Raw genomic sequence first — 256,179 nt, forward strand, 5'->3', positions numbered from 1 at the left:
CTATTTATAACTTCCCATAACAACAACATTTTCCTCCTTTTTTTTTTTAAAAAAAAAAAATTATTTTCTAGTGATGGAACATCACACTATTTTTATGATAGCCCCTGGTTTCCTATAGTGTGGCTAGGGATGACAAGGAAGCTATGTTTTTGAGTTGCCTTTTAAATTGGCCCATCACTATATAACTGATATGATCTGATTTATTTTTTGAAAAGTTCCCTCTGGTTGTTGTGCGAAGAGCTGATAGTGGGGACAAGAACGACAGCAGGCAGATGAGTTAGTGGGCCATTGCAGTAGGTTAAGGAACACATGATAAGAGTTTAGACTTGGTAGATAGGACTTCAAAAAAGAGGTTGGATTCTGGATACCTTTAGAAAGGAGAGTCAATAGGACTGCTAATGAATTGTATGTGGGCTGAGGGCTGGGGGACAGGTAGAAAAGAAGGATTCAAGGTTGCTTCCTAGGGTTTTGGCCTGAACTACCAAATAAAGTTTCAGAAAAGGGGTCTATGGGACAAGTGCAGCTTTGGAAAAAGAAAATCAAGAATTCTCTTTTGATCATGACATGGACCAAGTCAAACTCCATGGACTATGGGACACCTATTTTAAACAATGCAAATGTTCACTAAAATATTCATCCATTTAAGGACAAGCTCTATAAATACCAATGCAAATAATATATTTATATGAATACATTTTGTTTCTTTTATCCTCACCTGGAGAAGTCCATGTCCTGTCAATATCATAACTGGGTCAGTATAACCAAATTCTACTTCCTCTGGACACTTTTAAGTTTAAAAATGTAAATGTAAGAAGTAATCTCAAATGACAACCATATTTGCAGACCAAATGATGATATCTAAAAGGCAAGTCTCTAGATTTAATTATCAGCAATATGCAATTATGAAAGAGAATTTTGTTAAATGAGGAAAAGTCTTCTATGTGCCTTCTTCTGAATTAATTACTTGATTAATTAGGTGATTAGTATAGTAATCTCACAGTCTCACACGCAAATAAAAAATACAATCAACTCCTTCCAAAAAGAGACAACATATGTCCAGTTATGGCATCCGTTTCTTCTCTGGTTACATTAATCCATTTAACAAACATGTAATAAGTGTCTATTATGCACCAGGTCCAGTGCTAGATTATGAGAACACAATTATTATAAAAACATCTCTCCTGTCCCTATGGAGCTTGCAGCAGAGTTGGGGAAGATAGAAAAGTAAACGCATAGGGACTTCCAACTTCAGCAATTTAGAACACCAGAAAACCAGAAAATGTTCTTATGATAAACACTTAGAAATGCCAGCTAAAATTTAAGGAAATGCTCAATTGAACTTATAGGAATAAAGAGAAATCTCCAGGGTCCAAAGTAAAGAGAGAGGTAAAAACCAGAGTGGTAAGCATGAGAGCAGATGATGTAGCTATCCTAGGGGAGGCCTTAATCCCAGTAATCTAAAATATTCTACGAACTATTTAATGTGGGAGGGGACACACAGGGCATGAACACCAGGAAGTGAGACTCATTCGGTGCTATCGTGAAGATTGGCTACCACAACCCACCTGACAAAGCACTAGACCAACAGAAGAGCTGGCCAGTGACAAGAGAATGTGGATTGAGTTGGGGAGGAGAGAAGTCATAAATACTATAATTAGTTCCATACTGTTGTTCTACCAGTATTTCCCTCCTTTCTGTATCATGGATATTTTCTCTATTTTATTGAGGTATAATCTGTAAAGTAATAAAAAATATACATATTGTTCTTTGTCCCTACTTCCTGGCACAGAGCTCCTAAAATCTTTGTACTTTTCTAAACAATAAGAACACTAGAAGAATCTTTTGTTCTAATATTTGTTTTTTGACCCCAGTTTCTGACATAGAGTCCCCCAATCCCTTGGAATTTCCTGGGTGAGAGCAGTGTCTTTTGTTCTAATGAGGTGACTCTTGCATGGGAGCTGGTCACCAGAAAGACCAAGCCATGATTAGAAACTTACATACAGCAATATAAAGAAAGTCAGCCCCACACTCCATTCTCCAGAAGTGGAGAGAGGCTGAAAATTGAGTTAATAATTGATTATGCTTATACAATGAAGCCTCCCTAAAAATCCCAATAGTATGGGGTTTGGAGAGCTTTTAGTTTGGTGACCACATGGAGGTGCTGGGAGGGTGGTATATCCAGAGAGAGCATGAAAATTCCTTGCCCCTTCCTATATACATTGCCCTATGCATGTCTTCCATCTGGATATTCATCCATATTCTTATCATACCTTTTATAATAAACTAGTAAAGAATAAGTAACAGGTTTCTCTGAGTCCCGTGAGCCATGCTAGCAAATTAATCAAACCCAAGGAGGGGGCTGTGGGAATCTTCAATATATAATCAGTTGGTCAGAAGCAAAAGTGGCAACCTGGATTTGTAATTGGTATCTCAAGGGGGAAGCAGTCTTGTGGGACTAAGCCCTTAACCTGTGGGATTTGATATTTGGTCAGGTACATAGTGTTAGATTTGAGTTAAATTGTATGACCTCGGCTACTGTCACAGAGAATTGTTTGTTGTAAGGTGGGAGTGGGAGGGACTATACTTGGTTTCAGAAGTGTGACTAAGAGTAAAGGAGAAACACAGGAGGAAGACTGGGTTTTTTTCTTCTCAAATTTACATACAGTAATATGAAGAAAGTCAGACATATTTAAAAAACGATTATCCTTCTCTTCCCTTTTCCCTTCCCCTAGAATTGTGTATACTGTGGTTTGGTGATGGTTCAGCCTGTCATTTTATCCACAAGTTGCAAAATGTGAAAGGGGATTGTGTAGGAACCAGGAAAGGAAAAGATGCCATAATTAGACATGGGTTGTCTCCTTTTGGAAGGAGGTGAGTGTTTTTTTGTTTTTGTTTTTGTTTTTTTTAGGCATGTGAGATAATTATATTGTTAGGCAGAGGCATTTAAAAAATTGTATATGACATGAAAAAGAGTGGGAGGCCATTGCTTGGCAACCCATAGTTGGAATGCAGAGAACTTTTGTTGTTTTTCTCTACGCGCATTCTATCTCCTTATTTTGTACAACGCCTCCTCCCTCACTGCATACTGGCTTAATGGGACTGTCAATCATTGTTCTCTGCCCTTCCCGATGGCATCCAATCCTAAGTAAGCCAGTTGAAAGTGCTCCCTCTGAAAAAATATTTTAGTGGAAGACAGGAGGAAAGAAACCTCTTGAAGCTGATTCATTCTGGGGCAATATCGTGAAGAGACTTTCTATTTGTTTCTGTTGCCTACATATCCAGAACTGCCCTAATCCCTGAATATCTTGATACTTGGGTGCTCAAGTTGTTTTTTGACTTTGTGATTTTTCTATTTTCTTTCAATAAATTCCTTTATGTCCCCCTTAAGTCATTCAGAGTTGGTTTCTGTTGCTCGTAGACAAAGGACTTTAAGTAGTAGTTGGTCCCTTAACATTAAACTTAATTAGGAGAGCCCCATGGCAAAAAGACATTAAACTCAGAATAATAACATAGATAGCAAAGAGGACCCCAAAATGAGATGATATTTAGTGATCCAGCTTTATCGACACATGCATGTAGCAATTTTCTCCCCTGACATACTGCCATAGCATCTGGATTGGAAGGGCCTCAGGAAGAGTACCAGTAGTTGCTGATCCTCTATATTCATAACCACTAGCTAGGCTATGGCCTTACAGGTTTTGCACTACAAAAAAACTCCAGGGACTGCCATTCACATAGATTAAGATGTGAATGGTGTCATTGGTGTTGCTCAGTACGGTAACTTGTTACCCTCCTCATAGTCCTTGTTTCCGAATTCGGCTTTTCATGACAGCTTCATGCAGCCTCCACCTTCTCTTAAATTTTTCCTCAAGTATACAGTTGAGCTTCCCAGCAATCAGTCAGGACCATACCAATCCATCAGATGGGTTTGTATGTATCTGAATCAAAAAGGAGACAGAGATCAAGATTTTGCTTATCAGGAGGTTCCTGGGAAATCAGTGGATACACTAAATGTTTGTGTTCCCCTCCAAATTCATATGTTGAAGCCCTAATCCCCAGTGTGACTCTATGTGGAGATGGAGCCTCTAAGTTAGTAAGTAAGGTTAAATGAGGTCATGAGGGTGGGTCCCGGATCTGATAGGATTAGCTTCATTATAAGAAAAGACAGGAGAAAACTTGCATTTTATCTCTCCCTCTACACACATGCATTGAGGAAAGTCCATGTGAGGACATAGCAAGAAGGTGGCTATCTGCAAGTAAGGGAGTTTTCACCAGAACCTAAATTGGCCAATACTTTGATCTTAGATGTTACAACTTCTAGAAGTGTGAAAAAATTAATTTCTGTTTTTAAAGCCACTCACCCTGTGGTATTCTGTTATGGCAGTCTAAGCTGATCAAGACAGATTTAAACAGATAGGTGGAGGTATTAATGAATTTCACTCACCAGAAGTATTGAATCCCAAATCGTGTCTACTTGAGCCACCTTGCTACACAAAAAAGTTAAAATGAATTGATTGGATGTCTGTTTGTTGTGGTAAAGGATAAGTTAACAAAAAATTTGAGAGAGACCAGAACCAACTCTATGTTTTATGTTTTCTTCAACATATAATCCATAAATATCTTGTCACTATAGCAAAGTAACTATCACAACACACACACACACACACGCACACAAATGCACAAACATTAAAACAGAAATGATAGTAATCTTCAGGAAAATGCAATCAAAACTACAACGAAATATCACTTCGCATTTACTAGGACTGCTATAATAAAAAAGACAAACAATAACAAGTGTTAGAGAAAATATGGAGAAATTTGAACCCTGATACATCGCTGGTCGGCATGTAAAATGGTGCAGCTACTTTGGCAGTTCCTCAAAAAGTTGAACATAAAAGTTGCCATATGACCCAGGAATTCTACTCCTAAGTATATACCCAAGAAAACTGAAAACATATATTCATACAAAAGCTTGTACACAGATAGTTTATACCAGCATGATTCATAATAGCCAAAAATTGGAAACAAACCAAATGTCCATCAACTGATGAATGAATAAATAAAATGTGGTATTTCCATAAATAAAATGGTATTCAGCCATAAAAAAATGAAAGACTGATATATGCTGCAACATGGATGAGCCCTAAAAGCATTCTGCTTGGTAAGAGAAGCCAGACACAAAAGGCCATGTATCATATGATTCCATTTAAATGATATACAGAATAGGCAAATTCATAGAGACAGAAAGCAGATTAATGGTTTTCAGGGGATAGGCGGGGCAGAGGGGGAATGATGCTAATAGGTATGGGCTTCTTTTTGGCAACATTCTGGAATTTGATAGTGGTCATGATTGTACAACTTTGTAAACATACCAGAACTACTGAATTGCATACTTAGAAAGGTGAATTTTGCGGTATGTGAATTATATCTCACTAAGGAAGACCAAAAAGGATAACAAGCTGACTCTGTACTTATAGGTCTTAAATAACCAGACATTTGGTAACATCATCATAGTTTGCATTTTTTACCAAAATGTTAAACAAGAGAACAAGGAGAGTTGATTACAAATTATGAAACATTAATTTTCTAAAAATCTATATTGCATACAAGGCTAATTATAAATGTAATACAAAGTTCTCAAAATGCAAACAATATCTAAATGCATAATGTGAAAAATCAGTCTCTTATAATCTAATTATTGTATGAGTTAATGTATGCTAGCAGTTTAACAAATCCTAACATTTTAAATACCTAATTAAGAAAAGTTTATTTTTTACTTCTGAAATCCAAAACAGGATTTCATCACAGAACAATAAACTGTTCTCCTCTTTTTTTTTTTTTTTTGGCGAGGCAACCCTTGGTTGACCTCACAGATTGCAAGGACCTTGTCATCTTATAATCCCTTATTTTTTATTTTTTATGCTTACAGCACTTGATCTTCCTAGGTGGTCTCCTATCCAAGTGCTAACCAGACCTGACCCTGCTTAGCTCCCAAGATCAGACAGGATCGATCTTGTTCAATCCTGATTGAACATGGAGCGTTCAAAGTTGACACAGAAGGAGAAAGAGCATGCAGAATTGTCCATGAATCCATCCGCCAAACCTCAGGCACATGGCCACACCTATCTGCAAGGGAGGCTGAGAAAAGGAGGGCGGAAGAGGAAGAGGAAAGAGATTTATTGAGTTGTTGACCAATGTCTGCCACACCTGGCCCACGAATAACTCTGTCAACAGTTTAGAGCAAAGTCCTACAACTCCTTTTGTATGCATACATTAATATGTAATAGTACTTTTAAATGAAAATGGAATTATACTACACATACTATGCATGAGTAGGTTGATTCAGATATACATTCAGAATACATTGATTCTAATCTTGATAACCTTAAGCAGACATTACCCACTGTCATTCATGCTAACTCAGCTACTACTCAGCACACACTCTCTCACTAGCCTGTGCAGATAGCTAATTCCAAGTAGGAAGAATTGAATGGGGGGCTCACAGCTCTGCTGAGGTTCATCTTCCTATAGAGCTGTCTTCTTTACTCCTTCAAAAGAAAAACGTATATTCTCTGCTTTTTATTTATCTGTTATTTTATATTAAGTTCTGATGCAGTTAATTATTCTCCTTATTTTATGGTACGTTATCGTCATTGGTCCATGCAATGCACTTGCTTGCTCTTTCTTCCTCTCTCTTTATATCTATATATCTACCAAGATATATATATACTGAGATATATAGATAGATATAGATTACATATAGATATAGATAAATGTTATAGTATGCAAATTCTGTTTATCTACTAATAGAGATATCCTTTAATTCCATAACCTACTCCTTTCCTATCCCACAGAAAACCACTGTAATGTGTATCTTTTTGTATCTTTTTGTGCTGTTGCAAAATATATTGTTTTGTGTCTATATGTTTTAAATTTGCACAAGTGGTTTGTATTTATAACTTGTTCTGACTTTTTAAAATCAGCATTGCTTTTAAGTTCAAGATCCATCCATGTTGTTAAGTGTATATCTAATTATTGCTCCTAATTGCTACATAGTAGTACTTCATGGTGTACTTTCACCAAATTTTATATTTTTCTCCAAAACCAGAATGTCTTCACTCCTCTGCACCACAAATAATGCTGCAATGAACATTCTTGTTGGGTTTGTATGGGAATTTCATTGAGATAGACAGACTTGGGAGCTGATTTGCTGGGTCATTAGACACATATCCACATTAATGGACTGTGTGCCACCATATTGCATTCTAGAATAGTTTCACCAGTTTTTATTCTTTTCATGAAGAGTTCTTATTTTCCCAACAAAGCTCATCATTATCTCTCTAATTTTTGCTATCTGATTAGATGTAAAGCAATACCTCATTGGGATTTTATATTTTTCTGATTATAATTTAGTTTAGACATCTCTTTATATGCTTATTACCCCTCTCAATTTCCACTTCTATGTGCCACCTATTCGTGTCCCTTTCTACTTTTTAATTTGGAGTTGCTGTGTTCTTCTTGTTGATACACAGGAGTTCCTTGTTTTTTTCCAGATCAGGGATCAATAAACCATGGCCCACAGACCAAATCTGGTGCACCTCCAGTTTTTGTAAATGAAGTTTTATTAGAATAGTCATATCCATTCACTTACTGTCTATGACTGTTTTCCTACTACAACAGTAGAGTTGACTAGCCTTCTCAGAAAATATCTGGACCACAAAGCAAACCTAAAATATTCACTGTTTGGTCCTTTACAGAAAGACTTTTCCAAACTCTACTTTAAATAATAATCTCTCATTGGCATTAGACTTGGAAACTATCTTTTCCCATTTTAGCATCTTTTCTGTTTTTCTCATCATTTTCCCATACAGTTTTTCATTAGACGAAAAATCTAAATTCAGAAGAATGTCACCTATAGTAAAATACAAATAATAAAGTATACTTAATGCATGGGGTAAATTTGGCTAAAGAGATCCTCAGACAGAATGTTCAAAGTGACAACTGGTTTCTTTTACTTATCAATGATAACATATGGAAAGAGAAAGGTAAGCTAAAAAGAGAAGTGTTCAGCTTTTTAGAAAAATTTAGAGGATATATGAAGGGCTTGGGACAGTTTTTCTAGCCATAAAAAGTTTTTCAAAGGAAGAATACTATTAAGACAAAGATGGCGAATGCATTGTAAAACTCTTTGTTAAGACTTTAGAAAATTTTAAGTGTGTATTTCATAGACCTGCCCAAGTAAATGAAGTGGCTTTTAAGAATGCTGGAATGCCTCTTAGACTTTTTCTTACTAGCCAAGAGAGCTTTTAAGAGCCTTAATGGTGTCTCCTATAGCATACTGAATCTCAGACCAAGGTAGAGAGTGCCTATCTTGAAGACATTTGTGGGTGTGGCTTTTGAGAGTCTAAACAAAATTCATAGAAAACAGAAATTTAGGGGAACTGCATTTGTAGAAGCACCACCAGCTTCAGGTAAAAAGGATGGTTCAAAATAAAAAGAGCCCTCAGAACTACCGACTTTCTACAAGTAAGAAGCAGGCTGTGAAAGCTACACAGCAACAAATTTGAGCCGCTTTTTATGGGAAAGAAAGGATAACTCAAAGTAAAGAGCCAAGAGTCCAGAAGGCAAAGCTAAAAGCCACAGAGAATCACTCTAAGGGAAAACTGAGTCCCAATCAAAGAAACAGAAAGTTGTGCCTAGCTAGGATTTCAAAATTGTTATGGAACACTGACTGTTAAGTGCCTCCTACTTTCCCCTTTTTGAACAAAAGCAATTATTGCAGTTATTTTATCCCCATAACAACATTGTAGGCTGTATGTTCCATTCAGCTTGATTATTTATTTCACAGATCTTCAGATCAAGAGGAATCACAACCAAGGAGCCACATCTGAAGAGCCTCATCCACACCTAGACTTCATTTAGATGATGAGATTCTGAACTTCGAACTGAGGCCTTAATGTAATGAGACTCTGGGAGTTCTGGGAGGGTGAGTATATTGAGTATATTCTGCATATTCAATGGGGATATGAATTATGTTGGTTAGAGGGTAGGCTGTGGAAAATAGTCTTTAAATGTGTACACCATCGATCTCTGCTGTATCTGTACTATGTCTTCTTTTTTCCTCCAAAATTTTGTTGTGACTTTTTCCCATCGTTTCATTAAAGTTTTGTCTATTTTATTACTCATCTCAAAGAATCAACTTTTGCCTATGCCAACCTTTTAAAAATCACACGTACTTGTTTTTTGCTTATTTAGTTTCTCTTCTTCTTCTTCTTCTCTTATTTTTATTTCCTTTGAGTTGGTTTTGTTGTTCTTTGTCTAACTTCTTAATTTTAACACTTAGTGCTTTAAATGTTAGTCTATTATAAGCACTCAAGGCTATGCATTAAGTGCATCCCTTAAGTTTAAAAATATAGTATTTTTAAGTCATGAGTTTAAAATATTTTCTGATTTCCCATATTGTCTTCTTGGATCAGTTTAGCAGTATGACTTATATTTTCCAAATACACATGGTATTTTAAGTTGTTGCTTTTATTGTCTTCCAATTATAATGTAGATACATAATGTGGTAAATGTAATACTGATCTGTTGTTATTTGAGACTATTTTTCAACAAGAGCATTGTCTACAGTATGGCCAATAGTACCATGGAAATAAGTGCTTGACAAAATATATATTCTCTAATATTGAGTGAATGAGTGAAGTTTTCTAAACATGATCTATGAAATCAAATCTTTTTTTAAAAAAACTACTTCTTAGTCTTGGATCCCCCATCATAACTGTATGCTATCTGTGACATCTTTTGTAGTGGGTCGTCCAGTTTTTCCTTTCTCTGTTAATGTGATTTGAAATATTTGAAAAATTTATGATATAGGCAGAATGCTTGATATTAAGCTATGAATTTGTGGAGTTTTATACCTAATAGTTTTTCAATATTTTAAGATATTGGTATCTGATGCTCTCTTTATAGAAACAAATTAACTCCAAATTTTAAGCTGGAAAGTCATTGTAAAATTGTTCAGAAAATTATTACAATCATGTAAGTTACAGAGTTTTTCAATACTTAGATTAAGAATTATGTACAGATTGTTCATAATGTCTGTGTTCTGATCGTCAAACAAAAATAATACAATACTGGTTATAAAAAAGTACAGTCATGGGGATACATTCTGAGAAATGCATCACTAGATGATTTTGTTGTGCAAACATCATAGAGTGTACTTACACAAACCTAGATGGTATAGCCTACTACACACCTAGGCTATAAGGTATATTATTGTCCTGTACATGGTCCATCGTTGACTAAAAGGCTATTATGCAGCACATGACTATATATGTTAGCATAGAAATAGGGTTGAGAAAGTATATATGGGAATTTTAGGAAATTTTAATTTAGTGAAGAAGGTATGGTCTACTTGATAAATGGCAGTGGCACAAATATCTTTCTGGAAGAAAATAGGATTGGACTCCCAAACTCACTATATTCAGAAATAAATTTTGGATGTGTTAAAGTTTAAAGGTAAAAAAATATCTTTAATAATATTTTGGAGTTCAAATATATAACTTAAGTTTTAGAAAGACCTTTTAAACAAGAGAAAAACTAAGAGGGTCAAGTACAAGTTAGAAGTATTTGCCCTCATAAAAATCCTTTTTGACAAGGGAAAAAATAAGAAAGCCAAAAGATAAGAGATAGTTTGGGAAAATGTATGCAGCATATGGAATTGAAAAGAGGTTAATACCAGTAATATACAATGAGTCTATAAATTTTATTTAAAAGACAATCCAACCATCAGCAATGGGACTATAGTTCATTTCATTAACCTCTCTCTTCTAAGTTTCCCCTCATGAGGAGGGGCCTGTGAGAACTGCAGAAGGGATCTCTGAGCAGTGCAAGGTATGGACTATGTTAGCGAGAAGCAGACTGTGTGCACAACTTCATAGATTTACCTTTATAAAGAGGACTGCTGTGAAGTGTATGGGTAGTTGAGAGCTTTCACCTGCCATACCTTTGGGATTTTCCATAGCATTCATGCTAAGGCACACTCTCCCTGGGTTAATCTCAGCCAAGGACTGAGCCCAGTGGCCATAGCTGAGCGAGACCATTGTTGCCTCATGTGGGACTCTTCAATGGGAAGTCAGTTTGGCCCAGGCTTTCTCAGAGCTGCCTGCACTGTACTCTGAGGCTTTTTAGCCAAGCCTCCTTTCACAGGTGTCAGTTGTGCATCGTGGTCTCAAGTTTCTCCCCATCTACTCCTGATTCTTCTCATCTTTATCTTTCACAAGCATTTCCCCTCCCTTGAACTTCTGATTCCATCTTTGGCATCTACTTGCAAGAGGACTCACATTTACACAGCTTCTAAGTTTTGGGGTGATTCATTATGCAGCAATAGATAATGAAACATTTTGGTATGGATGTTGCCATAATAAAAGCCTAAAACATGAGGCATCGGCTTTGGAACTGAATGGCAGACAGAAGCTGGAAGGGCCTGGAGGAGAAAGGCCAAAGGGCCTCAGTGAGAGTGTTAGCTGAAACCTCAAGAGACTGGAGGAGGTCGTTGGTAGGGCACAAAGGAAAGTGAGGACAATGTTATTGAAAGCGGGAGAAAGGGGAATCCTTTCCCAGAAGGTCTGGCAAACTGTCACGTGAGGTAATAAAGAAAATGAGAAACGTCCCTACTGTGTTCAGTGATCTAGCCAATGAAATTTCAGGCAGAAAACTGAAAGAGCTATCTGCTTTCTACATGCTGCTTATAATAAAACGTGAGAGGAGAGAGATAAACTAAAAAATAAACTTAAATATAAAGGAGACACACATGGTATGATTTCATTTATACAAAATGCCCAGAATAGGCAAATCTGTAGAGACAGAAAGTAGATTAGTGATTGCCTATGACTGGGCAAGTAAGAGTTGGGGTAAAATGAGGAGTGACCGCTAATGGGTAACAGGTTCCTTTCTGGGGTGATGTTCTAAAATGTTCTAAAATTGATTGTGGTGATGATTGTACAAGTCTGAAAATATACTAAAAACCATTTAATTATATACTTTAAGTGGGTGAATTGCATGGTGTGTGAATTATTACTGGGCTTGAATATAAAACTGGTTTTTATTGTCAGCTTCTCCAGATGGTAAATGAGTCTAAAATTAAGAAATGCTCTTGGCAAAAATAAAGTCCAAGACACTGTCATGAAAACATTATCTAAAAATGAAGTTAAGGGTTAAGACTTCAAAAAGATCTAAGGAGATCACTCCAAAGATGTTATTTCACCATAGCAATCCCTCAGGGAGCCCAAGGTAGAAAAAAAATTATCTAAAAAAGAAAGTTGGAGAAGAGCTGTTTGAGCAGAGAGAAAAAGTGTGAAGGCCCAAAGGTGAGAGAAAGCTGGGCAGGGCAAGTTCCAGAGATCTAGACAAGATCAGTGTGGCTGGACACAGAGACTAAAGGGAAGTGATAAGAGATTGAAGTGAAATGCTAATTATAAATTATAATTATAATTATAAAATATTAATATAGTTCGTAAGAGTTTGCAACATCTGAATCTTGCTGTCTCTTTCACGTCAATCTCTTATCACTTCCCTTTAGTCAGAGGGTGAAATCAAAAGCCTAGACATGGGATCTAAAATCCACGGTGAAAATGAACAACTCTCAGGCAATTGCACTAAATTCTAATCAACATAGGTTTGTTGGATTACAGAACTGGTTCTGTAGCGTCTCTCCCACTAAAGGGAAGTGATAAGAGATTGAAGTGAAAGAAACAGCAGGGTTCAGATTTTGCAAACTCTTATGAACTATATTAGCATTTTATAATTATAATTTATAATTAGCATTTCACTGCAATTTCTTATCATTTCCCTTTAGTCTCTGTGTCCAGCTACACTGATCTTGTCTAGATCTCTGGAACCTGCCCTGCCCAGCTTTCTCTCACCTTCGGGCCTTCACACTTTTTCTCTCTGCTCAAACAGCTCTTCTCCAATTGTTTTGTTTGACTAACTCTTACTCATTCTTCTGGTCTCAGATTAAATAATGATTAAATAACATTTCCTCGGGGCAGCCTGCCCTGACATATTAGGAGATCATTGCAAGAATTAAAAGGAGGAAGTGCACAGTCCTATTTGTGTTTGAACAAGAATATTCTGGCCATAGCATGGAGGCCAAAGTGTATGCAAGGAAGCCAGCAGGATTGGGGTAGGAGTTTGATGCAGAAGTCTGGGCAAGAGATGATGGTAACTTGGACTATAGTGTCAGCAGTAGATGAAAAGAAATGGACAGATTTGAGAATGAGTGATCTAAGAGGTAGAAGTTACAGAAGCTAGATTAACTAACTATGATTGTGTATGAGACAGGGTGAATAGTCAAATAGACTATGGTATTTCTTTATAGAGACTAGGAACACTGGAGGAACCTGCCCTGCCCAGCTTTCTCTCACCTTCGGGCCTTCACACTTTTTCTCTCTGCTCAAACAGCTCTTCTCCAATTGTTTTGTTTGACTAACTCTTACTCATTCTTCTGGTCTCAGATTAAATAATGATTAAATAACATTACTTCAGGGCAGCCTGCCCTAATCCCCCAGATTAAGTCAACTCATGTGGTTAGTCTCCTTAATCTTCTGAATTTCTGTTTGGTTGCACTTTGCTTGTGATTCTTGCAATCATTTTGTGGAATATCTCTTTCATGTCTGTCTTCTGCACTAGATTGTTAGTTCTATGATAACAGACTGTGCCTATTCACCATTGTATCCACAGTGCCTAGTAGTGCCTGGCATGTAGTTAGATACTCACTAAGTATTTCTGGACTGGCTGACAATTAGGGAAGGCCCAAGTAGCACTTGGGTACAGACTAGAATTGCCTGAGGCTATACCCCAATGCCTTTCCTCCTTTAAGGAACCTTATAAGGGCCAAGGGAAATGGAAATAATTGATGACTTCATTCACTGTTTAGTACAATATGAAAAAATACTTATCACCATTTTACTTATTAGAGTGAAAAATTAAAGAAAAAAATTCTCCTAAATATAAAACAGCCTTCATATATTACACCAGTAGTTTAAAAATATTATCTAATATAGCTAATCATTATTTTTCAAAATGAGCATTGCATAAGGCTTAATATGTAAAATGCATCAAAATGGAGGCTATTCTAGTTGAATGGGGGATGAGACAAAGCTTGATCTCTTAGGCCTCCCTAGTTTTCTCTTTCCTTCCCATCTCCCAGTTTTCTGTCCCTTCTTCAAATCTTGAAGGTTTTCCAGTTCCTCCTGCTAGTAACTCTTTTAAAGTCAAAGCATTGTTTCTGCTTAAATTTCCATGAGGCACTCCCAAATGCATTGTTGTGTTGCTAAACTGGCTCGAATTGATTTTCTGTTACTTGTAATTAAAAACAAAAACAAAAACAAAAAGCTTTAATATTGTTGCTGCTTGAGATTCATTTATGCAATGAAAAGAGAATTGGCTTTGGAGTCAGAAAACTGATTTCAAATGTAGGTTGTGACTTTGAGCAAGTTAACCATTTTCAACTCAGTTTTCTCATCTGCGGAGGGGATTACGCTTAACTTTTTAGAATATTTTTTAAAAATATTAATATATTAAAAGACTCAGTATTGCGTAGGCTCTCAACGAATGTTAAATGAGTAAGATTAAAGTCTATTGGAAATCGCTCCTACCCCCTCCAAATGGAAGGGATGAATAACGGGATTCAGGGCAGCCAAAATTAGCAAGGCTGCCATCTTGTGGCGATATACTGACACACTGTCCAATGTCATTCAGCACATTTCAAGGTGTTCCAGAACCTAAAGCTACATAAAAGGGTGGCAGAAATACCAGAGAGATATTGGAATAAAGATAACAACTAAAGACATGACACAAGGGTAATTCATCACTTGAAAGAGCAAGGGAATAAAGAACCCAAGACTGAACTTTAGGAACTGTCACATGCAGCAGAGAGAAAGCAACAGAAAGAAGTGATGATGAAAGAAGAGAAGTGAACAAGCACTTTGGTGTATCATATAAGCCAGAGTTGACATCCATATTGGCACTGATAGCTAACTTGATCTTGTCTTCTGTTTTTCAAGACTCAACAGCCATTAATAACAGCCAGCTGATACCACAATCATAATATCATTGCCCATACCATTATTCAAATGCTACCCTTCCTCTTAAATAAATGTTTCACCTTCCTTCTACATATATAAAATATACCATTGGTAAGAATTTTAGAAAGTATGAGGTTACCTCATGTCCAAGGTTATTACTACTCTATTTACCACCCAGAGTGGGGTCCTGATTGCTGTCTGATACAGTTACAGAATCTCAGCCAGAGACTCTGCTTTCTAGGGTCACTTCTACTACCAAATTTTTTAGATTTAATTTCCCACAAAAGTGGAGCCTGACGTAAGGGCTTACAAACAGGTAGTTTATTTTCAGAACTGATCCCAAGGAACAGGAGTCAGAGACTAGGAAGAGTAAAATAGGCAAAACCAGGAAAGCCAGTCCACTGGCAAGAGATCCAGGTCAATTGGGCACGTGGAGCTCGATGCCCCTGGAGATACTCTGAGGCAGTGTAGAATGTGCCTCTTAATTGTCCGACCAACAGAAGGAAGAGGGAAGTATTCATTCATCAATTCTTATCTTCATTGGTCAAGGGTTAATTCCCTTATACATTTGAGTTGACACTTCAGGTTGACACATAAGTCACAATGGCTGTGCGAGTACCCATGGGCATCCTATGAGGTGAATTCCATAAGAGAAGGCCTAGGGCAAGAAGCAAGAGCTATTTGGAGCAAGCAGTTGAAGCTTTGGACTGTCAGGTCACACCTGCATTCAGACTGGTAGCCACAACAGTGGCTGGAGTAGAAAAGAAACTAATGAATGGCAGGAGTTGGGTTATTTAGAATAAGCGTTTATTGTCAGAGCACCAGTGATATGAGAAGGCAGCAGGTTAACACCTTTGAAAACTTCCTTACTTTCTCAGTCTGGCTTAGAGTATTTAAGGGAAAATCTGGGCATTATTCCAGAGGCTCCATGACAGTGGGGGGAGGTGTCTGTTGTGCTTCACAGAGCCTTCCCTCAGGCAATGTGGTCCACTGGTGGTGATAACAACTCAGGAACAAAGGTAGAGTTGTCTGGAAAGAATGCTAGACCTTAAAGATTGTAATCAGTAAGCATAGGGACATTAATCGTAAGTTTCCGGGCAATTTTCTATGGCAGAGGAAGTTCTAAGCTCTGGGTTAAGCCGCAGGGGACAATCTATTTTTAAACTATAAGATAAGGAAAGGTGAGGTCAGGATGCTACAGGCTACGAGGCTACGGCCCCAACCTGGCCCTTCTTCAGAAAGATAAGCACAAAAGTGCCCATAGGTAGCCAGAAGTAAGAGACACCACCTTGCCTTATTGAAGTTCTAACCTATAAGATGCACTGTAAGTTCTGAACCAGTAACCAATATATGGTAGCCAAAACAGATGAATTCCAGAAGAAAAAGTGGCAATTCTATTATACCTAACTGATAACTTTTAAATGCTTATCTTCATGTCTCTGCGATTCTGAGTATAGCTATTCACAAGTTTTTCTTACCCTCTGAAGAAATACTTCCACCAAAGGACATAAAAATAATTCCACTGGATTGGCAACAAGGCTGCCATTTGCCAATTTGGGCTTGTCATGCCAGTAGGTAAACAGAAAAAAAAAAAAAGGTGAATTCAGTGGTGTGCTAGATCCACCTCACACAGGCTTACAGGAGACGATTATGTGCGTGTATTAATTTCCTATTATTGCTGTAACAAATGACCACAATTTTAGGGCTTAAAACAACACAGATTTCTAATAATTCTTCAGATCAGAAATCTGAATTGAGCTAAAATCAAGGTACCAACAAAGCTGTGTTCCTTTTTGGAGACTCTAGGGGAAAATCTGTTCCTTGCCTTTCTGGTTTCTAGAGACTGCCCACATTACTTGGTTGCATCAGGAAGACTTTTGCTTTCATTGTTCTACCTGCTTTTCTGATTCTAACTCTCTTGTTTCCTTTTTTTCTCTTATAAGGATCCATGTGATTGTACTGGGCCTATCTGGATAATCCAGGGTAATCTCCCTATCTCAATGCCCTTAATTTAATCACATCTTCAAAGTCTTGACAAGGTAGGTAGGTAGGTAGATATGAGTCAGAGGGAGAGGGACAATGAAGGGTTAATGAGATGCCTGCGACAGCTCAGCAGAAGAAAATATACAGCCCTGTCTAGGTCTAGCTGGCTTGTGGAGCCTCCCTCATTTTCCCAAGGTCAAAAGCCAGACAGGCAGACCAAAAAGCCTTGTAGCGCCTGATACCTTCCTCATCCCCTTTTCTCCCATCACCCCTTCTCCCCTAACCCTGTGCTTCTCCTGGTCAGTTAACTGCAAATGACCATTATATAACCTTATTCTAGGGCCTGGTATAAGCAAAATTCATTAACTGAGCATGCAGGTGTATGACTTCTCATTTATGGGGACATACTACATATGCCCCAGCTTTAAGTAGGAGGGTCTAAGGGAGGAAAAAAAGATTCACACCATTTGAGATAGGAGGGACAAAGGGAGAATAAAGAAACTCTATGGCCCATATAATCCCTGACCCTCAACTTCTTGGAGCCCTCAATTCTCTGTTGAGGTGCCTGCTTGGACTTTCTTCCAGATGTACTTTATTCAGCCTACTTAATAAAATCACTTCCACTCTTTTGTCTCTGATTGTTGGACCACCAAGTAAATCTTTCATGGGGGATCCAAGGAGTGAGCTCCTGGCTCCCACAACTACGGGAACCTGATTGCCAACAACAGTCCCTTTTGCCATGTAAAGTAGCATTTTCACAGATACCAGAGATTAGGATATGGATATCTTTGGAGGGCCATTATTCAACATAATACAGTGCATTTTTCTCAACTCTGCATTCAGTGACATAACATTGGTAGCGTAGAATTGGTTATGGTGGGAGTATTTGTACTATAGAAATTGGCAAATACGACTAATCAGGAATTTTACCCTGTAGAGATTATTGGTAAACTTTACCTACATCTCTCTCTCTGATTGTCATGGTTGACTAGGGTGAATGAGCCTATTATCAAGGCAAAAGAGAATTGTCACTATGCAACAGAGGAAGGGAAGATTATGGATGTAATCCAGAGGCTATCTTATATACTTTCTACTACTGCCATGTTTAGTGCAGAAAATTATAGGAATATCATACAGGCAGGATCACTAAGGTCTCCAATCCCTCAAGAAAGGAGTTTTGGGTCACTTATAGAAAACTCATTTATAGACTACGGCCATGCCAGCCTAAACAAGCCCGATCCTGTCTGATCTTGGAACTTAAGCAGGTCTGGGCCTGGTTAGTACTTGAGAGACCACCTAGAAAGACTAGGTGCTATAGGCGTAAAAAATAAAAATTAAAAAAAAAAAGGGGGATTATAAACCGACAAGGTCCTTGCAATCTGTGAGATCAACCAAGGGTTGCCTCGCCTAAAAAAAAAAGAAAAAAAAAAGAAACCTCATTTACAGATCTAAGTAGAAGCTAAATATGATTCAATTTTGGTTAATGCAATATAAATGGAAGTGATATATGCCACTTCTGGATTAGGGCCTTTAAAACAGTAGCATGCCTCCTTCATGCCCTCTTTCATTTCCCATCACAATGACCTTGACAAACTGAGGTGCTGGTTGAAGACAAAGAGTACAGAATGGGTAGTGGCTATGCGAAGTCAAATCTATTAACTAAAGCGTTGCTAGTAGCTACAGAAAGGTTTTTTGCTAGGTCAGTTCAACAGTTGCATACTGTGTCTAATTTTCTTCTCTTTTCCTTTCCTCCCACCCTGCCCCCAATATATGTGGGGCATGGTATGTTATGGTGGTTAACTTTAAAATTCAGTCCATAGACTCAAAGAATATTGAAGCAGGATCATTAATGGAACAGGAGGAAGAATGAACATGATTCAGTAATTCTGAACATGATTCAGCAACTTATGAAACTATTGTTGATTCCTGTTTTGAGGTGGGGGAATGAGTGTCACGATGACAATTTAGGTGATAAAAGGGAAGGTTGTTTTAGTTAGGAGTTGTGTTTTGTTCCAGTTTTTGAAGGATAAGTATAGAAAGAAGAGTATATGTTGATGTTGGGCAGTTCCAGGAGCTTACTATCATGGATTGCTATCATTCCTGTTGGACACTCAGCATCTGCATTCCCTTCATATATTTGGGCAATATCCCAAACAGAGAGAGAGAGAGAGAGAGACAGAGAGACAGAGAGACAGAGAGAGAGACAGAGAGAGAGACAGAGACAGAGAGAGAGAATGAAAGAAAGAGAGAGTGAGTACACCTTACACCACCAAAGCTGACAATGCTCACCGTCACTTTGCTAGTGTCAAAGACTTAGCCAATTCCATTCTCTTTAGTTTGTGTACCCTGAGACAAGTGAGTTGGGGAAGGGAAAAAAGTCAGTAAAGGGTTTATAAATAAGAGGGTTATTGCTGTGGGAAACTGGGGTTCAGTCTCTCTGGGGACCCTTAGAAACAGTATGAAATGAATACCTTGGAAGTCTCCCTCTGAGGGGTAAGGAAGTTGAAATATTTGTTGACTATGGTTATGGCTATGAGACAGGAAGCAGAGTATGCTTTGGAGTTCCTTAGAAAACTTTAGCTTTCTAGTTTCACATACTGCACCTTCCTGTTCTTTTTTCTCTTAAACACAATGATGACTTGGGCTATAACAGCCAACTTGCAACTATAAAGGTAAATCAAATTGAATCAGTGATATAACTGAGCCAGTAAAAACTTCCTACCTCTATTCTTCTTGTATGTGAGGAAAAAAACCTTTTTTTTAAATGTCACCACCGTCAAGTTTTCTATCTGCAGCCAAAAGCATTCAGCCAAGAGCACAGGCCTGGACTTTGAATCAAAAAACAGTGATATAAGGAAGCAGACACTGTGGGGAAACTTTCTCGTGATGTGTCAGAGGTTATAGTGATATCATCCAGCGTGTTAACATGTCAGACCCTATTCTGCTTTCTGGGGGTCTTCACCAGAAATTATTGAATAATTGTTACTACTCATTGAGTATTTACTCTGAGCCAAGTATTTTATGAATTTTCTCTCCTAATCATTATATCAACCATTCGAGATGGGTATTAATATCCTTCTCTGAGGTCAACTGACTTGCTCAAGACCACATAGTTAGCAAGTGGCAAAGTAGGGATTCAGGTTTAGGTCAGAGTAACGCCAAAGCCAGATTTTAACCCACTACATTATATTGCCAATATTTCTTTAGCCAACTTGTAACTTGAACCTGGGACCCTAACTCAGGCTGGGGCCCATTCTAGGAAAGAAAGAAAGACAGGCTCAGATAGATTATTGTCTGTCACCAGCCCTTTCTGGCAGGGGGATACAGGATATGCCCATATGCAAACAGGCTCTGAGCCAGGTTGGGAAACACTCCAGATGAACTGCCAGACTTCTGTGTCTGAAACCCTGATAAGAAAGAATCTTGGGTGGTATCCTTAGAGACAAAGCAATTCCGCGGGTTTAGAATGTGATGAAATCTAGACAAAATGAGAAAGTGGCAAAATGTACAAAGAGGAGGCATCTGTGAGAATCAATCAACACTCTGATGGCAGTTCTTGCCTGCAAAAATGATTAATTGCACTCCTTTCTCCCTTTCTTTTCCCTAGGCTGGATTTTGCAGTGTGAGGCTCAAAACTCCAAAACCCAGATCCAGTTTTCCAATTCACCCATTTCTCTCACCCTTTTTATTTAGTCAAAATTTCCATAAATATCTATCAGTATCAATTTTGGGGCCAAAGAAGCAAGGACTTTGAGGTACTTACAGAGAAAGACAATATTAAAAGGTGATGGCACAAGTAATTATTTAATTAGGATTGTGAAACCTGCCAGGAAGGAAAACTAGTATTCAGTGGGAGTATGTCCCTGGGGAACCAGAGCTAGTCTGGAGGTTACATTCAAATCATCCCCTTTCCATTTGTCTTCCTCTTTATTATCGTCCCCCTCACTATCTCCTTTATAAGAATGATGTCTTCTGCATTGTCCCTTCTCCTGCATCCCCACACCACAGCCTTGATTCAGTCCCTTGATACATTTTTTGTTTCTATCTTCTAACAGATCTCCCTGCTTCTTTTTTGCACGCTCAAGCCCATGTTCTACACTGCAGCTAGAGTTGTATTTCTAAAATGCAATCTGACCAGTTCCTTCTTTGTTTTCACATTAAGGTTTTACCTGTCTTGCCTGGGACAGCTTGCTCCTCCCCCCCCCCCCCCTAGCCTTATCTTATTCCTCTCCTACAAGAACCTCTCACCTGGGCCAGTCACAGATTGCTATCTCCACAACTATTAACTCATGTTTGCTTTACAATGTTTTACCCATCTATTGCAGCCCAGTAAATAACTATTCTAAATTTAAAGGTTTCACTAAACATGTGCTTGATGAAGGCCCACCATGGATGAGGCATGGGGCACTGGGCAAGATCAGTGAGAAGGATAAAGGTAGAAGCCAGTAGTTAGCACATGTTCTGATGACCACCCTAGGTGGCAATAGCTATTTCTACAAGAGACTGTAAATTCTATGAGGGCACTGATAGGGACTGATTTGTTTACTGTTGTGCCCCTAGTTGTGCTGGTGCAAAGTATTATGGTGCTTAGCACAGAGGAAGAACTCAATAATTTTTTTTCAATGTATAAATAAATGAATAAATAAATAAAAGTAACATATAATATATTGCCTCCCACTAGAGCTATAAGTGCATGTGTTTAGACTCCTTAAAAGATTAGAAGTTTTTTAGGGGCAGGGGTTGACTTACTCATGTGTACATTCTTTATAGAAAATCATTGTACAAAGTGGTTTCACATAGGTTATGGCTTGTTTCTCATTATAACCTTATGAATTATTATCCCCATTTTAGGAAAACTTGCTTCCCTCCTTCCTTCCCCATGCCTGTTTCCTCCCTCTCTGCTTCCTCTAGGATAAATATATGGTTTATGTATTTCCTGTCTCTAACTGTTAAAGAGACTTAAAAGGCTAAATGTAGAGCTGATTACAGCGAGGGCCAGGGATGCTATATAACCTTTTGATGATGTTAGTCTGAATAGAGTCAAGGTTTGTATGTGTATGTGCTTGGAACAGTGCTTTTTGTTCAATGTAACTATTTAAAATGTACTACAATTTTTGTACAATATTTTGTCTTGTCGTTTTACTTTTATATATACTAGGAGTCATAAAATTTAAAAGAGGCCCAGGTTCAGAGAAGTTAGGTAACTTGGTAAGTCTGATCCCTAGTAAAGCGTCTAAACCAGGACTCAAACCCAGGATGTCTCCCCATCCAGAGGCACCACTGCCTCAAGACTGCCGTAAATGATTCCAGTGTGCTCTGTATAAAGAGGTTAAGATCATGCGATTTATAGTCATATAGATGTGTTCCCTTCAAAGTTACAACAGTTATTTTGTGGGTTTGGCCAAGTAACTCCGCTTCCTCATTTGAAAACTGGAGGCCATAATGGTACCGACCGCGGAGAGCCCCTATTAATAGGAAATAAAAATGCGACTGAAGCATTCAGTACAGGCCTGGCATGTAGTCAACGCGCAGTAAATGGTAGCTCTTATAAATTATAAAAACTATTTGTTGAATGAGTGACTGCGGCATCTAACGCTTGCATTCAACTTGAAGCTTGGAACTGTCACAGTGGTTCAGCTGAAGGGGTGGGAGGTGAAGCATTCGCCAATTTTTTCTGGAAATAAATCTTTGTGGGAGGATAATCACTGGTTGGAAAGTGTGAGCCTTAAGGGAACAAAGCTCTGATCCCCAGGCCCGAGCAGCACTGAAGCGAAGTCCCCACTGTGGGCTGCAGCCACCATGCAGAACCTCCCCTGATCTGAGTGGCAGCCGGTTTGCCACGCCCAGCCCGGGGTAGGATGCCTCAGAAGTCGAGTTTAGCCGAGTGGAACAGGATCTTTTCTAATTCCGCTCTCTTTCTGAGACCACACCCTGCGCGCAAGGAGGAAAGACTCCAAAACCGCGAGGCGGAGGATTCCGCGTAGCCCCAGACCTGACCATCTATGGTCACAGAGCGCTCAGAACAAACAGGAAGTGGGGCGAGCTTCCGCCTTTTCGACCCCAGGCAGAGCGAGCTGGGCTGGGCCCATGCGCCCTCAAGGATCCCCTTCCCACACCCAGTCCCTGAAGGCCCACCCAGAACACTGCCCAGCCAATGGCCTTCTCACGTCACAAACGGGGAGACCAAGGTATGCACGCCCAGAGAGAGGCGGAGCTTAGCCTCCATCCCCCACGGATAGTTGAAGGCCGCAGGGGACTACCGCCCTCAGAAAATCCTGCCCTTCAGGCCCTCCTAGATCCCTTCCTGACTCCTGCGAAAAAGAACCGGACTTTGCCATTGAAACCACACTGATAAGAGAGTTGGCCACTCACCCGCCCTCCTTCGAAGGTGGAGCTTAGCCAGTAATTTCGTCCCTTCATTGGCCTAGGTGATTCCTACTGTTGACAGAGGGCGTGGCTACTTTTGAGCACGCCCCCAGGGTTGCTCCCGCCTTGGGGGCGGGCTCTTTCCTCTGTGCCCTCTGGGCTAGATGGGAGTCTCTTGTGAGGGTTGAATAGGGGGCGGAGTCACAAGCGGGTAGCCGGACTTCCTTCCCCGCCCTCCTCTAGCCTGGGGATTCAGCTGGCCGTTTATTTCCGGTGGGGGGCCGCGCCCAGTGAGGGCCCGGAAGTGGGTCGCGCGAAGATTGCTGGGCTGTTCTTGCCGGAAGTGGAGAGCGGCTGTTCGCAGTCCGGAGGTGAGGCAGAACTCCGAGGTGAGGGTACGCGGCTGAGTAGGGATTGGGGTCCTTTCTGCGGCCCACTGGCCCCTGCGTTGTTAATGGTCTTTCTGGTCTGTGCGCGCGTGGTGAATTTTGCTGAGGGGCCTGGAGCGGAGGCCCTCCGGCCCACCTGGGATCTTGGGCGCGGTCTCTTGAGGTGGGGCCGGGGTGACCAACTGAGCCGGGCTCTCCTGAGGAGTCGCCTCCACTGGATTTCGCAGTCCTGGTTATCAGCCTCAGCGGAGACCTGATTCTTAAGGTGCCCCGATTGAAAGAACCTCCAAGACCTTAGTCTTCCTAATCTTCTCGTTCCTATGCACAGATGGGCAAATTGATCCCCGGAGAGAAGAAGCTGGTCTAAGATCGTATAGCGAGTGAGGGAAAGAGTCGGAATCATGACTTCAGCTCCTTAGATTACCAGCCCCAGATCCTTCCCACGTTCATTTACTGGGAACCTCTCTTTGCCTTGGAGTGGTCTTCCAGTAGGTGTCCTCTCTTGGGCAGCAAGTTAAAGGCCACCCACTGCCTAGAACTTTTTTTTTCGTAATGCACCCTGTTTGGAATGCCTGGGAGTTTTTAAAAAGAGAGGGACAGGTCCTTGTATTTGCATTCAGCTAGCCTCTGCTTCGTTCTAGTCTATTGCTTTTATTCCGAAGAGCCAAGTTAACTTTATTGAGGATTTTGCATACTTCTGGACCTGAAATCAGATGGCTCAGGTTTGGTCTGCCTCCATCCATAAGTTATCTGTAGCCATAGTTGCTTGATGTAACTCTGAGCCTCATTTTGCTCGTATCTTAACTGGAGATCTCTACTTGCCCCACAGAATTACATTCGGTACAAATTCTGTTTATTCTGTCTCAGCACTCTGCCGCATCCAGGGAATGCAGTTTTGAAACAAAACCAGCTAGATCCTGCCTTCGTGGAGCTAACTGTTTGCCAAGGACATTTAAGAAGTAATTATAAATGTGATGAGTGTTAGGAAAGAACAACAGGGTGCTATGAAAGTGTATAACAAGGGGATCAGGAAATTCCCTTCTGCAGAAGCAAAGTTTAAGATGAATTTTGAAGAATAAATAGGAATAAGCTCGATGAAGAGAGGATGACAACCTTTTAAGGTACAGGTTATTATCAGAACTATCAGTTGAAGTTCTTTGTAGGGATCCTTGTTCAAGTGAAAAATGGGGCAGCCTAGCACGTTCATCATTCACCAATTATTTCTTGACCCTTAATATTTGTGAGGCACATATTAAATGAGTGGCTAAGAATACAGTTCTCGTGCAGTTGAAGAGAAGGGGCCACACAAGTAAAGCAGGGGTGGCTTACAATGTTTTAGTGTACTGTGTGAGCACAAGACTATATGACTAGAGGATAAATACCTATGTCAGGTTTTCAGTCTATGAGGAGGAAATGGGAGGCCAAGTCTTGCAGGATTTATTTAGCTATATGGTGTAAGGACATGGAGATCTGGACGTGTGAAAGGTCATGACTGGTTCATTGTGACTGGAATTCTAGTAATGCTTGGAGAAGTGGAGGAAACGGAAAGTGGTGGGGGTCAAATATGAAGGACCTTTTAAACCATGCTAAGGAGTTCTGGATCTTATCCTGAAAGCTATGGGGAGGCTTTGAAGGATTTTGTGTAGGAAACATAATGTGTTTTAGATTTATGTTTTAGAAAGTTCAGTCTGTCCAGAGGGAAGGGACATAATGAGAAAATAGACTAGTGTTTAGAAGCTGTTGTCATAATCATGGCTTGAAGTAAGACAATGACAGTGGGAAAGAGGAGGAATCAGATTTGAGCAATATTAAAAAGATGGAATTCAAACTGGAGGCTAGTTGCTTATGGGAATGAAGAAATAGGAATAGTCTAGGATGATTACCTGTTTTTCTGGCTTAGGGAACTGTGCGGTACCATTCACCAAGATAGGTAATGTGAGAGGGAGGGATGATTTGGGGAGGTGGCACGGAAAAAAAATGAATTTTGGACATACTGAGTTCAAAGTGTTTGCAGCACATCCAGGTAAAGATGTCTAATAAGGTATCCTCAACTAGTAGAAGCAGCAAGAGCAAAGATGTGGAGGCAGGAGAGGGCTCATATTGTTCAGTGAAGTACTGGAGCCTGGAGTTTGTGGCAGAGATAAGACCCCCAAAAAAAGATAGATGGTTGCCAGGTTACAGAGGTCTTTGGATGCCTTGTTTGAATGCATTTGGATTTTATTCTGTGGTTGGCAGTTTGCGTATTATTTGAGTTATTACAGTCCAGGAGAAAGAAATTTCTGTAGGAATTTCCTGCCTTTTTCTTCCCCAGAAATACTTTTTCAATCAGTTAGATGTAATTTATGTCTCAGAGGAATTTAAATAAAATGATAGCAGTGAAAGTATTGAACTTTGTCAGTACAACCTATCATGCAAATAGAGTGATAGTATTAAAGTTCAGAGTAGGTATATTTTTGCCTTGAGGAGGTTAACTGTTTAGTTTGTAAAATGTTTCCAACCTGAAGGGTGGTCTTTTTCCTCACCCCCTTTTTTGGTTATACATACATTTGTTTAGTTGCAGTTATTATTTTTTTAACCAGGGACTAAGCTTTTAAAAAGTGACTTAGTTTTATGTAAAGCATTATGAGTCAAAGATTCATTTTACTTAAACAAGCAAATGCATAGTATCATTGGAAGTTGAACCTTCTGGTTTGAAATTTAATCCTGAGATTTGAAATCTAAGGATCCTCAAGCCATATTTTACCCAGTCCTAGTGATTATTCCTTTGAGTTATCATCAGTTTCTTTTTTTACTTTCTACTAAGCTGGCTTTCATGCCTATAGTTCAGCTTCTCTACCACAACCAGAGTAATCTTTTAAAAAGAAGTATTTTCATCTCATTACCCTTCACTGGCTTCATATTCCCAAAGAATCAAGTCTAAGCTCCATTGTCCAATTTACAGAATTCTCCACAATGTGATCCTTATCCTAATTAGTTTTCATTGGATGGTGCAGATTGACATTTCAATTTACAGAGTCCTAAACTACTGCATTAGCATTTTATTTGTTAATGCTCCTGCACTTCCCTTTTACTCTTTATTATGATAGAAAAGGGTTTCTCAACTTTGACACAGTTAACATTTTGGGCAGGATAATTCTTTGCTGTGGGGTTGTCCTGTGCATTGTAGGATTTTAGCAGTATCCCTGGCCTCTACCCATTAGAGGCAAGTAACACTCCCTCAGTATAACAACCAAAAATGTCTCCAGACATTGCCATATGTTTTCTGGAGGACAGAATTGTCTCTGATTGAGAACCACTGCTTTAGAAACTATCATAGCTAAGATTGTGCAGTGAGAGTCTTATCTCTTCAACTAAATTCTCTGAGATCAGGCCCTGTGGCCATGCTTAGCACAGTGTATGGCACATGAGAAGAACTGGGTACCCTGCAGTGAATGAATCATGTCTTTCATTGAGACATCAAAAAATATTGTTTATTCAAGGAATTCCTGGATGGTCTTGAAGGACTTGCCTTTTTCTTTTTTTCCTCAGAGGATGTGATGTTAATAGAGAAATGCTGCTGATTAGGCACTCAATAGAAGAGAGTTTTGTGTAGGTTGACAGTGCGAGTCAGCAGATTTACATATCTCCTACACTGGGGATACATAAATTCCTGTGTTGTTAATCTTGCCTGCATTTAGACAGCTTGGTTTAGTGGACAGGGCTTAGCCTTTATTTTAAATTGCATATAGTTTATGATGTTGCGCCTCAATGTTTATTTTGATTAAATTATTATAGAATTATCATCTTTAAATTAATGCTGTTACAGCATCCATCATGAAACTATTTTTCTTTTTTTGAAACTATCTCTTTATATGCCATTATGTAAACTCCATAAAAAGAATCATAGCTCTAAAAGTATTTCTCAGCTACAGTGCAGCTTTGTTTGCCTTGTATTACCAAACCTGTTGTGTCAAAGTTTTCCATCTGGCCGGAAAACTTTATTGAAGTTATAGTTGAAATGTTTCATGGAAGGAGTGAGCTTGCCTTTTTTTTTTTTTGGTTTGTTTTTGGTTTTTTCCTCCAGAGGTTAGAAAAAATCCTATACTTAAGTTAATTATAGATTTACAGTCAGAGGTCTTTTCATACATCTAGTTGTAGCTGAATCATGACTAGGGACAAACGGCATTCTTGAATCTATGTTTACACGTGAGAATGGGAAATTCTGTCCTGTTTAAAGCAACTGCCCAGCTGAAATCAGTCAATGCAGTTTTTCCTTATATAGTGTCAAAGATGCCTGCTGAATGTTGTTAGGAAGTTATTCATAATATTCCTTGGATGTAAGAGAGAGGAACTCATGGCCACGCAGTTAGTTATCTGTTTGCCCCAAAGCATTGAAACAGCTATTTCCCAAGTCTGACTTCAGCTTGTACATTGTTATCACCTTTACTCACTCCTGGAGTTTCAGATAGAGGACCATGTTTAAGAAAGGAGACAAATACTGATATTGAGTTGGATTCTTTCCCTCCCTAGAAGATAGGCTTTTCTTTCTCTTTTAATCTAAACCTCAGGTGGCAGTGACTCAGGCACAAAATGTCATTGGTTTCATCAGGGAAACCAAATGCTTGGGGAAGAACAGTAGCTCCTGATTTGGGTTAGATTTAGATGGCATCTTTGCTGGGTCAAAGTAGTGTCTGTTCTTTGGTTTCTGGATTAAAACAGCCAACTTGTAAATATCTCCTATTATCATGTCTTGTTCTTGCTTTGTGACATATTAGAGCCTGGTGATGAGAACTATATTGTTAGGACTAGAACTAATTAATGCCTTCTGGCTCAGTGGTATTTTAAAAGATATATCCAAGTGGAGCTGTTTGTTTTCAGTATAAAGAAGTTATACAGCTTTGTTAAAGAAAGTTTGGAAAATATAGAGGGGAAACCCCATTACTCTGTGACAAATATTTTAAATTTTGTGTTTTCGTCAAGTCTTTTTCCTCATTTAGCTATTCCTTTATAACCAGAAGTCTAAGCTAACATTACAGTGAACACCTTCCACCTCTCACTTTTCCCACATTAGGATTACTTTCTTAGGATAACATCTCAGGAAAAGAATTACAAAGTCCAGGCCAAGGGAAGCATTTTGAAGCAGATCAGTTGGGCTGCCATATATAGGCTAACTTGTATAGTTCTTTCCTTTCAATTTTACTTAAGGGTATGACTTAGAGAAAAAACAACTTTCTACTCAAATAAATATGCATACCACTGGCTTAATTGCCTGGTGAGATGAGAAATGAGCTGCAGGAGTAACCTGGTTCCATTTACTTCTGAACGACTTCCTTGAATAGGCAGAAAAATTGGGTTGTTTGAATTGTTAGAATGATAAGAGTACGAAGCAGCTGTGACAGGAATCACTAGCCATTTCAGATTTTTCTTGGTTTCAGGCCACAAAAGAAATTGCTGGAGAATCAAGCTTCTAGTTTCTTTTTGCTCTATGTGATTGTCCTCCCAGAGCCTTTCCTTCTCATGACTTCATGACATTTCTTTCCCAGTGACTTGCAAACATTTATCTCTGGCCTTGATCCTTCCCTAAGCTTTATTTATAACTACTGGAAATAATTGGAAGCTTCATCTTCTCTTCACTCCTCTCACATCCAAACTGAACTCATCTTCTTACTCTAACTAGAACATTGAGAACATTGCATAACATGCTTCTGCCTGTAGTGTCATCAGTCTCTTCGGCCACTAGATTTGCAACTCTGGAGTCCCTTCTGTAATGCTACTGTACCTCAATAGTCAGTACCACAGTTAGTACTTGTCCTGTGTTTAATACAAACTTGTTTTGTGTGACCTCCAAGGGCAGAACCAGGATCAGTGGGTGGAAGTTGCAGGGAGTGATTTTACCTCCATATAAGGAAGAACTTAAATACTTTGAGCTGTGTGAATGGAATGGGCTGCCTTTAGAAGTCTCATGTTCTCCACACTGAAGGTATTTGAACAGAGGCTACCTGACCAATTGCTGAGAATGTTGAAAGGACTGTTCTGGTATCAGATGATGTTTATACAAGATGATTTCCTCCCTCCCTCCTTATCCTAAGAGTCAGTGATTCAGTGGAAGGTAGCCTTGTTTCTCCTGCTAGACTCCCTTATGGCAGAAAAACTATTTTATTCTTTTGTATTTCCATACCACTTAATTCAGGTGCTGGTCACTTACTTGCCTAAAACTGATTTTTGTAGGTTAATTGATTCTTTTAATTTGGTTTCTCAATCTGGTTAGACACTAGATGTTGTGGAATTTTTCCTTTGAAATATAAAAAATACTTTTTACAGTAGTATTCCTGTTCTACAGCTAGATGAACATCTTTCAACCTATCCTAGACCCTAGGATCTTTCTATTTCAACCTAACCTAGACCCTAGTATCTTTCTTTTTACAAATACTATTCTGTTTATCAGACAGTACTCGTAAAATTTTGCTTTCATCATATTCCTTCACTCAAACCCTTGAATGCCTTCACGTTTATCATAGCATCAAATGCAAATATTGCCTGGCTTTCAGTGCCCTCCATAACCTAGCCTGGTTTGCTTATCCAGCCTTGTTTCCTGTCATACTTCATACTGCATGCTCTATGTGGGCTAACCTACTCATACTTTCTGTGTATAGCCTCTTCATTTTACTCTCATTGCTTCTGATTGCTCTGGAATGTCTTTTCTTTTTTCTTTTACCTTTTTTCCATCAAGATGCCCCCTTCCCTCCTGAAACCACCTCCAGTCCTCAGTGATTTCTTCTAAATTCTCACACCACATAGTCATTTATACTATATAACTCAGAACCATACAATATTCTGCAAAGAAAAGGATTTAGTATAAAGGCTGATAATTTTAACTTTGCCTGATCCAAGTAAAGTTAGATAATCTCTAACAGAACTTTAAAAAATTTAGTTTTCCATATTTATTCCATTGGCATTTCACCTGTGTTGGCCTTCCCAATAAGAATGAAAGCTTTTAGAGGGAAGGGATCATGTGTCTTCTATATCTTCAGTAGTCACTGCAGTGCTTAGCACATTCATTTTATGAGCATCTTCTGTGTACCAGGTTGTCTAAGTGCTGCAAATTGATGGGGCTGGAGGCCGGAGAGGAGAATGGATAAATTTTCATCCTCCTGGGGAAGGGGAGGAGTCTGTATTCTAGCATATAGTATGCACTGATCAAACTGTATTTTAAGGCTCCCAAATTGACTATTCCTCTATAAAATGTACTCCTTTGATCCTTATATCTCTGTGTGCTAGATGAGGATCCATTAAATGACTGCCCTAAAGTTATACAGTAAACATGTGGCAGAGTTGGGACTCAAACCTTGATCTCCTGAATCCTAATTTTATTTAGATTTGTGTAATTAGGACTGCCTCTCTTTGTGAAGCTTTATAATGAATGCTTACATAGTTGGGAATCTGTATATTCATTTATGGACGTTTACACATAGTTCTTGGCTCTTGTCATCAGAAATAGCAAGGAACAAGATTAGGCAGAATTTTCTACTCTGGCATTTCTGTACTTGGGAAAACCCTTGTTTTAAACATTTACCTTCCAAACATGTGTCATTAAGCCTGAATGTGAAAAAATATTGGCCTCCGTGAAGAAAATTGAGAGCTGCTGATAATAATGTTACTAAAGACACCATAAAGAGGCTTTGAATCCATGGTGCTGTGCTCAGCAGACACTGGGTGCTGGATGTTCTGATGAACCACAAAGTTACTTAATTGCTTGAAAGACATGTGGAGTGGTGGGAAGAGCCTCTGAATTTGTGCTCAAGGCCTAGGGTCTCTACCTGCTGGCTGTTTGATATTTGGCATGCTTTTTAAACTTTCTGTAGGCTTTTTCATTCTAAAAATGGAGATTAGTGTCTTCATAACATAAATCACAGAGTTTTTTAAGTCTCAAGGAGCAATAGATTGGTGCTGTAAAGCACTTAAAGCTAGAGAGGAATATTATTTTAAATTAATATTGCATAATCTAATAAACAAGCTTATTTTCCTTATGGTACTTGGTTTAAAGATCTCTATGTCAGGGTGATTCGTGCCCAAGAAAGCAGCATTTATTTGAAAAATGGAAGTGTTCATAAGATCCTGCAAATAGACAAGCAAAAAAGAAAGAGAGAGAGAGAAAGAGAGAAAGAGTGAGAGAGAAAGAGAGAAAGAGTGAGAGAGGAAGAGAAAGAAAGAAAGAAAGAAAGAAGGAAGGAAGGAAGGAAGGAAGGAAGGAAGGAAGGAAGGAAGGAAGGAAGGAAAGAAAGAAGAAAGAAAGAAAGAAAGAAAGAAAGAAAGAAAGAAAGAGAAAGAAAGAAAGAAAAAGAAGAAAAGAAAAGAAAAGAGGGAGGGAGGGAGGAAGGAAGGAAGGAAGGAAGGAAGGAAGGAAGGAAGGAAGGAAGGAAGGAAGGAAGGAAGGAGTAGAAAAACATACTTCTCCCCAGATTTATCAGAGAGAGGAGATATCTAGGCTTGTGTTGAGGGGAAAGAGGGCCTTGTTTTGTTGTTTTTTTTTTTTTTCAGGGACTTTTACCAACCTACTCTATTTATAATGCCTATTACATTTATAGTACTGGAATTACAAAGCTATGGTCCCTGCCCTAGGGTGGCTAATGGCCTATCGACTATTAAGTAAGTGACTTAAAACCATAAACGTGTGGTAGAGAAAAGTGCATGATGTTGTGGGAGCACATACTGGACATGCTTCTTGGGGAGTGATTCCTTAGCTGAGACTTAATGGAAAATAGGAGTTCTGGAGAGGGGGCAGATTGAGCAGGACAAGCATCCCAAACTGGAAATGCTTTCTAGAGCAGGCAATATCTTAGCCGAGTCTTAAAAGGCAGCAGGAGTTCTAAGATGGGACAGATTTGGGAAGAGAAAGCAACCAACCAAAGAGGATAGCATTGTAAAGGCTCAGAAGTGAGAAAAAAACATGATTGTTTCTGGAATATGCACATAGTCCTAGATTGCTATAGCCTGCTGAGGAAAGGTGTGGCAAAAGATAAAACTGAGGGAGTGATAAGAGATAAAGCAGGACCAGTTTCAGCCCTTTGGATTTTGTACTTCTGTCCCCATTACACAGATGAGGCTGAGGCTCAGGAAGTTTGTTAACACTCAGTCACAGAGCTTATGAATGCTCTGTGACTTTCTGTCAGACTTCTATGTAAGACCATGCTGTTAACCAATTACACTTTCCTCCCTAGCAGTAACCAGGTTACTAGCTTGGTCAGTCGGGTGATTAATGGTAATACTGGATTACTGAGGTGGTGGGGTGGGAAGATGATGAGTTCTGTTTTGGATATTTCAGTTTGAGATGGCTTTGAGACATCCAGGTAGAGATGGCTAGGTGGAAACTAGATCTAAAATTCAGAATCCCAGAATGGCCTGAACTGGATGTACTACTTTGGGAGTTATTAGTCTATAGTGGTTGTGGTGGTACTACTTGGCAATCAGGCTGGATGGTACTGTGATATGGTAGTGGAAGGCTTAGGAGTGGACGTGACCACCTAAAGAATGTGAATATGTGTGTATAGACAATGAGACAAGGTATGTCTTTTGGTGTCTTCAATTCTGGACAGTCTTTTGCTTAACATCTCACATTTCATCCCACCACTACCAAAAACAACAACAACTAGCTACCATTCTATATTTGGTTAATGGTAGAATGAGATTAGCTATAAATCATAGTTGTGTTGTCCCTTTTCATTCTGCTTTAGATAGCAGAACTATAGCTTTTGTTTAGCAATGAAAGCTTATAAGTGAAATAGAAAAAAGGAACCAAATGCCATGAAACTGTATTAAGATGTTAAGATTGGTAAGTGTTCACCAACCCTGGCAATCTTTAGAGCTACTTGTACTGTGTTTCCACGTTAACACTGGTCTCAACCTGTGGCACTCATTTTGTATGAAGGAACATGTTTTATAACAGAACTGGTGAGCTTATTGCATTTGCTGCCTTTTCCCCTGGGATTTATCGAGTGTGGGAAATTATATATATATGGAGAGTACCCAGAATGGGCAGCAATTCAGGGACTCGGGTGATAGTAGCATAACATAGGGGAGAACATACTGGCTGTTTCTAGTCTGCCCTATTTGTGAGTAGAGCAGAGACTTAGAGGCTGCTGCTACATCTTCAGGCTAAGGAATGGAAAGGTTTTCTTAGTTTACATTCTCCTTTTTTCCTTTGATTCTCTTTTAAACAACATTCTCTGGCAAGTCACTGGGCCCAGAGAGACAAGAGCCCATACACCGAAAAGAATGGACAGGGATACTTTATCTGTGGGCTGCTTATCTCTTCCACAGGGACAACAATGTGTTGAGTTGAGATATGCTGGCATGATGTCATCTTTGGAGGAACTGTAATTGCAATGGTCAGTTTAAGCAGCTTCAAGGGAGTTGAGTTCATTCTACTTCAGTTACCTGAACTAATTAATTCTTTGAAATGGTATCTCTCCCAAGTCAAGGCTTTGATTGAAATTTCACTGATTTTTATGAGCTCATTTATGGTCTCAAGCATTTTAAATAGCTAAATATAGATAACATTTAATAATTATTTATGTGTATAGTATGCAGCTTTCTGAACACTTGTCCCTTTGGAGTTTTGGGATGCTATATTTCAGGTTAACTTCATATATATATTTACTTATTTAAATTTTTCGATTACAATTGACATTCAGCTTCATAAGTATTTATTGAATATCTTCTACCTGTCAGGTAGTGGTCTAGATGGTAGAGTATAATAGGGAGCAAAGCAGAGAAGGTCACTGCTCTGGTGAAGCTTACTTTCTTTAGGATATTAGACACCGAATGAAGCTAGTTCAAATAAATTAGTGAAAGATCTGTAAAAGCTCTTCTGGATGTGTCCGTTCTTCCCTACCACATATCCAGATCCTTCCCATCCTTCTTTGAAGCCTGGCTCAAATGGCAGCTTCTCTATGCTATCCTTATCTGAGCCTTCCAACCATATGTTCTTCCCCTTTCTGAAATCCTGTATTATCCTATCTTAGATCATCTTATTTTTTTTTCTATTTGTTTCATAGTTGTACATGTCAAGCCTCCTGTATCAGACTTAAGATATTAAAGGCATGCTCAATATCTTATTTTTCATGGTTTGGACATTTATATGCAGACAGCAGAATGTTGTAGGAAAGGACACTGAACTTCAGTTTTCTATCTTAAGAGCATGATAATGATCTTTCCATCCCTGAATAGCTGATGAAAGGCACAAACTAATATATGTGACTCTACTTTGTAAATTCTAAATTATGATATTTCATGGTATCATAAATATTCAGTATTTGAATGAGTGAACATTTGCTTGCAGTGAACACCTTTTGTTGGGTAGTTCTCTTGCTTAATGAGGTCTTTATGATTTTGCAAATATGCTAGACTATTTTTCCATCTCATTTTATTATTAAATGACTCTTTCCCTCAGAATTGGCATCCTCTTCACCCCCTAGAGCATTGTCTTCTCTCCTTAGGTACTATGTAATAATACAACAAATGACATTTGATCTGTTTCAGCAGGTGGCGCATTATGGCTGACATGCAAAATCTGGTAGAAAGATTGGAGAGAGTAGTGGGCCGCCTGGAGGCAGTATCCCATGCCTCTGACATGCACTGTGGGTATGGAGACCGTGATACAAAAGGTAAGCAATATGCTTTGAAGACTCAATGTCTTGGCCTGAAATTTTTCTCTCAGTGTATTCTCTCCTTTGAAGCCACCTTCCCAAAACACTTAATCTAGAAAGTTCATAGCTTGTAATTCGCATTGCTGTGAACAGAGGAAGTGACTTGTGCAGGGAGGCCTGTGGTTAAGTTATTTTAATGCAAGAGCTTCCTGCTTGTGTGCTATTTCCTGTTCTTTCTTTAGCAAAATGACACCAGTGCAAGTCAAACGACAAGTGATATTTAAATTTTCTGTCTTCAAATGATTGGCAAATTGGTCATTTTGCATATGCACCAATTGAATGTCAGAGCTAAAAGGAACCTTGGAGGATCATTTTGTTGATTTTCATTTCATAGATAAAGAAAATTAAGCTCAAAGAGGAAAAGGGGCTTAGTCAGGGTCATATAGCCAGTTAGTGATGGTATTGACACTAGAACCTAAGTTTAGGTTTCCTGACCCATGTTCTAGTATTCTGTTTACTGTATAGCCTTGACTCTCCACTTTATATGGAAGTGCCTTTTAACAATTGATCTTTCTGATGCACGACTGATTCTTTGTGGTATGTCTGTCTTCATCAGGAGCAGTTCCTTATGTGCAAGCATTCGACTCACTGCTTGCTGGTTCTGTGGCAGAGTACCTGAAGATTAGTAAAGAGATTGGAGGAGATGTGCAGAAACATGTAAGGATGTTTTTCCCCCTTTCTCCCATTTTCTTCAAATCCTCCTTGTCCTTGGTTTAAGAGGCTCTTAGCTCCTTTCTAGCTAACTCCTGCCCAGTATTCAGTCCAGGCACTGTAATGGTTCCTTAGATTTTTCCAGGCCCCCTGCTTTTATCACATATTCTGCGTGGGCTTCTTTTATACAGGGAACTTGCTTGGTGCATAAAATGTGGCTTGGTTCATCTTTGTGGTGAGAACATGCTACCCGTCTCATCCCAGCATGTTACATAATCAAGCCCAGGGTGGCTTATTCAAAAGAGTCATTATCGTGACTTAGCATTTATAAAACTATACTTGATAGCTATTGCTTATGCTAATATGAGTTATTTTCACACTTAGCCCACAGCAAGAATATGAAGTAGGCAATGACAGGTGCTTCCACCCACTTCCCTTCAGATGTGCTGCTGCCTCTCCTCCTACCTCCCTTCATGTACTGCCACCCACGTCATCACCACCACCACCCCACACTCACATACATATTTGGTCTCTCTCTTTGGGACCCAGAGTCTTCCTGCTAATCATCGGAGTGATCCTTTGTAAGCAGTAACCATGTTTAAGGATCTTCCTGACCCTTTGACAAGACTGGTTGCCTGATCCTTAGAAGATGTAGTTTGAGTCTCCTAGATACCATCTGTTGGCAATAGTGTTAGCTCTAGAGTGTGGAACTGGGACTTAAATAGGAGTGTGGGGGTTTGCGTTTTCACTTTATACAGTCTAACATTTGAAAAAAAATTTAACTTGTAGCACTTTTATAGATTTTAAAAATGTACATGCAGAAAAACAGATTACCTTATTTGAAGTTTTGTATTTTAATAGTGCTTATAGCCTCATATTTCTTAAACTTTTTTGACCAGGCCCCTCAGTAAGAAAATCCATATTTACAACTGAGATAAGTTTCACAAAATAATGCTTATACTAGTATTGAACTTTTTAAAAACTTTTTGTTTGGAAGTAATTTCATGCTGATGTATTGCACTCCTTTTTTATTTTCTGTTCTGTTTCACTTAACAAAGTGCTGGTTATGGCTCATTAAGTCGATTTGATTAAATAAATACCTGAGAATGGATCATGATCCAACATTTGTGTAATAGCTGTAACCTAAAGAAGTGAATACCTTGAGAATTTTAGGCATAAATTTAGGCCTTTGTCTTTTTTCCTATCTTAATTTTTTTGAGAAAAGAAGGGTGTTTTTGGTAATGAGGGGTAGGAGTACACTTTATATCCATTGCATGTGCAGTTGCTAACTTGGCCTTATCTAAGGCTTGCTCTGATGAACCTCATTTCCCAGATATGTATCCCTGATCAGTTCCAACAGGGACAGTGGTGTCTGTAATTCTGTGGTCAGTCCTTAGACTCTGGAATGCCTGGGGAAAGTAACATGAAGTACGTGGGTTGCTACCACTAGGTTATTCTTTGCAGGACCTCTCTAGTTGTAGTGTGTCATTGATAGCTGATTCTTTTTCTTTCCATCAGGCGGAGATGGTCTATACAGGTCTGAAGTTGGAGCAAGCTCTCTTAGTTACAGCCTCTCAGTGCCAGCAGCCAGCAGCTGTAAGTTCACTACTGGTTGATTTTGTTTTGGTTTGATGCTCAGGACAGGTTGGGAGGTTTCTACTAAGCTATCACAGAGTGCTAAAATTGACCTACCAGGCTCATGTACAGTCACGCCAAGTTCCAGAAGTAGAGTCAGAGACTTAAAGTGCCATTATAGGATTATGCCTTTGAGTATTTATTGGGCTCTACTGGCCTTTCTTCTGTCATTTTACTTAGGACTATCATTACCTGCGAGACTTTGTTGCTTCTCTTAATAGAGAAATTGGAAGCTAAATTTGTCACATTGTCCCCTAAGCCCTTTGGGTCACAGAGTGGTTCTTTTGCTTCACTGTGAGTAGGCTTTAATAATACTTCTAAAGTATTGCTTCTCCCTTTATCCTTCAGTGGTTGAATAAACCTTCCTTTAACTCTACCTCAGAATTTTATGCTGCCAAGGTATGACGTGAACTAAAGAAAATTTAGATTTTTTCCCCGAGCCAAAGATTTTAGTTTTTTTCTTTTTGCATTTGGCTTTCCTAGACAGAAGGGTAATAAAATGAGTCTTCCTGCTAATGCTGTATTAAAACCCTTGACCCTAAGCATGCCTAAATAATGTAAAAATACCATAAGATGATGTTAAATGTGTTAGGCATCAATTATTAATCTGTCTTCAATGTTTAAAGCATTTTGTCCAAACCTTTTCCCCAAAACAAATCAAACCCCTGAGACTTTATTATTATATTTCCCTTGCTTTAGTCTGGGGATTGGCAAACTATAGCCTGCAAGCCAAATCTGATAGCCTGCCTGCTACTGATTTTGTAAATGAAGGGTTTGTTTGTTTGTTTGTTTTGCGTAAAGCCATGTTCATTCTTTTAAGTTTTGTCTATTGTTGCTTTATGCACTACAATGGCAGAGTTAAGAAATTGCAACAGAGACTGTATGGTCTGCAGAGCCTGAAATATTTACTGTCTGGCTCTTTACAGAATGTTTACCAATGCCCACTTTAGACTGTTTTCATGCTAAGAGCTGAGAATTGAGAGGCTCGGGAAACTGAGCTTTGGAGGAAGGATAAAAACACAGAAATAAGATCCATCCCTTTTGCTAAGCTGCCTGTGCTCAGATGCCAAGCCCCCTAATTGCATTTGATTCATCAGATCTCTATTCAGCAGCTGCTGTGTGGTTTGCAATGTATTGAGGGCTATGAGGATTATAAAAGAGGGCTAAGACAAAGCCCTTGTCTTTTAAGAATTAATGAGAAAGAAAAACATTTATTTGGGTCCATTAATAGTTTGTGCCGATGGGTGATAATGTGCCACAGTTGATTATGCTGACAATAAATGCTGTAGTGTGGCTGGAGTTGGAGGGCTGTTCCTCATGAAGTATGAAGAACATTTGGATAAATGGAAAAAGAAGAGCCCATCATGAGTAAAGGCCTAGAAATGATCTAGTGGGACAGAAAAGAGACAAGTGGCTGAAATGGTAGAATTTTGTGGTATAGCTGGAGTGTGGGTCCTGATTATGAAGAACCACAAAATCCAGCCTGAGGAGTTGGAACTCTATGAGAAGAGAGAGATGATGAGCAGTATTTTAGCCATGGGAATCTGTATAGGATGAATACAAAGTTTGTTTGAATGCTTATTGCATCCATAAAGAATTCTTGCCTTCAGGATCAGAGTTGACCAACATACAAAGCTTTTTGTGAAAAGACTCTAACTTGAATCTTTTCCTACATCTTTTTCTAGGATAAGCTTTCTGATTTGTTGGCACCCATCTCAGAGCAAATCCAAGAAGTGATAACCTTGCGGGAGAAGAACCGAGGCAGCAAGTTGTTCAATCACCTGTCAGCTGTCAGCGAAAGTATCCAGGCCCTGGGTTGGGTGGCAATGGTGAGCAGCGTAACTTCCATGGGAGGAAAAGGATAGGATGAAAAAGGGAAGGAGATAAGGCTAGAAAGGCTGTTATTCACTGACACCTTCTCTTTCTCTAGGCTCCCAAGCCTGGTCCTTATGTGAAAGAAATGAATGATGCTGCCATGTTTTATACAAACAGAGTCCTCAAGGAGTACAGAGATGTGTAAGTCCAGCCATCCCTCAAAGGGTAAAGGACAAACCCAGCTGGATACTTAAGGCTGCCCTTGGCTGTTGTGTTGGTTCTCTTGTCTCAGGACTGCTTTGTGGAAAGTTTGATAGATAGTGGCTCATAGAAGCTACATTTGCAAGCAGGAAGTGTTTCTGCTTCTGCTTTTTCTGTAGCCTTTGTAGAGGCCCATTTAGTATTCTGATGCTCAGTCTTCCAGGTTTAGGAAGTTTGGCTGGAGGTAAAATGAGCTAATTAATGCCTTTTAATTTGCCTGTTTAGACAAGAGAATTTCTAACTGGCCCTATGGCAAAAAAAAAAGTTCAGTAAAATTTACTAGGAAATTACCTTGACTATTAATGTAGTCAGGTAAAGTGAGAAGAAGGCTACCTGGGCAACATTGGTATTAAGTAAGGAGATTCATAGTCTAATAACAACATATGTCCACTGATCCTGACTGACTTCTCCATTGCTGGGTTTGAGCCGGAGTGACTGTAGGTAGCTATTATTTAGCTACACAGCTATACAAACCCTTCCTTCTGTTTATGATCAGTCAGTAAACATTTGAGTAACAATTCTGTGAAGGAGTAAGCCTTCATGACCAAGTGCCTCCTTGATTATTCCCACAACCTGGAATTACGTATCACAATTTTTTGATTATGCCCTACCATTATATCCCTATCACTTTACAGTTGAGGAAATTAGGTCTTATGCTAAATAATCATAAAGTCTTCCAGCTAGTATATAAGAAGAAAGGAAAGTTGAATCATACTGCATTGCTATTTGTATTACTTAATGCGGAGTATTTCCTCCTAAAGAGAAACTTATTATTTTTACTTTTTGTGTAGGGTAGGATATATCTTGACACAAGGCACAGTGCTTTGTGACAGTTGAGTTTCTTGGAGTCCTAGAGTTCTACAGTAATGCCCAAGAGCTCATACTATGATTTCATTCACAGAATGTCTGCTTTTATCAGTTTTACATATTATGTTCTGCCTAAAGTCTACTGTGAAAAACTTTTTGCTACTTAACAAAAAAAGTTTGAAGAATACTGCTATAAGAGAAAGAGATAAAATCTGGCGTCCCTATCCTAATGGACTTTAGTCTAATTAGGCTAATGGTATAGGTTTAAAAAACGAAGAAAAACCTCAACGATGTTAGAAAAGCTGCCATTGAGCAGAGCCTGAAAAATATCACAGGCAGGAGGATATGAGCTCACTGACACAAAGAGTTCTGGAATCACTGTGGTAATGTACTCTGACTGCCTGTGATGCATTCTTCTTTAATTATCCCAGGGATAAGAAGCATGTGGACTGGGTCAAAGCTTACTTGAATATATGGGCAGAGCTGCAGGCTTACATTAAGGAGTTCCATACCACCGGACTGGCCTGGAGTAAAACGGTCAGTGAACCCTCCTTCCTTTCTTTTATCCCTCTAGGACTGGGTCCAAAGGTATCTTAGACTTTGGTACTACCAGGGTCCAAGATGGAATGCGAGTCTTTTCAGTGGAAGAGAGAAAGAAAAGGGAAAAAGTAAAGAAAGCAAGAGTCAGAGAAGGAATATTCATTTCTATTCTATTTCAGTAAGCATGGGTCCAAGACAGTGATTGGGCCGGAGAGGAGACAGGTGAATGTGTTATATTATCTTGGCCCTTTTGAAGCTTAAAAATATAGACATGCAACCCCAAATATAAATCACCAAGCTAAATGCTACAATAAAGTTACATACTTCAGAGTATGGGAAAGGAGTAATTCTCACTTGGAGAGATCGTAGTTTGAAGGGATATACTCTGATCTGAGACTTTTTGCAAGTTTAAGTCAAAAGTGAGAAATGGGGATGCTCGCAAATGGCATAGCTTAAACAAAGAAATACAGAATAAATATAGAGAGGTTGGTCATTTCTGGCTTCAATAAGGAGATAGTCAAATTTTTAAGAGAAAGGCTGGAAAGGATGGTAAGTTGAGACTTTTGATTTTATAGTAGATGATAACAGGTATTTGAGCAAGAGAGTGATAATGATCAGAATTGTCCTTAAAAGAGTCTCAATTTATAGGTTAGGAGTAAGGGCTTATGCTCACACTGTGGAAGTGCTCATGGTGCTAGGATTTGATACAAAAGAATTTGCAGAAATAGAACCAAAATAAAAGAAAGATTTAATGAGATTGAGGGATTTGAAAGACTCAAAGAAGATTGAATAGTCAAATGTGGATAATAGTGTCTCTTCCACTGAAATAGAGACTGGTAATTGTACAGGTAGGATAGACCTGTTGAGTCTGAGGTACTGGTGACACTTAAGTAGGTTTTTGGAAGTATGAGTCTAAGCTGGAAATAGTTAAGAGACCAAAGAAAAAAGGTGAAGTTAGAAAAGTGGAGCTGAATTGGGTTGGATCTTTGGGAAAATGAGAAAGCATCAAGCCAAGTTGGCTGTGGGTAGGGAGCATTAATCGCTTTGTTAAGGGGTACAGTAGGTACCCTGTGTCCCCTGGACACATGTAGGACCCGATTGGGAATGGTGTAAAAGAGAAGAGAGGGTGACTATGTTGTCTGCACTTATTGTTCCAGGGGCCTGTGGCAAAAGAACTGAGTGGGTTGCCATCTGGACCTTCTGCTGGATCAGGTCCTCCTCCTCCTCCACCAGGCCCACCTCCTCCCCCAGTGCCTACCAGTTCAGGCTCAGATGACTCTGCTTCACGCTCAGCACTGTTTGCGCAGATTAATCAGGGAGAGAGCATCACACATGGTAAGCGAATACTTTGGCAAGAAGAGTTGGTACAGTAAGTTGTTTTGGCCAGACCTTACCGACTACAGACTGGACGGTCTGTAAGCCAGAATGCTGGTTTGTGTGGGAGAATTAATTTGGAGTGTCACCTTCCTTCAATTGCCCAAGGAAACAGCAAAGTTGGCTTAAATGGAAATTGAAAATGGGTGATTATAGTTGAGGGAAGCCCTCTGCTCCATAGAAAAGTGATTTCATATTAAGTGGCATATATAGAGTACCTGATTATGCGAAGGCATAGTGCTGGCAGTTTTCCCCAGAGCTCTTTCCATATTACTACATGATATTTTTCGGACGTCATCATGCTGGGGGTTAACTTCCTCAGAGGATATATAATAGTCATATGGAATATTTGCATAAGAATTACCTCATGTTAGTATAGAGAAAGTAGACACCCTTATACACAGAAGATGGAAGTCTAAATTATATAGCACTCTTTTAGGAATCTACCTATAAAAATATCTAAAATAAAGACCAAGCTTTATAGTGTTATTTATGGTAGCTAAAAATGGTATAACAACCTAAATATCTAACAACAACAAAAAAATAGTTAACTGTAGTATATCTTCCTGATGAAACACTATGCCATTAAATCTTTTTCTATAGTGAACCATGCAGTTGAGAAAAATCAGGTATTTAAACTACAATTACAAGAAGCGGTAGAGGTAAAAAGGCCACTCGGTATGTTATATAGATTGGACCATGTTCAAGAGCAAGGAGTGGGTAAGCATGCTGAGTGTGACTAGAATCGTTTCCCTAAAAAGAAAAAGAAATTTTTAGAAACAATAGGTTAACATGAGAAAATTTTTATTAGATATTAATTGGTTAAGCCAAATATTGGAAGAAGAGTTCAAATGATAACACTGATTTGGGAGAGCAATAGGTTAGCTGTGGATGAGGTTTTTTGGTTTTGTTTTGTTTTTTACAAATTTTCTTTACTATTACATATTTTTTCTTCCTCTGTTGCTTTAAAAAGCATATACATGTTTTGTATGTATTTGATATGTGTCTTTATAGATCTCTTTCTGTGGATTTATGTACCCCTCCCCCCCATACACACATATGCCATATTTAATTTTTTTTATTTTTTAATGGAACTATATAAGTTAACCTCGGGATAGAAATTATAAAAGTGCCTCTCCAAAATTGCTTGTGAGAGAACATCTCAAAGGTTCCGGGTTCTTGGCTTTGAATTTTTTGTAGGATCAGTCTAACTTATGATAGCAGAAGTTGGTTATTGCCTCAGCCCAAAGCCCTGGTATGAAGGGAGGACCAAGGCAGCTGTTGTCCTTACAGCCCTGAAACATGTATCTGATGACATGAAGACTCACAAGAACCCTGCCCTGAAGGCTCAGAGTGGTCCAGTACGAAGTGGCCCCAAACCATTCTCTGCACCTAAACCAGGAGTCAGCCCATCCCCCAAACCAGCCATGAAGAAGGAGCCAGCTCTACTTGAACTGGAGGGCAAGAAGTGGAGAGTGGTGAGTTAATAATGCCAGGCTAGGGGAACAAAGGGTGGGGACAGAGGAGTTAAATGGAACACAGCTGAATGAATGCAGGATTCTGGCTTTGATTGCAAGAATGAAAGTTTGGGGATAAGCCATATTTTTGGGGTAGTCTGTGCTTCGTGATGAGATTTCTGAAAAGGGTATCTCTTTAACAGGAAAATCAGGAGAATGTTTCCAACCTGGTGATTGATGACACAGAACTCAAACAGGTGGCTTACGTATACAAGTGTGTCAACTCGACATTGCAAATCAAGGGCAAAATTAACTCCATTACAATAGGTGAGTTCTTGTTGTCCTAGGAAGGCTCTGTCTAATGCCTGAGAGGGCCAGAACCATACCTGTTCTATTCCTAAAAATTCTCAAATATATTACTTTCCTTTAAAAGTTATACTGTTGACCTGCTCCCTTTCTTCTAGATAACTGTAAGAAACTCGGTCTGGTGTTCGACGATGTGGTGGGCATTGTGGAGATAATCAATAGTAGGGATGTCAAAGTTCAGGTAACTTGATATCTTGGCTCCTTCTTTGGTCCCTGAGGAATTAATTAAAAGAGACACTGCCGACCCACAGATGTTGAGGTGGTGGAATCTGATTCTGCAAAGTCTGTAAGCTGAGCTGCTTTGGATGTGGTAGGAAAGGAGTTGGCTCTTAGAGTGAGCTCTTTCCAGCACCCATCCCAGCCCGCCCCTAGTATCCAATATCTGTTGTGCACCTGTGAGCTTTTCATGCCATTGCCGAATCACATGAAACACTGAAAGCTTTTCCTGCAAATGAACTGTTGTCCTCTCTAGCTGCTGGGACTTAGTGTTCTTGGTGTTCTCTGCAGGTAATGGGTAAAGTGCCAACCATTTCCATCAACAAAACAGATGGCTGCCACGTTTACCTGAGCAAGAATTCCCTGGATTGTGAGATAGTCAGTGCCAAATCTTCTGAGATGAATGTCCTCATTCCTACAGAAGGCGGTGACTTTGTAAGTTTCTTGACCTCTTTAGTAGTATGATCTAAAAACAGAAGGGACTGAAGATTTTTTGCATTAGACAAAGCTAGTTGATGGGCATTCTGCATTTAGTGCGTCAAACCCAGCAATGCTCACCTCAGGCACACAGAAGTGTGATGTTGTCACGAAGGAGAGCTCCAGAGGAGGGTGGTTTCTGCCCTAGGTTGAGTAGATAGATGCTCCAAGTAGTAAAAAGGAAAGAGATTGAGTCACGGCACCCTGTTGAGCTGGTGCCATGAAGCTTATACATTCTCATCTACGCCTCATGGGCTTAACACTGTGTCCAAGATCAGCAGGGAACAAGTTCAAACCTACATCTCTCTGGCTTGGAGCCTTTGCTCTCATTCCTGCACTGCAGTGCTTCTTCATTGTGTCAGTAGTAGGGGAAAGGGGTAGTAGATGTGGTGCTGCCAGTTTCATAGCCATACTTTTTCAGGTGGGTTCAGTTTCTTACTATATCCTACCTGCTCTGAGTTTAGTGGAAGCAGCCATTAAAAGAAAAGTGTAAGATTTAACCCCAACTTATTTTTTAGCTTAGAGTAAAACTTGTTTCTTTATTTGCAGAATGAGTTCCCTGTCCCTGAGCAGTTCAAGACCCTATGGAATGGGCAGAAGTTGGTCACCACAGTGACAGAAATTGCTGGATAAGCGAAGTGCCACTGGGTTCTTTGCCCTTTCCCTCACATCATGGGATAAATCTGTATCAAGACGGTTCTTTTCTAGATTTCCTCTACCTTTCTGCTCTTAAACTGCTTCTCTGCTTTGAGAAGCACAGCTACCTGCCTTCACTGAAAATATACCTCAGGCTGAGATTTGGGGTGGGATAGCAGGTCAGTTGATCTTCTGCAGGAAGGTGCAGCTTTTCCATATCAGCTCAACTACATCGCCAGTCTATTCTTAAGGAACTACAGACCAGGACTGGCATGTTTTAGCTTTCAGCCTTTGGGGATTATTTGGCCAAAAGTCTTTGGGGAGAATAAAGCAGTCCCCAGGAATTAGCAGCTCAGAAAGTTCACACAAGTTAATCTTTTACTTGACAATGAGCATGAAGGTAGCAGAAGCTGGTGATTGCAGCTGTTTAATTTTTCACTGTTGACAAATGAGGCAAGGGTTGTACCAGACCAAAGGCTGAAGCTTGGCCATTTAGCATTCCAAGAAAAATTGTTTCCTGTAAGCAATCCTTTTATTCTCCATTCCATCCTTGCTCTGCCTGAACCTGAGATAGTAGGTTCTCCTGTACCAGCTGCTGTGGCAGGGCCCTGTACCCAGGCCAGTTAAAGGAGTCTTGGACCCTTTCTTTGGGATCCTTGCCCAGTACCTTCCACAGAGATGATTTAAAAAGCAAAACACCACACCATTCTTGCCATGCTAGGTGCCTGTCATCCATCTTCACTGTTTCCTTTGCTCTGTCATACTCAACATCTTTTGGCTTCTGTTCGGGCACGTGAACAAAGGACTAACATCTCCACTGCAGACTGGTTTAGGTCTTATGTAAGACTCTTGCACAGCATTGCTAATGTAAATTTCAGTTTTTTTCCCTCTAGGACACACACTTACTAAAATATGCAACTTTTTTTGGAAGAGAGATTGTCCTGTGACTTCTACCCATTTCCTGAGGCCTGTGGAAATAAACCTTTATGTACTTAAAGTTATACAGAAAATAGAATAAAATTAATACCAAACTTGCTTAGCATTTCCCTTTAATATTTGCTGTACAAAGATGTAAGAATATTGAAAAGAAAAATGACACCAAGGATAAGAGGCTACTCTTAAAACCACCTCATAAAATTCTTTTCACATCCCCCCCACTTCTCGCCCATATTTTTAGTTGAAAAATAAGGCTTGAGAGAGGTGAAGGAAAAATAATAAAAGGGTAAACTTTACAGCACTAACAAGGTTCTTCCCTCATGTTTGGCTAATCATTTCCCCAAACTGGCCAAGATGTCCGCATTCAAATAGTTCAAATAGGAAATGGTAGGTTAAGCTTAGTTTTCTTTACTATAACAGGCATTTTCAGAGTCCTTCATATTCTAATGTGGGTTGATCTCTAAGAGGTAAAAATGTATGCAACATTCCCCAAGCTTTTTGAGCAAATAATCTCTTCTTTCACAGGACATAACAGAAACAGGTTTGGAGTGTACTGGTAAATATGATTTTTTAAGATAGAATAAAGCCTAATCTCTTGACATTTTTCCTCCCATTCTCTAAAGCCAGCAACAGAATGACTCTAGAATCCAACCACTAGTCGTATTAAGAGGACAGGTTAATTAAGGGTGAAATTTTCATTTCCATTTCTATATTTTTCTTCATGCCCCCCCCCACCAAGTTAAGTAAAATATATACTTCCTCCCTTAAGCAATCCAGTTGAGTCCCCTCCTTTTGTGACAGAGCAACTACTTCATCACTACTCAAGACAAAAAGAGTGCTACCAAAGCAAGATGGTGGGCTAGCAGAATTTGTCTAATAATGCTAGACATCACAAAATGCAACGTAGTCAGAGGGCAGTCTCAGATTATGCAGAAACATTACCCAAGTAATAGTTTTCCAAGCACTGATTAAATATCCACCAGCAAAAAAGCATTTATGTGAATACCTCAGGTCTGGGTATTGGCCTTCTCTAGGCTCAAAATGTGGCAAGATTTCCCTGAGAAAGCTAGACTCTTTAAAGACCGCTTTAGTTCAGTCTCTTCTGGGCCTGGGCACAGTTCTGGCACTGACCTGCAGCAGACTGTTCTAAGACAGCTTGACCACATCAAATGGTTGTAAAATAATCTCTATGGTTATTAACTAATTAAACTTGCATTCAACACCATATGCTGATAGGATGAGGCAAAGGATAAGATTTGGATCTTAAGATCTTTTGGAGCAGGGCCTGTTAGAGAAGGATTAGTTGCAAACTGGATCTGAGCTCAGGTTGGGTATGAAGGGAACTGTTTTCCACTGGTTTGGAAGTGCTGGGGGCTCCTTGAGCTCTGGTGTAAATCCAAGGGTTTCATTCAAGGAAGGGTATGATATGGGCATAAAACCATTCTTTGGACAGTTGAAGATGGTCCCCTTCTACAGCCAGGAACACCAGCTGTCCTGCATTGTCCATTTCCTTTAGCCCCAGGCGGTCCTGCAAAGAAAAGCCATAATCAGTCCAGAGGCTTAATGAAAGTTTTGGAGTAAAATGTTAGTAACAATGTCAATTTGAGATACATTCTCAAAATGAAATCTTTTCCTTAAGTATAAAAATTTAAGTATATTGTCAAAAATGCCGGAAGAGATACCTCCTTCCATTTTCCCCTAAGCACTAAAAATATATGCAGTTGAGATAAATTTTATAGCGTTTTAAATTCTGCTTTCTGAAGTTTCTCAAAGCTTCTGGAGGACCACCCAAGGGTGGGCAAGCCACAGACAAAACTGCCTTAAAATGTTAGTTAAGTGGAACAGAGCCAAAGACAGGAGAACATTAGATAACTTAAAATATATCCAACCTTTAGGTTACAAACCTGGGACACTTTCATATCCTGCAATTAAAAATGTCTACATCCCACAGAACAAGTACAGATGGGAGGCTGAGCAGTTATGGAGTGCCAGAATGTTGCTTCTGTTGCTACCATCAGTCTGAGTTTCAGGATAAGGAAATTGTTAGTTCTAATTTCCAAAACTAGACAGTCTCTAGCTTCTCTTTCCTTTTACCTCATCCAAGCTGGGGCACCAAATGCAGGAGAAAAGCCAAGAAAGGCAGCAAATGGCTTTTTGAAGGAACTCTAGTAGAAGGCAACTGATGCAGATGTGGCAATTACTGCAGATGCAGCGCTTCTGCATTTTGGGGAAAGTGATCTCCAATATAAAACCTTTAGAATGTGGAACTGGAGGTGGTGAAATGCTGCAACCTCTGCTTGAGAAACCACCTACTGCTAAGAAAAAAACCTCACAGCTGTTTCCATTCATTCTCTTGCAAGAGGAGCTCCCCTTGTCAGTGCCTAATTCAAAAACAGAACTTTCACATCTGTTAATGTTACTACTCCCCTCTTGTCTATGTTTTCATTATGCATGGGGCCTTCCTGGATTTGTTCCAGTCTGCACCTTAGCAAAGGAAGCCAGTTCTAAACCTTTTTACCAGAAGGAAGGAATTAGAGATGATGTATCCCTTGTACATGCTTGAAAATCGTGAGGTACGGGTCCCTCAACCTTCGAGATGTAGATTTCTGTAAACCAGCACCTGATGGGCTGGTGCAACAGTCAGCAGCCTAACAAGTCTCACCCATAACAGACACAAGTTAGTAGTCGGCTTGTGAGTACATACTGCTCTGGGATGTACAGGACAGATCTGTCTCCAGAGAACCTAGCAGCTTCAGGAGTCAGGAGCTTTAAAGGACAACGCCTCTCCCCTCCCCATTACCTGTGTGTACAGAGTGGTCTCCTGTAAGGGAATGGTTTCCTTGTCTTGGCCACTTCTATAAAATCCAAACCACTGCAGGAAAGGAGGAAGAAATAAGCAGATTAGACACATGGCACATATTGCCAAATTTAAGACTGGCTGGTAGCTAACACTACCGACAAGCTGAATATCATAAAGCTGTAGCAAGGAGGAAAAATAGAGCATGTCCTGAGTCATTCTTTTTAAGGGTGTACCCTGAGGATGTTAATCTTTCCAAAGAGCTTTCCAATTTCCCAGAATTTCTACTTCCTATAATGACTGGGCACCTACCCAATGACATCCTTGTGCTGAACTCTAGACATACATTCAAAGATGAATATATGTAGTGCCTGTTTTCAAGAAGCTCTAGTCTAATGAGGCTCAGAAACAACTCATTGTTTAGCATGGGTGTCAGCAAACTTTTATGTAAAGGCTAAATACAAAATACTTGTGGCTTTAAGAGCCACATGGCTGCAACTAGTCAACGCTGCCATTATAATGAAAAAGCAGCCACAAAATATTTTGAAAGCGAGCATAGCTGACTTCCAATAGAACTTTATGAACATTAAAATCTAAATTTCATATAATTTTCACATTGGCAGATAATCTTTTTGACTTTTTCAACCATTTAAAAATGTAAAAACCATCTGTCCATGGCCATATAAAAGCAGGTGGCAGGTTGGATCTGGTCAGCAGGTCACGATTTTGCTAGTCCCTGGTGGTGTGACGTGATGAGTGTTCTAATAGAGGTTGATTCTACAAAAGAGGGACCAAATTCCTCTTGGAACATGGATGGCATCCTGGATGAACGAAGTGATTTGAGTTTGATTTTGACAGATGAATAGATGCTTGTCAGATGGAGAAACCCAGGGAAGGGCATTCTAGAGACTGAAAAGCATGGACAAAGGCAAAAGAAATGTACATGCCAAGTTTAGGGCATTTCAAATGGTATAATATGGCTTGATCAGAGAGTATGAAGTGGGTAGCGAAGGGAGATTAGGCTGGAGAGACAGGTGAAGCCAGGTCAAGGCATACCTTGAATGCCAACCTCAGGGATTTACTAACTTTTGTGGTGGTTCTGAACCTTTTGTTGGGTCATAGATTTCTGCAAATTTGATCAAAATTATAACCCTTCCCCAGAGAATGCAACTACACAATTTTGCATATCATTTCAGGTGGTGGGGGGCTTACAACCCTCAGTTTATAGACCTTGGGTGAGGAACCCATGCTCTACACAAAGGTTGATGGAAGGGACTGAAGATTTTTCCTCTGAAAGGCAGCTGTATTTTAATGTTATCTATTCCTGTGGTCTCCTGGCATGCCTAAGCAGCATCTCACCTCAGAATCCACAGGCTCCACAATGGAATCATTAAGGAATTTCACCATCACAAACTTCTTCAGGGCCATCAGGTTCTTTTTGTAAGACTCATTGACACCCTAGAGGAAAGGCCAGCAGTATCTCAGGACATCACCATCATGTTCCAGCAGGGGCATTAAAGCCTTTCAGTGCTCTGGTCTCCCAGACCCTGGGCCACCATGTTTCTTCCTCAAGGTACAGGTTGCGTTTCTAGCTTCCTGGCCAAAATATACCTTGTACAGCCTTTTCTTACTGTCCTATCTGATTGACATGCCCCCACCAACCATGGCAACCACAGCACCACCATGAATCTGTCACTGCACTCCATTATAGGTTTCTAGCCAGAAAAAAAAACAGTACTAAATAAGAAACTGCAAATTCTGAGTGGTTATGTACATTATTCTGTTCTTCCCCTTTTCAAAAAAAATTTTTAAATCTCCAGATAATGCCCGTTATACACGGAGCCATTCAGTTTATCAGAATCTCCCAACCTATGCTTATGCCTTGAACACACTCACTCCCTTTTGCAGTCTCTCTTCTGAGAAAATTTGACCCAAAAGAGACCCACCAGGAAGGCTTCCCTCAGTAAGAGAGCAGCTGTGAAGTTCCATGTAAGCTAACCCACTGAGCTTACGGTGCTTCAACCCTAGGGGAGGGAAAGGACCTGAGGGAAAAAGGCCAAATGGATTTCAGCCTCCCTAAAAGGAACTGAATCTCAGAAACACTGGCTCCCCCAAAACCAGAACTTCTGTTTCCCAGGTTCTGCCTGGGATATTTCGGGTCAACAGTCACTGCTGATCTGTTTATAATGTCCCAGTAGAAAGATGAATGTACAGCTGCAGCACCCTGGGTTGGGTACTTACTCTCTCCTGATTAATATCTGCCAAGAAGATGCTGTGGTTGCGGTACATGTCCTCCTTTATGGGGTCGTGCCAGTATTCTGCTTGCACCAGGCTGCAGGAAGAAAAAGGAATGAAGGTGACCAAGCTGCATTTCAGCAGGCCTGGGGCATGCCCTGGTGCACAGGCCACCAAAAGACTTAAGAAGGACAAAATACCAGAGCCTTCAGGTCCCAGGCCTTCCTTCTCATAGGGAAGATAACAGTTCATCACCAAGATACCTGAGGCAAGGGTGTAATTTAAAACAGCACAGAAAGCCCACAAGCTTTAGGCAAAGGACTCCTCAAAACCTGTTCCCCTGCGGCAGTGAGCTTTATTATACTTATCACTCCAGGTCATAGTGGCACATGCTGTCCCCTCCCACGACCCCACCTCCTTTTCCCCTCTTTGCTTCCCACTCATCCTGCAAGACTTAGCTCAGCTCCCACCATCTCTGCCTCCTCTTCATCCCCTATCTCCTCTTCATTTATTTCTTCATCCATTTGCCATCCTCAGATTGGCAAAGCATTTATCATACTATTGAGTGGTGATACCACTTTCAGGATTCTGGTTTGTCATGCAGTTTTTAAGAACAAAAGGCAGGTATTTGGTGCTTATAATACTATTATTTCAGACACAGGTCAGTTCTCTTTACACTCTTATTCTCTCACCAATCTCTCCACTTCTTCCCTTCCCTCCCAGCCCTCCCTCACCAAAACTAACACCTTTACCACAAGTCATCCCATCAGCTAGTTCCCACTTAGTTCCCACATCTCCATAGCAGCATTCCCATCAGTGAGGTATGTGTGTGTTTGTGCGTGTGGCAGGGCAGTGGGAGCGGGGTGGGGAGGAGAGCTGAGCATGGACCTAATGAGAGAAGTCATCCGGGGAAAGGGAGAAATTAGAACATGGGTACATGGGTGAGACTCTCTATCTCAGTTGGGCAGGAAAAGAAATAAAAATTTCTACAATAGGAGCCCCAGCCAGAGTGGAAGAACTGCCCGGAGATGATGGTCCTGAAAACTCCGCTCAGCAGAATAGGATGGCACTGAGGCCCAAGGGAACCAGCTACGACAGAGACGATGGCACCTCCTCACGCCCAGGAGCAGACAGGACTGCGGTTAAAGGAAGCTGCCATCGGATTGTCCACGAAGTCGCATTCTAGAATCTGTTTATAAATAACATATTTGGAAGCTTTTAGATGTTTAGTTTCTCTGATTTTTAAAAATGTGATGAACTTTGAACATTTATAAAATACTGATGTTAGCACTTGTCATTTTGTTTGAGCATTGCTATTGCTTATCGTGCGAGAGTATTGGTTCCCTCAGGACTATAAGCTCCTTCAGCCATGACTGTCTGACATATAGCAGATGCTCAGTAGTAAGGGTTTGCCAAATGAAATGGTGTGATGTAGGGATGTCAGACAAGCTATGAAAGAAGTAGGCTTGACACTGAGGGAGGGGTAGGATTTAGAGAAGTGAGAAGGGATTATAGTTAGAAGAATAAGGGAAGGAAAGCTTCGGGTCAACACTGTCAAATACTGAGGAGTGGTGAGTACTAAGTAAACATACTTTCCACATGGGTGGCCAATCAAAGTTCCTTCAGAAAATGTAAATGAAAGAATACAGAAGTCTTTGGATCTTGCCAGGCCAGGTTCTGGTGACCTAGAATTGCAGTAGGGAGGCCTAATGACTAAGGATGAAAGAACGAACAAAATCAGTAGTAGTCACAGGTCACCTTTTCACATAAAAAGGAAACAGAGTTAAGAGGGAACAGCAAAAAGATGAAGGACATTAGTTTAGTATGAAGCCTGGTGCACATGGGACAGCCAAGGGGAGGGACTTGAGGATGAATTGAAGCTAGAAGGGCTGCAGAAGGTGGGGAGGTTGGGGAGGGGGAAGGTTCTTCAGGAAGTGGGCAGAGTAGAAATAGGTTTATGCTATTATCTCCTTTTCACCACTGAAGGGCCCAATTCAGAGCCTTGTGAAATAAGCCTCTACCTGAGAACTGCTCTAGCCATCGTGACTTAGAGATCATAATAGTAACACCTGTATAGTAGCACTTACATTTACTGGCCCTTTTTAGGCACTTTACACATATTAACCTATTAAACCTTACAAGAGTCCCACAGGGTAAGTACTATTATTTTGGCTCATGTTTACAAATGAAGCAACAATACTTAGAGTGATTAAGTAGCTTATCCAAGGTCATACTGCTAGTATTAACAGAGCCAAAACACAAACACAGACAGTCTCTTAACCACTATACATACTGTCTCTGATGACTATGGGATGGATGTACACAGTACCAGCTTTATGTCAAACAGACCTGGGTTGGAATCATAGGTATTTTACCTCTCTGAGCCTATTGTTTTTACAGGGTTTTTGTGAAAATTTAATAAGATGTGAAAAGCTCTAGTACTGTGCCCACTCATGGTACAAATTTAGTAAAAGACAATGCTATCGGACCTGTCATTCCATTTTGTTCCTCCTCTCCCTCGCTCTGAATCCAGCTCCAAGTAAAGCTTAAGCGGGGAAATGCTGTTCAAAGGCCTAGCTTGAGAGAAATGAACCAGAAGGTAAGGAAAGGAAGCACAGAAGAGGATGTGTTGAGGTGAGGCCAAAATTCTCTAAGGAATGCCAATCTAAATCACAAGATGATTTTTGGTGGAATTTGACAAACTGATTCTAAAATTCACCTGAAATTATTAAAATCCAAGAACAGCCAAGAACTGAAGAAGAGCTAGGTAAAAGGTGCTATAGTAATTTCTAAAAGTATGGTAAGTGGGGTGGAAATAGACAAATGAATGGAACAGAACAGCCCAGAAACAGACTGAAGCACAGAAAATCTCAGGTAGATGAAAAAGAATAAAATCTAAACCTTAAAAAAAATGTAGGAAAATATGGGATAAGAGAATAGCTGTATGCATCAATCATAAACACTGATAAATTGGACTGAATCCATATTAAAAGCCACTGCCACCTGATGCTAGTTATAAAACACTGTAAATGTACTTAATGCCACTGAATTCTATACTTAAAAGTGATTAAAATGGCTATGTTTTACTACAACTTAGAAAAAGCCAACAACAAAAACATATATATATATATATATATATATATATATATATATATATATATATATATCCGCCCCCAGTTCCTGGCACAGACCTCCTAAAACCCTCAAAATTCCTAAGTAATAAGAGCACTAGGAGCATCTTTTGTTCTACTGAGGCAACTCTGAGTGATCTCCTGCATTGGGCTGGTCACCAGAAAGACCAAGCCATGATTAGATCTTAGAATTTTTGCTCCCCACCTCTAGAGAGGGGCTGGAAATGTAGTTAATAATTGATTATGCCCTTGTGAAGAACCCTCCATAAAATCTCAAGAGTATGGGGTTCAGAGAGCTTCCAAGTCAGCGAACACATCCACATACTGGGAGGGTGACGCACCCCAACTCCACAGGGACCCTCCCAGAACTCACTCTGTGGATCTCTTCACCTGGCTGTTTATCTGTATCCTTTATTATATCCTTTAATAAACTGGTGAACGTAAATGTGTGTTTTCCTGAGTTCTGTGAGCTGCTCTAGCAAATTAATCAAAATCGAGGAGGGGAGTCGTGGAAACCTCTGATTGTAGCCAAATCAGACAGAGGTTGTGGGTAACCTGGGGACCTACGACTTGCAATTGGCATCTGAAGAGGGATGCAGTCTTGTGGGACTGAGTCCTTATCCTGTGGCATATGATGCCATCTCCAGGTAGACAGTGTTGGAATTGAGTTAAATTGTAGTACAACCAGCTGGTGTTGCAGAGAATTGCTTGGTGGGGGAAAATCTTCCCACACGTTTGGTGACCGGCAGTGAAGTGTCCTGTGTAGTAGAGGAAAAGTAAAGGTGACACACAGGAGGCTCATAGGAGGAGAAGACTGGGTTTTCCAACACAAGAATGTTCTCCAAAAGTTGTTATAATGAGAAACTGGAATTGCTGAAATATTTGCTATGTGGGAATTGATAAACTGTGATTCATATAATAAAATGTCATGCAGCCGTTAAGACAAATCAACTAGATTTATATGTAATAACATGTTTAGGTATTAAAAACATAATATTGAGTAAAAAAAATCATTTGTAGAATGAAATGCACAATAAAATATCCATTACACACAACTTTAACTATATAATTTTAACTATACATTATAGACATGTACGTATACAGTACAAAAATTTTTTAATAGAAAGAATATCCTCTGATTCCTTTCACAGTGGTTGTCACTGTGAAGGGAGGGCAGAGAATGGGACCTTGGAGAGATATGCAGAAAAATTCAATTTTATCTAAAATGTTTCTGTTCTTAAAAATATCAGAGGCAAATATGGCAAAATATTAATTTTAGGTCCTAGGTACACAGCAGTTTGTTACAGTACTCTCTTTATTTTTCTGAATGGTTTGAAAAGTATCTGAGGGAGCTTGAGTGATTGTGCATCTGTTTTTCCAGGAAAAGGTGTGACAAGTTGAGGGCAAAGGTGTGGGAAAAGTGAGACAACTGAAGAAAAGACTCTGAGAACCATGAGGAATAGGGTGGGGCAGGTGCACAGGCCTGGCCAAGCAAGGGGCATGCAGGCTCGGAGTGGGCAAGTTGGGAGAACAGGGCTGGCACGAGGGAAGACGAGAGGCCAAGGCCAGGGTGACACTGGGTGGGAGGACGGCAGAGAGAAAACAAGGAAGGAGAAATCAGGAAGGGCTGCCAGGATCTCAAAGGGGAACTAGAGGGCAGATTTCAAATCCAGAAGGTGAGGGGGAGCTGTTACACTCACCGTTCTTCACTGCCCACACCATGTCTGGCCAGGGCCTGCCTGCTGCTGGTAAAACACTTACTCACTGCTTACTCAGGGTTTTAGGATATCAAATTTGCTTTGCTAAGGTTAAATTATCAGAACAGGGTAAAAGACATCTTTTGGGGTCTCTGCCTAAATCAAAATCATTCTCCTTTGTGTGGGAACTGCACCCTTCCTGCCCCCACCTACCAGTTAGAGGGCCAGTATGGTTGGTAGCATGTGGTCCCACTTCTCCAGCCACAGCTAATGAGAACAGTGAGAAGCTGGTCTGAGCTGGCCCTGGTCCCTTCTCTAAGAATTTGAATTGGAACGGAGAGATTCTAGCCTCTGACTGAGATAATCTTCTAAAATGAGAAGATTTAAATACTTGCAAGCTGTCCAAGGCCACCTTTCGCCCTGCAGATAGCTGGAGAGGCTGGTCTGCATGGAGAGAAAAAAGCAGCAGCGATACAGAACGAGAAGCACTGACGACAGCTGGAGAGAGACGGCCTTGGCTCTTGATGGCCCTCATTTCTTGATTCCAGTCCCTCTGAGGCCTTGAGTACCAAATATTACGAACTTCTTTTTAAATTTACTTGGGCTTGATTTGGTTTCTTTCTTGCAACCAGAATTCTCCCTAATACAAAGGACAACCTTGCAAAGAGAATATTGCAAAGAGAAAATGATCTGGCCATATGTTAAAATGAGATTTTACAAAGAAACTAAAAAAAGGAAAAACAAGTAACTCTATAAAATCAGAAAAGTATCTTAAAAGTTAATCTGTCAATAAGCTGTTGAGAACTCAGAATGCATTTCCCAGGGAAACTGTGTTATAAATGGTAAGCTGTATCCTGGCTCACAGTCTAGTTCATCTACAATGTTATGAAACATACCTCAAATCATTCTATTCTCTTCAGCTCACTCATCTTCATATTCCCTTGCTTAAAAGATCCTAATAATAATAATAACAATAATAATAGTAATAATAACAATAACTTTTTAAAAATCCCAATAGCTTCCCATGATGCTCAAAAGTAAACCCAAACTCTTTATATGGCCTACAAGCCCCTGCATGATGTAGCTCCTGCTTCTCTGTCTAACTCTTCCCATCTATCACTAAACTCTAGTCACCTTGGCCTACAAGCCAAACTTATCTCAGGCTCGGTGCCTTTATGCTTGCTGTCCCCTCTGCCCGATCCCTCTTTTGTTAGCTCCTCCTATGCTCCTTTCTTCTCATCCTTCAGATCCCAGCTTAAATAGCGCTTCTTCAAAGACCATTCTGAGCAAAGTAGGTACCTCTCCATTACTCTCCATCACTGCACCGTGCTTATTTCCCTCACAGACATAGCACCGTTCGAGGTTATCTAGTGCATCTGTCCACTTGGAGATCTCCTTTCCCCAGTAATATGTTAAGTCATAAGAGCAGGGACCTTAATTTTCTCATTCTCCATTAACTGTCTTATTTTTCATGGTATCTGCAAGAACTAAAGCAGGGCCCGACAAACAGCAGTTCAATATTTGATGAAATTATAAATGAAATATTTTATAACTGCAACCAAAAGTTAGAGAAAACAAAACCACTGCAATACTTATGAATAAAGGAAACAGAAAACTAATGCTGAATCAACATTTTAAATATGGCACCACTAGTGGTCACAGCCCAAACCTGCCTACTTCGTATGAGCTGAGCACTGCACTGACAGCTTTCCCTTCAATTTGTTTTGGGGTCTCTTCACAACTCTGAGGGAAAGTACTACTATTAACCTCACACTAGAAATGAGAAGGAAATTCAGACACTCAAGGCCACACAGCTAGACAGTGCAGAATTGGGCCTCTCTAACAGCCCCCTAGAAAGAGGGGGTAAGGAAGGTCTGATTTTTTTTGGTATGTCTGAAGGTGTCTTTATTTTCCCTTCATGTTTGATTGTTACTTCGTGGCTCGGTTGAGAATTCTAGGTTGTAAATCACATTCCCTTAGAATAACCGCAACATTGCTTTTTAACCAATAGCGTTGCCGTCAGGGAGTCTGCTGCCATTAGGACTCATTCTGCAAGTAACTTCGTTGAAATCTACTCTTTATTCCCAGTGTTCAAATTTGTCACAGGAACATACCTTAGTGAGGGTCTTTTTTTGTTCCTTGCCTTGGCTATTTAGTGAACCCTTTCAATCTGGAAACTCATGTCCTATAGTTCTGAGAGATTTCCTTGTATTACTTCTTTAATAATTCCAAGACACTCTTTCCTGTTCTCTTTTTGAAATTCCTATTAGTCAGATATTGAACTTCCTCAATGGCTTTTCTAATTGTTTCTGTTCGCCCCTTTTTTCTACCTCTTTGAGTTTCTGTTCTCATTTCTAAGAGATTTCTTCAAATTTATTGTCCCATACTTCTAATACATTTTTAAATTTTGCTTATCTTATTTTTAATTTTCCAGAAATCTCTTATTTTCCAATTGTTGTTTTTACTTGCATTCTGTTCGAGTCTCATGGATACGATCTCTTACCTCCTGAGATAATAACAAGCTTTTTTTTATTGTTTATTTTTTAGGTTTTCTTCTGCTCCTTGAATCTGTTTCTTCTAAGTTCTTTTTAATTTTTTGTTTGTTTTGGTCTGCCTTTCATGTTGGAAGTTTTCTTCAGATGTCTGACTGGGGGTCTTGGCTTACTGTCCATATTCAAATGAGGTACTACAAAGTTAACTGGAAGCTCTTCACCTGAGCAAAGCCTATCCACTGATGGCTTCACTACATGGTAGTCAGGAGGAGTCCTGACTTGCTGGAGGATGCCAAAACATCAACCTGTAAGTATTTTCTCCATGACCAGTCAGCTTTTCCAGAGAGGGGTCCAAAAAACTTCTGCCTAGTACATGATAAGCCTGGCTGCTATCATTCTGGAGGGCAAATGGAGGAAAGGCGAGTGGGAAGAGATGAATTTCCAATATGGCTTCTTACCACCAATCCTGTGCTTGTTATCTTGGAGTCTGATGCTACTATAGTTAAACTGCTCCCGAGAACAAATTTTGCTTCTCTTGTCAGGGAGGGGGAAGAGCAGTCACTTGGATGTGCACTTAAGTGGACTGGGAAATCCGATCATTTCTTATATAGATTTTCAACAAAAAGTCCTATTTTTAGTCCCTTGCACTTATCTCTACCTTCCAAAGTATCTTATGCATCTAATTCCTGAACATTTTTGGAGCTGTAACAAGTGAATCTCTTCTTGTTAGTGCGTCCCTCTACAGACGTAAAGGCATCAGCTTTTTCCGCTCTGCTAAAACAGTTATCACTCATTCATCTGCTCTCTGTCTTTCAAAAACATGTTGACATCCTTTATTACCTCTTATCTCCTCTCCTGTTCTCTTTGCCCTTGTGGGTCTATCACTTGTTATTCTTTTGTTACCATTTTATTAAAGCATAAGGAAGAAGTGAAAATAAACACATCAATCTTCCACTTTTAATCAGTACTTATGTGTCACTGTCCCCCCAGTTTCCTAATGACTGTTCGCTTATAGTGACTAATAATTCTGATTGCCAAGAGTTGTCTTTGGTTCGCAAAAGAAATGCAAAGAAAAGGACGAATTTTTCTAAGGCATCTGAGGTAGAATCAAGAATAAAGTCTAAGGGGCCATATATATCCATGAGAACAGAGAATATGGAGGACGTATATAACAAAGCTGTGACTAGTCAAACCAGGTAAGAGGTAAAGCTTAGTGATTTAAACTGCCTGCAGAGGAAATGGAGATACAAAGTATCCTACTTTCCTTCACTGACCTTCAGGTGGCACTGTGGACCCCAAACAGCTTTGTGCCTTTGATTCTAGCCAACGGGAAGTTAAAGGAAAAGAGCTAGTTGCAGGGTGTATCTCTATGTGAGTCACTCACAAGTCTGTCCCTTGGGAAATGGCTTCAAGAAAGTGTTGTACTGAAGAGTTGTTAATAGGCAATAATGATACACTTGAAAAACCCATAGGATAAATACCATAACCATACTAGTTGATACCAAATCTCAATTATCACCTAGAATACTCCAGACCTACTGAATCTGAATTTCTAGAAATGGAGCACTGTAATCTGTTTTTAATGAATTTCCCAGGGATTCAGATGTATATTTTAGTTTGAAAACAACTGAACAAGAACACACTCCAAAAGTGTTTCTGCATGTTTTTAAATACCCAAACACATTTAAATAGTTGGGGACATTGATATAGGAAGCTAACTCCTCACTGCTGACAACATAAAGAATCTTCCTCCCTGCGGAGAAAAAGGAACCCTCGTACACTGCTGGTAGGACTGCAAATTGGTACAGACACCATGGAAAAAGTATGGAGGTTCCTCAAAAAACTAAGAATTGACCTACCATATGATCCAGCAATCCCTCTACTGGGGATTTACCCCAAAGACTTGAAAATCCATATCCAAAGATATTTGCATACCAATGTTCATAGCAGCATTATTCACAGTGGCCAGGACATGGAAGCAACTGAAGTGTCCTATGATAGATGATTGGCTAAAGAAGCTGTGATACATACATACAATGGAATATTACTCAGCCATAAGAAGAGATGAAATACTGCCATTTGCGACAACATGGATGGACCTCAAGATAATCATGCTAAGCGAAATAAGGCAGAAAGAAAAAGTAGAAAATCACATGATATCACTTAGATGTGGCATATAAACCTAAGAGCAACAAATGAACAGGACAAACAAACAGAGACTCAGGGAAATGGACAATGGGCTAGTGGTTACCAGAGGGTAAGGGGCCAGGGAGGAGGGGAGAGGTAGACAGGGTAAAGGGGGTCAAATATAGCGGGGGAGGGGGAGGGTGAAGTGGGTAAAGGGGATCAAATATATGGTAGCTGAATGAAACTGGACTTTGGGTGGTAATCACGCAATAGAAAAATATATGTTAAATTATAATGTACACCTGAAAATTATATAATTGTATTAACCAATGTTACCCCAATAAACTTAATATATATATATATTTTTTAAAAGCAAATAAAAAAAGATAAAAGCAGAAAAAAAAAAAAAGAATCTTTCCTCCAGTATTAACAATAATTCCCTGGGTTTGGTACTTTCTAAAGGCTTTCAGTTTATTTTTTAAAGATGGAAATTGATTCTGTTGTAATTACACTCTTCCTATACAGAAAAATGTGCTCTCTTTTAGAGCAGTTTTAGGTTTACAATAAAATTGAGCAGGTAATACAGAGATATTTACCAAAAGGTCTCATTTGAATATCACCAGCAACTACTCCTAGAATCACTGTTAGCATGAAAGTCAGCATGATATTTTCATGCAGTGACAGTTCTGTGTCCTTTCACTTAATCATACTTACTGTTCTTGGACAGCTTTGTTGTAAGCCCCAGCATTCAGTGTTTTTCTGATCAACTCACAGACGTGAGAGCTCTCTCCTGGGCACCGAGGGAGTCCAAAAACCCCTAGGGGAGTAGAAGACAAATACCCATTCCTTCATTAATCATGTACTGAATACCTACTATATACAAGGCACTGTGAGAAACAGAAGCAAACCAGAGCTTGACTCTGATCTCATTCATGTAGTCTACGAGAAAATAATGTATTGAGGATTAATACTATAACCAGCTTCTTCCTGGTAGCACCACATTCTTTTCTGCTCAAGGTCCTTTGCACTTGCTCCTTCCTGGAGGATGTAGAGGCAGGCATACCTCAGAGATACTGCAGGTTTGGTTCCAGACCACCACAGTAAAGTGAATATCACAGTGAAGCAAGTTGCACAAATATTTTGGTTTCCCAGTACATATAAAGTTACATTTACACTTTACTGTTTTTTATTAAGTGTACAATAGCATTATGTTTAAAAAAAAAAAAAGTATATACTTTAATTAAAAATAACTTATTGCTAAAAAATGCTAACCATCATCTGAGCCTTCAGCAAGTTGTCATCTTTTTGCTGGTGGAGGGTCTTGCCTGGATGTTGAGGAAATGCAGTATCTGTGAAGCACAGTAAGGCTAAGTGCAATAAAATGAGGTATGCCTGTACTACTTTTCTTGCTGCTTCAGTGGCTAAACTCATTTGCACCTCGCAGGCCTTAGCTTAGAGAAGTCACATCTGACTACCCTAATTCAAGTATGTCTAACCCCATTTCTTTCCCCTCCTCCAGTTACACTTTCATCTTAATCAGTGTCCTCAATAACATTTTGGGGGGGTACCAGGCATAGTTCAATATATTTACAATAATTACTTTAATCCTCAAAACCACCCTATGGAGTAGAAATCATTATTTGACCAATATTACAGATCATAAATTTTAAAACAAAGAGGTTCTAAACATCCTCCAAGGTTAGACAATAAGTGTAGAGCCAGGAGATGAACCCAGGCAGTTCGGAGGCCATACCTTTAACAAATACAACCACGATGCTATCCCTCAAGTAATAACCCATGATTTTTCTTTATCATACTTACCACTGTCTGTATTTATTTTGTTTGTTTCATATCTATGCTCTTCCCTACTCCAACTAGAATGGATGTGTCATGAAGGCAGGGAGCTTGTCTGTCTTGTTTCTAGGTTTTCAATAAATATTTGTTGAACAAATGAATGATAAAGCTATTTTTTACCAACTTGCATTTAAATAATACCTGCACTTTTAGAAAGTATTTTCCTATCTATTATTTCACTTCAACCTCTGAAAAATTCCCACAAGATGGGCAGGGCCTTATTCTATTTTCCATCATTTGTGAAAGGGACCTCAGACACCAAACTACTTGCTCATCAGTAACAATTAATTGGGTGAATCCAGTTTCCTGATTATAAGAAGAATTCTTCTGCTTCTCCAGTATACCAGCTAATAGCCATATCCATCAGAACAGAGATAAAGTTCTAGTCTAAGGACATAGTCTTCCCCCAAGGTAATAATTCCGCTTAAATAGAAAACCTGTTTTGTTTTGTTTTGTTTTGTTTTGTTTTGTTTTTTTGAAGGATTTAATCTCTTCTGTTAATTTTACAGACAAAAACTTAGACACTCTTCTTTGCCTAAGCCTAAATTCAATAGGACATCACCAATGTCAGAAAACAGGAAAAATTATTAGACTTTCCTAATTCCTCACCTACCACCTGCTACATGGCTGCAACCATCTCACCTCCTGGAAATCATGTCAATTAAGGGAAGAAGTAGATGGTAACCTAATGATTTGTTCTGGAATTCTAACTCTCTTCCTATTTTTTCAGAAATGCTGGCTAATTTGTAATAAGGTGGAAAAACAGGATATTGCAAGGATGGCTGACTTCTTGTACAAAGAGAGCAGCAAGAATTTTTAAAAATCAAGTGGTCATATAGGTTAGAACAGAGAAAAAAGGAGGCAAAGAGATCGAAGTTACCTTGATGTTGTCCCCCAACTGAGATTAGATTGATCATGGGAGGCAAAGGGCATCTCTGAGCCACTGCTCTCCTGGAGAAAAAAAAAAAGTATCAGTTCCCACTGACAGATGGAAATGTATCATCAAAAGTCAACTTCTCAGATTAAGCTACTTAATTTTTTGTGGTTTCCCAATGCCACAGAGTTTCAGGATTTTCCTCTGATGTGGCCGAACACAAATATTTATTATTCTTTCAAAGAAAACAAGTTAAGCTCCATAAAGCTTTCTACATAGGGATAGTTTAGAGCAGTTTTCCTTCCAAGATAGATGAAGATCCCAAAAGAATTAGAGGAGTGGATCCATCTGAATAAAAGGGGGAAAAAATCAATCCCGTGTAAGTGGTTTGATATAACAGAAAAGCACTTACAGAAATTGGCCTCCCTGAGAGAATCCCATAGCATTGTAGCCTTGCTTCAACTTAGGGTCCTTAGCAAGAATCTGACACACTGTTGTTACTTGAGAATTGACATTCAAGAAGAAGCTGTTCTCCATATCCTAAAAAAAGAGCCATAGAGAAGTGAAAAGACGGGGCTGAAGACAACGCTGACATCTTCTCTAAAAGGTGAACTTGTTTAGGTTGGTATCCTCACTTAAATCACTCAAGAGTTAAAGTATCATTGTATAATTTGGGGGGGGCAAGGGATGAAATTGTTGTTGTTGTTGTTTTCATTGTATAATTTGCTGCTGAAAATACAAGGTAAAGGATTTTAATAGCACACTCCATAAAATTAGTCAGCAAACCTTCAAAGGAACAGAGCTGTGAAGGGCCTTACCTCTATCAGGGTCTTCCCAATCTCTAGAGATAAGACATAAATTCCAGGTATTTTCATTTCCACCATTTTTTTGATAGCACCCATGCTTAGGGGATTACAACAGCTGTCTCCTAGACAACAAACACAATGGTGGGAACTCATGAATCAAAACATTATTTATTTTTTAAAAAATGTTATGCTTCAAAGGGCATTATCAAGAATGTGGAAAGACAACTACAGAATGGGAGAAATTATGTGCAAAACATATATCTGATAAGGCTTTGATATCCAGAATATGCAAAGATCTCTTACATCTCAACAATAAGATAACCTAATGAAAAATGGAAAAAGGAGTTAAACAGACATATTTCCAAAAATGATATACCAATGGCCAATAAGCACATGAAAAGATGTTCAATATCATTGTCATTAAGGAAATGCAATATCAAAACTACAATGAGAGACCACTTCACACCTACTAGAATGGCTTCAATAAAATAATTAATTAATGAAAAATGAAAAAATAACAAGTGTTGGCAAAGACATGGAGAAATAGGAACTCTTGTACATTGCTGGTGGAAATGTAACATGATGCAGCCACTGTAAAAACAGATTGGCAGTTCCTCAAAAAGTTAAACATACAGTTACCATATGACCCAGCAATTTCACTTCTGGGTATACATCCAAGAGAAATAAAGATATATCCATCCAGAAACTTGTACACAAATGTTTATAGCAGCATTATTCCAAAAGATGGAAGTGACCCAAATGTCCATCAATGGATGAATGGTTAAACCAATAGGGTAGATATATATAAATATATAAATAGAATAGAATTCAGCCACGAAAAGAAACGAAGTACTAACACATGCTACAATGTGGATGTACCTCGAAAACATTATTATAAGTGCAATAAGCCAGGCACAAAAGGTCACATATTGTACAATTCCTTTTACATACTATATCCATTATAGGCAAATCCATAGGGACAGAAAGCAGGGAGTGGTAGGAGGAGAAATGAGGAGTGATTACTTAATGGGTACAGGTGTTTTCTGGGGTGATGAAAAAGTTTTGAACTAGAGAGAAATGGTGGTTGTACAACATTGTGAATATACTAAAGCCCATTTTATTATGGTTCATCATATGTTACATGAATTTTACCTCAATTAAAAAGACATTTTTGAATGCTCAGCTCACGTCTATCAAGTAATAAACTTCGAAAGCAGAAGTGCATATTTCCCTCCCATATCATCAGGTACATTTTGGGTTAACAGACTTAAAAGCGGTTTAAAATCAGATTTCTCTTTAGAGCTGGGACTAGGGTAAGACAAGTGAAGCACCTACGACACAAAATTTAAGGAGGCACCCACTGCCAGGTTTGTGCAAGTGCTGACCCTAAACTTGCACAAATTAGAGAGTGTGCTTCCTTAAATTTTATACTCTAGAACACGTTGATGGTTGCAATTGGGAAGGGGAGGATGGATGAAAAAGAGGAAGGGATTAAGCTGTACAAATTGCCAGTTATAAAACAGTCATGGGGATAAAGTACAGCAGAGGGAATATAGTCAATAATATAACTATATATGGTGTCAGATGGGTACTAGATTTATTGGGGGTGATCACTTCATAAGCTATACGAACATCTAATCGCTATGTTGTACACTTGAAACTAATATATTGTAGGTCAACTGTAACTGAAAAAAATTTTTAATTATTTAAAAAATTTACACCCTATGAGCTTACTTGTCTCACCGAAGGCCTAGTCCTGTTTCAAGGAACCAAAACTGAAAACTGGAAGAAAGTAACAAGCCACTGAGTAGGAGATGTAGGCTGAGATCATGAACATTTTAATTTAACCATCCCATTTTCAACCTGAGAGGAAGGTTAAGAATTAGTTTTTAAAGAAGAAAAGCTAAGGCCTACAGAATCTTCTATTTCTCTTGTAATAACACTCATGGCACTAAACTGTAATTGTTAGTTATTTAACTGCCTCTCTATGGACTGACTGTGCTCTGGGAGGACATGGAGCATCTTGTATTCTCTTTTAACTCCACTGTAGCAGCCCCAGAACCTGGCACAAAACCTTGAAAGCACTGTCTATATTTGCTGACTCTAATTGCTCTCTGAACATTTCTCTTTAACCCATTTCAATAAGGCTCTCACTCTCGCCACTCCCCGAAAACTGCTTTTGCAAGGGTCTTTAGTTAACTTTATACTGCTAAATCCAATAACCAATTATCAGCCCTTATCTTACCTGAGCTGTCAACAACATTCCATTACTTCTTTCCCCTTAAAAGATTTTCATCTGTCTTCCAGAACATTGCACTCTCCTGACTTTCCTCTACCTCCCTGGTTGTTCTATCTCTGTCTTCTTTGTTAGTTTCTCCTCACAACCTCCATATGTTGAGAGTGCCTCAGGGCACAATTCTTAGACCTCTTCCTTCCTCTGTGTATGTACACTCACTCCCTAGGTGATCTCACCCAGTTTCATGGCTTTAAATACCAGCTTTATGCTGAAGGCTCCCGGAACTTAAATCTCCAGGCTCTATTTCTTTCCACACTCCAAATGCCTCTACATCTCCTGGATGTCTAACAAACATCTCAAATTTAATAAGTCTAAAAGCAGACTCTTGATCTTTTCCCCATCCCAAATTTGCTCCCCTACAGGCTTCTCCATTTTGGTAAAATGACAACTTCATCCTTGTTATTGTTTAGACCAAACTCATGGAGTCATCCTTGATTCCCTTCTTTCTCTCATTCCACATCTCATCAGTTAGCAAATTCCATTGGTTCCACCTTCAAAATATTCCAAACTTTGACCACTTCTCAATACCTCCATACTGTTTCAAGTCATCATCTCGTTTAAATTACTGCAGTAGCTTCCTAAACTGGACTTTCTGCAAATGTCCATGACTCCCTACAATATAGTCATATAGTCTCAATATAGAAACTTGAATGGTCCTTTTAAAATGCAAGTCAAGATCATATCACTCATCTCAACACTCCCATTCAAGGGCTTCATACCTCATTCTAGCCAAAGTCCCTACAGTAGCCTCAGTAGGCCCAACGACATCTGAACCACCTCCACCTAAATCCCAGTTTTCTTCTCCTTGCTCACACAGTTCCAGCCACACTGGTCTAAATGTTATTTCTTGAGCATACCTGACATACTTCTACCCCAAGGCCTTTGCATTTGCTGCTCCTTTTACCAGACAGCCACATGGCATCTTCCCTGGTCTATTTCAGGTTTTTGCTCAGATGTCACTTTCTCATTGAATATTTTCCTGATCTTGCTCAACACAATTGCAAGCCCCATCTTCGGTTTCTATCCCCTTCCTGCTTTATTTTTTCTCATTGCACTTATCACCATTTGACATATTAGATGTTTTACTTATTTCTTCATAGTCTGTCTCTCCCATTTAAAAGTTCCAAAAGAGCAAATAAGTGTCTGTTTCATTCACTATTGTATCCTCAGCATCTAGTAGGTGCTCAATAACTATATGTTAAATGTATAAATGAACTATAGGTGCCTAACAAATCTCTGTTCAGTGTGTGAACGATTAAAAAGATGAATGCCTGGGTCATAGGGCCACTGCCCAGCTCTCCTGAGCAAGTGCCAGATTCTGCATCCTGACGCCACTGCTATGAGGATTAAACAAGGACAGCAAGTAAAGCCCCAACGCAGTGCATAGCCCTCTGTGAGCGCTCACCAAAAGACAGTTCCTTCCCCTCATTCCTTTCCAATGTAGAGTATCCCTCAAATCCTAACGTCGGGCCACCCAGGTGCTGTGTGACCACGGTCTTCGCCCTCGGCACTCGCACTTTGCAGACGCGAACCCAGGCTATCATAGGGAAAGAGTCACCAAACCGTTTTGCTCCTCCCCTCAGTCACTCACCCATCCCATGCCAGATCACCAGCGGCAGCGGCGCCGGCGGGTCAACATGCCCCAGCGCCAGGGCACCGCAGGACCCCAGCAGAAAAGCGATAGCCAAGAGGCAGGAGGAGCTGGGCGACGCCATCTTGACACAGTCACGTGACTGTGCTCCAGCAGCGCGGGCCTGGCGCGGGCAGGACAGAAAACACCCTCCACGCCTCCGTCTTGGCTGCTGGGCTGGGTGGGCGTTGCCCCTGGCGTGTTGCTTTAATAGTGTTGCTCCACTGCTGTGAGTCAAAATGAATGCTAATATTTATTCAGCGCTTACTACACATCGAACACTATTCTAAGTGCTTTACATCTGTTAACTGATGTATCCTGATAACAACCGTATACGCGTCTCCCCATTTTACAGTCAAGACGCTAAGGTGCTGAAAATTTGGGTAAGATGTCAAGGTCACAGAGATAGCAAATTGGTGGTTCCAAAGTCGGTGCTCTTAACCACTGCCTTTGGAAGAAAAACACTTTGGGGAAATAAGAAGTCAGGACTCAGCTCTCTATTAGGGACGGGAGGGATAATTTCCAGCCAAGGCCAATCAAGGCAGGGGGTGGTAGTTATTAAGGATCTCGAAGGAAAGGGAGGATTTCAACAGACAAAGATGAAATGCGGGAGAAGGACTGGAATGAGCTAAGGCAGAGAGGAGGAAAAGTGTTTTCTGGAAATGGCAGGGTTTTCCAGACTGACAAGAGCAACTGTTGGATGTATAATAAATAGTGATAGAAAAAAAACTCTGCCACTTCTGGTCTAATCTCAGAGCTGGGTTATTGCAGGAGCCCCTTGCCTACCATTTTTCCCTTTCCATCCCTCTTTAATCCATTTTGTGTTCTATTGCCAGATTCATTATCTCTATCTACTTTCATCATAGTTCTCTACTCAAGGTTTTTTGTTGTTGTTGTTTTTTAAGAAAAACAATGAAATAGTTTAAATGGAGGATTTATGTAAATCAGGGTGTATCCACTATGCAATGGAATATTATGAGGTTTTATAAAGGATAAGGTAGATTTATATATAGGACATAATAAATATCTTCAATATATTGTAAAGGAAAAGCTGGTTACACACCCACCTGAACCCCTTTTATCTGATGCTGTTGGGACTGGTGGTTACTTGTTAATTGATAAAGTCAATTAAAACGCAGAATCATAAAGCATTATACAAAATACAGTTTTGTTTTATTTTAAGAAAAATAAGTTTATTGTATATGATAAACTTTTTTTAAACTTATAAATGTAAATTACTTTGCCAATCTTTTGAAATAGGCTCAGGCTTTTTCTGTGATTATGGGGCCTTTGAAGTGCTTCTTGGAGTGATTTGTACTTCTTGCCTTTAATAAATCATCAATGATTTCTTCAAATGTTTCTCTAAAATGGAGCAATAACTAGAAGACACTTGTGAAGCAATCTGAATGTAAAATTCTTATAGATTTGTAACTGTTCCAATCACAGATTTCTCACACATACTTAATTTAACAATTTTTAGCAACTTGCCTTTAACAAGTCTTTCCAAAGCATTCAACTTAGTTTTCATAGAAACATCTCTTTTATCTTTACACTCATATTTCATAAGTTTTCATAATTTAATTAGATTACAATAGCAAATTTCACTGAAATCAATACATGGAATAAACCCAACTGACATTTGGTAGTCAAAGCTCAACTGGCAGAAACAGAACTACCCAGAATATCTCAAAAGTAGTCTCCTAGCCATGTTTAGCATGCTGTGGGCATCAGTAAGTACATTTTAAGATTGAAAGAGTAGGTTAAATAGAAATTAAGAAAGTAACTGTATTTTTGGAAAAGCATATGTGTTGGGGTAATGGTTACACCACTTAGTAAAATCCTAGATTGTACAAATGAAAGGGGTGAATTGTATGGCCTATAAAACCTACCTTAATGAAGCTATTCCTTAAACATATATGTATTCACATATATCTAGTGATGTTCACTGAAAAGCGAAAGCATTGACAAGAAAAAAAGGAAGAAATTTATAAAAATATCACAGAATGTTAAAAGTAATATTCTTTGGACTCGAATTATGAGGAACTTTCACTTTTACTTTATACATTTCTGTATGGTTTGAATGATTACAGAAAGGATACGTAACTTTTATTTTTTCCTAGGTTTTTCTCCCCAGTTTTACTGAGATAAAATCTACATACAACATTAATTAAAGTTGTACAACACAATGATTTGATATAGGTATATTTAACTTTTATAATCAGAAAAAATAAGTATATACATTAAAAAGTATTGTACTTCTAGGTTAAGATAATGAAATAAAGCTTCCTCACAGACTCTGTTTCCACCAATACCTAAGAAAGTTTAAAATTAAAATTTTATCTAAGGAAAACAAAGAGTAATAGCTCAATATCTTAAATTCAACAAGTTGCAGGCAAGGAAAGAAATAGATTTTCGCCTGGAGCTTGTCAAGTCTTCCAATCCTGCCTCCATTCCATCAAAACTCATACTGTTAGGTCCACAAAATCCTGGGAATTAACATATACATATGCACATATGTTCCAAGAGAAAAGAAAATTAAGCGGTTTCCTTATCTTTCACCTCTTCTCTCTGGAAAGGTGAAAATGGCTAGTGGGGAGAAGGTGAAATAAGAAGTGAAGAACAAACTATCTCTTTTAGGACGCAGTGAAATTCAGAAAGCATACTGAATTGGAGGAGATTCCAAAGAATAAGGCTCTTTCCCATAGAAGTGGGATACCACAAGCCTTAGTAGAGTGAACTCTGCAATAGACACTTAAAACCCCAGAAGTGATTGCAGAACTTAGATATTCTAACAAAGGCTGCTCAACACCTCCCGAGTCTGCCCTGTCCCCTCCTTCAGACAAGTTTACAAATCATAAAAAAAAAGTGCATGCAGCATAAAATTACAGCCCTCAAATTGCAGACATTAGGAAAACCAAACCAGTTTCAGATAAAGTGGGAAGAAACTGAGGAGGCACGTAGAGAAACAGAAAAAATTCACCCAAGTGCTTTGAGCTCAAGAAAAACCTAAAAAGAAAATGAGCTCAGTAAACTAAGATCTCAAAAATGAGACAATAAAACACCTGAAAGAGATGAATAGGGAAACTGCACATCTGATAAAGCATGGACCAAAACAATATTATTAGAGAACTAAAGAAAACAAAATGGCAAGGAATAGAATTAGATATAGCTGGAAATGGAAAAAAGCTGAAATAATCATAATAAAGGCAAACGAAAATCACAAAGAGATTAAAACAATCAGGGAGAAGCTCATAAATTTGGAAGACAAAGATTATTGGTGTTTCTGGAGTGGAGAACTCATTTGTGCTTTTTTTTTTTGCATTGCTTAAATTTTTTATAATGAAAATGTATTATTTTTATAAGACCGATAAGCTGATTTTTTAAAAACAAAGCAGAATGAAAAACAAACCTTCAACACTTCTCCTTAGTCCTCAGGATATGGATAAGCTTTTGTATTCAAATTAAAAACTCAAACAATTTTCTAAACCTACCTTCCTTTACTCCTATATCAACGGGGCTCATCTATAAGAAAATCCCTGGATCTGCTCCTTTTCCCAAATCATTTTTACTATCTAGAATAGGCTCATCATCCTTATTTTATCTAAACAAATACAACCCATCTCACAAAGCTCAACTCTGGTCTATCTCTTCCATTGACCTCTTCAGAGGTCACCTCTCTCCCTACCGCAGTATTTTTTTTAATCAAATAATAAAAATGATTTATGTAGAGAAGTACTAACAGAGTTCTTATTTCCTCTGGATTTGATTTTAAGAGGAACCATTAAATGAGAGACAAGTTCTTTCGATTTAAGTCAATTCAGGTTATTTTAATGAGAAGCTTCTGAAGCTTATTAATATTATAATAGGAAGTGAGTACTTGCAAAGCTTGAATTTCAATGTAACTTCAAAGAATACTAAAGTTAATAAGATACATATCCATTCCCTAAGTAGACAAGGAACAATGGGAACATGGAGAAGTATCTGAATGTTCATAAAGGGTTTCAGTTTTATTTTTTGCACACAAGTAATGAAAACGCTTTTTATAGATTAAATTTTTTAATAAAGTTGCTCGCTATTAAAAAACAAGTTTATTAATAATCAAGATCTAGATACCTACTGGCTTTGCAATAAAATGAACAGAGATTTCACTGAGTGAGCACATATAGTAAATACTCTTAGACCGAGAAATAATTTATTTCCATCATCTGGGCCATGAAAAAAGACCATGATACCATTACATGTTGACAGCAATGGATAAAAGTAATCCCAAGATTTCTTTATTTGTTGACTCTCGAGAGCTGCCAAAATGATATTAAAAGTGAAAAAGTTATATTAGACATGCCATCTACATTTAAAACTTATGAGATACTTTCATCTTCTTACACAGTGGAAAGGATATCTTTTAAAAATAATATTCCAACAATTTTTAAATATTTCAAAAATTTTTACAATATATATAGACACATACAATTTTTAAATTTTAAGAAAGGCATACAAGAAAAGATAGTTTCTCTTCCTCTCCATTTCTTACTAAATCTCACTTCCTAGAAGCAATTCTGTTAATTTTTGTTCTTTAGCTTTCCTGATGTTTATCATGATTTCTTCAATCAGTATAATTATCAGTTTACTAATTTTGAACCATCTCTCCACAGTAAATATAAATTAACACATTTTCTCTTCTTTCCATTTCTCCCCTTCATCTCTAAATTTGTTAACTGTAAATACTTAAAACATTATTTTGATGACTAAATACAAAATTTGTATATAAATCGACTAAAAGTTAAAAACCCAAACCCAACATTTACCATACTATAATTTTATAAATACAAACTATAGAACCAGGTAACATAATTAGATCTTAAGTGATGAAAATATATTCTTATGTCATTAAAAGTATGTAACTCACTATAGTGTAACTCACTGAACAAGCCCAATCCCATCTGATCTCAGAACCTAAGCCGGGTCAGACCTGGTTAGTACTTGGATGGGAGATCACCTAGCAAGACCAGGTGCTGTAGGTGTAAAAAATAAAAAAAAAAAAAGAGGCTCATAAGCTGACAAGGTCCTTTCAATCTGTGAGGTCAACCAAGAATTGCCTTGCCTAAAAAGATAAAAAAATAAAAATAATAAAAATAAAACTTTGTAACTCAGAAGGGAGCCTTCTGTGTATCAGGATCTTATGGATCTTTTATTTTTTTCACTTTGACTGGTTTTATACCTCTATTACGCATATGGTCCTCCTTCATAGATACCATTTTTGTTTTGCTGAACTATATCTATGAGTAATTTGTTCACATCGAGTATGTGTTGTTAAACCTTCTGAGTTCTCAATTGTTTCCTGTTTTGCCTTCACATTCAATAGACAGTGTGGCTAGGTGTGTTATTCTGACAAAGACTCTCTTCTCAACCAAACTTTAAAGGAGCTTCTCTGAGCCCTCTTTTTGACTATTCCTCACCCTTTGGCTCTATCCTCAGCCTGCTTAGCTCAGTTCTAGCAAGAATCCTAAGTAAGTTTAGCAAGAATTACCCCCTCCTTCATATCTAATCACCATTAATATCTGATCAAGTTTCTCTTATTCTCCACCCTTGATGTCTAAGTAGTTGGCCTGCTTTTAGCAAGCATCCCATTAGACAAGTTTGTCAAGAATCCTCCTACCTCCACTGATCCTCGCATGCTGATTTTTGCCTATAAATCCCCAGCTGTCTTTGCTGTATTTGTAGTTGAGCTCAGTTTTACTGAAGTTTCTCTCCCAGATTGCAATAATACTGAGTAAAATTCATCCTTACTGCCTTTACTAGTGTCTGGCTGGCTCTTTTCCCCTAAGTTCAAATACTTCTTCCCTCACAACTTTGAAGACCTTCATTGCTAAAGATGACTAGTCTCATTCCTTTATAAAGAACTGTTTTGTTTGCTTGTTTTGCTTTTTTCTTTTTTTTCTTTTCTTTTTGGATACCTGGTTGCCCAATCATATTCCTATATAGAGAGCTATCCTGAACTTCTTTTGCATATGTATTTTTCCAATAAGCCTATTCCTTAATCTCGAGCTATATATGAGCAGGAGGTACATATAAAATCATCAGGCAGCATTCTTTGTAGGGTGCATGGGAAGCAGGCAGTCTGGTGACCTCTATAACTGACTCCATCATGAGAGTGGAGTATACTTTTCATGAATTGTGTCTGAGTGAAGCTGCTGTTCCCACCTCCCTTTTATATAAGTCTGATCTGCTTTTTTGTGAGGCTGAATTTTCTCTCTAGGATATCTCTAGGAACCAGCTCCAGGCAAATCTCCACTGTCTTCAGAGAGCATCTATGCTGTGATTAGCAGACAAACCCTTAAAAAAAGAATGTGGTTGGTTCTTCCTTTGGTTGATGGCTGTGTCAGATTGTCTGGAAATTCATACCATTTACCCCCCTTTTGAGCTCTTTGATATCACAGGGACTGGCCATTTGGGATCTGCCTTTTTCAAAACCCCTTACCAGTGGACTTCAGGTTAGTGCTAACCAGTGAAAGGCATTCAAATGAGTTTTGGAAAGCAAATGAGAAGCAGAAGCAATAAATTATTGCTCCTTGGGCAGGAGAAAGGCTAAGGTTTTGTAGTGGGCTCAAATAGAGCCAGACACTAGTTAAAGCCAGTGAGGACAAATGGACAAATTTTATTCAGTATTTCCCCATGAATCACCCACCTTGGTGCTGCATGCAGCAGTAATCATTTCAATTCTTAAAACTTGTGACTCTTTGAAAACTGGTGGCAAGTATGAGAGCAAAGAATGACTTTCCCTAACCTTTATTCAATCCTCTAGCTCTTCTAATGGTTTGGTAAAACAGCTATTTCCCTGAAATAAATTCCATCTTGCTTAAACTATCTAGAGTAGTTTCTTTTTCCCTGACTACTCCCCGACTGACATAGTGACAAAGACAGAGGGGGAATATAAACATTCTTTGAGATGAAATTGGTTAAAGAATGTCCCACATGGTGAAGGCAGGAGGTGGCAGCTCTGAGAAGAGAGAAGAGAAGGTTGGCTCACTGGGACTCACAGCGAAGAACAAAAGGCCCAATGCCCTTCAAGGAAAAGGTGCCTGGAGGGGTTGCTTTTAGACTGAGAGAACTCAATTTTCTTTATTTACTACTATTTCCCTAGTGCATAGCACATTGCCTCACACAGAATTGGTATATGATAAACATGTTTAATATATGCATAACCCAGTAGAAAACTGTGCCTTTCTTTGTAGTTCAGTTAGGATGCTTTTGGTTGCAAGTAATAGAAAATCTAACTGAAACTAGCTTAAACAACAAAGGGAATTTATTATCCCACATAACTAAACATTTTTTTCAGAGCTGTGCTGATATTTGGTTTTAAAACTTCAGGCAAGGGTTAACAGTCCTAAAAAAGATATGATTGAACTGGCTTAGATCACATGCCTAGCCCTGGACTTATGACTATTTAGTTGGGGCTGGGCACAGGAACTACTTGCAGTGAGAGTCACTGGATAGATGATACATCCAAGTGACTAAGACCCTTCCAAATAAATGATTCCACTTAGTAAGAGAAGATCCCATCTATCTCAGTGACAAGCCTCTGACATTCTCTGGGCAAAGATGTTCATTCCTTGGAACCAGTGCCCATAAGGAAGCGAGTATGCTTCTGCCATAGGACTTGACCTACAAGAGGCAAGGCCTGAATCTTCAGAATTTCCTGTAACTACTGAAATGAATGATCTAAAACCCAAGATCCAACTTCCTCTAACTTATTCCAGGACTTAGTTCATTAATTTATTTCTTCTCACTTCTACATCATCAAAATTTCCCTCTCTACTTTATTATTTCTATGGGCATACAAACACGCTGTAATTTCTCCTGTTAAAAATGTACCTCCTTTGAACTTTATACCTTCCTCTGGTTATTACCCTATTTCCAAGCTCCTCTTTACAGAAAAAAAAATTCCTTATAAAGTTGTGCGTACTTGAAGTCTCTCTTGCCTCTCCTCTCATTTTCTCTTGAACCCATTTTAATCAATTTCTTACCTTATTTCCACTAAACTGCCCTCATTAACGTCACTAGTTATCACTATGTTGTTAAAGCCAAGGGATATTTTTCAGTCTTCATCTTTCTTAGCTTCTCGACAGCATTCGGCACAATTGATCATTCCCTTTTTCTTGAATCTCATTTTTCACTTGGCTTCTAATACCCCACACTCATCACACTTTTTCTCCTATCTCACTTGCTGCTCCTTCTCAGTCCCCATCCTTAGCTGGTTGCTCCTGTTCCTAACCTCAAAAGGCAGAGTGTTAGGAGTCAGTCTTCCCACCTCTTCTCTATTTACATACACTGGCCCCAGGACTTTAAAAATAACCTATTACAAATGATAGTATTACCCACAATTTGTTTTAAAATACTCAAACCAGAGGGGAGTGGGGGCGGTAGGGACAAGACTAACAAAATATTAATTTTTGATTAATCTAAATAATGGATATATGAATATTCATTATATTATTTCCTCTACTTTTGTATATACTTAAAATTGTTCCATAATATACATACATACATACATACATACATATATACATAAAAACATACAATTTGTATACTGAACATTTCTGTATTTATGCTTCCAGGGCTGGCTTTTTTTCCTAAACTCTAGACATGTATTCGCAACTGTCTACTCAACATTTCTACTTGATTGTTTAACAGTCATCTCAAACATAACATGTCTAAAATAATTTCTAGATCATCCCCCTCTGTACCACAATTCTCCTAGGGGTTCTTGTCTCTGTCAATGACATTATATTCACTCAGTTGTTCAGACCAAAAACTTTGGAGTCATCTTTTACTCTTTTCTTTCTCTTATAATCCACATCCAATCCCATCAGCAAAATGTATTTGGAATGTGACAAGTTCTCCCCACCTCTACTGCTACTATCTTTGTCTGTCATTTGTACCCTGAGCTCCTGCACAGGCCTTCTAACAAGCCTTGTATCTACTTCGGCCTCTATAATTTGTTCTCTACAAGCAACCAGAGTGATTCTTTGAGAATGTGGATCAGGTCATATAACTCCTGCCTCTTAACTTTCCAGTGAGATCCATTGTTGCAGAAAAGATCCAAAATCAGACCGGCGAGAAACCAAGCAGCACTTGGAGAGTTGGAGAACTCAGGTCTATTACACCAGTGGTTCCAGAGGAGCTAGTGCTCTGAAGATCTGGGCCAAGAGCTCAGTTGCAACATTCCTTATATAGACCCTTTTTGGCATGGCCTGATTGGGTAATTTGGACTCAGGCTGCTACAAAGCGGGAGTTACTATGGTTGCAGGTAGTTACATTGCGATACAAGGGTGGGAGTTGCTATGGGTTACTGGCAGTTACAAAGTGTTACAAAGTGCAGGAATTGCTAGGGGTACAAACATTTACATTTGTAGCTTAGACAGATCAAACGAAAGGGAGGAAGAGTCTTTAGTCAACCTCCAGTCCAGCAAGCATATTTACAGAAGCAGAACAGAGAGCTGATTAGCCTTTTGAATGAAAATTCCTCTTCACTGTGACATTTAGAATAAAACCCAATATCCTTATGATGTCCTGTAATACCCTGTTATCTGTACCCAACCTCCAGCCTCACTTGCCAGACTGCATCTCTCACCCTTCTCATTGTCATCCAATGAACTCCAGCATAATGGACTCCTGCTAACATATTCCATGAGCCCACCAAGCAGACTCCCACTTCAAGATATCTGCTGTTCTTTCTGCCTTGAATATTCTTCCCCCAAGGATTTACATGCCTACACCATCACTTCATTCCAATCTCTGTTTAATTATCATCTATGTAGAGCTTTCCCCAAACAATATATGTAAAGCAAATATTTCTGTCACTCTCTATCCCCTTTCTATTTAATTTTTCACATATTCTATATCCATTTATTATCTGCTTTATAAGCTACAAAAGAGCAAGAACTTGGTCTTATATACTGCTATGTTCCTAACACCTAAAAAAATTCATAGCATAAGTAGACAACCAAGATTTGTTGAGGTAATGAATGTTGGAATGAAGATAGCTCTGCTTTTGAACACCCCAGGATGAGGGGATGTGACTCTGACTCTTTCTCCACTCCCAGCTTCTCCTATCCTCACCTGAACCATGCTATGTCCCTTTAATAACAAAAGGTTTGTTCTTAGGGTGGAACCAACTAAGTGGGTATATCCTTAGATCTACTATCTTTTTTAGGAGGTAGGCAAGGAGGAGCTCTCTGCAGCCCTTTGAAAGCACCAGCTTGTCTGAAGAGTCTATTCCCTGATCCAAGAATGGGATTGTGAATGCTGCTAGGTCACCTCTCAACTCCTCCTATATGTCTTTGGCAAGACCAACTTTTCTGACACCATCTTCTTCTGCTCAATTCTAGAACTATTGTCAGGCTCTGCAACTCTGCTGTGCCTCAGGATCTCAGGTGCCTGAATATATGCAACACATAGCCTCAAAGATCTAATAAAATTTCTAGGCTTCTCTGTAGACCTCAAGATTGGCCACCCTCTGAAGATAGGCAGAGGCTAAATCCAAGCTTTTCATCATGACCTTGGAAGCCCTTCGGATTTTGCCCCAACCTAACTCTCCAAATTTATCTTGGAACACTCTCCTCCCTTCTCATAAAGTTCTAGCCAAAGTGACTTTTCTGTTTCTCAAATACCCCAAGCTCATTCCCACTTCATGACATTTTCACTTGCCTCTCCCTCTTCCTGGAACATTCTTTGACTGGCTCCTTCTTTTTATTACTTTTTCAGCTCAAATGTCAGTTCTTCAGAGATGCTTTCCCAAAGACCATCTATCTATTTGACATGACTATCTTTTATTTTCTTTAGAGTAATTTCTGCTTTTGTCCATTTTTGTTTACTTGTTTATTGTCAATCTCCTCTCTCTAAAAGAGTGCTGACCAATAGAACTTTCTGTAATGAAAAAGTTTTTATATCTGAGCAATACAGTACAGTAAACACTGGTTATCATATGACTCTTATGCACTTGAAATGTGATTGGTGCAACCAAGTAAATAAATTTTAAATTTCATTTCATTTTAATTAATTTAAATTTAAATAACCGCATGTAGCCAGTGGCTACTGTACTGGGCAATGCAGTTCTAGAATGTAAGCTCTAAGAGAGCAAGGACTTTGTTTATTTTATGCTTTGCTCTACCACCAGAACCTAGAAAAATTAAATATTACTAACCAAGGAATTCTCTAGAGGATTAATTCTTGCCAAGGTAGAAGTTTCGGCCTGGATGCAGCCAGCACTAAACCCTCGACTGATCTGACTTTTGTCATATGGACATCAAGATGAAGGTCGAGAACCTTTTTATTAAAAAAAAAAAAAAGCTGCTGAAAAGTCAGTGTAACAACATTGAAGAAAACAATTTTTAATAAGTAACTTATATAATTCTGCCAGCAAACATTGCAGCTATTTTTATTTTTGCATGCCACCTTCCAGATTTTGTTCACACACAGACATCTTTTCAAATTTTCGCAAACACCGGGCCTCCCAGCCCAAAGTCTGAGCTCTGTCAGTGTGGCCAATGAGGATCAGGCTCAGTGATGACTCACAATAACCAAATTCACAGGAGTCTATGCCTTCGCAAAGGAGTTCTAAAAGTCTTGCTTGTGCTAGTCATGCCCTGAGAGAAAGAGGACAGGAGAACAGGGGTTATTAGTCTGTTTATGTGGGAAAGTGATAGTTCAGTGACAGAGCATTAGAAACCCTCTAAGAGAACTGAGTGCTCTAGGATTAGGCCTCCTGCTGGATGTGTCCTGCTTGTTCAGATGGCATCTTGAAACCACAGATAATTCAGTGGCTTTTTCCTTCTGAATATACTACTTAAGATGTTAGCCTAGGAAGAATCTGTTGTTTAAGAGGGGCCACTAGCAGCACTACTAGTCCCCCTCCATCCTGAGGGTGATCACCGTTGGGAGAATAAGCAATTAGGGAGAATGAGGCTATTGGTGCCATTGCTTATTCTTTTATGTACTGGTGCCCAATAGTTATTTCCCCTCTTATTAATAGCCTCATATTAGGAGGGATCCATTCAATTACCTCTTGGGGGAAGTCTAGGAAGAATTGGAATTTCTACTATCCTTAATTTTCTTGGCTCACTTGGGAGCCATTCAGAACAAAACAGATACCAACTTACTAATAAATATTCTCTTTGATGAGATGCTCTTATCTGCTGAGAAGTAAAATAAAAAGCTAGCAGCTTAGCTGTGAAAAGCATGGGAATGTTTGAAGCTGAGCATTATTGGATATTTGCCAGAAACACTAGGCCATCAGAGTAAACAGAGTCTATTTATGTAGATCCAGTCAGTTGAACAAATAAAACTCTTATATCTAAGTGAAATAGAAAGTGGACACGAGGTTATTTCACCATAAGAGCAGTTACCAAAACTTGCAGACTATACAAGGTAATTGAACTATACAGAGATCAGCATTTTGAAGCCAGCCACAGAATTTGATAACTCAACTATTAGCAATAGTTGAGCGGCGATTTATAATAAGTAGATTAACTGAATTACAAGGATCACTGGCCCTTCATAGAATAATATGATTATAGCTATCGGAAAAGAAAAATCTATAGATCAGAAGGAATTGGATAAGTACACTAAATTTTTAATCAGGTTATGCAAAAATTCCACAGTAGGAAACTTTTGGAGAAAGTAGCTTATTTCTATTTGGAACTCATTAGTTTTAAGGTCACCTCTGCCAGCAAATCAGAATGTCAGTGTACTAAGATTTTACCAGAGAATACAAGTTTCAATTCTATGCTGCCAACACCCATTAAAAATCTATTGTAGTAAGTGTAAAAAGTATTTTTCAACAGCAAAATTAGTTTTAAAATATTAAAGTCTAACAAAAAGAACTTATATTATGAATGATTACACAAGGGACTCATTCTTTAAAACAATTTTGTTTTGAATGCCTATTATATCCCAGGCCGTATGCTGAGTCCTGGGGCTATAAAGGTGAGCAAAAAGCAGTAGGTCTTGCCCTCATGGGACCTGCAATTTAGTGGGGTGGCAGGTACAAAGGGAATAACTATGTAAAAAAATATAAAAATACACTTCTGATCAGTTCTGTGCAGAAAGGTGAGAAAAGAGATTTGACCTAGACTGGGAAGTCAGTGAAAATTTTCTTAAGGAAACCGTACTTGAGCTGTGATCTGAAAGATATGTTTACTTTGCAAAACTGGAGTTAGAGAAGAACAGGGGAGCATTTTAGGCAAAAAAAAAAAAAAAAAAAAAAAAAGTGGAAGGAGTAAGTGTAGAATCTGCCCCTCATGTTGGTACTCTTAACACCATCTATGGGTCAAATTGAAATTACCTGAAGGCTCTGTATTAGTGGTCATTAGCCTCCTTGGGGGCCCAGGGAGAAAACAAAGACCAGTAATTATTACTAACATTTATGAAGCACTTACTATGAGCCATGAACTTTTTTAGACATTGTAAAGGAAAATCTACAATCTTCCTGTGTCTTTCTCCTTTACTCTCACACTACTACCACATTTCACTTCACTTCTGACACCAGATGTGCAGGTTTTCCACAAATCAAGCAATTATCCCACACCAGCTGGATATCCTACAATTTAACTCAATTTAACCGCAGTGTCAGATCCCACAAGGACTCAGCCCCACAAGACTGCCCACCCCCTTCAAATGCCAATCACAAGTCCCAGGCTGTTACCAGTACTCCTGACTAACCAGCTCTAAATCTGGGGTACCCACTCCTTAGTTTCACTAATTTGCTAGAATGGCTCACAGAACTCAGAAAACACTTACTTATGCTTATGGGTTTGCTATAAAGCTTTATTATATAGGTTCTAATAAAGAATATGAGTGAACAGCCAGATGAAGAGACACATAGGGCAAAGTCCACAGGGTTTGGGTATACAACCCTTGGACACGTAAATATGTTCACTAACCTGAAAGCTCTTCAAAGTTCATACTTCGGGGATTTTTGTGGTGGCTTCATTCAGTAAGCATGATAGATCGTTAACTCAATCTTCAGTCCCTCTCCCCTTCCCAAAGAATGGCAGGGGAGGGGTGCTGAAAGTTCCAAGCATCTAATCATGGCTTGGTCTTTCTGGTGACCAACGCCATGCTGAAGCTATTCAGGAGCCCACCAAGAGTAACCTCCTTGGAACAAAAGACATTCCTATCACCCAGGAAATTCCAAGGGATTTGGGAACCAGGGTCAGGAACCAGGGTCAAAGACCATATATTAGAAAAAAAGATGCTCCTACTGCTCTTACCACTTGAGAAATTGCAATGGTTTTAGGCACTCTGTGCCGAAAATCCAGGGGTGGAGACTAATATATATTTTTTCTGTTATTTCACAGAAGTTTATGGCGATTATCTAATTTAAGCCAACAACAACCCTATGAAGTAAGCTCAATTGTCTGATGAAGAAACTGAGACATGAAGTTAAAGCCAAGGTGAGACAGTAATTAAGAAATAGAATTTAAAGCCAGCAATTCTGACTGCAAAGCCCAAGTCCCTAAACTCACTGCTACCTATGACTTGCAAGTTTTTATGAGACTTATGAACTAACGAGGCACAATGGCATCCTGGAGTCACAATGCTGAAGAATCAACTTTCACAAAGGATTTTCTATGGCCTAAGTCTGCAAATGCTAAACCATTCCTTCCCAGTCCTACCTCCCTCCTCCATCACAGTCAAATCCCATACACCAGTAGAATATAAACAGTGGTGGGTAGAGATTTTTGGCCAGGAAATAAAGGAAGCCATTTGGCCCACACCAAGAGATGTTTTCCTGAAGAGATATGGAGTTCCTGCTGCATTATCTGGTGGCATCTTGGAATGCCGCAATTTATAGCACCTCCCTATAAGCCTGGGAAAGCCCTCAGATGGACTTTCAAGAATGCCTGATACATTTACAGCAAGGCTATTTCTTCCCCAGTATCTAGCAATGTACCAAGAGAAAAGAAATTCTGAGAACATTTTTCCAACTATTCTCAATACTCTAAAGGAATTTGTAAAATATAGTTGAAAGAGAAACAAAGAAACAAAAGGAAGAGAGATCAGGTCAGGGCATCCAAGGACTGTAGGCCTCTGCTCCCAAAGCTGTGTGCTTAGTTTTCTCACTAAATATGGTGTTCTGTTTCAATTTCTAGTTTATTACATGTGTTATTGCTGAAAGTTGCTTCAAATATTTTTATTCTTTATGAGTTTGGATTCAAGTAAATCTACTTAATAAGTCCTGTGTTATTGATATAGAAACTTTTCTCTTTTTTGTGGGAGATGGATGTGGTACAAAGAAACCAAGGGCGGGAGCCAGACATTCTATAGCATCTCTTACCAGAGCTTTTTTTCACTTATAAAAATGGGAGTAGAGAGTGATGGACTAAATTATTTTTCAAGTCTTTCAGCTCCAAGATTTTGTCCTTCTATGGTGTCAGATTTACCAATAGAATTTAATTTAATAGTTTCCTACTTCATTTTTAAAAAAGGAACACCAATAAAGAGGAGAGCAAAGAAAACTGTACCGTATCTAACAATTTAAATTAAAAGTTGGCAACAACTCCACATACTGAAAATAAAGAACTCTTATGTTTCATTTTAAGACAATACAAATATATCAAGCTAGGTTATTAACTATGAGCCATGTACTACTGAGCAAAGCAGTAGAATAAAATAATCATAAATTATCTTAATTCATGCTAGAGATGAACATTTAACACATTTTCTTGATTTTTTAAACCCCTAGCAATGTAACCTGTACCTTTGTGAGCCATCTAGGTAATAAATTTGTCAACTTTGCTTATATGTTAAAGTAGATTTTAGTAAAACATTTTATTTTAGGTTTGCATATTTCTAAATATTATTATGAAGTTCATTTTTAAATGTAAGACGAATATATTTATAATTTTGTAAGATAAAATTAGATTACGTTTTCCAATTTGACAATTGACACACAGTTTAACTTATTTGAGATAACTATTTAAGAAAATTCATGATTTAGTAACATATAAATTTTAAAATGATATATTTGTGAACCAAATATATTACAAAACTAAACAAAAGCTATCTTCCCATCCAGTTTTTAAGTTTTTAGGTTAAAAATTAAGAATTATTTGATTCTGTGTGGTGAAGTTACTGATAGCTAAATAAGACCTGCCCAACTCATGGAAATAACTTAGTTTCCCATACTTTCATGAGCAAAAATAAACTATTGTTTTAAAAGATAAATTGTTGCTGTAATTCGTGCACATGTGTTTATATGTTTATATGCGGGGAGGGGGCGTGTTGTTGTGCCTGCAGTTACTTGGGAAATTTGAGGGCAAAAACTAAAACTGAACAGATTTATTTAATTAATTTTGTTAATATCTGAATGCAATGTATTTCTCAAAATGCAGTCAGCAGAGCTAGGGTAAGCAGGCTGACCCAGGGGTTACCCGAATGCAATTTTATCTTTGAATTCTCAGTATGAAAGCATTAAGATTCTGAGAACCCAGTTAGAGTTTAACTTGCTGTGCAGTTTATCTCCTGGAATAGAGAGTAGAGTTAAGAGGATAACATATGGTCTTTCAAAAACTCCTGTCTGCAGGTGAGAGTATACTGTTAGATATAATTTGTAATACGTAATTTAGATTTTTAAAAAATTCTTGATTTAAAAATATCTTTTGGAAATTTGGGATTGGTGAATGCTGAATACCTATAAGTATTTAAAACCTTCAGAAATTATCAAGTTCATTCATTCAGTTAATCTTTATTAACAGCTACTATATGCCAGGCACTGTTACAGGCACTTGGGATAGGTCGGTGAGCCAACTGATCAAAGATCTTTGGGATGCTTATAGTAGGGAATGCAGACAGCAGCAATAAATATGATAAATGAGCAAAGTAAATAATGTTAGAAGACAATATGTAAAATAGAATAAAAAATATATAACAGGGCAAATTTTTGCTAATGCCAGTGAGGGTGTTTTAACTTTAAATAGGATGGTCAAGGAAGGTCTCATTGTGAAGGGACATTTGTTTAAAGGTTTATCAAAGGAGAGGAAATTTAGCCATGTGGTTATTGGGAGAAGCAGCTCTTAAGCAAAGGAACTAATACCAGCAAAGACTCCAAGGCAGAAGTATGCCTAGTGAGTTTGAGAGAGAGCCAATAGGCCGTGTAACTGAAGGAGGGTGAGCAATAAAGAAAGTAGAAGGAGGCCTTTTAAGTCACGCTTCTCTTGCTTAGGCCTGCTTCCACTTTTGGAAGTGTACTTTCCCTTCTAATAAAACTTTTCTACTGTAAAAAAGAAAGAAAGAAAGAAAGAAAATAGTTATGGCACTATTTCAGATCTTTTCTTCTTAATTTAGTAATTCTAATCAATGTTTATGTCTATTTGACAGTAGAAAAATTTCTAGATTCCTCATTTTGTAAAATGCAGATATCAGCATTTTTCCCCACTTTCACTCCCCAACTTCTATCATCTATGTTTTTATTTTCACATGATTAAGATGGAAAACATTTACCTTCAGTCTTCTGTGCTTTCTCTAAACTTGATTCCAAAAGATAAATTCAACAATATAATAATTCAATTATTTTGACCAATTATGATTAGAGCAAAGTCAAATCATAAATTGTAACTTATATAAATTAATTATATTTCCTTGCTTGCTTAGGATTTTTTTCTGTCGTGTTTTTTAAAATTAAATTATGGCAAAGCTGTTTATGACAAAAAGATGAGCAAAGGAGCCGATTTTCCCCCTATTGACAGGAAAAAGCCAAAGTGGGGTTTTTTGGATGAAATTTCTTAGCCAGTGTCCATGGATGTAAAAATTCAAAAGGGGAGATGACAATAAATGAAAGATTTTACTCAAAAATAGTAAAAATAACAAATTCAAGATACGTGGGGACATCTCAATTTGTATTTTAAGACTGTATTAGTGAGCTAGTCTAGTCTATAGGCAGGCATTTGGCATGACACTAATTTTATATAATGTTTCAATGCTTCAATTTAAAAGTAATATATTTGAATTGAATTGTCAGATGATTCTATATATTAGTTCAAATGTCTAAAAATTTATCCTGTAGAGTCCTTATGTACCTGCTCCTAAATATTTCTTTATAATGTCCTTAGATAAGACTGATTTTGGTGAATTTGATATTGCTACTATTATCTTGAATCCATTAGCTATGAATGTATTGAGTAAACTGAAGAGAGTTAGATTCAGAAGTCTTGCAAGGTCAGGTCTTCTAGCTAAAGGAAATTAATAAACAAGGCTAAATTTAATGGAAACATACATTGAAATTTGAATATAAATGTTTATAAAGCTTTGGGCTGCATTATAATTTAAACGTATGATTTGGTGTAGCCATATGTAGCATGTAGCTCAGAAGAAACACAGCTGTACTCAGTCAAAGTGGGGTTTATCGGCTCGTTGCAATGACCATAAGCTCAGTGGGGCATCCCAGTCACAAGATGTCAGAAAGGATTTATTATAGAGTTTGAGTTTGGGCTAGATAATTGGGGAAGGGCTAAAGAAAAGGGGGTTTTGCTCTCGATTAGATGCTTTCAGGAGGCAGGACTAATTCCATGACTGAGTATCTTAATAATTTTTATTCAGAAGGTGCAAGGAACAAAGCAGAGTTCAAGCTGTACTTGGTAAAGAAGCAGTAGTCACTCATAATATCCAGGAAAGGGGCATATGCTCAGTCATTTTTTCAGTTTAGAAAACATTTTTGGTTTTGTCTACTCAGACATAATTATAGAGTGATCTTGTTTGGTCTGCCTCTATCATGGTCTGTCTCTCTCTGATGTGTTCAATGAGAGATCACCATAGCAGAGCTATGAGTACCAGGCTAGCTCCTAGCTGTGCTAAGGCCCTGGTGTGAGTGCCAGGGCAGCTCTGGATTGGTCAGGGGCTGCTTTTCTCTTTCTCACCATGTTAAGAATATGTATGGTATGGATATATCACCTATTCAAAATTAAAAAGCTGACAATTCAGATAAGAAAATAAATGAAAATTGAGAGATGGTATGTTGGAAAATTTAAGTACCATGGAAAAACAGAGCAAAATAAGAGGATTCACACTTTAAAATGATTAAGATTTTTATGTAGAATTTTCATTTTTATTTAGAATTATAATTCACATTAGATAAAAATAATGAGTTCGGGTTAAATTGAATCCTTATAGATCTGAAAGGCTTCCACTCAGCCAGTGAGATGAGTAAGGTTTGCTTTGTTTTTGGCCAGCTGATACTCAGTCATCACTGAGAATGATACAGATGCAGTCACAGTGCCTATATTCTTCACGTTATCCATTAAAAGAAACCAGAGCTTCTAGGAGGGAAGCCAATGCCAAATCTCCAGGCAGAGAAACTCTGATATATCTTGCTACTGGTAAGATGAAGCAGTTCTTTGCAGATATCACATATAGTGTTGAAGGAAGTAAACAGGGCAGTTTGAGAATAGTTTGCACACCCAGGAACAGTCAAGCCATGACAAGCTAAATATTGAAATCATGACTGTAATCAACTGGAACGAGTTAAATCTATAAAAATGCCTTGAATCCAGAATAATATGAAAAAGATGTTAACATATAATATAGTTAAAATATAATTGCAATGTAGAAGTAAATGATCAATATATGTTTGTAAACATTTAGAAATATTATTTATGGATTAAGCCAAATTACAAAAAGTCCACCTTGAAACTGTGGTCATGACTTGAGGAAATAGTCACAACTTAACCCTATAAAACAACACTGTCTGATAGAAATAAAACGTAAGCCGCACATGTAACTTTAAATTTTCTAGTAGTCCCACTTAAAAAGTAAAAGAAGCAGGAAAAATTAATTTTAATAGTATATCTATTTAATACAATATGTTTGAAATATTTCAACATATGATCAGTATAAAATTATTAATGCATATTTTGAGTACTCGATCGCCATATGTGGCCCCAGGCCACCACCATGTTGGACAATGCAGCCATAAGGACTCAAAAATGAGTTGCTTGCCTGAAGAATAACTATAAAAAAATTAATGCTTATTATGTTCCACATGTGTCCAAGTTGTGAAGAAAAGTAAGATGTATTTAATAAAGGGGCGAACTTCATATGAAATCACAGAAATATCTGTTTATAATGATAACCAATATTTATGTAGCACTTTCTATGTGCCAGACACTGTACCAAGAGCTTCACAAAGGTTATCTCATTTACTTTATCCTCATGACACCTGACGAGGTGACAATAATGGCCAATATTTATGTAACATTATTCTAAACATTTTACATATACTAGTGAATTTAATTTTCAGGCAACCCCATGATGTAGTTTCTGTTTTCATTCCATTTTAAAGACCTGTAACACAAAGAGATTAAGAGCCTTAGTAAGTGCAGGGCCAGAATCTATGTACACACATTTTTTAAATATATACATCACTTATTTATTTTTTTGTCTTAGAAAGAGTAGGGTCATGTTGAGTGATTTGATTTCAAATGCACTGTTTGTACAAATGAATAGAACATCATTTTATACTGCTAAGTGATATTGGGCCATAAAAGATATTGTGACTATGTAGTACTTGTTAAATTTTTTCTTCATGAATAAGATAAAGCAATCCTATCAAGAACCACTGAACTCCCCCTGGCTTTGAAAAGGCCTTTGAAACAAACAAACCAATGAAAGAGAACTCTGTTCTCTGATGTTATAGCCTTGGGGAAAGTAGACCAGAAGGGTTACTGATCCTGCTCCCTTTTGGCTTTTGTCTGCCTCTATCATAGTCCTCCTCTCTCTGATGTTTGTGTTCTACAAAATTTTTTTGTATTCAATGTGAGATCATCATGGCTGGAAACAGGGAAAGGAGATATAAAATGCTAAGTCTGGGGCTTCTCAACTTTCTCTGTACAAGGGTCCAGTACCATTAAGGGATGTTTCAAAAAGGTCCTTAATTTTATGTCTGTGGCTAGTCATGACCATTTTAAGGAGAACCTTGAATTTTAAGAATGTGTACTATTTCTATAGAAAAATATTTTTAACACTTTTTATTTTTATAGAAAAATCTATTCTAAAATTCAAATAGAATCTCAAGAGACCTCAAATAGAACAATGTCGAAAATTTTCTATGTAAGAACAGTCAAACCTGTAGAGAATTTTTATAAGCATTTATTAGAGTCCAAACTGATCACATTGACAGGAAGCAAGATATCAAATGCTCCCAAGAATGACATTTTGCCATTTCTTTTATACATTTGGAATTAAAGAGGGAAGTAAAGAACGTTGTCTGAAGGTGGGAGAAGCAAGGCAGGGATTGAATTACAGGATAATTAACAAGATTACATGCTCTCTTGAGGGTGGTCACACTTTTGTTTTGGAGAGGTCTGAAAAAGAAGCATTGCACAAAAACAATGAACAGGGGTTACATAAGACAAAGATAAACCTTTTACTAAAACTTATATGCCAGGTGTGCAACTACCCACCATGAACTGCCCAGATAGGAATTTATGATCAGATCACCCTGTAAAGTTACTTTCAGTTAGATTTTTTACAGCCAAAACTACAATAATCAAAACAGCATGGTACTGGCATAAAGACAGATATAGGCCAATGGAATATAATAGAGAGTCCAGAAAAAAAATCCTTACATATGTGGGCAAATGATTTTTGACAAGAGTGGCAAGTTTATGCAATGGGGGAAGGCCATGCTAAAGGCTTTAGGGAAGAATCTGTTCCTTACCTCTTCCAACTTCAGTGGCTGCTGATATTCTTTGGCCTGCGGTTGAATCACTCCAGTCTCTGCCTCCTGCTTGTCATCTTCTCTCATGTTATCTCTTTCTCCCTCTTTGTTAAGAGGACACTTGTGATTACATTAAGAGTCCACCTGGATACTCCAGAATAATGTCCCCACCTCAAGATCCTTAACTTAATCACATCTGCAAAGATTCTTTTTCCATATATGGTAACCGAGATTAAAACCCGATATCTATGAGGGCCATTATTCAGTTTGGTACTTTATCATTCTTTAAACACTTTCTTTAATAAGGAACCACTAAGATTTTTTACTGCCCCAGTCATGGAATCAGCCGTTTCTCCAAGAAACATTTGTTCCTTCTTAGTGAAGAATGATATTTGGAAGTCAAGATGTAGATGCTAGCTATGCTCATTGCTATTAGGGTGTCATTCTTGTAGGTCCTTTCAGTAGGACAAGGAAATAGGACAGCAACTAGGAACCATATGTATGGATACACATATACACAAACACAGATATTGTGTGGATTCTAAAGTGTGAGGCTGGAGTCAATTCACATGGGCTTGCAAAAGCCGATTGTTAAATATTCAGGAATTCTGTGAGCAGCATAATAACTTAATTAATAATGAAAATGAATAATTTTAAATTTAATTATTCCTTAAATTAATTTAAATAAAATAATTATTAAAAATAACACCTTTGAAAACATTGGAATTTTTTAAAAACTAGCTTACTTTGGGTATAATTTACATATAACAAAACATCCACTTAAGTGTACAGTTCAATGAATTTTGACAAATGTATATACACGTATAACCATGACCACAATCAAGATTAGATTTCTCGATTGAATAGGAACATTTGATAGAATTAGGATAGAACATTTCCATCACCCGAAAAGGTTCTGTGTGCCCCTTCTCAATCACTTTCTAGCTCCCACCCTGACAACTGGTGATCACTTAATAAGGACATTGTCATCTATTAGTGGATTTTAAATATATTTATACACATTTAATTTATTAACAGAATGTCTGTATTTTATAATTAAACCAGAAAGCAAAGGACTGTCTACAAAGAATGCAGTTTGAGTATGTTCTTGTTTTAATCCATTTTTTCTAATTCTCTCTTTATTATTAAAGAATGAATTTGTCACGTGGAATAAGAAAAAAAAGCAGAAAGTTTGCCTTATTTTCAAGAACAATAATAGTAGTTGCCATTTATTAAGTATTTATTATGTACCAGGCACCATATTTGCACTTTACATGAATCCATTTTCTCATTTGATCCTCACTACAACCCTAAAAAGTGGGTATTTATTATTATTTCCATTTTATGTGTGGCTCAGAAACATCCCTGACCTCACCCAAGTATGATTAACACATTTAGCAATATTCCAAATTTCAAAGCTCTTGTCAACCCGCCACATGCTTAAGTAGCAGTAAATCTAGTTTCCCAATGAGGTCCCACTGGCAATTCTCTGAAGTAACTAGAACGACCACTGTCACTCTTCTGCTTCAGAATTCAGTCTGTGCTACTCTCTCCTAGACCACTGAACTTTTCATCTGTTCATGCGAGAGTTGGCCCCACTGTCTATGCTGGAGCCAACTCTGGCAAGGCTACGCTAGAGCCCGCCTCTCTCCAGGGTGTCAGTGTAGCCAGGGTGTCAGTGTAGCTCACAAACATTGCTATCTCAGAAACAAAGATCCTCTAGGGGGCAGTGTAGATTAACTCCTTAGGCCAAACTAACGGTATCTCTGCCCACTCTGCTTCATGTAAAGGAAGAAGCTTAAGGTGCAGGAAGTTAAAAAAACTTGGTCAAGATCAGCAACTGGTCAGTAGCAGATTCCATTTCAGTCTGACTGAACAAGGGCTACTTTTCACTCTGTTGGGCTACTTCCTGACCATTCACTAGATTAAAGGGGAAAAGACAGCAAATAGATAATGTAGTAATTAAATACATATGGAACACCTGTTCTGCCAGGCACCAATCTATGCAGTGAACAAAAGAGAGAAGACAACCTTTGGGAGAAATGGCCTTTGGGAAGGGCTAGGTCTAAGTTGAAGCAGAGAAGAGATTGAGAATATAGGGGATTTTGCCAATGATAGTCAATGAGTTTCATGCATTATAACCCGTTCAATCACTTGTGCATTCAGGAAACATTCATGCTTACTGTGGCCTGGCACTGTGTTAGGCACTGAAATGTGAGTAGTGGGAAACAAGCAGACATGAACACTGTTCGCAAGTTTACAATCTAGTGTGTGTGTTGGGGAGAGGGTTAAAAAAACAAAATACTTAAATGGATAATTATAGAAGATGGTCAATGCTCTGAAGGAAGACAGAACAGGATGCTAAAAGAGAGAAAAAGCAAAGAACCTACTCTAAGAGGAGAACCATGAAGATTGAGAAGGAGCTGGACAGGTGAAGAATGTTCCAGACAGACAGAACAGCAAGTACAAAGGCCCTGAGGTAAGAAAAAGATTAGATTTGAAGGACTGTAGGAAGACCGATGTACTGCGGTCCCCGCTGCCATGACTGGATGATAACTATCTCCTAATTCTATTTGGGACAAATAACAGGGAGTTCCAGGAAGAGGTGACAAATTGAGCAAAGACAAAAATCAGGAAAAGTGCATGTAATGGGTGGCGGTGGTGACGTATTTGGAGAGCTAGCAAGAACCTCTGTGCTCTTAGGAATAGCAAGTGATAAATGGTTGGACTTATAAGCCAGCCTGAATATTTTATTTTATTTGAAGAAAAAAGGGACTGAACATTTTTAAGCAATGAAGATAAATTTAGGAAGATGAATCTCAGGGAGTGGGATGACCTAGAAGCAGGGATACCTGCTGGGACGCTTACAATAGCGCAAGCATGAGAGAAGTAGGACTTGTCTAAGAGTGGTGGTACCATGAAGGAATCGCCCCTTCCGTAAGTCCAACCAAGATGTCCCTCCCCCCAAAAGGAAGAGCAAAGACTTCTCTGGGGGAAATCTTTGGCAGGAGAGAAAAGACTGAAACAGCATCTGTGAGATTTTTGAGTTTCTACCTCTTTTGCAGGTTCTCTGCCTTTAGATCGCCTAACCCTTCGGTTAAGCACAACAACAAAGCCTACTTCCCAGAAAGGAACACTAAGCTCCTGGGGAAGAAATAGAATGTTCTGGGGGTCCAAAGGAGATAAAGGGCCTGGGAGGGCATGGTGACAGTTATGGGGGATTATCATTTAAAAGGAGGTTCTGGAGTACAAATATTGCTTCCTCACCCAGCTGTGACTCTCACCTTTCACCCTCTCCTCACATCTTTAGAGGACATTATATTGTGTTATCTATATGTTCTCATTTCCCAGGCATGAATAAGTGGAAATGGGTCAGGGAAAAGATGGGTGGAAGATAATTTCCTGAGGACAAATTAATAAGATTTGGGATCTAACCTGATTAGATTTCTAGGAGGAGAAAGAAGACAGAAAATAATTATGAGAGAAGCCTGGGTGCTGGAATGGGGATGATTTAAGATCTTCCCTAAGCAACCTTCTGATGAAAATTTTATTTCCCAAACCGACTTTTCTGTAGGGATGCCATTATATTTCTTAGGATAAATTAGTAAATTGGGCTCTTGTGACTTAATCACTACATAGGTGAAATTATAGAATCAAGTTCTTGAACTTGCAAATCAGAAATTCTACCCTAAGCTTCTTTAATGAAACATGGTGTGTGTCTGTCCTCTGTCCATTTTCTCAATTACAAGAAAATCATGTTTCCAAATCAGTGTGTGTGTGTGTGTGTGTGGGGATCTACAGTAAGGGAAGCTAAATTATTCTCTGATACTGAACCCCATAGAAGCAATAATATAATATTTATGGAGTACTTACTATGTGTCCTGCCCTGTTCTGGACCCTTTAGATGTATTTTATTAGAACTCATGGCATTCCTGTGAGATACACACTATTTTTATGCCCATTTTAAGATGAGAAACATGAGATTCAAGGACAGTAAATGACCTAAAGGCACATAATAGGTAGTGGAACTGGGATTCAAACCTGGCAATCTTGACCCCAGAACCCTCTGCTTTTTACCTATATGCAAATGAAATGCTGCAACAATAGTAGGTATCCACAATGCTTTTTGAATCTGAATAGATGAATCTGCAAAATGAACTACCCTAAGTCATCACTCATAAATGTGTTACTGATGGTGTATTGAGAAATAGCCAGGTTCATTCAAGGGGAGCTGGGAGTATCCTTAGAATTGGAATATGACTAAAGAAAGTTACAAATAAATTAACTATATCATAACTTTTTTGGGGAAAAAAAGAATATAAAAGCTAGGGACTTCTATTCATGACATATTTCCATCTCTAGTTAGGACAGTACCTGAAACATAGTAGACTCAATGAATATTTGTTAAACAAATGAATGAATGCCACTCGACACTGCCCTACAGTTTTCCTGCACATGTCTAGCAAGTTTTCTTCCTTATCTCACTCTGAAACAACTCTAGCAAAGGTTTTTCTCTTCCCCCAAATGTCTGATATTGCCTCTCCTTCCTGACCTCAACTAATGACTTCATCTTGTATTTCCTGGAGAGGGAGGCGGGGAAAGTCAGTCAGCAACTCCCGAATCTCCAACTACCAAATCTATACAGCTACCTGTGTCTGTAACCATATTGGCTAGCTTCTCTCTTGATTAAAAAAAAAAAAAAAAAAGTGTCTCTAATTTCTATTCTAGACCAACCTTTTCTTGTTTTCTGGATGCTATTTCCACTTGCCTTCTCAAAAACTTTTTTTTTTTCAGTTTTCCCCTTCTCTCTTTTCTATATCATAATTTTTCCTGTTTTCCTGTATCATTTCCACATGCATAAAACCATACTCTAGAATTTTCCTATTTTTAAGAACTCCTTCCAAATCCTCATGTTGCCTTATAGCACAGCTCCATTTTTATGCTTTTCTTTCACAGGAAAACTCAAAAGGGTTAACTTCCTCTCCTCCCCTCCTTTTTATTTATTTAGAAAAAGAAAAACTACCTTAAGTTAATTCTTCGACCCTCTCTAATCAGGCTTCTATACCAGAGATCCACAGAAATTTCTCTAAGTCGCTATTATCAACAAACTTATGATGTTATATCAAGTGATCACTTTTCTGTCCTCATCTTACCCAAACACTTCTTAGTACTCTACACAGTCGACTATTCTTTCTCAACACATTCCTCTTTTGTCTTCAGGAACATCACACCCTTTTGGTTTTCCCTCCACTTCTTTCATGGCTCCGTCTCAACATTCTTTGCTGGATGGATCCTTCCTCTGACGAGTCAATTTTGAACTGATTCTGTACCCTTCTCTTTCTCTGTTTGAGGTCAAACACTGTTGGCTCATCAATCAAATCAAACTCAGAGGTGGACATTAGATGGCTTGCAGTTTTAGAAACTGAATTTCAAATTTCTTTTGGAGAAGTTTTCTAAAAATGGAATCTACTTTATCATATAGCAATAATTTCCTGGAGCTGAGTACCTACTGCCTGGGTCTTCCCCCTCCCCCCCATGCCTACAGTACCTGGTATTCCTAGGTATGAGTCATTTCTTAATCAGTTCATTATTTCCAGTCTGCTTCATCCATTTAGGTTACTTGCCTAAGGCATGTAGGAATATGAGTTTGTGACCCCTGATTTACACTTTACTCAAGTGATCTCATCCAGTCTCATTTAAATACCATAAAACTTGAAAGCTCCTTCTCCTTCCTTCCTTCCTTCCTTCCTTCCTTCCTTCCTTCCTTCCTTTCTTTCTTTCTTTCTTTCTTTCTTTCTTTCTTTCTTTCTTTCTTTCTTTCTTCCATTCTTTCTTCCTTTTTTTTCTTTCTTAACAAATGTTGAGTACTCACAATATGCCAGAGACTACTGTACAAGACTCTAGAAATATAACATTGAATAAATGTCACCCTACTTTCAAAGAACCTACCTTCTGTTGTATGTCAATTATATTTCAATTTTTTAGAAAAGAACTTATCTTCTAGCAAGGAGAGACACACAAAATAGTGATATTGTAAAGCCAATTAATGTGAAAAAAATTAAAGGGGAGCAAGGGGACAAAGGAGGCTAGTTTAGATAGGGTCATCAGGGAATGACTCTCTGAGGTGATACTTGAAACTGAATGACATGAAAAAAAGGAAGAGTTCCCCAGAGAGGTAGGAGTAGGTGCAAAAGTCATAGGGCTTGTTTTCTTGTTTAAGAATAGTAAGGTCAATATGGCTGGAGCTCAATGAGAGATGAAGTAATAGGAAATATGTATGGAGAGGTGGCAGGGGTCAATATAAGTAGGACCATGTGGGCTCTGGTAAGTATGATGGAAAGCCACTGGAATGTTTTGAGTAGGGGGAGTGATGAGATCTGAGTTATGTTTTAAAAGGATCAATATGACTATTGTCTAGAGAATTGATTGAAGGAGGACAAGAATAGAAATAGTCCACTAAAAGGTTATTACTTAAATTTAAATGAGAGGTGTTAGTGAAGGGTTCTAGGAGGTAGAGACAGAGGAGGTAAGAAAGGGTGAGATTGGAGAATATATTTTCAATTTAGAGCCTGACTTAGATAATGGATTGTGAGAAGAAGAATGAAGTTGAGCATGACTTCAAAGTCCTTGGCTTAAGCAACTGGATGAATAGATTGTCACTTACTGGGAGAGGAGCCATTTTGGACATGTTTTGGGTGAGATGCTTAATAGATATCCAAAGGACATTGTTAGGAGGGAGAGTCTGAATTTCAGGGTATTGGTGATAGCAGATTCACTCTTATTATTTATAGGATCGGGAGCAAGAGCACAAATCTCTCTTATGTCTTAACTATTAAGAAGTTATGACCAAACTAACAACTTAGTCAAATAAAACATGTTCTATCCTTCTACCTTGATAAATATAACTTTACAACAATAAAATTTAAACAGACACATTATTAAGCTGTGATTTTTATGACTGAAATTTGGAAAAATATCAAAGATGACTGAATTTAATTATTATACACATCTGGGTGTTCTATTGATGGCCCAAGGATGTTTAGATAAATTATAAAATACATACATAATTAATAAATCCTTACATATTTATTTCATACAATTAATTTTTCTTACCTTAGCAAGATCACTACTCACATTTTTATACAAAAAATTTTCACATAGTTTGTGTCTATGATAATAGGAGCTAAAAAGGATTTAAAATAAAATGTAATTTATTCAAAGTATACAAACCTTAAATATATTTTGATAAAAAGTTATATTGCAAAATGTCAAAAACTTTTGTATGTTTTCAGAAAAGTTATTTTCATCTGAAAACATTCAAATTATCTATTATAATTAAAATTCAAAATAACAAAACACAAAAATATCAAAATTTTAAATCAAAATTACATAAATAATGCTGGAAGTATAAATTTGATTCTAAAAAATTAAATTGTCTTATTAAAGATTTTTATACAAATAGAATTATTCTTAATGCTAGCATTCATTGTTCATCTATTGATAATGTAAAGGATCAGTCTCACTCTCCACTCATGTTACTTCTAGACAGATATATATGCATACAAAATTTAAGGGTCATAGGAAATACTTAATATTGAAAAATTTTATTCGGTCATCATGGGAAATGTTGTTTTAGACCATGAATTGGAACATGCAGGGAGGCAATTTAAAAAAGGAACATTCATTACTGCTGGGAAACAATACTTGATTATGCAAGAATATATGCATTTTTACTATCCGAGAGGAAGGGTTTGACAAGTCAATTTGTGTTTTCTCTTACACCTAAGTGCTTCTGCTGTTTGAATTCTCTTGGCATTTAGAAGCAGTTCCTATTTCTCTTTAATGGCACAACACAAAACCTTGAAGGCATTAGGATGCAATTGCCTTTCTGTTTTTTTATATCATGGTAAAATGTATAAGATTAACCTTTTTTTTTAAGTTTACAGTTCAGTGCCACTAAGTACATTCTCACTGTTGTGCAACCATGACCACCATCCATCTCCAGAACTTTTTTATCTTCTCAAATTGAAATTCTGTACCTAGTAAACACAAACTCCCCATTCTATCCTCCCAGCCCTTTGCAGCCACCATTCTACTTTCTGTCTTTATGATTCCAACCACTATAAGTACCTTATATAAGTGAAATCATATAGTATTTGTCTCTTTATGATGTGTTTATTTCCCTTAGGATGATGTCTTGAAAGTTCATCTATGGTGCAGCATGTATCAGAATTTCCTTCCTTTTTAAGGCTTAAAAATATTCCATTGTATGTATAGACCACATTTTGTTTATCCATTCATTCATCAATGGACACTTGATCATGTCCATTTTTTGTCTAGTATGAATAATACTGTTGTGAATATGAGCATACAGGTATCTGTTTAAGTCCCTGCTTTAAAATATTTTGGTGCCTTTCAGTTTTAGGCCACCGAAAAGAGATTTGGAGAAGTCTCCTGGAGCCTGAATAGTGGCAGTTATAAAAGCAAATATTTACAGTCACGCTATGTGGTAAGTGATAGGTTTCAAATAATAGAGGTATGTTCTTTAATATATTTGTATTGTGTGTGTATGTGCGCCTGGGGCATTTAGATATCAGAAAGAGAAGGAAGAACAAGAAAAGAAACCAAGAATACCAGAAGAATGTGGAGACTTTGAGACCAGGTGAAATCCAATGTTGTGGAATGATCAACAATGTCAAATACTGCCAAAAGATTGGATAAAGAAGGGCTGAGAACTCACCATTTGATACAGCAAAAGTGGAAATTACTTGTGGCATTTAAAAAAGCAGTTTCAGTAAGGGATGGAGATAAAAACCTGGCTGAAAAGTGTGCAAGAGGGAATGAGAAGAAGAAAATAAGTGGGAAACAGAAGATTTGGCCAGTTCTTTAGAGGAGTTTTTCTATGAAAGCAAACAAATAAGTGGAATGGAAACTAAAGAAGGATGTGATGGAGTGGTTGCGGAAAAGCTTCAAAATTAAACCAGCAAAAACCCAAGCAGTAACTTGGAGAGAAGGAGAACTCACATTTATTACGCACAGTCCCAGAGGAGCTAGTGCTCTAAAGGTCTGAGCCCTGAGCTCAGTTGCAACATTCCTTATATACAGGAGTTTTACCATGCTCGTTGGTTAGTATGAATTCAGACTATTACAAATGGCAGGAGTTGCTATGGTTGCAAGTAGTAACATTGGTAGAAGGGCTGAGTGCTGATGGTTACAAATTGTTACAGGAAGTGGGAGCTGCTAAGGGGTACAAACAGTTATAGTCACTGTTCAGACAAGTAGGACAAAGTGCAAGTGAGCTCTTGCATGCAGCAAACATATTTACAGGAGCGGAACAAAAGCTGATTAACTTTTAATGAAAATCCCTAAAATTCTTCTTCATTCCCCACTTTTGATGCCCTTTTAAATTTTTCATAGGGCATCCATTTCATGATTTCCTTCTTGATCTCCCTGAGCTGGAGATTGGTAATTCCACTGCATCAGGATCTTTGCTACAGTCTTTCTTTCCACTATGGCCTCTATGAGGGAGGTAATTGACTGGACAACAAGAGTCAACAGGCAGGACAGAAGGAAGCAGGCACCTAGGAGGAGAAGTACTATTCCAACTAAGATTTTAAAGTCCCCAAAGGCAGAGAACCAACCTCCAAAGAGGTTATCTGGGTCTCATCCATGCCATACTTGCATGGGCACATGTGCCAGTTTCGTCATTTGTTCGACAGGGTCCTCAACTGCCTGGCCCCAGTCATCGATCTGTACACAACAGTTGGTGAGATTGAATTTCCCACACATGCCTCCTTCTGATGCTAATAGATAATCTAGTGCCAATCTGTTCTGGTAGATGGCATTTCTCATCTGAGTCTGTTGATGTGCAAGGAGGGTCAGGGCTCTCCCAGGCTCCTTAGTAATGATCTCTAAAACTGCTTGCAGTTGGATAATTCGGTTTAACATGTAAATGGGGGTACAATATCCCCAGGATACATCTTTTGCCCAAGTGGCAGGCCAATCGTATTGGATTATTTGTACTGGGGGCTGCTCATCATCCTTCCACTCCCCTATTAGAAGTTCTCTTTTTACCCATTGTGAAGGTTGTGGGACCAGGTGACCAAGTAGTTCCCCTGTTTTCAGAGGTGAGAAGAAAAAGGAGGGTTTTATGATGCCAATTGCACAGCCCCTCTCCCACTTTTGGGGGAGGTGGATATAGGCCATGCTTCCACAAATCCAGTAAAGCCTAGTTTTGAACCCTGCCTGGGTTATGCCAGGCTTTACTTAGCCCTGGGAATCTGGCCAACGGATTTCTCTCTTTTCTGTCTCCCTACCAAATGCTTCTTTAGAGGTGGCATTATAATATCACTGGCCTAAGCAAATCAATATCCAACTGACTTTATGAGATTCCCTCCACCTCTGGCCAGGCAGTATTGTCCCATAATAGTATGTTCTAAAATCCACTGACCATCATCAGAGGTGTGTGGGGCTGTTATATCTGCCATTGCCTGGGAGGGAACTAATTCAGTAGCTTCCCACAGCCACCTATCCCCCACCAGAGTTCCTCCGTATACATAGCAGGAAGTGACATTCAGGGAGTGAGCTATTCCTTCCGCATTCTGAGAAATAAGTTTTTGATCAATTGTTGCTGTGGGAGTAGAGGCTCAGTTACTTCTTTGTAGAAGAACTTATAAACCTGATAAATTTGAGCTGGATGGTCTAGTACTTGATCTCTAATATGAATCTGAACATAGGGATTTAGTCCTATCCCATCAATGCCAGTGTTAATAATTCTTTGGAATTCCAATGGAGGCTCAAGAGGTTGGGTATGATTAATTCTAATTCTCACGGATTGCACATATGTGTGGTACAGTTTGATAAAGCTACCCTTTTTCTTAAATGCACCTTTTTCTCGTTCGTAGTGTCTTCTTCCTAAGTAGCCCATAGGACACATGACCAATAGGCACAGTTTGTTCCACATGTGGAACTGTGGGGACATATATACTTTTCTTCTGTTCTGTAGCTTTCTTCCCAACTGAGAGATCCACAGGATCTCCCTTCCTCCCATTGGCCCTGACTCATGGCGGCACAAGCATCAAACTTCAGGGTTATCTGACTGGGATTTTCTTTTACTCTAGTTTGGGCAAACACAGGTCCATCTGTCCATCCTCCCCCATAGTCCCTCAAAGCTACTCTTATTTCAAAAGCTGTTTCAGTGGGAGGGTCATTTGGGTTGTAACATACATAAGGTTGATTATTCCCTGGGTTGCATATTGAATATTGAGTCTGGTTATAGGTACAGGTCCCTTTCTGAGTTCCTTGACATTTATAGTAGCTAGAGAAAATCAAGGTAGTGGAAATTCTTTGACCCCTTTTGGTGACATGGATACATAGTTCACAGTCCTCTGCCCTAATTTCCCTCCCTCTCCAATGTCCAATTATTAGGAGCCCCACCATGAAATTCCTTAGTCTTTGGCCATGCATGGACCAGCCAGCTTCCTGTTTATGGCTGGAGCAGGGCATGTTGTCTTTCTCAAGGTCAACTTATGAGGGTTGGTGGAATCCATCTACGCTGTCCATGAAGGAGTTTCTGAAGGAGCCGGTGGTTGATCCTCAAGCTTCTGCCGTGCATTGACTGGCCGGCTTCCGGGGGTGGCCAGAGCAGGGCCAATGATCTCAGGTGGATTTCTGCTGCCTCCAGAACACAATTTGGAAGAAGTTCTACAGCCAAAGTCTCCCGGTTTTTCTAGAGATGCTGCTTTCTTCACTCGGGTGTGGTGGATCTATGGGATGATACCTGCAACTTTAATGGCAGTGAGAGTTGTTAATACAACAATGTGAGAGCCTGTCCAGCTTGGCTGGAGCAACTCCTTCTTCCAATCTTTAACCCATATTTCTTTTCCTGGATGAAAGAGGTGGACCCAATTCCCTAAAAGGATAGGGGCTATTTCTAAAATTAGCTGAGCGATGTGATGGAGGATTTTCCCTAAGGCCTAAACGTGTTGGGACATCTCTAAGTCAGTTATTAATCTAGGGTCTCCTTCTAACTTCCTTATCACTGGGGGGGTGGGGTGGGGGGAGGTCTAAAGGGAAGTAGCCCGAAGTCCTTGAGGTACAAAAAAGGCTTAGCTAGTGTGGTTATGAGGGTCCAGTTCATGTGTTCAACTTTCCCTGACAGTGAGTTATTCTGGCGTTGGTCAGCCACTTATGTTCTTGATTATTCATTAATGCAGCTACAGCATGGGGAAACTTTACATTTACATTCTATACCAGTGCAAGCCTGTCTACTTCTCTGACCAGGATTACCATAGCGGCTAAGGCCCGAGGTATGGCAGCCATCCTGGAGCTAGCTGTTTTGACAAACATACAATTGGGTGTTGCCTTGGCCTGACTGAAAAGGTTAGTCCTGTGTTACATCTGGTAGTCCTAATGCTGGGATGCTGGTTAAAAGTCTCTTTTGTTTCTCTGAATGCTTTTTCTTGTTTGAAGCCCCAAAGTAGGGGGTCTTTACCAGACTCAGCTGTGACCTCATATGGTGGCTTGGTAATCTCAGAGAAATCTGGCATCCAGATTCGACAGAATCCAGCTGCCCCTAAAAACTCATGTAGTCCTTTCTTGGTGTTTGCTCATGGTATTGAGTGTCCACTATAAAAGTCATTGATTCCCCCCCCCACACACACACACACACTTCTATTGTGACCATAGGCTCCTGGGAGTATAGGATCAGGGGGCTTGATTGTTCCTAGCCTGATTGTTCCTTGGCCTGGCCAATGAGCTCTTGGATGACTGGCTCAGGTTGCTATCTTAAATTCTTTGGCCTTTCAGGTGTTCCCCTATGATGGAGGCACTCGTTTCTCCAATGGCTGATCTTTTGCAGTTGGAGCATTGGTCACTATGAAGTGGGAGTTTCTTTTTGGTTTTTCTTCCATGTGGGAACAGCAGTCTGTTGTATTTGACTTGGGTTCCCCAATCGAGCCTTCTGACCGTGGCTTACAAACACCTTATTCGAGACTTCTAGTGGCTGGGTGCTGCTCACCCCAGCAAAGCCCTCTAATTTTTGAAGCTTGCAGCAGATGTCAGTGAAGGACTGGATCACAAATGCCACATTGACCATGCTCTGGTTCTCTCATGCTTTGGGGTCAAAAGGGGTATACATCTGGAATGCCTCACATAGTCTCTCATAGAACTCTGTAAGTGATTCCTCTGGCCTCTGGCGTACTTCTGCTATTTTTGACGTATTTGTTGGTTTTCTAGCCCCAACTTTCACCTCTAATTTGGATTTCTTATGTTTTCCATGTGGTAGAGATCTCACAAGCTTTCTAACAAAAGGGACAGGAATTATCCCAACCCAGCCGTCCTTGTTTCAGGCACTCCACCGCTGTTCTTCTGGCTTCTCGATTATCACCAGGATCTCATTCATCTTAAAGAGCAGGTCTTTAGCATCATTTCCAGGAAAGTCATAGATTTTCAACCATGAGTCTAATGTGATTTGCAATGAGTCTATGTACAGAAACTGGTCTGGATGTACAGGGGTTCCTGTCACTTCCCAGTACACGGCTCTCACAGTGGAAAGGTCTATATATATATCAGGAGTACCTCCCGTATCTCCCACGACAGACAACAATCAGATCACATGGAGGGTCAGGGAATAGGGTTGGGGAAAGTTTGGAGGGGATGCCAGTCACTTCACCTGTCTCCGGCCACTCCCGTCATGGGGATTTTGGGCACCTCTTAGCATTGGTGGGTCGGTATAAACCCCCGACCCAGATCACTGGAGTATACTCCTCATGGAGATCCAGTGAGGCCACTGTAAGCCATTTGAGGTTCACTCTGGAACTGCGGATTGGGGCTCAACTCTCACTTCGTGACAAGGCCATGTCTCGGTCATTCAGCACTCACTCTCTTTCATACAACCTCCCACCATTCCTTAACCTGTCCACTGGAAAGCAAGCAGTCACTCCCCCTAAGTTGTGGAGGGCACTTGGTTACCCTCTGGAGGGTGATTGGGCTCCCCCCTTTACTTAGTGTTGACCAAACTCATTCCACCCTGTGACGGTGATGCAAAGACAAACGAGGGTGCATGCCCCCTCCACAGAGGAGCCATTCAGATGCTCATCTGGCTGTGTCTCAAAGGAACTTAGGTGTTGCTTAGTCATAGCAGACTCAGCTTCATGACTTACAATTGGACACTAGTCCAATGCCATTTTGGATTGTATGCCATTCACCACAGAAATGCAGAATGAGCCCACATGAACTCCGTAGCTTTTAGGGGGCCTTAAGGGTGACCAGCCATGGAGCTACAAACTCATATATGATTGATCAAGTGGGCCAAGCCACTCATTCACTCACTCATTCACACATCAGGTTAAAACATTGTCCCTCCCCATCAGTATATGCAATAGGTTTTATCCTCAGCTAGTGGGTGCCTGCCTCAACCTGATACCTCCCCCAGTGGTGAGACTCCTGTCTCTACCCTCCCACCCTCTTTGGAGACCTTGGTGTCTTCCCGCACTAGGAAGACCTGAACCAATGTCTTCTTACTGAAGACTAGGAGGTGTTCCTACTCTTCTTCTGCTGGACAAGCGGGACCTGAATGGGGGCTAATCCTGGGATTGATCTTACTTTGGTACCTTTTTGTGCAGTTGTTTTTGGTGAGCTGGTCCTTTCCTTCTGTGAGTTCGGTTGGTGACTCAGCTTTCCCGTGAGTCAGGGTGCTGATCCAAAAGAAAATCTGAAATACTCAGGTGGCTCATCTCCTCAGTTGTCTTGGTTCCCCTCTGCCTCGGTCAGGCCAGGCTACCAGTCTGGTGGCTCAAGGAGCCAGTGTGGTTGGAATCTCGCTGGAGCCTCCAAAAATGTTGTGGAAAAGCTCCCAAATCAGACCAGTGAAAAACCAAGCAGTAACTCAGAGAAAAGGCTAACTCTCATTTATTACACATGGTCCCAGAGAAGCTAGTGCTCTAAAGGTCTGAGCCCAGTTGTAACATTCCTTATATACAGGAGTTTTACACATGCTGATTGGTTAGTATGAACTCAGACTGGTACAAGTGGCAGGAATTGCTATCGTGAGTAGTAACATCGGTAGAAGGGCGGGAGTACTGATGGTTACAATTGTTACAGGAAGTGGGAGCTCCTAAGGGGTACAAACAGCAATAGTCACTGCTCAGACAAGTAGGACAAAGTGCAAGTGAGCTCTTGCATGCAGCAAACATATTTACAGGAGCAGAACAAAAGCTGATTAACTTTTAATGAAAATCCCTAAAATTCCTCTTCAGAGTCAAGGAAGATTTTTTTTTTTTGGTCTAATAACAGGGGACATAACAACTGATGGCTCTGTATGTCCAAACCTGTCTTTTCTGGAGCTCTGCAACCACATATTCAAGCATCTTTCTGGTATCTCCATTTGGATATCTCATAGGAAAATCATATTTAATCTGTCCCAAACAGAATTCTTCATTCTCTTTCCCTCTCCCAAATCTCATCTTTTCTAAGTCTTAATTATTCTCAGTAACCATCCTTGTCAACCATTTAAATCAGAAGTGGTATAGCCATTCCAGATTCCTCCCTTTTCCTTATAACCAATGCTTCAGTTTGTTGGTTCTACTTCCAAAAATGTATCCTTAATTTGTTCATTTTTATCATCTGGATTGCTAAAATAGCTTCTCTGTTTTTATTCTTGCCTCCACTACCTATTCTGCATACAGCAGCAAGAGTGTAAATCAGGTGACATCACATCACCACTCAACGCTTTCCAGTGGTTACCCATCACACTTGAAATCACCACTGCTTATCTTGAGCTATGAAGTCTATGCAATCTGGCCCTTTTCTGCTTCTCCAACCTCATATCTGCCATTTTCTCTCTCTTGTACCATACTCCAGGCACACTGACCTCCTTTCCTTTTTTTAAACCTAATTATTTGTATTGAAAATACTATTGGTATTTTTTTTAAGTACAGAGAATAATATTACAGACATATACTCATTACCCATATCTAACACATTAATACTTAGCACCATTTGTCCATTAAAATGCATACTCCTCTGAATCTTTATTACCTGGGAAAGTGCCCAGGACATAACAGGTGCTTAATGCTCCTGGTGTGATTGAATATTTGCTTCAGATTAAAAAAAATAAATAAAACATTACAGGTGCAGTAAATGCCTCTTACACCTCCCTCCCTCCTTCCCCATGGCACTGCCATTCTAAAGGTAATATATGCCATTCCTTGTTTTAATATTTTTTACCACTTGAACATTTGTTTTGCATGTTTTTAAAATTCATGTTTTTAAAATAGTATGAAATGATATGTTCTTTGAAATTTTCATTTTATCATGTTTTATGTGTTCCATATTTACTATGTTGATGTATGCAGTTTTAATTTATTCACTTACAGGCTGTACAACATTTCAGTATGAATATACCATAATTTATTTATCCATCTCTCTACCATTGAACATTTAGGTTGTTTAAATAGTGCTTCAGTGAATATCACAATTTAGTGGTTAAACAGTCAGATTCTGGAGAAGACTACTTGGGATTGAATTCCAGGCACCATCACTTACTAGTTGTCATTTTTGGCTAGTAACTTAAATTCTCTGTGCCTCTGTTTCCAAAATTGTAAAATGAAGGTGTTGTTAGTAGGATTAAGTGAGTTAATATGTGTAAAGAACTTAGATAAGTGCCCAGTATATATTAAATCTCAATGAATATTGACTATTATTATTAGGAATTGCTGAGTCCCAGGACATGTGCATCTTCGATTTTATTAAATAATATACATTCTTCTCCTAAGTGATGTACCAATTTTTACTTCCACCAGCAATATGTAAATTCAGTTTTCCTCAATCCTAAAACATGATACAAATGTAAAATTTCTGCCAATCTGATAGGTATAGAATTACATCTCATTTTAATTTGTACTTTGATATAATGAAGTTAAATATCTTTTCATGGATTTATGGGCCAGCTTTCTTTTTTGGTGAACTCTGTATATCCTTTATCTACTTTTGTATTGAATTGTTCGCTTTTTTTTTTTTCCTTTTGATTTTGGTAACTTCTGGATCTTAATTCTTTGATGGATATATGTGTGTGTGTATGTGTATGTGTTTGTGTGTATAGTAAATATCATCTAGTCTTTGGCTTGTCTTTATGTGCCATCTTTTAAAATTTCTGTTATTGCCAAAGTAACAGTCAAATCTAACATTTTCCCTTATGGTTTTTGGATCTTAAGAAATTCTTATTTTGATATCATATTTTCCGACAACTATTTTGAGGTATTTAATTAATCTGGGATTTATATTTGGATACAGTTTTAAGTAGAACTCTACTTTTATTTTTTTTCCGTTTTGGAAAAAATGTTTCGGCGCCATTTATTTGAGTTCATGCCTTCTTTACTGACTTGTAATGGCCTCTCTGTTATAAATTACGTTCCCAAGGAGCTAGTCTTCATTTTGGCCTCACAACCTTTGCTTATTTTCTTTTAGTGATGCTTTTCTCTAAGGCTATTCTCAAGGCTACCTTTATCTCGTTCTTCAGACCTCAGCTCAAATGTCATCCCCCTCACATCTAGATTAAGTCTACAGGTATGTCCGGCTCGGTGACCCCATTACAATAAATGATTTCAAAAGACTGAGGTGGGAAAGAGCCTCTGTGGCCAGTTGTTGCCAGGTTGTTGCCAAGGCGTCTGTTGGAGTGTCCGCCAAAAGGAGGAGCGTCGGGAGTCCCAGTGACGGAATCTGGCGGGCGCCCGCGTCGCCAAGGAGTGCGTCACCACGCGCGGTCGAATGGGGGCGGGGTCAGGGTTGAGTCACGTGGGTTGGTTGCCTACGCGCTGCTGGGCCGTGGGAAGATGGCGGACGGAAAGGGAGACGCCGCCACCGCCGCTGGGGCTGGGGCTGAGGCTCCGGCTGGGGCCGGGGCTGGGGACGGAACCGAGACCGAGTCCATGGCTCGGGGTCAGCGGCCTACGTCTCCGGCGCCAGGAGCCCCGGGACTGCGACCGTGTCTGTGGCAGCTGGAGACAGAACTGAGGGAGCAAGAGGTGTCGGAGGTCTCATCTTTGAAATACTGTCGGAGCTTCTGCCAGGTGAGGGGCTGACTGAGGGCAGCGGGGCGAGGAGGCCAGAGGACGAGGCTCCGGATCCGTTGCCGCAGCTGGAGCCGGACTGAGAGGCGTTACCTCCCTGTCTCGCCGCGCCCCCGGGCCGGGGAGGCCCAGCTCGGAAACTGAACCGCTAGCCCCCCTCCGCCACTGCCCGACTTTAGCCACCGTCAGGGCGGGTTGCGCTGGGCCAGACTAAGAGCTCCGAGGGCGCCGGCGGCTCCTTGGAAGGGCCGTGCCCTGTCGCCGTTGTCTGTGCCCTGGCTGGGTGGTTGGAGCGCCATTGCCCGCTGAGGGTTTGATTGCGCGTTCCTGCCAGAAGATCCTTTTTTGAGTAGAGTGTAGATCTCCAAACTGGAAAACCTGTTTTTTCCTGAATAATCCGAAGATAGGTGTTGGGCCCAGACCCTTATCCTTAGAGTCAGAGGCTGCTGGGTCCCTAAAAGGTATGACAGATAGTTGGCTTTGAAAGGCGTCTGGGGCTTTCTGGTTCGGAATTGCGGAGCCGGTTGGTTGTTTGGTTTTTTCTTTTTTCTTTTTTTTTTCTTTTTTGCCATTTAAGCTTTTCTTTCGATTCTCATGTATTCCTTTGAGGATTTTGCTACCAGGAATGAAGCCAGTGAGCCTGTAGTGACTGTTAGGATCTCTTGAGTAGAAGGGAATCGAGAAAGATGTGGTGTGGTCTCTTGGCAGTCGTGTGATCATTTCTGTGCCATAGTGGGTTCTAACCTATGATTCCGTATTTATTGGTATGTTTATTTAGTCTCCATGATCACTCCGAGATTTGTCTCAATGTTTTCGAGTTCTTAATAGATTTAAAGATATATACGATTACTATTTCTACTTCTGCTATTATGTCAGATGTTAGAGCCACCCCTCTGTTCCTTACCTGGTATACCTTAGAATAATCGTAGTGTCTTGGCTCTTGGTCTCTTAATGAATAGTTGACTATGTTGAATAAATTGCAGTGTTCCAAACTTATAATTTTAGGGGACAGTTTGCTCTTTGAGTCCAGAGGAGAATCAAAAATCGACTTGCTTGATTGTTTTTCTCAACCTACATTCTGCTGAGCCAGACCGTGCCTCATCTTTGAATGGAATTTTGTCTTTGTTAATCTTTTCCATACATTGTTTCACTCCAATTTTTATGTCTACAACCTGCAGCATTTCCCCGCACTTTGAAACGTTAAGGTGTAATCGTTCTTTGTCTTCTTCACTTGTAATGATCATTTGTACTTAATGCACACATCTGTCCTATAAACTTTTACTGACTCCATAAGATGGTGCCAAGCACTTTACAAAGTTCTGAGGAAATGTGAATAAGGCATTTACCCCTGATGAGCTTACATTCGAGGGGAGCTGGTAGAAGTAACATGATTTCCAATACAGTTTTGGTAATAATGGTAAAGGAGGCGTTGTAGAGACAGTGGTGAGGGAAGAGCCCTCATGAGACCTCCTAATGGTAACAGTAATTAGCTAGTAAAAGTAAATAAAAAGATTAACTATAGATTGCAATATGTGCTTAGAAAGAAGTAACTGGGAGACGTTACTTTAGATAGGGTGATCAAGGAACTCTCAATGGCTGAAAAGATGAAAATGAGCCATGTGAATGGGGGGCGTGTGTGTGTGTGTGTGTGTGTGTGTGTGTGTGTGTGTGTAGCATTCCATTGCCAAAGGTGGAGATGAAAAGGAACACAGAGTGCTTGGGGAGAAGGGGGAGCTTAATTGGACAAGAAGTAGTGGGGAGGAGGGCAGGAGAATTGTGGATTTGGGGTTAGACTTCTTAAGCTTGAGTTGTCTTCCTAGAATGGATGTACCCAATCAGATTGAAACTTGTCAGAGGATATCATACACACACACACACACACACACACACACACACGTGTATATATATATTCTTTGTGCTTAGTGCTTGCAGCTTCCATTTTATTTTAAATGAATGTTTTAACATCTTGAGTCTTGGTCACACCTAAAAATGTGAGGGCACAGAGAAATTTTAAAAGAAAGTACTTTTGTGCTTTGTCTTTTCTATGAATTTTTTTTGGGGGGGGGTGCCTAAAATTTTTCCCCAAACGTTTTTTGGATTAATAAATGAAATACGAAAAGGTGTTCCTGTGAGGTTGTTGTAGTAGATATAGAAGGCACAGAGGGTTGAGAGTTGAATTTTAATTGTGACTCTACCACTTATTAGCTAATAATCTTAGGCAAACTAAGACTGAAATTGTATTGTTTTCTGATCTTTATCTCCTTGTAATGCTTCATACAAACAGAATAGAAAGTTTACATACAACTCTTCTCTGTGCTTAATGCAATAAATTTGTCACTTTTTTCCCCCAGTAGCCCAGATAAAGTCAACTTAGAGTGACTTTTTCGTTGTTTAATTTTATAATGGAGCAGGAAAAATTCCACCATCCAAATTTGGCTTAATAGGTCTTGGTTTCACATTTGAAAAGCAAAATAAGAAACATTGTTTATGGTACCCGATATTGCACTACGTACTGGAGATGGGAACCTGCCCTCTTGGAGCACATAATGTGTAAAGATAAGTAATAGCATTACATTATCATATCGTAAAGGCCTAACCTGTGTTCTCTGGGATGCTTAATTGCCACAAATATATCATCAGGCGTTTAGTTTAGAAATATTGTCCCAGAGACTTAAATTTTGTCAGGTAGATTCCTCCTGCAACAGCCTGGGACCATATTCTCTCCCTTTCTTGTAGCACTTAAAAAGAAATGGCTTTCTCTTTGGAATTGCACCAAATCAAGAAATAAACTAACATATGAAAGGATAGAGAAACTTGTCTCATTCTGGGCATGTTTTCAATTTTCTGAAGTTTGTGAAGATGATAAAAGCAAAAGTTTAGAAGTAATAGTTACTAAGAAAATGGTACTAAGATCAAATTGTATTCTGTGAAAATTTGTATTCAGTGACTCTGGGATGTCGTGTGTGTGTGTGTGTGTGTGTGTGTGTGTGTGTGTGTGTGTGTTCTCTTCTTTCCCTCAGTTCCTTTTCTGAAAACATCATCTGCCAGACAGTGTGGATAAGATTAACTCCAGAAAACAGCCTTCCTTTGTTTTGCTAAAAAATTGATGATATCTCAAATTTTTGCTATATTTTGGGAACCAAAATTACCAGTTTTACAACCAATTGTTCTATTTGTAACACAAATTTTGAAGACTTTTAAAGTAGTCATTAACAAACTTGAGGTTTTGGAGTGAATGATTATACTTTGAGACTACCGGGCAAAATAGTTTCATGAGTAAACCTTGTTTTTATAAGATACTTTTAGGTTCTAGACTCACAGTGACTTTGTAAATATTTAATGTTAAAATAAGTAAGTACTGCATATATGTATTCCAGTTTTTCTAGATTAGGGATTGGATGGATACAAAGGGTCTAAATTAGATAGGCATACTACTGGCTTCTCCATTTAAACTAGCTGTCTAACTTTGGGCATGTTATTTTTTTTTAAGCCTTAGTTTTCTCATTTGCAAATGGAACAATAATAGTACTTATTGTTCTCTGTGTAAATGCATTGTTGTGTGGACTAAATAAGACAGTCTCTGTAAAAAACAGCACCCTCAGAATTGCCTGAGTTATCCGGATTTCTTAGTTTTGGAATAAAAAGCCTTTACAACCTTGCCCTCAGCTTACTTTCAGCTCATACCTAGCCAGTTTCATTACCCTAATCCTACTCTTATTCAGGGCTACTTTACTTAGACCAAAGTGTGATCTCAGTTTCTTCCATGAATAAAATTTTGTTTGTGAATTTCCAAGTGCATTGTTTTGGGAAAGATGATCTTAATTTTCATTTGATTGTTCAAGATCCAAGACATATTAGGCTTTCAGTAGGTATTTATCAACTAACTTACGGATCTCCAAAAGGATAGAATTACTACTTTAACAAGATTACAGGTCATCAAGCATTCTTTTGTTGTCTTTCTTTTTCATTGTACTGTTCTGTCCTTTTCTCTCATGTTCTATCTATTTCTCTCTGCATGGTGCATTTTCCTTCCTTAGGGCCCAGTACAAATGTCACTTCCTCTGAATTTTTTAATTTCACTAAATAGATTTCCTCCTGGTTGGTTGTTCTTTTGATACTTTGTACATACCTAGGGTTTTAACTCTTGTTTTTTTTTTTGTCATTGTCTTAGTTTAGTCTTCATGGTATCCTAGTGCAGCAACCTCTTCACTTATCTCCCTTGCCTTCTGATTGGACTTACCTACAATCCATTTTGGTGTTCTTTTTAAATCGTAAATACAATCTTGTTAGTCATTTCGTTCCCTAAAATTCTTCGGTGGTTTCTTGCCTCAAAGGCAAGGTAAAATTCAGACCCAATTGTTTAGTGTACAAGGTCTTTTAGAATCTGAACCCCTCCCTCCTTCCTCAGCTCCCACTTTTCAAGCCTCTTTTTTTTTTTTTGGTCCATTTCACCAGGAGTGTCACTTAGTCTGCTTGATTAACCCCAGGGTCCTCCCTTCCCCATCTGCCTATTATCTTTTTAAAACCTGGCTCAAATATTAACCAACAGTCAGAACCATTTTTAAAATTTCAGCAGACAGAAAGAGGTAGTTCTTTCATTAAGTATACTACAGTAGCATCTCAAACATAAGTGTGGTGCCTGAATATTTGTTTCCATTTTGTCTCATACCGTCTAGTAAGCCAACAGGAATGTGTGGGCTTTTTTTGTTGTTGTTGTTTGTTTGTTTTTGTTTTGTTTTTGTTTTTGGTATTCTTGGTATCTAGCATTTAATACAATGCTAGGCACAGTAATTATTGAATGAATTATATTATAGGGACTTCATGCTATACTCGAGATGAGTATTTTAAGAGGAATATCTAATGTAAAATCTAGTATGTTAAAAATCAATTTTACCATAAGAAATTACTGTGAAGGAACAGGATAGATTTCTTGGAGAAATTACTCATCAATTTAGTTTACATTCACATAATGATATACACATTTACATGTGTAGAATGGAGGTTAGTGTTGAGGAGAAAATGGGAGGAATTATAGTATTGAGGAAGAGTTAGGAGTCTAATAGGACAACAGTTTGGAAATGTTGAGATGAGGAGAATCAGTCTTCCTAACTCCTTGCAGTTGGCGGCCATGAAGATTCTTGAGGTTTACCCTTTTCATTTATTTTAAATAACTTAATGCATTTGCTTTTCTTCTTGTGCTGCTGTCTCTTGGAAGATGTCTAAATAGAAACTAAATGACAGGTAGTTATAGTAGCAAAAATTAGCTTTGCAGTGCATATGACCAAAACATTATAAATGTGACTTGTGAAGCAGTGGGAACTTTGGGTGCTGTCATTTACTATGGTACCACCCAGTCTCTTGCTGTATACTGTGACCCGTAGTGATTTCTGTGTCTACCTGTGAATCATGCTCTTCTGACCAATGTTAATTTTAAAAGGCTAAATAGAAAGCACTGACTTATTTCAAGACCGCAAAGGCATTAGTAAACTATAATGTGCTTTGTTTTCATTCAGTTCTAGACACTTGTCACCTCTCCCAGAGGTCTTCCTTGACTGTCACATCTAAACTAGCACTTTCCCATCTTCTTCCAACTCCTTAGCACTGCTTTACCCTTCTTCATTGCTTTATACTTTCTGATGTGTGTATTTGTCTCCCTACCTGGAATGTAAGCATCACGAGACTTGACTGTTTTGTTTACACAGTGCCTAAAATAATCCTAGCACTTAAAGGGTATTCAACAATATTGATCTTTTACCTCCTCCATTCCTTAAATTCCTGACTAGACTTCTTCAGGGTAACAGGCAAGTTTTACATGTCTTTATCAAGAGACAGGGACATTTTTGTCAACCAGATTATGCTGCTTCCCAGCAGGGACCAGACCTTATTGTTCTTTGTATCTTGATTACCTAAGAGTAGAACCTCATTTTTATTTTATGTTTTCTAAGAACTTCCCATGGCTGCCTGTATTCCACAAATATTTAAAGTAATAACTTTTTCCACCGTTTGCTTTGCCAGATTGAAGCATTCATTTTGGATATGATTGACACCATACTGAAAAACCTAAACATACATAGATAAGGGATTGAGCGAGAAGATATAAAAAATAGATTCCTAAAACTGTCATTGCTGACTTAAAGTCAATATTCAAACCATTATATGAAAAATTAGAGGAGCTATTTAAGTTATTGAGCATCTTTTATGTGCCAAGCACTTGGGTAGGTGGTATTATTTTCATTTTACAGAAAGAAACTGAGGTCCAGGGAAGTTAGGTAACTTTCCTTGGGTCACACAGCTAGTAAGCTATGGCAAAGTCTTTAGACTCCAGAGCCCTTGTTGTTCTGGTTATGTCAGCATTTCTTAAATTGTATTTTGTTCATATATGTTATATATGTAATATATATGTAAGTACTTCTTGAAATAAGGATTCTGGGTTCATATAAGTTGAAATAATAGTAGATAAATGTTTTTTTTTAATGTCTTTTATGTGGTTAGGTGCATTGGGAATCTTCTAGAGAGACATTAGAGTTGAACAGCATTAGCCAAATTTGGCAGGTTCAAAACATTTAACATTTTACCATGTTCTAAACTCTATACCAGACCAAAAGTCACATGCTTTTCTTTCATTTTAGTAAAGTAAAATGCTGTGGTGAAGACTTGATTCTTTATGTTTCTGTATACTACTGAGTGTTGATTCCCTAGTTTCAGTCTAAAATATGACTGAGCTTTCTATGAAGAAGTTTCCGCCAAAGTTTTAATAGGTTTTAAGTTATCGTCCCATACAAAAAATATTTCAATGTATTAAAATTTTTAGAAGTTGAGAATGAATTATATTTCAGATATATCTTGAATTCAAGGTTATTTCAAGGTTTACCAATATTTCTGCAACATAGCTAGCTTGGGAACTAGTAATGTATTTGTCTATTTCTCCTCGCTTTTGTTTTATGTCTGATTTTTCTCATATTTTTTTTAATACCTTTTTTGAGGGGGGAGGTTTCTAGGTTACTGTACTGACATTTGAATTCATTGTATTTTTACTCTTGAGGAAATAACCTGAGTGTCACATTACCCGGTACAATAATGCTTCATTTACATGGGCACCGATAAGAGTTACATGGGCACAGATGTGATAGAATGAATGGCCTAGCTTGGGAATTAAGTATTTTAATATATGATTGTATAAAAAAAGACATGTTTTTATTTGTGACTTCATTTTCATTAATTTGCTTCTTTTGTGTATATATTTTAAATACTAAAGTCTTAAAGTAATAAACTAAATATATGTATTTTATTTCTTGTGACTCCAATTCATACATGCTCATTCTAAAAGCTTAAAATAAGATGTTTAAATACTTAAAGCAGAAAGTGAAAATACATAAAGTTTAACAGTAAATGTGGATCAAACATATTTGGTCAGTCTCATGTTTGTTCATACAATGGGTAACGTATGCAATAGAAAGTATGTTTGAAGTTAGGAGAGTTCATTTTAAATCCTCATTTCATAAGGTCACTCTTGTGACCGTAAACCTTGCCTTGGATCAGTATTCTTATTTATAAAATTTGGGGTAATAGAAAGCTACCCCATAGGTTATTGTGAGGATCAAATGGGACAGTGTAACACTGCCCTTAGCATAGCTTTTGGTAGCAGATAGGTACACGGAGTGTCAGTTTCTTTATTTCTTTTCTGTTCTGAATATTGTTTTAAAGAGGTATTTCATGTAGAGCACCTTTCCTCCACTTTCCTGTCAATATACAGCCCGTTGATAGAAAAAAGTTTGCTAGATGTTTACATAGCATTTGCTAGCATAGTGTTAGATTCAGAGAGCCTATGATGAGCTTTGTAGACTAGAAATGTAATTTACAGTGAATTTCTATTACATTTTGAAACAATATGGAAGCCCTTTGGGGTTTATAGTGGATATAATGGATTTGACCTGTAGCAACCAACAGATCATCCTATATGAAATATTTTTTATTCGTTTGGCTATTGGTTTTAACTTGATTTATTGTTTAGGATTTAAATTATGTAGTTCATTTTGTTGGAAGATTCCTATATCAAAAGTGATTTGAATTTATAACACACTGGATTTGAGTCCCTGGGGAGAAGTTAGCCATATTTTCATGAATCATGGAATCTTATGTTTCAGAGAAGAATTTTAGAGATTATCTAGCTCATTCCCTTTCCAATTTCAAACTTTTAAGGGGGAAACTTTCAGTCTAGGACGTTAGCTGAGGATCAGAATAGGTTATAATTTCAATAAAGTTCTGAACTTTGACATATTTATTTACCAACATACAAAATTCAGAACTAGAGTATCATGATTTGATGTGTGCACTCTTCTAAAAATTATAATCTAAACATCCCCTTTTAAAAAATATCCACAAGTGCAATTTGGTCAACATTCTACTTTCCTCTACCGCTAGGGTTTGAATGAAGCAGTGAGAATTTGGAATCAAATCTACTTAGTTGAATTTGTTTTAGTACTATACAGGCATATTTCATTCTAAAGATGCGTACCTTAAAAACTGTTTTAATCAAACATATAAGTTAGAAAATATTTTAATAATAGTGCAAAGCATCAAAAGCAAGTAATTTCAGAATAACCTTTTATGTGATATTCACTGTGTTGGCTTCTGGTATACAGTGAGATAAAAACATGTGGTTCATGTTCTCTGTGAGTTTATTGTCTAGTGGAGAGGCTAACCATTAAACAATTTTTCATACTACATTTGCTTATGATATAATAATTAGTAGTCATTGTTTGATGGTCGTGTGTATTTATCCATCTTCCAAAAAAATTTTTAGGTAATAGAAGCATAAGTAAAACAATTCCCAATGTCTATCGTATAACATTTGGAAGTCTAATATAAATAGTTTTGAATAGGCAATAATATTATTGCTCTTTACCACTCAATGTAGATTTTAAAGACATGATTTTCCATGCCACTTTTCTATAACCATCTTCATTGGTGTTGGTTGCCAGACTAAAATTTGAAGCAAGTGTGTGATTAAGAAGAGAAGACCCAGCTAATTTAAGGGAGAGTAGGAATGCCAGGAATCCATTTCGGACTGGATGAGGGCTTTTATAAGATATTTTAGGTTTGGAAATGTCAAAAAATAAGTACCCTTTGAATATTCCACAGCCATAAAACATTTGAGCACAGGAGATTATCACAAAGAATGGGAAAACTTTTGTCTATGTAAATAATGCATATATATTAACTTGTTTATAGGGGTTTTTTGGGGGGTGGGGAGCAGGGGTGGAATTAGATGGAACCACAGGTGTGATCCTTCATGTCTTTATTGCATACGTAATTTTAAAGTGGTGTGTGAATTTTATTTTTGTGAATTATTGTGTATTTCAGCATTTTTTCAAATAAAATTTAAACAGGCAAAAATAGTGCTCTGTGTACTGATATGAAAGGATATTCAAGATCTATTATTTAAAAAGAAAACTATATTATCTCATTTTATAAAGCAACAATGTATAGAAAAAGTTTTGAAAGAATTACTAAAATATTGTCATTTGTTGCATTTCAGTGAAGAATTAGTGAGATATTCACTTTATGTGTCTTGTGTTTTTATACAGTTCATACTTACACGTTACCCTTTTAAATTAATTTTCAATTGATCAGTTGTTGTTTTAGTACTTGTCTTTGCTTCTCTTCCTTGTTAAATAATCTGTTTGCTGGCCCTCGTGTGTGTGTTTGTTTTTTTTTTTTGGCTTTGAATGTGAGGGAGATACCCTTCAGTAGCTTCCTGAAGTCTCTAGCTTGATTGTGTTAGTCTAGCTGGGTATAAGAATCTAGATTGAAATCGATTTTGTTTAAACTTTGAGGGGTATGTTACTTTTTAAAAAATCAAATATCTCTAACATACAAAGTAGTAAAGGGTACTAAAATAACACAGCCTAAAATTGATTGAAGCTACCTATGTATCTTTTCACAGATATCATCTATCTCTCACCACCATCCTTATTAATTTAATCATCCCCCTGCATCTCTTTACTTTTTAAAATTTATTTGTGCATTTTGATACAATATGTAGTATTATTTTGTTTTTCAGTATTACTTAAATGATGTATTATATGTATTATTCTAAAGCTTTTAAAATTCAATGTAATGTTTCTGAGGCTTATTGGTATGTATAGCTTTGGTACATTTTTCACTGGTGTGTAGTATTTTATTATGTAAATATATCACAGTTCATTTGTCTGTTTTTTTAATTGATGAATTTAGAGACATTTACATTAACTGGTGGGGTGAACACCTTTCCAAATATCTTGATACATGGGTGTCAAAATTTCTTTAGGACATATGCTTACAGGGGAATTGCCAAGTTTATATATAGGCCTATCACTGTAATAAATACCACCAAGTTATTCTCCAAAGTATTTGAAGTAGTTTATAACAATTTCAGTGTATAAAAGTTACCATTACCCCACATTCTTGCAAATACTCGATATAGTCAGACAGTTTAATTTTAGCCATTCTGGGGGTGGACTGTGGTATCTCATTGTGGTTTTAATTTTTTTTTTTTCTGTTTAATTGTGAGTTGTTTTATCTTTCTAGTGTATATTTATTGCTTATTTTTCAGTTTTATTGTCTTTTTTCTTAAAAGTTTTTATGAAATTATGTGTTCTAAACATGACTCTTTTGTTGGTCATACGCTTTGGAATTGTCTTCTCTCCAGTTTATCTTAGGCATAGCAGTTTTACATTTTATTGCAGTAAAAATCATAAATCTGACAGTTGAAATGTAAAATTCATTTAAATTCATTTTATGATTTTGTGCATTTCATGCCCATTTGTCTTTTTTTACAAAACAGCTTTCTTGAAGTATAATTGATAAGCAATAAACTGCTCATATTTAAAATGTGCAGTAGATAAGTTTTGACATACCTATGTTCCATGAAACCATTACTGTAATTAAGATAATGAATATGTTCACACCCCTAGAAGTTTCTTCTATCTCTTTGCATTTCCTATTATCTTCTTCCTTTACATATCCTTCCATCCTCACTCTACTATCAATTTGCTCTCTGTCTATAGATTAGATTGCATTTTTTAGAATTTTATATAAATATAATTACATAGTCTCTTTTTGTTTGGCTTTTTTCATCAGTATAATTATTTTGAAATTCATGTTAATAAATGAATTTATTAACATGAATAACATTCTATATTAATAATTAATTCCTTTTATTGCTTAGTATTCATTGTATGGATATATTATTTGCTTATTCATTTACCTGTTGATAGACATTTGGCTTGTTTCCAGACAAAGCTGCTGTGAACCTTCCTGTATAAGCCTTTGTGTGGACAAATGCTTCCTCTTTCTCTGTTAAATACCTAGGTAGCATGTTTGGATCATATGACAAGTCTTTTAGAGTTAGCTGTATCATTTTACGTTTCCACTCTTACAATGCATAAGAGTTCTTAGTTTTCGAGCTCCTAGTCAGTATTTGGGTTCAGTCTTTTTAAGTTTAGGTGTTCTAAAATTAGTGATAGCTCATCGTGGTTCTAATATGCATTACCATAATGACATTATGTTGCCTATGTTTTCATGTGCTTACTTACCACCCTTCTATCTTCTTTGATGAAGTATCTTCAAATCTATTGCATATTAGAAAAGACGGGATTGTTTGTTTTTTACTGTTGAGTTTTGAGAGATGTGTGTGTGTATGTGCATATGCGTGGGTGTGAACATAAACCCTTTATCAAATATATTCCTTTTTAAAAAATGAGGCTTAGATGGCAAAGAGTGGAGAGATTGGGCATGGTGATTTGTATCACTTGTGACTTATACACATTCTGCCTTCAGTTCACTTGGGTTTCTCTGGAAGGAACTCCCTTGGCCATGGCACGGATTCCATTGTGGTGATGTGGGCATGGGGAACAGCTAAGGTGTTCTTCACTGGTTTATAGAGAGCATATCCTAACAAGGATGAGCCGAAGTAGAACAACTGTCTCAGAATATGGTAGAAGTCACAAGTTCTAGTCAGATCTGTTGATGAACTCATATGAGATACTATCAAGGAATTTCCAGGAAAAACTGGGTGAGATGTTAACAGGAAAGAAAAGTCGTACGTTACTAGGTGGGCATAAGAGCAGCCAAGCCATGATTAAGTTCTATTAAATTGATTCCTTCTATAACCACAGAGCTAATGAAGTTAGGGAAAATAGAATCAAATATATTCTTTGCAAAGATATTCTCCTAGGCTGTGGCTTGTCTTTTTATTTTCTTAACAGTGTCTTTTACAGAACACGTTTTTAATTTTGATAAAAGTTCTATTTATCAGTTTATCACTGTCTAAGAAATCTGCCTAACTCAAAACCACAAAGATTTTCTCCTGTGTTCTCCTCTAGAAATTTTATTGTTTTGCGTTTTACATTTAGATCTGTGATCCATTTGGAGTTAATTTTTGTATATTGTATAAAAGCAGCGGTCCTCAGCCCTCAGGACGCAGACTGGTACCAGTCAGTTGCCTGTTAGGAACCAGGCCACACAGCAGGAGGTGAGCAGGCCAGCAAGCAAAGCTTCATCTGAATTTTCAGCTGCTCCTCAGCTCTAGCATCACCACCTCAATTCCATCTCAGATCATCATGCATTAGATTCTCATAGGAGCACCAGTCCCTGGTGCCAAAAAAGTTGAAAACCTCTGAGATAAAGGATGGATAGAAGTTCTTTTTTTCTTTTTCTCTGTCTTTCTGTCTTTCTTTTCTTTTCTTTTCTTTTCTTTTCTTTTCTTTTCTTTTCTTTTCTTTTCTTTTCTTTTCTTTTCTTAATATGAATACCTAAATGTTCTGGTATCATTTGTTGAAAAGACTACTTTCTCACTGAATTGAGAAATTGCCTTTGCACCTTGTTGAAAATCAATTAGCCATAAGTATGTGGGTCTATTTCTGGACTTTGTTTTGTTCCACTGATCTATTTGTCTATCCTGATGCCATTACCACACTCTTGTTTTGCTTTTTTAAATTGAAAATATAATGTTATGAAAGCTGTATTGCACATAGAGACAGGAAGTAGAATGGTGGTTGCCAGGAAATGGATGGAGGGGGTAATGGGACGTTATTGTTTAATAGGTTCAATTATAGCTTTGGAAGAAGAAAAGAGTTCTGTAGATGTTGGTGATGGTAGCACAATAGTGTCCAGTTGGCCCTTGAACAACACAGGCTTGAACAGTGTGGGCCCACTTACATGCAAGTTTTTTTCAGTAAATACACAGTTGGGCTTCTGTATCCCCAGGTTTAACATCTGAAGATTCAGGCAACCTTTGATCGAAACTGTGTTTTCTCATTGTTGCTTATTTAAAAAATTTTTATTACAGTTGGCATACAATATTTTATTAGTTTAAAGTGTATAACATATTAATTAAACATTTACATAATTTATGAAGTCATCACTCCAGTAAGTCTGGTACCTATCTGACACTGTACATAGTTATTACAATATTATTGACTACATTCTTTGTGCCAGTGATCCCCAAGCTTTTTGGCATCAGGGACCAGTGCTTCTGTGAGACTCTAATGCCCAGTGATCTGAGGTGGAGCGGAGGTGGTGATGCTAGCATGGGGGAGTGGCTGCAAGTACAGATAAAGCTTCACTTGCTTGCCCACTGCTCACCTCCTGCTGTGTGGCCCGGTTCCTAAACAGGCCACAGACCACTACCAGTCTGTGGCCTGGGATTTGGCGACTCCTACCCTATACTATACTTTACATTCCTGTGATTGTTTTTATAACTGCCAATTCATACAGCTTAATTCCTTCTCCTTTTTCATGCATTCCCTTAACCTCCTCCCATCTGTCAACCATCAAAATGTTCTCTGTAAATAGTATTTTTATCTTCAGTAGGGAATCTATGGATGCAGTGGGCATACTGTATGCATGGTTTTATTCCATTTTATATAAGCTAAGGGTAATTTATTACTGAAGAAAGAAAAATATTTTGTGTAGATTTAGTGTAGCCTACATGTACAGCGTTTATAAAGTCTACAGTAGTGTTCAGTAATGTCCTGGGCCTTCACATTCCCTCACCACTCATTGACTCACCCAGAGCAACTTCCATTCTGGAAGCTCTATTCATGGTAAGTGCATTTACGGGTGTGCCATTTGTTGTCTTTTATACCATTTTTTTCTTGTACCTTTTCAATGTTTAGATAAGTTTAGATACACAAATACTTCCATTATGTTATAGTTGTCTACAGTATTCAGTGCAGTAATATGCTGTGCAGGTTTGTAGCCTAGGAGCAGTAGACTGACTATACAATGTAGCCTAGGTGTGTAGTAGGTTATACCATCTAGGTTTGTGTAAGTATACTTTGTGATGTTCACACAATGACAAAATTGCCTAAGGACACATTTCTCAGAACGTATCTCTGTCATTAAGTGGCACATGACTGTATTACATTGATTTTCATATGCCAAACCATCCTTGTATTCCAGGACTAAATCCCACTAGGTCATGGTGTATAATGTTTTAATAAGCTGTGGGATTCAGTTTGCTAGTATTTTTGTTCATGGTTTTTGTGTTAGTGTTCATAAGGAATATTGCTCTGTAGTTTTCTTGTAGTCTTTGTCTGGCTTTGGTATTAGGGTGATGCTGCCCTCATAGAATGAATTGGAATTATTCCCTTCTCTTTGATTTTTTGGAAGATTAAAATTAACTGTTGATGCTATTCTCATCTAAACTGTCTTTCTTACTGGTACTGATAACCCAGATGAAGATACCATACAAATGCTGTAGTAATTAAATTTTAAGATTATATCATAATAGAAACATAAATTTTATTCCCCTACTACACTAACGAAAGAATCGTAAATTGAATAAAGAAAAACATTGTATTTCCCCTATCTACCTCACCCTCAAACGTTGTATTTAAATTGTAATGTATAATAATTGTGACAGTTCCTCAGTCTGTCACTATCTTGCACTAATAATAGACATGTAAATTGGAACAAATTTTCTGGAACAGAATTTGGCAGTATGTAAAGCCTTAAAAATTAAGCATTCTTTGACCCAGCAATTTCATTTATAGGACATTATCCTAAGAAAATTGTCATGGATACATGGAAAAAGTTAGATAGAGGCATGCTCTCAACATTATGTATAATAATGCAAAGTTAGAAAGCACAATGTCCAGAAATAGAGAATTGGGTACTGAATTGTGGTACACATACAAGGCTGTGCAGCTATAGAAATACTGTTGTTGAAGAAATTTTTACAAAACAATGTATAGTATGATTCCATTAAAATGCCTTTATTTAGGCATAAAAATGCCTCAAACAATATTGTTTGTTAATAGTGGTCTATTTCTGGGTGGTAGTAGTGTGGCTGGTTGACATTTTACTTTTTACTTTTCCATCTCTATTTTTTAAATGATAAATGATATCATTTTTATGACAAAACAGTAAATGATATTTTTTAATATTTTAAATGAAGCTAGAAAGTGTAGTTAAAATCCCATGACAGAATCAGTAGCTAAAAATAATCTTGGTAGGCTGGGATGATGGATTGAATCCAGTGAAATTTAATCATGGTTGGATGAATAGGTAGATGGATAAATAAGCCAGTTATATTTCTGGATTAAAAAACCCAACTGTAACTAATATAGAAAGTGCAAAGTGGGGCCTAGTAGCAACACATATAAAAGACCTAAAGGTTTTAATTTTCTCTAGCCACTTTCTCAATGTAAGCAGCCAGCTCTTCTCTTCCCATTCATTCCATTTCATCTTAACCAGGCTTAGTCTCTTCATGGGAAACCTCCAGTGCTTCCTCACCAACTGACGTTTAAGTCTTGTCACCATCTGTTCTCGTTGTCTTTTCTGAGGTTGTTCAAATTGCTGTCTACTTGGAGTCCTATTCCCCTCACTTTTGCGTTTTCAAACTGGATCCATACTTCAGAAACCCAGCTTAGTTGCCGCTGCCTGCAGGCAGTCTGTTTATCATAATGCAGTCACATTTTACTCATATTTATTTAATTTGAGGAATTTCATTTGAGAAATTAAAATCAAAAAAGGCTTCTTGCTTTATGTGTAAAATTTGAAATAATGCAAATCCTTTATTAAAGGTCATATTATTTTTTATTGCCATAGAATGTGTAGTTTTAATAAATACCACATACCTTTTGTCATTTTGTGAACCACCAGCATTCTAAAGTATGGGGTGTCAGTCAGCACCACTGCAGGATAATTTTACCCAGAAGCAGTCAGTTTAAATGGAAATTAGATGTCGTAAGCTCTTAGGAAGAAAGTCAAATGATGACCATGATACTACTTGCTGCAAAATATTAAAGTTAACACATAGGGGGGGGAAAGCAGAATTTAAAAATACACTTAAAATAGTTCTAGAATTGTGCATTCTGAAAGGACATGAAGCAACGTGATTTAAGTGTAGGCTCTGGAGCCATTTGATTTTAGTTCAAATCCTGAATTTAGCACTTACCTTCTGGGTGACTTTGGGCAAATAACTTAATCTCTCTGTGCCTTCATTTCCTCATTTTTTAAATGGGTGATGATAAATCACTAGCTCATAGGATTGCTGTATTAAATGGTAGTAGCACATAAAACTCTTAAGAAAATGCCTAACCCATACTGTGTACTCAAAAACATTAACTATGATTATTCCATGGGAAATTTAGTCAAACCATTTGAGTTTTAAATTGGAATGCATCCCTGCATAAAATATGACCACCTTGAAAGAAATTCTCCTTTTTTGATAGTTTCAGAGAATAGCCTCTTTGAAACAAGGGAGTAAGGTATGTAGATAGAATTGGGTTGAGGGGAGATATTTTTTCCTTCATTGGAAACATAATATTGCTTATTAAAGAAAATATGGGAAGTTCAGAAAAATATGAAGACAAAAATAATTGTTCATAATTCTCCTACTGAGTTCTAATAGCCATATTAGCATTTTAGTTGAGTTCTTTCGGGTCCTTTTTTTTTTTCCTCTGGTGCTTTAATTTTTTTAATATGCAAATATGTTGTGATAAAACATAAAGAAATGGAGGATATTTAGCCTAGGGAAGTAAACTGTCGTAGCAGTCCAAGTGAGGGATGTTGGGGACTGGGTCTAGGTCAATGGCTATAGAAATAAAGCTTAGGGCAGGAGGCAAAGAAGTTGAATCTACACATTTTGGTGTGGTTTCAAAGATAATTTTTTTTAGCACTGCCTCCTGAAAAGAGGCAGATGGAACATAGAAAGAATATATTTGCTAGGGAAGATATTTGTTTTAGACGTTTTCTGTTTGAGATTTAAATAAGACATCCCATGGAAATGTCTAAGAGGGCAGTCGATGTATATAGCAAGGACTTGAGAGAGAATCTACCTGGGATATGAGTGGGAGCTCTCATTAATAATGTTTAAAATGGTCAAAGATGGTACTTATTGGACTAATTTTTTGTATATTGTGTATCTGACCTCTCAGCATACATAGCTTTTTAAGGGCAAGAATAGAGTCCATTCTCAGTACCCGGCGCAGTATTGCCACATAATGGCATTTGTGAAATAAATTGGTTTACTGAAACAAAGGGGAGAGGCCGTTGATGTGCTCTCTTTAGAATGCCAATGTACTCTAGGGAGTCATATTTATCATTTTCCTCTTTTTCTTTCAGTCTTGTTGGTGTCTAATATTTAAATTTCTAGAGACCTTCATTTTCTTTACTGCTTCTGATGGAAGTTTTACATTTTGTTACATGTTAAAATATTATTTGGATTGCTATAAATTCATTAATCTTAATTTTCGTTTTTAAAAATGATAGCGAAGATTGTTCCAGTGATCATTCAGCTGTCCAGAGTATGCCAGTAGTCAGTATGTTAAGGAGACCTCACTATTTAACTGAACTAACACACGAGGGGGAAAAGATTTAGAAATATTTAAAAAATAGAAAGGGATATAGGGCAAACTGTAAACATAAATACCCATGGGGTATTGAATCGTTCAAGTGGTATAACTTGCAGAAGTCTTAATGGAGTGTCTGTGTCAGAAGATAATTAGATTGGTGGCAGGAGCATTCTAAATGGAAAGGTGGAATGTAGCAAGACCCACCTCATCTGTATGTATTTTGCCCTTCTCTTTGCATACGTTAGCTACGAGTCGTTTCTACTGTCATGTTGTGTTGACTCATTCTGAAAGCTCAACGAGGATGGGCCCACACGTCTTTTTCCCCAGCACTCAGCACAATATGTAGAGTAGGCTATCAGTAAATATTTTTCAAATGAAGAAAATAGTGAATGTATTCAGCAAACATTTAGTGAGACTTGAAAATGTCCTGTAGCGGTGGAAGAGTGGTAGGCCTATAAAGATTGATAAAATACAATATCTGACCTCAGGGAGCATAAAGTCTGGTAGTGAATATAAATTTGTAAAGTTCTCTGGTTTTTAGATTAACCATAACAAACATTAAGTAATTCGTTGACCTAAAACAGAATCTTCTTACATTTTAATAAATTTCTTAAGAGAAAGTTGGTGTAATCTTATTTACATAATAGATAAGCACATATTTTGTGTTCCTTTTCTCATTTAGCTGGGAAGAGGATTGTTAAGAGGTCAGTTTTATGATCCTGTTATTCAGGTTTTTTTTTCTTATTTTATTAAAATTTAGGATTTGCTTAGACGGGGGCATAATGCTCTTCTGAAAGTGCAGGAGGCCACTTCTTTAAAATGACTGGTAAAGCAGCAAGATAATTGAATGGGTTTACTAAAATAGCTTAACTAGTTTGATCATTCAGGTATGCAAAGATCAAATAATCCAGTGTATTAAGAGAGCTTTAACTATACAGTGGTTTATCATATATTTCTTGGTTAAGTTTTTTTTAAAGTAATCAAGACCAGTCTGTTCTAAGTTATCAGAACCGATATAGGTACTGTTAAGTGTGGAAATTAAAGCTGCAGAAAATTCAGTGTAATCTTGCAATGCCACTCCAGCTATATGTAGTTCTTTAAGCAGAAAAAGTAAAGCTAAGAAGTTAGGAATCTGGAGATTATTCTGGAGGTAATGAATTCACATCATAATGTAATTAACTCAAGATAAAGCTGCCCTCTAAAAACAAGACTTGCCTATAGAAGTAGTACTGAACTAAGAGTATTAGGAACTCCCTAGCCCAGTCAGGATGTGTATTCTAGGGGGGAAAAACTTGTATCCTGCCTGTCTTAATGTAACTGGATATATCAGTTCATCATAAGCAAAACCTGATCAGTTGTTAGAAGAAATATATTAATAGAGCAATTCCATGGAACCTAGAGAGTCCCCAGACAAGAATTTGGCAGTGATTTTCCATCACTGTCCAAGAGAACATAAGCTAGCTTTTCACCATCATTTGAACAAATTCTTAGTGTCAGACATGTAATTTATCAGGCCTTATTGTGGCTCCATTTTTCTTTGTTTTAGATTTTGTACTCACCTATGGGGTACTGTGAGTAATGACCATTTCCACACTGTAAACAAGTTAATGTTTGTCTTATATGTTAATTTTTTTAAAGAAACTTCATTAAAAATAAAAATATAATATCAAGCTTCTAAAAATTGGTTTGTATAAATTAAGCTTCTAATCAATTCCATGTATGCAGAAAAAAAATAGATTTTATGGAGCTGTAGAGTTGAGGGCCATACTCAGGAATAAGTCTTCTTGTAGAAGGCAGAGATCAGTCTTATTCTTGTATACCTAGTGCCTGTCACGTGGTCAGTGCTCAATTTAATGTTGTATTAATGATACCCATTTTTAAATTTCAGAGGTGGTAACTCCAGACCTCTAGAGAGAACCACTATAAGCATTTTATGGCTTTACTTATAGATTTATTTTCATGTCAAAAGAGCAGTGTGCCTTTTCTTTAACACAGCAGAAACAACTCATTAAATGATGAAAATAGAATACTCTTAACAACCCAGAACCTGTAAAGGCAAATAAAAGGTGTATGTGTCTATAGAAAAAGAGAAACAAAGACAATGTTTCATTGTTTTTATTTTTTAAATAATTAAAACTTTTATTTTTTAGACCCTTTTGCAATATGCAAGCAACAAGAATGCATCAGAACATATGGTGTATCTTCTGGAGGTATATCGACTTGCCATCCAAAGCTTTGCCAGTGCTCGTCCATATTTAACTACTGAATGTGAAGATGTCCTATTAGTGCTTGGCAGATTAGTATTGTAAGTTTAAGAACTTAAATCACTCTTCAAACTGAGTACTTTTGGTTGTAATGTTTGCCTGACTTCTGTTTACTATGGCATCATGTTATTCAAAGCACCATTATAGTCATACCATTGAATGAAATTTCCTTTGCTCTGAGCCTTCATACTCAGGTTCCCAGGAGACAAAGTACAAGCCAAGCAACATAATCTTTAATTGCCTCTAGAGTCTCTTTTCCGACTTAGGCTTAGAATCCAAGAATGATATATTTTCTCTCTGTCCTTAGTAAAGATCAATTCAAATTATAGATCTGAAAATTTTTGTAGTCTTTGAGGAATACTCTTGAGGGGAAACACCATGAAATTCCGCAATTCAGTTATATTATTGGAACTAAGAATTTTACTAGCAGAAAATATCAGGGCACAGTATAAGGCTACCACCCTAAGAGTCCATGAAAATTTAGCTACTGTTTTAATATTTCGCTGCCTAGTAGCAGACAAAATTATACTTCTAATGCAATTTTCAGCTGCAAATTGAAAAAACACAGCAGCTATTCAATTTTTATCTGGGGAATCACCTTGGTTCAGCTTACAGATTGTTCGCTGGGATAACTTCTAGTCTGGGCCATCCGTTTTATTTTTCTCTGGCTTCACCTGTTTTTCTTTCTATTCTCCAAAACCCTAAGTCTCTAATACTATGTTTTTCATGGAGCACAAACATTTCTGGTTTTATAATCCCATTATTCCTTCTAAGTCCCAATTTCTACACTACCTGTGCTAATTCCTAAGGGATAAAGTAGCAGTCTGCAAGATTTTAGAGAGGCATTGGTTGATGGATATTTTGAGTTTATTCAGATTGTTATGCATTTCCTTTTAAAAATTCTCCATTATTTTTTTCTGGGTATTGGTTAGGGTAGAAAAAATAAAACTTTTTCTACTCCCTTGACTCATTAGGTAAAGAAATGGCCTTGCCAATCTTTCTGCTTCCTCAGCAAGTGACAAGAACCTGCATAGATGAGTTACATATATTTATTACTTCATCAGCTGAATTGACAATAGCATGAGCTCCTGTTTTTTTTCTTCTGCAATCAATATGGTTCCTATATGGGTACTCTCCCCACACCCTAATAAATTAAGTAAAACTGCTTGGAATATGATTTATAAAAGACTTATAGTCTTACTAAATGTATTAAAGCAACAGTGTAATTATAAAGCCCTATGATTTTTCCTTTTTAAAGTTGAAATGCCTTCTACAGCCATTCTGTGCCACCCTGAACATGGCCGATCTCATCTTATCTCGGAAGCTAAGCAGGGTTGGGCCTGGTTAGTACTTGGATGGAAGATCACCTAGGAATACCAGGAGCTGTAGACGTAAAAAACTATATATATAAAAATAAAATAAAATTGAAGTTCCAGTGTAACAGCATTGAAGAAAATTGCAAAGAGTAGAAAACAAATTTAAAATAGTTTGAACAAATGTAAAATATGTATCCAGAATCACTGTTATACTGTATTTGATTATAACTATTGACTGATATACTGACTTAGTTATTTATATTGTAGGAGTTGTTTTGAATTACTACTTTCAGTGTCTGAAAGTGAACTGCCACGTGAAGTCTGGGTACTCTTTCTTCAGTCTCTACAGGTAAGTTGATTTGGTCTCAAAAAATGTCTCTGTTTAGGTATCTAAGACACCTAATTAATTTCTTCCAGCAAACTAAAATTAGGAACTTAGAACTAAAATTAGGAACTTAGAAGTTCATTATATAATTGGTATTAAGTTCATTAAATGAGAGGCCTTTCAGATGGAAAGGGTGTGTTAAATTTTTTTTCTTTCATTTGATTTTATTAGCCTTTACACAGCTTAGAAATCAAAACAGTTTTCATTATTCACAGTTTTAGACAGAATAAAACTATTAAAAATGTAAAATCAAATATTGTTATAAGGTAGTTGTTTTGGGATCATTCTTAGTATACTTATCTAGTAATTTCTCCCTAATGCTTCAGGGATTGTGTCAAGCATTTTAAGTCAAGATAGTCATAGATTTTATTTATGCATTTTAGTTACAAGAAAGCTATGTTGGCTTTCATATTGGCTTGATTATCAGCTTTCTTAGGGTGAGCAGATTAGAAAGTAGTTGGGGGTGGAGAGAGTAGGGTAGGAAGAAAAGCAAGTCACTGCCAGTGACAGCAGGCAAATATGCCCGTCACTAGTAGAGACAGAAAAACTATTTTTTTTTTTAAAAAAAACATACATAATATAAGCAATAATAGCTGTAATTTATTATCACTAATTATGTACCAAACACTACTTACATTACATTTGACATGTTTTGTATCTTTTAATCAAATTACAAACCTTATAATCATTTGCATCTCCATTTACAAATGGGAAGACAGGCATAGAGAGGTTAATCAGCTTGCCCCAGAACTTTCCTTGTTAACTGCTTCCTCAAAGACCCAAACTCCATATTAGGTTGGACCTGTTTCCTGTAGGTACAAGTAAAAATTTCCATATTATCAGACACATTATTATCTGGTATTTCTTTCCTCAGATATGTAACTCTATATGAAATGATACAATATTATCTTTTTCTCTTTGCTGAGAACAGGTTTCTTTGTCACGTTCTTGGCCTATTTTAATCTCTGTAGTGCAGTACTAATTCCTCACATATTCATACAGCTGCTAAAATTATCTTTCACACATACATAGCACATTGATTTTGTCGCTCTTCATTTTGAGGCCTGCCAGTAGTTTTGTCCTGGTATACAACACTCTAGAAGGGCAAATCTACTTATTCTTATTTAGGGCCGTTGCTATTATTTTCGTTAGTATCCTTTGCAGAGAGAACACTCTCATTTCTTCATTCTTTCTTAGATTATTTGCCTTTCCCTTCTTTCCCTCCCTTCTGTGTAAGTTTTTTTTATCAGAAGTTTCGGATATATTTTTAAATGTGTTCAATAAAGTCAGTGCAGCAGAGGTAAACATAAATGTAAGATGTAGTATCTGTTGAAATCTAGAAGGTAAAACCCTGAAGTTTTCTTATTTTAGGTGATAAGTGGACAAGGCCACAAACGGTTTTGAGGATACTTTTGGTAGAATAGTTTTATCAGAGCAGGCAGGCCACAGATGGAACACTGTTTACCACTTTGTAGCCTTTCCATGCCTTTTGCCTATAGGTATAAAAATACACTCTGAAATGGACTTTTTATTAATCAAAAATGAGATCCTTTTTTCATAACTTTTTAAACACTGATTTTAGTATTAAATGGAGTTCCCTAGACCCCCATTTCAACATGGAAGGGTCATTTCTCATACCAACAAGCAATTCTAGGATGCCAGCAGGGTGTCAAAGAATTGATTCAACTTAATTTTGACACAATCTACCTAGAGATAGCATTAGATTTTACAGGTTTAATCCCACAAGAGTGCCTTCCTGACCACCCCCCCCCTCCCCTGACCACAAACAACAGCCACAAACCTGGTTTGTTACCTAGACTTGTGACTGACTGGCTGTACTGATGCCCTCTTCTAACTCAAAATGCCAAGTATAAATCCAGGTGGTTATCTGTACTTCTGACCAACTGCTATAAATCAAAGGTTCCCAAAACTTTCTCCTTGGGTTCTATTAATTTGCTAAAGTAGCTCACAGAACTTAAGAGAAACATTTTACTTACTGGATCGCCAGTTTATTATGAAAGCATGTAATTCAGGAACAGCCAGGTGGAATAGATGCATAGGGCGAGGTATGTAGGAAGGGGCGCAGAGCTTCCACACACTCTGGGGTACAACATTTTCCCAGCACCTCCATGTGTTCATCAACCTGGAAGCTCTCTTAAAAAGGACCAACGAGCTGTTGCCCTGAGTTTTTATGGAGGCTTCTTTACATAGTCATAATTGACTAAGTCATTGGCCTTTGACAGTTGAACTTACCTTCTAGCCCCTCTCTCCTTCCTGGAAGTGGGAGCGGGGAGACTGAAAGTTCCAACCTCTAACCATATGGTTCTCCTGGCAACCAGCCCCCACCCTTAGGTGGGGTCCACAGGTCACCTCATTAACAGAACGAAAGACTCCTTGACTTTTTAAGGAAATTTTAAGAGTTTGGGGAGCCAGGAACTATGGGTGAAGTCCAAATATAAATCACAATATTGCAATCCTGGACATACGTTTAAGATTGCATATATAGAACCTCCTTTTTGGTGATTACTTGGGATTCTGTTGTGTGGTTGTACCATAAATTATTTGACCAAATCTTTTTGCAATTTATTGTAAAGAATACTAGAGTGAACATCTTATGCTAGTATGTCTGTATTATAGACTTCAAGATGTGGACTGAAATTTTTACCTTAAAAAAAGAAAGATTTAAGTTTTAAAATTATTTTTAAAATTCCACCATAGTGTTTAAAGATTCTATATATAACTTTTTAAAAGTAGCTTTACTATAATAAATGTATATCCATTGTCAGCTAAGGATTATTATACACACATTCTTACTAAGGATAAACTGTATTTTGAACAGATAAAAAATAAAACTTTTTGTTCTTAACCTAAACTGTGACCTTTTATTTTAGTTGCTGTGTATCATAGTGAGTGATAGTATTTGTTGCTAAGTGTAATAGTACATCTTTGTTTAGATATTACAAATAAAGTAACCAGACACTGTAAATTCTTAAATTTTAATATGTAATCTTCATCCTCACTTCAAAGTAAATGCCTGATGTCCTAAGTTAAAGAGAAAAAAGGCTGAGGACATGTCAAGCTATTAAAGAAAAATTGCAGCATTAGTAAAATATTGCTATTAGTAAACTATTCATTAGAAATATCACTTTCTGTGTCAATATTGTATCTTACACCCTTTCCCAGTAGAATATAGCTGACCATATTGGGTGTATGGGGCAAGTAAAAGAGTGTGCACATTTTAAAAACCTATCATTTTGATATGAAAATTAAGTGGAGAAAATGAACATTATATATTTTTTAATCAATTTTTTATGGTGACATTGGTTAATGAAATCTGATAAGTTTCAGATGTACATTTTAACAGTATGTCATATATATATTTACATAGTGTGTTCACCACATTATATTTTCCAAAGGAATATATTGCTGTAAAAGGAAGCTTATGTTTCTTGAGAATTTTAGCAGTCTAAGGGAAAACAAGATTTTAGACATGGGAACCACCAATAATTCCTACTAGAAATAGAGGACAGTGAGATACATACTTAATCATTTATGTCGAATTAAATTTCTAATCTCTTCCTCCCATCCTTTGTGTATATAAGTATTTTAAAGAACAACTATTGGCAATTATGTTTGTTTTCAAGGAGATAGAATAATAACTAATAACCTAGACTTTCCATGGCATTTTATAGTCATCTCTCATTTACAAAGTCATTTGATTTGAAGAATTTAAACAATATAAAAAGTATGTAACAATTGGTGTCATTAAGTAATATTCTATTCAAAGGAATAGGTTGCCTGTGTGGATACTGCAGAATCTTTTTTTAAAAAAGCTGTACCATTGGCCCTAAAATAATTTAGTAATGCAAGTATGTAAATTGAATTGTGGTGATAATTTTACCTAAAGGAAAGCGAGAAAAACATTTTAAAGATACCCTTTAAGTTAATGAAAACATCCTAGTTTCATTTAAAAAGAGCAGCAACAGAATTTCACAAAACTTTGAGACTAGTTTTTTTCTGCCTTTTTTTTTTTTAAAGGAAATCTAAGATATAAGTCCTTTCATAGACATTCATATATATGGAAGAGGCAAAACTACTGTCTGTATTGCTTATTAGCCTGTTTTCCGGATATGCTGTTTTCGTTTTAGGAGTCACATGATGCATTATTGGAATTTGGGAATAATAACCTACAAATATTGGTTCATGTTACCAAGGAAGGGGTGTGGAAAAATCCAGTTCTTCTTAAAATTCTTTCTCAACAGCCAGTAGAAACTGAAGAAGGTAAGCCTTAAAACTTTACTGACTATATTGAATTAGGACTTAGTTCTAAGAGAATTGAAATTGATTTATGGGTTACAGTTTTGTGAATTTCACCTGTATATCTATATACCCAGTCATTCTGTTCTCCTTGGAATAGTAAAAACCAACCTTTAGCACTTAATGTTTTGGCTAAGGATCTTGTATTTTTAGGTAGTTTTAAGTGTCCCTTTGTATTTATTTTGAAATGTTGCTTTGAGTAACAATATTTATGCAGAGTTCCTGAGATAGAAATGAATAATCTGCTTTTAGTCCTTGGTTTGTAGTTGAGCTTTGCTCATATTTTGTTCACTGGTTAATATAGCTGAGGACCATGAAAAAAATTGCTATTTTATTTTTAACTTATGAAATACTGAAATTTTGTGTTTTGTAGAGAAATGAAAAGAATGAACATTTTTGTTTGCAAAATTGGCAGTTTAAGATTTATGTATTTGAGTTGATTTTTGCATTTTAAACACAATAGTATCATTGGTATTGCCAACAATTGTGATTTCATTTGCTTTTAGTTAATGATAAATTAAAAATATCACATTCTGTTAAGTATGATTCTGGAATAAAAATGAGTTTCAGAACAGTTTTTATCCAGAAGAGTTTTTATTACACTTTTGATATGTAGCTAGTATAGGTCTTACAGCAGTCCAGTTGAATGTTAATGCGCTAAACTATCCCAGTTAGCTTATTCATTCACCAGATTTAACAGTCTACTGTATTTATGCTATTTGGTTTCTTCCGCATAGTGAGATTAGCAGTAGGGTACTTAGATTTTCCCTTGGTCCTTTTCCTCTGATAATTCTACTGCTTATCAGTTAATACTGACAACAAAAGAAAAGAGTTAAGGAAAAGAGCTATTAAATAAAAAAGAAATTGGTGGTTATTGTTTTCTGTTGAGGTCCCCAGTAAATGGCTTCCATTTATAAATATAGGCAGATGGAGGCTAAAATGTCACCTTTATTATTAATAAAAGTTAAAGGAGAGAACCAAATCGTTTTAAAAGGATCCTGGAATTTTGCAGTTCCCATTTTACATAAGGCTTGACTAGGGTGAAAAACAACTCATGCTCTCTGTAGGCAGGCCCAAGGTGGAGTTAAGTTAAATATCCTCAATTTATTTTCCCCTGATGTACTAATCAAATATACCACCCCACCTCAGGAGTTAACAGTACTTAATTTCTTTTCACGTTGATATAAATCAAAAGCAGGGAGAAGCACTGTTTATGTAACCTCCCCATACTATCCCATCTGTTCAATAAAGATTTATTAAACACCTACTATTTATAAGACTTACTGGGTATAGGCTACCCACAAATCTAAGGAATTATTCTGAGATCCACAATATAAGTGATAGGCAGACAGCCTGTGGCCTGCCTGTATTCTCAGATGACCATTATGCTGATTTCAGGTCAAAAACAGATTAGAAAGCTTCCTTTATAGCTCAACTGCTCTTGCAGCCCAGATACTAACATATTTTATGGTTAGAAAATATTGACTGTCATCTCAAAGATTGCCTTCTGGTCAATAATGTAGAAGCATAAAAGTGCATTTTTTTAACCTCCAAAGAACTTAATATAGATGCTTTTCAGTTTAGTTTTTCTGGGGAAAAAATTCATAAGATTTTTATTTTTCCTGCCTTAATTCTTGAATTTTGTGTCTACCCACTCCTCCACCCCCCCAAAAAAAGTTTACTACTGAAATATGTACTAAGTACCGCCTGGCATGATCAGCAGGGAAATGAGGGGGTTTCTCACACCCAGATTCTAGCCCAGGTACCAAAGGCTTTTCCACCCCAGGCCATTTCAGCAGGCTACCACAGAAGGCCAAGTCAAGCCCCATGAAATATTGAGGCCTAGCACCCATAAAACCTTCTTTACTCTCAGGATGGTGAAGCAGTTGGAAGTAGGTGTAGCCCAGTCCAGAAACATCAACCCCCATCAACAGTGGGGACCCTTCTACCACCACACTGGAGTGATTCCAGCACACAAAGGTCATCCAGAACTACTATCTGGTATCTGCCAGTTTTCCAACCAACTTGTACCCTACCCGGCTCCTGCCTCCCCCCTTTCCCATAGTTTATGATACCAAAACACAAGTTTTTCCCCCTTCTCATTGAGACTTAGGAGGGCCAAAGCAGTAGCCTTTTGCATTTTTCTCTCTTTCCCCTCTACCAGAGGTTGAAGGGATCCATTCTTACTGTTCAGAGTCACCAATTCCCTCCCCTAAATAAGTCTGAGAAGGAACCAGCCAGCTCTTACCCTACCCCTTGGTCGTTTAATTTTTGTTTCCCTTTACCCCTTACCTCTGAAGCCATTTTATGAATTCTCATGTGCCACCTGAGTCTCCATTAAAAAAAAAAAAAAAAAAAAAAAAAAGACTTTCCTGTTTAATTAAAAAAAAAAAAAAACTTCATTTTTTAGCTGGACTTTAAATGTTATCATTTTTTACATTATGAAGTATATACCAGGTAAACCGTCATAATGTTTTCAACTTACTTGAAATGGTTCAGAAAGAGAAAATGTAGGTAAAGAAATACGCCAAAACAGTTCAGTTGTTGAATCTGGATGGAGGAGAGGATATATGATTAAAATTTTTTTTGTATTAAAGTGGGAAAAAATACAGAAAGGATCATGATTGGAAGTGAGACTTCTCAGTGTACACTTTAAATATTGATTACAAAAAATATTGATTACAACATAAATGATTTTTAAAATGCAAAGTTGATCTGTGTTAAAAATCGATATAGCAATTTAACTGTGGTTGTAATATATTGAGTAAAATAGTTTTACCTCAATAATAGTTTTACCTTAATAATAGCTATGATTTATACAGTACTTGTTATGTGATGGGTGCTGTATTAGTGCTTTCCATACCATTTAATTCATTAAACAGGTGAGAGATTACAAGGCCACGTAGTTAAAATTGTGGAGGCAGAATTTAAGCTCAGGTTAGAAGATATTAAAGGTTTTTGATTGAGTGATAAATCATTTAGTTACTAAATACATGGTTTTATTAAGTATCTCTTATATAAAAGACATTGTGTGTAGTGCTGTGGGAAACAGAAGAGTTAACAAGACTTGATATTTGTTCACAAATTTCTGATACTGTAATAAGGGGTATGTCAGAGACAAATAATAACTAATATTGAGTATTGAGTATTTACTCTGAGTCTGGCTCTGTGCTAAGTGTCTTATCTGGCTTACTGGTATTTCATTTATGATTCTTTCCACTCTATGAGGTAGCTATTACTGATCTTTTATATATGAAGAAACTTGAGGCTCAGAGAGGTCAGTTTGTCCAAAGGTCTCATAGTATGTGTCAGAGTCATGACAGCCTCAGATTGGTAATTCCAAAACCCCAGATCTTAATGTTTGTACACTGTAAGCTTTTATTACTGTCCTTAAAGAGAAAACTAAGTGTGGTGAAAGTAAATGTGGGAATATAGAAGGGGATGGGTTGTGTAAATAATGTGCTTGTTTTCAGGTGTGTGATTTATGAAAATGCTTAAAACCTGATAAGGCTGATAAACAGTAGAGTCTGATGTTAGGCGGAATAGGATATAGGGCTGACAGATGTGGCAGGAATGAGATTGGAGAGAGTTTTAAAAAGAATTGCTAGGACATAACAACTAAATTGATTTCCTTGAGGAAAGGAGTCAGCAAGAAGAATAATGCCAGAATTTCATTTCTGTATGATTGAGAGAATATTATTATGGAAAATAGAAGAAATAAGGAACAATTTGAGAAATATGGTTATTAGTTCATTTTGTGGAATTTAGTGCCCATGGGACTAACATAAAATACTTCAAGTGAAAGTGTTCTGTTTTCTGTACATGCTTTTTGACCTTAACTACATTTCAATGTGTTTACAAAATTTAAAACCAACACACACACACACACACACACACACACACACACACACACACAAGCACACACGCATCCCGAGGTCCAGTCTCCACCTACTAAACCAACATCTCCAGAGTTGGAGCTTTGGCATCCAGACCTTTTTGAAGTGCCATAGGAAATGAGTACCTTCCATGGATAAGTGGTGGGAATATACATTGGTACAAACTCTGGAGATCAATTTGGCAGCAGTTCTACTTCTAGGAATTTTTTCTATAAATATAGTCAGACATGTGAATAGGCCTATGTACAGGGTTGTGAATAGGCTTGTGTACAGTGTTGTAAATTGTAGCGTTATTGACTGTTTCCAAAGATTGGAAACAACTTGCAAATGTATCAGTAGGGGATTGGCTAAATTAATTAATAGATCCACACAGTAGAATACTATTCAGTTGTTAAAAGTATTGAGTTAGCTCTAAGTGTACTGTAATTATAGAATGACCTGTATGATATATTAAGTGGGAAAAAATATGTCTTTTGTACTCAGAATTTCTATTTCTGGAAGTATAAATAAGAAGCTGGAAACAGTTATTGTGTCTTGGGGACGGAGGCTATGGAATGAAGGTAGATAGGGAGACAATTTTTAATTGTATTCTATTTTGTAAGCCTTTTTGAGTTTTGTGTCATGTGTATATGTATTAACTAATAAAGGAACTTTAAAAACTCTATAGTTGATTCTGATATTCAGTTAAGATTGGGCCAGTGGTTTATCTCTATCACCACCCCACACAAATAGCTTATCTTTAATATTAATGATTTCTACTCCATATGTGTCTGTATAGCTACAGCATCATGGATATCACCTGAGAGTCTTGTTAGACAAGCAAAATCTCAGGTCCCATACTAGACCTACTGAATTAGAATCTATCTGCATTTTAATATAATTCCCCAAGTGATTTAGAAGGTACTTTTAAATTTGAGACACACTATTTTAGATGAGCTACCTAAACCAGATCATTCACCATTCGTCTTGACATGTGTCAGACCCATGTCTATAAGTAATACTATGTAAAATTGTGCCACACTGTTGTTGAGTATCTACTATTCATAAATTGAGGGCTTGTCCAGAACACTGTACAAATCAGTACTCAAGTGCTTAATATTCAGTACTGCTCAGCAGCATTTTCCAAAGTGTGTACTGAACCAGGAACATATATTTTATATTGTACTAATAATATGTGTAAAAGGGTTCTCTGGTCAAATCAGTTTGGGAAAAATTGAGTTAGATAAAAGTGAACAGTTTTCTTTATTGCAGGACTGTTCCAAGATTTGACCAAGGAATCCTTTTTTTTTCTAGGACTATCTCTCAGGTCTTTTGGTCGGTGGAACACACTTTGAGAAATGCCTGATTTAGAGGAAAGAGCACCACTGACTTTGGAATCCTTGGCAAGTTACCTAATTTCTCTGAATGTTAATTTTCCTAACCTTAAACTGGGGATGATAATACTTGCCTTGGTGGTGGTGTGAAGAATAAATGAAAGGTATATAAAGACACTTAGCTTAAAGCTTGGTACCTCTTAAGTGTTCAAGTTGTAGTTGTTAATATTACATAGGTTACTTGCTTCTTTTTCTTGCATCTATGCTTATAGTTAATTTCACTATTCTTTACTATCCTTATCAGAAAGTGAAGGAGAAGATCAAATAATTAATTTTGGTGCAATGTTAGTAGCTGTATTAAAAGTTTTGGTGTTCCAAATAAAACTACTAAGTAATGGGGGAGTTATTAGCAAAATTAATTTCATTTTCTGCTCTATTAAATGAGTATCGAGACCAGAATCAACTTCCCAGTTATATCAACTGAATTTTTATTCAGTAAAAACCAACCACCCAACAACAAAAGATCAGACTTTCATCCTAACAACTTCTTATGTGATATGTTATCAAACTGTTTTATCTTCCCTTTTTTTTTTTAGTCAATAAATTGATTGCACAAGAAGGACCTTTCTTTCTCCAAATGCGAATAAAACATTTGTTGAAATCTAACTGCATCCCCCAGGCTACTGCTTTATCAAAACTATGTGCAGAATCTAAAGAAATTTCAAATGTATCATCATTTCAGCAAGCCTATATCACATGCCTATGTTCCATTCTTCCTAATGAAGATGCTATTAAGGAGGTGAGTAAAGCAAACGACTGCTGTTGTCATTCACACTTACTATGAATTTTAATAGAATTTGATAAATGTTGCATGGCAAGATGAAAACCAAGACTGATTTTTTTCCCCAGGCTCCTGAAAAGTGATGTTTTAATTGTATATTTAAATGTTCTAACAGATTGAATATAAAGGATTTGTAAAGTAGATAATTAAAGAATATACAGATGGATGTTTGTGTTTGGATGATGGTTTGCTTTGAAATTTTTACATCTGAAAGTTGTTTTTTTTTTTAAAGTAATGATTTCCCTATTTTTGGAAAATGCAAAAATAATTAATACTGGCATCAAGGGATAAACAGAAGAGAGTGGCATTTAACTTTAGCATAAGTTACTTTATACTTATAACTAAACAGAAATGTAGGACTTTAGAACCCATGAGTACATTTAAACAGGTAAAGTGGACAAACTAGATGCCATGGAAAAGAGTAAAGTGCTTGAGTCCTTTCTTAAACTATTTTATTAGATTGAATTTTTTTTTTTTACCTTGAATTACTGGTTTCCTTAGAAAAACTGAAATTAGGTTTCTCTAATAGTTTTTAATAAACTATACAGAGAAAAATGAGGAATTCCTAGGTTGCATTCTATCACCTCCATTTACTTATCTTCCATTCACATCTGACATGGATTCTTATTTTACCTCTACACTGAACTTTATTTTTATTAAATTTAGGAATTATAAGAATCTGGATCTCTGTTGTAGTCATTCTTACATTTTTATGACAATTTGAACTATAAATATTCTGCTCTCTAGGTGTAAATATCTTTCCACCTCATTCCTTTTAATGTAAAGACCACCAGGACCAATAAGCTATTAATCCTGTCACCTTTTCACTCTCTCATCCTCCTATGTTCCCATTTCCCTTCTTACTCTGCTCTTCCATAGTCATTGTTATCATTCCCTTGCATACATTCTCAATTCCTCTGGTCTCTCCCTTAATTGTACTTACTTGACTAACCAATATCCTGATTATCCCTAAATTTCCATCAACTCCATATCTTTACCTGTACCAGTGAGGTCAGGCTTGTGTAGAGAAAAACCTGCTAACTGATTTTACTTTAAAGCATTCACACTATATTTTTTTCATCTCTTCACTCTCCCTTCTCTTAGATCTCTATTTCATACTTTTTCTTTCTCTTCAAACCTATGCTAGAATATCTTTACCCCATCTCACTCTCTGTTCATGAACCTTCTCCTATTTCTCTCAGGAAACTGAGGCAGTTGGAAGAGAGTTTCCTGCCTGCATCTATGCATATGCAGTTTCTCTTTTGTTATTAAGGGTAAACTATATCCGTTCTCCTAGTTTAGGTCAATCCCTTTGACTTCTGTATTAGACCCAATCTGCTCTTGCCCCATCAAGGGTAATGCTGCTATAGCATAATCAGTTTCCACCTCTGCTAAAACCATCACGACAGGATTTAGGTTATTTCTTCCATTTTAAAAATATTTAGATTCTACTACTTCTTCCAGCTGCCACTTCATTTCTCTCCTGCCCTTTCAGGGTTATTTCTTTTTTCTTTTTCTACTAGGTGTTTTTGTTCAGGGTAATTTCTTGAACAAATTGTCTGCATTTACTTTTAACATTTTTCTCCTTGAACACAGTTTAATATGGTGTTCACCCCTGCCAGTTTACCACATCACTAGATCCAATGAAGATTTGTTTTCATCTTACTCAATCTGACTTCTTAACTTTGTCTTTAAACTTTTAAAAGTTTTTCTACTTGCTTCTAGGGTACAACACTTTCTTGGTTTTCTTTCTATTTGATTGATTCCTCTTTCTCATTTCTACGTGTACTCTAGGACTCCGTTTTTGAGTGCCCTCTTTTTAAAATCTATACTTAATCCTTTAGTGATCTCATCTAGACTCATGACTATAAATACCAACTATAGTCTGAATCTCAGAAATTTTATTTCCAGCTCACTCCTCTCCTCTGAACTCCAGACTCATATATCCAACTGCCTAATTACTATCTTTACTCGTTTGGCTAATAGCATGGCAAATTTAACATGTCCATAACTAAGCTCATGATATTTCTGATATTAAGGCTTTGTTCGTTTTAACGTACTTTCTCTCAATGAAGTCAGTTGCATTCTAAGTATATTCTCAGTGTTAGTCGGGGTGGAGGGGCCAGTGAATAACCAGCTACCATTTTTTTGAGTCCTTACTATGTACTAGGCATTAGGCTATGTGCTTTATGTACATTGTCACATTTAATCCTCACAGCAACCCTTAGGTAGTTCCATTTTATTGGTGAGGAAACAAAGGCTAAGATTAAGTAATATGTTCATGGTTACGAAGCTTAAAGTGATTATGCAGAGATTCATACCTGAATTTGGTATATTAAAGATACGTGATAATAAATATTGTCCTAGGTATTATATACCTTAGGGTTTATATATCAAGTGCTGTCTTGGACATTTCAGGATGCAAAGATGAATTCAGAAGACTCCAAATTGGTGTACTTGCTTTTACTCTTGCCTCCTACATTTTTTCTCAAAAGTAACCAGAATGATCTCTTAATTAAATCAGGCAATGTCACTTCCTTGGTCATAACCATTCAATACCTTTCCATCTTTTTCAGAATAAATCGAAAGTCTTTATTTTTTGTTCAGTGGCCCCTGGCTACTTCTCTAACAATCTCTGACTAATCTTTTTTTATTATTATTAGATTTATTGGGGCGACATTGGTTAATAAAATTATATAGGTTTCTAATGTTCAGTTCTATAATACATCATCTGTTTATTGCATTGAGTTCACCACCCAAAGTCAAATCATCTTCTGTCACCGTATATTTGACCCTCCTTTACCCTTTCTATCTCCCTCTCTGGTAACCACTAAACTGTTGTCTGTGTCTATGCGTTTTTGTCTGTCTTGTTCGTTTGTTGCTTTCAGTTTTATATCCTACATATGGCTGAAATCATATGGTTCTCAGCTTTTTCTGTCTGACTTATTTTGCCTAGCATGATAATTTCAGGATCCATCCGTGTTGTTGCAAATGGCAGTATTTTATCTTTTATTTTATTTTGGCTGAGTAATATCATTGTATATATGTACCACATCTTTATCCAGTCATCTATTGAAGGGCACTTCGGTTGTTTCTATGTCTTGGTTACCATAAATAATGCTGCAATGAACATCAGAGTGCATATATCTTTACAGGTAAATGTTTTCAAATTTTTGGGGTAGATACCCAGAAGAAGGATTGCTGAGTCATGTGGTAATTATATTTTTAATTTTTTGAAGAGCCTCCATACTGTTTTTCCTTAGTGGCTGTACCAGTTTACATTCCCACCAGCAGTGTATGTGGGTTCCTTCTTCCCCACAACCTCTCTAACACTTGTTTTTATTCGTCGTGTTGGTAAGATCCATTCTAACAGGTGTGAGGTGGTATCTCACTGTGATTTTGATTTTCATTTTCATTTCCCTAATAGCTAGCGAAGTTGAGCGTCTTTTCATATATCTTTTGGCTATTGGTATTTCTTGGGAGAAGTGTCTGTTCAGGTCCTCTGAATTGTTTGCTTTTATTTTTTTAGCATTTTATTTTATTTATGTATTTTTGTTTTTGTTTCTGAGTTGTATGAGTTCTTCACGTATTTTGAATATTAGCCCCTTATCAGAGGTGTTATCTGCAGTTATCTTCTCCCATTCAGTTGGTTGCGTCTTTGTTTTGTTGATGGCGTGTTTTGCTGTGTAGAAACTTTTTACTTTGTTATAGTCTCATTCATTTACTTTTGCTTTTCCTTCCCTTGTCTTTGGGGTCAGATTCATAAAATCCTCTCTTAAGACCAAGGCCTGTAAGGTTAGTACTTATGTTTTCTTCTATGCAATTTATTATTTCAGGTCTTCTGTGTAGGTCTTTAATCCATTTTGAGTTAAGTTTTGTGTATAGTGACAGATAGCCTAGTTTCATTCTTCTGCATGTGGCTTTCCAATTTTCCCAGCACCATTGATTGAAGAGGCTTTCTTGTCTCCATTGTATGTTTTTGGCTCCTTTGTCAAAAATTATTTGCCCATATAAATAATTTATTTCTGGACTCAGTTCTGTTTCATAGGCCTATGTTGTGAATTTATCTTGTACAATTTAATGCTCCTGTTCTCCAGCCACCTTGTTTTTGCTGTTCTTTGAAAAAGCCAAATATATTCCTGCTTTAGAACTTTGTACTTATTCTTTCCTTTGCCTGGAATGCCCTTCCACAAGATAATGTGGATAGCTCATTTCCCTGACATCATTCACACCTTTCCTCAATATTGCCATAGCAGAGAGGCCTTCCTCACTATCCAATTTTAAACAATACCCTGTCCCCCTACTCCGTCATATTTTTCTTCAATAACTATCTGCTATCGTTATATATAAATCCATCTAAAATGGCCTGCATCACTCTCCCTTTACCCACCTGTTTTTTTCTTTATAAGTATATATTAATATTTCTATTAGTCATCATATTTGCTTATTCTCTGTTTCTTCTCACTAGATTAAAAACTTTGTAAGGATAGGGACATAGGTTTGTTTGCCAAATTCCTACATCCTAGACTATTTAGCCACATAGTAGGCACTCATAAAGGACTAACTACAAGCTTGTATGCTAGTGTACATATTTGTAGCATTGGGAAGGGTAAGGAGATGGGAGACTGCTTACTTCTAATAACAGCTGCAGAATTTTGTATTCAGGAAACTTAACCAGAGTAAAATGTAGTAATGGTTATTCTCAGCACCTAGTATATGCCAAAAGAATTCAGAAGAACTACAAATGCTAGACCTTGGATTTGATTGCTCTTCATCCTATAATAACAACTTTTCTTTAATCTCTCAGCCTTTGTTTATTTAAAACCTAGTTTGTTCTTAGCATTGTATTAAGCACTGGCAAATACAAAAGAGTGTGTATGACCTAGTTTGGTTGCCAGAAACAATTACAGGAAGATAACTACTAAGACATATGGTACCGCCCCTAAATTCAGTGAAAGTGTAGAGATAGAGAATATCTTTGCAGACTGGCATACAATGCTTTATAAAAATTGATCCTTGAATTGGACCTTGAAATAATGGTGGGGTTTGGACAGGTAGAAAGAATGGTTTTGGGAAAACTGACTGTGGTAATGCACAGAAAGAATGTGTACTTTACAGGGACCCACTAGAGAACACCTTACCTGGGGCAGAGAGTGGGTGTTGAGATTTTGGGAGAAAGAAGACCTGTCGGGTAGGGGAAAGGAAAGCCTTGGAAAATCCAGTGCATTTGAGCTTAGATTTGATGTAGTAGACATTAGGAAGGTTTTGAGGGTAGGAAGTGAAATGACTGAAACAGTGTTTTAGGAAGCTTAGACAGAAAGTATGTTTTAGGTTAGAAGAGATTGGAGTTAACTAGCAAGAAGAGAAAGGACAAGACTTGCCGACAGGACAAAAATAGAGGGGTTAGCAAAGTAAGGCCTATGGGCCAAATCCACCCACTACCTGTTTTTATAAATAAAGTTTTACTGGAACACAGTCACTCCCATTGTTTATTATCTGTGGCAGTTTTGCTCTGCAGTGGGAGAGTTGATACCATCTGCCCTGCAAAATTGAAAGTATTTTATATGTGGCCCATTACAAAAAATGTTTGCTGACCCTTGTTCTACAAGAATTAAATTTTTCACTGTATTACAACCATTACATATCATTTAGTCTAACCCTCCATATTTTATCAGTGATGAAACTGAAGCCAAAATGATAATGTTTCCAACACTACCTGCAATTAAGATAATTTGAGTCCAAACCCAGCCTAGAAAGCAGATCTGCTAACTCCCTGGCCAGCCCTCTTTCCACTGTACGACTGTTTTTAGTCGGCATTGATAAACCATGTTCTAATAGGAAAGATCTTGGTGGTTTATCATTCCATTCATATTTATACATTTATATATAAGTGTGATTTAAAATATTTTATAATTGGATTAATTTGTTAAATCAACACAAAAAAACATTTAGCACACATCATAAAATTATTTTAAAAGGAACACTGGTACCATCATAATTAGTCTCTTATCCAGTGATGCTTTCTTTTGCAAGTAACAAAAGAATTAAAAAGAATTTTAAAATTTGCTTTGGAGGAGTCCTAATGAATCACTGGATGTTCGTTAATTTAAAATGAGCATATGCTCTACAGTAGCAGAGTTATACACACATTTTGCCATCTATTTCAGTTGAATGTAGGAGAAGAGTCAAATTAACTTGAGCAACAGCTGGGAATAAAAGTACTTGTATGTTGACACCTGTGGGTATCACAGTAATAGGTGTGTGTAATGGGAAACCTCTGCTGGGGAAGATTTAGCCAGACGCATACAATTAAGGTTAATTGACAGGGTCAGTTTGAAAGCCAAAATTCTGAACCCCATGGAATCCTCAAGTTCTAGTTTGTAAATACTTCATTTAGAATTAAATGAGATGACATATTTATTAATTTTACATATGAAAAGATTTCAATGAAAGTTACAGACTTGGCCATGTCCCAGTGTCCCAAGTAGACATTTTCCTATATACTTTTTTACTACTGAAAGAGGAAATCTTTGCAAAGATCAAGTTTTCTGCATATAATACTAAGGATAATGATACTTTAAACACGGAGCATTTCTCTTTTATTATAAAGAACCAAGAAATCTGTCAGCAGAATTCTTGACACAGTTAAGGTAGGGGGTCCATTTTCAGCCTTGATCCCTGAATGAACTACATCTTTAGTGCCTAATGTGATTAGTAGAAACAGTTAACAGTTAACAGTTGTTTCTTGGTGGGAAAAGGAAAAGACAAACAGGACCTAATTTACTCACCAGTCTAACACTGTTGGGAATTGACACAGTCACTAGGTATAAATGATAAACAGAGCAAATACATTTAAACAGGACCCATAGGGAATTCAGTTTGGGAGCAAGAAAAAGTAAACAACATAGAAATTCCAGGTGTAGCTTAAATAAGATTAAAATGGATCTGGAACAAGGAATAATAGCAAAGTATATAATTAAACTTAGAATTAAAATCTGAATACTTTTACTTTATCCTTATGAGACGTATACTCAAAAAATACACTGAAGGTAGAAAGGCCACATGAAGAAATTGAGGATTTGCCTATTTAAATATTTATCTCCTGAAGCAGAGTTCTTTTAAATAGCTTTGAAGAGACATCTTCCCATGGCTTAGTATGTATCTGGATCTCTTCTAATCTCACTTTCTTGGGTAATGTGTGGGTATTGTATGATTATACTGGAGGGGTCTTATGGAGTTAGTCAGACACATCATTTAAAGACTCCAGTAGGACACTTCAGGCTTCTCTTAGATACACAGTCATAGGGTTTAATTAGAAGCATCTATGACCATTTATTTCTTTAAGAAACCTACATGCGACCACACAGCATAGTGCTGGTCTGTGGTATTGCTACAGATTTAAAGAAGTTAGATTTTTAGAATCAGTCTTTTTTTCCAGGCGTTGTCTATGAACCTATCAGGGATGATTTTCCTAAAGGTAAACCCAGTTTTACATGAAATGTAGGCTTTCTAACTATAACTTCCACCCTTCTACTAAAGGGTGCAGTTGAGAGAAATCTATGGATAACCTTAAATCCACTTTGATTCCTTTTTGAAAAGACCTTTACCAGTTTCAGTTTTTAAAACTTATTACTAGGAACAAATTATTTGGCATTCTACCTCAGAATGGATCAGGAAAATACTAGATTGAAAACCAATATTCTAGAGAAAGGTAAATGCAATGGCACTGGCTAGAATACTAATTTACCTTGGTAGCCTAAACATGAAAATAACTTAGAAAGACAAATATATTTCTGCCTACCTTATCTTCTACCACTTGGTTACCTGTCATGCCATTGATGTTTAGTTGGCTGATAATTAGGAAAGTCTTATAACTGCGTTTATTCTTTTTTCCACAGTTCATTTTCTACAATAGCCAAGGTGATCTTTTTTCTTTTCTTTTTAAAATAAAATTAGACATTTTATTTTGAGATAATTTTAGATTCACATGTTGTTTTAAGAAATGATACAGATATGCTTTCCAGTCATTTAATGTATGTTCATTGAAAGACTTTACTAGGGATACAAAGAGGAACAGCAGACAGTAGCCAAACAATATGAAACTCAGAGGAGAGGTTTGGAGATTAAGAGTTCCAGGTCATCAGCATTTGAAACCAGAGTGAATGAGATTAACTTTTTCAGAACTCTAGAAATTACCTAAAGGCTTACCAGAATCCTAGGGAGGTTTTATTCAAGAAAAAGGTGAAGTTCAATAAGAACAATGAGCTTGGTGACATTTAACTTTCCCAACTTCCCATCTCTCTTACCAGCTTCACAGTAACCTTGAAAATAGCCTTGAAACGGCAGTAGCTATGAAAACCAGCAGCCTAGCAGGCACCTGTGGAAGCAGAGGGGATTTGGAACTCTGCAAAAGTCCACCCCCAGAGAGTTGTCACTATATGACCTATCTGGCAAGTTTCTAAAAAGCTCCATTCCCAGGACTTGTCTTTATTTGACTCAGAGTTTACTCTGCCAAAAGCTCTGTCAGTGGTAATTGTTTAATATGATAGTTGTTTGAGGAAGCATTACCAGTCAGGCTAACAAGAGACTGTCCAAAATTTTAAAAAGAAAAACTGGGATACGGGATGTCTATAGGGGACTTTGAAAACCTCCCATACATTCCTAGAACTCTGGAAAGTAACATGCATGTACAGGGCTGTGTGTCTGCCAAGTTATGAATAACTTGAGAAGGCCCTAATCCCTCACCTCTTACTGCCTTGAGTTTCTGCACAAGTAGGAAATGAAGGGCAAGGCAGAGTTGTAAATAGCCTAATGAAATACTGAAAGCATGCCCCAACATAAACACAGAGCCTCTCGGTGAAAGCAGGCAGACTTACTTTTTCAAGGCATTTAAACAAATCTGAATATGTTGAATATGTTATTAGCTGGCTGTTAAGCAAACTGGGCAAAGACTATAGTGGCCACACATGACAAAGAATACAGACTTTACAGAATTATTCCCGGAAAGTCACGAAACAAATAAATAGTAACAGTAACAAACCCTAAAGAGGTGGGGGAATTGGATTTCCAGAGCTTCCAGGATATGTTATTTTAAATATCTACATTATCATATAAAGAAACATGATGATCCATCCACCGGTAAAACAGCCAATAGAAACTGTTTTTAAGGACACCCGGATGTTGAACTTAATAAACAAAGGACTTTAAACCACTTGTTACAAATATAGTCACCTTTTATCATTCATGGTGGTTATGTTCTATATAGTCACTGCAAACAGTGAATTAGCAAATATTGAAACCATTGCTCCTAGGGGATATACAAGGCTAGATTCCTGCAGTCCTCTGATCGCAAAGTTTTTTCAACCAATGAGTACATAACCTTGTTTTTAGTATGTGTGTTTTTATGTGGGGATACCATATTTAATATATGCTTTTGATTCATTAACACTGAACTGACAGCCAGCAACACTCACTGTAACTCATACCTGAATGAAGCTTGTCTGATACATAGATTTTCTTTGTAAGGTGCATCACACACAGCCTCTTGCATGTGAGAGCACTAGATAGCACTTCAGTACTACACTTGGGAGCAATTTTAAACAGTGAAATCGCCAGTGAAAACCACAAGCATGCAAAAAAAAAAAAAAAAGACTAGAATGTGAAAAAAACACTTATTGCAGTATGAGAACTAAAACAAGAGTATCACCTTGTTTGACCTTAGCTGGGAACATGCACCCCAGGAGACTTAAATTTTTGCCACTCTTCATGTTCATGAATGACTACAAAAGAATCATGAGTATTGAATTTTGGGGCTAAAAAGAAATTTTAGTAAGTATGCTAATTTGTAAATGTAGAATCTACAAATAATGAAGACGAAATGTATATTTAAAGAACCAGTGGAGCCATGTCTACAAAATTAAAGGAAATTATGAGAACAATGTCTCAATAAGTAGAGATTAGCAAGAAATGGAAATTATTTTAAAAATAAACCAAATAGAGATTTTGGAGTGGAAAAGTACAATAATTGAAATTACTTCTCTAGGGAGGCTCAATATCAGATTTGAAATTAGCAGGAGAAAACAATCAGCAAACTTGAATGAAAGAGTCAATTGAGATTATCCAATCTGAGAAACAACAGAGCGCCTAAACATATGGGCTGCCAAATTGATGAGAGAAATAGACAATTTAAATATAATAGTTGGAGACTTTGATACACCACTTTCGATAATGGATAAATGAACTAGACAGCATAGAAATGGAAGGCTTGAGCAACACTAAACTAGCTAGCAGATATCTGTAGAATACTTTACCCAACAGCAACAGAATATACTTTCTTCTCAAATGCACACGGAGCATTCTCTAGGATAGATGACATATTAAGGCACAAAACAAACCTTGATAAATTTAAAGGGATTAAAGTCATATGAAGTATGTTCTTCAGCCACAATGGAATGAAAGTAGAAGTCAGTAATAGAAAGAAATTTGGGAAATTCACAAATATATGTAAATCAATACCTTCCCAAATAAGCAGTGGATCAAAGAAAGAAAATTAGAAAATACGTTGAGATATGATGGAAATACAACAAAACAAAACTTATGGGATATAAATAAAACAGTGCTTGGAGGCACATTTACAGTTGTCATATGTCAGTCTTAAAAAAGATCTTAGTGACCTAAACATCTACCTTAAAAAACTAGATAAAGAAGAGCAAACTAAACCCAAAGCAAGCAAGAGATGTTAGACTGTAAATAAATGAAATAGAAACTGCAAAATAGAGAAAAATAATAAAGTCAGTTCTTTGAAAAGATCGACAAAAGTGATACATTTAGAGTGAAAAGAAAAAGATTACTAAAATTAATAAAATCAGAAATGAGATGACATCTCTATCAATATTACAAGAATAAAAAGCCTTATAAGGGAATACTATGAACAATAGTATGCCAAAAAATTACACTTACTTAGATAAAGGGGACAAATTGTTAGAATGATACAAACTACTAAAACTGCCTTACAAATAAATGAGACAAGAGATTGAATTGGTAATTTAAAAACTTAACTACAAAGAAAAGCCTATACCCACATGGCTGCATTGGTGGATTATACAAAATATATACAGAATTTATAACAGTCTTTCCCAAAGTCATCAAAAAAATAGGAGGGAATACTTCCAAACTCTTTCTTGGAGGCCATTATTAACCTGATAACCAAAGACATCAGAAGAAAGAAAGCTACAGACCACTATCACTAATGAATATAGATGTAAAAATCCTCAACAAAAACAACAAAACAAATCCAGCAACATATAAAAAGGAATATGCAACTTGACAAAGTGAGATCACAGGAATGAACATAGGTTTGGTTTAAATCAATCAATATAATAACACCATGTTGATAGAATAAAGGACAAAAGCTGTATTTTCATCACAAGAAAAACAAAAAAACATTTGATAGGATCCTATACCCTTTCGTGTAAAAACACTTAAACTAGGAATGGCAGGGAACTTCTCAGCCTGATAAAGGGCGTCTGTGAAAACCCATGGCTGACATCATAATTACATATAAAATGATGAAGGATTGAGTGGTTTTCCTCTAAGATCAGGGAGGGAGAAGACAAGAATGTTGCTCTTGCCACTCCCATTTGATACTGTACTAGAAGTTTTATTTAGTCAGGGCAGTTAGGCAAGAAAAGAAAAGGCATCTAGATTCGAAAGAGAATGAACAACTGTCTTTTTGCATATATCATGATCTTGTATATAAAACAATCCTATAAGGGTTAATACACAAAAATCATTTATATACATCTAAAAATGAACAATGTAAAAATGAACTTAAACCCATGTATGATAGCATCAAAAAGAAGGTATTTAGGAACAGATTTGAAAATAAAAGTGTAAGGCTTGTACACTAAAGACTATAAAATGTTGAAAGAAAATCTTAAATGGAACAACATCCTATGGTCATCTATCAGAAGACTTAATATTATAAATGTAGCAGTATTCCCCAAATTGATCCTCAGATCCAGGGCTATCTCTGTCAAAATCCCATGTTCTTTTTTTGTAGAAATTGGCAAGCCGATCCTAAAATTCATGTGGAAATTTAAGGGACCCCCGATAGCCAAAACAATCGCGTAAAAAAGCAAAGTTGGAGGATTCACATTTCTTGATTTCAAAGTTTACCAAAAAGTTACTGTAATCAAGACAGTATGGTTCAGTACTGGCAAAAAGGTAGGCAGAAAGATCAATGGACTTGAATCATACAGTCAGTTAATTTTCTACAAAGATGTCAAGACAATTCAATGGGAGAAAGAATAGTCTTTTTAATGAATGGTTCTTTTAACAACTGAATATCCTCTTCATGAATTATAGACTTAAATGTCACAACTAAAACTGTAACAATGTAGAAGAAAATATAGGAATAAATCGTTAAAACCTCAGATTAGACAATCGTTTCTTACATCTGAGAACAAAAACAAGTGGCTAAAAAAAATAAGTAGGGCTTCATTCAACTTTGTGCATCAGAGGACACAATGGAGAAAGTTAGTTGATTCACCGAATGGGAGAAAATATTTGTAAACCATATATCTTATATAAAGGACTTAAATCTAGAATACATGAAGAATTCTTACAAGCTAACAATGAAAGAGATAATCCGATTTTTTAAATGATCAAATTTTTTAATAGATTATTTTTTTAGCAGTTTTAGGTTTACAGAAAAATTGAATGGAAAGTATAGTTGCCATATCTCTTTCCCTCCCCCACTCCCAGTTTCACCTATTAACACCTTGCCAGTAGTGTCTTAAACATTTCTTACAATTGGTGAAAACCAATACATTATTATTAACTAAAATCCATAGTTTACATCAGGGTTCACTCTGTGTTGTATAGTCTATGGGTTTTGACAAACATATAAATGACATGTATCTACTATCACAGTATCATATAGAATAGCTTCACTGCCATAAAAAATTTTCTGTGGTCTGCCTATTCATTTCTCCCTCCAAGCCCCTAGCAACCATACAGTATGCAGCCTTTTCAGACTTTCGTTATGAAGTTGATTGTGATAAGGAAGGATCTGAGGGAACTGGTTAAGATTTGCAGGAAGCTCAAGGCGAGAACATGTTGTGGAACGAATGATCCTGAATAGTCTTTGAGATCCTTGTAAGTTCTTGGCTAGTTCTACTCACAGTCCATTGCAATTCAGTAAATATTTACCACCATTAGAAATAAACCAATCAACATATTTCTTCAAAGAGCACACATGTGGGGAAAACTATAGGTGTACAGTTTCCTTTCTGTTCAGTAATAATGTATTGCCCATTCTACAGTTTAAACATCTTAATACAGCATATTGGCTAAGAGTGAACTTTGGAGCCAGACTGTCTGGGGTAGATCCTGGAACTCTTACTATCTGTATATGACCTTTGACAAGTGGCTTAACATGTCTGTACTTTTAAGCTTTTGAATCTGTAAATGGGGATTACAGTGGTGTACCGGTATTGTAGGGTTGTTGTGAAAATTTAATAATTTGGTTTATGTAAATGTATAGAAAAGAGCCTGGCATATATTAATCCTGCGTAAAGGTATTGTCATTAAATCACAATAAAACATTAGGGTAAAAGAAAGGATATAGGACCAGCACAGTCCCACCCTTCTTTAAAATGGGACATATTTGCATTAGTTACATATTGAATCCATGCTGTACAGTTAGTGTGTATAGACAAAATACTGGAAATAAAATTCATCACATTGTTAACATTGGTTATCATTGAATTATAATATCTAAGGATTTTTATTTTCTGTATTTTTCAAGTTTTCTATAATCATTTTTATAATCAGGAGAAATCTAATAAATAGAAGTTAATCTAAAAACCATACTGATTTCAAGTCATCCCTTCTGGGTATATATCCAAAAGAGACAACAACAGCAAAATCCTCTGATTCTATGTAAAACCCAAATGATAAATTCCATGTTTTGCAGTCTGTCAGCAGTCATTATCCTGTATGGTACCTTTATGGAAATCAGCAAAAAGCATCATGTTCCACTATGCCCTCCTTCACATTGTTGCCTTTCAGAGGTCTTTCTTCTTCTCAGAGGAAGAACTCTATTCCAAAACTTAAGGCTTGGTAAGCAGACTGAATTTCAACCCCCCACTAACCTCCTTAGGTGGTTACGTTTGTGTATGCTGTGAAACTGCACCACTCTTTGACATGACCTATGAAAGATAGCTTCCATTGTGCAAATTAGCTCTGTCTCTATCCTTCAGATAACCTTTTTCTCCTCATATGCCATTATTACTGTCACATTTAATAATCTACTCATTCTGGCATCTTTATTCAGGCCATCCTGCCCTACACATCTAGACCCTGATATCCCTGCTAGAGCTATTTGCCTTGAAGCCTTCTTTCCTTACTCCAGTCCACGTTATTCCTGTCTTCAGTCTGACTCACTTATTCATCCTGCCTTTTTGTGGCCACTAAGTTATTTATCTTGTAACCTTTCATTTCAACAAATATTTATTGATGTTCCATGTGTCTGGCACAGTTGTAGACACTGAAGATACAGTGGTGAATAAAACAAACTTTTGCTCTCTTGGAACATATACTCTAATAAGATGGATAGTAAACAAAGGTTTAATTATTGGATGCATGTCCTACTTGTCTTAACAGGTATAGAATGTAAACCCCAGGGATAGAAATCATATATAAGAACAAAAATGTTATTTCAGTACCTATCCAGGTACAAGATAATGAAATTCTCAAAAGCTTGTCATTAACCTTCATTTTAATTGACTTTAGCTGAAAAGTATTTTCTGGCATATATTTGGTTTTTAGTATGGTGTTAAGCTATTTATTACAAAAGGTTGAGGACAAGTAGTTAACCATATTGTATTATTAGGTCATTTTTATTAGTTAGGTCATTTTAATTTACCTGGAATTTTCTATTTTATTTCTTTATCATACCTCTTTTTCCTTTATATTCAAGAAAATACAGGTATTTGGGGCAAAATACTTAGATTCTCTTCAACTAAAAAAAAAATAACATTAACCAAGTGCTTGTTTGTCATGTAAAGATCCTGAAGCAGCTACTAAGAGGGATACCCTTATTGTATTGAAGTAATTTATTTCTGTTCCTGCAATACCATGCTCACTTTTACTCTTTAGGCCTTTTTATGTGTTTTTCTCCCTGTTCGGAACAATTTTATTATTTCACTCTACTCTTCCCATGGATTATTCCTACTAATTCTTTAATTCTCATTTAGTCATGACTTTATACAGGAAGTTGTTTTTGATCCCCTACACTTGTATTAGATTTTTCTTACCAAAGGTATTTGGAAAATATTCCGTATGCCCGCATTGTAGCATTTAACATACATTGTATTCTTAGTAATTCTCTGCTGCTTCATTTATCATTCCTGATTAGACTGTGAGTTCCTTGAGGGCAAAAATCAAATTGTCTTGTATTTCCAGTACTTTAGCACACTACAGGTAATAAATAGCTTTGATAGACACATACATTTTAACGTGTCTACTTCCCTTGCACAGAGGATTTTGAATATCAGTCATAAGACTATGCTCGTTTCTTCAAGGAAATCATGATCTAGTTGGAGAGCCAAAGTAAATGCACATAAAAAAGTAAAATCGTAAAAGGTAAAGGCCAATGTGAGTCACTTGTTTAAAAGTTGTCCCAAAGTAAAATAAAGAATAGCCCAATTAAAAATGTTGACAAGATCCTATGAATTCAGCAGAGCAGGAGATCATTGTATGCTAGAGTAGTCTATGAAGGAATACTTCATAATGATTTTTAATTGGATATTGAAGGATGAGAAGAATTGGCTAGGCAGGCAAGAGGAGGAGGGACTATTAGGCTTATTCTATACTAACTGTTAAGACAGTGTTCATCTTTAGAATATTTGTGATAAATGTAAGTGACAAAATTATATATGCCTTATAAGCTATTAATCCATATTTTTCATATCATTTCCTCCTCATTTTAGATTAATGAATTTTTACTTAAATTATATTTCTTTCTTCACTTTTGTCCCTTTTTTCTTAACATTTTGGTTCTGTAAGATGAAAGCCTATAATGTATCTCTGAAATGTACTCCTTTAAAATTTAAAATTAAGGGCTTCCCTGTAGGAATAAAATGACATGAAATTAGTTTTTTGTTTATTATTCTGATTATTTGGTACAGTTGACTTGAGACAAGAAGCAATCTCAGGCTTATTTTTTCTTTGTGAAGCAGAAATAATATTTCTGGCCTGCCTTGCCAATATTACAGATTTATCATGTTGATAAAATGAGATAATGCAATAAAAGTTATTTGAAAGGGATAAAAATGTTCTAGAAATGCAGTTATATGTTATTTCCATTCTAATTTATGTATCTCGCTTAGAGAATTTTCCATGCTATTCTTCAGCTTGGAGATGTTAAATTGCTACCAAAATCAAATTTTAGAATTTTTGATTTTTCACAGGAGCTTTAACATGACGTGGTGGTAGATGGTGTTCGCTCTAGAACAGCTGTTTGCACTTACTTTGGAATTGTTATTTTGGTACTTCACTCAATGCAATTTTAAGTGACCATGTTGTGGGCGTTTCTTTCTCTGGGTCACCCTTCTGATTAATTCAGCTGTGGCTGAGGACATGGTTGTTTTGGGCATCAATAAAATTTCATCTTTATAATGTATGATGAAGTCTTTTCCCCCCCTGAAAACTGAATCTAATTATGTTTTAGTCTTTAACAACTTAACTTTGCCCCCCAGTACAAATTTGCGTCAAGAGTGATCTTATATCTGAGAATGATCTTTCTAAAATGCTTTCTAATACTCTTAAGGTTCACTTTCTTCCCCTTCCCCTTTTAAAAATGTATGTATTTCATGAAAACAGTTTTTAACAATACTTTTAAAGTGCTCCCTATTTGCCAGTCCCCTTTTGAAACATCTTTCTTAAAAGCTTAACTGTAACTTTAATAGACACATATACCATATTTCTTTTATTGAGGTATAATTGACATGTAGCATTATGTTAGTTTCAAGTGTACATCATGAATCCGTATTTGTATATATTGCCAAATGATCACCACAATAAGTCTAGTTAACATCTGTTACCTTATACAATTACAATTTTTTTTTCTTATGATAAGAACTTTTAAGATTTGCTCTCTTAGCAACTTTCAGATACGCAGTACAGAATTAACTGTAGTCACTATGTTGTACTCAAGCATATTAATTTGTATAGTAACTCTCTGAGGGAGGGTCTATTCCCATTTTAAAGATGCAGAAACTGAGGAACTAAGTGACCGAGAAATTATTTAACTTATCCAAGGTCTTACAGCTAATAGCTATAGAGCCAGAAAGAGAATACACAATTTGGTTCTAGAGTAATTACTTTTAACCACTACAATATACTGTTTATTATGTTATCGGATTATCTTTGAAAGGATTAGAAAACAGAATTGTATAAGGTTCAGTTTGTAAACATGAGCTTTTTACCTGATAAAAAACTTGATTTTTCCCTTCATCAGCACCTATTTACTGAGTGTCTTCTCTATTCCAGACACTAATGAGTGCTGCGTTTTGAACAAGATGTACATAGCCCCTGACCTCATAGATTTTATATTCTAGCAGAGGAGATAGTTGCTAATAAGTTGTCCAACTAATGATTGAATTGCAATTGTGATAAATGCTACAAAGGAGGAATTTGAGAGTAGCGTTTTTGATGGAGATTCTAATATATTGTTAGAGAAGGATCTGATGAGAAAATGGTCATTTAAGCTAAGCTTTGAAAGAAGCCTTTCTATGCCTACCCGAGGATATGACTAAAATTAGAGACTTAGAACCATCACTTGGAACCGCATAGCAATCTGGAAGAGATGAGCTAAACTCTATACCTCATTTGCCCTGATACACACCTCATTTGCCCTGTATATTTGGTGCCTGATATAATTTACATTTATAATGCCGACACAGTCACGAAATAGATTATGTTCTTTTTTCTGTTTGTTAAGACAGGGAAGTGATAAAATAGACTGAGAGTCTATAGAGGTCTTACTCTCCTGTTTACCAATATACAAAAAAAAGCCCCAGAAAATTCTTATTTTCCCAGAAGTTTTTTTCAAGATTCTCATAAATAGTGTAAATGAAAAAGATATATTTCTAAAAGTATTTTAGTTGTTTGAAAAACTCACGTGAAATTTTTTTCTTAATTATATGAGAAAATTATATGTTAATATAGCATTTGTATTTAAGTTTCTCAGTTGTCTTCCTTTAACCCTACTGACAGCAAGAGTAAGCCTTGTATCTTTCTGTCTATATCGTGAATGACTTGAAAAAAATTGAAAATGAAAGAAAGAAAAAAAAACAGGAAAAAAAGTGATGGTACTTAAGGTGAAAATAACCTGAAGTTAATCTACATAATTTGACTCATTTATATGACAGCAGTGTTCATGATTAATTTTTTAAACTGTACTAAAATGTTTTTTTTTTCGGTGTTCGGACTGCAGTAGAACCTCCTTATAGCATCTGTTTGCTTCTCTATTTAATACTTTCTTATATGAAATATTTCATTCCAGAAGTCTCAGCCATTAAGTTATAGAAAAAAATTTTATCTCTTTAATTCTTGCTCCATCGGTTATCAAAAGATAGAAGAGAAGCTTTACGTTTTATAACCACATGCACAGGAAAGTCACTATTTTCTTTTTTACTTGGTCATCTTATTTTTGATAGATTGCAAAGGTCGACTGCAAGGAAGTACTAGACATCATCTGTAATCTGGAATCCGAGGGTCAGGATAACACAGCATTTGTTCTTTGTACGACTTACCTTACCCAGCAGCTCCAAACTGCAAGTGTATATTGTTCCTGGTGAGTACATTTACTTTTTATCCTCTGTATTTGTTAGCGCATTGTGTAGTATCCAGGGTTTATGTAAAACATTGGTTTGTTTCAAATTTAAAGTGTCCGCAAATTAAATGATGATTTGTGAATAAAATCTTGTTTATAAGCTAACCTATTTAATTAGTGATATCATTGGTTTATTCTTTTCTGGAAAAGTCCAAAAATAAAGGGTAAAATGTTTGAGCTCATCTTGATCATCCCATAAAGGGTTGTTTGTTAACTCCAATATATGCCTTTTTTTTCTTTGAAGATAAAATTATAGCAGTATGAAACAAATTGGTGTTAGGCTGTTTTTCCTTACATTTATTACATCTTCTGGTAGTCACTTTCCCCCTCTCATTTGGAAACCCACTAATTAGGTTTCTAGGTCAAACCTGCATTAGAGAAGAAAATCCATTTGGATAGCAATTTCTTTTGCAACTTTGGTATTGTATAGCAGAATTGTATTATTTAGGTTTTGATTCAGTTTATATCTTCCTTGTTGCTGAGTACTTATTGTTAAAAAGGATTACTGAGTACTTATTGTTAAAAAGGAAACAGCATAACCCATGGTTCTTTCATTCTAACTGTATTGAATCTATTTAGGCCGGAGAGACAAACGTGATACACAGGAAAATTCCAAAATGCAAGATTCTGTCAATAAGAAATCAGATTAATGATGCAGATAACGCTATAGGAGGTTAGAGAAAGGTACTTACTGTATACCACTGTTTAAAAAAGGTGTCAGGGAGGAGATAGTATTTGAGCTTTAATTCAGAAATGGGTTGGATTAACATAGTCTTGATTAGAGGAGCTTTGAGTATTTCAGGACCTAAGAATAACTTAAAATTGGAAATGAGCATTTTATTCATAAGAAAACCTAGTAGATACTTTTATACACTTTAGCCTTCATTCCTCTCCTGGACCATTTGTGTATATTTATATAGTTTTATGTTATTAGTGTTTTGTATATTACTACATTTCTTTTTTTTCTATTTTATATTATTTTCTATTTTATATTATTTGTGTATTTCACCCAGTTCTCATCATAATTATTGTACATATGAGGCAGTGGAAATTCAGCGGGATCAGAGAAATATTGTGATTGGTCAAAGTCTTAAGGTTAAAATTGGAAGCCCAGGGTTTTTGACTCCTAATCAGTGCTTTTCCTCCATACAGTTACTTTCTTGACACAGAGCCAGAATTCAAATTACAGTCTTCTACCACCAAATCTACTATGCCAGAGTTATACCTCTTACGAGAAAAGGAGATAGTGGGATAGGGACTTAAATATATTTCATAATAATCATTGGACATTTTGTGGGGAAACCCAAAAAAGAGGTGATATAATAAAAAGAATGGTTAAGTAGCTGTGAGGTTTTTGATTACTAAATCAACTAGAAGAGGTTTTTTTCATGCATTAAGAGATTAGAGATTTTAGCTTTAGTGAAACAGATGTGTTCACTGAAGGAACAAATTTTTCTTGTTACAGTTAACTTCTTTGCCTATGATGAAAAACATTTCTACTAGTTATAGCTAGGTTTTCAGTGCAGAGAATACTGTAAGTCATATATGAGATGTGTTATAAAGTGTTTTGAAAACTGTAGTCACACAGTTTTTTAAGTGATCCTTGTCCAGCTTCCATTTTATAGTGACTCATACACTTTTCTTCTTCCCTTCTTCACTCAGCGACCATTAGCCTTTCCAAGGATATTAGTGGCTCTAAGATTAATGCTGTTCCCCTGTAGCAGGAAGGGATTAACAAGGATTTCCCTCTTGTTGGCCTCCTGAGGAGCTATAATGAAAAAAGAAAATCTTAAGTCGCTTCATACTTTGTTAAAAGTAAGCCCCTTCCAAGCAATTCAGAGAGAAATACAATCTAAAATTTCAGAATTTTGAAACTTTTTTTTATTCTTCTATTGTTTTCAAAGGCTTTATTTTGGGGGGTGGGGGGGATAGTGGGATATTTAAGTTAGAATAACCATAACATAAACACAGTAATTTTACAAAGGAAAATAAATCCCAGGAATTATATTCAAATAGAATAGATTCTTTTGTTGTGCTGGGAATTTACTGAGTTGAAGACAGTGGGTTTTATGGAGTATTTGTCTAGGAGAGATATTTGTAAAAATATGACAGTGAAGTTGGTATATGATAATGAAAACAGTCACTTATTTTCAAACACATATATGTACTAGACATTTATTTGTTGGAAATGTCATTCTTAAATGTGGTCACTAAGGAAGTGAAATCTAAACTGTTTAACTAGCACTCTAAACAGTTTTTTATTCTTTTAAAAATTTCCTTCAGAGATATTTTCCAAACCACATTGACATATATCTTATTACTTTATTGTAGTGACTATAGTATTGATCTCAAAAGACATATTGCTTAGTTTTTTTGTTTGTTTTGTTTTGTTTTTACACCTACAGCACCTGGTCTTCCTAGGTGGTCTCCCATCCAAGTACTAACCAGGACCGACCCTGCTTAGCTTCCAAGATCAGACATGATCAGATTTGTTCAGGGTAGCATGGCCGTAGACCTGCTTAGTTTTTTTGTTAACTTTGCCCCCTTCAAAATTTTTGGCTATCCACAGAAATAAGTGCTAGAGGAATGCATTCCCTATAGATGTCTGGCAATGGTCACATAATTAGAGTAGTCATTCTAGTGCGAAAGATAACCATTTGGAATGGGACAATGTACATATAGATGTGTATTTATCACTACTACTTTAAAAACAAAATCATAGAGTTGAACCTTAAACCTCTACACTAAGCTTTCAGTATTTGATAGGTTGAATTTGCTTTCTATAACATCTCTGAGTTTAAATCTTGCATGTTGTATATTTGTGTCTTCAGATGTAATTATCTATCTGTTCTCTCCTAACTAAACCAATATTCTGTGGTCATCACATATGTTGTCTAATTCACAGTTGAGTCCCCTGTATCTGGTGAAGACCAGATATCCATATATCCATATGTATTCTATTCAACTGAATTTTGTAAGAATAAAAAAGAGGTCACATGAACTATATTTGCAGAAGCGTTCTCTAGGGCATGGTCATTCCTTAATTCCATAGTTTTTGTTTTTTGGGTTTTTTTTTAAAGTGCCTAAATTCTGGATCTATGTGACTATTAACTGAACTCCATGGGCCTCCTGCTATTTATTCAGAAACACAGTGTAATTTAAAGTTCTTGCTTGGTAGCTAGATTTCTGCCAAAATGCATTTCCTGCCATTTATAGATAAATTTCCTTTCCAATTTTTATGAATTTATAATTTGTTGACTTGAAGTAGACAGTGGGATAATTCAAGGGTGCAGTTAGTTGTGTGAACATTGGAAGCCTGTATACAGTGGAATCATTTTTCATATATTCATAAATGGTTGTCCATTTTTAAAAATCATATCATTGTACTCATTGAAGAAGTATTTGTTCTAGTGCTTGGATGTTCCAGCAGGCTACATGTTATGATTCATTGGTATATTCATTGTTCCAGTGTATAGGTTTGAATGGATGATTAAAGGCACGTATTGGCATTCTCACAAGTAATATACTGGTTGTCCTGGTTTCAGGCACGTTTACATGTTCAGGCAGGTAATAGTAATTTTAAATCTTTGAATTGTAATGTGCAGATATGTATACATCAAATACCTTTTTTCCATCATGGCTATTTGGAGTTAAGGTAACTAAAGCTTGAAATATTGAGTTTGGAATAAATTAAGCCCTAGGCATTCTGATTTTTTTAAAAATTATTTGAGGGACCTTAATTCTCAACCTGCCTTATATCAATCATCAGATTTGCCTAACTTTAAACTTCTAACTAGTTAATAAATTTTAGGTAGCAGATACTCTTGACCCTTTTATTTCCATAATTAGGTTTCACTGGCTTTGATAATTTGTTCTTTTTAAGTAGGATAGATTTCACATATTTTGATAGATACTCCTTTTTATCTCTGAGCATATGTAATTCTTCCATTTCCTTTCTTCAGAATTTTGCATATTCTCAAAAGTTTTTATTACTAATGTGTTTACATCTGAATGAAGCAATCTTGGGAATTTGAAAATGAACAGTGATCCCAATTACTTGCCTGGCTAGTAGCTATTTGCAAAGCTGACCTATCTCAGATTTTTACTTTTTCTGCTTGGAAAGCAACACTAGTCACCAAAGACAGCTATTTAATGTTAAGTTTATTTCTTTAGCCCAAATTTGCCATCATTAAATATAAGCTTTCATGTATCTTTTGAGACAGAAATTCATTTCAATTTTTGAAGCAAGTGTAAGAATTTCACCTTTTAAAAAATATACGAAAATATAAGTAAGTTCTGTAAATGTTTATTTTCCATCTGTTGTAAAAAGAGGTATGTTATATTGATTTCTTAACCTTTGGATTTGTAACCAGCTTCTTGGAATAATCTGTGTTAACAGGAATAATAAGACGTTAGTGTTCTAAAATTCATTTATGAAAATAATATGGTTATTTTTTTAATGAAAATCACTTAAATACACAGTATGCAATGAAATTGTACAGAAAAGAGCCACTTTTTAAAAATGGTAATATTCTCTTCAGTTTTGCTAAGTAACTTTCCTTGCATTCACATTTCGCATATATACTAGCATTTCTTTCTATCCTGGTCATTTTCGAGTTTCTAGTGTTTTTCCTTCAGTGTTTTCTCTTAACCCATTCAAGCTTTTATTTAACTTGTTCTTTAAAAAGCTTTTATTCGTTTCTATAGAGAATATTTGTAAGATTCTTGTATTTTAGCCTTTTCCAAGAGTGCCGTTTTATTAATTTTATTAGTAAACTTTAAACATTTCAAAATACAGGCCTTACATAGCATCGTGACATTTTAGAACTGGAAAAGGCAGGAGATAAGTGTGGAGGAAAGTGTGTCATTAGAGTACTTATGGTTGTATACATTTTGTTGGCAGTGTAGCGATGTATGATGATCCCTGCCCACTAGGATAGTCAGTGCAGTTACCAATGTAAGGGGTAAAACCTTTTGGAACAGGGTGGGATCGAAAGTCTTTTAAAATGTCAGCATAAAGAAAGTAGTCTTTTGTTGTTTTTGTTTTTACCCAGACACGAAGAAAAGAATCGGGGAAATTTTCAGGGAGGATTCTTAAGAATTTTAACAGTTTGGGAAGAAGCAATAGGAAACATAGACAGGTTTTTCTTCTAGTTTTTGTTTACTGTCAATTTATTTTCATAAACCAAAAAAATGGGTTGGGAGCTCAATAGCAAATTCTAGTTGCTTTAAATGTTTTATTTAATCTTTCTTTTTATAGGGAATTGACACTGTTTTGGAGTAAACTGCAAAGAAGAATCGACCCTTCTTTGGATACTTTTTTGGAGCGCTGTCGTCAGTTTGGTGTCATAGCTAAAACACAGCAGCATTTATTTTGCCTCATTAGAGTTATACAAACTGAAGTGAGTAATTTATGCTTTTTATGCTGATTATCCTGGAGGAAAGAAATGCAGGGGGAGTTAACTTTTCAGACAACTCATTTTAGATAAGAAAAAACGAGAAATAATGGGGTTTACTACAGTTATGGAATCAGACATATCTATCTTTTCTGCAGATTGACTGCCTCGGAATCCACAATTTTTCTTAGTAGAAAGTAGTGATTTAAAGTGACAAACCAAAATTTAAAAAAATAAAAAATAGAAATAAAAAAATAAAGTGACAAACCACTAGAAGAAGGGAAGATTGCATTTCTTAGCTGTCATCTCAACCACCCTATGTCTCCTTTTCCTAGAACAATGTTTCGTATTTTATACAGACAGATTTGTTTGCTAATTAACATAATTACAAATGAAGAAAATATAATTGTATTTTTCAGCTTCTTGAGGATGCAATGATACATTTTTCTGGGTTTTGGAGAAATAGAACAGTTCCAGAATCAACTACACAAATTGTAAATTTCTGTCCAAATAAGAAATAAATTAAGAATTTTGAGGAAATAAGTATTTACTAAAATGAAATGAAGTGCCTTTTTTTTTTTTTTCCCTCGAGTTCAGCCCTATAGATATGCTAAGACTACCAACATAGAGATTTGGGATGAATCCTATGCTATACTCCATATTTATTTTTTTTTGATTTTGGTATCTACTCATGACTGATCTCTCCATATACCCATAACTATAATGGCTCATAGATGTGTTCTGTGGGTTACTACTTTGACAACATCCAAGGATCGTTTTAATTTTTATTTTTTCCCCAAGGATTGTTTTTATATACTAAAGTCAAGGTACAGTTTTATCTTTGATATTCCCTGTCTTCTTTAATGTAATATTCCAGATCCTATACTTTATTTGAAATATGTTGATCTAGTTTTTTCAATCAAGATAGGAAAAGGTAAAAACAGTTATCAGAAGCAAATCCATGGTCAAATAAGTTAGATGATAATTACTTAAATCATTGAATGAAGTTGTGTCTCCTATCACAGAAAAAACATGTTAAATCAATTATAGAATTTGCCTTATTTTAAAAAATTAGTGTTATAAGTAGCCTTAAAAAGTTTCATTTTTTAATCTTTAAGGAAAGTTATTAGTTTTCATTGCTGCATAACAAATTACCACAATTTAGTACTTTAAACAACAACCATGTATTAGCTCACACTTTTGTAGGATAGAAGTCTAGTACAGTGTGGCAAGGTTTGCTGCTTAAAGTATCACAAAGCCGAAATTGAGATATTGACCAGGCAGTTCTTATCCGGAGGCACTAGGAAATCCACCTTAAACTCATTCTTGTAGTTGAGAATATTCACTTCCTTTTAGTTACAGAACTAAGGTCCTAATTTTCTTGATGGCTGTCAGCCACAATCTGTTTTCAGCTTTGAGAAACCTCCCTCATTCCATGCCTTTATTTTGAAGCCAAGAAAGACACAAGGAATCCTCCTTTGAATTTGACCTCCTCCAGCTTCCAGACTTAGATTTTAAGAGCTCAAGTGATTAGGTCAGTCCTGCTTAGGTATAATGCCTATCTTACAATCAACTGAATTGGGGTCTTAATCTGCAAAGTCCTTTTTGCCATATAACATAATCATAAGAATAATATCTCATCATATTTACAGGTTCTACTTACACAAAGGGAAGATTATACAAAGGTGAGGGTTGCTGGGGGCCATCTACAAACTCTACTCACCACAAAGAACCAAAGAACATGAGAAAACTGCTGGAGGACTAGGGAAAGTGGATTTCTGACATAGACCAAGGAATTTCCTACACATCTATATAGGAAAACCAGAACCCATTTCTCTTTAATTACAGTCTAGGATACTTTCCATTATAATCTTTGCTTATGATATTTGGCTTGAATGGCAAAAAAGTTAGAGACTGGATAGAAGGGGAGTGAATTTAGCATTTCTTTTAAATTGAGAGACTCACCTCTAGCATTTTAAAAGAGAGAAGTGATCTAACCTGTATCAATTTGGATCTAGTTCTGCTATGAATTGTAGAAATCCCATAATAGTACTGATCTAAAGAAGTTAGAAGTTTATCTCTTTTTCATATAGGTAGATAATCCAGGTAGACCGGCCAGCGTTGCATTAGTGGCTCCAAATATCTTTTTGTCTCCCGTCAACACATAGCTTCCATTTCATGTCCTAATAAAACTTTTCAAATCTCAGCTATAATGTCTTCATTTTCGAGAGCAAGAAGGGAGGTGGGTTTAAAACACACTCTGGCAGACCTTTCCCCACTCCCTCCAATACATATAAACACATACATGTGGCCACATCTAGCTGCAGTGAGGCTAGGAGATACATTCATTAATCCAGGTGACTTTGTAAACAGATCAAAATCAGGTGTTCTATTTTTGTAGAAGAGGGGAAAGGATATTGGGAGACAGCTAGCTGCCAGTCACATAGCCCATGGGATGGAAAAGGTTAATGATGCTAAAAAGCTTTTGTGGGCATGAGGGCATTAAGTCTCCTGCAGAAGGTAACAGTGTATAAAGGGAGGGCCCTGTAATAGTGCTTCTTTTGTTTTCTGGGCTTCAGTTTTCTATAAATAAGAAGCTTAAATTAGACCATCTCTTTAAGGTGCTTAGAATTGTTAAATTTGGATTCTGACTTGAGAAAGTCATAAGTAGAAGGGACGACTTGAGAGAATCCAGGGTCTCAAGACTTGCAAAAATAGTATGACAGAATGAATGTAGATGTGGTTATACTTTGAAACAGAAGATATAAGAAGAGGGATCATCTTGAATCCAGTTCATTTGTCTACGGGACGCTGGTGGAACATATGGTACTACCATTTTTGTAAAACATGATTGTTTAGTTTAATCTCCTCTCTTTAGTAATAAAGCTAAAAATTAGAGATGTGTGATCTGTAAAGATCATACACCTAGTTCACAGCAGAGTCAGAACTAGACCATAGTTAATTTGGCAAATTGCATAATGTGATACAAGGTTGTGATTTGTCAGTCAGAGCACAGAGTACTTGAAGAAAGCCATGTACGTTTTAAAATAATTCATAGGTTCTCAACAAGTTATTAATGCTGACTTTTTTTGTAAGACTATGAGATAAATAGCAAAGAATGTCTATTTTTTTTTTTTTAAACAGCTTAATCTGGTAGAAATGGTAAAATTTATGAAATCACTAAAAACACTTTTCAAAAAAAGAAAAAGCTAAAAATACCATTATACATTCTGGACAGATATACCAAGCAGTTACTTGTTAAAAACGTGAATGTATTAGAATTAGGATATGGAACATGGAGCTGAATTTTGAAGAAATTTGTGGACATGCATAAATAAGTTGGTGGGTTTTTTAGCTGAAGGAACAGAGTGGTTTGGCATATAATATTAAGGACACATGAGATATAGTCAAGTCAGTTAAGCTTTGGAGTCAGTGTAGGCTAAAAAGTGATTAAGAACTCAGGCTCTGGAAAAAGATTGCTTTACATTTAAATCCTTGCTCCTCTGCTCACTATCTGGTGACACCGGGCAACTAACCTTCTGAGCCTTGGTTTCTTCATCTATAAAATATGGATAATGTATGCAAAGAGTTTGTTTAGACTAGTGCCTAGGATTTATTAAACGTTCTATAAATTGATGGCAGTTATTTTGTTCCTAGCATTTTGAATGATGCCCAACATGGAATAATTGTTTAGCAAATTAATTACTGATTTGAACAGTGGAATTTATCCTCAGCTATTTTACATGGTATTCTGTTGAATATTTACTATGCGCCAACATTGTAGTAATCACTTTATATTATCTTATTTTCTTTTTATAACAACTTTAGGTGGAAAACCTAATACTACCATTATTATCATTTTACAGATGAAGAAACTGAGGCATAGAGGAGTTAAGAACTTGTCACTGTAGTGAAGCTGGGGTTCAAAGGCAGTCAAAGTCTGACTTGAAATCCTGTGCTCTTAAGTAATGCATTTTAAGCTATTCTGCCATATGATCCCACTTTTCTTTGCTCATGTTATTTTCACATTTCATTTCAGCCTCTCACATAAAAAAAAAAAAATCATCGTGTATGCACTAGCCTTTTATCACAAATGACCAGATCTTTTTCCTGATTTTTGACTAGTTCCTGAGAGCCTGCTGCTAGAGAGAAATTTTCTAATTTCTGTTATTTTTCCATGCTGAGATTCAATACACCTGTAACTTTTAAAGTACTAATTCTTTTAGGAAGAAATGAGGCAAGTCATTTGTTTTAGCCTTGAGGTTTTAAAAACACCCAAGTGTTGATGACACATGAGTTTCTTAAATTGAATTCTATCTTAGACTCAATTTATATATGTTCCTTCTTGCACCCATTCATTTAAGTCCTGTTCTCCTTGCCTAACTTAAGATAAATCCTCTTGAATTCTTTTGTGTCCGTATTTATACTGAATTCCTTTAAATTCATGTGCCTTTATTGTTTACATGTTTGGCACGTACGTAAATTCCTTGAGGATTAGGGACTGCTCTAATATGCAGTTCCTTATAAAGTCATATACTTTATATATGAATGTACATTGTTTTAATGTTTGTAGCATCTAATCCAGTCCTTTGCATGTTGAGACAAGCATCTAAATGTAACTTGCAGGAAGATAGAGTTAAGATAAAATTTAAGAACTCCAGTTAACCGATGTTACCATAAAAATAAATAAATAAATTTTAAAAAATTCGAGAACTCTAAAAATTTTGAGAAATATATATTCACATACATATGTGTACAAGGTATATTTTTCATCAGTGAAAGTTATGTAATGTTTCTATTAAAAAATTAACTACTTCCCTGCTTATCTTATAGGCACAAGATGTTGGTCTTGGAGTGTCAATTTTACTGTGTGTCAGAGCTCTTCAACTGAGATCAAGTGAGGATGAAGAAATGAAGGCATCAGTTTGTAAAACAATTGCTTGTCTTTTACCAGAAGATTTAGAAGTTAGACGAGCCTGTCAGCTTACAGAATTCTTAATCGAACCCAGTTTGGATGGGTTTAATATGTTGGAAGAACTGTATTTGCAACCAGATCAAAAATTTGATGAAGAAAATGCACCAGTTCCAAATTCTCTTCGGTGTGAGCTCTTACTAGCTTTAAAAGCCCACTGGCCTTTTGATCCTGAATTTTGGGACTGGAAAACTTTAAAACGACACTGCCACCAACTCCTAGGACAAGAAGCATCAGATTCTGATGATGATCTAAGTGGCTATGAAATGTCAATAAATGACACAGATGTTTTAGAGTCGTTTCTCAGTGACTATGAGGAAAGTAAAGAAGATAAACAATATAGAAGAAGAGATTTGACAGATCAGCACAAGGAGAAAAGAGATAAAAAACCCATTGGTTCTTCTGAAAGATACCAGAGGTGGCTTCAGTATAAATTCTTCTGTTTGTTATGTAAACGGGAATGTATAGAGGCCAGAATTCTTCATCATTCTAAGATGCATATGGAAGATGGAATTTATACTTGTCCAGTTTGCATTAAAAAGTTTAAGAGAAAAGAAATATTTGTTCCTCATGTGATGGAACATGTTAAAATGCCACCAAGCAGAAGGGACCGCTCTAAAAAGAAATTACTATTGAAAGGCTCTCAAAAGGGAATTTGTCCCAAGAGTCCCTCTGTAGCTGTGGAGCAAAATCAGTCATTGAATGAACAAGCCAAAGGAGAGTCTCATGAATATGTCACATTCAGCAAATTAGAAGATTGCCACCTGCAAGACAGAGATTTGTACCCATGTCCTGGCACAGACTGTTCCCGTGTGTTTAAGCAATTTAAATACTTAAGTGTGCATCTTAAAGCTGAACACCAAAATAATGATGAAAATGCCAAGCATTACTTGGATATGAAAAATAGAAGAGAGAAGTGTACTTACTGCCGACGACATTTCATGTCCGCTTTTCACCTGCGGGAGCATGAACAAGTGCATTGTGGTCCTCAACCTTATATGTGTGTATCTATAGATTGCTATGCTAGGTTTGGATCAGTGAATGAACTTCTTAATCATAAACAAAAACATGACGATCTGCGTTATAAATGTGAATTAAATGGCTGTAATATTGTTTTCAGTGACTTGGGACAGCTTTACCACCATGAAGCACAACACTTTAGGGATGCATCTTACACATGCAACTTCGTTGGCTGTAAAAAGTTCTATTATTCCAAAATTGAATACCAGAATCACCTCTCAATGCATAATGTTGAAAGTTCAAATGGAGATGTGAAGAAATCAGTGAAACTTGAGGAGCCTGTAGCAGGTGAAAAGCAAGAGGGTATTGATCAGCCCCATCTACTTGACCAAACTGATAAATCACATTTACCTGAGGATCTTCTTTTCTGTGCAGGACCAGCTAGTTCTCAAATAGAAACTGCAGAAAACCTGAAAGAAAACAGTGACAGTAATTCTAGTGATCAGTTAAGTCATAGCTCTTCAGCTTCTATGAATGAAGAGTTAATTGACACACTGGATCACTCTGAAAACATGCAGGATATATTGTTATCTCATGAGAAAGTCTTTGTGTCTCCCAATTTAAAGGAAAAATGTTCCAATGTGGCAGTCTGTTTTGATGGGACTAAGTTTACCTGTGGTTTTGATGGCTGTGGTTCCACGTACAAAAATGCAAAAGGGATGCAGAAACATCTACGAAAGGTTCATCCATACCATTTGAAACCCAAAAAGATAAAGACAAAAGATCTCTTTCCCTGTTTGGATAATGAACATAATCAAACAACTGTAAAGTTTGATGCAGAACCTAAACCCAGCTCAGACACAAACAGCGACTCCCCAGATGAAGGTCTAGATCACAGAATCCATACTAAATGTAAACGAGAACATCAAGGTTATTCTTCAGAAGCCTCTATTTGTGCTTCTAAAAGGCCATGTACAGAGGATACCATGTTGGAACTTCTGTTACGCTTGAAACATTTAAGCTTGAAAAACTCAATAACACATGGATCTTTCTCAGGGTCATTGCAAGGGTACCCATCCAGTGGTGCTAAATCTCTTCAGTCGGTTTCACCTACTATCACAGACCTTAATTTTCAGAATCAAGATGAAAATATGCCAAGTCAGTACCTTGCACAGTTGGCAGCTAAGCCTTTTTTCTGTGAGCTTCAAGGATGCAAATATGAATTTGTGACCAGAGAGGCTTTGTTAATGCATTATCTTAAAAAGCATAATTATTCAAAAGAAAAAGTCCTCCAGTTAACCATGTTTCAGCATCGATATTCCCCATTCCAGTGTCATATTTGCCAAAGGTCATTTACAAGAAAAACACACCTAAGGATTCATTATAAAAATAAACATCAAATTGGCAGTGACAGAGTAACTCACAAACTGTTAGATAATGAAAAATGTGATCATGAAGGCCCATGCTCAGTAGACATTTTGAAAGATGATTGTTCTGCTGAACTTGGAGGTGATCCCAGCAATAACTCTGAGAAGCCACACTGTCATTCTAAAAAAGATGAATGCAGTTCAGAAACAGATTTGGAGTCATCTTGTGAAGAAACAGAAAGTAAAACATCTGATATTTCATCACCAATAGGTAGCCATAGAGAAGAACAAGAAGGAAGAGAGGGGAGAGGTAGCAGGAGAACTGTCGCGAAAGGAAATCTCTGCTATATTTTGAATAAGTACCACAAACCATTCCATTGTATTCATAAAACTTGCAACTCCTCATTCACCAATCTAAAAGGCTTGATTCGCCATTACAGAACTGTACATCAGTACAACAAAGAACAGTTATGTTTAGAGAAAGACAAAGCAAGAACCAAAAGGGAACTTGTCAAATGTAAAAAGATATTTGCTTGCAAATATAAAGAATGTAACAAACGCTTCCTGTGTTCCAAAGCTCTTGCTAAACACTGTAGTGACTCTCATAATCTAGACCATATTGAAGAGCCTAAAGTGCTTTCTGAAGCTGAATCTGCAGCAAGGTTTTCCTGTAACCAGCCTCAGTGCCCTGCTGTTTTTTTTACATTCAGCAAGTTGAAGCACCACTTGATGGAACAGCATAATATTGAAGGAGAAATACATTCAGATTATGAAATTCACTGTGATCTTAATGGCTGTGGCCAGATTTTCACCCATCGCAGTAATTATTCTCAACATGTCTATTACCGACATAAGGACTATTATGATGATCTGTTTAGAAGCCAGAAAGTGGCAAATGAAAGGCTACTAAGGAGTGAAAAGGTGTGTCAAACAGCTCTCACTCAGGGGCATGAACAGCAGACTACCAGGAGGTCATTTAATGCTAAGGCTAAAAAGTGTGGCTTAATCAAAGAAAAGAAAGCTCCAATTACTTTTAAAACAAGAGCTGAAGCCCTCCATATGTGTGTGGAGCATTCTGAGCACACACAGTACCCCTGTATGGTTCAAGGATGCTTATCTGTGGTGAAGTTGGAGAGCAGCATAGTGAGGCATTACAAACGTACCCATCAGATGAGTAGTGCCTACTTAGAGCAACAGATGGAAAATCTTGTCATTTGTGTTAAGTATGGTACCAAAATTAAGGAGGAACCCCCTTCTGAAATAGAGCCCTATATAAAGAAAGAAGAAGATGGAAGCTGTGAATCAGAGTACACAAAGCACAGTCATTCCACAGGCGACCACAGCATACCTATCCAGAACACTGATTCCCTTCATCCAGGTGAAAGGGATGGAGGTCAGAAAGGATGTACAGAAAGCAAGCAAGTATTTGAGGCAGATCCTCTGCTCTACAGAGGAACTTTGAAATGCAACCACAGTTCAGAAACCACTTCCTTGGAGCAGTGTAATATAGTTCAGCCTCCTCCTTGTAAAATAGAAAATTCCATACCTAATCCTGATGGGACTGAAAATGGGACTTACTTTACAAGTTTCCAGCTGCCTTTACCAAGGATCAAAGACTCAGAAACCGGGCAGCAAAGTTCAGGGCAAGAAAACACTGTAAAAAATTCAACCCATGTCCCAAAAGAGAATTTTAGGAAGCACTCACAACCCAGGTCATTTGATTTGAAGACTTATAAACCTATGGGATTTGAATCTTCATTTCTGAAATTTATTCAGGAAAGTGAAGAGAAAGAAGACGATTTTGACGATTGGGAGCCTTCAGAGCACTTAAGTAGTTCTTCACAACCCAGTAATGACTTAACAGGGAATGTTATGGCAAATAATATGGTGAATGACAATGACCCTGAAGTTGACATACCTCATTCTTCCAGTGACTCTACAATTCATGAGAACTTGACTACAATCCCACCTTTAATAGTAGCTGAGACAACGACAACAGTTCCTTCCTTGGAAAACTTGAGGGTCGTATTGGACAAAGCGTTAACAGACTGTGGAGAGCTTGCCTTAAAACAGCTTCATTATCTTCGGCCAGTTGTTGTCCTTGAAAGATCTAAGTTTTCCACACCAATTTTAGACTTGTTTCCAACAAAAAAGACCGATGAGCTTTGCGTAGGAAGTTCCTAAATTGCAATTTTGTGTTTGAAACAGACTGGCTCCAACACTGCAACATGGGGACAATTGCCAACTCGAACAAAGGCTGAGAACCAGCTATACCATTGTTTAGGGTAGAATAGGCTGTGTATTTACATGAATGTATAATATCTATGTCAGCACTATTGGCTGAGTCCATTAGCTCTCCAGTTGGTTTATTGATTGGGTTTTTTGTTAATTAAAAAAAAAGAAATGGAACTGTACTCTTGTTTGGTGCTAATTAATACATCAAAATATATTGGGGCTTCCTTTTTCAAATTAAGTGTGCATGATTGTATATGGAACAAATACTAAGATCCCAGGGTGGGAGGGCTGGGGAAAGGGATATGGAGTTCTTACTTGACTTGAATGTGCACCTGAGGGTGCTTTGTGTAATATATTGTACACTACAGCATCTTATATTTTTTGAGTTGAGTTTCAATAAATTACAATTTTTCACCCATTCCTTGTTTACTCATAAAGAGTGTTCATGCCACATATAAGCTTGAATTGCACTTGTATTTTCTGGAATGTGCACTTATATTTTACCCAAGTTTTCATTTCATATTAACCAAACCATTTAGATCAAGCTTCTTTTTGAATTACTATTGTCTTAAAATATTTTTGTGGGAAGAAAATTCTCACATGAGTAATTAGCTTTGGGAGTCAAAATAGCTCCCAGAAGAGGATGTCCAGGGGTTGTCCAGATAGAAAGGAGAGAGGATGTGCCAAGCAGAACATGAAGGGCATAGCAAATTCAGGGGTATGAAGTTGTATGCCCAGGGAACTACAAATAATTTGACAGGAGTAAACGGAGCAAGAGCACCGGCATGAGTGAGATTTCTTGTAGAGATAAAGCAGGAACCAAACCATGAACATTTAAGGAGTTTGGACTTGAGTCCTGAGGCAGCTGAGAGCCTTTGAAGGGTTTTAAACAAAGTAACAGTAATAAAGCACTTCAAATGAGTGTGATTTGAGGGGTGGAGAATGGAAACAATAGGTAATAAGATGAAGTAATTGAGGCAGAGGTAGTGAGAGTACTGACATTTGCAGTAGAGGGAAGAGTAAATGAAATTGAGAAATTTAAAGAGGATTGGTAGGCCTTGGAGAGTGAAGAAAATGTTTTGAGGAAAACGTAAAGATTCAATAGTGATGCAACCAGTTGCAGTGGGACTAAAGGGAAAAAAGGGGTTTTGGAGAAGAGGATGGAAAGCCAAGATGATCTTGGTCTTCAGATATGCTGAGTTTCAGTGTATTGTGAAACATCTGTGTCTACTGACAAGGGAAGCAGTGAGTTCTTTATTCTCTTACGAAGTTTTCATCCACTTCCACCAGTAAGCTATGAAATGACTCAAACATTTTTACCATCCCTGTATTATGCCTGTGGTTAAGATTTTACGACCTTTTCTCTGACCCTTAAACTTGTTGCCTTGTTTTGTCATCTCTAGGAATTGCATCCTTCTGCCTTCTCACCCTAAGCCTAAAGCACCCCCTTGCTTATGTCGTTGCTTAGCTCTGATCCCAGTAGGTAACAGAGGATTGTCAAATAAGAATCTATTGAGAGAAAAAGTGGCAGAAACAGTGGGACATCTTAGAGGCCGAGGCTACTGCTGACTTCTTGGGATCTTGAGCTAATTTCTTCTGCAGGCTTCAGTGTCCTCACTAGAAAGTGAGAAGATAAAGGTGAGTATCTCGAAAGGTCTCTTTCTGTGATCTGATCATGGGAAACAACTGATGCCCTCCCCCCTTTTTAAATCTTTTCTAATTTTTATTTATTTTTAATCATTTACATTTAGGGAGATTTTTTGTTTTTATTTACTTTTTTTTTTTTAATTGCTTACAGCACCTGGTATTCCTAGGTGGTCTCCCATCTAAGTACTAACCAGGCCTGACCCTGCTTAGCTTCCGAGATCAGACAAGATTGGGCGTGTTCAGGGTGGCATGGCCATAGACCGCTTTTTTTTTTTAATTCTTCGTATTTTAGCCCAAAATAAGAGCTGCTAATTTCCTTAAGACTGAACTATATCCATTCATCCACTCCTAACTCCTTACCCCTTGGAAAGACCAAATGAGTCTATTTGCAGTGGAACCAAACCCTAATTTTCAGAACCCAACTGAAAGTTTGCTTTCAGTACTTAGGATCAAATGGTTGCTCCTAACATTTTCTATTCCAGTTGAAGCAGCTTGGTTCATTTGATCGTTATTGGAGACAATGTTTATGTTAAAAGCAGCATGGATGACTATGTGATGATAATACAGAAGGTCAAAGGGTTGTTTTTGTAGCTTTTAGTTCCATTTATTGATGTCTTGGGTTTGTCCCAGACCTGGAAACATTGACTATGTTTTCAAAGACTTTTCAATATAAGGATGCCTCATAAAATAATGAATAGTGATAGAAAGTGCCAGATGCTTTCATTCTTGCTCTGTATCCTGAATTCTCTTACTTCGGTGTCTCATGTTCATGAGCACATGTGTGAAAGAGTGTGGGGAATGATAAGGAAGAAAGTTTTTTGATTAGCCTTCCTAGGGATTCCATCTCCAACCTATCCTTTCTCAGTCCCAGGTTGCCAACATCAGAGCTGCACTGTCAAGGACATAGTTGTTGGAGGACAGTTAGTCATTAACCAAATATTTACATACATATTTAAAGATAGTTCCAGAAGCTTTGGGATATTAAAATACCAAAGTAAATTTGTTAAGGAATCTGCCATTGTGGAACTTTAATGTGAGGGCTGGGGTAACTTAAACATTGTTAATCAAAGCGTGGCAGTGGGCCAGTGGCATGGCCCTTAGAAATGTAGAATGTCAAGCCCTATTCCAGACCTTCTGGATCAAAATCTACATTTTAATAAGATCTCCAGTTGACTCGTAGACACAGAAAATTTCTAGAAGCAATGGCCTAGAATACAAAGTTAGAAGTTATGTGAGAATTGAAGGTAATTATACTTTTTTTAGCCTTTTACATAAAATTATCTGGTTGAATTTTCATAATTCCATGAAGTTGGTACTGTTATTTGACAGATAAAAAGATAGATATGAAGTGTCTTGCCTAGCTAATAAAAGCTAGAAAGAGGTGGAGTTTGTTTCCAGTCTCTTCCACCTGAAAGAATATCAGGGAGAACTTAATGTACAGAAAGATAGAAAGTTGCAGGTGGTTATTTAAAGTACCCAAAATACCACAGTTCAGTAATCGAGTGTATTATTTGTGAAAGCAAATGGTGGGAAATAAGTTTGAAGTGTAGATAAAAGCCAGGACGTGCAGATCCATCTCCAGTCATAGATCCAGTATTGACATCTTGTGTGAGGAAGAGATGGAAAACTGGTGCATATTGTTTTAGTGAACAACATGTAACTTGTGAAAAGGTCAGTTTTTTATTAAAAGCTTCTAAAAGAAAAGTTGTTCAATCTCCTTTACTCCCCACCTCCCACCCCCACAGTAGACTAATGCCTCCTGGTTTTGTACTACAGATTCAGAGGCAAAGCCTCCTATTATGTAAAACCTAATCTAAAAGAAGTGGCCCACTCTACTTCTGTGACCCTACATTTGGAGATAAGAACCACTTTGGAGAAGGTAACCAAGATTCTCAAGAGATTTAACCTGTCAACCTATGGTATGTTTAGCATGGAAAAGAAAAGAAAGGAGTTACAGGAAAGCTATAGCGAAATATTTATAACCACCTGCTAGCTCCTGGGGATCAGAGTGTTGAACATGACACAGTAAGTTTCCTGCATCATGGACCTTAGAGTCTGGTAAGGAAGATAACCATTAAATGTAACACTAAAAGTAAAGTGCTAAAATAGAAGGTCTGACTGTGATGGGAACCAAAGAGAGGACGAAAGATTTCCTTGAGGAGGCAATGTTGAAACTGAAATTAGAGGAATCAATAGGAATTAGCCAGAGAGGATAATCCAATTACGTGCATAGGCTTTGTGGTACAACAGCTTGGTATGTAGTGACATTGGCAAGTCTAATATAGCTCAAGTTGAAAGAATAAATGGGAAAGGGAAAAGAGAGAGGGTTGGGTAAGTAGGCAGAAACGAGTTATTTCAGGGCCTTGTAACCATGTTCTAGATTTTGAGTAGTGTTTGAAAAGCAACAAAGAATCTATTAAAAGCTTGAAAGCAGGCCTTTTGAGCCACGCTGCTTTTGTTCAGGCCCGCTTCCACTTCTGGAAGTGTACTTTCCTTTCTATTAAAACTTAAAAAAAAAAAGCTTGAAAGCAAGTTTTGTATATGTCATAAGTTGCAGTGTCCAGTCAAAAAGTCCTAATATGGCACGATGTGGAAGACTACTGAGTGGACATGACAGACTGATAGCTGGCTGAATGGGTAGGTGGATGGATGACACTATCTAAAGGTAGGTTGAGATGCCTTCCATAGTGATAAATTGCTGGTCGTTGGAGGTGGTCAGGTGTTTGGGGAAACAAAACAAATGGGTTTTTCAGCCTAGATGCTCTTTAAGACGCCTTGCATTATTGATATTTGTAATACCTTGTATTTGGTTGTAAACATCACTACAAATAACAGTTCCCTTATCTATATGTGTAACATTCATGGTTTTCTTACACAAATTATCATATTCTCATTACAACTCTACAAGGTAGAAATTACTCCCACTTTACAAATGAATAATTGAGCCCCAGATTAAGTAATTTGCCCAAGGTAACAAGGTTAGTGAATAGTAGAGCCAAAATTTGAACCCAGATCCATTATACCTCTAAAGGCCTGTCATAACAGCTACTCTATAAAGCTTCTATTCAAACTAGTACACAAATATGGTAATGAGCACTTGATGAATGAACAGTTTAGGCTATAAAGATACTTGGAATACTTCTAGGGAACTCTGTATTCACTTAAACACATTTTAATGCCTGCTGTGTGCTAAGCACTAGAGATACAGTCATCAATAAAATGGACATAGTCCCTGTCTTCCTTGAGTTGATAGTAGTCAGGAAAGACAGATATTAAACCAAAAATTGCACAAATAGCTGTAGCTGTGTTAAGTGTGTTGCATGTAAAGTATAAGGTGCCATGTAACAAGGATCTAATCTAGTGCAGGGTGTCTCAGGTAATGATTCAGTAGTCATAACCCTATCTTCACAAAGTTTCTGGTTACCATTCTTCAGTGGTTTTTGACCTATGTTTAACCTGTTACAGTCAAATCCTAAGTTAACTTTCACTCCTTGCTAGAAAGGATTCTGGCTTTGGTCGGTCACTAGCAGACCTGGTTTAACATCAATAACAGTAACTCCTAAACCATTTCACCCTGACATAAGTACTATATTCCTAACAGCATTCTAGACTCCATTTTCTGGATGTGTCTCTGACACTACAAGCAATTTACCATACATCTCCTTCCTATAAAAACAGAACAGTTATTCCTTCCTCACCAGTCTTACCCACTACTGTACTTTCAGTTGACCAGAATGAACAACTTGGAATACCATCAGACAATATTTTCTAAAAATCATTTGTCATAACTGACCCTTTCTCCCCCTTATTGTGCCCTTCCTTTCATCTTGGTGCAAACCCTCTTTTGGATTCTTGCTGTCTTTGTAATTGATCTCACAGTTTAGATTATATACTTGTGTGTGAACTAAACAATAATGACGTATAAAAAACAATGCTACAAAATGATCCAATAATAACCTCTCTTCACATTTACCAACTATTCACTCTTTAGTAAAACCCTCTCCAAATCCTATCTCCTCAAATCTCTACATAGCCTCATTTTCCTCATTTGTCATGTGAAAATAATTCCTGTCCATTCCATGGATTGTTAGAAATGGTCTATATCTACACTGTCCAGGAAGGTAACCACTAGCCACATGTGGCTACTTAAATTTTTCATTAAAATTAAATGTAAACTTCAGTTCCTCAGACACACTATCCACATTGCAAGTCATTAGTGGCTGTCATGTTGGACAAAGCAGATAAAAAACATTTCTATCTTTGCAGAAAGTTCTATTGGGCAGTGTCATGCTAGAGCTAGGACACGCCAAAAATCAGAGAAAGAAATATGACTGAACTGGAAACCCAGACCAGTCCCTGGTTGGTTTTGAATGAGAAGGGTCATTGGTTGAGTTAGAAGCAAGCTGACCTTTGGAGCAGTGACATCACAGAGCACAGCTCACAATGGCCCTAGGATACCTGGGCTCCCAGGCCACTCTCCCTAATTCATATCTAAGTTCTGGAAGCCTCTGCAAATGTAGCTCCTGGGGCTGCTATCTTATTAAAATGTCAACATTTTCATCTTCATCTGTCTGGGACATCATAGATTATATTTCTCTGAGCTCGATATGGAATTGGCTACAAGCAACTCTGGGAGAGACTAGTACACCTCAACAAACAAATTTGGGTCTACTAGATAATTTTCCTCCGGCCGTGCAAGTTATCCTGGGGATTTTCTTTTTGATTTTGTTGGGAGTAGGACTATATGCCTTATGGAAACGAAGTATTCGGTCAATTCAGGTTATACTCTTTTGTTACAAAGAAGTTTAAATAGTTATAAAATGAAGTTTGATTGGTTCTCTACCATATTGCTGCCACCCAGTTTTAAGACCATGCAGGTGTACAAGGGTGAACCTTGTCTCTGACATTGATTGAAACTAATTTATCCTTAAAAACTTCTACCAATTAGGTTTTGAGCATTAAAATGCTCTTTCTCACAATGGTCTTTGGCTCGTCTTGTAATAAAATAGATCAAACAAGTTCATAACCTGAGAAGGCAGCCATGCTCCAAAATTTATTTGATCACTTATTCATCTTTTGAGTATCTACTGTGTGCTAGACACCACGTGGGGTGCCTTTATAGACTAGGTACCACAACTATAACTGGATTTGGCCTTTCTGTTCTTACTGTGCCATTGCTCTGTAACTGATGAGGCACATATATTCATTTACTTATCACGATGTTTTCATTATTACCTTGTTTTAATAAGGTGAGGTTCTATAAATATACAGAGCCTCTTTGGGGGAATAGGAATGTAATTGGGATTATGGGAAACATATAGTACTTTACATACTTCTGTTCAATCAGTAATAATAGCTATATTTACAATATAGTAAAAATGCTATGAGAATCTCCGCAATTCAATGAAATAGATGGAAGTTATTTTCATATGACAAGGAACCTGAGGTGAAGTGAGGTTCAGTGGAAATTTAAGGAGTTACAATTTAAAAAGGGGCTTTCTTAAAGAGTGACTGGTTCACTTGGCAAATGCTAAGTTATCACCAGTGATATACGTATTTTCGTATATCACTACTGTTGAGGTATCATAATCACATGTGTTCTCTTAATTTTTCAAAACCCTGTATTGTAGGCAGGGCAGGGATTATCTACATTTTGTAGGTGAAGGAACTTGGTTATCACCTACTCAAGTTGACATAGATTGGAAGAGCTGGAAAAGTTGAGATTTGAACCCAAGTTTTAGGATTGTAAATTCAATTCCTCTCCAAAATCTCATTTAATATATAATCTAACAGACCTAAATCATCCCCTGTAGGGATATGTGTGTATACATTTTCACATACATGCATTTTAATTAGCTAATACAAGAATATAAGGCAAAACCCCCTCGAATTTTTACCTATAATTCTGGTTTCTGCTATTCTATGGTTAATGCTTACCTCAGAAAGATGAATTCACAACCCTCCAGACACCTCAGCCAAAATGAGAGGTAGTGTAACAGTGGTAAGTAGCACAGGCTCTGTCTGGAGTCACTGCTGGGGCTTAAGTCTTGCTTGGTACCACCATTTGCTGTGTGAACTGAGAGCAATCACTTAGCCTCTAAATCCCAGCTTCCTTATCTGTAAGATGGGCTTGCTAACAGTTCCTCCCTCAGGGTGGTTGTGAGGATTAAAGGAGATACCGTATATATAAAGCTTAGCATATAAGTAATTTCTCAATAAGCAGTGCTAGTATTATATTAAGGAAAAAGATGATTTGGTTTGTTTTTTTCTTACCCTGGCAGGAATCTGTCTTGGTATGTTAAAAAAATTTTTTTCATGATAAGGAAATCTAGTTTTTCAGAATTCCTTTATTCCAGTACCAGATCTATCATTTCCAAGTATAAGACCTTGGATAATGACTGAGTCCACACTGGAAAATATCTAAATGTATATACAGTTCTATTTTTTTTCTACATAGATAGGTCATGCATAGGCAAGGAAACTAACAGAACCCTGCATGTGGCAGACTTTCAACAAATAGTATCAATTATGATAATCTTTAGTAATTAAATGCAAATAATAATCCCTGATCTGCCTTCCACTCCATTTTGTGGTGAAGATCAAAAGATGAAATAGATGTGAAGATGTTTTGTTAAACAAAAAGCTTGGCAAAAGAATGAGGATTTATTGTTGCTATTAGGTTTTTGTTTTGTTTTGCATCTATAGTAAACTGGCATTTCACATGAATAAACAAGTAACATTCAACTTCTGTTGTTTTATTTTAGAAAATATTGTTGTTTGTAATCACACTCTACAAACTTTACAAGAAGGGCTCAGATTTTTTTCAGGCTTTGCTGGCCAACCCAGAAGGGAGTGGTCTCCCAGGTCAAGACAATAATAATTTTTTCCTGTCCTTGGGTCTGCAAGAGAAAATTTTGAAAAAACTTCAGACGGTGGAAAACAAAGTGAAGGACCTAGAGGGAATGATCATATCCCAAAAACCTTCCATGAAGAAGGATTGCTCCTCCGAGCCCTACTGCAGTTGCTCCGACTGCCAGAGTCCCTTGCTAACATCCGGGTTTACTTCCACATCTGAAATGTGATGGACTCCAATCTTTTCCAGAAAAGCACTGTTTCCCTCATGTGTGCAGTGGTATGTCAATAAAGATAGAGACCTATATTGAAATTATCCTGCAAGGACTGGCTCTCTATTCAGTAAGGCCCAGCATCGACTTTTATGTGGGTTTGAATAATGTGGGGTATAATGGTGGTTAAAAATGTCTCTGAGATTGTGGTGCCTGCTTGGCAGGCTGGAGAAGAGGACAGCCAAACGGGAATCCATGGGAGTGGGGAAAGGAAGGGTGTTAGGAAGAGGTTGGATTGGATATAATAAAAACAGCAAGAAAGTGCTATTTCAGGGCAATGCTGCGGACTCTCCTGTAGGAGTAAGCTGGCCCTTCTGTTGGTCTTTGGCCCAAAGGTACATATTTGGCCCAGAAGTCTCCTTACATTAAATACTCAGAGGTGTGCAAGGGTGAGGTGAACATAAAAGGGACTTTAATTTTATACAACTTTTACTGATACTTCTCTCTGTGCTGAGTGTTGTGATAATCCTTGAGAATCTGTCCTGAGTGCTTAAGAGCACTCCATTTGGCTGGTTGGACAAGTAATTTCAGAACAAGGAATTCTAATACAGTGGGGTCATAGTATCTTCAACTTGGAGGTATTCTCTTTATGTGAATCCCAGCTTGACAGGGAGGGAGAAAAAAGGGAGGAGGCATCTACCTGCTAGTACACCAATGTGAGCGTTTACCCTGACAAGAAAGATGGAAGAAGATAGTAGATGGTCCACAAGTTCATAGTGTGTGTATTTTTGCCACAATAAATGATTACATTCATTTAAAAACTAACTACCTGACACCTTAATGAAATATTTCATTTGGTGTGCAGTTACTTATTCTGAATAAAAACTGGCTATTCTGTCCAATAGGAGATAATATAGCAGTCTTGCAAAGGATCCCAAGGGTAATTTCGATCATAATTTTTGTCCAGGCACTGTTTTTAATATATAATACCTGTGTAAGATGAGATTTCACTGTATAGTGTACTCAGTGCAAAAACGGGTTGGTAAATATAGGGTGGGGCCAGGAAAGGCTTTGCAGAGGTCACATCGAGTTGTCCCATAACTAGTAACATAGGTCAACAGTGAAATGATGATACGGCTGGTGGGATCATCATGGAATAATATACAAATGAGGATGGCTTGACTAGAGAAAAAGGAGAGTTTCAGGATGGCTGAAAAACTGGCTATTTCCAGACCTGCAATGAAGGATTTTGGCTTTACAACAACACACACTAACTACATCCTCGAATCAGCTTTAATTCATGATGTGGCAAACAGAACAGATGGGAGTTATCAACAATATGCATTATCTGACAGTGTAAGTGGGAAGTTTGTTAACTATGCTGCTGAAAGAGTGCCATACAATCTTTTAAAGTCAATGTCTCAATTTTTGGTGCTATCTAAATTTCAGTGTCTTCCTGCATAGTTCCAGTCATTTTGTCTTGATTACCTCTCAGGTATATCAAAGGAAAAGTGTTTGAAGAAGAGCCTAGAAGAGTAGAATGACATCAGGTAATGAAGGACTTTTATTTTATTTATATATTTTATTTCATTTTATTTCATTTCATTTTGAAGGGCCTTTACAGGTCATATCATACTGTTTGACATGGACCATGATAGCTTTTTAAACAGGGGAGTAACAAAGATTTGGTAGTCCCTGTGGAAACACAGAATGAGCTAGATACAAAGTAGGGTAGAAACTGATGGGTTCACCTTGTTCCTGGTTCTCAGCTCCCCAGAAGGAATGTGTGATTCACACCACAGTCATAAGAGGTTGATACCAAGTATTCATTCCCTATATGACTCATTCTTTTCTTGAGATCAGAGCATTTATGTCCAGGGCATCAATTAAGGGAACTTAGATGCTTGGCAAGCAGAGAATCATGGCAAGATAGGAAAAGGGCTTGAGAGCTATTTTATCATGCAGGTTAGATGGGGTAGATTAACTACCCTATATTGATTGGTGTCCACTCTCAGAAAAAGAATCCTTATGCTCCAAATTCAGTCTCTCTCCTTTGGCAAAACACTGACGATAGCTTCTTTTAAGGTGCTCATTTCAGATTCCAGACAGACAAGCCCCTCTATTAACACTATCTTTCTGCAAAAAGGGAACAAGTGATTATTCCCTTTCCATAATTCACTTCTCCCTCCACTACTATCATTCTAGCCCAAGCCACCATTATCTCTCACCTGAATTCTTGGAATGGCCTCCTAACTGGACTCCCTTCTTTCATCTAGGTCCTCATTCATTTTGTTCTCTACACAGTAGTCAAAGAGATCATGTTATTACTCTGCTCGAAATCTTCCAATGGCTTATTCTTTCACTCTGAGTAAAAGTCAAGTTCTTAACTAAAAGACTGTGCATAATGGCATGATCTGCACTCTCTTTGCTTCTTATTCTCTCCTTTCTTTCTAGACTCTTAGTATTCCTCAAACGTGCTGAGATGCATTGTCCCACCTCAGGGCCTTTGAACTTGGTGTTCACTGTGCATGGCATACTTTCCCCAAATACTATATGGCTTCTTCTCTTTCTTTGGGTCTGTGTTCTAATGTCAGTGAATCTGAGAGGTCTTTTTTAACCATCTTAAATAAAGTAGCAGCCCTCATGCCAATATGCTATATCCCTTTTTCTCTGCTTTTTCTTCATAGCATGTATCACCTCCTCCACTTTTACTGTTACATATTTGCTTATTTATCAACTCCTCCATCCATCCCACCCCACAAAAAGTTAAGCAAAGGAAAGGAAAGGACTCTGGTTCATTGTTATATCCCAGCACCTAGAACAATACCTGATACTTAGCAGACACTCAATATTTGTTGAATAAATGAGTCAATTGCAGTCTTAATTTTTAGAAACCTCATAGTGGATTCCTGTTCCCGTATCTTTAGACACAGTGACAGATCAACACTATGATGCGATTCTTCCAAGTATATCTTTATTGGGCCAGCCAGATACATTGCTAAGAGTTTTATATGATTTTTCTCATTTGATCCTCAGAATACGAGGTAAATACTATTATTCTCATTTTACTGATGAGAAACTGATGTACAGAGAGGTTAAGTAACTTGCTAATAATGTGTTGTGGTGTAACTGTGACTGGCCCTCACACAGCCTGACTAAACCTGTGCTCTTGGCCACAAAGTTTGAATGGCAGGAGCTTTGGTGACGCTTTGGACTAACTGCAGTTGTCTGGATGGACCCTGACAAATGAAGACAAGACTGAAGTAGACATACCAATGATAGCTCAGGGAAAGAGAATTCTGAAAAAGTGTTTATCCCTTATATTTTAAAGCTGATATTTTACTTTTCATCATTAAGTTGTTGCAATGGATTTAAATTCTGGCAAATTGTAAATAATGACAGTTTAAGATAAATCTGTAAAATCACTTTTTATAAGGTATCCAATAGAATCTACATAACAATTGCATAACTACCATCATCCATTTAAAAATTACAAATAACCTCTGTAACATCCATTAATTCTACATTGTTCTTTTGTCATCTCTATTTTACATTTCGTTCTACTCCCCAATAAAATGTTAACCAAATACAATACTTTTTGTTTGAAAAGCTTTTATTGATTACTTCTTTGTGATAAATTTGTATGTATTAGAGTAAAACTTTTTTAAAATTCCTGTAATTGTATGGGTCTATGCATTAGAAGAATTCTTTGAATTGACCAATCACTACAATTATAATTACAATTAATGATTTAAAATCTGCTCAAAATGATATGATTACAAATTTTGATAATATAGAAAAAGGTAAAATTCTACTGGGAATACATGTTTCAGTGAGATGGATGGGGTTTCCCACCAATTAATTCATCTGTCTGAATGATTTTTTTCTTACTACTAGATTAATTTTTTCTCTTCACAGATACAGTGCCAAGAAATATTACTCACAAAAATAGATGGGAATGCTAGTAGTTTTGTCATAGTAATGTCAATCCTTTTCTGAGTTATATGCCAAAAATCAAAGTGTTCCTTAGTTAGATGACACGTCAATTATTAGGTCCACCAACTCTGTTGAAAGCTGGGAACAATCCGACATGCAAAAGAATTTATTTTGTCCTTAGTGTCCATCACTTTCTCAAGTGACTTTTAATTATGATAACTCTCACTTAGAAGCTTTTAGGAAGAGTTGGGAAAGTCAAGATATTGTTAATTTCAACACATCGTTAACATGACAATCTCACTAATTTTAGCTGTAGCTGTAGATTTAGCTCAATTTATTGTAAATAATAATTATGCAAATTAGCAACGCTAGTCTCTTTGTCAAATCAATTAATCAAGTGAAACTTATCTGTCAAAAAAAAAATAGCTTTTCAGTTCAAACAAATATGTTAACAGGCGTGCCTGTGATCACGTTTCACTTCTGAATTCCAAGACAGACATGGGCACTGAGCTCTGAGTTTGGCCCCTAGATCAAGTAAAGCCCTTTCAGTTCAGGTATTTCTAACCAACGCTATCTTTGCTTTCCTCCAGGGCACACTCTTAGGCGAAATGCTGCCTCTGACTTCCCTGGGGGTGGAAAAGGCGAGATTAATGAAATTTCATCACTACCTCCCGCTCTCTAACACGGCTGAATTCAGAACAGTCCTATACAGGCCAAATACTGCTCTTATAATGCCTAGTCTCACTTATAACTATCTCTTTGGTCTTAAGATATCCTAGGATGAACCATACCACAGTCTGAATAACACTATTCAGAGGAGTAGAGTTTAGAGCCTGGAAAGCCTGCTTCTATCCCGTCCTGTCTTGCTACCTCAGGGCGGGAGTGGCGGCCCACATTGCGTCAGTTCCCGCGCAGTGCTAACTGCCAGTGGGCTTGTCCTGGACGGGGAAAGTACGGCACAAGCCGCACACAGCTAGGCAATCCCCGAACCGAAGAGATGCAATTGCGGCTCTGAAAGAAAGCGGAGAGCTCCGCGGCGTTGCGGGGCTCCATAGTGAAGCCGGAATCCTCCGCAGGAACCTGGCATAGAGGAGAAGGGGAAGAATGTTGGTGCAACACAGTTCAGTGTGACCAAGTCTGGAGCCGGGGCTAGAGCTAGCGGAGGCCGGAACTCGGCACGTGGGCTCGCGCCCTCCTCCGGCCGGAAGTGAGGAAGGCTGAGCTGGCCCTTTTCGGGCAGAAACTAGGCGACTCTAGAGGGCGTCGGCATGGGGAAGAGTGTTTATGTAACACTGAAAGCGGCGCGGATGGGGTGGGTTGGGTTCGGGTGTCGGTGTAGGGGCTCTCGGAAGGGACGTATATCGCTGTAACACTGTCGGGACTTTCTGAAGGGACTGTGTTGGTGTGGCACCAGAGCACGCTGAGGGAGCTGGCGTATCCAGGTGGCCATGGGGATGTGGGCGTCGCTGGATCCGATGTGGGAGATGCCAGCCGAGAAGCGTATTTTCGGGGCGGTGCTGCTGTTCTCCTGGGCAGTATATCTCTGGGAGACCTTCCTAGCACAGCGGCAGGTGAGCTTTGAAAAGGTCCACCCAACTCCGACACCCGGCCAACCCTAGGCCAGTCCCGGTTTCGACCCCAAGTCCCTGGATGAATGCTGTGGCCCCAGCACCAGCCTTGACCCTAAGAGTCCCTACTGAGCCTCCTAACTTGGCCCGATGGCGGGATTGCGTTTGAGAGGTTCTGGTGCCTCAGGGACGTTTTCAGTTACGTGATCGTGGGACCGAGGCTCCTCAAGGCCTGGTGAAAGGGAAAGCAGGGCTGTCGCCTTGTCAGGCTTTAGCTCTTGTGCCTGTCCCACAGTTTCCTTAAGATCCTGCCAGGCTTCCATTTTTTATTTTTGGCAGTGACTCATAAGCCTTCAAAAGGAAGATGCTAACATTTTAGAATCACAGCCTCCGCATGACATTTGTGGTAATCATGCGCAGCTATAGGATTAGGAAACCATTTTCTGAAAATATTTCTCAGTTGTTCCAAGGACTTGAACTCTATTTCCTTAAAAAAAAAAAAAAAAGTATACAGTATATTGTTTTTGCCCGAAGGACAATATTTTCTTGTTTTAAAAGGGTTTTTATTATTTTTGCTTAAACAATTAAAACAAGTAGAAAGTGTAAGTTACCTAATAACTATTCCCTGGAGATTATCATAACAGCTTGATGAAGTAGAGAGCTGAACTTTTAAATGAGATAGATTTTCAGTTTAATAGACTGCTTTATTACAGTCTCTCACTGCTAGCTTGCTTTACCCACATTCTATGTTGCTGCTGAATTATGTCAACGATGATGGTTATGAAAACCTTTCTTTTTAACTGCTGGAATTTCCTCTACAAATTTCTTCTCTCAGTTTACATTCTGCATGAATCTTTAAATTGAAATTTTTAACTTTTCTATATCTGTCAATATCTGGGTTATATCTTGATCTCTTTTAGTTCAGGATATTCTCTGACGTATCTCTTTAGATAGCTCCATTAGTACAGAATCTTGTAGGCCTAGAGATGATATTTTGCATAAAGTAAACACCAGATGTAGTGTGTAAATTGGGGATGGAGTATTGAACATCCGTTTGTCTTACTTTAATAATAAGCCTAGTTACAGTAACTACTTTTCTATACTGTCTTCTTTACTCAGTTATACTTTCATGCAATGTGTTTTATTGAGAGTTTGGTAAGATGCACAACAACAAATAAAGCTATTTGTTGTAAAACCATTGTAGAAGATACTACCCATTACATTTTTGGTATCTGCTCTCTGTATTATGTCCTGTGGGCTGAAATTACCTTTTTGAATATGGTATAATGAGAAAGTTTGTCTTTCTTGAAGATTTGATATGTTTGTCTGTCATTCCTCAAATTTCCCTTAATTTGGCCTCAAGGATCAAATTTAATGACTAGCCACAATATCTATTAACATTCATGGTTAGCATATTTATTCCTGCCCCTCTCCATGAATTTATTTTCTGTATTATAGTATGTATGTTATACCTGGGATGAGTGGTACCATTAGTGATGTTACAATTTTGGTTTACATATGCAAACTGAAATGTGATGACAACCATGATTTTAATTTTACTTAGCCAACTAGCCTCAGATTCTCTTGTTCTACTTTTACTCTGCTACATTAGTTGTTTTAGTAGTCAGTGTGCTTGATCAAATGCACTATTTGTGTATGTATAAACTAGATTCAAAAGGCTTAAGCAACAAGTTAATGCTATAAACCATTCCATATTTGATAGTAAATGACTACAGTAATAAGGATTTGATTAGACTGTTTCATTAAAGTGTTGTCTTCAAAATATTTCAGAGGCGGATATATAAAACAACAACTCACGTGCCACTGGAGTTAGGACAGATTATGGATTCAGAAACATTTGAGAAATCTCGACTGTATCAACTGGATAAAAGTACCTTCAGCTTTTGGTCAGGACTCTATTCAGAGATTGAAGGCACTGTGAGTAATTTACTTCTTGAAGAGACAATCTATCATATTGTTTAATAATTTGTTATGTTTGTTTTCCTTTTTGTATTTTTGTGACACAAAAGAGGATACCACATCTGTAAATCCCAGAATGCTTTCCTAACTTTTGCTATTGACAGTAATGGGTATAGAGCAAAAGAGGTAGAAACATAACTGTTTAGTCAGTTGAAAATTGTAGAATATGGTCACTCACCCTGAGGACAGGTGTGAAAAAGAACCTTATGTTGTAAGCTATTCATGTTGCAGTCCCTACTTGTCTTCATTCATCTACCTTAATTCTACAACTTGTCTTCCACATTGTAGCCAAAGGAATTCTGAAGAACAGTTTTGATAGTGTCATTCTTCTACCTTTCACTGGCTTTTTGTATCCTTCAGAGTGCAGGCCATATTTCTTGGCTTGGTTTATGAGGTCCCTTTGACCTGGCTATTGCTTACTTGAGCATCATCTTTTTATTTTTTTCCCCAAATTCTTTCCCCTTCTTTATTGTCCATTTCATATCGTACATGGTTTCTCATGGCTTTGAGTCTTTTCACATGCTGGTATATCTGTCTGGGGCACCCTTCCACTCCCTCTTCAACTCCATTCCTTCACTAGAGGCTAATTAATCCCTACTCTAACATTAGGATCCAACTGAGACATCATCTCTTCTAAGAAAATGTTTGAAACTTCCTCTTTCCCTCAAGTCTGCATAAGTTAGCATCCTGTCATTATTCCTACCAGTGCTTGTCACATTGTATTGAATTTGCCTCCTTAGATGACAGACTGGTAGTTCCTTAAAGAAAGGGTACTTTAAAGTCTTGTTCATTATTTTATACTTAGTGCCTGGAGTGTAATAAGACCATGATTCATATTTATTGAATGAAACAATGAGTGACATAGCATTTTTACTTAGCAAAACAGGGCCAGTCTTACTCCCATGCCAAGAGAGGCTCTATAGTATAGAGCAGTGTTTCTCAGTCTTTGTTTCATGATCTCCCTGGGTCCGTGATCACGCACCTTTTTAGACATCTTTTCCTAATCACCCCTTGATAAAATTTTAATACCACAGAAACACCGTATACCTGTTTTAATACTCTATGTATCTGTGCTTTATACATAAAATGAGTAAGATTTTTTTCCACATCCAATTCTTGGTTTTCCAACCCTAGGAACAATGGAAAGTGCATGGTATAGAGGTTAAGAGCAGACTCTGAACTCAGGTGGCTTCAGTTTGAATCTCAGGTCTGCCATACCAGCTTTGTAACCTCAAGCAAATCACTCAACATTTCTATGACTCAGTTTTCTCATCTGTTAAAACTATATAGGAATAATAGTTCCACATTCATACTATTGTTGAGAGGATTTAGTGAGTTAATATATGGAAGATGCTTAGAACAATGCCCAACCCATTATAAGTACTCCATAAGTGTTGGCTATTATTATTTTTTTATCATTGAGGTCATGATTATCATCACTATTTCTCTAGAACTCATTTAGATTCTCCAGTACCACAAAAAGGAATATTCCTAAATCGGAAATAGTTGAGATCGGCTATTATAATTGTTTCATTAGTTAAAGAAAAGAAACTGGCTGTTAGTAGCTTTTTAAATGATGACTAAATTGTCTTGCTAGTAACAAAATTTGCCTTGACAAATATGGAATAGTAAGGCTAGTGTGTTTAGAACCAAATTATTAGAAACCTTGCCCATTTCCTCAAGATGATGGAAAATAACAAAACTTCTGAGAGAGTTATATCTTGGTATTATAGAAAAATCAATAAATGATCTAAAAAATAAAGTAGCATTAGCTTTTGGGGTAACAGTGAATGCTTGTAATTAGTCTTTTCAGTATCGATTATTAAATTTTTACTAGTACAAGCCGAGTTTAGTTACTGAGATAATGAGGATTAGTAGTAAAACTTGATGCCTTCTGGGAGAGAAAAAAAAAATGGTATAGATGATGGAGGCTCTGTTCATCACTCTGGCAACCAAATCAAAGTTGTAACAGAAACATGGAGCAGCAGCAAGGAAAAATCGCCTGGGATGAACAAGCCATACAACTAAGAGAAAATCCACGAAATCACTCCGCAATGGCCGAAGGTAGGATGGGGTGAGGACACAGGGCTGCCTGGTCTCCAGCGGCTGAGTGAGACTGGCTATGGCAGTGGCAGAAGCCTCTTAAAGGGGCCACGTCCACAAATAGATTTTCATGGTGACAGACTTGCTTGCTCTGAGCACCAGTGCCATTTGGCTGTGCTAATGGGGTACCAGGGACTTACAGGGAGACATTGTCGGAGTAAGAGCCAAGGTGAAACTCGCATGGTACAGAAGTGCCGGCAGTATCCATTGTTCCCTTTCGAGCCTTCCCCCACTCCCATAGCCAGACATCATCGAACTAGATAACAGAGGTTGCTCTGCCCAGAGGATTTCCTGAAACCCCACCTCCCTCAACTCGCAGCCCCACCCAAGCCACATCCAGGTATGTTCTCAGCAAGTCAGGTGCTCCTTGCTGAGCAGTGCCTGGACTCGCACTGGAGGCAGCTGGCCTGGGTTTCTGGCAACTATAAGCACTGTATCTATGGATTGCTTGCTGAATTTTAACAGGGGGCTTTGGAGGGGTAGAAGCTTGGGCTAAACCCCTCTCAGGACTGTGCCACTGGATACCTACTTCACAAATCCACACTAATAAGACTTGGAGACTTAGGAGCTGTGCTTAGTACATAGAAATAGACACAGAAAGGCAGCCAAAATTGGAAGACAAAGAAGCAGAAACCATACGAGAGAACAGAACAGAGATCCTGATAGAATGGAGTCAAGTAATCTGACAGATGTAGAGTTCAAAACACTGACTATAAAGATGCTCAATGAACTTATGGGAAGTGTAGAGAACTTCAACAAAGAGATAAAAACATAAAAATGGAAGTGGAAATTATAAAAGGGAACCAGTTGGAAATGAAGAACACATTATCTGAGATGAAAAGTATATTAAGTGGAATAAACAAAGCGAATAAAGAAAAAGGATCAAATGAACTATCTAGAGGATGGGAAAGCCAAGAACACACAATCAGAATGGCAAGAGATGAGATGCTAAGACTATAAAAATAATTTAAGGAGTGTATGGGACACTTTTAAGGGTCCAAATATCCATCTGGTTGGCGTAACTGAAGAAAATCAAGACATTGAACAGCTGTTTTAAGAAATAAAGATGGAAAACTTCCCTAACCTGGTGAAGGAAATGGACATAAAACCTCAGGTAGCTCAGAGAATTCCAAAAATCAGGGATCCAAAGAGGCCCACACCAAGACACATCATAATTAAAATGCCAAAGGTCAAATACAGGGAAAGAATATTAAAAGCAGCAAGAGAAAAACAGATAATTACTTATAAGGGAACACCCATAAGACTGGCAGCTGATTTTTCAAAAGAAACTATGCAGGACAGAAGGGCTTGGCAAAAAATATTTGACAGGATGAAGACCCAGGACCTACAACCAAGGATACTTTATTCAGCAAAGTTATCATTAGAGTTGAAGGACAGATAAAGAGCTTCCCATGTATCAAAAACAGGAATAAAGAATGGTAACAACTACATTCCTATCAATAAGTGTCTTAAATGGAAAAGAATTATGTGCTCCAACCAAAAGATAGAGTGGCCGAAAGGATAAGAAAACAAGACCCCTACATATGAAAAGAAAGGGGATGGAAAAAGATATTGCTTTGATCGACCTAGAAGGTATTTAAGTCAGACAGAGAAAGATAAACACTATATAATTTCACTTATATGTGGAATCTAAAGAATAAAAAGAACAAACTAATCAAAAACAGATTCACAAATATAATGGACAATATGGTAACAGGGGAGCAGGTTTGGGGGACCGGAAGAATGGGGTAAAGGATGAAAGGAGTACAAATTAGTAGCTTATGGATGGTGATGGGGATGGGGAGCATGGCATAGGGAATGCAGTTAACATTAATACGTTGGCTAAGTGTAGGGTCAGGAGAGGGAGGGAGCAATTGGGGAGATCGTTTTATGAACTATATAGATGTCTAACCAATGTACTATATATACTTTAATTAAAATAAATAAAAGAAAGAAAGAAAGAAAAAAACTTGATGCCTTCCAACCAAGCCAGGAAAGATAGCATTGTAGTGAATTATATTTGACTTTGGTTAATTTATCTAAAGCATTTCTTTTGTCAGGGATAGGGCCTAAGTAGGAAATCAGCCTTCAGAGAGAGATAGAAGTAGAGGTGGTAAATTTAGACACTGTCATCTTTCTTCATTGATGTTTGATTCTTTGAAGTTCTTTGACTTATCCTGACAAGGCCATTATAAAATGGCAGGAAAAATATTTTCAGTCTTCTTGGTTGTCATTAGTAAATAGTTCCAGGAAAAGTGGGTAATAGCTTGGCCGTTACAGTTGGTGACTATGGTAATGGTTCAGTTTGTTCTAGGAGGTGATGGGGGTAGGGAGAATACATTAATAGAATGAGAGCTTTGTAATGTGCTGTGGCTCAAACTAGAAGTAGGACTGATGGGCGGAAGCTGGGAACTGTAATAGTCATCATCATGGTAATTGTATGGGTAGTGATTTTCACTTCATATATTGTTTTTATATTTATTGTTTTGTTTGATGTTTACAACAGTGCTCTAAGGTAGAATGTAGAGGCATTATTATTCTCCTTTTATGGGTGAGAAAATGATAGCTCAGAGAAATTAAAAGGCTTGCTCATTTAATGGCCAGGTGGCACTAATAAATGGCAGAGCCGGGTTTCAAACTCTCCTCTTCTGGGTCTTTAAAATTAAGTTGAATAAACCATTCTTGAAACTCTGGGGACCACAACATGAATGTGCTTAATTTACCTTAGGGAATTAGTAGCTACATTTATCATTAGATAGGAAACATTATGTGTTACTTTGAAATCCTGTTCTATTGAAAATAAGTTCATCAATTCCTATTTTGGGTAGATTAAAATTAGTAGGTTTGTATTCTTTGGTCACAAAGAACAAGTACAAAAATTAATTTAGACTTTTTTTTGCCTTGGTCCTTTTTACTTAAGGGAACATAAACAGAGGCCTTGTGTGACAAAAGGTGCCACTGTTCACACAAATGTGACAGAACACCCAGAGAGAAAATGTCCAGCCTCTCTGAAACAGACTTTCCTGATATCTCATAGATGTCAATGAAGACCCCTCTCAAGAAATGGAATGGATGGGGAATAGAGCATAACAGAGTAGAAAAATTAAAATTGTTGCTTCTTCAATTTCTGCGTATTTATAAGTATGCAGTTTAACCTCTTTGAGCCCCATTTTCCCCCTTTAAGATGAGAAGTAGATAGATATTAAACCATACTTCATATGGTTTGTGGCAAGGACTGAGTAAGAGATTATAAATGAAGCACTTAGTACAGTGCTGAACACATCACAATTACTTGGTCATTGGGCTTCTTTGGGCAAGTTACTCTCTCTGAGTTACCTCATCTATAAAATAGAGATGACTATGCTCCTTCCCTGCCTGCCTTTCAAGTCTTTAGTGAAATAATATATGTAAAAGCATTGGACTCATTTTTGCTGAGATCACTAATTCTTTTACAGGGTGTCCCAAGAGCATGCTCAGTGAAATTGTCATATAGAGAAACTTTATTGTTCTCCATGCTTTGTTTTTCATTCCCCAAAGTATACTAAACAAGGTTGCAACAGCAGTTTCCAAATGCATTCATAGATGCATAAAGTTCTCCTTAAAGCTACCCTTGATACTTACTTAAAAGCTGGACTTTTAATAATATGTGTTCCCACCTTTCACCAAAAGCATTATAAATCCTCAATTCTGCATAATGTATTAGTACTGAGAATAGGGTGAAAGAAATGCCATCCCAAATCAATTAGTTCAACAAATCAACTTATACAGTGATGTCAAAGCTTATCTTTTGGGAAAACAAGATGACATCCAAGATTGAGTTAGTTGTAGTAAAGTGAAAATAGCTGGACATAGAGCTGAAGGAGTCTTTATAAAAGCACTTTATCGAAATAGTGATTTTCAAACTTTAGTGTACAACATATTTACCTAGAGACTGCTGGGCCCAACTTCAGTTTCTGATTCAATAGTTCTGTGGTGGAGCCTGAGAATTTACATTTCTAATGCATTTCCTAGGTGATGTTGATGCTGCTGTCCAGAGACCGTATTTGAGACTCATGCTATTAAACCAATCCAGTATACTGGTAAAAATCTAAAAGATGGACAGCATCAAGTATGGGTGAGATTGTGGGGAAACAAGAGCACTCAAGTGCTGCTAATGGGAGTGTAATTTAGTATAAACCCTCTAGAGCAGTGATCCCCAACCTTTTTTGGTACCAGGAACCAGTGCTCCTATGAGAATCTAATATCTGATGATCTGAGGTGATATTAGCACTGGGAAGAGGCTGCAAATACAGATAAAGTTTCACTCCCTCGCAGGCTGCTCACCTCCTACTGTGCAGCCTGGTTCCTAACTGGTACCCTGGGGGATTGGGAAACCCTGCTTAGGGAACAAGCTGATAATACTGAATAAGTTAAAACACTGTGGACGGATCTAAAAAAATGTAGAGTATAAAAAACAAGTTGTAGATTGATAAGTACATGATATCATTTATATACATTCTTAAAAACATATATTAACCACTATTATTTGTGAATACATATATGAAAATGGAAAGTAGATTGGTAGGATACCCATGAACTATATTATAGTGTCCCAGACCCTCAAAGCACAAGGAGCCATATCTGAACTGGTGGGAATATTGTGCTTCTAACTGAGGAGTGTGATTGCTAATTGTGTTCCTGAGGCTCCACAAAGTGAAACAGTAAATTGATTCCTCTTGGCAAAATGAGTTTCACAAACTTGGTATCTGTTGTGAGGAATCATGTTTCTTAAGTATGTATTCTCAAATTTTAAGAACTCCTTCCTCTTTCAAATGTCTTGATGATTTGGTGAATATCTGTGTTTACTTTATCTGCCCTAGACAAAGGGTGTGCTGAGGAAGGGGCCTATTTCCACGAAACCCTGACTCCTATCTCAGGATTCACTTTTTTTCTTTACCCAGAGAAGGCATGCTAACTCATTTTTGTTCCCAATTTGGTAAGTGGACATGACTCCACCTATACTGATAATAATACTTTGTCCTGACTTAAAAAGAGAGCTATTGCCTTTCAAAGAAAAGCCAGTTTTGGAGCCATAAAACCTGGTTCAAATTCCATTTCTGTCACTCATTAGCTATGGGATTTTGAACAAATCGCTTAGCCTTTCTAAGCTTATTTCCTGATTCATAAAGTCTTTGTTGTGGTCTTGTTGTGGTCTTTGGCAAAAGTTTGTTTTCCTTTAAACAGTTTTATTGAGATATAAGTCACCATATAATCATCCATATAAAATATGTAGGTAAAAACCTTTTTACATTCTAAATTTATTATCTCAGTTGGTTTGTATTTATCTAAATGCATATTTTGTCCTAAATGAGATAGGTCCTTTTTTCTTTATAACACGCACTCATATGATAGTTTCTAGTACTGCTCAAATATGACCAAAGTATACTTTGTTTTATAGCTTATTCTTCTCTTTGGAGGAATCCCTTATCTCTGGAGACTTTCTGGACGGTTCTGTGGCTCTGCTGGCTTTGGACCGGAATATGAGGTATGTACATCCTCTTTTTAACTCCTTTGGCTCCAAAGTGATACCTGGCCTTTGCATGCACATTTCATTGGTGAGCCAGTATTTAGTCTCAGACGCAAGAGTAGTGTAGTCTCAGGTTAGGCAGCTGCTTCTTGGGAACAACTCTATGAAATGAAAGGGAAAGCAGGAATTTTGTTTAACGTACATTTAGCAGGTACTCTGTGCCACACACACTTAGCAGATGTTTCAGAGACAGTGTCTTGTAGAATCTTCATTGAGCTGTTTGAGTTGACTACTCACTCTTCCAGGAACTCCAGTTACCAGGCAAAACCTTAAATCTGAGACTTATCACCCATAATGGATGCTGTGACACTGCTTTCTGATTCTTCCTTAGAAATTGCCAAGTCTATCTTCTTTCTGATTTCTTTTTTGAAATGATGAATCTCGTCTACATGTATAGGTACCTTAGGCCTTAAGTCAGCTCACCTGTGTCCCTTTTCTGTATACCTTTGTCTGATGCAACCAAATTCTTTTAAGACTTCTTGTGATGTCTATCTTCACAGACTCTTGCTCCTGACCTATCATATATGGTATTGCAGTTTACTTACATAATCTCTGCATTGTTTAACAAAGATTTAAGGTGGCTTCAAATAATCATCATGATTGACTCCTTACTCAGTTCTCATCTTAAATTTCTCATCTAAAATAGAATCCCCTGTCACTCTTTGGTGAAGCACACCACCTTATTTTCTTTTCTTTATAAAAGCACTTACCTTGTTTATTTACTTTTTATCTCTCCCAGACAAGAATTTTAAGCTCTAAGGGACAGAGACCTTATATATTTTCTTCACTGCTTTGTCATGAGTGCCTAGAATAATGCTAGTTACAGAGTAGGTATTCCATTATATTTGTTGAATGAATGAACACAATCTGCATACATATGCATATTAAAAATATCCTCACCTTAATGGGACATATTTTATATAATGTTCATTATTTTTGCATTTAACAATGTTGTAGAGATCTCCTCCTATCCATTTATATAGGTCTTTGTTTTCTTTAATGGCCATATGGTATTGGCTGTCCTTGGTTTGCACAGTTCTATTATACACAAGTTTCAGTTACTATGGTTTAGTTAAATAACACCAGTCCCTTAACAACACGGTTAAATTTTAGTTGCCATAGTATATTATGTGAGTAATTTCATAAAATACAAACTTCCCTGCTTGCTCTTCAATCCACAAACCACGTCTACATAATGGATGATCATAGTCATCAGTGACCAAGCACGTCACTTTTTTCAAAGTCTGTCAATGATTGGTCATTGCACATCTGTTATTCGGTTCTTCAGAGTATGCATTGTGTTGCCTCCTGGTCTCCCAGCTAAATATCCATATGACATTTTACAAAAACAGATAATCGAAAGGGAATTGGCCAATAAAGATGAAAGTGTAGCAAAGAAAGGAAAAATGATAATACCAGAAGTGAAATTCAAACCTAATGTATTTGCAGTTATAGAAGAAATAGCTGACCCTGGGAATGCTGACCCTGCTGCTGTTAGAGAGACTCTATGCAGCCAGAGGAACTTAGTGAAGGGGACCTTATTGGTAATGAAGGAGGAAAGTGGTTTAAGATATCCCAGAAGTAGTGTTACAAGCAAAAACCCTCACATTAAAAGGCCTCTTGAAGATATTTCATGACATCAAAAGCTCAAAGGGTGAAATGTTTGAAGCTGATGTAACCTTTCAGAGGAGTGTGACAATTCAAGGCATAGAAAAGATGCCCTTTTCATATTATAAGTTACAAAATGAGAAGGCAAGCATTATTCAAATTACTCTTAAGTTTTTTATAGTGAAATAAAACACTCATTTTCAGTGTTTTTAATCTTTCAAATTATAGTCTACTAAATATTATTAGTTTTATTATTTTTCCATGTCCCTATTATTTAGATTTGAAGTACGAAAGTCTTTAGTATATTAACCAAAATTTTGAAAGATTACTTTTTATTGATTATTAAGATTGCTCTGCAATGGCATATGCTGATAAACCAGGTAACAGAATGGGGGATGATTCAGAAGACTACAAGTTAACAAATATCTAGATTTTCAAATTTTTTAACTATTTTGTCTGTTATGACTTCAGGTAACTTTCATACAGTGCCTGTATAATAAAAGAGGAATTGTTTTATTGCTTCCTTCCCTAGGAAGCAAACTTTTGAGGGTATAGATGATGTTTCAGACCATGTATTACCCATAAAATCAAGCACATTGCTTGAGATATAGTAAGTACTCAGCAATTACTTGTTGATTTGTTCACTAAGAATTCATTTTAGGAATGATTGAATATTACACTATAAAAACTGCCATTTTTTTCCTTCTGTTTAGATCACTCAGTCCTTGATGTTTCTACTGATGGCTACACTTTTCAGTGCATTGACTGGCTTGCCATGGAGTCTTTATAATACTTTTGTGATAGAAGAAAAACATGGTTTCAATCAACAGGTATAATAGAGAATGCAAATGTCGTCTTTAAAATGTGAAGATCTTTTGTACTCTTGTCCTCTCCTAGTAATAATTAAAACACAATTTGCTATTTTAAAGCATGAACTTATGGACAAAAAAGGAACTGCAGATATGGTAAAGATTGTAGTTAAAATCTTGCCGTAAACTCTTCTAGCACAAATGTCTAGTGTTTTTCAGCTAATAACACTTAAATGAGTTTATTTTAAACTGTAAAATACTAGACATTTACTTATTGTCTTAGGCTACCTAGTGTCAAATAGTCTCACTACTTTTTAATTTTTAAAATTACTTTAATAATATACTATTTGTATTCATTTATTAGTTACTTAAAAAGCAATTTCTCACTTTCTTGTGATGATGTTTTCTTTTTTCAGACTTTGGGATTCTTCATGAAAGATGCAATAAAAAAATTTATTGTGACTCAGTGCATTTTATTGCCCGTGTCTTCACTTCTCCTTTACATTATTAAAATTGGGGGTGACTATTTTTTTATTTATGCCTGGCTGTTCACATTAGTTGTTTCTCTGGTGAGTAAAATCTTTGTTTTATTTTCTTTCACAAAAGTTCCTTGGTGTGATAACTCTGATTTAATCTTCATTAGCATGTAAATAGTTCTTGAGAAGCAGATGAAATATAAATAGGTGTTCCTAAGTTCCCCTCTTGGTTTCTGCTTTTGAGGATAAAAATAGGAGGGTTGACTCTGACCATAGATTTTCTTCTTCTTATGTTGACTCTTACAGAACCTAGAAGCTAGTTGTTAGTTACTTTTAATGATCCAGTTGTCAGGCACCTTTGGGCTGTGTATTTATGAGTTGCCACCAGAATAGGTGATAAATTTTGATAATGTAATGACTCTTGACCAAGCTCGAATGCTTAAAAATTATGGGTGTTTTGAAGAGAATAGATTTAAGAGGGACGAGAAGAAAGCATAAACTTACCCAGTTTTCCTCTGTCCTTCTTCCCTTGCCTTCCTTTTCCTTTTTTCTCCCTTTTCCCACTCTCCCTTCTCTACCCCTTCTTTTCTGTCTCCTTCCCTTCTCCCCCTTCCTCCTGCATTCCCTTCTCCTTTCCTCCCCCACTGTCACTTCTCCTTTCCTCTCTTCCTTCTTCCTTCCTTTTTCTCTCACCACTCCCTCCCTCATTTTTCCTCCCTCACATCTTCTTTTCTTCTTCTCTTTCCCATATTCTAAACTGCTTCACAGCACAAACACTACACAATCAAAGTGTTCTGTTCACAGCCCTCAGAAAATATCATCTGTCATCTCTTAACTCAAATGATGAGGAGGTTATTTTAGTCTGAATTAACCATGATGCCCATCACTTCACTTCCCACTAGTGGGATCAAGATCAGATTAGAAAATGGGTGTAGTTGAATTGACAAATATCTGTTTTATGGCAAATCGAAGTGAGATGAAAGAGAGCAGAAGAAATACTCCAAAAATGCTTAAGGAAGTGCTCTTTCAACCAAAGTGTAAAGTTGTGAACTACAGATAATTAATTTTAGCAGACCAACGAAATAACAGCCACTGTCAAGCACTAGTAATCCTTTTTTAGCAAAAACTTTAGATCTTTCTTGATTACTTTGAAAGGCAGAATTCCAAATTATTATGGGCTTATGAAGTATCAGAAATAACCAATTGAATGTATTGAATGTACTATTTGACTTTGCAACTGTTACCACCTAGAGACTACTCACTTTGAATTAATTCATCAAACAGATTGAACACTTACTATCTGGTACTGTTTGGGGCTGGGAATACCAGAGCAAATAAGTAAAGTCCCTGTTCCCAAGGCCGGGATCACATAGTTGTTTTAATGTAATTAGATCTATATAAAGAGTAGTTTTTCTGTAAGAACATATTCATAAGTTGTTTGCCATTTACTTTTCAGGTACTTGTTACAATCTATGCTGATTATATTGCCCCTTTATTTGACAAATTCACACCTCTGCCTGAGGGAAAGCTTAAACAAGAGATTGAAGTAATGGCGAAGAGTATTGACTTTCCTTTGACTAAAGTGTATGTCGTTGAAGGTAAGGCTACCATAGGTAAGAAGATTTTATTTGGGTGGTTTGTTTATTTGAGTACTTTATTCTTAAAACTTTTTAATAAAAGAAAAATCAGTTTTTTAAAATTTGTCATTAAAGGTTAGGATTTTACATTTTTGCTTTTTAAGATTTATGGGAATTGATGACATAGTTCAGGGGGTAGCCAGATGCCAGATCCTGCTCTTGCCTGCAGCCATGTTTGGTTGGCTTTACAGTATTGTTTTTAATTTTGAGCCAAAGCTTTTTATCACTTCCTATTATATCATGTTTATTAGACTGATTTATATCCTTCTGTTAACTGTCTGGCTTCTTTAGGTAACTGGGTTGGACTCTTGCATAGTCAAATTTCATTTAGCACTAGTTTGAGGGCTTATAAACAAAAACCAGTGTTATTGACTTTGTTTCCTCTAATAGAACTTCCATTGTCTGGAGTACTCTGATTTTACCTTCAGATTACCACAAACTGTAGTACCATTGGATGCTTCTGATTAGTTATACTCTGCTTTGAGAGTTAAGCTATTAGCTTGCATAAAAGTACTGAAGTCTCGAGGAAGCTTGCAAAGATGTAGAGTAGAATTGTTGTATGGTACCATGACTTCAGAATCTGTAAATTAAAATCCATGTAAATGAATGAGACTAGTTCTGCCTCTGCCACTTACCAGCTGTGGAATCTTGGACAAATCACTTCATCCACCTAGGTTTCAGTTTTGTTTCCTGTAAATTACGGTTTGGCAAACATTTTCTATAAAGGCATAGAGAGTAAATATTTTAGGCTTTGCAGGCCACATGTTCTCTGTTATAACTATTCATCTCTGCCATTATGATACAAAAACAGTCAAAGATAATACATAAATGAGCATGGCTGTGTTCTAATAAAACTTTATTTATAAAAATAAGTGGTAGGTTGGATTGGGCCTGCAAGCCATAGTTTGCCCACCCCTCCCCTAAACTAAAAAAAAAAAAATCACAGCAAGAAGCCATTATATTGGATGGAGTAGAAACAGAAGCACGCAATTGCAGCGCCAGAGGAAAACAAAGATGGTCACACTAGAAAGAATAAATTAACAGAATCTAGAAGAGTATAGAAATCTCAAACATTTGGTGGCTTCTGAGGTTATACAGCCCAACTAAAGGCATAAAACTGAAACATTTTTATGGGGAAATAGAAGAATAAGCCGATTCATACTATTTCTTTAGACTCTGAGATCACTACTTTTTTAGTTAATATTAAACTACTAGCACACTAATCAGTACAGTATAATAGTGTTTGAGGGACTTTTGCAGAAGGGGCGATCAAGATGCTGATCATTTAAGTTATAATGAGATGACATGAAATGACAGCTAATTATATAACAGAGGTAATTGATGTGCGATACATACCATCAGTGCTATATGATTTTAGATGAAATAGGCTTTTTGGAGGGCTATAACATGAGCTGGAACTTTATGGAAAATCAAGATTTGAGTAAGTGGAGAGAGAGGTAGATTTTCAGGGGTCAGGCTGTGTAGTCAATAGTGTTGGGTTTGAATCTCAGCTCTATCATAGTTACCCATGTGACTTTGGGCAACTTAACTTTGCTAAACAATGCACAAATATAAATCTGTAATTTTTTGTTTTTATTGTTAATACTGGTAACAATTCTCAAAAAATATTTTGAATAAATGAATATTGTTACTAACAATAACAACAATAACGACACATAGTACAGATTTGTAAATTAATAGAGATATTGTAGTAAGAAGCCAAGATTTCTGCTCTCAAATAATATCAGACAGCAGGTACTATGCAGAGAATTAAACTAGTGTGATGTGACTGAGTAGATACTTTGGATTGGGTCATCAGGCAAGACCTCTCTGAACAATTGAATTTAAGCTGAAACCTGAAAGAAGGAGCCATCCATGCTGAGATCAGTGGGAAAACCTTGTAGAACTTTCTTTCAAAAAAAAAAAAAAAAGTCCAGTGTGGCTGCCACATACCAGGAGAGTTAGCATGTGAAATCTGAGACACAGGCAAGAGTCAGACCATGTCGGCCTTTGTAAATCAGGGAAAGGAGCTTGGATTTTATTTTAAATTCAGGGGGAAAGGCCATTGAAGGTTTTAGGCAGGAAAGTGACATGGTCTGGTTTGTATTTTTTAAATATTTCAGTTGCCATATGGAGAATAGATTGTAGGGATGGCAAGAGCAGAAGCGGGGAGAGTAGTTAGGAGGCCGTTGCGGCAGTCCAGGGAGGAGATTATGGTAGCTTAAACAAAGGTGGTAGGAACTGATGGGAGAGAAGAGGATGCATTGGGGATATGCTTTAGAGATAGTGTTGATATAATATAAAGGAATAAAAGGAACAGGAGACATGAAGGATAACAATCTAGATTTTTGACCTGAGCAATTGGATAAATAGTTGTTTACATAGATGGAAAAACAGTAGATTCGTGAGGAATTAAGTTCTGTTGGATGTGTTGCATATTGACTCATCTATTGAACATTAGAGTTGTGCAGGCAGTAGTTAGTTGCAAACAGGCAATATAAACCAACTGTGGTTGATTTAAGCGGGAAAAAAAATGCATATTGAAAAAATATTTGATAGCTCACAAAATCACCAGGAAAGTTAAGTTTACCAAGCTTAGAAAATGGGCTGTCCCATGGGGAGACAAGGAAGAATCTCACTGCAGAACCAGTCTGGTGAGGACACTGCTATTGCCTCCTACCGTTTGATGCAGCAGTTTGCACCCCTAACATCCCTGCCACTAGCACCTACAGGATTAGTTCCTCACTGCCCTGCTTCTTTGCAGATTAGCTAACTATTCAGAGTCCCCAGTAGGTGCATCTGGTTGACTAAGCCAGGGCATGAGACTAGCTGCCAGAAGTGCCGGGGAAGCAAATATCTGGCTTTTTATATTTCTCAAATAAGAACCAATTTCTCACAAGACTTACATGGTATGAATTCCCTAAACTCTGAAAGGAATAGAAATAACAAATATGCACTATAGACATCCATGTGGAGATGTAGGATGTCAAATAGGCAGCTGTATGTATGAGTCTGGTGTTCTAGGAAGAGGTCAGGGCCAGGAACATTGATGTGGAAGTATCTGGCACATAGATGGTATTTGATGCCATGGATGACGGCACTTAGAGAAGAGAAGGACTCAGGTCAGAGTCAGCAGTGGGAGAAGAGCCAGCATAGGGAAATGAGAAGAGACCATTCAGGTAGGAAGAATAACAGAAGAAAATGTTGTTTTCTTTTGAGATAGGAGGAGAAAGTGTTTCAAAGAAAGAGTGGTCATCTGTTGCAAATGTTGCGGAAAGGTTGATTAAGATCAAATATCATAAAGAAAAGATGAAGACACAGATGGCAATGCCTTACATTTGCATGGAACATTTTGATTTTCAGAGTTCTTAAATACATTACTTCATACTTCAGGTGGTATCCTTAATCCGTTCGGCAAATAAGCATTATTGAATATACACTACATACCAGGCACAGGGATACAAAAAGCTTGTAGGTCTATGTAGTGCAGTGACTCTTAACTTTAGTGAATACTACATAAGAATTCCCTAGAGAGTTTGTTAAACGACAGATTCCTGGCCTCCATTCCCAGAGATTCTGACCCGGTAGGATTCCTAGTATCTACTTCTAAGAAGCACCCCTAGGTGATTTTGGTGTAAGTGTTCCTTGGGCCACACCCTGAGGTACTTAGACCAGTGGAAGACCAGTCATTTTATTTTATTTATATGTATACAATCTGCCTACTTCCATAAATAACTTCAGGCAGCTTCTAAGAAATATTTTTAAATTAATTAAAAAATTAGAATCAGGGAAGACAAAAATGAGATAGAAGTAAAGACCTCAGAATGGTACACGGCTTTCCAGATCCCAAGGTCCTATATTTTTGGCAAAATTGAACCACATGTTTGGCTCTGAACTTCCAGGCAACCCAACCAAAAAGTGAAAAAATATTAAATAAATAAATAAATTCTGCTGTTTTTCAAAGTCTTAACTATATTCTAAAGGTACTGCCAAACATACTGCTATATGCATAAAATATGCAATATTCTAAATGTATTGCTAAACATACCTTCTATTAGAAATTTGAGTAAAAACAAAATTCATATTTTCTGTGAGAGATCTTCTCAAGAGAAACAAATGTTTTATCATTTCTTCTTTTGCAAACATATGAGTAATAGTGTACTTTATATGATTTACTTATAATTTTTCTTGTAATCATTCATCTAGTCTAATGGGATACATACTAGCCTCACAATATAAACAAAATAAAACCTAAAGAAATTAAGAAAGTTTCTCCCATTTACACAACTAATATATGGCAGAGCCAAGATTTGAACCCAAAGTCTGCTCTTAACCACGAAATTCACTGCACATTGTAGAACATTTAGAAAGTAAAAAAAGAAATTATAAAGAAGAAAATAAAAATCAACCACAGCTCAGTTACTGTTAGCCACTGTTAAAAATCTAGGTATGTTTTTCCAATCATTTAAAAAATAGCTTTAATTTTTTTCAGAGTATAGAAGTAAATATACTTTAAAAGATTTGGAAAAGAGAAAAGTATAGAGGAAGAAACAAAACTCATAGTTCATAGTTCTAGAAGCTAGTGATAAACACTTCAAAATTTTGATATATTTCTTAATAGGCTGTGTTTATGCTTTTCTATTTACATGGACCTTTTTTTCACGACAATAATGAAACATGAAGTTTTATGTCCTCAGTATATTGGTGAGCTTTTTCCTATCTAGTTAAAATTTTCAAAAGTACAGTTTTGGGGGCTGCTTAAAATTCCATTTCATAGCTTTACCATAATTTAATCATTCCAGTACTGCTGGATATTTAGGTTTTACTTCCTTATTTACTTTTATTGCTGCACAGCCGTGATGAGCATAAATACTTGTTGGCAAGACTTCAGGTAAACAGACATTCTCCACTGCTTGTAGTGATTCATGTTGATACCGTTTTCTTCAAGTATTAAACAATTTGAAATTGTTAATGTCCTTTCCAGTAATTCAATTTTTAGGAGTCTCTCCAAAGGACCCCAGACTTTTTAATTATTTTCCACGCTTTGAACTGTCTTTTCCTTAGGATCTAAACGCTCTTCCCACAGCAATGCTTATTTTTATGGCTTCTTCAAGAACAAGCGAATAGTTTTGTTTGACACTCTACTAGAAGAGTATTCTGTTTTAAACAAAGACATCCAGGAGGAGTCTGGCATGGAAACCCGCAATGATGGAGAATGGGACAGTGAAGAAATAAAAGCTAAAATTAAAGTGAGTTCTTCTTTTCCTAAGAGACTCTGGTTTAGTTTTTATAAACATTTCCTGGGACAACTCAAAATAACATCACTTTTTGTGTAGTGAGTTTTGAATTCAGGGAGACTGTCAAATACAAGCACCATGGCCCCTTTATATTTCTGGTATTTGGGAATGATTGTCGCTGTTATTACATGCTAATAACTAAACTACCTTTTCCAGAATGTACACATCTTTAAGACAGGGACTTTATATATATTCCTGATGCGTTTATGATCAGAGAATTCCCACAGGCAGAATAAGGAGGAGATAAACATGTAATTTTTAGCTTCGTTGAGACATAATAATTATAGGCTTTGGCAATGGAGAGACTTGGATTTGAATCATGGTTCTGTCATCTAGCAGCTTTTTGTCCTTGGATACATTATATAATTTGGTTAGTTTTGTTTGTTTAACAGTTATTTATGAAGCATATACTCTGTTCTGAGATGTTTTGATTGGCACTAGGAATACAAAATTAAAGAGGCATACATTGCTCTCAAGGAATTCATAGTTAAAAGAGGAGAATATGGTAATTGCCAGAAGAAAGCTATGTATACTGGATGCAGAGAGAGCATTAGAAAAGATGTTTCTTAAATCTGACCTGAGAGTCTGAGAAAGATTTTCCTGATTCCTTTGCTGGATGAGGTCAGCTGGTGCCGATGAGCAAAATCTAAAGTATCAAGACTACATGGAGAAGAGGGAACAATGATAATAAATAGTACAAATTTGATCAGAAAAATCACCAGTATGTATATGTGTGATGTGCCACTGGCTTTGGTATCATTCAGAGATGCTTTTGGATCTGTGTAACTCTGGGCAAGTAAGTTAGGATTTCCAAATCTTTGGTTTCTTAACTAAAAGATGATGCTAGCAGGATTTTTCACCTCAGCACTGTTGACATTTGGGCCAGATAATTTTTTGTTGTGGGAGGGTATCTTGTACATCATAGGATGTTTAGTCACATCCCTGGCCTCTCCTCACTAGATACCAGCATCAGCTCCCCCACCCAACAATTGACAATCAAAATTGTCTCTAGAATATGCCAAATATCCCTGGGGCAGGAACATATGGGGCAAGATCACTCCTAGTTGAGAAACACTGGGCTAAGAGATGCAAACCTTTTAGGGTCATGAAGATTAAATGGAATAATACATGCGAAGTACTTTGTAGTTCATTTTATATATTCTAAGTACCAGAAAATAACTTGTCATTTGAGCATCTGTTTTGACCCTAAAAAGATGGTCCAGTACAGTGCCTAACCTGTTATAAATATGTAGATGGAACAAAATTCTCCGATGAGGTTAAATAGCATTGGGAGAGGCTTAACTCCTTTGATTGTGTTTATTTTTTTTAAATGAGGTTGTTCTGCCAGTTCGGATACTTGAATAAAAGTCACTTTGGTCTTATCAAGAATCATAGGATTTAAAACTAGTAAGAGATCTTAAGATCATTCTACAGTTAGGAAAACTGAAGTCCAGAAAGGGTAAGCCAGTGACAGACAACATTGGGGAATCAAACAAGTTCAGTAAGTCAACTTGCTTAAGAGATATCCACATACAGGGTGGATTACATTATAGCCAAACCTAGACATTAGATAGTGGTCCACTAATTTCAAGCAATGGAATAAAATTACCTGCCTTAGTATCTATGAGAGCAGTATTTTTGGCTTAAATCTTTAAAAAGATTAGGCTGAACGGAATTTAAGTTATTTTCCTGGTGTCTTGAAGAGCCTGCTTTGTTTTGTTGATAACTACAAATATTTAGCATCTGTGTATAAGTTACATGATGAAGATCTATTAGACATAGTCCTCCCCTAAAGAACCTATAGTAAAGGAGACTAAATACGTACACAAATTGCCCATTGTTTAAGGCACAGTTGGTAAAGATCATAAGTGGCTGAAATAATGAGGGTTTTAGAAATTAGGAAGTTAATGCAGATCCTAATGGTCAGACAGATTTCTTAAGAGAGAAAATACTTGAACTAGACAAAAGTTTGACTTGGGGATGGGCCTTTTCATGTTGAAGATATGAATGAATAAAGGTATAGAAAAATTACATCCTGGCTATTCTGAGACTGATTAAGTAGATTCTTATAGATGGGGATATAAAGGTAGGCCAGGACCAGTTTGTAAATACTTCTTTCTGAAGACTTCAAGTGGTTGTTTCCAGTGGCCTGGAAAGTTAAGATTGACTTGGTTAGAGGCCAAAGTTTGTTTTAGGAAGGCTAAAATTTGGTGGCAGCTTATAGGATAGAGCAAACATTGGAGGCAGGGAAGCTAATAGGGCCTATTGCATCAAGATATCCAAGATAAACATGAAATAATGAAGGCGTGCACTAGAGTGAGAGGTCAGAATAAATGGAAGAGTCAGGATAAAAGATGGATTTAAAACACTCGGTGATCATTATTATGGAGAGTGAAGGAGAAGGTCAAAGATTGACTCAGAACTCATTCACTGGATTACTTTCCAGTGCATGTACCACTGGTGAGATGATTTTAGATAGTATATCAGTATTTTACATTTAAATAGCTATATATTAATGTATAGTAGGAAAAAGATAACGTTTCATGGATGTTATTTAGGATAAGGTTGTTTTAAAAAGTAAATTGGTTTAAAGAAAGATATTAAGTAAATAATCACATAGAGTACACAGATGTGGCAAAAGTTTAGAAAACTGATTTATTCAGCGTCTGCTACTGACCACTACTATGGTTTTAAGTCTGCATGATGTAGAGATGAAGTGTTGCATTTTAAAAAGAAGTTCAAGGAAGAAAACTAAAGTTATTTGAAATCCTTCCTCTTAGAGGTAACTGCTATGAACATTTTGATGAATGTTCCTCTACTGGCCATTAACACTTTAAAAGATGTCTAGGGAACTTACTGTCTGGAGTAACCCTTGAGGAGACAAATGGAGAACATAATTGGGACAACCTGTCTCAAAAGCAGTTGAAGTAAAAAGAAAATTAAAAGTATATGAAAGCCGTATAGAAAAGCTGCCCTTTTGTAGAATAAAACAAGTGTTTCCCCAGCAAGTGTTCAGGTTAGGTGAAAGTTTTCCCAGCTGATAAATATAATAGAAAGGGCATAGGCTCCAAAGGTGTGGGTTGGGGTTTTACCCACTACTTATTAGTAAGGTGATCTTAAGCAAGACATTTTAATTTTTTCAGCTTCCTTTTCCTCATCTCTAAAATGAAGATAATACTTTCCATCCTTCCCAGCTTGGTGTTGTAAAGATCAAGTGAATCAGTGTGTGACTTATATAAATATTGCTATAGAAAAGTAAAGATGTGTATTTTATTTATTTTTGGTTTTTTCATATAAAATTTGTGTGGGAACAAAAGAAAATCCAGTTCTGTCTAAGAATCTACCACAAATAAGCAAGTCTTCTTTTTGTAGAAAGCTCTCTTCATTCCGTATCTTTGAATATGACTTCAGTGTAGTTCTGAATAGCTTCCTAAACCCACACGTCGAACCAAAAGACAAAAGCCTCTACGCTCTAATAGAGAACTGGTTGTTTTATACAAGACTTAATAGTTCATATTGGGAAACAGGTAACTGTGAAAATGGAAACCTAAAGACTGTTAATTTATATAGAATGAGGTTCATCATACTTGCCTTATAGAAATGGAGATTTATGAACTGTATGTAAAATACCTAATATAGTCAATGTCTGGTACATAGGCCATTAATAAGTAGGAGCTATTAACATCATTATTATTAAACAAAAAGACATACTTTTGCTTATCATAAAGTGATAGATAAGTTAGAAAATATCTATGACAAAATCATCTATATCCTACTAACCATAAACATCATACTATATATATTTCTAGTCTTTCTAAAATATCATTTTTTTCATCATTTTCCTTTTTTTGGATATATGGGTTGTTTCCCAATTTTTTTCTGTTAAAAATATTCTTGCAGTGACTATCTTTTTGTGTAAATCTTTAGTTGCATCTCTTTTCCTCCTTAAGATAGATGTCTATTCGTTGGTGTTTTAATTCATAACTCCCTCTTAACGGCCATGTCCTGAAGGTACAGGTGCACGTGTGTGTCTCTTAGCCATTTAAGGAACTGGGTTAGTTACTTCATTTTTTTCTTTCTCTACCAAATGTACTCTGACCTAAATTCTAATATTTAAAAGGAAAAGATAATAAATGTAAATACTATCATGTAAATCTCTCTGATCCCTTTTTCTCATGTATCTACACAGCTTTTCTTTAAGTGGTCATGTTCCTTTAAAATGAGGAATCGATAAAGGAGGGGAAAGTAGTAGAATATCTAGATTCCAGTAAACTTTGCTTCCCATTAGGTTGCATTTTTCTAAACTGTATAAAACAAAATCAATTCCATGTTCATCTGGTTTTTTGTACTTCACCTTTTTAAGTAGCTGGAGGTTTTTTTTTTTAAACCTTAAGTCTTCACTTTCTAGAATCTATATTTTCTAATGTTACAAGTATAATAGATCAAGCTGGTGTATTATTTTGTTGAGATCTTTATATCATTATTAATATTTTATTTGCTTGATGTTTCAGTTATTGAGAGAGGTATCTTAACATCCTCTATTATGATAGATTTGTCAGGTTTTCTTTCCAAATCTGAAAATTTTGAATTAATATATTCCGTGGAAGTAGTATTAGGTACATACAAATTTAGAGTTCATGTATCCTCCTGGTAAATTGAACCTTTTAGCATTCCGTTGTGAGCTTTAATGATACTTTTTTCCTTTAAGTTGATTTTGTCTGCTATTAATATAGCTATACCATCTTCTTTTGGTTAATATTTACTAGAAGTCATGTCATCATTTTACTTTTTTAAAAAAATTATTGAGATAAAATTCATCATTTCAGCCATTTGAAAGTGTAAAGTTCAGTGGTTTTTAGTATATTCATAATGTTGTACAGCCATCACCACTATCATTCATTCTTTTACCTTTAACCCTACTTTAATATCCTTATGTTTTAGATATCTTGTACATAACATAGCGATGGATTTCGTTGTAATAGCTGTTTTTAAATCCAAACTGACAGTCACTTTTTTTTTTTTATTGACAAGCTTAGTGAACCCCCAGTTGAAAGGTCCTCTTCTTTTACCCTTTCCAGGGAGAATAAACTTTCAGGCTTCTGCCAGGATGAAAGAGGAGCAGTTGCCTTTTGGTGTGGAGTTGGAGAAGGAATCTGGAGTTTTAACCATTTCTCAAACAGCTCTTACCAATTCTCATTTTAGTCACCTCACTCTTTCCCCCCAGTTCCAGAAGTACATGATGCTGTTAATTCCCGAGCCCTTTGAAGACTCTGTGATTTAAATCAGGCTGCTTCTGTTTTCTCTACTACTGGCTTATGAGTCAGCCTTCTTTGGTCTGCTTAGTCTGTTATCATTTGTCTGTCTGCTTTTTTGCTTCCAAAAAGTCACTGTTATCATCTCTACTGTTTCTCCCATCCTTGTGAGTTTATATCTGTAAAAAATATGTATCCATTGGCTATAGTTTGATTGGAGTTTTTAGAGGGAATAAAATTAGATGTGAATGTTCTTTCTGCCATCTTAACTTGGAAGTCACAGTTTTTAAAATGGCAATTCCTAATGTATTTTTTGGAGGTCATAAGTGATATGTACTTATTCCTGAATAATTTAGAATATAAGAAAGATAAAATAAACATCACTGTAATTCTACCACGTAGAAAAACTGCTAACATTTTGATATATTTCCAGTCTGTTTTCTATATTTGTGTATTTCTGCTCATGATATACATATCTTGTAATTAGAATCATACTTTATGATTTTAGTTTTGTTTCCTGTTTTCTTCACCTAATAAACCATTATGTTAGAATGTAATCTTTGAAAACATTTCTAATGGGTGTATAACATAACTATTATTTGACATTATCTTTCATGAGCAATTCCCCATGTCAAAACATAATTTTTGAAAACAAAATTTCTAGTGAGTTTATAATATGGCTTTCATATGACTTTGTCATGATTTATTTAACTATTGCCCTATTGACAAAGATGTATATTTTTTCCACTTTTTCCTAATCTAAATTAGACTGTAAGCTTCATGAAGTCAAAGGATGTGTCTTGTTCATGCTCAACCCAGTGTCTAACATGGAGTGGTTCAGAGAATGTTTTGTTAAGTGATTGAATAATTTTGCACAAAAGTCTAATTGTTTCCTTAAGTTAGAATCTAAGAAGGGCTCTTACTGGGTTAAAAGGTATAAACTTTTTAAAAGTTCTTGTTAATGTGTTTTTAATTTGTTCTTTGATTCAGAATAAGAAACAAGGATGCAAAAATGAGGAGGTGCTTGCTGTACTAGGCCATGAACTGGGACATTGGAAGTTGGGACACACAGTCAAAAATATCATTATTAGCCAGGTAAGTTTGGAGTGACATTTCTCTTTTTATGACATGGTGGTCAAATGAGAAATATGGCAGGCATGAGAGGTCTTACAGTAGAAAGCTTAAGACAGATGCTATAGCCAGGCTACCTGGCTTTACATCATGGCTCCCTGCCTTACTACCTGTGACTCACTGCCTGCATGACCTCAGGCAAATTCCTGAACCTCTCTTTGCCTCCATGACATAATTAATACCTCATAAGACTGATAGAAGAATTAAAAGAGTTAATACATGTAAAGAGTTTGTAGTAGTACCTTGAATGTGGTAGGTACTATGAAATTTATTATTGTTACCACTATCATCATTGCCACCTGGGTTACTCAGCTATGGGCGCTGTAAGATCAAAAGGCATGAGCCTAGATAATTCGGATATTAAAATGCTTTTTAAAAAACATCTTTTTCTCTTTTAAAAGTCATTATATATCCTTTGAAAAGAAATTGGAAAATGTAGTAAATATAAAGAAGAAAATAGCAGTTGCCATAACATTCCTCCTCTGGGTGTTAATACCTCTAAACCCACAGAGTGATCACAGGTTGCAGGCTCTGGGTGAAATAGCACTATTATCTTGTTGACTGGTTCTGAGCATATGTAGCTTTAACTGAGTCTTAAATGGCCAACTGATTCTGGGTGCTGGATTACATGGGTAGACTTGTGAACCCATATAGGGATTTTCTGGTGGCTTACATCTTTAAGTATAAAAATGAGTTCCTTGGCTTGAAGCTATGTTGTATGGATACACGGCAGCGAATAAGACATTAAACAAGTCCATATCTAAATTCAAAGTAAATATTCTATCAAACAAGGAAATCACTGACCCTTTCATGAAGGTGGGGGTCCAATGAAGTCAGCCAGTCAGCTGCTGGCCTGGTCCCTGAATTGTGCTACCTCATCAGGGCTGGGGTTGATTGCCAATTCTAATAGCTTGGGCACCTGGTAGGAGCTAGTGGGGGGATGTCTGTGTTATTGATTAATGTATTAACTCCATACCTGTCGCCTTGGCCACTTGGTTCATGACCAAGTCCTCAAGTGCCTGGGGAGAGAGGCTGGCTACCGTCCACAGAGCAGACATCTTCTCCACCTCTCCGCCTCCTCTGCTGTGGGACTCTTGGTGAACATTCACATTAGACCAAAATATTATCATTCTCAGGGCTAATTTTGGAAGTTTTTCTCATCTCTCTTTTCCAGATCTCCCTGTTGGTCATACTCTAGTTTGTTTCAAGGCCCTGATCATCCAGCCAAACCCATTAGTTGTCCACTGCCAATTAATTAGTATATAATTAGTATATAAGAATTAATTAGTATATAATCAGCTCAGGCCCCTCTCCTACCAGTCTAAGTGCACAATGAGGTAAACTGCATAAAGTTTCTTACTGAGAGTATTTCCTTTCACCACTGTCTTCCAGGATGGTACTGTAATGCCACCGCAGTCTACTTTTAGCTGGTGCCAGCATATTAAGTTATTGGTAAAATAGGCTCAAATGTTTCCTCCCTAATTAAATAATTATAGGGAACTTCCCACGAGTAAAGGTCATTTGAGGGGTGGCAGAGTATCAGGAATTGGCATACCAGGAGTGTGAGCCACCTGCTCATTTAACTTCTGCCTTCAAGACTTTTTTCATTCCCAGTCCTATATTTACTACTTATACCTAGTGTTGGAGTTCTAAGCATACCAGTTTCCTTGCTAGATGGATTAAAATAGCAACTAGTTCAGGAGGAGCAGCCCAGGTTGTAAGATGATTGTGTCCTATGGCCAAGAATCAGTCTCTAGTAGGTCCCAGGAGCAAACTGAAAGTTGTTTTTCAAAAGGGCAGTGGTTACTTGATGGAAATGGCATCAAAGCTTGTAATTCTAGGGACATTCACTGTGACTGAAGTTTTCTCTTGGAACTTGTCATATTGGATCCACTGAGTTATAAAGGCTGAGTGGCAGAGCTGCCTGCATTTCATCCTGGGCCAGATGGTGAGCCTTCTTATTCTCTGAGCCCCACTGTAAGCTGGCAGCTTTTTGAATCACCTGATAAATGGTTTGGAGCAACACGCCTAAATGTGATATACCTTTGAGATCCTCATCTGCTGAGGAAAAAGAATAGTATTTGTTCTCCAACTTTATTCCAATACCCCTTTACTAGTATTTTGGCACAGACTTTTGATAATTTTTCTCTTTTATGTATTGTTAAAAATAGACCTACTTTTTTGGGGGGGCCTTTGTAACTATTCAGTAAAGCTCCAGTGGTCTTAAAGAGAATTCAAGGGATGCCTGTTTTCTTTGGAGCCTGCCAATCAACGTCAAGCGGGAGGCCTTGTGTCTGATTACAGCCTAGTGCAAACAAAGCCCGAATCCATTCTAGCTCTTTAACTTTTTACAAGAAGAAGATATTCTATTGCTGTTGATTAAACCGTCAATCGTAGGAGGTTCTACTTAAGCCCGTCCTTAGAGAAAACTATATAGTTTTTACCTTTGGGGAAATTTTATTTTTCTTTCTAGACCAGAAACTATGTAACTACCTAAACTCTTTTTTGGCCCCCATGTTAACAACATTCTTAAAGTCACACCATAATGTCTTAGTCTAATTTTTTGGTACTGCAGTGAAATCAGCTCAGTAATAACTTAGAAATTTTGTGTCCTCCTTTCTAGATGAATTCATTCCTGTGTTTCTTCTTGTTTGCTGTGTTAATTGGTCGAAAGGAGCTTTTTGCTGCATTTGGTTTTTATGATAGCCAGCCCACTCTAATTGGACTATTGATCATTTTCCAGTTTATTTTTTCACCTTACAACGAGGTAATGTATAATCTTTAAAATTATTCACATATGTCTTGTTTCAAATCTAGAACCCCTAGGGTAGTGAGAAAAGAAATAAACAGAACTATAGTTTCAACGAGGAGATGAAATAAAGTCTTTTAGTCCCTTGATTTACTGGCCAGTGTAAGACAGTAGCAGAAAAACCCCAGCTCTAATCAAGAAAAACTTGTTTGGGGGGAAAAAAAAGTGAAGAATTAGACTTCAGTAGTATAAACTTTGAAATAACACATACCTCAGAGACTTGGTGATGGAGATTAACTGTTGGAATGCTATGTCCTAGACCATATATTCACCAATGCTTGAGTCAAAATCTGTGTGTGAGGGAGCAAGACAAATAATTGAGTATATATATGTATGGCTAGATAAGGGAGGCTGTATGACAGTGTTCCTCTGATTGTGTTTTCTGACCACCTGCTTCAAAATTGTTTTAAGATCCCACTCCAGTCCCTCTAAATCAGAATTGGGTACTTTATGATAAGTGATAAGAACCACTGCTCTGTGATGGCTCAGTCGTGGGGCTTCATACATATGATAAGACATGGATTAATGAGACTATTAACAAATCTGATGATGACAGCATGTTGTAATATTTGATAAGGCTTCCAGATTAAGCCAAGAAATAATATTGGGAAGCTTAAGATATTGCCATTCAGAATTATTTCTTGGAACAGATTGTAGAGTTAAGGTTTTAAGATAAACTAAATGAATTCTATTTGTTCATAAAGAGAGAGAGAAGGATAAGGCAACAGAAAAGAAAACTAGAGAGGAATAGATCATAAATATATAGGATTGTCCCATAAACTAAACAGATTTTTCAGAGAACTGAGATTTATCTTTAAACTCTAATGTTTTAATTTTGTATTTTAACTTATTGAAAATATTTGTAAAATACCTTACACAGTTTATTAGTGCTTAGAAACTACAGACCGCCTTAAAATATTGTCATTTCTGTCTTCTGTCCTAGTTCAGTAATGCCTTAAGGATACTGAGCCATGTATACTATTGAACCTTCTACTTTTCCAGCAATTGTACTATTTATTTATTTACTTATTTAACTAATTTTCTTGTCTCTTCCCTCACAGTCAGGCTGATAATTCTCGCTACTATTAATGTGACTTTCCATTACGCCACTATTCCTTTCTAATTTTCTTCTTTAATCTGCTATAGACAGGAAAATCAGATAATCCTCCTTATTAAGTAAAAGTTAACTAGACTCTGACTGAGTAGAAGGGTCCCCTTGTAAGTAGTGTTAGTCTTAGTCATTACCCTTTGTGGCATCTAACTGGGCTATTTAGGGTTTTTTGTTTTGTTTGTTCCCTTATGTTGAGTAGTTGAGTTCACTTCAAAACATGTCTAAATAAAATGTGGAGCATTAGAGTAATTTGAAATGTGATTAATCCACAGAGATAATTTTTAAAACCTTAGAGAGCCCTTAAGATTTGTTTTAAAAAGATTGGATATTTAAACAGAAAATTTTATGTTTAATGTCAGTGTTGAAGAGGACATGATAGGAAAGAGATTTTCCTGGGGAAAATTACTAAGAAGAGTTTGGAAAACTATATAAGAGCAGTAGGTGCATATTAATATCTGCTTATGTCTCTATGTGTTTTAGATTCAAAAAACAATTTGCCTTAATATGGAGAGAGTGAGCAACACACACACACACACACACACACACACACACACACACACACACACACACCAGTTAATGATTCTATCCCTATGAAGATTTGGAAAGAAATTTCAGGCAGAATTCAGTTATTGAGTTTGAATGTATCTTAGAAGGAAGCAGAAACTCTCAAACTTTACTTTGAAACTCTTATATTTGCTAGTGGCAATAAGAGGTACAAATGAGAGACTTTAACCTTTTTTTGTTTTAATACTTAAGTATTTTAAGATAAGAAATATCTTAAGATAGTTCTTAAGAAATATCTGTCATTCAACCTACAATACTTCAGTATGCAAAGAAATTATTTTTCCCTCAGAAATTTATATTTTCAAATGGAATTTGTCCCCTTCATAGCAGTTACCTTTAGAGACTAGATATGTATTCTGGCAATGCTGCAGAGCTCAGAACATTTTAGAAAATTTAATTTTGAGATCGTCATTAGAAGCTATAGTATATTTTAAAGAATATTCTCAGTAAAGACTGTCATTATCCTTTAAAGGTGGATAAATGATGACGGATTTTTTTAAAAAAAGAAAAAGAGTCTGAATATAAATTACCATGACTTCACTCTGACTCTGAGGAAGGTGGTGTGCATGGGCTTTGGGGTCCCTGAGAATTTCAGCACTACCACCTGGCTGTGTGACCTCAAGCAAGTTATCTCACCTCTCTGAACTTCACCTTCCTCATCTGTAAAACAGGAGTAAGAATAATTACCTTGTAGGATCATTGGGGAATATGTAAAGTGCCTGGTTCATGGCAAATTCTTAAAACTTAATATTTTTTGGTAAGGGTAACATTATTTGGATTTATATGTTTCTGGTCTGTTTGCTTGGGGGGAAGATTCACTTTATAATAATTCCCCATCCTAGGTTCCCTAAATACTAGTGATCTTTCTTTGGGCCTGCTGTTTCTCTTATCCTGAGCTAAACTTCCTCTGCAGTCTTAGTTCATGAAATCTTCAGTGACAACAAAGAGTTGGACAGTGGTTAAAACCTTTTTATTTACTTTTTCAGGTTCTTTCTTTTTGCCTAACAGTCCTAAGCCGCAGATTTGAGTTTCAAGCTGATGCATTTGCCAAGAAACTTGGGAAGGCTAAAGACTTATATTCCGCTTTAATCAAACTAAACAAAGATAACTTGGGATTCCCTGTTTCCGATTGGCTATTTTCAATGTGGCATTATTCTCATCCTCCACTACTAGAAAGACTTCAAGCTTTGAAAAACTCAAAACAAGATTGAATTGCACAGAGTCTGCAACTGAAGATATTTCTGATTATTTCTGTCCTGGCAGCATGTTCCTGCTCTTGATGTTTTTAATTTCTTTTTTTAAGAAAAAGTATTAAGTACAGAAAAGCCCAGATTTAAATACATTTAATATCTCATTTCAAAAATTATTTTAATAATTTGTTTCTTACGAAAACACTGGATAAAATTTTAAGGCTTAATGTTTTTAGAGGCATAGTTTTATCTTTAATGTCAAATTTATCATCAACTTGTAAAATTGTTGAAAATAGAGAACTTGTTTTATTTACACACTCATGTAAAATCTGCATATAAGGTGTTTGTGGGCATATGTTTAAGAGAGGACACCCAACCTCTGAGTCCTCTGTAACGCAGAAACAGTGGTTCTGAATCATTGTGCTCATACCTAAGTTGAGACTTGTTTTCACTTTCATGCTGTTATGATTTAACCTGGCCAATCAGTGTTTTAAATAAGGAAGACAGACAATAATTGGTATGGCTGATGTTATTTAAACAAAAGTACTTAGAAATATGTCCTACTGTTCTGCCAAATTCTCTGTTCCCTCTCTTGCTGAACATGGATCAGGAATTTCCAGTAGTGCTTTCAAATTAGAAACTATGTACAGAATGTTTCAAATCATTGGGTTTTGTTTTTAAGAAAATCTCAGTCTTTATCTTGTTTTCCACTTGGTAATATGGTCCCATTAGGGGTAAACTAGTCTTTTTCAAAACATTCAGCCTTTTCCTCATACCCTTTTAACATATATAATGCATCCTTTCACTTATCAGAAATTGTCATATTGAACAGGTTTTGCTATTTTTACAGTGGTAGAATGTGGAAAGAAGAAGAAATGACATTTTAAGAGACTTAAAGGTGAAATACTGATGATTCTCTTATGATACTATAGGAAAAAATATATAGTTTTCTATCTCTTTCAAGGACAGAAGAGTTTTTAGTTTTTATTTTTGTAATTTTTATCAGTAAATCATAAGTACTATTTAATCAGGCCTGGTTCCATTTTTGAAAGTTACAGTTCTTGATATGCTAATAATTTTTCTTCTTAAAACAAATGTTATAAAAGCTTTCTTTTCCAGTTTTCAAAGCTATGTGTTTGACTGCTTCAAAGTGGGATCAACTGTGCACCCTTGGTGCCTGGCCAGAAAGTCTTTTTGCTTAGCCCATATTTGGGTGATGACGTCACATGGAAATATAATAAAAATAAAGATCTAGTTTAGTACTGCATTATTTATTTCCTAAGGCTAAAGAGGAGCAGTCTGTGATTTTATCCAGCATCATTTATCGTGAATTCATGCTGTGATAACTGCCTTTCCTTCCTTCTGTGCCTTTAAATACAAATTTCAGTTCCGCACAAATGAAACATTAAAATTGCCAATGCAAATTAATGTACTTTGTCTTCGATTTGACAAAATTTGTGTGTCATTTGTTACCCAACTCTATATTTATTACCGAGAGGACTGAGTTGCCAGGACATGAAGAGTAGTAGGAAGAAATGGCCCTAATGCCGGCTGACGTCAGCGCCATCGCTGTGCCTCCCTCACAGAGTCTTCAGTGCCTTCCCCCTGCTCCACTCCACAATGTCACAGTTTGCGCTAGTGTCTCCTTAGAAGCATCATTTGGAACTGTTCCTTCTCCATTTTCATAACCAAAATTGTCTTGGGCCTGTCTGGTCTGCTCAGCTGCATCTTTGGTCTTCCTTACATGTGGCAGCAGTAATTAGCTTTTTAATCCGATTATTCTAACCTGGTCACCTGAAATTTATGGGTGGCAGAGGCATAGGTATGGCATAATGATACTGGTAGCTTCCTGCGGTATTGACCAATCAGGGGAAGAAGTAGAGAGGCCAACCAAGGAGGGAAAGAGGTGCCACTTTGCACCCGCTTTGCAGGGGGCAGAATAAAGCAGATCGAGACAGGTAAAATAGCATGCCCTTAGCAGGGTCGATCTCTGAATCTAAGGGCGGAGCCTCTATTGTGTGTAAGTACTGCCTTTATCTGACTTGGCCCTTTGCTGAAGTCTGAGAGCTACTAGTAAATTCTGCCTCTGTTCAGGATAGGAGCAGAATTCCTGGGACTGATTCAGTAACTTTAGTATCGATGATGGTTCCAGGTTGGCCTTTACCTTTACCTAGTCTACAGTCCTCTGCTCTCCACCTGAGCTATCGAAGGAGAGCTGGCCTTTACCTTTATATTCTCATTGTCACCCCTAATCCTTTATGTAGTATTCTTCTTCCTGAGAAAGCCTTCTTCTACTCGATCTTCATTAATCTTTTGGCTTCTTCTGTACTTACGTACTTTATGTAGCTTTGACTGTTTTGAGTGTTTTATCATCATTAGCAGAAAGTTTACTAAGTACCACTTGTGGCCCTTAAGTTCTGTTCTTGGTGCTATATAAAGAAAATTACAGAGAACTTGTATCCAACAACTTATGATTCAAGACCCTTCTGAGTGTCAGCTACTGGGGAGATGAGAGACCAGCAGAGGTATCCAAGGACAGTGTGATGAGTTAAGAGCCAAATTAGACAACCCTTTATTCCCATAAAAGGGACCAAAAGTATGGGATGGCAGCTGTTGGTGGAAGTGGGTTTGAGAAAAAGATTTTATTTTTTAACTTAGCAAATGGGGTTAATACCTGCTTCACAGGGCTCTTGTAAGGGTGGCATGAGATGATGTTTGCAGGGTGTTTAGTACAGTGCCTGATAATAAGAGCTCAATAACTGATTACCATGCCTCAGCCACACATGCACATTAATAATCATAATTGTTAATAATGCTATTAATAATTCACCATAATCACTATGATATGGATAAGCACAAAAGCAAAAGTGTCTAACCCAGCTGGCAGTCAGGGTGAGGAGAGGATTGTTAGAGGACGAGATCAGGTTTTGAAAGAGGAGTAGGAACCAGCCAGGCAAGGAAGGGCGGCGGGTATTCCAGAGAACAGCAGGTACAACAACATGAGAACGTGGAGGCATTTTAGGAATTGCAAGTTAGGACAAACGAGGCGAGAGAGGAAGTTGGGTCAGGTTTAAGGGGCTGTGTGCCATAATAAAACATGTGGCTATTATCCTGAATAATGTCATTTAGCTAATATGTATAAGTTCCTGTTAAATACTGTATCTTCTTGTAAGCTCTCAGGGTACAGCAGTGAACAGGACAAAATCCCCTCCCTTCATAGAGCGTACATTCTAGTTGGGGAAGCAGTGAACAAATAGTATGTAGGGAATGAATGAATATTTGCTAAACAAATGAGTGAAAAGGAGAGATCAGCAGAGTTGGAGAAGAAACTTGCGATAAAGGGGTGAAGGCAAAACGTCGAAAGTGATGCATCCTTCTTATTTCAGGCCTGGGCGCCAGGTAGATGGTAGAATTAGGAGCACCCTGAAGGAGCAGGTTGCGGTGGGGGTGATTCCAGTTTTGACTTTAGTTCTGGACAGGTTGAGTTGCAGTGCTTATCAGATAGATTATCCAAAGGGGACAGAGGACACATCTCATCCACCTAGATCTACTTGAGTTGATTATGACCTCATGAAGAGCGTGACAGAGGTCCAATAACCAAGGCAACTGGTTGTGAGTACTGTCATCAATGGAATCCTCGGTTTATGGATAAGAAACAAGCCCTCCAACGGGAATATTTCTGCCCCTACCAGGATTCTTTAGAGCAGCCTCTCCACTGCTGCTCCACTGCTGTTGCCAGTGCTTACCTGGCGGAGGGCTTCATCAGCTTCTATGCCCACCCAGTGCCACCATATTGATACTCACTTTGGAAATTGCCAAAATGACCAGCAGCCAACTTGGGGCCTTGTTTGTTAGTAAAACACTAGAGCTCTGGCCGAAGGCCCCTTTCACTGTTAAACTTTTGGTGGCATGGGTTGGATGCCGGCCATCTGGGCTGAAAGATTAATGGTTTACTAAATTACTTGAAACAAAATCCCATCATCCAGACTTCTGCAGCCCAGCCAAGGGCAGGTTTGGAACTCAGTCCTCATAGGCTGCATTCTGGAGGAGAAGCTGCGGAACCTCCAGGAAGAGCCTGGGCTGCCTTGATGTAATACTCAGTTTGGCTTCCTAAATCCCCCTTTTCCTGTTTGTGAACATAGGAGTTAAATTCCTAATTTATTTTTGTTGCACTAGATTTTTGTCTCCCAAGGTTCAGTTATTGAGGGGCAGATCCCTGTTCTTGGAGGAGGAAATAAACTAGATGCTCTGGGCCGTCTTGGAACATGCCTCAGCCACACAGTAGCCAAGACCAAATCCTTTCCTTCCTGGTTTGATGGTCGGTGGGGTCTTCTTTGAGCATTCACTTAATAACTATTTATTGAGCCCCTGTTATGTGCCAAGCACTGTTTTGGGTTTTCTTTTTGGTTTTGGTTTTTGAAACTCTCATTTTTTCCTCTTTTCAAATGACTCTCCTAAGGCCAAGTTTTCAGACACCAAGACAAGTAAAGTGACTTGGTCTATAGAAGGGAGAAGCCCCTCTCCACTAGGTATGAAATACCTGGAGCCGGCTCAGAGCCAGGCTGCAGCTGCCTGCTGCAGCTCTCATCCTCTTCCCCTTCTCACTGAGCCCCAGATTCTGGATTCCAAGGCTCCTACTGCCCCAGCTGTAGTGGGGCCTTGGGATGGGGGAAAGGGGACTGGTATGATTCAGGATTTGCCAAAGCACTGAGGGCGAAGCCACCTCTGTGCCCCTTAGGTCTACCCCACCTTATCCTTCCTGTCTATCTTTGGATTGGGGTAAGGATGCTGAGATGTCACCAGTAGTGGTGTGTGTGTATGTGCACACACATATTGGGGCAAGGAAGGGAGGAGAGAAGGTGGGCCGGCAAGGGGAGTTCTCTGCCCCTGCTGGCCAGAGGAGAAAAAGGGTGCTCCAGCATAGACGGAGATGCGCAGCCAAGTTTAGGGTGAGGTGCAGGAGGGCCCGGGCTTCAGAAAATACTCAGACCTGAGGCTGAAGCCCTGTGTCTCCCTTCAGGAGGGTCTGGAGTTGGCAAAATGCTTCATTGAAAGAAACAAATGCCCAAATAAACAATGGAGCAAAGGGATTGGTCACTCTGAATTTCAAAAACTCCCATCTTTGCATGAGTCAAAAGCACCTGCCTGCCATGCCCTTCCCTGCTTCTGCTGTTTGGAGCAGCTTTGCTTGCCTACAAAGCTATGAGGCTGGAAGCCCCCAGAGGTACAGATCAGATCTGAGCCATTCTCCCCTAGACGTCCCCTTAGTGACAGTGGCGTGAGTGAATATCACTTCTGCTCCCATCATCCAGTCCATGTCTGTTTTTCCCATTGGCCTGGGAACCCCTGAAAGGTAAGAGCCAAGTCTTATCTTTCGCTGCCAGCTCCTGCCCCAGGGCCAGCACACAATGGGTGCCAAACTCACAGAGGACCTCCCATGTGCCAGGCCCCAGGCAAGACACCAGGAGTGCTCTACTAGGATAAATAAGACCTGGCTGAGTCCTTGTCACAGCTGTACCTGGCTGAGTCCTTGTCACAGCTGTACAGAGTCTGGGAAGTGATTTGCCCAAAGTTACATAGCAGGTCACTGTCCTGACCACCCCCAGGTTCTTCCCACAGATGTTCCTCCAACTTGCTGTGTCATCCTAATGCTCACAATTCAGGATGTGCCCAGAGGAAGGTGCCTTACCCGCTGCCCTCTTCTTCTGCAGCCCCTGACTATCGTTCCCAAGCAGAGGAGGCCCAGCCTCAATCCATGAGAAATTAAGCCCAACAATTCACATCCTGATTTGTACCCAAGTTGGGGGTTTTTATTTACAGAAAGGCCTTTGCGGATCTAAGGGAGTGGTGGGAGAAGGTGATGCCAGAAAGAGAAGGGGAAAGGGGGTTTAAATACTTAGACGGGCGGGATGCAGGGAGGAAGTAGTGGGGCTGGCTTAAGGGTGGCCACCTCAGGTAGTTACCCATCAGCAGTCACCCAGTAAGTCCAGGGGGTGAAATGGGATCAGGAACCAGCAGAGAGCTAAGTCCCTCTGTTGGCCAGTGGAAGATGGTACAAATCAAGGATACATTTGTTTTAGTAACATCTGAGTGGTGCCGCTCCATCTTCTTTGGAGCTTGCACTCTCCAGTGACACTAGCCCTGTCTGTTGGCCTCATCTTTTCATTTTGATACCCTCCCTTCCCTTCCTCCATGTTTTAGAATTTCTTTTTCCTAAGGACTCCTGGGTCCCAGACAGAAGGTCTTGGGAAAGCTGGATTCATGTCTACCCAGAGGGAACCCAGTCTTTTTCCCCCAGGATGCCTGCCAGGCTCTATCCTGGCCTGATGTTCATGGCCCCTTGATGGATCCGGGCTCTGTGAGGCGTGCAGAGGCATAGGCTGAGGCTCCAAGACAGGCCGCAGGCTCACAGAAGCCAGGCAGCCCCACGGGGCCTGGCAGGCCAGGTCGACCTGCCTCTCCTGGGGCTCCTGGGGACCCTCGGTCTCCATCTTTACCATTGATTGACTGGCCGGGGCGGCCAGGAAGACCTGTGAAAGGGAGAATATCAAAACATCAGGGCCTCCGCCTGTCTCCACCCTAGAACTTTTAAGTTCCACTTTTCAGAGGTGGAGGGGTAGGGTGGAGAATGAAGCCAAGGACACCACAGGTAGAAGGGACTCTGCCCCAGACTAACAGGTTGGGAGTTACATCCAGTTGTGAATTACTCCCAAATTTCAATCAATGAGTCCTGAGAGCAAGTACCCTTCCTTTCCCTCCATGAAGCAGATTTTGGTACAACCCAGGAGGTCCTCAGAATCCCAGCTGTCCAGTTTCCAGCCGGACCCCTCTCAGAGGCCCCTGGGTACTCCAAAGGGGTGCAAAAGCTGGGTGCATGGCACTGAGTTGCAGAGCATGAGGCCTCCACAGTAAAGATCCAGTTGTCTATGGGTCATTAATTCCAGAGCTGAGGGGCAGAACTGCCTCTGGGCAGGGCCAAGTTCTCACCTGGGATCCCTGGGGGCCCAGGCATCCCCGGGTGCCCACGTCCCATGTCTCCCTGGTCACCTTTCTCTCCACGTTTTCCTGAAGAGAAAGAAGGGGGCCTTAGTTTTCCAGAACTGGAATATATTTTTTTCTACTTTGGTTGCTATTTAATTTCTATTTCACACATAGCAATTATTCCTATTTTGTGCTAGTTTAAAACAGAGGAAATTTGGAAATGACTGCAGAAGTGGTTAAATAAAAGAAGGTCTAGACAAAGGATGAAACTCTATAGCCGATAAAGTTCGTTACAGGAACGTGTCTCATAATAAGGATAGCTGGCATTCCCTATGTGCCAAGCAATGAACTATGTAAATTACCTCTAAATGTAATTAACATCCTCACCACAATGAGGTTGTTGCTATTAATATCCTCATTTTACAGATGATAAATCTGAGGTCCAGAGAGATTAACAAGTAACTTGTCCAAGGGTCACAACAAGAAAGTGGCAGCGTCTGGACTCATAGCCATCTTGTGACTCTCATGTCTGCCCACTTTACTGTTTTGTTAATCTGCCTCCCCACTTCCAGAGACATGCAAAGATGTGTATGGTGTATCACTAAGTAAATTTAAAACAACCTCCCCGCAAAAAAATAAAAATAAGGTTATACAATAGTACATTTGTTTTCATCAATTTGCTGCCAAAAAAGAAAGCCCAGGAGATCTCATCCTGGGAAGGGGAAGGATGAGAGAAAACAGGAGGCCGAGCAACAGGAGCCAAAGCCCATCGTCTGGCCCCCACCCTCACCACAGAACGGCACTCACCTTTGGGCCCCGTGTTGCCAATCTGACCCACAGCTCCCACGATGCCAGGCACACCCCGAGGGCCAGGATGCCCATGGGGTCCCTGTTTGCCTGGGTACCCAGGAGGCCCAGGGGGTCCTGGGGGACCCACCATGCCAGTCGCACCCAGGGCTTCCCTCTTGGCACTAACAGCCACTTCTGCCAGTTGCTCTGGAGGGAAGGAGAGAGATAGGTCTGTGACATGGGCGCCAACTCAGAAAACCCAGAAAGCAGAGCGTCCTGATGGCCCCTGGCCCCTGTGGGCACAGAACAGAAAAGCCCTGTATTTAACCTCCCCCTTTTTCAGGCCCTTTTGCTGAAGTCAAAGGTCCATAGAGAGCAGGGATGTATCTAAGGTCCCCAGGCCCTTATAGGCAGAGCCGGAATGAACACCCAGGGCTCCAGACACTGGGGAAAGGCCACTTGGAGAGACTCCTGAAGGGGGAGTGATGCCCTAACCTGGATGGTGAGGTTGGGTTGGTGCCCCTCCCCTCACCTTGCAGCATCTTCAGCACCACATCCACGATGTGCTGATCACTGGCATCTCGACCCTGAAAGCAGAGCCGCCCTTTCAGGAAGAAGCCCCTGGCTGCCAGGGCTGCTGCTCCTGTGCCCTGTGACCCCTCCATGGTCCACTTATTCACAGGAAATACTTCTAGCATCTGACCGACATCCCTCCTGCTGCATCCCACACCCATCCTCTCCGATCTGCAGTGTGGAACCAGTCTCAGAGACGCCAGCTTCCTCTGGGAGTTCCCAACCTTCAGGGCATTAGCAGCACCCCAAGAGATTTCCTATTTAGGAGACCCCCACCCTAGGGGGCCAACTCACCGCCACGCCCTGTCTCCCAGTCTGTCCCGGCACGCCACGGTCTCCAACCAGTCCTCGAGGGCCAGGGGGCCCAGGGTAGCCCTGCACTCCGGGAGCTCCCGCATCCCCGCTGGGGCCCCGGTAGCCGGGCTCTCCGCGGACTCCTTGCTGCCGGGGCGGGATGGGTGCAGAGCCAGGTGAGAGGACGCACGCAGTGGGAGGAGGTGTAGAAGGGGGAGGGGCCCTGGGGAGTGGCGGTTCCCCGGCAGCCCAGCAGGACGAGGGCGGATGGCGGGAGAAAAGGAAGGCGGCGTCGCAGGGGCTGGACTCACCTGTCCCTTTGGCCCCGGCTCTCCAGACTCGCCCTGCAGGCACAAGGAAGCGCAGTCAGAAGTGCCGGAGCCCCGGGGCCGCCCTCTGCTTCCCTGGCCAACCCCACGCAAACCGCTCACCTTCTCGCCTTTCTCTCCTGGGAGGCCGGCCACCCCCGGGTCGCCCTGTTAATGCAGAACCATGAGTCACAGCAGCAAGGGGTTTCCGCGTTGGGGCTGCGATACCAACACCCGCCGCCCTGCATCCCACCCACCCCCGACGCCTGCGACGCCCCTAGGCGGGGGAAGGGGAGGCGCTGGTACTCACCACACCGCCGCGGGGACCGGTCTTCCCTGGGGAGCCCTGCAGAAAGCAAGGGACTTGATGAGTTCCTCCACCTCAGCTCCTGGTCACATTCCCCTCTGCAGCTCTGCCTCACCCCCAGAACTCCCTGGACCCACAAAGAGTAATTTTTCCAGGAAGACTTGGAAGCTCAGAAGAATTCAAGCTCCACTCCCCCACACACACCCCAGGATCTTAGGGCCTCTTTACCAGGTATTTTCCAGTCCCTTTTGGTACCTTGTCTCCCTTGATGCCTGGCAAGCCTTGTGGCCCTGGAATTCCCGGGGACCCTTGCTCCCCCTTTGGGCCCTGACGAGAAAAGAAACCAAAGGAGTAAATCAAATGAGGTGTCAGGACATGCTCCCCACCGCCTACCTGAGCTGACCTGCACCTACCTGACGTCCTTGAGGGCCTGGCTGCCCCACTGGCCCCCTCTCACCTTGGTCACCCTGAAATGGAAAGTGTCACATCCAGGCTGTTGGCACGGGCAGTCTACCCCTGCCAGACCCCAGGCCAGACCCTACATGGTCAGGGTGCCCTCCCTTTCTGCTGTCACCAGCAGAAAGTAGGTCCTTTGCTCTACTTTACAGACCAACAAATTGGGGTCCTGGCTGGGGAGGCCTCATACAAAGCTGGGTAGGACTGGGCAGGTGCTGGAGCCACTGAGAGGACTCAGATCCTGGGTCCAGCAGAGTCAGCAACTGCAAATGACTCCAGGGAGGGGCCACTGTGCCAGGCACTTACCTTCTGCCCCATGATGCCCCGGGGACCGATTTCTCCTCGAGGCCCTGGCTCTCCCTGAGGGACAGAGAAACTGGGAGTAAGCAGTAGACCTGGTGGATCACTCCCTTACACAGCTGGCTAACATCCACCCATCCTTGGGTCACAGCTAATTTGCTTCATCAGAGAAGCCTTCCTTTACCCCCCATTTATTCCTTCGTGTCTCTGTACTTTTCCTTCAGAGGACCAAACCCAATTATAATCAGTCATCATATGGTTACTTATTTAATGTCTTCTCTTCCATTAAATGGTAAGCTCTGTGAGTAGGACACTATGTGTCTTAGTATTTAGCACAGTTGCAAGTATTTCGTGAATGTTTATTGAATGAATGAATGAACAAATGAACGAACGAACAATTCTTGTCTGCTAGATTCTCCATTCTAGTCAGCTTGGTCATCCGCAGAGGCCATATTACAGAACTGAACCAGTTCTCACCCTCAGTGCATTTTACAAAGAGGGGAAGAGCTTCCCTGATCACTGGCAAAGGCCTGGCCAGTACCCAGGGTAACCCAGCCTAGGGCTTCACAGTCTCCCTCAGACCCATACACTGAGTGCTGGGTCCTTAGGCCTGGGGGCAGGGGGCAAAGCAAGAGCCCTGTGTCAAAGGAGGGGACACTTACCTCCTTTCCGGGGGGACCAGAGAATCCAGGGAGGCCCTGCTGGCCTGGCTCACCCTGTAGGAAAACACAAGTCTCAGGTCAGTCTGGGTGGCCCAGTCAGGCCCTTGGCCTTAGGGAAGCCCAATGAACCCTAAATAGACTGGAACCAAATGAGTTGGGGATGGGAAATGATGTTCTTGGTCAGGTCCTTGGGACTCCACTGATTTTCCTGTGTTTGTTTCTCATCTAGATTTGGAGCTATGCCATCCTGTCTCCAGCTGGGACAAGGGGCAGAGGGAGGGAGCAGGAGGGAGGTGATTAGGCTCAAGAAACTTGTGTCCAGGCCAAGTTGCTGAGTCTGGGGTGAGGCCTGAGCTTTGCTGTCTTTACAGCATGCTCCTCATCCCTATCCCCAGGCCCCCTTGCTCAGGTAAAGCTATTCTGCTCCCAGCTTGGGGTCACCTCACCTTGTCGCCAGGGCCACCTTTTGTCCCAGGCTGACCTGGCACACCCTGTGAAAAGAAGTTAAAATCAATTTCTGTCCAGGCATGGGGGAGTCCCAGGCACCTGTGCTTTACCTCCCATCCCTGATCCAGATCCTTCCCCCTTGTGGGCTGAACAACAGAAGGCCCAGACATGGCTTCAGGAACTTGACTATGCTTATCCCCAAGCCCTGGTGGGAGAGGAGGTGGGGACAGAGGGACCTGTAGTCTTTCGGGAGAGGAGGAACACACTATGTGCTCATAGGCACATGTGGTGCATACAGAAACACAGTATGCACATGGACACATTAGCAAGTCTTGGTCTCAGGGCCTCCAGCATGGAGCAGGGCTGCGGGGGTGGGGGTGGGGTGTCCATAGTCTGGGTCCCTGAAAGGTGTGAGAGGGAGGGGCCCTGAATGGTGAGGAGGCACAGAGATGGCGAAGGGCATTCCAAGCAGAGGCATGAGCAAAGGTCTGAAGGCGTGGGGGTAGAAAAGCCAAGGCAGTGTTGAGAAGGGAGACCACGAAGAGGGGCAGTGGTTAAAAAGGGAACAGAAGTAGGCCGGTCCGATTACGGTGGTCCCTGAATGCTGAGATGAGCTAGGAGGACAAAGATAGTGGCTGTTCCATTCATAACTATTTTCCCTTCCGCTTGGTGTATCTTGGGTACTCAGTAATTATTTTTTGATGAACTGGACAGAATGACTTTCCTGGAGGCGATGAAGGCCATATGGGGTGCATAGCAGGGAAATGGTCAGATTCCACGCAGCCAACATGGAGGACTGGAATAGCCAAAGAGAAGACTGGAGCAGTTTTCCCAAAGATAAGGCTGAAGCCAGGCCAGAGCCCACAGAGGTGGTGATGAGGCTTGGGCTGGGTGAGGGCAAGGATTAGAGCAAGAGTCCTGAGTGTCCGGATTTTGACTTCATTGCCAACTCATGCTACTGTGGGGAGAGGGACAACAGAGCACCTGGCCTCTCTGAGGAGGAGAAACAGCTTGCCATGGGGCAGCCCCCATGGCTCCACCCCATACTCACCGCTAGGCCCTGGTGGCCTGTGTTTCCTGGCCGCCCCGCCTGTCCTGCACTGCCCTGAGAGAGACAGAGAACCAGAGGCGTAAACGAGAGCTCCACCCAGAGTGTCCGCAGCTTCCACCGAGTGCAGGCAGGAGAACTACGGCCCAGGGGCAAGAATGGATGTGTCAGTGAGACACCCGAAGGTCCCAGTCTCCTAGGCCTCCAGGATCAGTGTGATAGGACTCAGGGCCTGAGCCAGGAGGGACCCCGACCCTTGCCCCAATCCTGCCAGTAGTTCCCGCTCTTACCTTCATGCCAGGTGTGCCTGGGGTCCCATCCTTGCCATCGATGCCTGGAGGACCCTGCTCAGGAGGAGAAGGTAGAGTCACAATGGGGAGATGACTGGGCTCAGGCCACCCACCCATGTCCCTCTGTGACAGCTGTATTGTGCAGGTAGGAAGTGGGTCCAGTCATCTGGAGGTGTGCCACCAGCCAACTGGGGGAGAGGAGCGGAAGTGGGAAGGGGACTTCAGAGGCTGGACCACAGTCCCTCCCTTGTGTGAGTGGCAAGGGTCCCAGGTGTAAGCCTCTCATGACCTCTCCTACAGCACCTCCCTATTTATGACTGAAAAAACTGAGGCACAGAAAGTGGGCATTTCCCAAGGTGAAAGCTTGCAACAGAGTTCAGTCTAAAATCCCAGGTTCCATGCTTTCATGGGTCTTGGACAGAGTTGAATGAACCCCCGTCTCTGTCAGGGTGGGTCTGAAACACTTACAGTTGTTCCCTTTGGGCCTGTTATTCCCTGGGGTCCTCGAACACCTTGGCTGCCCTGCAAAGTAGATAAAGATGAGGTCACTTTCAGGATGCTGAATGCCTGTCTGGCTGTTGATGGAGGGGAATAGCTAACAGTGACCTCTGGGTCCCACGGTCCCTTTGGCACAGACCACGCTGTGCAGGGCAGGAGGATGGGGGCCTAGGTGTGCTCTTTTGGCCCTAGACCCAGTGGGAAGTAGAGGTCAGTGTCAAGCAGAAGGGGCTGGGCTGGCCTGAGCTGGGCTGGCGGTGGTAAGAAGGAGCCAGCACTCACTAAGACCCCACCAAGACTCTGAGCTCCACTTATATCCCACAACAAACAAATGCAAGGTGTGGGCTTTGTTTAGGTCTTAATTGGTACAAGAACCTTGAAGAGATGTTTTTAAGATAACTAGGGAAAAATGAACACAGACTGGTTATTTGATGATGTTAAGGAATAATTGATAATTTTATTAGTGTGATAATATTGTGATTATGTAAGAAAAAGTTCTTATTTTTAAGAGATACATACAGAAGTATTTAGGGGTAAAATGACATGACGGTAAGGATTGTCTTGAAAATATTAGAGCAAAACAATAACAAAGCAAAGGAAAATCGGGGAAAGGGGGAAGGATGAAGCAAGTGTGGCAAAATGTTAATTTGGGGAGCTGGGTACATGGGGGTTCATTATATCATTTTCTACTTTTCTGTATATTTTAAAACTTGCATGATAAAAAACTAAAAAAAATAGCTTTACTTTCTGCTCAATTTTTATGTAAACTCAAAACTGCTCAAAATAAATTAAGTCTATTAATTTTTTTAAAAAGGGGGGAGGTTTGAGAGAACTGGGATCTGGACCAAATCCCATTAGCCCCATGGCTGATTTGCTGGAATTTCATCGTCTGGCTCGGGGGCTGTGGGACTGAATCTCATGGTTTCTCATGAATTTGATCAGCAGCAGGCTGGGCTTTGAGCAACGGGGGCAGACAGAGCCGACTGGGCTTCTCCAAACCAGTCACCCACACGCACAGGCACCGAGTAACTCACACGCGCACACGCACACATGCACGTCCTACATGGAGCTGAGCCCTCCCCAGTATTCCCCAAGGGCCCTGGTTGGACAAGAGGAACCTGAGGACTCACCACATCGCCCTTCTCCCCAGCTCGGCCTGGTGGCCCCCGCGGACCTTCCTCACCCTGGCAAGAAGGACAAATAGGAATCCAAGTTAATTGCCTCAGAGAGAGCCGTACCCCGCCCTTGCGGTCCGGGGAGCTCCAGCATGGAGGAGGTGTGTGGGGTTGTGTGGAGGAGGTGCCAGGAGCAGACTTACTGGTGACCCAGCGGCGCCAATGGAGCCCACCATGCCTTTGTATCCACGAGGACCCTGGGAAGAGGGAAGGAGGTGCAAGTCAGTCCCAGCTGGACCCCAGAGGCCAGAGGGCTGTCAGAGTAGCTCTTGCAGGAAACCCTCAGACTCACTTACCATTTCTCCTTTGGGTCCCGCCATGCCTGGGTAGCCCCTGACACCCTGGGGACCCTGTCAAGACAGAAAAATGATAGTAGCGGTGGCAATTTTAAGATCCACTTCATGATACCTTCTCTGACCCCCACCCTCATTCTTCACAATGCTCCTCTGAGACAGGCAGCTGAGTCCCTATCTCATAGAGGGGGCACCAAGGCTCAGAGATGGGGAGGAACTCACCAGGGTCACTCAAAATGACCCTGGCAGAACCTGGGCCTCAACCGAGTCTGCTGACTGACAGACTTGGTTCCTGTCCCCCAGTTTCTGACAGTCAGCCTCAGCCTCCCGCTCCCTACCCAGAGACATGCCAGCGGGGCACAGGCATCCCTTTTATGAGTTAGAGGCCAGAGCAGGGGAATGACTCCCCTGAGGTCTCCCAGGGTGAGGAGAGGAGGCTCCAGGGGAAGTGTTTCTTACCGGCGGTCCAGGGATGCCTTGCTCTCCAGAGGCACCCACGTCCCCTTTGGGACCCTAAAAGGTGGGAACGAGTGATCAGACAGGCAGGCAGATCAAGAGATAAGTATACAGACAAGCAAAGATACCATCCCTTCCCAGTGCCCCGTGACTGCTGGATGGTGAAATGGAGGCCCAGCAAGGAGAAGGGACTTGCCCAGAAACATACTGACCTAGAACATGGACCTCCTGCCCCCAGCTCAAGGCTCTGCCCCCAGAGACCCACGAGGGAAGGGAAAGAAAGGAAGAAGGGGAGGCTTTGAAGGAGTAGGACCTACCACGGCCCTCCGCCCTCACACTTACTGGCTTCCCCAGGTGTCCAGGATCTCCCAGAACCCCGCGTTTGCCAGGATGCCCCTAAAAGAAAGGATAGAGCTCAGTATGAGGTCCCCTCCCAACCACCTGCTCTGCCCTCCCAAAACTTGGGCCAGTAGCTCACCTTCACTCCCTGCAGCCCCGGGGGGCCTTTCACACCTGCTGGACAGTTGGTTGGGCACTGAGAAGAAAATTCCGCAGGGCTCTGTGGTCATGTGCCTGCCTCAGGCCAGCTGGGCAGTGCTTCCCCATCTTGCCAACTCCCAAACCCTCTTCCCAGCCCGCCTAGCTGAGCCACTCTGCACAGCCCCTTGCCAGGACCCGACCTATCTCCACCACCGCCCCTCTCCAGCTGCCCCACCCCTTCTCTACATTAGCCCCACCCAGGACCACCTCTTACCAGGAAATCCGCGCTGCCTTCAAGGCCCTGGATGGTTCCAGGGCGGCCCTAAGAGAAGATGTGTGGAGATAGAGCCTGATGTGAACTCTCTCCACCCTCGGCTTTTGCCAGTGACTCTTCTTCCTCAGCTGCACACTGCTACGCGAGAGGTCTGAGGACACTTACCGGTTTCCCAGGAGGGCCTGGGGGACCTGATGGTCCCTCTGGTCCAGGATCTCCCTGGAAGCAAGAGGGGCTCATATCATACACCTGCCCAGCCAGGTCACCTCCTGAGGTCTGACTCTTGGGGATATCAAGGCCTGATTGGCAAGGGATGACTCCAGCCCTTGGCCTCCCTGAAAGACCCACTGCAGGGGAAGCTCAGCAGGAGGGGTTTCTGTCCTAGGCCTGGAGGAGCTCCCTGATGGCCAGAGGCAGGCCAGGAGCTCCTGGAGAGACACCTAGCTTGCTAGCTTGAAGGCAGAGGGCAAGAGGCAGAGTGAGCAGACAGGTGGCTGGGGCTCACCTTGGCACCTGTGATTCCAATCTCACCAGGAAGCCCAACGGGTCCAGGTGGTCCCTAGGAGCAGAGATGTCACTGGTCAGGATATCTTGGAGGGTTAGCCCACCCCAGGCACCCAGGTAGGGACAAGCACCCAGGCCCCCTTCCCCACTTTTACTTTGCAACCAACCTCAGAGGACTGACAGGTTAGGGCTTTAAAGACCAGAGACTCCCAGAGCCGGTGGATAGGCCCTGAATGGGCTGGCCCAGGGTTCTCTGGCAAGTGTGCCCATTTCTGACACCATCAGAGCATGCTAGACCCTCCCCATAATGGCCGTTCTCTTAAAAGCCCTCTGCATCTTGCTTCCCTAGGAGTCTTAGGGACCTTGCCCCATCCCCTGAGGACTCACAGGAGGTCCAGCGAAGCCAGGGCCCTGGAACAGAAGGAAAAGAGACTGGGTTCATGGCTCCTTCTTCAAGTACCCCCTCCCCACAAAGGGTTGCCACGTTATACTCACTGGCAGGCCAGGGGGACCTGGGAGCCCAGGCTGGCCCTGCAAGAGCAATGGGAGAAGCTCAGAGGCTATGGTCTCCTGGGTCCCTGCTCCTCTCTACTGCAGCCCCTCCCAAACACTGGCTCTAGGTTGCTCATGCTGAATCCCCAGCAGGCCACTTACCTTGACTCCAGGGGTCCCAGTGGGGCCAGGCTCCCCCTTGGCTCCAGTTAGACCCTGAGAAGGAGGAAGTTAGATCAGTGAGAGGCCAGCCTGCTCCCTGACCCATGTGCTTCTCCTAGGTGGGCTGAGACTGCTTTTTACCCCACTTCTTGAAGGTCTAGGAGCCTCAACACCCTTCCCCTAGTTCCCACAGTAACCCTGGGAGGCAGACAGATTATCATCTTTTGAAAGATAAGAACCAAGGCTCAAAGATTTGTCAGGCCAGGTCTCACATCTCCTAGTTTAGGAATCTAGAAGACATAGACACACGTCCGGAACTGTCACTTTCTTGATGTCTGCCCTTGGCAACTTTCTGAGCCTTAGTTTTTTCATCTGTAAAATGGATTAATAATCATGTTTACCTCTCTGGGTGGATATGAAGATTGATGTGAAAGGCAATGTGCTTTGTAATCTTTACAGGGTGTGATGAGTGGGAGGGGCCCTGGTGGCTGGGCACAGCTTTGGTGGGTACCTCTTGAGCCAGCAGGGTAAAGGCAACTCATGAGAGCTTCTTCCTCCTCCCATCTTTCAACGACTGAGCCAAGTTTATCCCCCAACCAGATGACTGTCCCAGTGGCCTGTGTCCAGGAGCCTGTGACCTTAGGGTCCCCAAGAACTCTCTGGTATCAGCCAAATAATGTTCCTCTCCTGAGTTGTACCTTCAGCTGCGAAGGGGTGGGGAGGGGAGGGGAAGGGAAGGGAAGGGAAGGGAAGGGAAGGGAAGGGAAGGGAAGGGAGGGGAAGGGAAGGGAAGGGAAGGGAAGAGGGAAGAAGAGGACGAAGCACACAAAGACAGTTCCACCCAGAGTATTCAGTCTGATACTTGGAGGCTAGCCATGTGACACTAAATCCTGGGTGCTGCAGACTAACAGAACCACTCTGTGGATCCCATGTGCCCATGATTCAATGCTCTTGATATACATGTGAGGGGTTCCAGTGAAATCACAGGTCACGTGAAGAGGAAGCGGGCTCACAGTCATAGAGTCTCCATCCTGCTACCCCACTCTGAGCAGAATATGAGGGAAAGTGCCAGAACCAGTCTACTCACATCAATCCCAGGCTTCCCGTCTGGCCCATCTGGCCCTGCTTTGCCAGGCTCTCCCTTAGGTCCCTTGAAAACAGAGGTGAGGCAAATATTAGCCAGAAAGCAAGAACTGGAAGGGTCAAAGGTCAGAGAGGAAAAAGCACTCACCGGAGGGCCGGCTTTCCCAGGGGGCCCCTTGTCACCCTGCAAGATACAAGTTGATGAGAGCATGTTCTGGCTCACGCTACCCCAAGTGAGCACACACAAGCCCTGGCTGACGGGTCCCACATGCCTCTCTCCTCACTTTCTTTTCTTCACTCTTGGGCCCCCTCAGCCTCGCACTTTTTAGGAAAACAGCCCTATTTCTTCAAAAAAAAAAAAAAAATCATAGGTTGAAATCAACCCCAGCCAGGCCGGAGAGGATATTAACTCACAATGGGTTTTAGACATGCCAGTGCTGGCAAGGTACCAGTTATGAGACTTGAAAACGGGGTTGTGGGCTTCGAGTTACCTCCAAGAGCTGATGCCTCTTGGATTTGGGCAAGTGTGGAAGAAACTTTTAGAAAAACATGAAGGGGAGCTGAGTGAAGTAGGCAGTGGCTCTCGTCTGGATTGGGGTCAGGAAAGCAAGGGACTGGGAGGGACAAAGATCAAGGGGTCCTATGAAGGGGACAGATTCAATCTTCCCAAGGCAGGAAGGACCTCCTTTTCCCCATGACAAAGGACTCTTGGTGGAGGACAGGCAGAGTCTGGTCAGATCCAGCCCCAGAGCAGCATTGCATTTCAGAGCCTGCAGCAGCCCGGGAGCTGGCAGAGACGCGGGGCCCTGTGTTTGGGAGGCGGAGCCACCAGGTTGAATAGAAGTCTGTCCAGAAGGGTAAACATAGAGCTGACCTCCTGGGGGAGCCTCCTGAATGAGGTATTTAACCCTCATCATGCTAGGGAAAGCAGGGAACAAGCCCAGCTGGTTCAAAATCCGGGCGAGAAATGCAAAGGGAAGAGACAGAAGTCTGGCCCCAGCTGGTCAGCGGTCTGACCAAGGCTCCGGAGCTACCCTGAAGAAGCATCAGACTTGCCAGGCAGCAGGGCGAGGGGTTAAGGCGTTTCCCACTCCGAAAAAGAAGAAAGAGGAGGGGAAGTGGGGATAAGGAGTCCTTGTGATCTGCGGTGGGCAGACAGCAGCTTCTTGTCGGTGGGCAGCTATAACCGGCTCTGCATCTCCCGGCTAGTTTGAGGTTTTTGCAAGATAAATGGGCTCCTTGTGGTGCGGTAGATACCGCCTACTGGCAACACGGGGCACTGCGTCTCCAGCCACCACCCCCACCATCCGCCCCCAGGCTCACAAAGTTGCCCTTTGTCCGCAGGCTCCCTCCCCCTCCTGTCCCAGGTTAGAGACTCACGTCGATGCCGTCGGATCCAGGCACACCCGGCGGCCCCGGGGGGCCTGGGGGCCCCCGCTCTCCTGGCGGACCTCTCTGAAAACACACACAGGGGTGCAGCCTTCAGACAGTGCAGGGAGCTGGGCGTCCTAGGGGTGCACCTTCCCCAGGAAAGACACCTCCGCAGGGAGCAGCGAACTCCCGCTTATTGAGAACCTGCGGTGCACCAGATTCCCTGTACCATTACGCATAGGATCTTAATGAATGCTCAGAACTGTGAGGAGGATACTTTTTTGAGCCCCAGCTTGCGGCTGATGAAACAGGCTCAGAAAGATTAAGAACGATCACAGAGAGTAAGTGGTGAAGCCAGATTCTGCCCTAGTTCTGCCCGACTCCTTCCACTGTACCCCGGTGCCCTTGCTGTCGTGGCGTGGAACAGATGGAGAGCCTCATGGCTCGAATAAGTCACAGATAGTACAATGAAGAGTTGCTCGTATATCATTTTTAGATGAATATTCACGTCTCGATGGTGAGAAGGTACCCACCCTCTCCCCTCCCACTGGTGAATGTGAAACCCAAAGGGAAAATGGGGGGCGATGGGGACAGGGGGGGCGTAAGGACAAGAAACCTGTCTTCTCCTTCCACTCAGAGCTCTCTCCCAGCACCGCTCCTCCATCCTCCCTGGGGCGGCCCTCTTACGGGGGGGAGCGGGGTCTACGCAGGGGTTCCACGCGTGCTGGGTTCCACGTGTGCCAGGTGACCGCCGAAGAGCTACGAACCGCACAGGGTAGCGACGGCGCCCGGGCCCTGCGAACCGCACAGGGTACCGCACCGCGCCGGCGTCCCGCTGGACCTCCATCCCCGAGGCGGCCTCGGCCATGAGCCCCGCAGACAGGCAGCGGCCAGGAGAGAGCGGCGTCTGGCCAGAGCTGGCGCCCCGCGGGAGGCAGAGAGGGCGGAGGCCCCCGGAGCCCCTGAATGGGCAGCATTGTCTTCCCCGCCGCCTGGACTTGCCGGGCTGCCAGGACCCAGAGCCAGCTCCTGCCCTACGCTGCTGTCCCCGCCAAGGCCGAGCATCTCGGGACAGGGTCCCAAGGGCTCCTCGGCTCGTAGACCTTTCACGGTGCCGGGTTGCGCCCCGTCTGTGCACCTCCTGAGGGGACTTGCGCTGCGGGACTGTCCGAAGTGGCCCCTCGGGCTAGGAAGTGTCAGTGGAGGGTAGAGGCCAGGCAGACGCCTTCACCGGACTCGTGGGTCCTGGACCCCGGGCCCCGCACCCCGGACCCCGACGCGGGAGTGGCAGCGGCACTTACGATCTGCGCCAGCGCGAGTCCCAGCACCTGGAGCAGGACGAGGAGGCCGCGGGGGGCGGACGTAGCTGCCATGGCGGCGGCGGGTGGGAGAGGAAGGGGGTCCGGGTCCAGGACCGACGGCTGAGGCTCCGCGCGCGGCGATGGCTGCTCTCGGAAGTGGCGGGCCCGGCCCCCTGACTATGCGGCGGGGCGGGGCGGGGCGGGGGTCCGCGGGGTCTGTCACCTGAGAGGAGCGGGGGAGGGAGGCCGTGTCCTCAGCCCAGCTCCGCCCCGCTCCGTCCAGCCGCCAGCGCCCACCCTCCATCCTCGCCCCGGACTTCCCAAAGGCCCTGGCGCTGTAATCCGAGGAGAGGCCTCAGTGTACGGCGGGGATCACGGTCCGGTTTCTGTGTACGGACGCAGAGGGCCGTCGAGGTCCCCCTCCAGCCTGACCTCCAGGGCCCAGCACCTTAGCCCTGACGCGCAGCCCACGCCCCATCACTTGCCCACGTCCTCACCACTTCTGCCTGTGCGCCTGGGTCCCTTCTTTCTCCAGACCCACTGGGCCTCGGATTCTGCAGACCTCAGAGCAGGCTCTATTCAGCCCCCACCCACCTCGTTTCTCTCCACTCACGAACAGACCTCTTCCATATTAAAACATACCGAAGCCCTTCCTGGATCAACCATCCCATGAATACCCCATCTGCCTCCTCCCTCTATTTTACTTCTAGGTCTTCAACAGAGTTGTCTGCATCCCACCTTCAAATTTCCTCCTCTCCCGCTCACCTCCCTGAAGGTCACGGGTGAGGTGGAACACTTCTTCAGTCATCCAGACAGGCCGTTAGCACCTGGGCCTGCCTCGGCCATTCGTGCTTGAAGCCCTGGCTTCCACCACCCAGCTCCCTCTTCTTCTATTGCCTTTTCTTCTCTGAAGCTCCCTTTAGCACCCAGGTTTCTAGGACTGAGGCTGCCCTCTTACTCTGGGTGCTCTCCTCCACGTTCATGGAAACAACCACCACCTTATGTACCAGAATTTCCAAAACTCACCTGTCCAGTATAGGCTCTCTCTAGAGTCCCTTACCTTCCCTTTCATTCGCTTAAGCGATATTGGTAAAATGTTTAGGAATCTGACTCTGTCACTAACTTCAAGTATAACCAAAGTCACCTAAAGCTATATGAGTCTCAGTTTCCTCATCTGTAAAAGAGGATAATAAGAATCCCTATCTTACAGAGTTTTTGTGAACATTGAACGAGATGCTGCATTTGAAATGCTTAACCTAGCACCAGCACATAATAGGTGCTTGATACATTTTAGCTTTCATTATGATTTAATGAGGATCCTCTCTTTACCGGGCCTGCATTCAAATGTGAAGAAGACAGCCGCAAGCAGATGAGTCAAAGAGTCAAGGAGAATACACTTGGGAACTTAGAAATGTCCTGTACCATTGAGCATGTTGGCAAAGGGCTGTAGGTCTTTGAAAGGTGTTCCTGGAGCTGAGACTGGGGAAATGGGCTTGAGAGAATTTAACTGGTCTGCGGAAGAATTTGGAGTTTGTGGGAAGTAAATGAGGGGAGGAGGAGGAAGTGAGAGAGGGATGATGGGTATTGCCTGGGGTGAGGAGGGTGGTATATGTAAAGGACTTCTAAGAAATAGGATGTCTAAAGTTGCTGGCTTTACGTTGTTCATTTCTTCATCTCTTTTTAAAGCTAAATACACAAAGGCCTTATGTGTGTAAGTTTTGTTTTGTTTGTATGAGAATCATATAACGAGAATGAGCTTCATATTTGGACAGTTCACATTTGTTTATTAATTGTCTATTGCAGCATAGCAAATCACCTAAAAACTTAGCAGCTTAAAACAACAATTTCTTGGATCAGAAATTCAGGAATGGCTCTGCTGGTTGGTACTGACTGGGGGTCTGTTCAGACACTCTCAACTCATTTTATGGGGCTAATATAACCTTGATACCCAAATCAGTGACGAGTAGTAAGAGAAAGGAATATTAGAGGTCAATCCATCTTACGAATATAGACAGAAAAGTCTTATTTCAAGTATTAGCATATTGAATAACAATTTATTAAAAGATATATTAATACCAAGTTGGTTTTATACCAGAAAAGTAGGATGGTTTAAAATTAGAAAATCTATTAATGTAATTCACTATATTATTAGATTGAAAAAGAAAAGTTTAAGATTACCTCAGATTTAAAAAAAAAAGAAAAGAAAAGAAAAAGAGAAACTCAAATGTGTACTCTTGTCTCCACCTATGGTAGTAATTTCCTCTTTTAGGCAAGAACAAGTCTGAAAATGGGGGCCCAAGAAGCCAGGTCCCGGACCAGAAGGGAAGATTGAGACCACACCCTATGAATCCCATCTCCCCTGAAGAATGCACAGAGCCTGAAATAGTGGACTAGAGCAAAAAAATAGGAGGAAGATAAATATCCCTACAATTTCCTCTTCATCCAAATTAACTCAAAATTTCTTTTCTTTCTGTCAATAAAATTTTAACTCTTAAGCATAAAGATATTTTGTTTGAGCAGAGACTGAGTCTGATTCATCCTCTGTGCTCCCAAAATGCAAATCTCCACAGAGTTTTGAGTGAGCAAGTTACATATGAGTAAATCAACTCCCAACACACATTGGATCCATGGACTGAGATTCTTTCAGGACCTTCCCTACCATGCCCTCTCTTGCAAGGGCATATTCTCAGGATTTAGTTCAGAGCGATGGACTAAGTTCTTTTACACATGGCCAAAACCACCAGGCTCACACCATGGTTTCCTAGGTAATTTTCCAAAACACTTACTTCCTTGCTGTTCTGTGTTTTCCCTCCCCTGATCCAGCATCCAAGGTCTCAACTAATCTCCTATCCCAACCTTTTCACTGTATCCTCTGGAACATTGGTTCAATGATCAGTAAACTTCCTGTCTGTTCTCAATTTGTAGAGTCATTCCTCCAACTCCAAGCCTGGACCTCCACACGACCCTCTCTGACAACACAGCTTTCCTGCAGCTGTCTTAGATGGAGGCTCCGAATTCTTCAGGGTCAGGAGCTGGGATCAGTGTCTACACTGTCTCTTCAAGTATTTTTCCAGACACATGCTCGTAGAAGCCCTACTCCTTTAGGCACATGCAAACTGGTTCTGTCACCCCTTCTCCTCTTTGCCCTGGGTCATTTTCCCTCACTCATTAATGATTTGGGCCTTATCTCAACCCTCCTCTCTGAGTCCTGCCATCATCTGGGGGCACCTGCACATCTTCGTGAATGACTCATTTAACGGCTTGGATTCTCAGTTTCTTGACAACCTAATTTTTAGTGGCTGTCTACTTAATTCTACTTTAGCTATATTCTCAAGGCCATACCCAGGGCTTTGGTCTCATCCAGAATGCCTCACCTCTGAATTATTAAAATCAAACAACCCTGAGACACTGTGTAAGAAGTTTGACCATCCTCCTGAGGAGACCACATGGAGAAGGAGAGGGGCCTGGGCGAGCCCAGGCTTCTAGCTATCCACACCCAGGAACCAGGCAAATGACTGAAACCATTTTGAACCTTCCAGACCAGTCTGATCACCCGCTAAATACCACTGAGGGTCTGAGGAAACACTGCATGGAGCAGAATCTCCCAGCTAAGCCTTGTATGAATTCCTGATCCACAGAATTGTGAGTTGTTTTTTTTTAAAAAAAGAGATTTTAAAAACATTAACATTTTTAATTAATTAATTAATTTCAGAAATAGCGCAGAAAGGTCCCATGTACTCTTTATCCAGGTTACCTCAATGATAATATTTTACATAAACATGGAAAATGGCAATGGCAAAACCAGGAAATTGACAGTATTGGCCACAGACTTTATTTACATTTTACCAGTTTTACACGAATTCATGTGCACACGTGTGTATGGGCACTTGAATATAGTTCTAAACAATTTTATCACATGTGTAGATTCGTGTAACCACTACCGCAATCAGATACAGCACTATTCCATTACCAGAAAGATCTCTCCTGTTACCTCTTTAATGACAGACACTCTTTTATCTTATTTAGGATTTTTGCATCTGTGTTCATGAGAGATATTGGTCTGTAGTTTTCTTTGTTTGTGTTATCTTTACCAGGTTTTGGTATCAGAGTAATATTGGCCTTATAAAATGAGTTGGGAAGTATTGCCTTCTCTTTGATTTTGTTGAAAAGTTTGAGGAGGATAGGTATTAAATCTTCTTTGAATGTATGGTAGAATTTACAGGTGAAGCCATCTGGTCTTGGACTTTTACTTTTTGGTAGGTTTTTGAAGATTGTTTTAATTTCCATACTGCTGATCAGTCTATTTAGATTTTCCAGTTCTTCTTGATTCAATCCAGGAAGATTGTATTTTTCCAAGTACTGGTTCCTTTCTTCTAGGTTATTAAATTTGGTGTTATATACTTTTTTATAGCATTCTTGTATGATCCTTTGTATTTCTGCAGTATGAGTTGTAATTTCCCCTCTTTCATCCCTGATTTTGTTTATTTGTGTCCTTTCTCTATTTTCTTTAGTGAGTCTAGCCAGGGGTTTATCAATTTTATTAACCTTCTCAAAGTACCAGCTCTTCGTTGCATTTATTTTTCCTATTGTTTTTTTTTTTCCAATTTCATTTACTTCTGCTCTAATTTGGATTATTTCTTTCTATCTGCTGACTTTAGGCTTCATTTATTCTTCTTTTTCTAGTTTTTTAAGATGAAGCATTAGGTTGTTTATTTAAGCTTGTTCTTGTTTTTGGAGGTAGGCCTGTAATGATATGAACTTTCTTCTTGTGACCACTTTTGCCGTACCCCAAAAGTTTTGATATGTTGCACTGTCATTATCATTCGTTTCTATGTCTCTTGATCCCTCTTTTTATTTCTTTTCTGACCTGGTTATTCTTCAGTAGTATGTTGTTTAATCTCCATGTATTTGTGGTTCTTCCTAATTTCTTTTTGTAGTGGATCTCTAGTTTCAAAGCATTATGATCAGAGAATATGTATGGTATGATTTCAACCCTCTTATATTTGTTGAGGCTATCTCTGTGTCCCAGTATGTGGTCGATTCTGGAGAATGTTTCATGTGCACTAGAGAAGAATGTATAAGCAACTGTTTGGGGATGGAAGACTCTGTAAATGTCAATTATGTCTAGTTGGTCTAATGTGTCATTTAAAGATGTTATTTCCTTATTGATTTTCTGTTTGGATGATCTGTCCATATCCGACAGTGGGGTATTTAGGTCCCCTACTTCGATAGTGTTTCGGTCTGTTTCTCCCTTTAGTTCTGTTAGTAATTGCTTTACATATTTCTGGGCTCCCTGATTGGGAGCAGATATTAATAAGTGTTATGTCTTCTTGGTGCATAATTTCCTTTATCATCATGAAGTGTCCCTCGGCATTTTTCTTTACCTTTTTTATTTTGAAGTCTATTTCATCCGATATTAGTACCACTACTCCTGCTTTTCTCTGAATGCCATTTGCTTGAAATATCGTTGTCCACCCTTTCACTTTAAGTCTATATTTGTCTTTGGAGCTGATATGTGCCTCCAGGAGGCATCATATGGTTGGGTTTTGTTTTTTGATCCATTCTGCAACTCTGTGCCTTTTTATTGGTGAATTCAGTCCATTTACATTTAGGGTGATTATTGACATATGAGGTCTCTTATAGCCACTTCATCTTTTACTTTCTGGTAGCTTGGTGTTTCCATTGCTTTCTTGTCCTTGTGTTTCTGTTTTCTTTATTTTGATTGGCTTTTGTGAGTTTTCTCTCTGATTCTTTTTATTTTATGTTATATACTTCAGTTCTGAATCTTTGATGTGTGGTTACCATTAAGAATATGAAAAGGATATATATATATATATGTGTGTGTGTGTATGTGTATAAATATATATATAGATGTGTGTATATATATATGTGTGTGTGTACACACACACACACACACACACACACACACACACACATACAGTCGTCCATCTTTTTGTCCATGCGCCTTACCGCCATTCCCCTTTGCGAATTTGGATCTTTGAATCCTCCCCTTTTCAGTTATTGTTGTCTCAATTTGTCCCTATGTATGCTGAATGTTCATTACTATCTTGCTACACCAATTCTCCTCTTATTATTTAAGTTAATAATGCCTGTTCTTAGTAAGGATTACACTCCTCTGCTTCTATTTGCCTGATAGTCACTTTACTCCTAATTGTGTGGGTTTTTTGGTTATTTTATTTTAGGTGAGCTGACCCTTTTCAGTATCACCTGTAGTGCAGGCCTCATAGTGAATTCCCTCAATTTTTTTATGTCTGGAAATGTCTTAATTTCTCCTTCAATCTAAAAGAGAGCTTAGCTGGATACATTATTCTATGCTAGTAGTTCCTTTCACTTAACAGTTTAAATATTTGATTCCATTCCTTTCTGGCTTATAAGGTTTGCACTGAGAAGTCTAAGGATAATCTAATGGGTTTTCCTTTATAAGTCACCTTTTTTTTTTTTTTCACCGTGGCTGCCCTGAGAATTCTGTTTTTGTTGTTGATTTTTGATAATTTTAATACAATGTGTCTTGGTGAAGGCCTTTTTGTGTTGATATAATTGGGTGTTCTGTTGACTTCTTGAATTCCAAGCTCCAACTCATTCCTTAGATTTGGGGAATTCTTGTCAACTATTTGTCTGAAAATGCTTTCTAGTCCCTGCTTTTTTCCCTCAACTTTGATAGTGCCCATTATTCTTATGTTTCCTCCCCTGATGGTATCAGTTAGTTCTTGAATTTGTCTTTCATTATTTTTTATTATTCAGTTTCTTTCCTCTTCCTTCGATTTTTGTCTTCAATATCATTGATCCTTTCCTCCATTTTGTTGACTCTATTTCCCAAGCTTGCTATTTCATTTTTCAATCTTGCAGGGTGTGTTTTTTTTTTTTTCTCCAGAAATTCTATTTGGTTCTTTTTGAGGGTTTCAATCTTCTTGCTCTGCTCATCTAGGTGTTTTTTCAATTCCTGAAATATTGATATAACTCATTTCAGAATTCACTGAGTTTTTCCAGGAGTACCATCCTGAATTCTCTGTCATTTAAATTGCATATTTCTATGTCTATAAGCTCATTTACTGGAGACTTTTCTCTTTCTTTCTGAGATGCCTTGTCACTTTGGTTGTTCATGGTGTTTAATGGACTATCTCTCCACCTTGGCATTAATGAAAATGTATTCTGCCTTTTTTTTTTTTTCCAGAAAGAAGATTTATTATATAAAAGTCTCTCTTTAGCCTGCTGCAAAGAAGGCTCTTTTCTTTCGACTTCCAGTAGGTGGCATCTAAGCCTCTTGGATCCCTGCTTTATACGATGCCTTAATAATGCCTTTATATAAAGCCTTTATTTTCTTATAAATATTTAATCATGCTCACTACACTCAGTTTCAGTCCCTGTCAGTGTTAGCAACAGTTTTGGTAGTATTTGCTCAGATTCCCCTGGGCTCAGTGGTGATCAGTCTTGGAGGTTATGGGGGACGGGCTCTCTGGGTTGGGGGTTGGGGATTGGGGGCTGCGGCTCAGCCTCAGTTTTGTAACCATGGCCAGTAAAAATCAACTGTTGTTTCTCTACCATCTGCTTCTTTGCTTTCTGCCCTGATGACTGGGCCCTGCCACTGGCTGCATGGAACTTACAAACTCTCCCAGGCAGGGCTGTTCAGGGAAGTTGCCACATCTTCTCCCTTCCCCCTCCTCCTCCCCCTACAAGGAGCTCCAGTGGCTGTGAGTGGCAGCTTTTTTATTTCTCCCAGTCCACTGACTGACACCTAGGTTTCTGACCTGTGGTAGTTCTTATGTGCAGATCCCATGTTCAGACATGCTGGTGTGCATTTTCGGTGTTTTTTGTTGAGTTTTAGATGTTCAGCTTATTGTTATTTCAAGGGGAGATATTTGGGGACATCTATCATTCTGCCATGTTTCCTTTCAATACCCGGATTTGACTTTTTAAACAATCATCCTGAATAAATTTGCAAGTGATGTGCACCTCCTGTGTGTTTCACAACGGACGTAGTATTAGGGACTCCATGGTGAACAGGCAAGAGTGTCTTAGCTTTCAATGAACTGACAGAAGTGATTTGAAAGCTGAGAAGAGCTTGCAAACTCTTTCTTGAAAGTTTTCTAAATGAAGGGAAATGGCGTTGTTCTCTAAGGACAATATCTCAATTAGAACACAGATCTGATTCCTGTATCTGCCCTCTGTAGCTTACTCTCATATCTTCTGCAGAATATCTACAAATTCAATTTTAAACACAGATATTAGGATTTATATTTTCTATTTCTTGAGTAAGTTTTGATAATTTGTGTCTTTCAAAGAAGTCACCCTTTTTGTGTAGATTTAAATTTACATCTGGTGTCATATTTCTTTTGCCTGATAAACTATCTTTTATATTCTTATAGAACAGTTCTGCTAATAAATTATCTCTGGTTTTGCCTGCCTGAAAAAGTCTTTATTTCAACTTTTGAAAGATAATTTTTCTGGGTATAGATTTTTTTTTTTACATCAGTCCTTTTAGCACTATTGTCTTCTAGAATACATAGTTTCAGATGGCAATTATGCAGTCTTATCTTTGTTATCTATATTATGTCTTTTTCCCTTGACCGCTATTAAGATTTTTGTCTCTTACTGGCTTTCAGAAATTTGATTATGATATACAATTTTCCTTGGTACAGTTTTATTTGAGTTCATCCTGTTATGATTTTTTTGAACTTTTGAGATCTATAATTTTATAGTTATATCAAATTTGAAAAGTATTTGGCCATTAGTTTTTAAAAATGTTTTCTATCCATCTTTTCCTCCTTTCTCTTTCTTAGGCTCCAATTATATGTGCTTGACCACTTGTTATTATCCCATAGATCACTGAGGCTCTTTATTTTTATTAAACTTTTAATTTTGGGATAGTTGTAGAATCACGTGCACTTGTTAGAAATAATACAAAGAGAGTTTGTATATTTTTTACCCAGTTTACCCCAAAGGTAACATCTTGAAAAACTATATTAATATTAAACACAGTATTTTATATATTTAGGTAGACAGATATAGATATAGATATATAGATATAATATTTATAGCAAATATATATTATATATTATTGAACAAAATAGATGCAGTTCCTGTCTTCACAGTGTTCATACTTTGGGATAGGCTTTCAGATAAGAAGTATATTGAGGACTATATTAGGGGAGATTTGGGGGCCTACAGAGACCTAGGGTATATTGATATCAACTCTCTAGTAAGCATTTTGCTAGGGATCCTACTACTGCCAGACCTCCATCTCAGAGACCCTTAGCTCAACTAAAAAACCTTGAGCTTCTTTTACTTCTCTTTGTGCCTCATTTCCTTTCTCTCTTTTTTTCTCTTCCCCCTCCTTCTTTCTGATACATTTACTGAGCATCTTCTCTACAGCTAGGCACTGTTCCGTATGCTATAGATGCTGTGTTCATCCTTAGCTGGTTCTTAAAGACTCCTTCTTCAGAAAGTCTTTCCAGACTCTACAAGCTAGATTTTCATTCCACTAATATTTCCGGAGGATCTACTACGTGTCAGGCCTGTGGTGTGGGGAAATAATTAAATGACATAGTCATAAAAAGGATAGCTAAGAACCACCAGTTATTAATATTTATCATTTATATATTTATATTATTATAATTATTCTATATTTATAACAATACTTATTGAGCACTTGCTATATGACAGATGATAGTGTACTAGCATGTTATGTATATTTTGTCATTAAGTCCTCACAACTACTCAGTGAGGTAGGTCCAGTGATTATCTCCATTTTATATACAAAACTGAAGCTTAGAGTAATGAAATAATTTTCCCAAGGATACTCAGCTGTATTTCCACTGTTTCTGACTCTAGGTTGGTACCAGTTACATGCATTTCCTTTCTTTTCCACTAAGACCACAGAAAAAGGTTGCGCAGTTTAGGCTCTGCACAAAAAAGGATGACAAAGAGAGAAGTAGGGCTGAAATCCAGGTTGGCCGCAAGCTGACCACAAGCTTTTGCTTGGCTGTTCCTAGCCCTTCCCAGAGAAGAATTCTTAGAAGCTTCTGTTTGACTTGAAGTCTAGGCCATTTCACTTTACTAGCCTCAGACCTCCAATCTCTAAACTCCTGACGCTTTATCCTCAACTCTGATAGGAAGGAGGAGTGGGCGTCGAAATCAAAAAGAAAAAGCAACCCGCGCCCCCCGCCGTTTTCTTCGTTCCCCACGGATTTCTCTATTCCAGGGACAGTCCAACTCCCGGTCAGCAGTAAATCAGGCTCTCCGGTGCTCTGGAGCCACCTAGTGGTCCTCTGCCGCACCACACCATGCTGACAAATTGAGTAAAAGCCCTTTTTCCAGGGAGCATTTAGGGAGATGAAATGGGGAGAGAAAACAAAGCTCTGAGGGAACTCATCAGAGAGAGATCATGGCTTCTGGGGAATTAGAGCTTAGAATTTATATTCAGCTATACTTGGATCCTGATTCAATCACATACTAATTGTGTGACCTTGAGCAAGTCACTTTACCTCTTTAGCATGCCCTTCGAGGTGCATAAAGTGTGCTTAGCATAGCGATGGGCAAGCTTTGGATATTTTAGGTAGAACAAACTTTGTAAGCAAAGGCATGGAAGAGGGTGAATGTTCAGAACACAGGGTAGGTGACATGTTCTCTCTTCCTTGCTGGGGAGAGAGTCAGTCCCATGGAGCAAAGTGAGAGTTAGGGTTAGGGAACATGAGTTTCTCAACTATAGCACAATGAGGGGAGCTGGAACCCCTTACTGGAACCAACTACCCATTCCAGGCTGAGACCCAGTCCTAAGTAGCTTTGCTCACCTGGATCCTGGCTGCCCTCACATGCCTGGGCAGAAAAGGCCAACTATTATGCTTTCTTTTCAAGCTGGAGCAGAACTCCTCCAAACTCCTTTGAACTGCTAGTCCTGATCCTTGTTCTGTCTGACCGCCTATCTGTTCCATCTGTTTCTGTCCTGGTTCTGATACAGCATCGATCAACTACGGTGCTGGCTCCTGTGAGGTATGTTCTCCTAGTTTTCTTCCCACCGCTCTAGCTGTTCCTTCTAACGCTCCTTTGCAAGTTTCTTTTCTCTGCACAACCTTACCATCCTGAAGGGTCCTGTCTTGTCCTTCTGTTCTTACTTCCTGTCTTTTTCCTGGGTCATTTAACCCACTTCACTGGCTTTAGTTATCACCTATATGTTTCCCACAGAACTGCTTTTCCAACTGCCTCTTGGATGTTCCACAGGCACTACCAACATGGTATGTGAAAAATGAAATTATCTGTTTGCCCCCAAACCTGTTCTTCCTGTGTAGCCTACACAGCCAATGGTTCCACCCTCTGCCCTATTGCTTAAGCCAAAAATATGGGTGTCAGCCTTGACACTCTTTCCTCTCTCTTCCCCTAGGAGTATTATCACTATTTTTCCAGTTGCTATGCCCTATTTATGTTTATCTAATCCACCCGCCTTTCTTCATCCCTGCTGCAACTCCATCCTCTTTTTTGCTTGGATTGTTATAACGGACTCTTTGCTTTAGTTATATCCCTTGTTTGACTCTTGTGTTCCCTTCTGAAGACTCTAGGAGACAATTTATTTTCTAGCCTTTTCCACTTTCTAAAGGATTCTCTGGCTCGTGACTTCCATTTTCAAAGCCAGAAAACTTGCATCTCTGATCGTTCTTCTACAGTCAAATCCCTCTGCTTTTCTCTTCTGTTTTCTTCTTTCACTTTTAAGGACCGTTGTGGTTGCATTGGACCCATTCAGATAATCCAGGATAATCTTTCTATCTCAAGATCCTTAATATAATTATATCTACAATGATCCTCTTGCCACGTAATGTAGCAGATTCACAGGTTCTGGGGATTAGGAGGCCTATTTTTCTGCTTACTACAGTCCTTGTTCTGACCCCCAAATATTCATGTCTGTCCTACATGCGAAATACATTCACTCCGTTCCAAAAAAGTCCCCTCTAAGTCCTAGCCATTAAAGCATCAACTCAAAATCCAAAATCTCATCTAAATCCTACCAGCTCATGAGGCTTAAATCTCATATCTAACTCATCTTTATTAGGTATTCGATGAGATTTAGTATAATCTGTCCTGGAGTGAAGTCCCTCTCCATCTGTCAACTGTGAAACTAGAAAACAAGTTCTCTACACCGAAAATAGAATGATAGGACTGGCATAGAACAGTCATAGATATCCCCATGCAAAAAGAGAAAAAAATAGGAGAAGAAAAGGTATTATCAGTCCTCAGTAATTTCAAAATTAAATTGGACCAACTCCATCAGGTTTCAAAGCCTAGGAATAATAGTACTCTGTGGCTCATTCCCTATGGGTCCATAGCTCTGTCATTTGAGTCATTTTTTTCCTTTTTTCATGAAAGATAGCATCTGTTTTCTGCTGGGTAATTTTATCATCCTCAACTAAATATCCAAGTTCATTGTTTCTAAGTTCTGCTTTCCACATAACTACAGGGTACACGATTTTAAGCCTTTTGCAACTATGTAACACGGTTCCCCTTTCCTCCAGTTTCCATTAACATGTTCCTCATTTCCCTCTGAGCCCTCACTGGCAGTTCCTTTAACACCCATATTTCTACCAAGTCTGTTAACGACAATTTAGGATTTCTCTAAGTTGACATATTTTTTCTCTACCATGCTTCTCGCTTCTGCCTGAGTCCTCACTGGCAGAGCCATTAATACCCACATTTCTACTAACAGTCTGTTGAAAGCAATCTAGGTTTTTTCTATCATGCTTCTCAAAGTTTTTCCTGCTTCTTCCCACTGCCAAATTCCAAGGCCACTTCCACATGTTTAGGTATTTGTTATAGCAGTACCAAAATCTGCATTAGTTTTCTATTGATGCTGTAACAAATTACCACAAACTTAGTGGCTTAAAACAACATAAATTTGTTGTCTTAGAGTTTTATAGGTCAGCAGTCTGACACTGGGCTAAAATCAAGATGTGTGCAGGGCTGTATTCCTTTCTAGAGACTCTAGGGGAGAACCTCTCCTTTTCTACCTTCTAAAGTCTTCCCACATTCCTTGGCTTATGGCCTACTTCATTCATTTTCATGCCAGCAACACTGCAGCTTTCTGGTCATTATTCCACAGCAAAATCTCCTCTGCCTCTCTCTTCTGCCCCATCTCCTTCCACTCTTAAGGATGCTTGTGATTACACTGAGCCCCTTTGGTTGATCTAGGATAATCTCCCTACCTCAAGAACCTTGATTTAATCACACATGCAGAATCCCTTAGTGCCATGTAGTGTAATATATTCACAGGTTCCAGGGATTAGGATGTGGATGTCTTTGGGGGCAGGAACATTATTCTACCCACCACACCCTCCCAAATTTTAGCCAGTGTGAACTCTCCAAACTCAGTCACTTTAGTCCATGGTAAGTAAAATAAGTTACAGAAAGACAAATACTACCTGATCTCACTTATATGTAGAATCTTAAAAAAAAAAAAATTAAGCTCATAGATACAGAGAACAGATTGGTAGTTGCCATAGGTAGGGGCTGGGGGATGGGTAAAATGGGTATAGGAGGTCAAAGCTACAAACTCGCAGCTATATAATAAATAAGTCATGAAGCTATAATGTAGAGCATGGTGACTACAGCTAGTCATACTGTAGTGCATATTTAAAAATTGCTAAAAGAGTAGATCTTTAAAGTTCTCATCACAAGAAAAACTTTTTGTAGCTATGTATGGTGACAGATGTTAACTAGGCTTATTGTGGTGATCATTTTGCAATATATATAAATAAGAAATCTTTATGTTGTGCACCTGAATCCAATATATGTTATATGTCAATCATACCTCAATTAAACAAAACAAAACAAAACAAAACTCTCTTAAATGGCTTCCTATGTACTTCGGGATGCAGACCAAATTCCTACTGTGGCTGTTACAAAGCAACTTTTGTCACTTGGCCGTCCTGACCTGTTGAACACTCTCTCACCTTTCCCCTTTCTCCTGCCACTAGCGCTCTGAAATACAGCCAAACTGAACTACTTGTAGCCTCAGTTTCCATGCTGACATCAAGGTCATTGTTCATCAAGTTCACTCTTACTTGCTCTTTGGGTCTAGTTTAGACATCATCCTCTTCTGGAAGCCTTCCCTGGGTTATGTGTCCCCTCTAATGTGCTCCAGCACTTTTCCAAAGTCAGAGTATATCATATGGCATTGGAATGACCCAATATTTTCCTCTTTTCCTGCCTTCAAATATGATATGATGTTTGGAGCTATGGCAACCATTTTGTGATCATGAGGTGATTAGCATGAGCAGTGGTTTGCCGGAGCCCGCCAGCTAAAGTCGAACAGCACCTAAAAGAGGGGGGTGAAGCCTAAGAAAAAAAGAAGACAGGAAAGAACTTTCGGCAGGGCATACAGTCTCACTGCTGCAGCCCTGAGTTTATTTAGCACAGCCTTTACATAAGTTTTTGGATACAATAGCAAAGTACAGGGTACAATGGCAAAGCACAATGTATATTACCATAGGAATGCTGACATTTACATAAGTTCCTATATATCCTTCCCTCAGGGTACGAACATCCTTTTCTAGGCTGTAAAACATTCCACTATCTTAAAAGGGTTTCTTTATGATGCAAGTCTCCCCATCAGGGTCAGTAATGTTTAAGTTAACATCTTGCTTCCTTGAACCATTGTTAAGCAGTCTCAGTAGCTGCTTCATGGCTATCAGCTATGTGACTTCTTCAGTGTCTCTTAATGGCTCCCATCATGTCTCAAAACGCTCCCGACAGTGGTTCTCAAACTTGTGTATGCACCAGAATCACCCAGATTGTTGGTCCCTACTCCTAGAGTTTCTGATTCTGAGTGGGCCTGAGGATTCACATTGCTACCATGTTTCTAGAAGATGCTGATGCTGCTGGGTTGAGGACTACCCTTTGAGAATCACTAAACATGAGGATGAAAATTCAATAGGCTGATGATGGCAAAGCAGAATGATAGAGTCTGGATGCCGCTGGTCTTGTCAGGTAGCTGAATCTATAAATAGCCGCCCTGCCTCTGGATTTTTTGTTCTCTGAGAAACTAAAGAACTATTTGGTTACGCTATGATTAGTTGGGTTTATTATGACCCGCATTCGAAAGCATTCTGGATTTACAGAGAGGTGGACTCTGTGGGGAGGGCAGAAAGAGAGAAAAATCCAAATAGATGCTCATCTGAGGTTAACTTAAGATGAAGTAAAACTACTTTGACAGAAAATGTTCTGAAACACCTCTTAGAGTCCATGGGTATTAATCATTGTGCATTTTTTTAAAACATTAGGTTAATTTAAAACGTCTAAATCAAAGTAAAGCATGTACATAGTTTAAGTAGTCTAGTTTTGAAACACTTGTAATGACAAATGTAATGCTCTGCCCTACCCTACCCACCCTGATATCTACTCCTCTGAGGTAATCATTTTCAACTCTTGTAGTGGATTCTTCTGAAATTTATAAATTTACCTAATGACATGCTTCTGTTATCA

The 256,179-nt window shown here is 38.6% G+C and overlaps 6 protein-coding genes and 3 pseudogenes across 12 annotated transcripts; 5 read left to right on the plus strand and 4 right to left on the minus strand.

Moving 5' to 3' along the window:
* Nucleotides 1–23,612: 23,612 nt before the first annotated feature.
* Nucleotides 23,613–46,778, plus strand: CAP1 (cyclase associated actin cytoskeleton regulatory protein 1). Of its 3 annotated transcripts, none has more exons than XM_036232350.1 (13): nt 23,613–23,806; nt 35,345–35,466; nt 36,065–36,165; nt 37,678–37,755; nt 39,480–39,623; nt 39,725–39,810; nt 41,109–41,214; nt 42,375–42,552; nt 43,885–44,069; nt 44,252–44,375; nt 44,513–44,595; nt 44,922–45,065; nt 45,657–46,778. In XM_036232350.1, the coding sequence occupies exons 2-13, from the start codon at nt 35,355–35,357 to the stop codon at nt 45,738–45,740; spliced, it is 1,425 nt and encodes a 474-aa protein (XP_036088243.1). In that variant the 5' UTR covers nt 23,613–23,806; nt 35,345–35,354; the 3' UTR covers nt 45,741–46,778. The 3 variants fall into 3 exon arrangements, with proteins under 3 accessions (XP_036088243.1, XP_036088241.1, XP_036088244.1); XM_036232348.1 differs by having other exon boundaries at nt 23,700–23,824; XM_036232351.1 differs by having other exon boundaries at nt 23,806–23,824; nt 35,342–35,466.
* Nucleotides 46,776–68,733, minus strand: PPT1 (palmitoyl-protein thioesterase 1). Its single transcript, XM_016140071.2, has 9 exons — nt 68,580–68,733; nt 64,705–64,814; nt 64,299–64,426; nt 63,893–63,963; nt 61,873–61,975; nt 51,718–51,808; nt 50,836–50,934; nt 49,480–49,551; nt 46,776–48,207 (listed from the first exon to the last, which is right to left on the minus strand). The coding sequence occupies exons 1-9, from the start codon at nt 68,701–68,703 to the stop codon at nt 48,085–48,087; spliced, it is 921 nt and encodes a 306-aa protein (XP_015995557.2). The 5' UTR covers nt 68,704–68,733; the 3' UTR covers nt 46,776–48,084.
* Nucleotides 68,734–108,135: 39,402 nt separating this feature from the next.
* Nucleotides 108,136–174,822, plus strand: RLF (RLF zinc finger). Of its 4 annotated transcripts, XM_016140064.2 has the most exons (9): nt 108,139–108,398; nt 128,392–128,546; nt 130,089–130,170; nt 134,355–134,487; nt 140,329–140,531; nt 159,299–159,435; nt 164,735–164,876; nt 166,523–166,555; nt 169,704–174,822. In XM_016140064.2, the coding sequence occupies exons 1-9, from the start codon at nt 108,162–108,164 to the stop codon at nt 174,351–174,353; spliced, it is 5,772 nt and encodes a 1,923-aa protein (XP_015995550.1). In that variant the 5' UTR covers nt 108,139–108,161; the 3' UTR covers nt 174,354–174,822. The 4 variants fall into 4 exon arrangements, with proteins under 4 accessions (XP_015995551.1, XP_015995552.1, XP_015995550.1 ...); XM_016140065.2 differs by lacking the exon at nt 166,523–166,555 and having other exon boundaries at nt 108,136–108,398; XM_016140066.2 differs by lacking the exon at nt 128,392–128,546 and having other exon boundaries at nt 108,137–108,398.
* LOC118605439 lies at nt 129,774–129,897 on the plus strand (annotated as a pseudogene).
* On the minus strand, nt 161,871–161,989 carry LOC118607050 (annotated as a pseudogene).
* Nucleotides 174,823–176,193: 1,371 nt separating the features above from the next.
* On the minus strand, nt 176,194–176,312 carry LOC118606539 (annotated as a pseudogene).
* TMCO2 (transmembrane and coiled-coil domains 2) lies at nt 176,282–183,216 on the plus strand. The gene is made up of 2 exons (XM_016140063.2): nt 176,282–180,830; nt 182,816–183,216. Exons 1-2 carry the CDS (start codon nt 180,495–180,497, stop codon nt 183,131–183,133), a joined length of 654 nt encoding a protein of 217 aa, XP_015995549.1. The 5' UTR covers nt 176,282–180,494; the 3' UTR covers nt 183,134–183,216.
* A 5,166-nt stretch (nt 183,217–188,382) lies between these two features.
* Nucleotides 188,383–221,584, plus strand: ZMPSTE24 (zinc metallopeptidase STE24). Of its 2 annotated transcripts, XM_016140062.2 has the most exons (10): nt 188,383–188,622; nt 190,411–190,557; nt 198,140–198,226; nt 200,590–200,706; nt 201,102–201,254; nt 202,618–202,759; nt 207,863–208,047; nt 214,338–214,442; nt 217,102–217,245; nt 219,949–221,584. In XM_016140062.2, the coding sequence occupies exons 1-10, from the start codon at nt 188,500–188,502 to the stop codon at nt 220,171–220,173; spliced, it is 1,428 nt and encodes a 475-aa protein (XP_015995548.1). In that variant the 5' UTR covers nt 188,383–188,499; the 3' UTR covers nt 220,174–221,584. The 2 variants fall into 2 exon arrangements, with proteins under 2 accessions (XP_015995548.1, XP_036088276.1); XM_036232383.1 differs by lacking the exon at nt 190,411–190,557 and having other exon boundaries at nt 188,388–188,622.
* Nucleotides 221,585–225,930: 4,346 nt separating this feature from the next.
* COL9A2 (collagen type IX alpha 2 chain) lies at nt 225,931–240,823 on the minus strand. Its single transcript, XM_016140061.2, has 32 exons — nt 240,697–240,823; nt 239,405–239,479; nt 238,173–238,208; nt 238,029–238,091; nt 236,942–236,995; nt 236,783–236,818; nt 236,675–236,698; nt 236,289–236,342; nt 235,949–236,002; nt 235,784–235,831; nt 235,508–235,564; nt 235,372–235,425; nt 235,033–235,086; nt 234,577–234,630; nt 234,424–234,477; nt 234,236–234,289; nt 233,076–233,129; nt 232,608–232,661; nt 232,321–232,374; nt 231,269–231,313; nt 230,823–230,876; nt 230,167–230,220; nt 229,818–229,871; nt 229,660–229,731; nt 229,408–229,443; nt 229,221–229,265; nt 229,101–229,133; nt 228,790–228,936; nt 228,455–228,509; nt 227,941–228,129; nt 227,140–227,217; nt 225,931–226,682 (listed from the first exon to the last, which is right to left on the minus strand). Exons 1-32 carry the CDS (start codon nt 240,766–240,768, stop codon nt 226,483–226,485), a joined length of 2,067 nt encoding a protein of 688 aa, XP_015995547.2. The 5' UTR covers nt 240,769–240,823; the 3' UTR covers nt 225,931–226,482.
* Between the last annotated feature and the right edge of the window lie 15,356 nt (nt 240,824–256,179).

The sequence above is a fragment of the Rousettus aegyptiacus genome, unplaced genomic scaffold (genome assembly GCF_014176215.1).
Source record: "Rousettus aegyptiacus isolate mRouAeg1 unplaced genomic scaffold, mRouAeg1.p scaffold_m13_p_1, whole genome shotgun sequence".
Taxonomy (NCBI): domain Eukaryota; kingdom Metazoa; phylum Chordata; class Mammalia; order Chiroptera; family Pteropodidae; genus Rousettus; species Rousettus aegyptiacus.

Excerpts from the sequence above, each read along its gene's own strand:
- CAP1 (XM_036232350.1), top strand. The coding sequence starts at position 35,355 with ATGGCTGACATGCAAAATCTGGTAGAAAGATTGGAGAGAGTAGTGGGC. Across the intron at positions 36,166-37,677 it reads GAGGAGATGTGCAGAAACAT|GCGGAGATGGTCTATACAGG; the intron begins GTAAGGATGTTT and ends TCTTTCCATCAG. Across the intron at positions 44,070-44,251 it reads AGGGCAAGAAGTGGAGAGTG|GAAAATCAGGAGAATGTTTC; the intron begins GTGAGTTAATAA and ends TCTCTTTAACAG.
- PPT1 (XM_016140071.2), bottom strand. The coding sequence starts at position 68,703 with ATGGCGTCGCCCAGCTCCTCCTGCCTCTTGGCTATCGCTTTTCTGCTG. Across the intron at positions 64,815-68,579 it reads GGTGATCTGGCATGGGATGG|GAGACAGCTGTTGTAATCCC; the intron begins GTGAGTGACTGA and ends TTTGTTGTCTAG. Across the intron at positions 50,935-51,717 it reads CAGATATTAATCAGGAGAGA|GGTGTCAATGAGTCTTACAA; the intron begins GTAAGTACCCAA and ends CCTTTCCTCTAG.
- RLF (XM_016140064.2), top strand. The coding sequence starts at position 108,162 with ATGGCGGACGGAAAGGGAGACGCCGCCACCGCCGCTGGGGCTGGGGCT. Across the intron at positions 108,399-128,391 it reads ACTGTCGGAGCTTCTGCCAG|ACCCTTTTGCAATATGCAAG; the intron begins GTGAGGGGCTGA and ends TTTATTTTTTAG. Across the intron at positions 128,547-130,088 it reads GTGCTTGGCAGATTAGTATT|GAGTTGTTTTGAATTACTAC; the intron begins GTAAGTTTAAGA and ends TTTATATTGTAG.
- TMCO2 (XM_016140063.2), top strand. The coding sequence starts at position 180,495 with ATGGCCCTAGGATACCTGGGCTCCCAGGCCACTCTCCCTAATTCATAT. Across the intron at positions 180,831-182,815 it reads GAAGTATTCGGTCAATTCAG|AAAATATTGTTGTTTGTAAT; the intron begins GTTATACTCTTT and ends GTTTTATTTTAG.
- ZMPSTE24 (XM_016140062.2), top strand. The coding sequence starts at position 188,500 with ATGGGGATGTGGGCGTCGCTGGATCCGATGTGGGAGATGCCAGCCGAG. Across the intron at positions 201,255-202,617 it reads TCACATTAGTTGTTTCTCTG|GTACTTGTTACAATCTATGC; the intron begins GTGAGTAAAATC and ends TTTACTTTTCAG. Across the intron at positions 202,760-207,862 it reads TAAAGTGTATGTCGTTGAAG|GATCTAAACGCTCTTCCCAC; the intron begins GTAAGGCTACCA and ends TCTTTTCCTTAG.
- COL9A2 (XM_016140061.2), bottom strand. The coding sequence starts at position 240,768 with ATGGCAGCTACGTCCGCCCCCCGCGGCCTCCTCGTCCTGCTCCAGGTG. Across the intron at positions 238,092-238,172 it reads CTGGGAAAGCCGGCCCTCCG|GGACCTAAGGGAGAGCCTGG; the intron begins GTGAGTGCTTTT and ends TCTGTTTTCAAG. Across the intron at positions 229,732-229,817 it reads CAGGCCCTCAAGGACGTCAG|GGCCCAAAGGGGGAGCAAGG; the intron begins GTAGGTGCAGGT and ends TTTTCTCGTCAG.